This window comes from Notechis scutatus, chromosome 1, assembly GCF_049901735.1.
Source record: "Notechis scutatus isolate UNSWTSFEM ecotype Mainland chromosome 1, rNotScu1.2, whole genome shotgun sequence".
Taxonomy (NCBI): domain Eukaryota; kingdom Metazoa; phylum Chordata; class Lepidosauria; order Squamata; family Elapidae; genus Notechis; species Notechis scutatus.
The window spans coordinates 19,909,600-20,197,957 of record NC_142009.1 but is presented as its reverse complement, the minus strand read 5'-3'; the positions used below and the strand labels follow the sequence as shown (position 1 = coordinate 20,197,957).

General features: G+C 40.9%; 3 protein-coding genes across 8 annotated transcripts in view; all 3 read left to right on the top strand.

Annotated features, from left to right (window-relative positions):
* ATP2A3 (ATPase sarcoplasmic/endoplasmic reticulum Ca2+ transporting 3) overlaps positions 1 to 24,125 on the top strand; it is a 159,763-nt gene extending 135,638 nt beyond the window's left edge. For all 3 annotated transcript variants that reach the window (XM_087957871.1, XM_087957880.1, XM_087957890.1), the window contains 12 exons: positions 1,199 to 1,301; positions 3,356 to 3,487; positions 4,897 to 5,022; positions 7,049 to 7,267; positions 11,109 to 11,444; positions 12,383 to 12,603; positions 14,399 to 14,601; positions 15,285 to 15,370; positions 16,451 to 16,584; positions 18,559 to 18,676; positions 19,852 to 19,969; positions 22,706 to 24,125. In XM_087957871.1, the coding sequence (XP_087813997.1) occupies positions 1,199 to 1,301; positions 3,356 to 3,487; positions 4,897 to 5,022; positions 7,049 to 7,267; positions 11,109 to 11,444; positions 12,383 to 12,603; positions 14,399 to 14,601; positions 15,285 to 15,370; positions 16,451 to 16,584; positions 18,559 to 18,676; positions 19,852 to 19,969; positions 22,706 to 22,725 (1,816 nt within the window). In that variant the 3' untranslated portion in view covers positions 22,726 to 24,125. The remainder of the gene's footprint in view (positions 1 to 1,198; positions 1,302 to 3,355; positions 3,488 to 4,896; positions 5,023 to 7,048; positions 7,268 to 11,108; positions 11,445 to 12,382; positions 12,604 to 14,398; positions 14,602 to 15,284; positions 15,371 to 16,450; positions 16,585 to 18,558; positions 18,677 to 19,851; positions 19,970 to 22,705) is intronic.
* Positions 24,126 to 48,428: 24,303 nt separating this feature from the next.
* On the top strand, positions 48,429 to 100,258 carry P2RX1 (purinergic receptor P2X 1). 3 transcript variants are annotated; one of them, XM_026672335.2, is made up of 13 exons: positions 48,429 to 48,721; positions 74,066 to 74,213; positions 75,967 to 76,038; positions 76,921 to 76,990; positions 80,516 to 80,612; positions 80,752 to 80,832; positions 81,409 to 81,550; positions 84,801 to 84,931; positions 87,641 to 87,731; positions 88,183 to 88,248; positions 96,610 to 96,711; positions 98,404 to 98,464; positions 99,456 to 100,258. In XM_026672335.2, the coding sequence occupies exons 1-12, from the start codon at positions 48,585 to 48,587 to the stop codon at positions 98,458 to 98,460; spliced, it is 1,194 nt and encodes a 397-aa protein (XP_026528120.1). In that variant the 5' UTR covers positions 48,429 to 48,584; the 3' UTR covers positions 98,461 to 98,464; positions 99,456 to 100,258. The 3 variants fall into 3 exon arrangements, with proteins under 3 accessions (XP_026528120.1, XP_087813982.1, XP_087813988.1); XM_087957862.1 differs by lacking the exon at positions 48,429 to 48,721 and adding an exon at positions 68,935 to 69,032; XM_087957856.1 differs by lacking the exons at positions 96,610 to 96,711; positions 98,404 to 98,464; positions 99,456 to 100,258 and adding an exon at positions 90,365 to 90,475.
* Positions 100,259 to 136,673: 36,415 nt separating this feature from the next.
* On the top strand, positions 136,674 to 278,450 carry CAMKK1 (calcium/calmodulin dependent protein kinase kinase 1). Of its 2 annotated transcripts, XM_087957834.1 has the most exons (17): positions 136,674 to 136,956; positions 193,641 to 194,203; positions 206,161 to 206,208; positions 219,016 to 219,069; positions 221,153 to 221,204; positions 225,551 to 225,684; positions 228,418 to 228,454; positions 231,708 to 231,729; positions 233,397 to 233,485; positions 245,729 to 245,928; positions 246,615 to 246,668; positions 247,267 to 247,340; positions 261,951 to 262,038; positions 265,383 to 265,511; positions 266,925 to 267,028; positions 270,511 to 270,558; positions 277,667 to 278,450. In XM_087957834.1, the coding sequence occupies exons 2-17, from the start codon at positions 193,754 to 193,756 to the stop codon at positions 277,737 to 277,739; spliced, it is 1,656 nt and encodes a 551-aa protein (XP_087813960.1). In that variant the 5' UTR covers positions 136,674 to 136,956; positions 193,641 to 193,753; the 3' UTR covers positions 277,740 to 278,450. The 2 variants fall into 2 exon arrangements, with proteins under 2 accessions (XP_087813960.1, XP_026528215.2); XM_026672430.2 differs by lacking the exon at positions 270,511 to 270,558 and having other exon boundaries at positions 277,667 to 277,873.
* The last annotated feature ends 9,908 nt before the right edge of the window (positions 278,451 to 288,358 follow it).

Here is a 288,358-nt window from a genome sequence, read left to right as displayed (position 1 = left end):
AGTTCTGTCTGCTCTGACTTTGGCAACAGCTCTCCAAATCATCAAAAATATTCTTCTCACTCTTGTTACCTCACATGCCTTTTGGATCCCTATGTCTTACCTCCCCCTCACTTATGGTTTCACAGTGTCCTAGAGAATCAAATGTTGTAGCGTTAGCCAGTTGGTGGCATTTTAGAATTCAGACCTGTAATTTGGAATGGTTCCTTCTTTCCCCTGTTAACAAAAAAAAAGCAAATAAATAAATATCACAGAAAAGTAGGTGTGTTTGGAAATAAAGTAATTTCAGAATATTTCTTTCTAACTCTAAGTGGTCCAGTTATTTTGAGATACTTCTTTTGAAACAGAAGGTAGCATGCATCCCTTGTCTTATCTATAGGTAGAAAAGGTAAATGATATTTAGTCATGACTGACTCAAGGGGGGCATGGTGCACACCTCCGTTTCTTAGCCAAGGGAGCCAGCATTGTCCAAAGACGCTTCTGTAGTTATGTGACCAGCATGAGAATACCATTAAGTTCCCACCAAAGTAGTACCTATTTATGTACTTGCATTTGCATGCTTTCAAACTGCTAGGTTGGCAGGAGCTGGGGCAGGAACAGGAACACACCCCATCACATAATGGGGTTGGGTTTCCAACTGCCAACCTTCTGGCGACAGGCTCAGCACCTTAACCACTAGACCACCTATAAGCATAACAAAAGTCCTTCTCAATCAGACTCCAGGGTCTATGCTGAGCTTGGAGAAGCAGCACCCAGCCAATGGCACTGGGAAGAAGATTTCATAGCTCTGTTGAAATAATTGTTCTGGATCTCCATTGCTTCTGCTGTTTCGAACATTTTCATAAGCCCCGCCATTCTGTTAAAGCTTTTTTCTCTTGAATTCAGTTTCACAGTCAGGGCTAAGGATCTGTAACTGGCTGAGACAGACAAAAGTTTAAAACTGTATTTTGCAGAAATATGTTACTGAATGACTGCAGGTTACCTGCCAGTTATGGAACTTGTCCTAAATCTCTTTGACAATTTTCTTCTAGGAAAGCTATGGTAAGATATATTACTATTAATAAATAATTTTAAAAATAAAGGTACAGTACCACCCTGTTATATTGATTATTGCATTTGGGTTGCAAAATATATAAGTTTCTTCATTGCCGGTCAGATAAAATTTTACTTTGTTTCCCCTATTCTCCTTTTAAAATGCCAGCTTAAAGAATGATCACCCTGTTAATTGTGGAGAATTTGATGGCCTAGTCGAACTTGCAACCATTTGTGCCCTTTGCAATGATTCCTCGCTGGATTATAATGAGGTAATTTTTGTTGTTATTAGTATTAGCAATAGCAATAGCAATCTTATATAGACTTTACAGCACTCTCTGAGTGGTTTACAATGCCAGCACATTGTCCCCAACAATCTGTGTCCTTATTTTACCCACCTTGGAAGGATGGAAGGCTGAGTCAACCTTCAGCCCATCAGGATTAACTCCAGATAGTGGGCAGAGTTATCCTGCAATGCATTCTAACCACTGCGCCACCAGTGCTCATATATTATATATCAAATCAGGAAGAAAGTCATACAGTAGCTCAGCCTACAGTTCCTAGAAGAGCGTTCTCCAGTTTGAACTGCGAAGTCTGCCTGGAGCTGAAGGAAATTGTGATTCAGATTGAAGAATGCTTCACTTTTAAAACAATTTTGTCATTTCTTTTGATGTACAAAAATGACTATGTTATAAGTATCAATCTTAATTTTCAGGGGGAAAAATAGCGTGCAAAAAAGTATATCCTACTTGAATAATTTTCTTGAAGTTTAAAAATAGAAAGATAAAAGTCCTACAAATTAAGATAAAAGAAAAAGTGCAAAAAAGAAAAAAAGGGGGGGGGGGAAAAAAATAGGTAAAAGGAAAAAGAAATATATCCTGTTGTATTGTAAAACCTTTTAATTTGAAAAGTTAAAGTTTAAAGTTTGTTTAATTTAAAACCTTTTGTTTTAAAAAGGTCTTTTAAAAAGAATTTTGCAGTGAAGATTACAATCTCTTTCAATGCAAGTTTTAGAACTAGGATGGGGCATTGCTTTACTGTTCCAAACCAGGGATGTCAAACTCATGGCCTGCAGGCTGGATGTGTCACGTGCTGGCCACGCATACCCCGGTTTAGCGAAGAGAAAAAGGTCACGATACGTCACGTGATGATGTGACGCCGCGAGTTTGATACCCCTGCTTAAAGGAAGCCCTCATATATTCCATAAAATTTATAGCACTCTTGTGGAAATAAGTCACAAGTTAGTGAGGTTGATTGATTTCCCCTTGATTTCCAGGGAAACAATTCAAATGTTTTGGTTTTGGAAAAATATCTGACAGTATTAGTAGAGTAATGAGCACAATATCCGAAGCCTTTTGCTAGTGGTCACTCCAGTGTAAGGGCCCAAGGCAAAGACAAGGGGGAAGCAGAGGACGAAAGCAGCATCTCGCCATCCCGACACAAGCTCCGCCCCTTTTGTACAGGCTTTATGACATGCGCAAAACGGAGGTTGCTTATGGTGCAAGACAGTTGGATGAAAGCTTTTGATCCTACTCGGGCCTTTGAGTTCCAGTTGTTTGTCCTTGGCCAGCAGAATAACAGGAAAAAAGGGAAAAAAGAATATGCATCCCTTACAACAGGTAGTCCTCGACTTACAACAGCTCATTTAGTGACTGTTCAAAGTTACAACGGCACTGAACAAAGTGACTTATGACCGTTTTTCACACTTACAACCATTGCAGCATCCCCATGGTCACGTGGTCAAAATTCAGAGGCTTGGCAACTGATTCATACTTATGACGGTTGCAGTGTCTCAGGCCCCCTTTGCAAACTTCTGATAAGCAAAGTCAATGGGGAAGCCAGATTCGCTTAACAACTGTGTTGCTAACTTAACAACTGTGGTGATTCATTTAACAATGGTGACAAGAAAGGTCGTAAAATGGGACAAAATGCACTTAAGAAATGTTTCACTCAGCTACAGGAATGTTGGGCTCAATTGTGGTCATAAGTTGAGGACTACCTGTACTGTTTTTGTATCTGGTCCTGGGTAGAGCGGATATGTAGACTCACAAGAGCTGATTTCTAGGAATGAAATTGATTTTGGGAGGGAAAAATAAGACTTGTTTATACTGATTAGAGATTGTTATTTTTTTTTCTGCCTACATGTTAAGCAGACATACTGCATTGGACTCTGTATTTTACTGTTTTTGGCTTTCAACATGAGATTTGAACATCCTTCCTCACCAAACTAGCATAATTGTTTCTAACAAATTAGACTGCAGTGCCTACCACTGTGGGAGAAGTATTTTGGCTGTGTCTTAACTGCACCTTCCTTTTCTGTTTCTAGTCCAAGAAAGTTTATGAAAAAGTGGGCGAAGCAACAGAAACAGCCTTGATCTGCCTTGTAGAGAAGATGAATGTTTTCAATACAGACACCAGCAGTTTTTCCAAAGTAGAAAGAGCCAATGCCTGCAATACAGTGAGTAAGAGGTTAATTTCTCCAGGGTAGAAACAGAAGAAATTTTAGCACAGCATTTGCAATCTTTAAATGGGGACTCGCAGGCCATGTTTAACTGTGGTTTGCCCAATAAAAGCCTCTTCCTAGCCATAAACCATTGCTGCAGTAATTTCTGCAGGGGAGAAATGAGACAATTCCAGAGCACTAAGGCATTGCCAGTCGTTGTGTTAATTGTTGGAAGCTGCCTTGAGGATTTGCATAATGGAAAAGCTGGACATAAATCCAATAACTCCACAAATATCTAAATATTAAATTTGGTGATTTCTTGACATTCGTTGGTGACCCATTTGTGTAGTTATGCATACAGTAGCCTTGTAAATATATCCAGAATTCTTTTTAACTTGCAAATTCTTTATTATCTGTTAAATAATAAACAGATAGACCTCTGCTGGGTGCAAAATATTTCCAGGCTATGTAACCAAGTCTCTATTTCAATGCCATAATACTTTGGCCTGGCAAGAAAGGTCTGGAGTTGGAATTGGCAAATAATGGACCATGGAGGCATTCCAGAACCAGCCACTAAACTTTGATGACAAAGTACCTTCAGATCATGGTATTTTCATGAAATAAAAAGCAGAAGAGAGGGGTATTAAATTTTTGAAAGGCTTAATGTAGCTTTTTTCAACAACCACAAAAAAAATTGCACACTCAAAAGGAACAGACAAATGCAACATTGTTTTTGGCAACAACCAGCATTTTCTGTAAGATATCCTTTCGCCCAGAGAAAACAAAGTGGCCCTTTCATTTATTTTTCCTTCTGATCTTTTAGGGCTGAGAACAAATATAATACTCGGAAAAGAACATGCATGGCTTAGGCAATATATTTTGCATTCCAGGCCAGTGGTGGAATTCATTTTTTTTTTTACTACCGGTTCTGTGGGTGTGGCTTGGTGGGCATGGCTCAGAGGTGTGATTCAACCGGTGTAACAACGGGTTTGGTGAGCACGCGCTTTGTGCGCACGCACAGAGGGTTTGCTACTGACCTTCTCCTGCAATCCTGCAGTCTCCCAGTGGGTTAAATAGCTGATGAGTGGCAATCCGCTGTGCCGTGCAAAGCAGCTGAGCTTGAAAACCAGGAAGGTCAGAATAGAGCCGGGGCCGGTGGGAGGGCCCAGCAGCTGATCGTCAGAACAAATTGTTTCGTCACAGATGATCCTCGGAGCTACCAATTCGGGCTGATTCGAACCAGTAGAATACCACCACTGTTCCAGGCGCTACTCTGCATTTGTAATTTATGTATCTAGAATGTTTTATTTGTATCCGTACACTTAAAAATTGCTTAAGGAAAATATTACTTGATATTCAAGGACAATTCCTATGGCAGAGACTCTGAGGGCTTCCTGCAGTCATTTCCCTCTCCCTCCTTACAGGTAATCAAAAAGCTGATGAAGAAGGAATGCACCCTTGAATTTTCCCGCGACCGCAAGTCCATGTCTGTGTATTGCACACCTGTGGCCTCCAGTCACAATTCCTCGAGCGGCAAGCTCTTTGTCAAGGTAACAGCTGGCACCAGGTCCTGTTGTGGTGAAGGCCCAATTAGAGGTGCCACTGCCATGGCTTTCTCTATGCATTGGACTTGACAAGTCAAATGGCAGTGTGGTTATGGCGGTGCTTCACTTTTCAATGGGAGACACATTGGCTTGTCAAGGATTGCTGCTGCTATGGACTTTTTGATGGCATGGATCTTAGCAAAAACGTTATCAAAGGCAATTATCCTATCTTCTATTTTTTTTTATTATTTTTTTATTTTATTTTTAAATTTTTATCTATTATTATTAAACCTTTAGGATTTCAGCCCAAAGGCCATACTTTTTTTCTCCAGGATGCTCCATTCCATCTCTGTGTTTTCCATTATTATTATTTTTTCTTCTTCTTCTTCTTCTTCTTCTTCTTCTTCTTCTTCTTCTTCTTCTTCTTCTTCTTCTTCTTCTTCTTCTTCTTCTTCTTCTTCTTCTTCTTCTTCTTCTTCTTCTTCTTCTTCTTCTTCTTCTTCTTCTTCTTCTTCTTCTTCTTCTTCTTCTTCTTCTTCTTCTTCTTCTCTCAGTCCTCATTACATGTTCTCATTTCTCTCTTCATTTCCTCACACCCATCCTTTGGATAGTTTTCTTTATTCCTAAAATATTTAATATTTTTAGAATTTACATTCCCCTCAAATTCCTCAGCCCTTCCCTCTAATGTATCGATGAGTTTGCTGTGATGTGTCAAGAGGAGGAACTCCTTTAGGGACTAGAGCAGTGTTTTTCAACTTGGCAACTTTAAGATGCGTGGACCAACTCTCAGAATTCTCCAGCCAGAATGGGAATTCTGGGAATTGAAGCCCAGGCTTCTTAGAGTTGCCAAGTTTGAAAAACACTGCTCTAGAATGCCATGGGGTGGGCAATTATGGACCCTTTATGACCTGTGGACTTCAATTCCCAGAATTCCTCAGCCAGCCAGTCATGCTAGCTTAGGAATTCTGGGAGTTGAAATTCACAGGTTGTAAAGGAGTGTTACCCATTTTGCTCCAGAGCAGGACTGTCAAACTTCCAGCCCACGGGCTGGATGCATCATGCGCTGGCCACACCCATGCCCGGTTTAGCAAAGGGGGAAAAAGTCCCTATATGTCTTGTGATGCCACAATGACAACGTGAGTTTGACACCCCTGCTCTAGAGGATTGAACTCTTGTCTCTTTAGTAGCAAAATGGTTTTGCTTTAAGCAAGGAAATGATGTGTGCCTATCAGATTTTTCCCCATTCTTTCTTCCCTTTCCCTGATAAGTCTGACACATCTTGAAAAAGAATGAGTGTCTGCGTTTCAAAATAAATTTTGACTGAATCTCCTAGAGATTCCCTTAAAGTCCTGCGTTTCCACTAGGGGGTGGTCTTTGATTAGTTTTCAATGCATAACTTATTTGGAGAGAGAAAATAGGCATTCTGACCTAATAAATTAAGTACTCTTTGCAAGAAGAAACATGTATTTTTCACACATTTTAGCAATGGCCTTTGGCCTTTGAGTAGTGAGCACAGACATCACATCCTCAAATGTAAGCTAATCAGATCACAGACATAAATTTGAACTAAAATAAACTCCTAAGTATGTTGAATGCCCTTCATTTCTTTACTACTCAAGTGTTTACTAATTTCTTCTTTGACTAGATGAATAAATGACATTAGGCTAAAACTTTTGGAAAGAAGGCAAAGCTTCACCCAACTCAAGATTTACAGGGTTTAAAATCACACACACACTTTCCATAAGTCTCCAAGAGTTTACCTGCTTGATCATCTGGGTCAGTTTAGAAATTTCATTTCTTTTCTTTCTCTCTCTTTTTTTTTTTTGATAAAAATACTTTATTAAACGAATTTATACAAATACAATAAAACCAAACATTCCATTTATCGCAATGTGAGCAAGACAGTGTTCACTCAATCTGACATCTCTCAAATTATGTAGCATAATCATTTACACTTATTACATTAATAAATAACACAAAGTTTCATCTAATTATATGTTACATGTAATGTTCACTTCTTTTCTTTCTCAAGGGCGCTCCAGAAAGTGTCATTGAGCGCTGCACTTACGTTCGTGTTGGCAGAAACCAAGTCCCTTTGACTTCTTCCATCAAAGAGAAGATCCTGTCCAGGATCCGGGAATGGGGTACCGGCATCGACACTTTACGCTGTCTCGCCTTGGCCACAAGAGACCATCCACCTCGGAAAGAGGACATGCATCTAGATGACTCCAGCCAGTTCATTAACTATGAAGTAAGTGAGGCTGGCTTGAGCAGGGGTGTCAAAGTCGATTTCATTGAGGGCCGCATCAGGGTTATGTTTTACCTCGGGGGGCCAGGGTGAGCGTGGCTGCATTAGTCGTGGCCAGCTCGACGTCATTCTTCTTTTTTTTGTAAAAAGTTTTTTTATTATTTTTTTTATTTTTACACATCTCTTCACATGAGCAACATGTTTCCAGATTATAACACTTGTACATAGCCATGCTTTCATTTCCATTAATCTTATATAATATCATCTCATGTTATTGTCCATTTCACTCATCTTTAAATAAATTTGCATTTCATATTTCAGTTCATTAATTCAATATCAATATCATTTTGTCCACACATGTTTCCAATTCTTTATCCCCTATTATTTCCATTTTCAGCTTACCACCTATTTTATTTTACATTACACTTCATTATTATCCTTAATTTTCTCGATGTCATTCTTGTCGGGGGCACCTGTGGTGGCCAAAGTGCTCTGCCAGAGAAAACGGGCTCCCAAGCTCCATTTTTGGCTGCAACGGCCTCCTGCAACCCTCTGCCAATGAAAACAGAGCTTGGGAGGACCCGAGTGTTGCTGGCAGAGGGTTGTAGCAGGCCGTCACAGCCAAAAACAAAGCTCAGGAGCCCATTTTCTGTGGCCGATCCTTCATCATTTCCAGAGTGGCCCTGCAGACCAGATCTAAGAACCCTGCAGGCCGGATCTAGCCTCTGGGCCTTGAGTTTAACACCCCTGGGCTAGCGGGTAAGAGGTTCTTTAAAGGCCCTACAGGTAGTCCTCAACTTTTACAATCCTTCATTTAGGGACCGTTCGACATTACAACAACACTGAAAAAGTGACTTATGACCATTTTTCACACTCATGACCCTTGCAACATCCCCATGGTCACGTGATCAAAATTCGGATGTTTGGCATACAACTGGCACGTATTTAGGATAGTTGCAATGTCCTGGAGTGAGCCTTAAGCTAAGAGGAGGACAGAAACTAGGTTTAATTAATTTAGCAAACTAAACTCTAGCCTTTTCCCTGCAGTGCCCCCTAGTGGCACAAATGCACATTTCTCTTATCTGAGAACTGCATTGAGAAGTAGAATAGAATAGAATTCTTTATTGGCCAAGTGTGATTGGGCACACAAGGAATTTGTCTTGGTGTAAATACTCTCAGTATACATAAAAGAAAAGATACATTTGTCAAGTACAGTGTTACTTGAATTGTATCCCATGATTACAGATTACTTTTGTTTGTCTTCAGCTGAGAGAACTTGCAATAATTTAAGACTTTACAAAAAGTCTCAGAAAACTTTCATTAAGTGTTTTTATAGTTTAAATACCATGTCATAAATATATTATTTATCATTGGAAAAGAACATATTCCACACTGTTTAAAAAAATTTTTTGGGGGGGAAAACAACAGAAAAAAACTGTTTTCCCCCAAATTTTTCCTTTTTCCCCCCCAGGCCTTCCTATCTCTACTGAAGTCATGTAATCGTCTTTTGTAACCTGACAAGCAAAGTCAATGGGGAAGCCAGATTCACTTAACAACCGTGTTACTAACTTAACAACTACAGTGATTCACTTAGCAACTGTGGCAAGAAAGTTATAAAATAGGGTAAAATTCATTTAACAACTATCTTGCTTAGCAACAGAAATTTTGGGCTCAATTGTGGTCAAAGTCAAGGACTACTATATTACAAACAGCTTGTCCTTGACTTATGATAGTCACAGAGCCTGCCCATTATGGTCATAAGTTGTGACAGCTCTAAAGCAATCCTCACGTGACAAACCTGATCTTATGACTTTTTTTTGTGGTAGTCGTTAAGGGAGCCCATGGTCCTTAGGCAAATGCCACAGTCAGTAATTGAGCCCATTATTCACTATGGAGCATTTTTGCTAACATAAATCACAGTCACAAGACTATGGGATGCTGCAAATGGCCATAAATGTGAGCTGGCTTCTGAGTATCCGAAATTCAGTTATATGACTTCTGGCGGGGCGGGCGAGAAGACTTTCTAAGTTGTGAGTACCTTTGCCCAGAGGGGGTGTCCATCATAACTTCCAACGGTCACTAAGCAATTGGTTATAAATCAAGGACTACCTGTATAAGCCAGTACGGCGACTCAGTTGCTAAAAAGGCAAAACAATTTTGGAGTACATTGGATGTACTTGGCATAACATCCAAATCATAGGAAATAATTGTCCCTCTCTACTATGATCAGATCCCATTTGGAGCAGTGGTGGGAGTCAAAAGTTCCCACCACAGGTTCTGTGGGCAGGTCTTGGTGGGCGTGGTTACAGGGATGGACTCACGCGATCGCGCACAGGCGTGCCAAACAGTAAAAACTAAGCTACTGCGCCTCTCAGCTGTTTAGCACAGCAATCCGCTCTGCCATGCCAAACAGCTGAGAGGTTAAAAAGCACCTAGGAGCAGGAGCAGACGGCTGGGTGGGCCCAACTGCAGAGTGTCAGAGACACTCCGATAGAACCAGTTCTCTGCCAGCTAATCTTCGGCGCTACCGGAATACCAGAACCAGGCCGAACCGGTAGAATACCACCACTGATTTGGAGCATTGTTACCTATCCTGGGCTCTACAATTCATAAAGGGCAGTGACAAGTTGCAGCAGGTTCAGAGAAGACCTACTAAAAGGATGAAGGTTCTGGAAACTAAGCCTTATGGGTAATGTTCTGTAGAGATTCTCAGTCATCCAGGTCATGGTTGTCCCAAAGGTGCATTTTCAGGAGGCAACTGGACTTTCTTTCTTCTATATTCCTTCTATATAAATCCTTCTATTCCCCACTATCCTGTCAGAGCTAAAAAAGTTTCTTGGATAAGAAGGAAAACGTCTTCCAAAAAAAAACCCCAAGAAAGTTCAGTTACCTCCTGAAAAAGCACCTTTGGGATTTATGGGTAATGGTTAAAACCTCTAGATAGGATTAGTTTACAGAAAAGATAATTTGGAGGTGAGAATTGATAGCAATCTTCCAATATCTGGAGGTGGGAGAAGGGAGTTGATTTCTTCTCTGTTATCCAGAGGGCAGAACCAGAAGATTAAATGTTCAAGAAGGGAGACTCAAATTAAAAAGCACAAAGAACTTTCTCACTGTTCATGCTGTCAGCCAGTGGAATAAGCTGCCATGTTACTTGGTAGTTTGTCTTTGCTGAGGTCTTAACAGAGACTGGATGACCAACCACCAGAGATGCTTTGGTGGTTCTTACATTGGATTAGATAACCTCTATGGTCTCTTCCAGCTCTATGGTTTCACGATGGTGGATTATAAGGAATCTTCTAAAAGGTGTGTCCTTATACATTTGGAAGAAGGCTGGGTAACCTTTTAGGCAAATGCTGTTGAGATCACACTCACAAAAAGGAAGGCAAAGTTGCATCCCAAATGTAAAATCAAATATCCTTCCCTTACAAAATCTATCCACCCCTATAAATCTAAACCAGCCATAAATTATACTGAAAAGTTAAGTCTTTTAAAGACTTTTGATACGGTAAAATAAGTTTATCACTTAAAAATAGGTGACAGCAATACATTTTCAAGAGAAATTGTGCGAGGGGTTCTGAGGTTATTAAGGGGAGGCACATGGTTGTAAGGTTCACCTCTTCTAGGTACAGTCTGTCAGATTAAAATCAACATGTCAGTAGAGTTGCTACTTTGAGTAGTTTGCTCTGAGGGGAAGTGGCACCATCCAAGTCTGGTTTCTGTTGGTTCAAGAGCAGTTACCTTCTGCCTTTTAGGATACAACATTTCCCCTAGATCCAAAGTTCAAGAAAGTAGAAAATCAAACTTTGGAAGGATGTATTCCCTCATTCCCTTTTGCCTGCAGACTAAGTTGACCTTTGTTGGCTGCGTGGGAATGCTGGACCCTCCTCGGAAGGAAGTGGTGTCATCTATCGAAATGTGCAAGAAAGCGGGTATCCGTGTCATCATGATCACTGGAGACAACAAAGGGACAGCCGTGGCTATCTGCCGGAGGATTGGGATCTTCTCAGAGAGTGAGAAGGTGGCCGACAAAGCATACACAGGCCGAGAATTTGACGATCTCTCACCAGACGCCCAAAGCAATGCCTGCCGTTCAGCTCGATGCTTTGCCCGGGTAGAGCCTGCCCATAAGTCCAAGATAGTTGAATACTTACAGTCATTTAATGAAATCACAGCGATGGTGAGTTCAGATTATCCCTCTTCATCCTTTGATGGTCCAGACTTACTTAGAGGTATTGGAAGATAGCATGGCAATGTAGATATAAAAAGCAAGATATAAATCAAATAACTAAGTAAATAGGGTTGCATGCATTCTTCAGGTTTCTTTCCCCTTCCTTGGATTAGAATGTATCTATAGTCTAGTTGAGTGTTTTTCAACTATGGCAATTTGAAGATTTCAACTTCAGCATGCTAGCTGGGGAATTCTGGGAGCTGAAGTCCATCCAACATCAAACTGCCAAGGTTTAGTCTTTACATCTGATGCTATCCAGATATGTTGGACTTCAGTTCCCAGAATTCTTCGTCATGTTGGCTGGGAATTTGGGAAATTCCTAATCCATTACATCTAGAGAGGACTAGGTAAGGAAAAACTAATATAAAGATATCTAATTGATATCTAATTGATCAATTGATCAAAGATAAATTATATACCATAAGGCATAAGAGGAAAGTATTAACCTATAATAATGAGATAGCGATATATGTATAGAATAGGTGTGTGTATATGACATAAATCAAAGGCTATGAAAAAAGATCTTGCAAACTGTAAAAATAAGAATGCTTTTAACTTTTCTTCCTTCTTTTTCTTTCTCTTTTCTTTCTTTTCAATCTTTTCTTTTCTTTCTTCTTTTTTCTCTCTCGTTTATTTGTGTATGTATCGTTGGTTGTTTTTAATTGTAAAAACTAATAAACTGTTTTTTAAAAAAAGATATCTAATTTAATAACATATCAAAAGATATAGATAGACTAGTAGAGAATTGTCCATCATTGCTATTTTGACAGTCTAAACTAGCTTTTAATTTCTGGTTTTCTGGAGGCATCAGGCTGGTCAGTGTTGGAGATAGTTCCCAAACGTGGCAGTGGCAAATCTTTGGGTAAAATTAATTTTATTTTCCCTAGACTGGTGACGGAGTGAACGATGCCCCTGCTTTGAAGAAAGCTGAAATTGGTATCGCAATGGGCTCTGGAACAGCGGTGGCCAAATCAGCTGCAGAAATGGTTTTGTCAGATGATAATTTTTCTACCATTGTGGCTGCTGTGGAGGAGGGCAGAGCTATTTACAACAACATGAAGCAGTTCATCCGCTACCTCATTTCTTCTAATGTTGGAGAAGTTGTGTGGTAAGAGCATTAAGGCAGCCTTGGTCAGAACAGAAAATAATATAGAGAAAGTTATAGTTATAGGATTTCAGATTTCATCCATCACAAACGTTGGACATTCTGTGGAGACCTTGGTGCTTTCCGAGTTTGGTGAAGTCATCAAGGACTCCATTCAACTCTGGGTACATATATTATGTTGGTTGATGGACATTTTGGTTGGAGATGGTAGGAGTGGGGTCCTGGAACACTGGGAGGGCTATATGTCGTCCCCACCCCCCACATACAGTATAGTCAACTGCAACTTAAGAGGCAATTCTCCAGCACATCTGCTGGAAAATTCAACAGAAATAATAGCAAACTATGTCAAATATTGTTCTTGGGGGGGGGGGGTCATTCAGTTCAGATCTGGGAACTTATGCTTCCATTCAGTTTTAAAACCAAAAATGTTCCATTTGAGCTGGTGCAAAGTTCAGTGAGGAAAACAGACCCCAGTTGCGGGAGGCCAGATGTGCACTTTATAATCATGAAGAATTTCTCTAGAGCAGGGGTGTCCAACCTTGGCAACTTTAAGACTTGTGGACTTCAACTCCCAGAATTCCTCAGCCAGCAAAGCTGGCTGAGGAATTCTGGGAGTTGAAGTCCACAAGTCTTAAAGTTGCCAAGGTTGGACACCCCTGCTCTAGACCCTGTCACAAAATGGCTTTCAAAGTCTACACGTCCGTGTACAAATTCACTGTTGTGGCCAGCATGATTAATCACAAAGTCCCCATTTCAGAGGAATCAAAGACACTCAGTGAGGTGAGGCAGAGAGCTCCACAACTTGTCCAAAACCTAAGTACAAGGTAGAGGTAGTATCTGGAACTTAGAACGTAAAAATGGGCCTTTGCAGCTCCAACTGAAAATATTGTTCAAAGAAAGGGACCGAGTGACCCCCAGATTATATCTGGACTACTTAATGTTGGCGGGGTGTCTTTGATCTGATGCTTCTATTGTTCGGTTGCATTGTATAATTTGAATTTGCTGGCTTGAAAGTACAGTGTGTTCCATCTGTATATTATGCAAACATTGTGCCAAGGTGCAATAGAGAGGTCAGTTGTGGAAAGCAGCTTTTCAGGGTGTGCCAACACTTCTGTTTGGGGTGTGTAGCTCTGTTTCACATTATAAAAATTTGCCCGTGCCCCGTTTTGGCTGGCAAAGTGCTGCAGGAGGCCATGCAGACTGAGAATGGGGGGGCTCTCACAGCCCTCCCCCCGCACACTTTTTTGGCCGGCAGAGTGCTTCAGGAAGCGTCCGTCCCATCTCCGTCCCATTCCCACCCACCCCCGGCCAGCCTGTGGAGGAGAACTACAATGCTGATCAGGCCCTCAAAGAAATCCAGTTTGACACACCTGCTCTAGACCAATGCCATGCTCAAGCAGGAGAGCTTTTATCCTTCCAGGCAAATGATTGTTCAATCTCTTCTTAAAAACTTCCAGTGTTGGAACACCCACAACTTCTGAAAGCTAATCGTTCCACTGATTAATAGTTCTAACTGTCAGGAAATGTCTCCTTAGTTCTAGGTTGGTTCTCTCCTTGATTAGTTTCCATCCATTGCTTCTTGTCCTGCCTTTGGAGAATAAGTTGACCCCCTCTTCTTTGTGGTAACTCTTGAAATATTGAAACACTGCTGTCATATCACCCCAGTCCTTAATTTTGTTAAACTACACATACCTAGTTCCTGCAACCATTCATCGTACTATTTAGGGTCCAGACTCCTTGTTATTTTTGTTGCTGAAGGCCATAAAATATATATATTTGTACGATATTCCATTTTCAGCATCTTCTTGACGGCCATCCTGGGCCTTCCTGAAGCTTTGATCCCAGTCCAGTTGCTTTGGGTGAATTTGGTGACTGATGGACTGCCGGCTACAGCCCTTGGCTTTAACCCTCCTGACCTTGACATCATGGATAAATTGCCCCGGAATCCTAGGGAACCTCTCATTAGTGGATGGTTATTCTTCCGCTACCTTGCAATTGGAGGTGAGAACATTTTTAATGCCTATTTTGGGTGACTTCCAGATGAATAGATTTGAAATCCTAGAATGCTCCAGTGGGAGCATCAGAAATTGTTTCCTTTCCTTTCCCTTCCCTTCCCTTCCCTTCCCTTCCCTTCTCTGAAAGCAGGTGAGTGGCTGCTGCTGGATGGGGGAGGGAATGAGGGATTGCATGGCTGACTGAGAAACTGCCACGGAACATTGAAAATACAAAATGGCAGCAAGAGCCTGGCAGCTACAAGTACTGTTAAATCAGCCACATGTTTCCCTTATTTCATTCACTCAGGAGTTATGGGTCCCAGATTTGGACACATTCTTTAAGTTAGCCTAATTGAGGTACCTTGGTTCAAAAATTGTCACTGTACAATGCATCATTTCACCCAGTTAAAGGTCATAATAACTAGAGTTTTAGTAGTATATATATTAAGGAATGAAACAGGTAATGTTTGAGCTGCTTAGATTCTTTGCTGAAGCATTGTATAGATCGAATTAACAATGTCTGATGACTTAGGGCTTTTATTTGAAATGTACCATGTAGTGATAGTGGTTGGAATGTAGTTAGACAGAATGGGTTGGGCTGGCTCCTGATATAAGCACCATAAAACGAAGACCAAAAAGCTATTTAACTTAGTCCCATTCCTTTATTTAATTTTCCTTTTCCCTTTGCAGTTTATGTTGGGTTTGCAACTGTAGGTGCAGCTACTTGGTGGTTCTTGTACGATGCTGAAGGACCTCAAGTTACTTTTCACCAACTGGTAAGTTAGAGATCTAAATAGAGAAAAACACAGTTTACATCTTTATATCTTGCAGAGAAGAGATGCAATGCATGTTATACCCAGAGCCAAAAATGTGGCTTCAGAGTAAATGTGGATGGCATCAGGGTGAGGCTAAGAACAGATGTAGCTCCTTAAGGATGAGCCGCACATCCTTACATATATGTACATACTGTCTTTTATCTTATTGCTTCAAGAAGATGAAGATATTATTGTTAATTTATTTAGACAGCTGATATTACAGCATTATACTTTGAAAAAAAAAATTTAGTTTATTTTATTACGCTTTTCCATAGGAATTCCTTTTCATTTCAAGGGATTCATTCTTCTTTATATCTATTGATTACCACTGGATTTGGTAACAGCAGGAGTTTCTGTAATGTAGGGAATCATTATGGATATCCAGAGACAAAATTTACTAGTTGCATAAAAAAGGAAAGCCATTAATTCCTACTTTGGCTAATGTCCAGAATGTGATGCTTTAGATTGTTTAGCCAATATGACAAATCTCACACAGAGCAAGAAAGCATCCCTACAGATGGACATGTAGCATCTAAAAATCAAACATTGACTTTTTTCCTGAGCTTTTGTGTTAACACAGAACACGGGAAATACATAATTTTTCTTTATTTAGATTCAGAGAGGCCATTAAACTTTGTTTTTCTATTCCTTGTGCTTTCAGAGTTATTTCAGCTTTGTTAAATCTTTAGATTTACAACCTGACTTTCCTGTAGGGGCTGAGTGCAATATAGATGGCAGAACTTCTTACCTTTTGAAATGATTATAGTATTTTCCTATTGCTTGTAATATTTGATGCATGCTGAGGTTTATGTTTTTTTATTTATTATGCTTTATAGATTTCAACCGGTTTGTAATAAAAACGAACAAGATCACAATATAAAATAGCCCAAGTTTTCATTAAAATGATAGTAAAATTCCTCCTGTAATGACTATCCCCAGTGAAATTAGAAGTCTTTATACCACTGCAAGCTTTGGAAGACCTTAATCTTCGAGCCGCACCTCGCAGCCACTGAGCCTTAGGTTGTGTTTTTCTGCCTACAGAGGAACTTCATGAGATGCACAGAAGACAACCCCATCTTCGAAGGCATTGATTGTGAAATCTTCGAATCCCGTTATCCAACCACCATGGCACTCTCTGTGCTGGTGACAATTGAGATGTGCAACGCACTCAACAGGTACTGTTGGGTGTGTCTTGAAGAAGAAAAGCAATACACTGAGACTACTTTCATTTTTTTAAAAAGGGATCGATAATATTTGAGTGCAGGATTTAGAGTGCTGTTCTTCCAAGAAATCTTGATGCTGACAACTATTTTGTGGTTGCATCTGCAGTATGCAGATGTCTACTGTTAATGAAAAAAAAGCTTGCCTGGATAATTTTCTTCCATGGCATAAATTCTTGAAATCACTGCCTGTCCACTGCCTGTCCATAGTCATGTCACTAGCATGCTAGGGAGTGCAGTAGAGGACAACAAACATTTATTTCATTTGTGCTTGTCTCTTGGTTTATCTCTTGGGTATTTTACTGCCAGGAATGGAGTGAGATGCTGTGGTGGGGTCTTCTGCCCAGTTAACTTGCCAGAATATTGAACATGTCTTGTAGGAACAATGGAATTTGTTACCTCTTTTTAGGCTGCAACATAGGTTGGATGACTACTGACATGGTAACCTTTTTTAAAACAATTATGTAGCATCTGTGTGCTTTCTATGGTTGTAGGTGTTGAGCTATCAACTTTGGATAGCATACAGATAGTCTTTAACTTACGACCACAATTTCCTTTCCTAAGCAAAATAGTTCTTAAGTGAGACATGCCCAATTTTATGACCATTTTTGCCATGGTTATTAAATTAATCACTACAGTTGTTAGATGAATCATGTGGTCAATAAGTAAATCCAGCTTGCTCCATTGGCTTTCCTTATCACAAGCTGGCTGGGAAGGTGAATATAATAGAATAGGATAAGGATAGAGTTAGAATTATTAGAAATAGAACTAGAATTAAATTTCTTTATTTGGCCAAGTGTGATTATACACACAAGTAATTTGTCTCCAGTCAGAGGCTCTCGGTGTACATACAAAACAACAGAGTAATAATAATCTTAATAATGATACCAATAAGAGGAGGTAGTAGAGAAGATGAGAAGGATAATAATAATAATACACCCTTACCACGTGGGTAAATAGGCATAAGAGTACTGTGGGATTTAGGTGTTCAGCAGACTGATGGCCCAAGGGAAAAAAACTGTCTCTGTGTTTAGTTGTTTTGACATGCAGTGCCCTATAGCAGCATCCCAAGGGAAGGAATTTATGTCCAGGATATGAGTAGTCTGTAGATATTTTCTCAGCCGTCCATGTAATATACAAGTCCTCAATGAAAAGCAGGCTGGTTGCAGATATATTTTTTTTGCTACAGTCCTATAACTATTCGTTAAAGTCTGTACCTGTCCTGTTTGGTTGTTTTACTACACCAGACAGTTGCTGAAGTAGGGATGACAGACTGAATAATTCCTCCGTAGAATTGTATCAACAGCTCCTGGAGGAGGGGGGTGAACTTTCTGAGTTGACCCAGAAACAATATTCTTTGCTGTGCCTTTTTAATGATGGTTTTAATGTTAGGTGTCCACTTCAAATCCCTGGAGGAGATTATAGAACCTCCAAACTTGAAGGACTCTTACAAATGGTGATCACAAAACCTGGGACACCGCAACCATTGCATTTAAGTTGCCAAGCCTTTGAATTTTGATCACATGACCGTGGGGATGCTGTAGTAGACATAAGTGTGAGGACTGGTCATAAGTCACTTTTTTCAGTGCCACTGTAACTTCAAACTGTCAGTAAACAAATGGTTCCACCTGTAATTGTCATTGCTTAGAACTGTGTCCCTTGCCTCAAATGACATAGAGCAGTGGTTCCCAACCATTCTGGCTCCATGGACTGGCAGCAGAAGTAGCATCAGGGAAAGGGAAGAGATAGTTTCGCACATACAACCTATATCCCATGCTTGCGCAGCCTGGTTCCTAACAGGCCGCGAACAAGTACCAGTCTGCAGACCACCCATGACATGGAGCTAAAACCAGGGGAATGAAGGAATGTAGATGCCTTCAGAAAACTAAGGAATTGGGGATGCATGATTAGCTTTTGTCTTCCCTACAGTGTGTCTGAAAACCAGTCGCTGCTCAGGATGCCTCCCTGGCTGAACATCTGGCTCCTGGGAGCCATTGTCATATCTATGGCTCTGCATTTCCTGATTCTGTATGTGAAGCCATTGCCTGTAAGTAGTGTCTTTTGCACCCAAATTGGATTTAGAAGGATGTCACTAAGCCACACCCTGTCTCCACTGCCCTCTTTGGATTCCTGGTAGCAATGATGGGCAATGTTGGTTTCAGGATCCCAGAATCCCAGGATGTCAGAGTTTGTTGCAGAAATCGAATCCAGAAAGCACACACAGATACTGATTCAGCAGGATTCATTAACTTCTTTATATACACGATAAGACATGAAGTAAATTCACAATACCAACAGCAGATTCTTCCAACGTGAGCAGAGGAGAGAACAGCAGAGAACAGTTTCAGTTTTGATTCAGAGTTGCAAAGTAGACTTGTAGCTTCAGAGCTCAGAGATCAATACAGAGCCACGCCCATACTACTTCCAGTTTCAGTTTGCAAACAGTCCTCATTGGCTGACCTTGTTACCATGCCTCTGCCAGGTCGTGAATATTCTGACACAGGATTTCGGATCTCAGTTGGGGGAATTCAGATACCAACATTGCAAAAAATCAGCAGCAGGGTTCCCTCCCTTTTTGAAGCAGCAAATACACAGAAACAAGAACCTAAAGCAGTATTTCTCAATCTTTGCAAATTTAAGACTCTAGGCTTCTTTGTAGAAAAACAGAATGTCTGCCTGGGGAATTCTGGGAGTGAAGTCCCCCAGTCTTAAAGTTGGTAAGGTTGAAAAACATTGGTCTGAAACAACAAAAGAATGTAAAAATACAAATGAACAGCAGCTACATCTGGTTTTGGGAAGGCCCACACCTCTTCCTCAAAAAGTTAGGTGTGGTTCCAGATTCCAAAATGTTGCCCATCCTGAAATTTCTTGGTACTTCAGCAAGCCTGACTGTCCTTCAGGTTTTTCTCTTTGGAACACTATAGAAGCAACAACATCCACAGATTTAAGCTTTGAAAGTAGCAATAGCAATAGCCCTTAGACTCATCTACCACTCCCCAGTGCTTTACAGCCCTCTCTAAGCGGCTTACAGAGTCAGCATATTGCCCCCAACAATCGTGGGTCCTCATCTTACCCAACTCGGAAGGATGGAAGGCTGAGTCAACCTTGAACCAGTGAGAATCGAACTGCTGGCCGTCGGCAGAATTAGCCTGCAATATTGCATTCTAACCACTGCGTCACCACAGCTCTTGACCTAACCCACTTCATTTTCTTATCTTGCAGCTGATCTTTCAGGTGATCCCACTTAGCTGGCCTCAATGGGGAAAAGTGCTGCAAATCTCTTTGCCGGTTATCGTGCTGGATGAAGGCTTGAAGTATCTCTCCCGTAATCATTTAGATGGTGAGTGCCCTTGCAGCAGGATTGCCCATCAGTTTTGTGGTTTGTTAATTGTGTTGATATAAGGCACAGCTTGAATTGCAAAAGTAGAGGACACAATGTAAAATAAATACCAAAGCCCCAGCCTTCCCGATTTAATTAAGATAATATTTTAAATTATGGCCTTCTTCTGCCAGCATCGTTTTCTAGAGCTGTTGTGAACAAGCACTTAAATTTATGTACTTACTTACTTACTTACAAAATTTATTTACTTATTAATGAAATTTATTTGCCGCCCACCTCATATCCAACGACTGGAATGAGTGGCTTAAAACATTAAAGCATTAAAAAACATTAACATCATCAGTCATAGAAACACAGCGGATAAAATCGTTAACAAATACCAACCACCAACACCAGATGAGAAAGGAAGAAGCCAGGCACACAGGGGGTAGGGAGATGGGATTAAGTCTTAGTTAGTCAACAGCCTCCAGTATGAAGCTCCTCCATTGGTGTCTCCAAGACATCTGGCAGAGCCAGGTCTTAAAGCCCTCATGAAACGTCAGGAGGGTGAGAGCCAATCTCACCAGTGGTGGGATTCAAAATATTTTACTACCGGTTCTGTGGGCATGGCTTGGTGGGCATGGCAGGGGAAGGATACTGTAAAGTCTCCATTCTCTCCCCATCCCACTAACCTGCTTTCCAGCTCCATTTTCCTGTGCGGGAAACAAAAGAAGACCCAGCCAATCAGCTGGGACTTGAGAGGCAGAGAATAGATGGGGGCGGGGTCAGTCAGAGGTGGTATTTACCGGTTCTCCAAACTACCCAAAATTTCTGCTACTGGTTCTCCAGAACTGGTCAGAACCAGAGGTGGTATTCAGCAGGTTCTGACCAGTTCTGGAGACCTGGTAGTGGAAATTTTGAGTAGTTTGGAGAACCAACCCAGGATTGGGGTGGGAATGGAGATTTTATAGTATCCTTCCTGTGCCTTGCCCACCAAGCCACACTCACAGAACCGGTAGAAAAAAAAATTACTCAAAATTACCACTACTGGTTCTCCAAAACTGGTCAGAACCTGCTGAATACCACCTCTGAATCTCACCTCAGGGGAAAAGATGTTCCAGAGCAGGAGACTCCAATCTTGGCAACTTTAAGACTTGTGGACTTCAACTCCCAGAGTTCCTCAGCCAACAAAGCTCTGGGAGTTGAAGTCCACAAGTCTTAAAGTTGCCAAAGTTGGAGACCCCTGATCCAGAGGACACTGCAAGCATCATAAATATGAACCAGTTGCCAAGTGTCTGAATTTTGATCACATGATCATGGAGATGCTGCAATGGTCATAAAACTTTTGTCAGGGCCATTGTAACTTACGAATGTCACTAAATGAACTGCTTTAAGTCGAGGACTATCTGTATGAGATGTGTTTCTGTGTGGTACATATGGAAGAGTTCTGTAAATCTCCCAGTTATACAGACTGAAGATCCCCAGACTGAGAACAATCCAGCCATCAAAATCTTAGTCTTTGCATTTTAGTCATGCATGACAGGTAGTCCTCAACTTATGATCACAACGGAGCTCAACATTTATGTTGTTTAAGCGAGAAATTAGTTAAGTGAGTTTTTATCCCATTTGATGACTTTTCTTGCTACCGTTGCCAAGTGAATCACTGCAGTTGTTAAATCGTTTCTCCATTGAATTGGCTCATCAGAAGGTCGCAAAATGGTATCGCATGACTTCAGGATACTGCAGCCGTCATAAATATGAGTCAGTTGTCAAGCATCTGAATGTAAATCACGTGACCACAGGGAGGCTGCAATGGTCATAAATGTGAGCAACAGTCATAAGTGTGAAAAATGGTCATGTCACTATTTTCAAGGCTGTTGTAACTTTGAACGGTTCGCTAAACAAAATGTTGTAAGTCAAGGACTACCTGTACTTTTGCCCCATTTGTAGAACCAAATTAAGAAAGCATTTAGATCACTTTCCAGCAGCAGAAGAGGGTTCTGGCCCTTAATGTTTGCCATCCTTATCAAGTTAGTTATCTTGAGGTCATGACTGCTTCATCTGTCGATAAAGCCATGATTTGCTCAACCATAATTGACCGAGCAAACAAAAGTAGCTAGGTACACAGCATACGTTAATCCAAAATGAAACAAACCATGTTATGGCATAATACAATGCTTGAATCCATTTAAGATGATAAAAATGTTTTCTGCAACGAAAATCTTTTTGTCAGGATTCCAGCAATCAATCTAATTGATCTAATAAATCATGATTCTCAAGCCAAACTTCAAAAAACTTCAAAGGGTTTATTAGAGGCGACATACTGGCACTGCCCTGTATGAAGCCAACTCCGGCAAATGTAATTTACAGTCACCTGTGAACCTGTTTCCCCTCTCCCCCCTGGGTGTCTCATAAACCAGATTCTCCAATTGAGCACGTTCACGGGCTGGGTGTCATCATTCACATTCTCCAATTAAATATATTTGCAAGCAAAGCTCTGGTATTTTAGTTACAATCTTTTAAAGATAAGAGTTGGAATATACTTTAGCTTTCAAACTGCTGCACTGCTCTTCCAGATTTCCTTCCTCCCCCCCCCCCCTTTTTTTTTTTATGGCAACTACTAAAACAGGCATAGGAATGTTTTGTGAGTTGACGCTTTTCTTTTGTTATTAAATTGTGTCCAGTTAAGGAAAGGTGAGCACAAATGTAATTTATTTATTTATTTTTAAATGTTGCTTCCTGTGTCCCTATCCCCAGGCAAAGAAAGCAAGAAATGACCAGCACAAAAGAAACTCCGCTTCTCCGCAAAATGAATCGTAAACTCTTACCTGGGACTGAAGAAATTGCATGCTTGAACATTTCCAAAAGACATCAAGGAATATGCATGTTTTTGAAGTCTCGGACTTAATGCGGGTGAATTGTCAAAAGAAATGAAAAACTGATATTTTTGTTTTGTTTTTCTTTTTACTTTTGTTATGTAGCTGGGTTTTTTTTCCCTGTATATAGTTGTGCAAATACTGGACAGTTAAATTATGGCTGGGGAGGGAGGGTAAAGTTTGCTCTTTAATGGAGGCAAAGCTTTAGAGATCTGCTTCTGAAGATTTAATTTCTTTTTTTTTAATCTCTTTTTTTTGCACCCTAAGAACTGCATTTTTCTCTTGAAAGAAGCAATTGTTTGTGAGATATTCTATGGTTCTTGTCAGAAGTAGCCCCTGGTAGGATGAATTTATCCTTCACCCACAAGACCCTCTTTGACACAGTCCTGTCAGGTTTTATGAGACAGAAAATACCACATGACTTGAGGTAGCCAATCAGATTTTTTTGAGAAATATGTTTGACCACCTGATTGGCTACTGTATATTCGTCATATTTTACTGGAGACTGGCTGCTGAAACCATGCTTGGCTTTGCGTAGATGCCTAAATTCTAAAATTAGAAGATGGCTGCAATGCTTGTGCTTGCAGGCTTATGAGAAAGAGGGTAGAAAAGTTCAATATACCCTTAACCATCTACTTCTGCCATGTTTCGTTCTTGTGTGGGAAACCTTTTCTCCCATCTTTGTTTCATAGCCTCCAGCTTCTTCTATACCAGAAAGCTGAATTCACTAGTAAAGATTTAGTGTGGAAAGCTGGTATTTTGAAAGAAAGATTCAAAAGATTTTAGTTTTGCCATTTCTCTCTTATATCAATTCTTTATTCAAAGAATAATTGCCTGGAGACATATCTATCCAAGTTTGTATAACTGTAGACCATAAATATATAGAGAAATGTCTCATTAGAAGTCAACTCATTGATCCATTTAGCACAGGTGTGTCCATTCTGCGGCCCATAGGCTGCATGCAGCCCTGGATAGGTAGTAATACAGCCAATAAGATTGTAAACCTTTAGCATTACTATGTGATTTTTAGCAATATTTTATAAACAGTAACTATATTACATGTTTTGTATGCAGCCCAAGACAATTCCACTTCATTCAGTGTGGCTAAGGCAAGCCAAAAGGTTGGACATCCATAATTTAGCCGATCTGACTGGTGGGCTATCGTTTTTCTCACTTGCTGCCTGAAATCTTTGTAATTGGAGGTATTATAGACTGATTCTGTGTACTTCTACAAAAAAAAAAATCCCCTGAAATATTTTGCCACAAAGCTATTTTTGTGTAAACCACCGGTATTAATTCATCTTGGTTAGTATTCGTTTCTGTGTGAACTGTCCAGAGTGGCCTTCAAAGATATAATTGGGGGTGCCATAAGAGCAGAATAATCATAATAGTTACTTCCTAACAAAGGGACAGCATGATTTAAGTGTCAACCTTCCCTCTGTATAGTTTATTCTTAATACCCCAAAGGTGCTTTTTTCAAGAGGCAACTGGACTTTCTGGTTTTGAAGATGTTTCGCTTCTCATCAAAGAAACTTCTTTAGCTCTGGATGAGAAGAGAAATGTCTTCAAAGAAAAAACAGAAAGTCCAGTTGCCTCTTGAAAAAAAAGCACCTTTGGGACAACCAGGATCTGGATGACTGAGAATCTCCATAGACATTTATTCTTAATAGATCTCTCAAGAAGAAAATAAAGAGGGTCCAGATAAAATTCATGAGTGATATAGTAAAAGAGAGAGCAATTCTGTCTCTCCATATCCTAAGAGACATGGGACATTTATGCAATTTAGTTTGTGGTCCTTGAAGATTTAAGGAGTGCAAATGTCGTCAGTTGGGGCAAGAGTTTGCATTCTCATTACTTATCAAACCTGGCTGTTTTTCAGGCCAGGTGCCTATAACCTTGATCTGTATAATCCATATCTCTGGCAGATGTAAACAGGTGAGATTTGAAGGCATGGGTGCCCGATTTTAATTTCTAACCATGGATTTCCATGGAAAGTTTCCATACTTTTAGATAGTTATTCTTACAACAACAGCAAATGTAGGTACGTGGAGAATCATAAATGATGAATCCCAGCCTTTGGAAAGAAGATGATATTTCAGGCTTGAAGACTGTCTTTGCAATATGGCCAAAGGTTTTTTCCCCCAGGGAAAAAAAGGTAGTCCCATAGTAATATTAACATGAAGTCTGGGTGTCCTACCTGACAGCATTTTTTTTTTAAGAACAGTACCTAAGAGCAGATGGTGATTATGGAGGTGAAGGATAATTATTAAATTTCTCTCACACCTTTTCTCCAGAATTACAAGATAGCTTACATGAGCTTCTCAATTTTACTCTGTCAACAACAGTCTTTTGAGGGGCTGGGCTGGGCTGAGAAATAATGATTGTCCCAAAGTCAAGCTTCTATGATTGAGGGGGACTACTCCAACCTGAAGCAGTAGACACGAGCTTAAATGGATTCCAGAAAATGGTAGAGGATAGGAAGGCCTGGAGGAAGGAACGTCCATGGGTTGCAATGAGTCGGACATGATTTTGCAACTAACTACAACAAGAACTCCAACCTCATACACTAATCATCCAGTGTCCCAAAGGTGCTTTTTCAAGAGGCAACTAGACTTGCTCTGTTTTTCCTTGAAGATATTTCGTTTCTCATTCAAGAAGCTTCTTTAGTTCAGCTTCTTAGATAAAAAGCCAAACATCCTCAAGGAAAAGCAAAGGAAGTTCAGTTGCCTCTTGAAAAAGCACCTTTGGGACAGACATGATCTGGATGACTGAGAATCACCATAGATATTTAACCGTGCAGTGTATTTTGAATTCACCTCTTTTTTTTTGCACACAGGAATTGTTTTTTGAAATGAGTTTCTAAAGGCAGGTAACTTTAGAGGATTCTAAGGGCCTTTTCTCACTGTTGTTGAAATGCTTCCTACCCATATCCTAGTCAGCAGAAAACAGACAGAATACTGACTGACTGTCTTGCCTCTTTTTTTTCTATCACTGGCAAACATCTTTTCTGGAAAATGAGGGTTGATAAAGCTTGACAAACATTATATCCCTAAGTAGGGAGGAAAATGCAACTTTAGCACCACTGTATCTAAGGATGGCTTAAGAATATGTCATGGGGGCAGGGAATACAATGCTGACAACATCAAGGGGACAGGACATATTTGTGTAAGAGGAAAAAAAACCCAGTCTTTGTCCCTTATTTGTTTTTCTGCATCCAAGTTCTTACGGCTATTGGCTGTCGTATGTTTCGGCTTATTTAAATAGATGCTTCCTGAAGCTACTTAATATATTGAGTTTTAAATGTATGTTTGCACTGTGCATTTCAGCTGACTTCAATCTAGTCTTACTTTTGATCTAAGAACACCTGGAAAATGAAATACAACAGAGCAGCAGAGGAAGAAATTGTCTGCACCTGGCAGAGCTTCTGTTCTCTGCATTACTTACCGTGTTTAACCAACAATACGGCCTCCACCAATAGGAAGGCCCAGCATGTTTTATTGGCATAAAATCAAAGTAAGCCCCTCCCCCCAAATTCAGGCCTATTTTAAAACATGCAAAATAAGGGGGAAGGGCAGGGGGACTTGCCGTTAGGAGCGCCCCGCGGGAAGCAATTCCTCGCCACCAGCTGCTCCTAATGGGCGATCATGGCAGAGCGCAGAGAATTCCCTACTCCTGCCAAGCACATTTGCTGCAGACCCGAGACCTTCAGTGCTTGCCGCTGTTGGTTTCCCTTCTGCCTATACTGCTGCCACGTTTGGAGCTGCCACTTCTACATTTGGAGCACCGCCGCCGTTTGGAGCTGCCGCTTCCGCATTTGGAGCTGCCGCCACGTTTGGAGCTGCCGCTTCCGCATTTGGAGCTGCCGCTTCCGCATTTGGAGCTGCCGCTTCTGCATTTGGAGCTGCCGCCACGTTTGGAGCTGCCGCTTCCGCGTTTGGAACCCCACCACTGTTTGGAGCACTGCCACTGTTTGGAGTTGCCATGTCCACATTTGGAGCTGCCGCCACGTTTGGAGCTGCTGCTTCCACGTTTGGAGCACTGCCGCTGTTTGGAGCACCACTGCCATTTGGAGCGCCGCCGCCACTCCAAACACAGCGGCAGCTCGAAACGCGGAAGTGGCAGCTCCAAACGTGGCGGCGGTGCTCCAAATGGCGGTGGCACTCCAAATGGCAGCAGCACTCCAAACACGGAAGTGGCAGCTCCAAACGTGGCAGCGGTGCTCCAAATGGTAGCAGCACTCCAAACATGGAAGCGGCAGCTCCAAACGTGGCGGCAGTGCTCCAAATGGCAGCGGCACTCCCAACATGGGAGCGGCAGCTCCAAACGTGGTGGCAGTGCTCCAAATGGCAGCGGCACTCCAAACACGAAAGTGGCAGCTCCAAACGTGGCGGCGGAATGGGCAGAAGGGAAAGCAACAGCGGCAGGTGCCAAAGGTCTTGGGTCTGTAGCAAAGGTGTTTGGTGGGAGTAGGGAGCTCTTTGCGCTTCGCCATGATCACCCGTTAGGAGCAGCTGGTGGCGAGGCTGCCCACGGGGCGCTCTAGATGAGGATGCAAGGGGGGGAATTAAGTCACCCCTGAAAAGATGGCCTAGCCGTTTTTTCGGGGCTGAAAAAAAAATAAGGCCCGGCCTTATTTTGTGAGAAACACGGTATCTTTGTGTGATTGGTTTGCTTGCTTGCTTGTTTATGTCTCTGAAGGAGTGACATTGAGTTTACATGAGTTTTGTTCCTCTTTAAATGTGCTGTCTGGGTTACTGAATGGAGAAGGGCAATTAACCGTGAAGCCAGCAAGACTTCATATGAATCTAGACATATGCCGCACCAACTCAGGGATCTTTCTCTGGCACTTCCATGTTTCGTATGTGGGCAAAGGTTTGGCTTGAAGTATTTGGAGTTCTATCATAAAGGTCTTTCATAATTAATTTTACATCATTCCTTTTGAAGGGGAAAAGAAGATTGTGTATAAACAGTGTAAAAGATTCTATCTTCTGGCGCTGTGGGGTGTGTTTTTTCCCCTCTTAATGGTCTCTTGAACCACTGAGACACATTTCAAAATTTTCCTAGAAAAGTCTTAAATTGCTTATCCAATCAATCTTCTTACTAACATCAGTAAAGGTCCAGGAAGTTATTTTAACCAAGACACATGTGTCTATTGAGCTGGAGAGTGATTTAAAAGGTCAATTAAGTTGGTGGTTATGATTGCCTACCTCTGTTTTTTATGTGTCTACAGATACTAAAAGGGGGCAGGGGTTTGAATGTGTAACCGCCATCTTCCTTTTCTCTTGCCTCCCCCCTCTCTTTCAGATGCCCCTGGAGCAAAAGGCAGTGAACTGTGAATTATGGATAAGTGTGAGGGCATTTAGTAATAAAATATTTTGGTCAATGAAGTTTCCTAATCCCTCTACCTCTTTGTTAATAACAGTTGTATTTGATGAGATCTACATCTGTCATGCAGCAGGAAATTAAAATCACAGGCATGTTCTTTTCAAGAACATAGAAGCACTGCTTCTTCAAAAGGTGATGCCGCCTGATATCTTTCTTTTGGTAACCTTGTTTATCTTCTAGCTGTTTTAAACCAACTTGTCTGGAGCAGGGATGACTTCTGTTCCCAAGGGGCCCATTTCTGTTCCAAATCAAAACTGAAGAATCTTTTCTGCAGCTCTCCTTGTATCTAAAGTTCTCAACATCTTCTCTAAAAACAAGAAAACTTACAGTCCCTGATGAAATCCCAAAATATGATACTTAAACCTGTATCCAATATGGACAAAACATGATATATTTCTTTATGTTACCATACACCTTTTTTCTGGGAAATAATGTCTCTGTGCATAGGTTGAATAGGGATGGATAAACTTGTTGCTTCTGATTTCATCTGGTTTCTTTTTCTTGCTGTAGTATCATGTTTATTTCATCCCATTTCATCCTGATGAATATTTTTAATTAAAATTCCATAAGAACATTTTTGTACATTTTCTCCCAATATGCATGTTTTTGCACATATTTTCTTAAATTGCTGGACTGCATCAAAACTTTGGGGGATGTGCAAATATTGACATTTTTGACATTATGGTTTTGTGTCCGGGTGGGGAAAAAGTATATATTATGTTGTAAACTGAACAGATTTTTCATCCATTCTTATTGAATGCCACTGACAATGTGATCTTTGCAAGATTGAATGACCCCCATTTCCAAACTTCAAGTTTAAAAAAAAACCAAGCAAAATGCTAAAATAGCTAAAAGTTTGACAAAATGCTGAATTTGCTATCCGTTTAAAAGAAAGAGAGCCCACATTTTCAGCTAATTCACAGATATTATTTAAGATGATAATCTTTTAGAAACCACACTCCACCTTTCTTGCTTATCACCAGCATTGTATAAAATAAAATATTTCCAAGATAGAGAACTTTGCTAAGTCTTTGGGAATGTATAGATTTGAATATACTACTGAGCTGGTTGAGCTGTACAGAAAAAAAATCTTGCATGAAATGTTGTTAATGTATTTAATATATACTTGTAATCAAGAAGTTTTAATATGAAGCTTGGCGGGGTGGAAATTACCTTTATAGATATGTGTGGTTACAAGTTTTAAGAAACAGAAAGAAAACATGTTCTTCACTTTCTAAATGTGTCACGTTTCTTTTGTTCTATTGGCGAAATCTTTGGCTTTTCAATAATTTTTTCAGAATAATTGATCTAGTTTAATAAAACATTTTCTATCCTACTTTTCAGTCCCTCCCCTCATTCACACACCCCCATGGTGTTCACTTTCAGAAATGCAGTTCCTCTCTAATAAAAGGTTTACCAAACTATCAACAGTGTGAACAACTGCTATAAGGGTTTTTTTTCCTTCTCTTTATAGTAAAAGCTTTATCCAATGAATAAATGATACAGAAATTCACAATTCCACTTCATTTTGTGGTGCAATATTCCCGCCTCAAATGTTGTCTCCGGAAGGATTCAGAAAAGAAGTTCAAAGAAGGTCAGCAAGAGTTATCATGGGTTCAGTAACTAAGTTTTAATAAAGAGATATTAAAGGAGCTGGATATGTTTAGCCCTGGAAAGAGAAGATAGGTGCTTATATGTAGGATATAACAACAGTCTTCAAAGAGCCAAAAGACGGCCATACAGTGAGAGTTCAACCCTGTCCTGTGTCTTCAGAAGGCTAAAAAAAGACAAGTTTCAATTGAATTTTAAGGGGGAAAAAACAACTTCATAAGAGTAGCTTCACAGTAAATCCAGTTGCCTTAACTGAGTTTGTTCAACCCACTGAATGGGATGCTTTAACTTGGATTTTGACACTGAGCAAGAGGCTGCATATGATGGCCTAAATAGCCTTTTCTAGTACTGTTTCCACCTAAACAGCTGAAGTCAATGGTATTTCTGTTAAAACCAATTAACACAGCTTGGAATTGGGCTAAGGTTCTGGATCCATTGATATCAATTGTACAAACATAATAATAAATAATAAACTTAGGCATTCAAGTAAATCCCACAACAAAGATTTGTTGAAGTGTTAACCAGCATTTTGAGGATGCTAACAAGATGGACATTGTACACAGAGAAAAAATGCAATTAATGTTGAATACATATACAAATATAAGTTGAATGCACACCAGTAGAACAGCTTGCCTGAGTTATACATTACAGAGCAATTCTTTAGAAAGAGAAATCTGGATGTGAAAAAGTTACCTGATGACACAAATTATTTAAGAAAATTAACACACAAAGAGACTGAATAGCTCAGAACATAGTAAAAGTGGTTCAGTGTTAAAGCCTGAGCAAAATGTACATATGTATCTATTTAGCAGATCTCCAACAGACTCAAAAGTTATACAGTAAGCTATTATTAATTATAATAATATTAGTAACAAGAGTTTGGGACTCGATTCCTCATCAAATTAGAATGAATGATCAAATAGCATACCAACAGATTCATTAAAGACTTGAAAATAGAGAAAACACTGGTTTCTGTATAAGACAAACTTGATAGAATAGCTGTTAATGTAAAAGACACATCATTCAGAGGACTGAAAATAATGATGAAATTCACCAGAGACAAACATCAAGCTTTTAATTTAGGAAAAAAATATATCCAAAGAGCAGATATATAGGATGGGGAATATCTGACTTGCCAACAGCATGTGTGAAAAGGAGCTTGGAAGTTAATTAATTGGTAATTAGTTACAGTAGTCAATTTTTTTGGGACAGTGAAATACAATTTAAAACATCCCTGCAACATTAGTAGAAAAATAACATTTTATCTCACCTCTGATCTTTTCCAGACAGTATACCTGGGAAGGATTACATTTTGACTCTTATTTACATAGAGGACTAGTTGACGATGAACAATTAATACAGTAAAGAAAAATATTTGTAGCTCAGGGTTGAAATGAGGGGTCCTTGGTGCTCTCTGACCTTGATTGTTTTGCAGACATTTCATTACCCAAACTATGTAGTATCATTAGTCTGTTACATAGTTTGAGTAATGAAACATCTGCAAGAAAATAACCAAGCTCAAAGAGCACCAAGGACTCCTCAATTAAATACAGAGTTCAATAAATAAAACTTAGTAATACAATTAATACAATGCAAATTTAAATATAATGAAGTAATTCTATACGTGCTCTATTTTAGACACTTCATCTGTAAAATTACTCCTGAATATTCTGTTCCAGAGTAGTAAGTTACAAGAGCTACCAGTGTTAATTTATTTTTTAGATACACTGGTTAGCTCCTTTCTCTTTCTTTTGCCTCTTTTGATCTGTCCTTTTATAAGTTTCCTCTCTCTGCTCTTAATTGCTCCTCCTTTTTTCTCTATTTCTTTCAATTTTCTTAGCCTCTTAGGCTGCACTTTCTACAAAAAAGTAGCTAGTCTCTTTATTAGAATTATAATTGTTGTTTTTTTTAAAAAAAATCACTTGTAAAGTGACCAATCTTACAACAGTGACTCTGGGAAGCAAAGATTAAAACCACCATGACAATAAACTCTCAATACTCTCTGGTTAAACAATAACCTCCAAAACAAAAATCATATTACTAGAGTTTATCCAACTGCCTGACCCAAATGCCTGGGAGAACAGCCATGTTTTCAGAGCTTTACAAAAAGTTAACAGGATTGAAGTTATCATAGTGAGCACTAGCATTCTGTGACTTCTGCTTACCAGAAATTTGCTATTTTTTGCTATTAAATATATCATTCCTCTACTTGTAGACCAAACATCTTTAATCCATCTATCACTGCCTCTCATTCCAATGTTCACACTGCTGGCTCAAGCACAGAAGTCATTCAAAGAAGACAATCAGGTGGTCAAGAAAATGTGAAAAAAATCTGAATGAACAAGCCTGACAGGATAGGCAGACATATTTACAAGGAAGAATAATTGATGATGATGATGATGATGGCCAGTGGCCACAGATCTCTACAGTATGCTGTTTCACAGCATCTCTAAGCAGCAAAAATATAGAAATAACCATAAAGACATAAATAGTGTGATAGTTCCTGTCTGTCGCTATTTTCAAGGGAAAGGGAAGTGCATTATGTTAAGATAAATTGAAGCACGAGAGGGGAGAATAACGGTTTCTGTGCAGGAGAAAATTTGGTCAGCTGAAAACTGGAAGGGAACTGAATGAAGTAGTTGTTCTAGATGGGTGCAAATGGGGTTAGTTAGATTAATCCTTCAAACTTGAAAGCATTCATTCCAGCCTTCATAATAAATACCATTTGTTTTCATTGTTCCTCAAATAGACATTCTGCATACTTTTCATGCAGCCAATGCAATCTGCGATTTCGCCAGATATGGCTGGAAAAAAACTCTTGCCTAAAATTCTGAAGCTGCCATTCATTTTTGGCTAAAAGGACCAAATTTAGAATTGCTAGTCTAGTTACTCCCATCTTCCTTTTCTCAGTTCTGTGCTTGCCCCAGAGGTGATATTCAGCAGGTTCTGACCAGTGGTGGGATTCAATTTTTTTTTCTACCGGTTCTGTGAGTGTGGCTTGGTGGGCGAGGCACAGGAAGGATACTATAAAATCTCCATTCCCACCCCAATTCTGGGGTGGTTCTCCAAACTACTCAAAATTTCCACTACCAGTTCTCCAGAACTGGTCAGAACCTGCTGAATACCACCTCTGGTTCTGACCAGTTCTGGAGAACCAGTAGCAGAAATTTTGGGTAGTTTGGAGAACCGGTAAATACCACCTCTGACTGGCCCTGCCTCCATCTATTCTCTGCCTCCCGAGTCCCAGCTGATCATCTGGGTCTTCTTTTGTTGCCCTGCACAGGAGAATGGAGCTGGAAAGCAGGTTAGTGGGGTGGGGAGGGAATGGAGATTTTGTAGTAACCTTCCCCCAGGATTGGGGTAGGAATGGAGATTTTACGGTATCCTTCCCCTGCCACGTCCACCAAGCTATGCCATGCCCACCAAGCCATGCTCACAGAACCCACCACTGGCTTACCCCATTTATTTTTCCAAGAACAGAAGACCTTTCCCCCGCCCCATGATCAGTTACAAGATACATGCCATCTGATATGCACTATTAAAGCAAGCATATAATAAAGCCACACATAGCAAGCCACAAACAGGATATGTTAGTTTCAATTATTTTATTAGAACATACTCTACAGATAACAATATATGAAGTTCTTGGTGTTCTCTGAGCTTGGTTGTTTTCTTGCAGACGTTTCCTTACCCAGTCATGTAACATCTTCAGTCAGTGCCTGAAGGGGCTGGGGTTTGCTCTCTGTGCCAATCAACTGGCTGCAATCAACACTCAGATAAGCAGGGATTAACATCAGGATTAATATCCGACCAATGATCAAACAATAAACAACAGCTTAATCGAGGAACTACCAAGAAGAATGCAACACTGAGAGGATAAGCCACTGTATCTAAACAGAAAGCAAACCCCATTCCGTTCTAGCACTATTTAGATAATGAAACGCTTGCAAGAAAACAACCAAGTTCAGAAAGTACCAAGAACTCCACATTTGGGAGATTTTAAAGAGCTCTTTGTAGATAAATCTCAGCTTTCCAGTTTCCATCTTTGAACATCTATGGGTCAATATGCTGACGCTGTAAACTTTGAGAGGGCTGTAAAGCACTATAAAGCAGTATATAAGTCTAAGTGCTATTGCTGTTGCTATGATATCTGTGTTGGTTCTCACCATACATGTCCATACTTTGTTCAGGCCTCATATATTTTCTTCTCATTTGATATTTCAGTTCCTTTCTCAAAGAAATATCATATTTATCAGCACCAACATGCAGTCCTGACAGATAAATATTTTCTTAACTTTGTTTCTAGATTACAGATTAACAGAGTTGGAAGGGACCTTGTAGGTCATCTAGTCCAACCCCCTGCCCAAGTAGGAGACCCTACACCATTTCTGACAAATGGCAGTCCAATTTCTTCTTGAAAGCCTCCAGTGATGAAGCTCCCACAACTTCCGAGGGCAACTTCTGTTCCATTGGTTGATTGTTCTCACTGTCAGAAAATTTCTCCTTATTTCCAGGTTAAATCTCTCCTTGTTCAGTTTCCAACCATTATTGGCCTACAGGTGATTTAGTAAATAGCTTGACCCCCTCCTCTCCATGGCAGCCCCTTAAATATCTTTTCTGCTTATCAGCTTTAAATTTTTGTCAGTTGATAGTTTAATCTGTGTTCTTCAGCTCCCTTATCTTGTTCTTCCTTCCTTTCAGCTAGAAATGGAAGGACAGAGAGCACTGTAGACTTCATACAGAGAACAGAATATATATACAAACATACAAGTAAATCTCAATTAGTACCATGAATACTACAAAATGGTCACAATATTCAAATTTGCACTACTCAAAGTGATATTTCTATGGAAAATAGGGTAACTGGTTCCAGCTTAATGGAAATAGTCCATGGTTATTTTTAAATATAACTTTCATATGCATATTAATAAAATATTAAGATGAAAAAATGCATTTAAATATATGGTTAATTAGCATAGTCACAGAGTAGTGAGGAAAGCAAAAGAAAAGCCAAAAAAACCACATTTCTATCAGTTCAGGCATTTAAATATTTTGTCCTATTTTAGTGTTGCTATTACATTGTTCATGTCAATCAATTAAATCAACTTGATGCTCTAATGTAATAATGAGTCTTGGGCTTAAAACTTGGGCTGCTTCCTCTGATGGTTGAGTTGGAGTGGTGGCTCAGTGGTTAAGATGCTGGGCTTGTTAGCTGGAATGGTTTGAGACCCGAGCTCCATGTGACGGGGGAGCTCCTATCCTAGCCCCAACTCCTGCCAATCTAGCAGCTTGAAAGCCTGCTAATCCAAATAAATAAACAGGTACCATTTCAATGGGAAGGTAACAGCACTCTGTGGTGTCATGCTGGCCACATCCCCATGGAAATGTCTTTGGACAGTGCTGGCTCAATGGCCTTGAAACAGAGATGAGCACTGCCCCTTACACAGGTAGTCCTCGACATACAACCACAACTGAACCCAAAATTTCTGTCGTTAAGCATCAGCAGTGTACACTCTACCCAAAACCTGATCTTTCTTCACCCCCGGATAACCTGGTACAGGCTTCCCTTTTTTCCTCCTGCAGAACTGGTTGCCTTTCCATATGTATTAAGTTGGAACTTCACAATATAGAAAGGTCCTTGCTAAAGCATCGACTTTGCACAGCTCAAAAAAGGCCAGAAGTGTTGTTTTTAGAGGGTTATTGATCCTCTCAACAACATTGTCCTCAGTAAAATAAACTCTCTAGCCATTTTCAAGATGTACGGCAAGGTGCATAACAGGAGGAAACCTTTCGTGAATAGGGTAGCAGAGAATATGCCAGGTTGCCTCAGAGCTGCTGGTGTATCATCCTGCCTCATACCTCATCACTTCATTCAGATCTCCAATGGTGAACGCTGCCTGGTCAGACCGTTTGTTAATATACTTGCAGGTATATTTTATGGATTTAACTGAATGTCAGTACTCAACATTTATATGAGCCGAGAAAGTGCGAGACAGGACGGGGTTGTATGGCACCACCCAGAGATTGTCAAGATCGATTCCACTGATGTTGCAATGAAGCCACCGTCTGCCAGGGACCTCCTGCGATACTGAGGATAGCCGTCCTCTCCTGTTTGAGCTTCCTTCAAAAAGGGCCGGGAGTAGTTCTTCGTGCAGGTGCCTTCCACCATGCAGGGTGAGTTCCTGTTGAGGGGTCCATATGGGCCATGGAACATTGTCGTCTTGATAATGTCATAGAAGATTAGGTCTAGGTCGGGATTAGGTACCTCAGCACTTATAACTTTGTCAACGGACTCTGGTCTTATCTTCTAGCCACAGAAGAATATGAACGTGGGCGAGTCCATGTTTCTGCCATTTCATGGAGTACATGTGACACCTGGTATTTCCAAAGATGCAGCCTTCAGTGAGGAACTTCATGATATGTTTTACTCTCATGTGAAAAACCCTTGCTACTATGTCATGTCTATCATGAGATTTTTGTCCTTGTTTCAAGAGCTGTACGATTTCTTGCCATTTCAGATTGCAGGTAAATGTAATGAACAGATCCAGTCATCCAAAATGGTACACATACATCATCCTATCTTGAGTTCACTCATGCATGTAGCGGGGTCCTCCAGTGAAAGAAGACAGCAACACAACCATCTTGCCAAGCTGTGATAACTGGCTTAAGTTCTTGTCATGGTGTCCTTCAGGTGCACATACTCCTCACTTCTCAGCTTTTTTTGGTTGTTATGAATCCAACTGAGTCTTTCACTCTCAATTTTTGCATACATATCAACCAGAAATTGATTGAGAAGGTTGCGCAACAGCAGTAGGTAGTATTCTTCACCATCAAATTCCATTATCCTGTAGCTGTAAAAGTCAGCAGCAGACATGATCTTCTTGAGAGGACCCTTTGTCTTTGCCTCGCACTGAGGTATATTGATGTAATAGCCATCTTCTCTCCGGCAGAACATCAGAGGGTACTGGAGAGCATCATAAGCATGGTGCATCTCATTGATTCATAGCAACCTGTTGTCTCTGCTGTGGAGGATGATATCTCTCTTCTCAAAATCCTGGCTGACAATGAGAACAGCCACTTCTGTAGTTGTGGGGGCATTGAAATGACCTCAGTGCTCTCCAGAAGGCTTCCTATTGGCATTAATCACCACTTGGAAGTCCTTGTGGCCCTTAGAAACAGAATCAATAGCAGTCTTAAGTTCCAGAATATACTTGTTGTGTTCACGCAGCAACTTCTGCAGTTGACTAATCAGTTCTGGATTAACACACAGGTAGATTCCACATGGGATGTCCCTCTCATTATCATCATCACCAACAAAGTATATCTGGAGAAATGAAGGCTGCTGCTGAGCCACAATACTCCCTATCCTGTGGTAGACCTGCCCCTGCACTTTAAATGTTGGCATAAAATTTCCCTCCTTCACCTTTCTGGTTCCAAAAGATGTCATTTGGAAGCATCCCTTGTACTTCTGGGCAGCAGAAAGAAAGTGCTGTGCCATTGGATGCTGGTGCGTGAGAAGGCTGTGAAAAGGTTCAAGGGGAGGGCTCAAGGGGAGGGAGCTGGACTTTCCCGCCACTGCAGCACATCCCAAGAGTCTCATCCGAGACTCTTCAACCTTTTCCCTGGAGATCAACAACCTTTTCCCTGGAGTAATCAATCTGAGGTTCATATTTAAAACCAGACAAATACTTATTAGTCCAAGGCATTGATCTGATTTGTAATATCTTTTTATTGTATTTAGCTATAGCTGTCTGGTTAACGTAGGGGTTATTAGATGCATACTTTTTTTACAGCCTCTCTATTGACTTCGGGATGATTTTGACGATTTTTTTTTGCAGCTTCCCTTGTTTGTGTTTTCCTAATCCCATCTGTAAATCTTTTCCTGTGTTTTTTCTCTCTTTTCCCTTTAACTGATATTACAGTAGAAGAAACAGATTTGTCTGAACTGAGTCAATGTAAGAAGTGAGTTGGGCTGGGACACTATGGAGGAGAAATTCAGTTCACAATCTGTTGGCTCAGCGGTGGTCGGTGATTGAAACTCATAAAACAGAAACTCCCACCGCCTTGAGCTCGGAACCAGTTTCATAGGTTGAAGGCGTAACATTATGGTGGGGTACTGATGTTTAGTACCGTAAGGATCCCAGACCGCTCCTGAGTGAAGGAGCAGAATGTCTGCCAGTTTGAACTGAGGTAACGGAATGTGAGGCAACTGGCAGTTGGAACAGAGCTCTTTTCAGGTGGGGAGGGGGAGTAGAATGTCTAACCCTATAGCATCAGAGCAGGTTAATATAAGGCAACTGGCAGTTGGAACAAAGTTCTTTTCAGGTTTTCTATAAATGGGGCTGTTCTTCTCTGTCCCCTCTAGCCTCCTAAGAACGTCTGCCAGTTTGAACTGAGGTAACGGAATGTGAGGCAACTGGCAGTTGGAACAGAGTTCTTTTCAGTTGGGAAGGGGGAATAGAACTCCTTAACATGAGAGAGTGTTAATTACTGTATTAAGAAGTAATAATGATCCAATGATCATTTCAAAAAATCCTTTCTTAGCGAGCACCTAGAAGCCAAGAAGAACATACGTGCCAAATTTCAAGTTTGTAGGCTTTACGGTTCTGTAGATTTCATGATGAGTGAGTGGTACTTGGCTTTTACATATATAGATTTATAACTAACATCCAGACTTCAACAGGTGTAGGGAAAACATATTTCTTCCCACCTAAGACAAACAAGGGTTTCTGCTACACCGCTCTTGCAGATTACCCTTATTTTCTCTGAAATACTAAAAATAACAAGTTTGAAACAAAAAGCAAGTTATGGTTGTAATATATGTAAGATAAAAGCCAGGCTGAAAAGACAGCAAACCCAAAACAAACCAGAATTGCCCATATTTGGTGCATTCATTTCAAAGGCACAGTATTTGCTTTCAGAATAGGTAGCATTTAAAACCCAGCTCTGCAGATTGCATGATTCTGCTATTTTTATTAGGATAGAGTCACATTCTTAAGTATTTTTATTTCCCTTTTCCAAAATTGAATTTGGCTGCACTGAACAATATCTTTTGTCTTGACAATGTTTTGGCATTATTTGTGAAACTATTATTTGTGCCCTGTTAGTTCATACTGTTCTGACTTGATCTCACTTCCAATCAATTCCATGTGTCTAGATAGCTCTCTAGTAATGCCAGCACCTTCTCTGTGGCTTCCTTGTTTTAGAAAGCATCAGTCTAGTAATTACTGAAGAGATATTGATCATGTTCTCCCTGGCATCTGTTGTCATGAATAATGTCATCGTATAATGAGCAATGTCATAATAAACATCTGCTTCACCATTCAATTTACAATATGCTCCTTAATTGGCTGAGAATCAGAATAACAAAGTTGGAAAGGATCTTGGAGATCTTCTAAGTACAGGAATCTCCAAACTTGGCAACTTTAAGACTTGTTGACTTCAACTCCCAGAATTGTCCAGCCAGCATGACTAGTTGAGGAATTCTGAGAGTTGAAGTCCACAAATCTTAACATTGCCAAGTTTGGAAACCCCTGTTTTAGTCCAACCTCCTGCCCAAGCAAAAGACTCTATATCATTCTGTCCAGCCTCTTCTTTAAAACCTCCATTAATGGGGCACCCACAATTTCTGGAGGCAAGTCGTTCCACTGATTAATTGTTCTCACCGTCAGGAAATTTCTCCTTAGTTCTAGGTTGTTTCTCTTCTTGATTAGTTTCCATCCATTGCTACCTTCTGGTTCTCTGAAAAATAGATTGAGGCAGCCTCTCAAATATTGGAACACTGCTATCATGTCTCCCCTGGTTCTTCTTGTCACTGTTCCCAATTCTTGCAACTGTTTTTCATATATTTTAGCCTCCAGCCCCAAAATAACCTTTGTTGGTCTTCTCTGCATTCTTTCCAGAGTCTCAACCTTTTTAAAAAAAAATTGGCAAGCAAAACTGATTCAACCAATATTTCAAGTGCAATCTTACTAAGGCATTGTAAAGCAGTACTAACTCTTCACGTGATCTTGATTCTATCCTTCTTGTTAATGCAGCCTAAGACTGCATTGGCTTCTTTGGCAGCTGCAGCACCCCGCTGGCTCATATTTAAGTGAATGTCCACCAGGACTCCAAGCTTCCTCTCACAGTTACCACTATTGAGCCTGGTCACCAAAATATTAAATCACTGATATATTAAATAGTAAAAGGTATTAAGTAATGAAACACTTGGTGGCGCAATGGTTAGAGTGCTGTACTCAGGCCACTTCTGCTGACTATCGGCTCCCTGCAATTTGGCAGTTCAAATCTCACCAGGCTCAAGGTTGATTCAGCCTTCCAGCCTTCAGAGATGGGTAAAATGAGGACCCAGATTGTTGGGGGCAATAGGCTGACTCTGTAAAACCGCTTAGAGAGGGCTGGAAAGCACTATAAAGTGGTATATAAGTCTAAATGCTATTGCTATTGATACTTGTCCTAATCTCTCCCTACTCATACAATTTAAAAATTTAAAATTATAACATTAATTATAAAATTATAACATAAATTTTACAGTTCTAATCATATATTAAAATTCTGAATCAGTATTGTTTTTATAAATTTCTATTACTAACATTTAATAATCCCCTATGCCAGGAATATTACATTAATTATATAAAGATATTTTAATGTTACATTTCTTTTATTAGACCTGTGGTGGCACAGTAATTGGAATGTAGTAATAGAGAGGTAATAGGGTTTTTACTGGCATTTATCTTTTCCTATTCTCAGTCTAAAAACTAAAAAAATAGAGACTATGCAAAAAAGCTAGTATTTTATCTATACATTTAAAGTTCATATATAATTTATCAACTGTGCATGAGGTATTTCAATGCCCAATCTCAAATTGATGAATAAAGATTGAGAAAAAGGTAAAATATTTAGAGGTTGCTCTGATGAACATGAACTGTATGTTTTACCAAACAATTATCTCACAATGTGGAATGAAATGGATGAAATTAATAAAAACATTCTAGGATGGGATAATCTACAACGGTCTTTGATGGGGAGAATATCTGTAAAAAAAAATAAACCTATTACAAAGAATGATATTTCTATTTCGAACAATACCAATTTTGACTTTGGACGTACCCTTTAAACAAAGGTGAAAGAGATATCTAGATTTATCTGGCAAGGAAAGAAACCAAGAGTTAAGCATAAGATTTTGTGTTATGCTAAATAGAGGGGAGGTTTAGGCTACCAAATGTAAAATTGTACTTTGCAGTCTCTTACCTTCTTGGGTTAAAAGAAGGATGATGCTAAGAGATACAAGATCAAGGCCATAAAATGATATTTGGATGGCATGTATACCTATTGTACAATATTGTACCATAAAGACATCAGAAACCACTTTAGTAGGCAGGTCATTCTGAGAATTTGGAACTAATATAAAATGAGCTTATGCCCAAAACTGCCTTTATGCCTTCTGCCACCAACCAAATTATAGAAAGGAAATGAGTGGGGACAAAAATGTTTAAGATATGCAGATGTATCTATGCAATGTTTTGCATATTTGCAACTCATGGAGCTGATAAGAAACTGTATGATTTTTGAACATGATAAAACTACTTTTGAAATGGAACTTTGCAATAGTGGTGAATATTTATTATTTATTTATTTTGTCAAATGCTTACAATATGATAGAAATAAGAGTAAACATAAGTTTAAATACAAGAAATAGGAACTAATAATTGGGGACAATAGGACAGGGACAGTAGGCATGATTGTGTGCTTATGCATGCCCCTTACAGACCTCTTAGGAATGGGATGAGGTCAATAGAGGTTAGTTTGAGGGTAAAGTAGTGGTGGTTTGAGCAGGTGACAACAGAATCAGGTAGTGAGTTCCAGACATTGACCACTCTGTTGCTGAGATCCGTACTTCCTGCAATCAAGTTTGGAGTGGTTTACATTAAGTTTATATCTGTTCTGTGCTCTTGTATTGTTGTGGTTAAAGCTGAAATATTTATTAACTGGTAAGATGTTGTAACATATGATTTTATGTATGCTTAAATCCAATCTTAGCCAGCATAGTTCAAGGTTGTGTAGGGTATTCTGTTGCACATAGAGGAGTGTAGTACTCTTCTAGTGAAATACTTCTAGACTCGCTCAATTGTATTAATATCCGTAGCTCAGGTGTAGGATGAGGGTGGTTTGTTCTCTGAGCTTGTGGGTTGGTTTCTGAACATTTCATTACCAAGCTAGGTCAAAAGTAAACCACTCAACCCAATACTCAGCTTTTACCCTCAACCACAACCCTACCTCAACCCATCCACCATCACCCAAGACTAGGCACGCACGCCCCAACTACCTCAATTCCAACTACTGCCGGCCTTAAATGCAAACTACTCAATGCAAGAAGCCTCGTGAATAAAATACCTGAATTTCTCTTCCTCTAAATATGGCTAACTTCGACATTATATTTGTCTGTGAAACATGGCTCAATGCATCTCTCCCGACTCCATTACCACAGTAAGAGACTATCATGTTTACAGATCAGATCGTGAAAATCGTCGAGGAGGTGGAGTTGCTATATTCTATAAAAAAATCCTTACATCTAAAAATATCCAAGTTACCCAGGAGTTTGCCCTTCCTGAAACCATCATCTATGAACTATCCTCAAATATCACAATTCGATTCTTACTATGTTACAGAGCACCTGATTATGACATCGAACATGTAAACAAGCTAAATACATTACTAACATGGGCTGCATCCTGCCCATACCCTTTTATCCTTCTTGGTGATTTCAATCTACCTCATATTAACTGGACCTAAATGATTGTACAACTGAAATCATACACACAACCTTCTACAATGCTATTACAAATCTGGGACTGGAACAACTAGTAACCAACAACACTAGACTAAACAACTGCCTCGATCTCATCTTCTGCAACAGTTTGAACCTAATCTACGGAATACAATCTAAAGAACCCTTTTCCAGTAGTGACCACAATATGATCGACTTTTGTCTCAACATACATCCACACAAAAATCACCACAATGATGTAATCCCCTATTGTAACTTCAAAAAAGGCAACTATGATCTTATAGACAACGATCTCTCATCCCTTGATTGGCAATCCCTATTCACTGGATGCAATACCGTTGAAGACCATTATAACATATTTTTACTTGAAGTCAAAAGAGTCATCAAACTATATGTACCAACAACAACTCCCAAAACAAAACAAAAAGCAGATTACCCATATCAATAAGGAAACTTCAATCCAAAAAGAGATCACTCTGGCGGAAAAACAAATCTGGTCACGTTGCCAATTTCAAAAACCGATACAAAAATCTATGCCACCAGATAAAGACCGAATGCACCAATTATCACATTAAACAAGAGGAAAACCTTCTAAGCACCAATTCCACCCGCGCTTTTTACAATTTTGTAAACAACAAACTAAAAAGACTCAAGGTCCATCCCTCCCTTGATAGGACCTGATGGTAAAGACTGCAACGACGACACCATTAAAGCCAACATCTTTAACACATTCTTTGGCTCAGTATTTGTAAACAGCAATGGATCATGCCCAATATTTCCTAGCCGTACCACAGATAACAACAATGATCTAATACATATCGATTTCACAGAAGACAATGTTGAAAAAGCAATACGCAACCTAAAACCATCTCTATCTATTGGACCGGATGGAATATGTGCCTACTTCTTAAGAAAGCTATCCACTGCCATAGCCAAACCTCTAAGCATAATCTTTGAAAAATCTTTCAGAACCAGCTCCTTGCCTAACCTATGGTCACAAGCCACAGTCATCCCCATCTTCAAAAAGGGAGACCCAAGCCTAGTTGAAAACTACAGGCCAATCTCCTTATGCTGCGTCACCTGTAAAGTCATGGAATCAATTATTAACCAATCCATCATCCTTCACTTAGAGACAAATAACCTACTCTCCAATAAACAATTTGGTTTCAGGAAAAACTATCCTGTAATCTGCAACTCTTACACTGCAAAAACATATGGACGACACAACTCGACCAGGGCAAAACAATAGACGCAATCTACATAGACTTCTGTAAAGCCTTTGATTCAGTGGTACACGACAAACTACTCCTAAAAATAAAATCCTATGGTATCTCTGGACAACTGAATAACTGGATAGAAGCATTCCTGTCAAACAGACAACAAATGGTCAAAATCGGGAGCGTCCTATCAAATCCAGTACCTGTCAATAGTGGTGTTCCCAAGGCAGTGTTCTAGGACCAACTCTCTTCATACTCTACATAAAACGACCTCTGTGATCATATTAAGAGCAATTGCGTTCTCTTCGCTGATGATGTAAAGCTGTTCAATACCACAGACAATACTGCTACCCTACAAAAGATCTTGACTATGTATCCGAATGGTCAAACAAATGGCAACTTCAAATCTCAACAAATAAATGCTCTGTCTTACATATTGGCAAAAAAATCAGAAAATAAAATACAAGCTGAATAGTCAAGATCTTGTTGATGACCCAAGCTCTGTAAAGGACCTTGGAATACTCACCTCTAATGATCTAAGTGCTAGAGCACACTGCAACTACATAGCCAAAAAGGCATTAAGAGTTGTTAACCTAATCCTACGTAGCTTTTTCTCTGGTAATATCACACTACTAACCAGAGCATACAAAACATTTGCTAGACCAATACTCGAATACAGTTCATCAGTCTGGAACCCACACTCACGTATCTGATATTAGCACAATTGAGAAAGTCCAGAAATATTTCACAAGAAGAGTTCTCCACTCCTCTACTCGCTGTAGAATACCTTATGCCACCAGACTTGAAATTCTAGAACTAGAAAACCTTGAATTACGCCGTCTTCGGTCTGACTTAAGCATGGTATACAAAATCATACATTGCAATGTCCTACCTGTCAATGAATACTTCAGCTTCAACCATAACAACACAAGAGCACACAATAGATACAAACTCAAAGTAAACCGCACCAAACTTGATTGCAGGAAATACGACTTCAGCAATAGAGTGGTCAATGTCTGGAATACTCTACCCGACTCTGTAGTTTCTTCCCCAAACCCCAAAAACTTTAACCTTAGACTGTCTACTATTGACCTCACCCCTTTCCTAAGAGGTCTGTAGGGGGTGCATAAGCGCACCAACGTGCCTACCGTCCCTGTCCTATTGTTTCTCTTATTCTTTTATTTTTCTTATATGTAACCATTTCATGTATTCACAACTATGTATACATTTATACTTATTATCTTGTAAACAATTGGCAAATCAAATAAATAAAATAAATAAATAAATAAATAAAATCAGAGGTGGTATTCAGCACGTTCTGACCAGTTCTGGAGAACCAGTAGCAGAAATTTTGAGTAGTTTGGAAAACAAGCAAATACCACCTCTGACTGGCCCCGCACCATCTATTCTCTGCCTCTTGAGTCCCAGCTGATCTGCTGGATCTTCTTTTATTGCCCTGTAGAGGAGAACGGAGCTGGAAATCAGGTTAGTGGGGTAGGGAGGGAATGGGATTTTGCAGTAACCTTCTCCTGGACTGGGGTGGGAATGGAGATTTACAGTCTCCTTCCCGTGCCATGCCCACCAAGCCACGCCACGCCCACAGAACTGGTACTAAAAAAATCCCACCACTGGGTAACATCTTCAGCGAAGTTTAGAGGAAATGGAACTGTGTACAAAGAAGAAATGTTATACTGCTAAAATGCATAAACTTTGTTTAAAATTGGAAACAGAAGATGAATCACTTAAAACTGTATGTTTACAAAAACATTTCAATATGACATACTAATTGAACAATGGGAAAACATGTGGATGCAGGGACTGAAATTTACATTATGTTATAACCTCAGAGAGAATGTTTACAAAATCACATATAGATGGTACTTATCCCCAGATAAATTGGCTAAAATGTAGAAAGGATCTCCAAATAATTCCTGGAAGTGTAAAACTCAAATAGGAAACTTTTCCCACTTTTGATGGACCTGCAAAAGAATTAAGCAATATTGGATTGGAATTAGGAATGTAATTCAAATTTTTTTTGAAAATCAGTGTGCAGTTCAGACCAGGAACAAGTTTTTTTTGTTAAAGTTTATTGATATAACATTAGAAAAAATCACATGGTGAACAGCAGCAGGAGTTTTATATGCCCAGCATTGGAAAGCTCCTATGATACCCACAACAGAGCAATAATTAATAAAGATGCCATAACTGGAGACAATAGCCAACTTAATGGCTCCTTGGGAAAAATCACTGAAGAAAATCACTGAAAGTTGCTTCAGCAAAATCTGAGCATTTATAGCAAATACTTGAAAATTCAAATAACAAACTCAAAAGAGGACTTCTAACCGTTAGTAATATATGCAACACGAATCACAAATATCTTCATAAAAATTCAAAAGTCTGATCACACCTTTTCACACTAACACGTTTTATTAAACAGCATAAACTTTCGTGACAGATGTGCACCTGGCGCCCTCATTTTTTTTGCCAGCATAGACTTAACATGGCTCTGCTCCTACACACATTTTTTAAAAAATAGTAGTATTATTTATTTAACTGTATTGACCACCCAACTCCAGTGAATTCTCATGGATTCACCCAGTTGACGCATTGTACTAGGATTAATAGAACATAGAATAATAGGGTTGGAAGGGACCTTAGAGATCTTCTAGTCTAACTCCCTGCCCATGGCAGGAAATCTTATACCATTCCAGACTTTCTTTAGGCTTAATGGGATGCATACACATGATCATAGAAAGAATAACAGAATAATATATAATAACTCAATAGTAATGAGTAATAGGAGATGGTTTGTTAAAAAAATTTATCCTAGGAAATGAGTTTCTCCTCATATCCCTGTAAGTTTTGTTAAGTTTTGTCAGCCCATGCTAGGACTTTGTTCTTACATCATTAAAAAAATATATTTTAAACCCCAAATATTTGATTACACAGCTTTCTGATACTGGCATATAATTGGAAAGACTCCTAATTGATTTGTCTTCTTTATAAACACTATATTACAAAAAATGTACTACGATGAGCAGTCGTGATGAACAAAACAGTGTTGAAACCCCAAGGATAATTTTACTTCAAATTCCTTTGTGTTAACTGAAAGCATCTACCCAGGAAAAGCTGTAAACAAAAGACAGGATTAGTAAAGACGATGTCTTTATTAATACTTTTAAGGCCAAGAAGAGCACATTGATTAAGGGACAATTGATGTACCAGAGCTTTGTTGTTTATTTGGCTCTTTGCATAGCAACAGTTCTACATTGAAGCACATCCATCTAAATCCATAAAGGAGCTGAACAAATCCATTTAGAGCTTACATTCCACCAACCCCCTCTGGGCCTCCCACCCCATGGAATATATTCAGGAGATGCAGGATAGTATGAGAAAGAATAGATATTGAAAATGCATTTCCAAATGATTGGATTTGATTGATTGGGGCCTGAAGGAAAAATGATGCAGAAGGAAAGATCAAGAGATCAGTCAGTCTCTCATGGCACTGGCCAGGCCCCTAAACTTGAAAGAATATCTCATAACCATCAGAATGCCTACCAAATATAGGCTCCGCAGAACCTGATAACCATCATTTATAATCTAGGGATCGAGGCAGGCTTTCTAAAGAAAACTCTAGCCAAGTGAAAACATGAATTGTACAAAATGCAGCCTTCTAAGGAAGGCTGAGTAGACCACCATGCCAAATTGGTGACAATCAGAAAAACAGGACATCTAAATTTAACTGAAAGGCTTATGGTAAAAATGCAGTCTCTTGTGTAACTGAATCCATGACATTATCCAGCTTATTCTTATTGGGAAACGCATCATAGTCTCTTCACTGATGAACCCTGTAGCCTCAGCATAAAACATATGAGTTGGATTAGGCTTACTCAAACATTCATACCAACCCCAGCAGCATCTCCTATGGAGTTGTTCAACAAGATTTGTTGTTGTTGTTGTTGCTGAAATTTATCCAAGAGTGGCCTAGTCACAATTATCCATGTTTTGCTAATTTTCACTTAGACTACCATGATGGCCTGCACATGGGATGGCTCTTGAGTGCAGTTCCAAAACTACACCAATTTTAGAACATGACTACTATCTGTCAGGTCAAGGCATTATTAAGCCCAAACAGGGAATCACCTTAGGAGGATACCTGTAGGAGGGAAGGGTCCTAAACAGGTCAAGGAAAAAAAGCAATGGTATGCTCAAATCCCACTGTTGTTTCATGTGCATCGTACACAAAAAAAAAGAAGGTGGGGTTTCCATCATGCCTTTGTTCTCACTATCCTGAGATTCCCCTGAGCCCAGAAAAGAACAAGATGATGTTCAATTGTAGACTTATAAAATGCAACAAAAGAATCTGCAAACATCTCAGTGGGGATCTACATGGAACTTGACTTTAAAAAAATTATAAAAATCATTCTAACCTTTGGAATCATCACTCCATTCTATAATTGTCCAGAACAGGATGTAAAAAATGAATCTTTCCTGCTCAGCTGTCCTTGGGTGGTGGTTTGTGGCTGCCTCCACTCAGTAAACACACCCCGTCCCACCCCCAGACCATCTAAGGAGATATAAAGTAAACTACTACACCCAGAAAGAGAAAGGACTCTGCTGTTGCTTACAGGGAAAGACAGCAGAGCCTGCTGAGAAGTCAAAGAAGATTAGCAGAACGTGAGAAAGACAAACTTTGGGAGAATCAATCAGCAGAAGACTTTTGCCTGAAGCCAACAAAGAATCCACATCAGCTATTCCTTATGGGCCATAAATTCACAGAAAAAATCTCCTCGTTTCTATTTGAATATGACACCCCAAGGATGGTTTTGGTACACAACAAGAAGGTGGGCTTAACCTTCCGACTGATCCAACTGGTGGTCCTTACCTACATCATTGGGTAAGTGTTTAGGATCAGGCAAGGGAGCCATTCAGTTCTCCCTAGAGCTCGCTTTTGTTTCTCCTGCGACTGGGTGCCCAATTCACGAATCCCACCTGTTTGATTAATTGACTCAGCCTTCCATCCTTCCATCCTTGTGAGTTGGTAAAATGAGGACCCAGATTATTGGGGGGAATATGCTGATGTTGTAACCACCCCCGGAGAATGCCGTAAAGCATTATGGGGCAGTACATAAGTCTAAGTCTTATTGGTAATGCTATTGCTATTAATGTTCTTTTTTTTTTTTTTGAGACAAATTTTATTAATTTTAAAGACAAACAAAGCATCATTAGTCATTAAAGACATTAAACCTCTTTCCATTATAAATTTTTACAAGGCAGATAAAGCATTGTTTTATACAATATAATTCTAATATATCCCATTTCCACTTAAATATCTTTTAGCAGATTTCTCATTATTTCTCTTTGCTCTTATTCAATTACATTTCTTCTATATTTATCCATTTTATACTCATCATATTCATATTTCCCTCTGTCTTGTTTACAGTTATTCTCCTCTCGCTTTCTCCCAAGGTTTTATTAAATCTCAAACAGACATACACACACAAAACACAAAAACATAAAACTTCTTTTTAAAAAGTAGCTTGGCCCCGGATTACCTCTCTTTGTATGGACTTCAATTAAATTCATATTCAATTTATATGCCATTACCTATCTTATTTACCCTTCTATATCTTCATTATAATTTCTCCCTGCTTTCCACTCTTCTTAATTCTATTTTATTTATTTCATCTTAATTTAAATCATTATATTTGTATCTTTTGTCCATTCTTTTCCAATTATCCATTTATCTCATTCCCTATAGTAGAAAAAAAAGATTTCTCCTGAAATCACTAATCGAAGTATGATGCCTTTCCATCGCTCCCCTAAATTAACATTTAAGGTAACACCTAGTTCCCTATCTGATTCTGCTTAGTACATTCTACCTACTAAGTTTTTTTTTTAAAAGAAAAAAATAGTAAATCCATAGAGTAATTAAATATATAATTAAACATTAAATCTTATAACATTCCAATTATCTATTTCAAAAACAAATACCACAGTAATAAGTTCATACTAACATCCACACAATAGTCAATTAAACTCTATACTTAAACTAAATATTTTAAACATTCCTTTTAATATTTTATTAAATCTTAAAATCTATCATTATTAAACCTTTAATGTTTTAATCTTTACTTAAGTCTTATAAAATTCTAATTTTCTATTTCTAATACAAATACTACAATACTATCTTATGTACCTTGCAGAATCCTTTTAAAACAAAATTATGCATTACCCTTTATCCCTAAAAAAAAATTATTTTTCACATCTTGTTTCATACCTTTGTGGCTTTTCCCCCCCTTCTTCCTTCCTATCTTATCCCATCTGGTCTTTTTACCCCCCTTAGCTTCCCCTCTCTGTTGTATTTCTCTTTTCTTTTGCTTTCTAACATTGTATTGATTTTGCATCTTATTTTTCTCTTTCTTGGATGTTTTTTTAAGTCTTATGTCCTTTTTCCTTCCTCTCTTTCTCCTTCCTTTCTTAATCCACTTTGTAGACTCGTTAAAGATGGCTTCTTCTTCTTCTTCTTCTTCTTCTTCTTCTTCTTCTTCTTCTTCTTCTTCTTCTTCTTCTTCTTCTTCTTCTTCTTCTTCTTCTTCTTCTTCTTCTTCTTCTTCTTCCTCCTCCTCCTCCTCCTCCTCCTCCATCAATTGTTGTGTTTGCTGATAAGTGGCAAGCGCCATTTCTAAAAAGCGAAAAATTTCTCTCACACCGTCTTTACCTTCTTTCTTTATTTTACCATATTCCTCTCTCAGTTCATCAACAGATACAGCCATTATAAACCTTTTCTTCTTCTTTTTTCTCTTCTTCTTCTTCTTAAAACAACCAAGATAATTCAAAGCTTGGAACAATTCCCCAAAATCCCAAAGTCATCAAACAATCCAAACAGAGCACAAAGTTCTTCACACTTTTTCTTCCTGGGGTAATATCAATTGGAAAGGGGGAAAAAACCCAATCTGTATTTTAAAGTCTTATTGCGATTAACTTCCAATCTCAAAATCTTCCAGGCATCTCCTCCAACAAAATCTTAATATAAATTATTCTTTTGTCCTCTCCCTTCCCACTTGTAACAAAAAGCTTTAAATTTTTACCTTCTATAAAATAGCAGGATTTTCAATGTCCATGTATTAATTCCGTGTGGAAGGAGAGTAAACTTTCTCTTTCAGCACTTTCACTCGCCACTTATAAATCTCTTCTGGAAACAAAGTATCTTTCAAAAAATCAGGATTTTCAGGATATTTAATGTATCTTATAGTCCCAGTTCAGCCAAAAAACTTTCGCTTCAAAACTTTTTCCTTCTTCCTCCAGCACAATCTTGTCCAGCTGCCGGCTTCTTTGTGGCGGCCATTGCTGACCGCCGCTCCACCGCCTTGAGAAAAGGGGGTTATGCCGGGTGGGTAAGGGGTCTGCGAAAACCCCAAAGCCCTGTCCGGGTCCCCCCTATCTTCGGCTGCCTCTACGGGGCAGCCTTATCCTCCAGAACCATCGGGATCGGAGGCACCAAGACGGCTAGCGCAACAGGGATCGCGGAGATCGCGAAACCCCGCCGCCACCGAAGCCTGGCAAAACCGGAAGCCGCTATTAATGTTCTTGATTAACCAGTAGACATTGATCAAGATCATCCACTTGTGGGTTAGGTAAGGAACTAATGAGAGTTTTTAGTTTTTGATGGCATGGAAGGACCTGAAAATGCAATTGATGAAAACCCATTTAAATGTATAGAGTTGCACATGGCAGCCACCTCCTGACTGTTTCATATGTATCCCCCTCTTGGCCGATTCTTTGGTTTCCATGTGGAGCAGCTAGATTTAAAATGTGGGACTTCTGCTCACATCTGGAACATGAGTCAGCTCTTCCCAAGATGGAGTTGTTGATCAGCAAGACTTCCAGCTGTGCTAAGGTATCTACTCCCTTTCACTTTAAGCTTTCTTTCAAAACCTGGCCAGTTGCCACTCATCTTGGCAAGGTCAGGATTATGGGGCAGGAATTGCTTTACAAACCTTTACTTTTGATGTCTATGGAGATTCTCAGTCATCCAGGTCATGATTGCCCCCAAGGTACTTTTTCAAAAGAACCGAAGAAGCTTCTTGGATGAGAAGCAAAACATTGTCAAGGAAAAACAATGTCTAGTTGCCCTTTGAAAAAGCACCTTTACTTTACTTTTGATCCTGTTTTAAATACACTCATCTCTAGGGGTTGGCTGAAAGAGCTGCCTGTCGAAGGGTTCAATTCTGCTCTATGCATGAAAAGCACCCTTTCTAAGGCTGTCATAACTTTAAATGATTGTAAAACCACTAGTCCTAATTCAACCTGTACTATCCTGGCCTTAGAGATTCAGGTACTCCCGTCTAGTACAAAGCAGGAGCAGGCAAGCTTTCAACTAGAGAGGCCACCACTTTTTCTCCTCTTTTTTGGAGGCGGGGGTGAGCAATCCAAAGCTAAGAATACTGAAGTCACTGAAGTAGATTGGCACAGATCTTATGTGCCAATCAGATGTTAGTAATAATTGGACGGGGGACTAGTTGAAGACTAGATTGGAAAGGCGAGAAAATATCCCAAAAGAAGAAAAAAATTGGCCAACTTTATGTGTACACCCAGATACTCGCTAAAGTTCAACTTGATACGTAAAGGACTTTGTCTTTACATTGTAAGACACAGTTTGCTATGATATTGTTGCTTTAGGAATTGACACCCTATTGTTCTAAGTCAGTGTTGTAAGTCAGGAATTCTGGGAGTCGAAGCCCACACATCTTAAAATTGCCAGGCTGAAAAATACTGTTCTAAGTCATTTTTGTGGGAAGATGAGGATCTGCAGGATGCTGGGAAGGAGTTTTTCCAATACCACCAGGCCTGACTAAAGCAGAATTTATTTTTCACCATTGAGCAATCATTCCTTCCCCCCTCATTAAAGAAAGAAAACCTAAACATTGTTGCAGCTACCATTTTATTAACTATTTCTTGTATTCTGTTTTGCACACTGATAGCCTCCCAAAGCAATTTGTTTTAGCACTATAAAGGCATCTAATATCAAGTGAAACATCAGTCCATTTAGTTTAGCATTCCTTATGCTAATTGGGGAGGATCCAGGAGGAGCATCCGGGGTGGTCAAAAAAATCAAGATGGCAGCTATATGATCCAAATTCTATTGCTTGTTTATATGTGATATCCTTATGACATATGTCCAAAAGAAGTGGGGCTTCAACTGTATCATTTTGTGTGTGTGTGTGTGTGTGTGTGTGTGTGTGTGATTATTGTCTATACCTATAGTTTATCACTTTGAAAATTTAATTGTATGTATGTAGAAACTTTATCATAACTCTCTCCCTACCTAATATACTATATACACGTAGTTGCATTTAAAAAAAATACTTAAGTGGCACAATCCAGCATTCCAACATTGTCTATTTCCCACTTCATTCAAATAATGGATATAGCAGCTCTCGCTGCTATATTGACATTCCTTCTTAATTAGGCAAGAAATCACCTTGTAGTAGGTCTATTTAACATTCTAATGTTATTTTTCCTTTGCATATCCAAGGATATGGAAAAACACAGTGGAAGTAAGTAGTGCAATAAATATCCATAATGCTAATGGTTAAAAATGTGAAAAGCAAGCCAGAAATAACTCAGTCATGGGCACTGTGCCACATCAATCACTGTTGTTGATGGTTAGGTCAAAAGTTAGTCTGGTGTTGATGATCCCCTGGAACATCTACATCACCTTTTGCCCTTCAAAAAGGTGCTGATACAACCAACATATCATTGTTGCAAAATTGAAATTGCGATGTAAAATTGCGATGTAAAATGAAGGAAAATGCACAATACACACACACACACACACACACATATATATGTTTTCTTAAGCTTTCGCGGGTATTTATATGTATGGTATTCAGCTCTGTTCGGGTATTTTCCCACGTCATTATAGTTGTGCTTTTACAGTTGTAGAGACGTTTCGGCAGAATTTCATCTGCCATCATCAGGCTTGTGTATTATGTTCATCGAAGGACAGAATATAGATCCTTGCTGATCCTACGGGCTGCTTGCTGAAGAAAGCAGCTGTTTTTCCTGCTGTCCAACACTTAGCAGTATTTCCCCCAGTGGTGAGATCCAAATTTTTTTTACTACTGGTTCCATGGGCATGGCTTGGTAGGTGTGGTTAGGTGGGTGTGGCCATGTGACTAGGTGTGCGTGGTTTTTGTTTTTTGCAGCTACCCCTTCACCCATTTTTTGAGGCCTTCTTCGCCTCAGAAGAGCCTCTGCGGGAGGGGGGGGGTGTTGCTCCCAGAAGGTTCCTCTGAGGCTGAGGAAGGCAAAAAATGGAGGAGGGGCTGAGCCCCTCCCTCCATTTTTTGTCTTCCTTAGCCTCAGCAAGGGGAATCCCGGCACAGCTGACCGTATGAACAGCTGGTTGTCAGGAGGGGGGAAAAAGAAAGAAATACCTTAAGGGGGCCAACGTCAGGCAGACGGGGTGAGTGAGCATCGGGTGGGTGGGGCAAGCAAGCTAGCAGCGACTGGGCAACCGGGTCAGGAGTGTGGCCAGCCAGAACTTACTACCAGTTCGGCAATCTACGCCAAATCCTTGCTACCGGTTCACACGATCCAGTGCGAACCGGCGGAATACCACCACTGATTTCCCCAAAGAAACCTTTTTGGGAGAGGTGGTGGAGAGAGAGAGAGAGAAAGTCAAAAACTCTTCAAAACTCAGTATTTGAAGAGAGAAACTGTTCAGCTACCTGTTTTTACTAGGACATTTGACAAGGTTTAGTTCTATCAGGGCAAGGTTAGGGAATTTGGGGTCTTGTAGCTGCTGCTGGACTCCAAATGCTATTATCCCCAGCCAACATGGTCAAGAATGACTGGAGATGTGTCGAATGGGGATGGCAGCTGAGTGGTGGAATGTGGGCATTGCCTAGAATTGACTCCTAGCAAGAAGGAAGTCACACCTTTGCCTAAAAGTTATGGTTGTCTTTCAATCACCTCATCTCAGAAGCTAAGTTAGACTTGGATGAAGAACTGGCTGAGAATCCCAGGGTGGGACAGTGAAGAAGAAAACATCCTTAAAGAAGCTATCCTAAGGAAATTTTAAATTATGGTTTTCCATAACAATGTAAATAAAATGGCTGGGTCCAGGTAAATTGTATTCTTCAGGGATTGTCCTTGCAGCCATATTAATGTGCTTTCCTTTCCTCTTGGATTTGGGAGGAAAATGGAGTGATGGAAATTGTGCTGATCCTACAACCCATCTTTACTGCTCCGTTGTATTGAGGTCAGGGATATTTCATGGGGAAAGTAAAAAAAAAAAAAAAAGGCAAAGTATGGGCAATGGCTGCATGACCAAAATCTTGCTCCTTCTTTTATATATGCTGAACAAGCATGGTTCACAGGCACCATTTTAACTTTCACAGGCCCCTCTGATGCCCCCACCAGTCAGTATCGCACATTTTAAGGTGGGGTAGTTTCCAAAATGAAACTGGTGGATTCTCTGTTTTCCTTTCTCTTTCCACCAAGGTTCACTTACCTCGGGAAAATTAACTACTCGGCATTTTCCTAAACCTCAGCTGGGTTCAAGCAATAAGTAGCATGAAAAATGGTAATACAATAAATCAGTGTTTTTTTTAGTGCTATTATAACTTCAAACTGTCACTAAATGAACTATTGTAAATCAAGGATATTCAGAGTTTTGCAGTGTTAATTCAGCGCCAGAAAAATAAACATAGATGGCTGATGCTTCATTGAACATGTTTGTAAACATAATAAGTAGATTTTACAAACCAGTTGTAGATTTCTCCAACATGGAGAAAACTCAGACAGAAACATGTTGCAAGTTTAGAGCAGAGCTCCAGTCTTCAGCAAGCAAGTTAGTTTCTCTTTTACTTTAGTTCAACAAGCAAGAGGAAAGAAGCAGTTTCATTTTCAACAGACAGACTCAGAGCTTCACATAGCTGCAGAGTTGCAGAGCTTAATATAGAGCCACTCCTAGGCTTCTTTTAGTTTCAGTTTCCAAACTGTCCTCATTGGCTGATTTAGTTGCTATGCCTATTCATTGGCTGACCTTGTGATCATGCTCTTTTCCATTTCATGAATATACTCTGACAAAGGACTACCTGTTGTCCTGGAGAAACCGAAGACACATTGTCCCAAAGCAAGCAGCCTCTTGCCTTCAAAAATCTGTGTGAGAGATTAGAAGAGCTGGTTTGGTATATAATAAAACAGACAAAGCCAAATCAGAGGGACTTTAGTGCTGTTGTGCCACTGGGTTTTATTTCCTAGTGTTTCCCTTCAAGTGCAGGGTACACTTTTTTCGGATCAACCAAATGTTGATTCATTGGTGGTGACGGGAATTGGCTGATCAACTTGTCACTTGAATCTGACTTCGTGGGCAGAGAATGGGGGATTGGCCCAAAATCACCCAGCTGGTTTTCGTGCCTGAGACAGGTCTAGAACTCAGAGTTTCCTAGTTTCTAGCCTAACGCCTTGGCCACTTCACCAATCATTGGGAGGAGTGACCCATTATAACCAGGGGTGGGATTCAAATTTTTTAACAACCGGTTCTGTGGGCATGGCTTAGTTGGTGGGCGTGGCTTGGTGGTCATGTGATTGGGTGGACATGGCTTGGTGGTCATGTTATTGGCTGGGCATGGCCAACTCAATATCACTCACATCGAGGCACGCATCTCCTCGCTTGCCTCTCATGACTGTGGGGATGCTGCAACAGTCGTAAGTGTGAAAAATGGTCATAAGTCACTTTTTTCAGTGCTATTGTAATTTTGAATGGTCACTCCACACAAGCAAAGTACCAGCAAAGGAGGGGGGGAAAACTACAGAGAAGTTCCTGAGACAGAAAGTGTAGTCCTGCCAAGAATGCAATGGGTTAACAGAGAGGCAGTTTCTGTAAGCAACACCAGAATGTTTCCTTCCTGCCTTCCTTACAGGATTAGGCCAGTAATTTCTTCTAACAACCAGTTCTCCAAACTACTTAGAATGTTAACAACCGGTTCTAGCAAATAGGTGCGAACTGGTAGAATCCCACCCCTGATTATAACTAGTGGACATCTTGATGTCAAACAAGAAAGATGTGTAGATCTTCTCCACAATCTAGGAACTGGGTATACATGAGCAACTTCAGCATCCTCCCTACTTCAGTCCTACTTCTGTTCCCTAGAGCTGGTTGGCGAATTCTGGGAGTTGAATCAGAGGTGGCATTCAGCAGGTTCTGATCAGTTCTGGAGAACCGGTAGCACTGGCTCTGCCCCCATCTATTCTCTGTCTTCCTGAGTCCCAGCTGATTGGCTGGGTCTTCTTTTGTTGCCCTGCACAGGACAACGGAGCTGGAAAGCAGGTTAGTGGGGTGGGGAGGGAATGGGATTTTGCAGTATCCTTCCCCTGTCACACCCACCAAACCATGCCCACCAAGCCATGCCACACCCACCAAGCCACGCTCACAGAACCGGTAGTAAAAAAATTTGAATCGCACCATTGAGTTGAATAGAATAGAATTCTTTATTGGCCAAGTGTAATTGGACACACAAGGAATTTGTCTTTTAATGTTGAAGCTGAAACACACTGCTCTAAAGCTCCTTCTTGTTTTCCCTTTGAGTAAAACCTCTTGTAGTTCTCTTAAGAGGAAAGAAGGATCTGCTTTCTCCTTAGCATACTAACAATTAATTGGCAGGAATGATTCTAAGGATGAAATTTGTGTTGATCAATATAGGTGAAGTTCATTTTATTGTCCCCATAAACTGGGCAATAATTTAGATTGATTTGGTTTACTAATGGTGAGTTTTTTAAAAAAAGAAACTGATAAATATGTAATTTCATTCAGAACTTTTCCTAATGTAGAAGGCACCTCTAGGCAATTAACATTAATTATTACCACTATATATATTTAGCCCCAAATCCTTTTAAAATCCAAATTTCTCTAATGTCACCTTTTATTATATATCACTATCCACAACGCAAACTTTTTTAAAACTTAGACTTCCCTACATTGTTGTTGTTTTTTTAAAGTTACTTACTCCTTTTTATAGGTAACATTCCTGAATGGGGTGAAAATTTTAAAAAATAAAAGAAACTTGTGTTTGTACCTTTTCATTTTTTCTACCTCAGAGGTTCATAGTGTTATTTGAGCAAGAATGACATTTGAATTGGGTAGTGTATTTTTAGGTTAATTTTCAACAGTAGACTTGGATAAAGACAGAGGAAAAATAAACATAATTTAATTTAATCCAGACTAGGAACAGTCAAATATTTCATGATTTCCGTTTAATTGTAATTTAGCAAAAAGAGAAATCATGAAATACCTGTTCCACATCTGTTTAAAAATTTGAGAGAAGAGACTCTTAGTATTTGCAATCCAGATTTTAGGGGTACTTTGTAATTTTCAAGTTTCACTCTCTGGTTAATTCTTTCTTTCTCCCTCTCTCTTGCAATTTGGGACTACAGATCACAGAGACATTCAAAGAGTGTTTCGTTTTTTAAAAGAGCTGTATGCATTTGTAGCCTGGACTGCCCAGAGGAAGAGAAAGTGGGAAGACAATGGCATAACCAGACAACTAGTTCCAAGTGCTGTCTTCACCACAATATGCTACATTTGGTTGGTTTTAATATTAGTGACTTAATCTGGTTTCCTGTTTGGTGTATTTAGAAATTCAGTCACCAAATTAGGAATGTTGAACAAACCCATCCTGTATCCTGTGGCAGGTCTATTTAGAAGTAAATCTGTCTTGAGTTCAGAAATTTACAGCTGAGTACATTGAAAGAATATAAACTGAAGTTGAAATTCTGTTATTCAGGGAGGTGCCTGGATAAGAGTCCCGCCCAAACTCAATTAATCATCTTTCCTTAACTTCCACTCTCACAATACTAGAATTCAAGTCCATCTAATGAGATTAGCAAATTGTAAATGTAGGACAGGCCAAGGAAAACAGACAACAATTTTATGGAATTGGCTGTTAAGCTGAATTCCAATTGAAATAGTCCCAAAAGGACTAAACAAATTCATGAAGGAGAAGGCAGAGAAAAACCCTGTTAGTCACCACAACCAAATAAAACCTCCATGTTTAGAGAGAGTCTACCTGGTAAAAACTCTTCTTATTGCTGGGGAGCAATGGGGGAGAAAGCCTGCTGCTTTAAGCCTTAACTGGTTAATTTCTTCCTGTGACCATTGCTGGAAAATGGAATATTGGATTCCCCGAGCATTAACTAATGGCTTGCCTTAATTGAAAAATAAATCAGTGTGTATGTGGGCCTATCAGTAACCTGATTGTTTTAGTGGCTGAGAGATTGACTGGATGGTTGGATGGTTGATTGAAGATTCTCAGTCTTAGGATTTCAATTCCAAAGCTGTGTGAAATTGGGCATTTTATAGAATGCATAGGAAATCTATTGAATGCCAAAAATGGGACATCCAAGTATGAAATGCTTAATATTTCACATATTTCCCAGGCATTCTATGTAGTGCCAAAAGGCAAACCAGCAAAGTATAAAACACTCCCACAAAATGCCATTTTAGCCTTCGTTGTTGCAACCAGTAGGTAATATTGGTCTTTTCTCTTGGTTTTTTTTTTCAGTAAGAAAGGCGTGTACTTTTTTGCATTTCTTCTTTCATTTTCATATACATCTTTTCAATAAAGGGTTAGGGTTAACCTCAACCCTAACCCTAACTTTTTTCATGACTTTCTTTTCATACTTTGCCTAAATAGTTATTGCCATTCTGCCCAATACCTAGATATTGTATATAGTGCCTATATAATATATTAAAATAACACAGACGTTCAAACATTGCCTAAAAATGTCACACACTCTTTAAATTTCCTAAGCATTCTATACAATGCCAGCTTTTCATACATTTCTGGTAATATATATAATACAATTCCGGCTGCTGTGCATAGCTCAAGTTTTAATTGATTTCTTATCTATAGAAGTCTTGGCCTTTTATCATTTTTGTTGGGTTTTGGCTGCCAGAATAAGTCAAATGTCTCATAATATGGGCATTTTCAGCAGACAGAAACTTTCCAGACATTTCCTCCTTGTAGCTGACCTGGCTTTTACCCTACTCTTGAAAGCCTGGGAATAAGAATTTGGCATGCTGAGCGATTAAGGATGGATTCATTTTAGTCCTGTATCTGTAGTAGGTTTTGACGTCTTAAAAATCTATGTTTCTTCTGGAAAACCTTGTAAAAGGCTCATTGCCAGGCTGGGGTGAAAAAACATTTCAGTAAATTAGAAACACAGATGACAAAACTCCTAAGCTGTTCCTGGTTGCACTCTTAGACACCAAGAAAAGAGCAAAGGGTTTCATGCTATGGCCTTCTTGGTGGCAGCCCCCAGGATGTGGAATCTGTTATGTAATCTGTCCTTATTTGCAACATGAAAGTTCCCCCTTTCTTCTAGGGCAGAGGTCTCCAAAATTGTCAACTTTAAGACTTGTGGACTTCAACTCCCAGAATTCTCCAGCCAGCATAGCTGTGCTTTAATGGTATTTCTGTATATAGGACCATAGGTCTTTTGGAAGTCCAGTGACTGTTATTGATTGATTGATTGCTAACAAGCCACCAAGTCATTGCTGACTATTATCAGGTAGATAGATTTTCTCCAGGACTATTTGTCCCTAACATAGTCTTTCAGGTCTTCTAGCAATGCACTTTTAGCCACTTTAACTGAATCTGTCCATTTTGTTACTGGTCATCCTCTTCTCTTTCCTTCTACCTTTGCCAGCATCAGAGTCTTCTCCAGAGGGCTGGGTCTTCGCATAACATGTCCAAAGTAGGGTAATTTGAGGCTGGTCATTTGTGCCTTAATTGAGAACTCTGCGTTGGTTAGTTTGATGATCCATTGGTTTGTTTTCTTGGCTATCTAGATCAGGGGTCTCCAACCTTGGCAACTTTAAGCCTGGCTGGGGAATTCTGGGAGTTGAAGTCCTCCAGGCTTAACATTGCCAAGGTTGGAGGGCCCTGATCTAGAGTATGATCAGGAATCTTCTCCAACACTGGTAAACTATGGACCAACTGAGCTAGTTGAGGGCAAAATTTCACCAGTTTTCAAGGATACTACAATAGTAGAGGGGTAGATGGTTTTACTTTTCTTCCTGTCACTTGGTCTAGAAATGGAAATTTTCTGAAATCTTGTCAATTTCAGTTTTTACATACCCCCCCCCCCCCAAATGGAAAAGTGTAAAATTAGCGCCAGGAGGAAGTGACCGCAGTTGGTATTTGGAGCATGCAGAATGAATAGATCGGTTGAATCAATCCAAGATCTGAAAAATTGAGGACGGAGAACTTATTTTCCAAAGCACCAGAGGGCAGGACAAGAAACAAATGATGGAAACTAACCAAGCAACATGGAATCAAGAAACTAAGAAACTATCATGGAATTAAGGAGAAACTTCCTAACAGTGAAGACAATCAACCAGTGGAACAGCTTGCCTTCAGAAGTTGTGGGTGCTTCATCACTGGAAGTTTTTAAGAAATGATTCAGACAGCCACCTGTCTGAACTTTTATAGGGTCTCCTGCTTGGACTGGAAGACCTCCAAGGTCCCTTGCAACCAGGGGTGGGATTCAATTTTTTTAACAACCGGTTCTGTGGGTGTGGCTTAGTTGGTCGGTGTGGCTTGGTGGTCATGTGATTGGGTGGACATGGCTTGGTGGTCATGTTACTGGCTGGGCGTGGCCAACTTAATATCACTCACATCGAGGCATGCATCTCCTCGCCTGGCCTCTCGTGACTGTGGGGATGCTGCAACAGTCGTAAGTGTGAAAAATGGTCATATGTTATGTCCCACCTTCTAAAAATAAACAGTTAAGGCTGAAAGCAGCAGTCCTTGTAAAGAAAGGCAGCAAACAGGAAAATGTTCACAGATAGCTCCAATAAGTAAAAGTTCCCACGAACTAAATCCAAGACTCAACAAGATTCTTCAGATCAAAATCCTTCACAAAATAATTCCAATAAGTAGAAGTTCCAACGAATTAAATCCAAATCCCAACAAGATATTTCAGATCAAAATCCTCCAAACTGTGCTCTTCAGTTCTCTCTTGCAAATAGACACTTTGTTCCGGACAAAGTGCAAAGTCATATCTCTCCCTTTATAGAGTAACTAATTAGTCTAATTGCTGGTCTGCTCTCCTACTGTAACCTCGTTGGTTCCTCCTTGTCAGGAGACGTCTTGTCCTGACATCTACCCAGCAATCATCCAAATTATCATCTTCTTCACCTGAAGATAACATTTGTTCCTCATTATCACCCGTTCCGGCTGACCACCTAATTGAAGGGTGGAGGAGTTTGAAGGTTCAAGCCGATCTTGCAAATCAAATGCATTCATCTCCTCCTCATCGTTAGAACTTGCTGATTCATATAAGTCCTCCTCGCTGGAGCTGTCATTCAAAAAACCTGTAGCAGATGCCGGAATCACAACACTATCCTCACCGCAGGGCCCTTCCCCCGGGTCTGGCGATCCGGATGCGGTTTCAAGGGAAGCGTGCATGAAAGTCTCGAAGCAGATCCGAAGCATGAAGTGTAGACGCATCCGTCCATGAACAAACCTCCGAGTCATCTACCCTCCTCCTGACCAAATACTGGAGCGACCTTGAGCCAACGGGAATCAAGGACGTCGACCACCGTATCGTCAACAGCAGGCTCCTCAGAAGGCAATGATAACGGACCCGGTTCAGCAGAATCACGTAATTGACAAACAGAAGAATCAGGAATCAAAAGAGATCGATGAAAGACGGGGTGAATACGCATGGATCGTGGCAAAGTGAGGCGGTATGCCACGGGATTAATAACTGCCTCAATCGGGAACGGACCAATAAACCGATGATCAAGTTTTCTAATAGGGCGATCGACCTTCAGATGTTTTGTAGATAGCCACACTTTATCACCCACAACTAACGGAGGTGTATCTCGAGGACCGATCTGCAAACCGCTTATAATCTTCTTTTGCCTTGTTCAATTGTTGTATCAGTAGACGGCGAACTGCGTGTAGTTCTTCCAAAAACTCTCGGGTCTCAGGAACCGGGAATCCATCATAGTTAATGGGAAGAAACGCGGATGATAACCCATATTTGCAAAAATGGCGTGACACGGTGGAGGTATGCTGCGAGTTGTTAAACGCGAATTCTGCTAACGGGAGGTATTTCACCCAATCGTTTGTCGCAAATTAACAAAACATCTCAAATATTGAGTAAGAATCCCAATCACCTTCTCCGTCCCGCCATCAGTTTCCGGATGGTGCGCTGACGCTAAACATACTTTCACTTGCAAAGCCGCCATTAACTGTTTCCAAAATTCTGCCGTAAACTGGACCCCACGATCAGAAACCACTCTATCAGGCAGTCCATGTAGACGGAAGATATGTTGCAAAAATAACTGAGCCGTGGTGCGGACGATGGTAATTTCCGACAGGGAATGAAATGGGCCATTTTAGTCAACATATCCACTACCACAAGCACTGTTGTGAACCCCGATGAAGACGGTAAATGTGTCAGAAAGTCCATAGAGATCGCTCCCCATGGTCTACTTGGAGTCGGCAAGGGTTGCAAAAGTCCAGGAGGTGCACCGGATGCTGCTTTCGCTTGCCTACATTGAACGCAAGAAGCGGACGTAAGAAGACACATCATGACGAACTCGAGGCCACCAAAAAGTCCGAGTGACCAAATGCAAGGTCTTGTGTAATCCAAAATGACCAGCGGCTGGGTTATCATGACATTGTGTCATGATGAGAGCCCTCAACGGTCTGGTAGGCACATATAATAAACCCCGATATCGAAGCAGATCGTCTTCAAAAGACCATGGAGAAGTTGGGCCAATGTCCTCCGTCTCTGCCTCGTCCACACATCCAAACGTTGCGCCTCGTAGTTGGGCCGTAAATCTACCGGTTCCTGCAGTACGGCTAGAGATTCCGGTGGTAACACTGTCCGTAAAGGAAGAGGATCTTCGGCATAAGTATACTCCGGTTTCCGAGATAATGCATCCGCCCCGGTTCTGACCACTTGAACGTAAGTAACCGAGAAATTAAATCTGGCAAAAATAACGACCAACGAATCTGCCTTTGATTCAATTTCCTAGCCGTGGTCAAATGTTCCAGGTTCCTATGATCTGTCCGAACCTCCACCTTGTGTCGAGCTCCCTCCAAATGATGTCTCCAAGTCTCAAAAGCAACCTTAATAGCTAACAACTCTTTTCCCAAATGGTATAGTTGCGTCCGAAGCTGTAAGCTTCCTAGAATAATAAGCGCAAGGAAACAAAAGAGCGCCATCCTCCGAAGCTTGTAACAGCACTGCTCGATAGCGACATTAGAAGCATCTGTCTCGACCACAAATGGGCGATCCGGATCAGGATGCTTCAATATGGGTTCAGTTATAAATGCTTTTTCAAAGTGTCAAAAGCCTGTTGTTGTGGAGGCCCCCACACAAATGGAACCTTCTTACAAAGAAGCTGGGTTATGGGATCCATTATCTTCGCAAAACCTGGAATGAAAGTCCGATAATAGTTGGCAAATCCTAAAAGTCGTTGCACATCTTTAACCCGACGAGGAGCTTCCCAACTACACAACGCCTCAACCTTTTTGGGGTCCATAGCAATGCCCACAGGAGAAATAATGTGTCCCAAGAATTCGATAGACGACTGAAAAAGAAACATTTTTCTAATTTAGCATAAAGTTTATGTTCCCGAAGACGCTGAAGCACTTGACGCACCTGCTGAAGATGTTGCTCTTTAGATTTTGAATAAATCAAAATGTCGTCCAAATATATGACAACAAACTTATCCAACATGTCTCGAAAGATATCGTTCATTAAATGTTGAAATACAGCAGGAGCGTTGGTCAAACCAAATGGCATAACGGTGTACTCGAAATGACCATAACGAGTGCCAAAAGCCGTCTTCCACTCGCCTCCTTACGCATCCGAACCAAATTGTAAGCTCCACGTAAGTCAAGTTTCGTGAAAATTGTAGCTTCCCGTAACCGCTCCAACAATTCGGAGATGAGCGGTAAAGGATAGCTATTTCTCACAGTGATAGCATTTAAGCGTCTATAGTCACAACAAAGACGAAGTTCTCCCGACTTCTTCTTGACAAAGAGAACGGGTGCTGAAAGAGGGGATGACGAAGGTTGAATAAATCCCCGAGCTAGATTTTTATTCAAAAATTCTCGAAGTGCAACTAGTTCAGGCTCAGACAAAGAATACAACCTCCCTTTGGTAATGGAGCGTCCGGTATCAAATCCACGGGACAGTCGTAAACACGATGTGGTGGTAATTGATCTGCCTCCTGTTCACTGAAAACATCGGGAAATCCGACAGCTCTGAAGGAATCGAGGCAGCAGAAGCGACAATATGTTGGCCTGCGCAGACATGTCTCAGGTGGTCCACACATTGCAGGCTTGGAAAAGAAACAGCGTTCTGCGCCCAAGCCACCAACGGATCGTGTAGACGCAGCCAGGATACTCCGAGCACCAAAGGAAGATGGAGGTTCAAGTGATATAAAACTTATCGCCTCCTCGTGATCCCCAATACGCATACGCAGTGGTTGGGTGGCAAAGCGAATAGGTCCCGACTTGAGTTCGCGCCATCTACTGTTTCCACCTGCATGGGGGATTCACAGGCACTAAAGGAACTTTGAAATGTTTTACGAAATCATAATCCATAAAGCTAGTCGTAGCCCCTGAATCCACCAGTGCCACGGCAGGGATTCCTCCTTCCGAGATTGCAAGAATATGCGAGTGTCCAAAAGTAAATGTCGAGGAGGGCCAGAATTAACTTCAGCAATTTGAGATGAAAGTGAATACTGTGCCCGACCTAGGGTTTTCCCTGAGGTCGGGCCTACCCGCTTCCGACGGACCAGCAATGGGTTTTGATACAGGTCCACGAGTCCCCTTCCGAGTGCAGGAATTTGCAAAATGTCCCGAACCCCGCAATAAAGGCACAAACCTTCCTGAAATCTTCTCGATCGTTCCTGAACTGTTAAACGAGAGTGGAGTGTGCCTATCTCCATCGGCTCCTCTGCTGGAATTCTGGATTGGAAAACCCTCATAGACGGGTGCGTGAACGAGGAAACACAGGTGGCTCTGCAACGGTCCGTTTACACCCACGATGTTGTAGGCGAGCTTCAATACGTAAGCATTGAGTAATCAATGTGTCCAAAGTTGAAGCACGCTCTGCATGAATTAGTTCATCCTTGATAATGTCGGACAAACCCTCTTGGAATGCTGCCATGTGAGCTGGTTCATTCCAGGTGGAGTCCATACACAACAAGCGAAATTCTGCAACGTATTCTTGCAAGGAGTGTTTACCTTGAATAATATCCCTCAATTTTTCTGTCCACAGTTTGAGATTTAATTGGATTCTCAAACATAACGTTCATCTGTTGAATAAACCCCTGGAAATCGTCCAGTAATGGACTATCTTGTACTAATAAGGAGTAGCCCATTTGGCAGCCTGCCCGGTTAACAAACTAATAATAAAGCCAATTTTAACTCGATCGGTTGGAAAATCCTCCGCCTCACAGAAAATACAATTGGCACTGACCCAAAAATGTTGAAAACATGTCCGTTTGCCCAGAAAATTTATCTGGCATAGCTATCGGAATTTTTCTCACAGGGGGTGCAGGGGAACTCCAGCTGCAGCCGAAACAGTTTGAGAATTGGCAACAAACGATAATAATTGTGTTACCTGATTTTGAAGGGATACGTTGCTCTGGAGTAATTGATTTATTTGCATCTGTTGCTGATCCACCAATTGTTGCATTTGAGTTGAATCCATCGTTGCAAAGATGGTCTGTTGGTCCGAACAAAATGTTATGTCCCACCTTCTAAAAATAAACAGTTAAGGCTGAAAGCAGCAGTCCTTGTAAAGAAAGGCAGCAAACAGGAAAATGTTCACAGATAGCTCCAATAAGTAAAAGTTCCCACGAACTAAATCCAAGACTCAACAAGATTCTTCAGATCAAAATCCTTCACAAAATAATTCCAATAAGTAGAAGTTCCAACGAATTAAATCCAAATCCCAACAAGATATTTCAGATCAAAATCCTCCAAACTGTGCTCTTCAGTTCTCTCTTGCAAATAGACACTTTGTTCCGGACAAAGTGCAAAGTCATATCTCTCCCTTTATAGAGTAACTAATTAGTCTAATTGCTGGTCTGCTCTCCTACTGTAACCTCGTTGGTTCCTCCTTGTCAGGAGACGCCTTGTCCTGACATCTACCCAGCAATCATCCAAATTATCATCTTCTTCACCTGAAGATAACATTTGTTCCTCATTATCACCCGCTCCCGGCTGACCACCTAATTGAAGGGTGGAGGAGTTTGAAGGTTCAAGCCGATCTTGCAAATCAAATGCATTCATCTCCTCCTCATCGTTAGAACTTGCTGATTCATATAAGTCCTCCTCGCTGGAGCTGTCATTCAAAAAACCTGTAGCAGATGCCGGAATCACAACAGTCATAAGTCACTTTTTTCAGTGCCATTGTAACTTTGAATGGTCACTCCACACGAGCAAAGTACCAGCAAAGGAGGGGGGAAAAACTCCAGAGAAGTTCCTGAGACAGGAAGTCTAGTCCTGCCAAGAATATAATAAGGGTTAACAGAGAGGCAGTTTCTGTAAGCAACACCAGAATGTTTCCTTCCTGCCTTCCTTACAGGATTAGGCCAGTAATTTCTTCTAACAACTGGTTCTCCAAACTGCTTAGAATGTTAACAACCGGTTCCAGCGAATAGGTGCGAACTGGTAGAATCCCACCCCTGCTTCCAACTCTATTTGGATTGATTGATTGACTTTACAATAAGTAAAACCTATTCCTTCCTCACCCACCCTCCCAAAAAAGTAAAAAAAAGCAGAAGAAAATTCAGCCATCATGTAAAACCCCTCTTGGACAAAAGTAATGGAAAACCTTTAATGCATCCATTTAGGACAGAACCAACAACCTATTTTTCTTCCTATTAAATCAACCATCAGTCCTTGTTTTTTTTTTCCTTCCAGATTAGACACAGTGGTCTTTTGAAATAGTACTGGATGTATGTTTAATAAAAGATATTCTCAAAGAAATGTAACAAGGGACTGGATGGCACTTTGTGAAGAATGGAACAGGCAATAGAGTCTAATGCAATATCAATAGCAGTAGCACTTAGACTTATAAACCACTTCATAGTGCTTTCACAGCCCTCTCTAAGCAGTTTACAGAGTCAGAATATTGCCCCAACAATCTGGGTCCTCCTCATTTTACCCATCTTGAAAGGATGGAAGGTTGAGTCAACCTTGAGCCTAGGTGGGATCAAATTACTGCCAAATTACAGACAGCTGATAGTCAGCAGAAGTGGCCTGCGGTACAGCACTCTAACCACTGTGCCACCAAGGGTCATGCAGATACCAAGTATCTGGTTTCTCCTGCCAACATGATCACAAAAGCCAATCACTAGTGACCTAGAAGAGAGGGAAATAGTTACCACTAAGAGGAGCACAGTAGATACCAGTCCTCATCATTGTGAAGGGGGGTAGATAATTTGCATGCCAAAATTGTGCTGGGAGAAGATGGAAAATATTACTTTAAAGCTGAGATAGATAAGGAGGGTTTTAGGCTGCTTCTGCAATGGATTTGGGATGAAATAAAGCCTATGTTATGGGATGTCAATAAGTAGTTGTCAGCCCTGTGAGGTAAACTAAGTCAGGAAATCATGCAAAGGAGTACAAGAATGCTATTTAATGTAGTAGCCTCTGGTTGAATAGCAATAGCACTTAGACTTATATACTACTTATATACACTTATATACACTTCATGATGCTTTACAGCCCTCTCCAAGTGGTTTACAGAGTCACCATATTGCCCTAACAATTTGGATTTTAATTTTACCAACCTCAGAAGGATGGAAGGCCTTGATCCGGTCAGAATCGAACTGCTGGCAGTTAGCAGAATTAGCCTGCAATACTGCATTCTAACCACTGTGCTACCATGGCTCTTGAATCTTAAAAGTCTGCCAAGATAGGGCTATTATGACTTTCTTTCTCACATCTTTTCCTGTTGATTCTGCAAGGGTGATTGGAACTATTTTTTTATTAAGACAGGCTAGCCGCTAGAGTAACAGCATCTTAAAAACCTGTGTTTTTCCTTCCCTCTCTCTGATACCCTGGTGAATGAGGATGGAGCCGGTCTGAGCTTTTTTCTAAACCTTCATTGTTTTCTGGGCTCAAAGCATGCTTGTGTTTTTGGGACTGCAGGTAAGCACTGAATCTAGTTTTAAGAATTAAGCATTGTAAGAAGGGAATGCAGAGCTATTTTAAAGGTGCCTATCAACATCTGGATATCTCTCCTACTAGGATTAAATGAATATTACTCTTCAGATTGTACTTTTATAATTATTTTTACGTTTGCATCCATCCATACAAATTAGCACCTAGTAATTATTTTGGGATATGAATATTGCCTTTTTTGGAAGAGTCACACAGTAAGACACCATAAATAGTAAGTAAGATTCCCCAACTATTTGCACTGGGTGAAATGATCTGAAGTTCTCTAGCGGAGGGATGAGCTATAGCTTGAAGAATTAAAACTTGAAACTTGTAAAAATGTAAAAATAGGAGGAAAATGGTAGCACCGATTTAACCAGGGGAAAAACTGCTGCTACTATTTTTAAGAAAGGGAACAGCTGGAACATATTTTGTGTTGAGCACAGCCATATGTATTTAATGCAAGACCTGATTTGCAATTTAAAGCAATACACTTCTGCCATTCCAGATTTAATTTTTGAGAATAGCTGACGATTAGTTAAAGAAGTCAGCCTTTTCCAGCCTGATGCTTGGAATACCTTGTAGAAGTAGAAATAGAAGTAGAATTCTTTATTGGCCAAGTGTGATTGGACACACAAGGAATTTGTCTTGGTGCAAATGCTCTCAGTAAACATAAAAGAAAAGATACATTCATCAAGAGTCAAGAATCATAAGGTGCAACACTTAATGATAGTCATAGGGTACAATAAGCAATCAAATCATACTAGGAAACAGTCAATATAAATCGTAAGGGTACAAGCAACAAAGTCACAGTCATACAGTCACAAATGGGAGGGGATGGGTGATAAGGAGTGATGAGAAGATTAACAGTAATAGTAGTGCAGACTTTGTAAATAGTTGAACAGTGTTGAGGGAATTATTTGTTTCGCAAAGTGATGGCTTTCAGGAAAAAACTGTTCTTGTGTCTAGTTTTTCTGGTGTGCAGTGCTCTATAGTGTCGTTTTGAGGTTAGGAGTTGAAACAGTTTATGTCCGGGATGTGAGGGGTCTGTAAATATTTTCACAGCCCTCTTTTTGACAGGTCCTTGATTGAAGACAGGTTGGTAGTAATGGTTTTTTCTGCAGTTGTCTGAGAATAATACGAATTGTAATCTAACACAGATAGTCCTGAACTTACTACAGTTTGTTTAGTGACGTTCAAAGGTACAACAGCACAAAAAAAGTGACTTATGACCATTGTCACACGTGTGGCCATTGCAGCGTGGTGATCATGTGATCAAAATTTGAACACTTGGCAACTGACTCATATTTACGATGATTGCCATGTCCTGGGGTCATGTGATCCCCTTTTATGACCTTCTGAAAAGCAAAGTGGGGAAGCCAGATTCATTTTACAACTGTGTCACTAACTTAACTGCAGTGACTCACTTAACAACTATAGCAAGAAAGGTTGTAAAATGAGGCAAAACTCACTGAACAAATGTCTTGCTTAGCAACAGAAATTTTGGGCTCAGTTGTGGTCGTACGTTAAGGACTATAATATGTAGAACACAGGTTGAAGAATGCTGCTTTATGGTATAAGGACTACAGGGTAGTTTCTAGAAATATTCATCATTAAATCATAATGTGATATTCTACAAACATTTACTGTTATGTTCAGTAATCCATGCAATATTCCTGCAAGGTATTATTACTTTGCAGATTGTTGTAATGATGAGGCAGTCGAGGTGTTTGATCATGATCAACTGAATCATGATGAACTTTATTGGAGTCTTAGTCTTACATTTATACACATTTTTAGTAATCCTCCAACATTGTTTAACTTTGGTTTCTGCTTAACTTTCGTTACTGTTTAGCATAGTAATTAACACAATTAATTATCTCTAGTTAAAGTCTAACATATGTTTACTTCCTCTCTCTAATCCTCCTTTAGATTAGTGACTTTGTTTGCCTGAGTTGTATTTGCTTTGTAAACATTCTTTACCTGAGGTTTGCCATCCAAGATAAGAACACTCCTGCAATTACAACTCTACAGCAGATGAAAGACACAACAGCAGATGAAAGACACACATGAGAAAATGATTTGGTGATATCATGGCTAAGGACACCCACATTCATAGATCACGGTTCAGTAAGATTATCAAGTATGCCCATGAATAAATATTGTTCTAAAACAAATATTTGGCCAGCTAAGTAGTGGCTGACTCGTCATCTAAAGTCAATTTTATGTACACTCATCAGGAAGTAGTCACTTCTGAATATAGCAGGATGTATTCTGAGAAAATGTTCTTAAGGATTATGTTTTTATTCTTCCATATTCTCTGAACAAGAGGCATTCAGTTTGTATTATTTTATGAGGGATAGCCAGAAGATAGATTGAGATCTACTGATTGATCTTTGGATGTACACAGGAAATCGGTGTTTCTGACCCTAATAGTTTAACTGTATAATCAAGATTGTTATATAATTAATTGCTCAATTATATAATCAACCACTCAGTCTCAGTTATATTTCTGAAATATGGAAAACTTGAAAATCAGTGGTAGATTTCTTTAAATTTAAATTCCTCTTTACACCTAGTCCTAGTGTCAGCTTTGGAAACTATATTAGCACCAGATGCTTCCACACTGCCACATTCTTGAGCCTGGGAAATTGGGAGGGGGGAATTTCTTGGAGTGTATGTGGTTAGACATAATAGCATTCTTCTTCTAAGTCAAGGTCATGTTATTTCTGCAGCTGGTTGAGAGAACGTCTCAAGTTGGGATGGATGGTGATTGGGGCATGTGATGCAATGATGGGTGCAGGGGGTAGATTTGTAATTTTTTACTTATTGCAAGGAAACCCGGAACTTTCAGATTCGGGATTTCCCAGATGTGCCAGTTTACTACTCTAATAAAAAGAACCTTGGAGACGATGTCTGTCTTGGAGTTATTTGTTGGAGTGGAGGTTTTTTGGAACACTGACAGCTAGACTTATATAACAGTTCATTTAGTGACCATTCAAATTTACAACACTACTAAAAAAAGTGAGTTATTACCATTTTTCACATTTATGATGATTGCAGCATCCCCATGGTCAAATGATCACACTTGACAACTAGCATGTATTTAGGATGGTTGCTGTGTCCTGGGGTCATGTGATCACCTTTTGCGACCTCACAAACAAAGTCCATGGGGAAGTGAGATTCACTTAACAACTAACTGCAATGATCCACTTAACAACTGTGCAAAACTCAACTCTTGCTTAACAATGGAAATGTTAAGCTCATTTGTGATTGTGAGCCAAGGACTACCTCTACCTTCACAAGTTTTAGCCTCCTGACTGGCTGCACAATCAATCTTTAGTACCTGTCAGTGATTCTGATTATGGGAGAGAGGAACGAGACTAGAATGCGGAGAAGAAGGGAAATATTTGATGACTAAAAAGAGAAAGCCAGAAACTGCACCATACAAATGTAAAAGGGAAATTTCTGAGATGAGGAGAGCTCCTCAACAAGAAATAGAAAAAAAACAAAACAAAATGTCTGGTGTCCCTATCTACTGTCTGATGTTGAGAGGAGTAGAGAGATGTGAAAGTAAGGAAATCTCAACAGGTTGGGCTAAATTGGTGATTCATGACACTTCCTGTTGGTTTCAGACAGGAAGAGGAAAGTGTAAGGTATCATAATGAAGATATTTTTTGGTTCCAGATGACAAAGAAATGGAAACAGAGAGTGGGTGACCATACTCTTCAGCTACCTACAACCACACAAAATTGTTCATACTGTTTCCTAGTATGATTTGATTTGATTGCTTATTGTACCCTATGACTATCATTAAGTGTTGTACCTTATGATTCTCAACTCTTGACGAATGTATCTTTTCTTTTATGTATACTGAGAGCATTTGCACCAAGACAAATTCCTTGTGTGTCCAGTCACACTTGGCCAATAAAGAATGCTACTTCTACTATTCTAAAAAAAAATCAGAAGAGGAGGGGAAGAAGAACATAGAGAAGGAGGTGGTGTTAGAAATAAACCTGCCAAGCCAAGAACCAGTGATTCCCAGATTGAAGAAAAGTATTATATCAACTCATTCAGCTGCAGTGAGAATGGCCAAATAGCCTTTGATTTGGAAAAAGTGGGAGGAAAAAACCTAAGATTTAAACACTGGAGTTTAAATTTACAGTATATATAAGTTTTGATTGCTAAATACTGCTGTTGTCGTTGACTTAATTTTCTTCTGCAATAAGATAATGAGTTTAGTTTAGTCTGTGAACCTCCATTCAGAAAGCCAAGTTCTGAATAAGGAGTCTGGAGAACTCATTAAATAGAGGTCAAAATCTGAGGAATCCAAACTTACTGCCATGTCAGGTATCAAGTCTACAATGATTATGACTTAATAGAACAATAGAATAACAGAGTTGGAAGGGACCTTGGAGGTCTTCTAGTCCAACCTCCTGCTTAGACAGGAAACCCCATACCATTTTAGACAAATGGTGGTCCAATCTCTTCTTAAAAACTTCCAGTGTTGGAGCATTCACGATGTCTGGAGGCAAGCTGTTCCACTGATTAATTATTCCAACTGTCAGGAAATTTCTTCTTACTCCTAGGTTGCTTCTCTCCTTGATTAGTCTCCATTGCTTCTTTTTTATAACTTAGATTATAAGCAGTAAAAAATGATATCACTTCAGTCAAAAATATTTGTCACGAATGAAGGCAAATATACGTTTCCCAGAATTACTACCAACTTATCAAATACTTAGGAACCGAGGACTTGGCAGCACAAGGAAACAACAGCCAATTGCCAGCCATCAACAACACACAATCAGTCAATAGGAAGGCACCACATAAACACAGAACAGGCCAAAGCACTTCTCAGCAGAGAGAAATTCCCTGAGGATGGATTCCAGATGATTGTTATTGGAATGGCGCACAAAAACACTGAACAATTAAACAATGAAGGAGCACACTCTAATAAAAATATGTATAATAACACCACAACTTTCTAAGCATGTTAATTATCTTTTTTAAAATGTGTTTCTTAGGTGGGTATTCCTGTACGAGAAAGGCTACCAGTCTAAGGATGGCATCATAAACTCTGTCTCAGTGAAGCTCAAAGGCATCGCAGTTACAAACATTAGTGGCATGGGTCCATACTTATGGGATGTGGCAGACTATGTTTTCCCTCCTCAGGTAAGACTTCAGGAGCGACGGAAGAGTCATTTCCAGAGAATAAACAGAGGACTTTGGAATTAGGTCATAAGTACTTTTTGTGGGGTCCGTCATAACTTCAACTGGTTGCTAAGCAACTGGTCATAAGTCAAAGACTACTTGTAGTAATTTAGGAGAACTTTCCCCTTTTACTTGTTACTGCTTGGTCAAAGGTTGACTCCAGGGTTCTGCTGAAAGAAACACGGCACTCAAAAGGAAAGATCAACCTTCTCCTATTTTGGATGGGTATTTATCAATTAGACTAATATTACATTAAATATCACATCAATATTTTAAAATCTTCCCAGTTGAACTGGAAATTGCTCAGTTCTAATTTTGAAGCTCCTGGGAGGCTCCAAACAGATTGTCTACATTTTTTTCTCACCTATTCCTGCCCTTGCTGTGAATAGTAAAAGAGGTTTGTCCTCATTCTCTCTTTAGGTCTCTTGGTCATTCAGCCCCAACTCTAAGAAATGGTCTCTACTCTGGCAGTTCGAACCTTAGCCCTGCATGGCAGGATGAACTTCTGTCATTCGCCTCAGCATCTATCCACCTAACAGTTTGAAAGCACGTTCTATGCAAGTAGACAGATAGGTACCACTTTGGTGTGGAAACAACTAGTGCTCTATGCAGGCAGTCAGATTCCTGATAGCTCTGAACCTTCCTGTTTGCAAGGCAGCTTCTGGGAAAGGAGGGGGCCTTGGGTGATGCTGCAGGAAGACCTGCTTGTCTGTCTCTCTGGTACAAACCAGCTCATCCTCTCGAGGCACACCTTGGGAAATCCACAAGCATTTCCTATAATAGAGCTGGTGCTTTAGCAAGCCAGACTACTACTCTGCACTAGCATTGTGGTCTCCTGGCTACTGTAATACCACTATACGATGATGATGATGATCATGATGATGATGATAACAATAATAATAATATAGCATTTGTTATATATTTTTAAATGTTCGTTTCATGTTTAATGAATGAAAGTTTATAATATAATAATAACAACAACAACAATAATGACATTACTATTGTGGAAAAGAAAAAAGTCTGGTTCATTGATATTGCAATACCAGGTGATGCACGAATTGAACAGAAACAACTAGAAACAAAATAATAAAATATCGCTATTTGCAAACTGAAGTTGAGCGATTGTGGAGGAAGAAATCAATGGTCGTACCAAAAGGAGTCCTTGGAGCAGTACCCCAAAAGTCTGCCTAGATACATGGAAATTTTGAACTTATTAGACCTGAATATCCTGACTCTGCAAAACACCACCTTACTCGGAACTGCCTATATATACTCAGATGTTACCTTAATAGTTCTTCGGTCCTTGGTTAGGACTTGAACTGCTAAGTTTTTACTAGTCTCAGGCTGTGAATCAAATTGAAGATTAAATCATCATAATCATAATAACCCCAGCTCTTTCTTAATTGCTTATCTTATGAACAGAAGAACATTGAGATGTATCATCTATTGCTTTTCTGTGGGACTTAAAAAAACCACAACTTTCCACTTTTGCCTACAGCCCTGATATTTTTCTGATGGTTTTCCATGCAAATATAAACCAGGTCAGACCTTGCTTAAGTTTTTCAAGATAAGACAATATCAGCTGCAATCACTACAGCCAAAGATACAAGTCCCGATGTGATTTTTTTAACTTTCTGTGCTTAGCCAGGAATCAACAGGACAATCTGCAACTATTAAATGAGTAGTTTCATATTCATCTTATTTTCTTCTGCAGGGAGACAGTTCCTTTGTGGTGATGACTAACTTTATTATCACCCGTGGGCAGAAACAGGAAACATGTCCAGGGGTATGTAGCTTTATATTGCCACTGTATATCATTTAGTTTATTTGTCTTCTGTAGAATACCATAAAGATAACCTCAGAAAAAGAATGTACAATAAAGTTAGCAAAGTATGTATGAAGCCAGAAAAGACAATGTGAGGAAGAAACTGAAGGTTGCCCTGCCTTGACTCTTGTTAGTATAAAAAAGATGGGAAGAAAACGTTATCAGGCTTTTAAGATGCTATTATTGTAGCCTATATCTTTATAGTAAAGTTTTAGTATGCTTTGCAGAGTCTGTTTTCTGATTTAGCTTACCTCAAAGAGTTGACATCAATCTTGAAAGCCTGACATTTCCCCTTCTCCCTCCCTTGCATCAATGAAAGTCAAACACATTGTTTGTTCCTGCACTATCTGGTCTCCCCAGATTTAATTCACAACTTACCAATGATATTTGCATAAAGTAGTATTAGCTCATCTGGTTATGATTCTTATCTGGCTTACCCCGCAAAACCAACAAGAGGGGAAATCCTTAGCATCCTGCAAGAAGGGTGACTAAAGAAGAATGCAAGTTGCATTCTTTGTAAGTGATGATGTTTCCATGGCAGCCATTTTGTGAATGGCCAACCGTCTCCCAAATGGCCATGTTGCAACAGTACACCAACATGCCCACCAGCCCCAAAAGGTTGTATAGCTAACTATAAAAAACAGATGGAGTTTTTGTTTATTCAGTAATATATTTTAAAAGTTCAGCTTTCTACCATTTGCAAAACTGAGTCCCTATATAGTCACATATTTTTAAAATAGAATGCTAAATGTCATGTTACTGGTCAAGCAGGAGTGTTAGGAGGGCTTGCAATTCACCTCTGCACTGCTTGTTGAATTACTTCCATTTTTCTCCCCTTTGCAGCATCCTGAGTCTGAGAAGTGTAACAATGAAAGTACTTGTAAGAAAGGAGAGTTTCTTCGCCGAGGTCAAGGTGCGAAATAGCTTGGCACACAACATGCTTAATCAGGACAAATACAGCCCAATGATTTTCTCATGGTCTCCTATCTAAGTATAGGTAGTCCTCGACTTACAACAGTTTATTTAGTGACCAAAGTTACAACGGCACTGAAAAAAGTGACTTATGACTGTTTTTCATACTTATGACTATTGGAGCATCCCCATGGTCACATGATGAAGATGCAAACACCTGGCAACTGACTCATATTTATTGCAGTGCCCCGGGATCTTGTGATCACCTTTTGCAATCTTCTGATAAGCAGAGCCAATATGGAAACCAGATTCACTTAACAACCATGTTACTAACTTAACAACTGCAGTGATTCACTTAACAATTGCAGCAATTGTAAAATGGGGCAAAATTCATTTAACAAATGTCTCATTTAGCAACAGAAATTTGGGCTCAATTGTGGTTGTAAGTTGAGGACTATCTTTTTTGCATCACACGCTAAAAACCTGGATAGTGTTAACCTTGGTTTGGTTGTTTTTATGACTTAATGTGTCATATGAACTCATATGATAGTATTACTTTATAATTCAATGTATTGTGTGAACATAAACAATGCTATTATACCAGGGGTGGGATTCTACCAGTTCGCACCTATTCGCTAGAACCGGTTGTTAACATTCTAAGCAGTTCGGAGAACCAGTTGTTAGACGAAATTACTGGCCTAATCCTGTAAGGAAGGCAGGAAGGAAACATTCTGGTGTTGCTTACAGAAACTGCCTCTCCGTTAACCCTTATTACATTCTTGGCAGGACTAGACTTCCTGTCTCAGGAACTTCTCTGGAGTTTTTTCCCCCTCTTTTGCTGGTACTTTGCTTGTGTGGAGTGATCATTCAAAGTTACAATGGCACTGAAAAAAGTGACATGACCATTTTTCACACTTATGACTGTTGCAGCATCCCCACAGTCATGAGAGGCCAGGCGAGGAGATGCATGCCTCGATGTGAGTGATATTGAATTGGCCATGCCCAGCCAATAATATGACCACCAATCCACACCCACCACCTAAGCCATGCCTACAGAACCGGTTGTTAAAAAATTTGAATCCCACCCCTGTATTATACTGTATATGTTCGATAAAGAAAGTTACTTCCTTGTTTATATTATTTGTCATGTGATTTATTAGACATACTTTAAAAAAAAGTTTAACAGAATTTTCCCAGAATGTTTATAGTCCAATATCCTGTTTTCCATAATGACCAACTAGATTTAATGGGAAACTCACATGCAACTATAAATTGAGGATGAGCTAACATGAGCCTTTTTCTTTCATTTCTCATTTCTGAAAATATGCCTGTTTTGGGGCTTCCAGTTTTATTTTGTGAATAAAGTTTTAAGATTAAATTTATAGACAAAGTTTTGCAAGTTCTTTAATGCAACATATTTTTCATAAGGCAATGCATTATTATATATATATATATATATATTAATATTATTTTTTAAATTGACACTGCCTTGCTAAATACAGAAAAATGTGAATTTTGAACATACCTATGCTTTCCATTTGTATGTTGATTCAAAAATCCTAAATTACAGAGCATTTGACATTTAACGGTACAAAAAGAGCAACTAAGAGGGGGAAAAAATTAGGACAGATTACAATCAGTGGCCTTGAGATGTTGACTAATTGTTTTGCAGGAGTTGGGGAGAGGAAGGAAATTGGGGCTAGGTTTTTGAACAGAAGCATTTATATTGCAACATTTTGAGGCTTTTCCTCCATTATTGTTTCATTGCTTGTTATTCCCAAAGGTGCTTTTTCAAGAGGCATCTGGATTTTCTGGTTTTCCTTTGAAGTCGTTTTGCTTCTCATCCAAGAACCGAAACATCTTCAAAGAAAAACCAGAACGTCTAGTTGCCTCTTGAAAAAACACCTTTGGGACAACCATGACCTGGATGACTGAGACTCTCCATAGACATTGCTTGTTATTGTTAATATAAATGCAATAGAGCAGCATTTCTCAATCTTGGCAACTTTAAGCTGTGTGGACTTCAACTCCCAGAATTCCCCAGTCAGCATGTCCAAACAGCTTAAAATTGGCAAGGCTGAGAAGCACTGGCATAGAGTGGTAAGAAAAGTTAGCAATACAGGTTGTCCTCAACTTACAACTAGTCACTTAAGTCTCCAAAAAACAGACTTGTGGTATGAATTTGAAGTTCAAACATCTGCCCTCCTCTGCACCACAGTCATTACTGGATTTTGGTTGCTTGGCAACTCTGCATTTATAGCTATTTGCAGTGCCCCGTGGTCACATGACCACAATTTTCAATGTTTCTGCTAGAAACCGATATTTATTTCCTGTTTGCAGCAAAACCACCCCATAGCAAATAATGGGTTCACAACAACCCATTTTTTTTCTGAACAACCCTGGCATTTCCTTTACCATTGCCACAAAAATGGTCATAAAATTGAATACCATTTACATGGTAACCCAGTTACAACCATCATGAATTATAACTTAAGGACTACTTGTATAAGAATATTATTATGTGAACACATACAGAAAGCATTTCTGATGATAGGTTAAATTGACAAATACCAAGTTCTGTATGAGGACAAACAATAATGTTAACATTCCAAAAGAATTAGATATTCATTTTCAAACTGAAAAAGGCAAAAACTTATTGCCAAAAATGAAAATAAGAATATTAATCTCCTTGGGGAAAAGTTTTATTAAATGTGATTTTTTTAAAAAAGTGAAAAAGAGACAAGGTGACATAAATTAGAAACTGTTAATAAATTAAATCTGTTAAATCAACTACAATAGAAATCAGGTAGGCTCGTACAACATTCTAAACCCTAAATAGTCATGTGTTCCCATAAAATGCAGTAATCAAACAAAAAAAAAATTAAAAGTGGGATTTCCATAACACAGAATCACAGAGTTGGATGGGACGTTGGATGTTAGCTATTCAGTGTCCTCTTCAGTAGAGGTTCTGCTGCAGAGTCTCTTCACCAAATGATTGTCCAGCCTCTGAAGATGTTCAGTCATATGGTTATTAAGTTCTTCCTGCCATCTCCAGCCTGAACTTCTTTCCTTGTAGTTTTAATACCTTGTTTCTGATCTGGTCCTTGCCTCCCTCTTCTCCATGATAGCCATTCAGATATTCAAGAGATTGCTGTTGTATCTTACCTCAGAGGTCTAAAACTAAGTATAACTAAATCCTTTATCTGTTCCTTATGAAATTTGAGTTTTCAGCCATCCTCTGAATTCACTTCAGTTTGTTACTGTAATTTTATTTTTGAACATGATCCTGAGAACTGGACACATCATCCCAGATGGTGTCGAATCAGGACAAAGTAGAAAAGAATGATTACACCCTGAGCCACAAACTACGTAATTGTTAGCTTGGACTTATCTGTTCGATTGCATCCTCAGTTTGAGAAGCAATAACACAGAGAGAAGAGTAACATGGGGTGGTCCATAGGCTCTGCTTGCTTCATACTGGTGTCTAAGGCGATCTTCATTCACTTTTTGACTATACTTTTCTCAGGAATCATGACTGGGAAATGTGTGGATTTTAGCCGTACACAGAAGACCTGTGAGATATTTGGCTGGTGCCCTGTTGAAATTGATGACAACATTCCCAAGTAAGCAATGGGGGCAGGATGGGAAACGGAGTTTCTGTTCATAATGATGCTAAATCTCAAGAAACAAGAATCAACCTTCTATGGATACCAGTATTTTCATATATTTTCACATCTATACATCAATATTTATGTCTTACAGTCCACCATTGCTTCTGGAAGCTGGAAAGTTTACTTTGTTTATAAAAAACAGCATTACTTTCCCCAGATTTGGAGTTTCCAGGTAAGCCAAAGATTCTTGTGACTGTAAGTTATAGCCCTTTAATTGGGGTGGATTTTATCATATTTGGTGATTTATCCATCCACCCATTCAAGACATTTACAGATGTCCTTTATTTATTTATTAAATTTCTATACTGTCTATTTCACTTGCGTCACTCTGGGTGGTTTACAAATTTAACCATAAAATCATATAAAAGCCATAGTTAAAATGAAGTAAAAATAGATTTAAAACAAAATTAAAAAGAATAAATGAGAAAGTTAAAAAGACAGAGTACTGTCAACCCACCATTCACCCGCAGAGTTGGTTAATTATTTTTATAGCTTTGTAGATCTTTTACAAATTGCCTTACTGAAGGGTTGAGATGGCTTAGCTCTCAGCTACAAATATTGCCATATCTCCACCTTATCATATTTTAATACACCTATAACTATAATCAATATTCAGATCTTCATATTTTTCTTGTCTGCTTCATATTGAGATGCTTAAGGGAATTTAACATAATTTGAAAGTGGTTCTACTGTGATCTAAAAACAATTGAAACAAACTGAGATGATGGTTTGCTTTCCTCTAACACAGACGCAATCTTGTCGAGCAAATTAGTGAACGCTACCTGAAAAAATGTGTTTATCACAAAGACAAGGATCCACTGTGCCCTGTGTTTAAACTTGGATATATGGTGGAAGAATCTGGACAGAATTTTTCTCAAGTTGCTTTTAAGGTGAGGCTATTCTGAATGGTCAGAGGCACAAAAGGTTGACAGTCTATAGGCCGAGCCACAGGTATCCAATAGAAGCCATAATTATGTCACACATATCAGAGTGCAAATGGCATAGATCAGGGGTGTCAAACTTGATTTCATTGAGGGCCTCATCAGAATTGTGTTTGACCTTGGGAGGCTGGGGTGGGCGTGGCTGGGGTGGATGTGGCCAGCTCAACGTCACTCGTGTTGGGGGTGCCAATGGTGGGCCAAGCACTCTGCCAGTGAAAACAGGCTCCCGAGCTCCGTTTTCAGCTGTGATGGCCTCCCGCAACCCTCTGCCAACGAAACGGAGCTCGGGAGGGCTGCCTGTGGCCCTCACAAGCTCTGTTTTTGACTATGATGGCCTTCTATGTGGCCCTCACCAACTCCATTTTCACTGGCAGAGGCACCATGGGCCAGTCCTTTGCTGTTTCCAGGGTGGCCCCGCGGGCCAGATCTAAGAGCCCTGTGGACCGGATCTGGGCCCCGGGCCTTGAGTTTGACACCCCTGGCATAGTTTATGTTATTTGCACAATGACATAATGTACATGACATCACTTTTTTCTTTGCAAACCCCTGTTGCTGAGGCAATCTGATTTGCATAACTTTTACAAATGAAGGCAAATATGCACATCCCAGGATAATGTCGCAGAATCCATTCTGGGTTGGTCATTGGGACCAGAGCTTTCGGACTCATGCTGGAGTCCATCCTTAGGGAACTTCTCTTTCACCAGAATCATCACATTCTGGTGTGAGAGAACTTCCCTGAGGATGGGCTCCAGCATAATTCACTGCACACCAGAAAAACTAGACACAAGAACAGTTTTATCCTGAATGCCATCACTCTGCTAAACAAATAATTCTCCCAACACGATCAAACTATGTACTAAGTCTGCATTATTATTACTATTAATCTTCCCATCCTTCCTTTCACCCATTTCCTCTCACTTATGACTGTGTGACTGTAACTTTGTTGCTTGTATCCTTAAGATTTATATTGACTGTTTTCTAGTATGATTTGATTGCTTATTGTTCCCTATGACTATTACTAAGTGTTTTATCTTATGAATTTTGACTAATGTATCCTTTTCTTTTATGTACACTGAGAGCATTTGCACCAAGACAAATTCCTTGTGTGTCCAATCACACTTGGCCAATAAAGAATTCTATTCTATTCTAATCTAAAGTCCGAAAGCTTGGAAGACTAAACATTTGGTCCTGGTGGTTGACTTAAATTGAATCCTGTTGCATAACTTCCCTCCATCATATGATCCAATAAGACAATTGTCACCCATAAAGGAAGAGGAATTTCAGGGACAAAAGAGCATGAGGGGGGATCTGTGTTTACTTAAAGCAAAAGCAAAAGGCCTTAGTGTCATTCTTAGCTGTTCCAGTGTTAAAGTACTATTTGCCCCTTCATGCAGGAACAAGCTGTACCAATTCTGCTTCACCAATCACTCAGTCAGTGTCATATCCTGGTAATCATGGGGTGTGAGCAATCTGGCATCTAATGACCATTTTAAGCTGCTCCTGTCCTTTTTGGCTGCTGGATGCTATAAGATCCAGACTCTTTATCGTCTTTGTTGTTCTTCTCTGTTCTTCTCTGTCTCAATATCTTTTCTGTATCATGGTAACCAGAACTGGACACTTGCTGCTTCATTGCAATTTTCTTTGTACCTGTCAGCCATTGCTCAGGTTGTTTTTGAACATAGGTTTAGCACTCTTCCAGCATAGTGCTAAACTTGTACCCAAAATTACCATGATAATCAGTTTTGTTTTGGTGTGATCTCTAAAAGATTCAGAATGACAGAGTAGCATTATACCCTTATACCTTTAAACTTATATATAAAACACCTATGCCACATCAGAATATGTTTTGAAAGATGAATACATTTTCTATTTATCAAAACTCCCTTCCTATGAAGCTGTAGCCCATTACCGGAGAATAATTGGATACTTTTACACTGATTAGTTGATTCATGGGCCAACAAATCTGGAGAATCCACCAATCTCTGTTCTAATGTTCTCTGTGTAATGAAAATAAGAAAAATGCTACTTGTTAGTATCATGTCAATGGCAGGACAGGGATCACCAGAAGGGGCACCAAATTTTATGCCAGAGTAAAGTGCAAACAGCACTTTAACTCAGGTGTGACAAACCGCTCTAAGCTCTCCTTCTGTCCCCATAGATCTTCCAATGTCCTTTAGGCACCCGGCTTAGGTGTCAAACAGTATTTTCTCAGCACCTCATTCCAGAAAGCCAGAGGCCATCTCTATATCCCATGCTGATAAATTCCATAGGTTAACACAGTGTAATGTGAAAATATCTCACCACCACCCTGCCTCTAGCTGAAGTTCCCACTATCTAGTTTTTAGTGTATGACCTCGTATTATGAGAGCAGGAGAAAACATCTGTGCATTACTTTTATGATGTCCATTTTAGTGTATCATTCTTGCATTCATTTTCCCTTTATATTCTTCTAACATATGTAGCCATGTCTTAACTGCAGTGGTAGGTGGCTCCCAACAGGTCGTAGCCATGAATCTTGCTTCTTCTGAGTTGCTGTTCTTTGTTTTCTATGTACATTTCTTGAAGGATGGCCATGTCTATGTTACTGTCCAATAAACATTTAGAAACATATTGGCTCTTGAGTCTTCTGAGCCCTTCAACATTGTTTTGGCAGATTTGAATAATATTCTTCGATCTCTCTTGTCATTTGGGCCTGTAAAGGTCTAGAAAATGGCCTAGACATTGGTATTTGAACATAGATCTTTTTAACATTTATATTTTATTGTAGTTTACTAATCTAGGTGAAATGTTGATATATATAGCTTGTCTATGTATGATATGCCATACACTAAGTAAATAAACCTCTTTCCCTTTTTGTGCCCAGCTGGAGTACAGAAACTAATCACCCCTGGTACAGTTTAAACTAAGTGGGATTATACTTGATTAGTATTTGGAACAGACTACCAAAAAATAACAGGGTTTAAAGTTGGATCAAGATGTTGAAAGAAATGTTCTGAAAGTTGCCAAGAAAACTTAATGGACAAATCCAGGAAATCACCAGGAATTGAGGCGTTAAGGAGATGAGTTCACCCTAAATGAAATTTCAACTTCACCTTCTATTATATGTCTTTTTCTCTAAATAGCCTCAAATATTCTAAACAAGTCATGAAACAAAACTTTATTGTGGTCCTTACAAAAAGTGCTGCTTTTGTTTGGACAGGGTGGCATTGTTGGAATCACCATAAATTGGGACTGTGACCTTGATTGGCCTCTGAAATACTGTGTACCTGTTTACAAGTTCCATAGGCTTTACAGTGAAAACAGTAACGTCTCGCCAGGCTATAATTTCAGGTATGGACTGACTTTTGTGGTTGTTTCATTTAGCATACGACCTTTCAGCTAGTATGAAAGAGTGGCACGGTGGCCTAGAGATGGAGCTGTCAGGAGGCTGTGAGTTCAATTCTAGATAGAGGCAGATATTTCTCTCTCTGGGCACAATGAGAATATAATTCCGCATTGGTGACAAGGAAGGGCATCCGGCCAGTAAACACTTATCTCCATTCAGTTGCCCAGATCTCACCCTGTAAGAGATTATGAGGTTGTTAAACGATGATGATTTCAACTACTATGAAAACCAATCTGGGCCTTATACAACTCAGGAGAATGAACGAGGAAGGAAATATCAGGGAATCAAAGTCAGAAGCCAGGAAGCCCAATGGAAATTTAGGATTTAATTTGGACGCTTTACTACTTCATCCTAGGTGAATTGAGTGACTTCAGAGCATAAGAACAAGTCATTGTCTAGAAAAGCCAAACTAGTAAGCATGAAGAAATAGCACACAAAGTAATGGATTATTTACATAAGGTCTCCTTGGATATAATTTCTATTTGCAGTCACTGCACATTTCCTTCAAAAAAATAAGTAATTGTAATGAATGTCAGCCTATATTCCCCATAGATACTTGTCAGTTAGGTTTGGAAGTGGAAATTCTGCTCCGGCTCAATAATTATAGTAGACGAGCACCATCTTGTGGCTTGCTGAGAACACTGCATGCATGTTTGATTACATTGGGTTTAATATACATGTAGTAAATCCAGTGATTCTCAATGTGTGGGTCTGGAGACCATTTCAGGACCCTGCAGAATTAAATAGTTTCAAAATGATTCCACTTTAATTAGTAATATAACAAATATTAATAGAAAAACCCAGATAACCACAGCTTTTTAAAGTGTTTTTTCTGATGAGACTGGTCTATCAGGGCAATCTGGTCTACCCAATTATGGGAGGGAGCATACTCCTTCCTCTTTTGCCTTTCAGCCCCAATCCAGGAGCCTTCGCAGGCAGTTGCTTCCACGACAAACTATTTTGCGTTAAATTTAAATTTACAGCTTTTTAAAGTTCCCGGTCATTTTTAAAAATGCAAAGGAGTTTCTGGGACTGCAATGTTTGAGAATCAGTGAGATAGTACATCGTCTAGGATTTTTTTCTTTCACAAATTTTGATTTTGATTGTAATCTTGTGAGATTGCTCTAGTCTCCATCTTCACTCCACAAAAAAAATATGACTGGGCTGGTTGAAGGGCAAACTTCCCGATACAATAATATTGACAACTAGACAACCCATGATTGGTTGGATGATAGTTTCCGTGACATTTCCTTACCTAGATAAAGAGACAGAATGACCAAGGGCAAAAAAACAGTGGGAGCAGAAGTGACTTCCAACTTCCTATCAGCTTGACTATGGTTGACCACTTTCTGGTGGGACTGGTCTCGCCAGGGGCTGAAAGAAGGGACCCTAACCCTAATGTTCTAATGTTCTAATGTTCAGGCAGCTCTTAATGCGGGAATCAAAGGATTCCCAAAGTATCTGTTTTCTGTGATTCTGCGATTTTATTATTTGGTTCCATGTCTTCACAGTTACCCTTGTGATATATAGCCTATAAAACTGCTTTTAAAAGAGGAAGGAGAAAACCTGAAGTACTGGTAAATCCTGGGAACCTGACCAAAATTGATCAAAAGAATCCAGATGATAAAGGTTTCAGACTACAAACTGTGGAATCCAAAGTATTGGCTTTGGGCCTCAGGTGTTTAGGATCAGTTTATAAGAATGACTATCTGGCCATTCTTTTGAAGATCAGCACTACACTCTGATCCTTAGCTGATCTTTATAGCTTAGCAATACAGGCATTTATTTTATTGTATTTATTTTATTGTATTTTAGGAAATTTATATTGCCATCTATCCGCACATGGTGACTCAAGGCAGCTTACAAGAATATAAAAACCTCATATAAAAAACAATACAACTAATAAAAGAGAGAATCCTATAATAAATTAATATAATAATATAATAAAATCACCCTCTGCCCCAGCAACAGCACCTCACACGAGCCATTTAACGGGCTCCATCCCGCTCTGGGTTCCCCAGGCCCACTGGGAGAACCAGGTCTTCAGCGCCTTCTGGAAGAGTGTTAGAGTGGGGGCTATTCTAATCTCTGGGAGGATGATGTTCCAGAGAGAGGGAGCCACCACAAAGAAGGCCTTTCTTCTAGGTCCCACCAGATGTATCTCCCTAGGGGCTGGGACCTGCAATAGTCCCTGCCTCCCCACTCTAATGGGTCAGGTAGATGTGAAGGGAAAGAGACGGTCCCTCAAATAACCTGGTCCCAAGCCATGAAGTGCTTTAAAGGTGACAACCACCACCTTGGTTTAAAAGTGCTTTAAAGTGCTTTAAAGGTGACAACCACCACCGGAAGCAAATTGGCAACCAATGCAGCTCTTGCAGGAAAGGTGTTACATGTGCACACCGAGGTCTGCACAAAACCATGTGGTTTTGCCATTTACTTTTTTGTAGAGGCCTACGTGCATAGAATCCTCGCCCAAGGATTGTAAGACAGGTCTATTTTTTTTTAAGTATTTATTATATCTTTTAGTACCTGCTTTGAGTAAATGTTGTCTAGAAAGATACCTTGCAAATATTTTAAATTAATCAGTACATCTTTGATAATAACAATCCTTTGTTCCAGCCAGTCTCTTGTTTTCTTTTCTTTGTTTTTGGAAGATATGCCAGATATTACAGAGAAAATGGGAGAGACATGAGGATTCTATACAAGGTGTTTGGCATCCGGTTTGATATCTTGGTGAATGGGAAGGTAGTGCTTGTTTTTGTAAAATAATTTTTTCCATTGTCTTAGTCCCCTGGCTTATCTCTAATAGAACTGTCCTTCTCACAAACAGGCATTATGTTGTCTTGTAATCTCAGATTACTTTATATATCATGAGCTGTGTCAGGTCTTTATCCAACCTATCCAGCTAAATAGGCTACATTTCCTCAAAGTTCAAGGTGACTTAAGTAGTCTCTCTGTGTCCTGTTTTATCATGACTACAAGCTAAGATAACTAAGACAACAGACAGTGATTGACTCTAAGTCACTGTTTACTTTATTACTAGAAGAATAGCTAGACTAATTGCTACTGACTGTGCTTAATTAGTCAACCAAAGCTCAATTGAGGTCTTTAATTGGTGACAGCCCTAATAATAGCTACTGAATTCACATCTTCTTTTCCCAACATCTTTGAATGTCTCTTTCCTCTGTTTATCCAGGCAGGAAAATTTGATATTATTCCAACAATGACTACTATAGGTTCTGGGATTGGTATCTTTGGAGTGGTAAGTGTATTTTGTCTTTCTATATTTTGCTGAGATCTTAAGATTTTACTAACAGTTCATAAGACTCCTAAAACCTTTGAAAATCTCACAGAAATCCTGTTATAAACTTTAGCATGCGGTATTCTTGGTGGTTACATACATGCCTAAGTTTGCCCATGTAATATTGCTACTATGGAAACTGCATTGCATGAAAATTAACCCTATGGAGTTTTAAAGAGACTAGCACAGCTTTAAAGCCGGGGTATCTCCAAGATGTTCTGCTCTGAATAGAATCTGCCCATCTGAAATGCCATATTATGGGTCCTACTGTCAAAAGGAGCCCTTTTAGTGAGGGTGTCTCCCCTCTAGAATAACCTCTCTCTGGATATAGATTGTCCACCTCTAATAGGTTTTGAAGATCCTTCAAAATCTGGTCTTTGGAGGGCCTTTGAAGATAGTACCACATGAACCTGGGGTGTTGTAACCATTGTAAATACAAGCATTTGAATTTTGTTCATGACCTTGGTGATGCTGCAGCAGTCATAAATGACAGGCCAGGTCACAAGCCATTTTTTTCAAAGCCATTGTAACTTCAAAGGGATGCTGAATGAATGTTTGTAAGTCAAGAGCCACCTATAGTTTGGCTGCTCCTGTCTAACATGAATTCTGTTCCAGCTTCTAGAGATGGATCCTAAGATCTATTTCCATAAGAGTCTGTAGAGATTCTCAGTCATCCTGGTCATGGTTGTCCCAAAAGTGCTTTTTCAGGAGACAACTTTTTCTTGCTTTTTTTTTTCTTTTTCAAACGGTGGTTTTTCTTTTCACAAAGGTGCTTTTTCAGGAGTCAACTGTCAGGAGTCAACTTTCTTGGTTTTTTTTTTCTTTTGAAAAAGAAAAAAACAAAGTCCAGTTGACTCCTGAAAAAGCTCCTTTAGAACGATCATGACCTGGATGACTGAGAATCTCTACAAACTTTTAGCTGTACAATGGCATGAACACTCTTTGAAGGGTGTGGGAGTAGGAATGGATTTCCAGAGGAAAAAAATGCAGACTACAGGAACCAGGAGAGCTACTCAGGTGACACTGGGGACACTGATAAACCTCCAAGGGCTTCAAGGCCCTCTAAAAGGATGCAAATGACCAGCTGTCTGCAAGGAATATCAATCCTTCCATTCCCCACTATCCTATCAAAGTTGAAGAAGCTTCTTGGATGAGAAGCAAAACATTTTCAAAAGAAAAAAAAATAAGAAAGCCCCGTTGCCTCCTGAAAAAGCACCTTTGGGATATTTCTGTAAGACAACCTGATTATTTCACTATCACTCCTCCTTCACTAGCTTTATCCTTCAAATATTGACATGGTTATTCGGGGACTCTAACTTGTAGCACAGCTATATTTTGTGCTTTAAAGTTGCACAAAATTCTAAAAAGATGAAATTCTAAAAACATGAAAGAAGAAATAAGAGAGAAATCCACACTGATTTTTTTTGTACCAACATTCACAGTGGCCACTTACACATAGCCAAAATAAAGCAATACATCAGCAGAAGGAGACACAGCATGAGATGTACTCAATTAACTGAAATATTGAAATACAAATTTAAGAAACATTACTGTAATTTAAAAAGAAGGCAGCATCTCCCCATCATGGAGAAAAGTGGCTGAAAGAACTAAAACTACTCAATCTGCTGCCTAGATACCAACTGATTTTGAACATGCAAGTGAGGACAAGCAACGTTTATTAAGAAAGTTATATTCTCCAATAGAAAGCATGTATTTGTGAGCTTTCTGTCTTTATGGTGGAGGAAAAAAAGAAAGAAGGAATCAGGTTAGGCAGCTAAAAAAGCCAATGCGATCCTAAGTTGCATTAACATAGGGATTCAATCAAGATCAAGTGAGGTACTAATAATACCACTCTATAAAGCCTTAGTAAGACCACACATAAAATACTGCATCCAGTTTTGGTCACCACACTACCAAAAAATGTTGAGACTTTAGAAAGAGTGCAGAGAAAAGCAACAATGATAATTAAGGGATTGGAACCTAAAACATATGAAGAACAGTTACATGAACTGGGCATGGCTAGTCTAGAGAAGAGAAGGACCAGGGGAGACATGATAGATGTCTTCCAATACCACAGGGGCTGCCACAGAAGGGAAGGGGTCAAGCTATTTTCCAAAGCACCTGAAGGCCAGACAAGGAATAATGGATGGAAAATGATCAAGGAGTGAATCAACCTAGAAGTAAAGAGAAATTTTCTAAAAGAACAATCAATCAGTGGAACAGCTTGCCTTCAGAAGTTTATTTATTTTATTTATTTATTTGATTTGCCAATTGTTTACAAGATAATGAGTATAAGTTTGTAGAGTATTCCAGACATTGACCACTCTATTGCTGAAGTCGTATTTCCTGCAATCAAGTTATGGGATCTTCATCACTGGAGGCTTTCAAGAAGAGACTGGACTGCCATCTGTCACAAATGGTGTAGGGTCTCCTGCTTGGGGGGTGGGGGTTGGACTAGATGACCTACAAGGTACCTTCCAACTCTGTTAATATGTTAAATCTGTTAAGGTTGACAAGTAGACCTTAAGAATATCATGCTTGTAATTGAGAAGAACATACAAAAAAGGTGGAAAGCAGCAGTGGTGGTATTCAAATATTTTTACTATCGGTTCTGTAGGTGTTCCATACTAGCAGGCTTGTAGGCCTGCATTCCTATTGGTCTGGAGAAGCTGGGTCGTGATTGGACAAAACTAAGCGTTCTGATTGGTTCTTATTCGGCTGCCGCGATTGGGTAAAACCAAGCGCGGCAAGCTCAAATGCATGTCATAGGCTGCCTAGCCGCAGCCAGCTCTATAAAAGGAGCTGCCTCGGCTGGGAGTCTTGTCTCAGTATCTGGTTTCCTAATAAAGAGCTGTTGTCACTACTTCGAGTCTCGTCTCTCCTTGGGACCCACCGCCCAGACTTAACACTGGCGACGAGGGTGGGATACTGAGACAACAGAGCTGACTAGCACGTGGCAGATAGCGCATAGACGACCTGCAAGATGGCCAGCAGCGCCGTGCCACCCGCACCATTCAATCCGGCCAGCGAGGACTGGGAGTCCTACATTGATCGTTTCCAAATGTTCTTGGAATCAAACAACCTGAAGGACGCCACCGGCAGCAAGAAGCGAGCGGTTTTTCTAACACACTGCGGACCCGCCGTTTTTAAAATGGCCAAGGCACTCGCGAAGCCAACAGACGTCAAGACCATGGATTGGGATACCCTAGCTCCCATCCTCCGGAACCACTACGCCCCGGCGGTGCCGATTCTCATCCGTCGGCATGACTTTTACCAGAGGGATCAGTGTGAGGGCGAGAGCGTTGGAGAGTTCGTAGCCGACCTGAGGGACCTAGGAGGCTTGTGCGGATTCGCCAATCTAGACGAGGCCATGCGTGACCGAGTCGTCCTCGGCCTGAAAGACCCAACTCTCCAAAGCAGACTGATGGCTAAAGGGGACATCTCCCTCGCCGACGCCGTAGCCGAAGCCACCGCAGCCGAGGCCACCCGTAAGTCAGCAGCGCGAATGCGGCGTTCAAATGGAAATGACCGCCAACCCACCAGCGAGACGGCAACCGCAGCAGACAAACACGCAGCATCCACCCACCACGGCGACATCGAATCCCCTTCTGACAGCGAAGAGGAAGAAATTCACAGACTTCAGTCGGAACGCGAGCGACGAGACCGGCGCGGTCGTAAGTCGAGTTACCAATGTGCCGGCTGTGGAGGAAATCACCCGCGTTCCAAATGCAAGTTCCTGGATGCTGTTTGCCGTTTTTGCGAAAAACGAGGGCATATTGCCAAAGTATGCCGTAACAAACGAAATTCCAGCCCCCGACGACGGGGAAACAGCCCAAGAAGAAGAGATGGCACCCCCACCATAAACCGGGACCGCCATAATGACAGCCGATGGAACCGGGACAGCCGACCCAGGAAGTTCATCAAGGTACCCAGAAGAGAAGAAACGCACCAAACAGTCACCATCGGCCACGCTTCATCAATAGACGCACGAAAGATACGTGTAGAGGTCAACATCGAGAATCAGCCTTGCACCATGGAGGTAGACTCCGGTTCCTCCCTCTCTATGGTCTCCTGGAGGACCATCAAAAGACTAATTCCCAGCATCTGCCACCAAGAGCTAAGCGACCAGAAGCTAATATTAAGAGACTATCAAGGTAATCGCATTCCGGTCGTTGGCACTGGACATTTTCAAGTTTCGTTCAGAAACCACACCACCATCCTACCACTCACAATCGTCGATAAAGACAGACCCAGCCTACTCGGGTTGCAGTGGTTCGCACCGTTGGGGATCGAGATGGCAGGCATCAACCACACAGAAGACGAAAACTGGGAAGCAACGCTCATCCAGGACTTCCAAGAAGTCTTCAGTGAACATCTAGGCAAGTACAAGGGGTCCCCTATCTCCTTTAATCTCAGCCCTGACATCGCTCCCATCCGTCTCAAGCCGCGCCGAGTGCCTTTTGCACTCAAGCCTAAAATAGATGAACAATTAGACAAACTAATAGCGCAAGGCGTGTTAGAACCCATCGATCATGCCCGTTGGGAGACCCCAATTGTCACCCCCATCAAACCCGATGGCTCCTTGAGAATTTGTGGTGACTACAAGGCCACCCTCAACCACGCATTGCAGCAGAGCGCCTACCCGGTGCCAGTAGTCCAACATCTCCTGCACTCACTAGGGGGTGGCAAGATCTTTGCAAAGCTCGACCTGGCTCAAGCTTATCAACAACTGCCAGTCGATGCTGAAACCGCCGAAGCCCAAACAATAGTGACACATAGAGGGGCGTTCAAATGTAACCAGCTCCAGTTTGGGGTCAGCGTCGCACCGGGCATTTTTCAAAGTCTAATGGAGAGATTGCTGCAGGGAATTAAAGGAGTCATGCCCTATTTCGACGACGTTCTGGTAGCAGCCCCTACCAAAAAACAATTGGAAAAACGACTGAGGGCGGTCCTACAGAAATTCAAAGACGCTGGCCTCAAGGTGAAAAAGGGAAAGTGCCAATTATGCACTGAAAGGGTTGAATTTCTTGGCTACCTCCTTGACAAACAAGGAATTCACCCCACAGATAAAAAATTGAAAGCCATCAAAAACGCCCCCAGACCAAAGAACAAAACGGACCTCCAAGCCTTCCTCGGACTCATTAATTTCTATAACATTTTTCTACCCCAGAAAGCGACTGTCGCAGAACCTCTGCATAGACTCCTTGATAAAAAGGCTTCCTGGATATGGGGACGGCAAGAAGAGCACGCTTTTCACCAGATAAAAAACCTTTTGACTTCAGACGCAATCCTCATGCAATACAATGAAACGCTACCTCTGATTGTTACTTGCAATGCATCGCCTTTTGGGGTTGGCGCCATCCTGAGCCACATTTTACCAAATGGAATGGAAGCCCCCGTTGCATTCTTTTCCAGAACATTGTCCAAGCCAGAGAGGAACTATAGCCAGCTGGACAAAGAAGCCCTCGCCATCGTTTCAGCAGTAAAGAGATTCCACGAATACATTTATGGTAGGACATTTTCCATTATTACAGACCATAAGCCCCTATTTGGCATATTGGCGGGTGACAAGCCCACTCCACACATCTTGTCACCTAGAATGACAAGATGGTCTGAATTTCTTGCCGCTTATAATTACAAATTGATACATCGCCCTGGCAAGACAATCTCGCACGCCGACGCCTTAAGCCACTCCCCCTTGCCAGACTTGCAAGAAGACCCAGCACCCACATTACCAGTCTTGCAAATTGAAACGATCCCCATGCCACCAGTAACCGCAAGACATCGCCCACGAAACTAGGAAGGACAGACGCTTGGCGTGAGTTCTCAGCTGGGTGGAGAGGGGATGGCCAGAAACCGAGCCAAACGAACTTTTTAAACCGTTTAAAAACCGGCAAACTGAACTCTTTTCGCAAAGAGGTTGCGTGTTGTGGGGAGACCGGGTAGTAATACCAGAGACACTACAGAAAAAAGTTTTAGACTTGCTGCATGACGGGCACCCTGGTATTGTGCGCATGAAAGCCCTGGCCAGGAGCTACGCTTGGTGGCCAGGCATGGACAAGCAAATTGAAACCTGGGTCGCCGCTTGTAACAGATGCCAAGAGACTCGCTCGGCTCCCCCTAAAGCCCCACCATTAGAATGGGAAACACCCAGAGGCCCTTGGTCACGCATCCATATTGACTTCGCAGGGCCGACCAAGGGGCACACCTTCTTAATCACTGTTGACGCTTATTCAAATTGGCTCGAGGTGAGCACAATGAAGACAACCACCACGGAAGCTGTCATCAAGAAATTAAATAGACTTTTCACCACGCATGGTCTGCCAGATGTTATCGTTTCTGACAATGGGCCACAATTTACCGCCTTGGCTTTTGAACAATACTTGGCAGACCGCGGCATCCGACATGCATTGACATCGCCAGCTCACCCGGCGGTGAATGGTAGAGCTGAACGCATGGTTCAATTTACAAAAAAAAACTCTGCACAAAATGGAACATGGCAACATCCACGAGAAGATCACCAGGATGCTTCTTCTACAACATATCACACCAAATACCACCACCAATAAGAGCCCAGCAGAGCTATTAATGGGCAGAAGACTCAGGTCACCTCTAGACCGCCTGCACCCTGCTTACACTCCAGAAAAACCCCTTGGTTCCAGCAGCAAGCACCGCACCTTCAAGGTAGGAGACACTGTATTTGCCAAAAACTTTACAGGGGACCCACTTTGGATCCCTGCAAAAATCACCCAAGTCACAGGCCCCCGCTCCTACCGGCTCGAGACCACTGATGGGAGGTCGTGGAAACATCATATTGACCAGCTAAGATCCAGGCTGGCCGCTTCCCCCCTCATAGACTCTAACCAAGAAATCAGAGGGTGGGGGGAAACCTCAAGTTCAGAAAATGAACGAACTTCTGTACAAGTAGAACACCCCCCACAGACATTAAACAAAAAACAACAATACTTACCAGCCAGAAGGGAGTCGTGGCAGACGGGCACTTCGCCTGGAAGCAGCAGCCGGACAAGCTCCACCAGCCCAGAGAGCCCAGGCGGGAGCAGCAGAGCAAATGACTCAACTGACCCGGAATCACCAGGCGGGAGTCGCAGCCAGAGGACCGGCTCACCCTTCCAGGCAGTTCCATCTTGCAGCTTGAGAGCGACGCAGAGCCCGTCTGAACCTGATGGTGAACAGAGACACTGTGAACTGCGCAAGTCTAGTAGGCAGGTACGAAGACCCGCCTACTTGCGTGATTACGTTACCCCGCCCCTTGGACGGAACCAAGAGGGGAGGGGTGTTCCATACTAGGAGGCTTGTAGGCCTGCATTCCTATTGGTCCGGAGAAGCTGGGCCGTGATTGGACAAAACTAAGCGTTCTGATTGGTTCTTATTCGGCTGCCGCGATTGGGTAAAACCAAGCGCGGCAAGCTCAAATGCATGTCATAGGCTGCCTAGCCGCAGCCAGCTCTATAAAAGGAGCTGCCTCGGCTGGGAGTCTTGTCTCAGTATCTGGTTTCCTAATAAAGAGCTGTTGTCACTACTTCGAGTCTCGTCTCTCCTTGGGACCCACCGCCCAGACTTAACAGTAGGTGTGGCTTGGTGGGCGTGGTGTGGCTTGGTGGGTGTGGTGTGGCTTGGTATGTGTGGCAGGGGAAGGTTACTGCAAAATCCCCATCCCCTCCCCATCCCACTAACCTGCTTTCCAGCTCCATTCTCCTTTGCAGGGCAACCAAAGAAGACCCAGCTGATCAGCTGGGACTTGGGAGACAGAGAATAGATGGGGCGGGGCCAGTCAGAGGTGGTATTTGTCGGTTCTCCAAACTACTCAAAATTTCTGCTACCAGTTCTCCAGAACCTGTCAGAATTGGCTGAATACCACTTCTGGAAAGCAAGTATCTCTTCGCTGTTTTTGTATTCCTAATTTCCTAGTGGTCAGTGGGCTAAAGGGGGCCAAGAAGGTGTTTCTACAATTTAGATCCAACAATATGTATACTGGCACAGTTGTCAACAAGTCAAGATTCTTATCGAAGGTTTCAAAATTTGATAAATAAACTTGTAGTCACACATTTCCGAGAGAGAGAAAGAAAATGAGTAAAGTCAGGATAGTAGTTTACAAGATTCTTTCTTCTCTAAATTATCATAAATGCCCAACTCACTTGTATTAAAAAGCAAGGATGATACTTGCCAGACGATCAGCCATTAGAGATCTCTATGAGAATGATGGAAAATAGTCTCCAGTTTTATCTCACCATATCTTTTAGACTATTTCAATATGTTCACTATATTGATTTGCAGGTTTCCAATATGTTTTGTTTCTGCTAGGCCTCTGTACTTTGTGATCTGCTTCTGTTAAATTTCCTATCTAATCGGGACTACTATAAGCAGAAGAAGTTCAAGTATGTGGAGCGGAATTATATCAATTCTGTGAGTAGACATCAATCTTATTCAGCTCTACATTGAAACATTGTCCTTTGCTTTTTGAGAAGGATCCCTAGCACATTTTAAAATGGAAACCAGAACTGAGAAGATTCTCCTGCCCAGTGAAATCCTTTCTCGTGTTCTGGATTCCTTTTGCCTAATCAGATTGACCATTGAATCCTCATGGGAAGGAACTGTTGTAGAAACTGTCTTTTGTGGGACAATATGTTTACTGAGTCCGAGTGCCAGTAATTTTCATGATTCTGGTATGTTTTTGTACATTCTTCTTCTGCCCTGCCTATCTGGTTTTAACTTTTAGGTTTGATTCCCTATTAATACCCAAATCCCAGGCCTTGAACTCCTTGTAGAAAACTCGGTAGTTTATTTATCTCTCTAGAAATACAAATTTCAAGAATTCTGCCCAAACTTTTGTCCATGGCAAGGTAGAGATTTGCTCCTATCAGATAGGAGTAATCAAATATAGGTACTCCTTGACTTATGACCATAATTGAGCCCAAAATTTTGGTTGCTAAGCGAGGCAGTTCGGTGAGTTTTGCCCCATTTTGCAACTTTTCTTGCCAAGGGAATCACGGCAATTAAGTTAGTCACACAGGTGTTAAATGAATCTGGCTTCCCCATTGACTTTGCTTGACAGACCTCTGGTCACAAAGGGAATCATGTGACCTCGGGACATTGCAACCGTCATAAGTACAAGTCAGTTGCCAAGCCTCTGAATTTTGATCATTGGAGCATGGGGATGCTGCAACAGTCATAAGTGTGAAAAATGATCATGTCACTTTTTTTAGTGTTGTTGTAACTTTGAACAGTCACTAAATGAATGATTGTAAGTTGAGGACTATCTGTATACCAGAAGGCAAAATAAAAGACCAATCAAAGCATAGAGAAGTCTGCAGGAAGACTATGTGTCAGCGTTCCAAGTAATACACCCAAAGCAAACAGAACTCCGAGGGAGGTAGATTCCTCAAAGAATAGTTTTATTGGATATATCATATTGGCACAGATCTGATGAAAACTGACTCTGATAATTCCTGCCGCTTTCACCTAATTAAAAAGTGAAAGTTTCCCTTTCCCCCAATCACATTGTCCAATCTAGGTGCTAGCCGGTTGCCTGGTTACTTCTCTCCTCCGCCTCTCTCCAGCCAGCTGTTGGAATGTCCTTGGTTCACAGGAGAAACCATTTTGTTTTGACTACAAAAGCCCAGCTATTTCTATTCCCTTCTATTCCCTCCTCCCTATCCCTCAGCTCCAGTGTGGTGACACTGAAGCTTCAAAATGGCCTCAGTGAGGCCAGCTTCAGGGTTGACACTGTGATGCTAAAGTAAGGGCTTAATTAGAACAAGAATCTTTATTGAAGTCATACCTGTCCCAGATTCAATGGCGAACTATAAGATTCAACCTATGTAGAGTACATGGTAGTCTCCCATCTAGACATCAATCAAATCCAGATTGGCTTAGTTTCCAACCAGTTGGGATATTTGGATAAAAGGATATTCTGTGGAATGGAATCTTTGCATCCAGAAGACAAACATTCCTGGATTATGCACCTTTCATTCAGACCTAAATCCTGAAAACATTTTAGCCTTTTGCAGCAATCATATAATGTTAGATAAAGAAATATGCCTCTCATTTTATTGAATAACATTTATACCTTATAATCTTTTAAAACAATATTCTTAGGAGAAAGAAGACATTGACATGAGCAACTCAGAAGGGAAGAAAAAGAGTTCTCTATGAAATTGTAAGTGAAAATGAAAAATAATGTTCATAGGAGAAATAATTTAATCTCCATCATGCTATTTAAATAATTTTTTTAAAAAATAAACTTTATTAAATTTACAATTAAAATAGACAAACAACACGTACATAAGTGTGAGAAAGGAAAAGGAAACAAAGAAAAAAAGAGTAGAAAGAAAAATCAGAAAACAAAAACAATTTCATCCTCGACAGTTTGTGGGGCCCTATTTTTAACCTTATTTTATGCCATATGTACAATTAATCCTTGATATGAATATATATATATATACATATATATATATGTGGATCTTTGTTATTTGTTTTCCCAAGGTTGGAAGTATCTAGGCCTAGATACTTCCAATCTTACGCGGAGAAAACCCGAATAACCAAAGATCCACATACAAATACCCATGAGAACCTCAGAAAACATATATACATATACCTATACCTATACCTATACCTATACCTATACCTATACCTATACCTATACCTATACCTATACCTATACCTATACATACATACATACATACATACATACATACATACATACATACATACATACATATATATATATATATATATATATATATATATATATATATATAAAATCATTACTATAATTATAATGTATCTTCTTTTGCCCTTTATTGTGTAATCTGTCTTTGGTCTATCCATTCGTACCAGCAGTTCCAGTGGTCGTAACACATTGATGTTTCTTTATCTTTTAATGCCAAAATTAATTTGTCCATTAAATGTATTTTCCCTCCTCTTCCTTCCAAACCTCAAAATGACTTCTCTGATATACAGAAAGATCAAACATCATTGCCATCAAATTCTATGCCCAGGCTTTATCCATTCCCAGTAAAAGCCAATAAGTTCCTATTGATTTCCCCATGCAACTTTACTCAAATAGCAAGTTTTAATATGAAAATTTAAAGATATTTACATGGTGTGGGGGGGTTAACTTGAAAATTATGTCTGATTGTTTATTTCAGGTGTCAAGAGTTCCAACCTTGTATCATCTTCCTTCCTTTCTGATTTGTGGCAAAGGTGGGATTTGATCAACCTTGTTCCCTTACACTCTGGACTGACTTCCTGAGGTCCTGTTTTAAAGAATCATTCAATGCTTTCAGCACAGAGACACTGGACCCACCACACAAGGAATGTGGTTTTAAATTCACTCAGTCTGGAACACTTCACACTTCACTTATGTTTTTACCACAAGGTGGAAGGTGTTGCAATTGTGTCAGTCTGTAGGAGTCCAAGGGCACAGGAAACAGAAACTGTACATAATGGTTTGCTATCTTGTAAATCTAGACAAATTATAATGCCATGTTTTCATCAGGTATTTGTGAGCTGCCTCACACCTGCCAGGGACTACTAAGCTGCTGTGGTTACTTGAAACTAGGCAGCCCTGCGGAAGGGCTGTGTCGACTTTTGTCAGATGAAAATGCTACCCAAATTCCCAGACTATAATTCCCAGAATTCCCCAGGGAGCTACAATAGAAGAATCTTGCCACATGGCCATTTCTACATACTTTAGCTGGCAGGATCAAAGTGCTTGTGAGCTTAATGGCACAACTGAAGGCCTGTGTTATGCGCACATAATATGTATACACTCTTTTTCTACACACACAACCTTCCCCTCCTACATTCTTTTCAATCAGTGGCATTGACTCCTGTTCATATTCCATGAATGGGGAAGATAGAGTTGCAGAGATTTTTGAAAGAAATATTGTATTTTGTTAAAAAGGGAGGACATGAGAGAGAGCAATAAAACTAGTTTTGATACTACCTCACCTTGTGTCGCTCAGTGAGTCTCTTTGTGATCATGTACATATTGTCTCCAACTTCTGCAAGCTTCTCCCTCTCCCTCCCTCCCTCCCTTCCTCCTCCTCCTCCTTCTTTTCTCTCTCTCTCTCTGAATAATGTGGAAAAAAATGCAAACATAGATAGATCTGGATCTAGATCTGGAAGAAAACTGCATATGACAATGTGAAGATTTCCTTCTGATTTCAACCAATTTTCAAAGTGATACAGAGCTTTGACAGAAATAGCAACAGGTTAGGCAAAGACCCAATGTAGTTAGCTCTCTATGCTGTTGAATCAAAACAGCTTCAACCAGGAGTGGGATTCTACAGGTTCGCACCTATTTGCTAGAACCCATTGCTAACATTCTAAGCAGTTCAGAGAACTGGTTGTTAGAAGAAATTACTGGCCTAATCCTGTAAGGAAGGCAGGAAGGAAACATTCTGGTGTTGCTTACAGAAACTGCCTCTCTGTTAACCCTTATTACATTCTTGTGTAGACTTCCTGTCTCAGGAACTTCTCTGGAGTTTTTCCCCCCTCCTTTGCTGGTACTTTGCTTGTGTGGAGTGACCATTCAAAGTTACAATGGCACTGAAAAAAGTGACTGATAACCATTTTTCACACTTACGACTATTGCAGCATCCCCACAGTCATGAGAGGCCAAGTGAGGAGATGCGTGCCTCGATGTGAGTGATATTGAGTTGGTCACACCCAGCCAGTCACATGACCACCAAGCCACACCCACCAATTAAGCCGCGCCCACAGAACCGGTTGTTAAAAACATTGAATCCCACCCCTGGCTTCAACATATTATTTACGTGTTTCTTATTCTTACATATTAGTATACCAATGAAGATCACTCTCAACAGTTTGCAATAGTATGTAAAGTCAAACCCCAGATGCATTTAAAATAAATTAAAATAAACTGTTAAAAGCCAGGTTTCATAAGATGCATGGTGTCGGAGTTCAATGAAAGCATTCCCCGTTTCATTCAGCACTCAGAAACAAAGTTCATCCAAGTAAGAATTTATTAGAGAAGTCATACTGGCACATCTGGGAAAACCTGAATCTGATGGTTCTGCGTTTTACCTTTGTAATTGAAAATAAAAAAAACCCATCCCCTGCACTCACCAGTCCATCACGTGGTCCAATTGACCATCATTGCAACTGGAGACATTCCTCCAGACACTCCTCTCCAGGTGCAGGGTAACTTGTCCTTGACTCAGAAGAAAAATATTGTTAGGTCTAAACTTCTACCTCTCTATGAGATCCCCACCCTCCCAAATTCCCAGGCACTAAAATGTGGCAGCATGGAAGCTTCTAAGTAAATTATGGTTTCCAAAGCTTACAGATGGAATGACAGTGGGGAATGTCCTCAAAGAAACAAGTCCAAGAAAAATGTAGGGAAACTTAATCAGTAAGTAGGATGATCCAGTAGGGAAGGCCACATGCTTCCGAACCATGTGTAGCTTTATCAGAACTTTATCAGAAACTTTATCAAGAAACTTTTTTATAGAACTTTATCAGTAACTTTATCAGAACCAAGCCTAGTTGAAAATTACAGGCCAATCTCCTTATGCTGCGTCACCTGTAAAGTCATGGAATCAATTATTAACCAATCCATCATCCTTCACTTAGAGACAAATAACCTACTCTCCAATAAACAATTTGGTTTCAGAAAAAAACTATCCTGTAATCTGCAACTCTTACACTGCAAAAACATATGGACGACACAACTCGACCAGGGCAAAGCAATAGACGCAATCTACATAGACTTCTGTAAAGCCTTTGATTCAGTGGTACACGACAAACTACTCCTAAAAATAAAATCCTATGGTATCTCTGGACAACTGAATAACTGGATAGAAGCATTCCTGTCAAACAGACAACAAATGGTCAAAATCGAGCGTACTATCAAATCCAGTACCTGTCAATAGTGGTGTTCCCCAAGGCAGTGTTCTAGGACCAACTCTCTTCATACTCTACATAAACGACCTCTGTGATCATATTAAGAGCAATTGCGTTCTCTTCGCTGATGATGTAAAGCTGTTCAATACCACAGACAATACTGCTACCCTACAAAAAGATCTTGACTATGTATCAGAGTGGTCAAACAAATGGCAACTTCAAATCTCAACAAATAAATGCTCTGTCTTACATATTGGCAAAAAAATCAGAAAATAAAATACAAGCTGAATAGTCAAGATCTTGTTGATGACTCAAGCTCTGTAAAGGACCTTGGAATACTCACCTCTAATGATCTAAGTGCTAGAGCCCACTGCAACTACATAGCCAAAAAGGCATTAAGAGTTGTTAACCTAATCCTACATAGCTTTTTCTCTGGTAATATCACACTACTAACCAGAGCATACAAAACATTTGCTAGACCAATACTCGAATACAGTTCATCAGTCTGGAATCCACATTACGTATCTGATATTAGCACAATTGAGAAAGTCCAGAAATATTTCACAAGAAGAGTTCTCCACTCCTCTACTTGTAGAATACCTTATGCCACCAGACTTGAAATTCTAGAACTTGAAAACCTTGAATTACGCCGTCTTCGGTCTGACTTAAGCATGGTATATAAAATCATACATTGCAATGTCCTACCTGTCAATGAATACTTCAGCTTCAACCATAACAACACAAGAGCACACAATAGATACAAACTCAAAGTAAACCGCACCAAACTTGATTGCAGGAAATACGACTTCAGCAATAGAGTGGTCAATGTCTGGAATACTCTACCCGACTCTGTAGTTTCTTCCCCAAACCCCAAAAACTTTAACCTTAGACTGTCTACTATTGACCTCACCCCTTTCCTAAGAGGCCTGTAGGGGCGTGCATAAGCGCACCAACGTGCCTACCGTCCCTGTCCTATTGTTTCTCTTATTCTTTTATTTTTCTTATATGTACCCATTTCATGTATTCACAACTATGTATACATTTATACTTATTATCTTGTAAACAATTGGCAAATCAAATAAATAAATAAATAAATAAATAAATAAACTTTGTCTTCCAACCAGAAATAATATTAAGATCATTTTTTTCTAGGAAGGGAAAAAGTTAAAGTAGCAACCAAAGCTGATTAAAAAATACTTAGGCTTTTTTTTTTTGGTTGAAAGAAAACTATAAAAAAGTTTGTTTCCACTGCCAATATTTATCCTGCTTTCTTTCAAGTCACCACCAATCACTTGGCTTGCTTCCAAAGCAACGCTGGTTGGATGAAGCTTCAGGTTCCCTTGGAGAAGGCAGGAGAAAATGGGGAAAATATTTCAATAGCCATACAGCTAAGCACAATCTGAACTAGTCATCTCAAGGCCTGGGGCTATGCTGAACGCAATGTCCTGGGGATATGGAAGAAAAATAATCTGGCCAAGATTTGAAAATAGGTGAAAGCCTTTCAATCTACAGAGCAACATCTTCGAATCCAGAAACAACCGAAAATGCTTGAGACAATGATCTTATTCAGAATAGGGAAGCCAACTCCTTGCCTGGAATTGGGGGTCCATCACAAGGACTATTTCCAAAGCACCTGAAGGGCAGGACAAGAAGCAATGGGTGGAAACTAATCAAGGAGAGAAGCAACTTACAACTAAGGACAAAATTCCTGACAGTTAGAACAATTAATCAGTGGAACAATTTGCCCCCAGAAGTTGTGAATCCTCCAACACTGAAAGTTTTTAAAAAGATGTTGGATAACCATTTGTCTGAAGTGGTGTAGGGTTTCCTGCCTAGGCATGGGCTTGAACTAGAAGACCTCCAAGGTTCCTTCCAACTCTGTTATTCTATTCTAAATTTAATATAATCAAAGCTACATTATGAGTTTCCCAGTAGTAATGTATGGCTGTGAGAGGTGGACCATAAGGAAGGCTGAGTGCCAAAGAATTGATGCTTTCAAATTATAATGTTGGAGAAGACTCTTGAGACTACAAGGAGATCAAATCAGTCTATCCTACAGGAAATCAACCTTGACTGTTCTTTGGAAGGACAGATACTGAAGTTGAAGCTCAGATACTTTGGCCACCGAATGAGAAGAGACGACTCATTGGAAAAGACCCTGATGTTGGGTAAGATTGAAGGCAAAAGGAGAAGGGGATGGCAGAAGGTGAGAGAGTGTCATCAACGCAGTGGATATAAGTTTGTGCAAACTCCAAGAGACAGTGGAGGAGGGGCCTGGTGTGCTATGATCCATTGGATCACAAAGAGTTGGACATGACTTAACAGCCGAACAATGTTGTTACGATCAAACAGTCCCCAAATCTGGCATTACCCAGATGCAATTTCCACCATCCTCAGGCAGTCTTGATTGATTCTGTGCCATCAAGTAATTATAAACTCCAGGTAATGACATATATAGATTTTCTCCATAACAACATATCACTTAACCTGTTTTTTTTCAAGTATCCTAAAGGCGTACTCATCAACACCATAAGTGAATCCCTTCACCTTGTTCCTGGTCCTCCTCCTCTTCTCTTTCCTGCCATCTTTTCCAGCATGAGAACCTTTTCCAGAGATCAGGCAGCATAGACAAGCTGAATGGCTGTCCCAGGCTAGGAATGTGAGACTCTAATTTCAGTTCCTCAGTCAACCATGAAGCTTTGCTGGGAGACCTTCAGCTGTCAAATCTTAGGATAATACTGTATATCTTGCAGGGTTGATATGAAGAAAGAATGCAAGAGAAATCCAGGCAGTATTTCTTTCCTGAAACTCTGTGACCGGTGGCTTAGATGGATTTTTTGGGTTTATTCTACCAGGACTCTCCAGTTTTATCTCTTCAGTTTCTAAGCAATTTGATAATCCCATAATTAAGCCTGTGGAGAATAATTAGCACAGAATTAGACATGGCCAGCAGAGGGAATAAGAATACTTACTAAAGGCTCCTAAAACATTTTTTAAATATGAACCGCTGTTTCGTTTAGAAAAATGATTTTAAAAAAAGATTTCTGAAGACTTTGGAATCTCAATAATATGCTGCACATATTATAAGCATTCCTTTTCTTTCTGATGATTAAATATGAGTTATCAGTGCACCCAAGGGAGCAATCAGCAAGCACAGGTTCCATTCCAAGTTAAACTACTTTTTCGGGGATTGGAAGGAAGATCCCTGTCCAAAACCAATAATTCAATAAGGACCAAATGTGCTTACTGGCCATAAAATGCCATAAAATGCCATAAAATGTTGGCTGACACCCACCCACCTCTGAAAAATGAGAAGGATAGGGAATTGGAATAGATGACTAAGTGGTCTAGGTGAGATCCTCAACTACCTTGCAAATTCTGTTTTGTCCTTTTCATGTGCCATTTTACTGCTGGGATGAAGTACATCAGCACAAAATAAAAGCTTCAAGAAAATTTCAGTGCAGATAAACAAGAACTTGGGTGGTCAGAATGCAGTATTGCAGGCTAACTCTGCTGACTGCCAGCAATTCGATCCTGATCGGTTCATGGTTGACTCAGCCTTCCATCCTTGAAAAAGTAGGTAAAATGAGGACCCAAATTGTTGGGGACAATACACTGACTCTGTAAACCACTTAGAGAGGGCTGTATAGCACTGTGAAGTATGTATGTATGTATGTATGTATGTATGTATGTATGTATGTATGTATGTATATCACTTCACTGTGAAGTGATATTTATATATAAAAATCTAAGTGATACTGCTATTGCTATACTATCAAATGCAAGCTGTGCTTCATGTCTGAATCTGTAATATGAGAGACATGCAAAGCCAAGGAGCTGAAGGAACTTAAAATCACTAAAGATGCATGTAATTCGTGCATTAACTAATTTTAGGAGGGCTTCTAAGCTCAGAGTTGCTCCAACTGTGAGGTGGTTGGCATATAAAATTAATAAATAAACAAATACATATTCAAATACTGGCTCCTAATTGCCTAAAGGGTCTTGAGTGCAAATGTGGAGGCAATTTCCAACCCAGCCACACTCTCTGATAATGCTGAATGTGTTGCCAACCTTCCTGAATCAAAAAGCAATATATTAAATTTGAAAAAAAATAAATCCAGATACAATCCTGCCCGTAAAGTTTTTGCCTGTGACTTTAGATCATAGCTAGAAAGCACAAGTAAAGCACAAAGCTTCATGTGGGATACACACCAGATTTTATTGAGAAGAAGGGTGCACAAAACACTCAGCTGCAGTATTTCCCATTCTGATGAGATCGTTATATTTAAAGTATAATTTTTAATATGTAAAGATACACAAAGATGCCCTCCAGTTAAGTTTTGATTCCTGGGAATTGCATCCACACAATTATCTTGGAAGTGTAGAGATCAGTGGTGCGATTCAAATTTTTTTACTACCGGTTGTGTGGGTTTGGCTTGGTGGGCGTGGCTTGGTGGGCATGGCAGGGGAAGGATACTGCAAAATCTCCATTCCCTCCCCACTCCTGGGGGAAGGTTACTGAAAAATCCCATTCCCTCCCCATCCCACTAACCTGCTTTCCAGCTCTGTTCTCCTGTGCAGGGCAACCTAAGAAGACCCAGCCGATCAGCTGGGACTTGGGAGGCAGAGAATAGATGGGGGCGGGGACAGTCAGAGGTGGGATTTGCCGATTCTCCAAACTACTCAAAATTTCCGCTTCTGGTTCTCCAGAACTGGTCAGAACCTGCTGAATACCACCTCTGGTAGAGATTCTCAGTCATCCAGGTCATGGTTGTGGACTTTCTTGTTTTTTCTTTTGAAGACATTTGGCTTCTCATCCAAGAAGCTTCTTCAGTTCTGACAGGATAGTGGGGAATGGAAGGATTTGCATCCTTTTTGCATCCACTATTCAGGTGACCCTGAGGACACAGATAAACCTCCAAGTGCTTCAATGACCCCCTAAAAGGATACAAATGATCAGCTGTCTGCCAGGAATATAAATCTTTTCATTCCCCACTATCCTGTCAGAGCTGAAGAAGCTTCTTGGATGAGAAGTGAAATGTCTTCAAAAGAAAAAACAAGAAAGTCCAGTTGCCTCCTGAGAAAGCACCTTTGGGACTATCTTGGAAGTAGTCTGCCATTGCTTTCTTCTTTATTTTCCAGCCTACCTACAGCACTGGAATGCTCATATGGTTCCCAACCAAATACTAACTAAGATTGATTTTGCTTAGCTTCTGAGGTTAGCCAAGAACAAGCCACTTGATGTCCCTGTAGGTTTCTCATTCCACAAGAAAATGTCTAAGATAGCTATTGCTACAATGGAGTTTAGAAACACAGAGCAAATATCAGGCACAATAAAAAATGAAGTGGATGAAATCTGCAAATACCTGCAGGATGCATAAAGCTTCTCTTGCAGCAGTTGAAGGCTCATATCACCTCAATGAAAAACGACACTTCTCCCAAAAGAACAAGTGAGTAGAAAAAAATATATATAAACACAGACAAAAATCAGTGATATGCACAGTCTCCCCTCTTTGGGAATCTAAGGTTGCCAATTTCAGCTAAAATATCCTAGATTTCCTCTCCATCCCCCTCTCCCCCAACAAATGTTTCTGTGCATCACACATGGGCGTCTCATATAATCCATCAGAAGCCACATTTTTTATAAAATAAAAATAAAAAGCAGGGTGGGAGCTTTATATTGAATTCAAAATTCATTTAAATTGATTTCTTAATTGCAGATTAAAATTTACATTTTCCTTTAAATTGAAGAACTCCGTTACATTAATTTCACCTTCCTATTGGATACAGAGAATACACAGGAAAAATCAGCTGCAAACTGTGGGATTCAAAGGCTGAGAAAGGTTGGTACAAACTTTTTGCTTCTTTCTCTAGGTGAAATCTGTGCACACAACTTCCCTCTTAATGTGAATTTCAAATGACCTTGTGGGTAATTAAAGTTTCTAAGACTTACTGGGATCATTTTGCAAGCTAACACTGCAAAACCACTGCCATAGCCAAACCTCCACTGCCATAGCCAAACCTCTAAGCATAATCTTTGAAAAATCTTTCAGAACCAGCTCCTTGCCTAACCTATGGTCACAAGCCACAGTCATCCCCATCTTCAAAAAGGGAGACCCAAGCCTAGTTGAAAATTACAGGCCAATCTCCTTATGCTGCGTCACCTGTAAAGTCATGGAATCAATTATTAACCAATCCATTATCCTCCACTTAGAGACAAACAACCTACTCTCCAATAAACAATTTGGTTTCAGAAAAAACTATCCTGTAATCTGCAACTCTTACACTGCAAAAACATATGGACGACACAACTCGACCAGGGCAAAGCAATAGACGCAATCTACATAGACTTCTGTAAAGCCTTTGATTCAGTGGTACACGACAAACTACTCCTAAAAATAAAATCCTATGGTATCTCTGGACAACTGAATAATTGGATAGAAGCATTCCTGTCAAACAGACAACAAATGGTCAAAATCGGGAGCGTCCTATCAAATCCAGTACCTGTCAATAGTGGTGTCCCCAGGGCAGTGTTCTAGGACCAACTCTCTTCATACTCTACATAAATGACCTCTGCGATCATATTAAGAGCAATTGCGTGCTTTTCGCTGATGATGTAAAGCTGTTCAATACCACAGACAATACTGCTACCCTTCAAAAAGATCTCGACTATGTATCTGAATGGTCAAACAAATGGCAACTTCAAATCTCAACAAATAAATGCTCTGTCTTACATATTGGCAAAAAAATCAGAAAATAAAATACAAGCTGAATAGTCAAGAACTTGTTGATGACCCAAGCTCTGTAAAGGACCTTGGAATACTCACCTCTAATGATCTAAGTGCTAGAGCCCACTGCAACTACATAGCCAAAAAGGCATTAAGAGTTGTTAACCTAATCCTACGTAGTTTTTCTCTGGTAATATCACACTACTAACCAGAGCATACAAAACATTTGCTAGACCAATACTCGAATACAGTTCATCAGTCTGGAACCCTCATTACGTATCTGATATTAGCACAATTGAGAAAGTCCAGAAATATTTCACAAGGAGAGTTCTCCACTCTTCTACTCGTTGTAGAATACCTTATGCCACCAGACTTGAAATTCTAGAACTAGAAAACCTTGAATTACGCCTTCTTCGGTCTGACTTAAGCATGGTATATAAAATCATACATTGCAATGTCCTACCTGTCAATGAATACTTCAGCTTCAACCATAACAACACAAGAGCACACAATAGATACAAACTCAAAGTAAACCGCACCAAACTTGATTGCAGGAAATACGACTTCAGCAACAGAGTGGTCAACGCCTGGAATACTCTACCCGACTCTGTAGTCTCTTCCCCAAACCCCAAAAACTTTAACCTTAGACTGTCTACTATTGACCTCACCCCTTCCTAAGAGGTCTGTAGGGGGCGTGCATAAGCGCACCAACGTGCCTACCGTCCCTGTCCTATTGTTTCTCTTATTCTTTATTTTTCTTATATGTACCCATTTCATGTATTCACAACTATGTATACATTTATACTTATTATCTTGTAAACAATTGACAAATCAAATAAATAAATAAATAAATAAATAAATAAATAAATAAATAAATAAATAAATAAATAAATAAAACTTCAACTGGCTTGTAATTCGCCCTGCCATACTGGGAAGCTACATACAGAGTTCAGATCTTAAGATTTAGCAAACGGTATTTTCCTTATTTATCGATATGTAAATACACACTTGAGAGCCAATTTGGAATAGAGGTTAAGGCACCAGGCTAAAAATAAACTATTGGTTAAGAACTAGCTTAATTAGAAATAGAAATAGTTAAGAAATAAACGAATGGTTATGGAATCAGGTTAGAAATAAACTAAAGATTGTGAATTCTAATTTCTGCCTTAGGCACAAAGCCAATTGGATGTCCTTGGGCCAGTCACTTTCTGTCAGTTCTAGGAGTGGGGAAATGGCAAACCACTTCTGAAACCTTGCTATGAAAACTTTAGGGATTTGTCTAGACAGTTGCCAGGAGTCTACACTGGCTTCAAGGTGTGTGCGCACAAACAGAACCAAAGAAGCATAGAATTTATGGAGTTGCCTGTGACCTAGAATTCTCACAATAGAAAATTAACAGCAACAACAATAACAAAAATTTGAGAGGAAATACAAAGACAGCTAAATCTAAAATCTCAAAAACACTACATTTTAAAAAGGATTCACTATTATCCACTGAGATTTAAAAAAAAATCTAAAACATATTAACAAATTAAAAGGCCTAGTTTCTTAGCAGAATATATTTGCATGTCATATGAAGCAAAGTCAAATGTAAATAAGGTTCACTCATAATGATTTACTTTTTATTTTAAAGTACAGTTAGGAATATAAGTTGTGTTAATGCAGATATTACAGCAGATCTGCCTTTGTGCTATTTTCATCATAAGTGAAGTAACAGAAGCAAAAGGTTGGGATTTTTCCATATCTGAAATATCCTTTGAGGATTTTTTTCCATAGTGGTACATAAGGGAGAGAGAAAGCAATGTTCATTCCCCCCTGAGTCATGTTCCATAGAAAGTGTGGCTGTATTGTGTGTCAATACCTGGAAAAAAAGTCCCTGTGTAGCAATACTGTTGACTTTCCAATAAGCGGTGATTGACAAACAAACTGATTTTATATATTAATGGGGTGGTGAGTTGATAAAATATGTTCCCTGTTAAGTTTGGAGAATAAGGAGACCAGACATCTGACCAGTGACTTCAACTCTTTAATAATAACAGGAATCAGAATGGAACAGAGCAATGCTATGGGCAGCAGCAACCCTTTTATAGGGTTAGCTGCTGCCTTACTAACCAATGAAATTGTGCAACAGGTTCCAACTACTGACCAATAAGGACAGTCCCAGGAGTGGCCAATCAGGGACTGGTTCTGGCCCAATCCCAAGTTGTTGTACAAGGACCAATCAAGTGTGCAGGTTTTCAACCCCTAATTTGCATTTAGGTTATTCACTTTTATTGATTCACAACACCCTCCCCTTGGGTTCAGTTTGAGGGGAGCTGTGATAAAATCCTCAAGATAGGCAGGCCGCTTTGGTCTGCCTGGATGATTTCCGAGGCTCCACCGGGTTTTGTCCAACGTCCGGTTCCGTGGAGCGTTTGGATGACCATTGTTAAGTTCTATTTCGCTGCACGGCGATTCCGTGCTGCATTCACTGTGGATGTCTCTGCTGCTGCGTGTTTCTTCGGGTTTTGCAGTTCGCTTTTCCCTGTATTAAAGTTCCCTGAAGACATCAACTCCTCCCCGCTTCACGTTCTGGTGCTTCGTGGGCTGTAGGGCTCCGCTGACCCGCTATTAGTTGTATCAAAGTCAATTCCCTTGATACTCCCTCCCCTTGAGTTGTTGAACCGGGAAGTCATGGCCGCTGGGTGATAATCTCGATCGGAGTTGGTCTATGTGGCGCTTCCACACCCTCCCATCGTCTGTTAGCAGGCGGTAAGATCTAGGCCCGGTGAGGTGGGTAACGGTTGCGGGTATCCATAATGGGTCACCGGAAAAGTTTTTGGCAAAGATTAAATCGCCTACCTTAAATTCCCGGCATTTGCTGCTGGAGCCGACAGGTTTTTCTGGTGCGAAAGCGGGTGGAGCCGGTCAAGGTGCGATCGTATTTTCCGCCCCATAAGAAGTTCAGCGGGTGTTTTGTTGGTTACGCTGTGGGCGTGATGTGCTGCAATAAGAGGATTCGATTGATTTTCTTGTCGATGTTGCCAAATTCCATTTTATGCAGGGTCTTTTTCACAAATTGTACCATGCGTTCTGCACGTCCATTCGCCGCAGGGTGCGCAGGCGAGGTCAGCGCATGGCGGATGCCCCGATCAGCCAGATATTGTTCAAAAGGCAATGCCGTGAACTGCGGGCCGTTGTCCGAGACCAACACGTCCGGAAATCTGTGCGTGGCAAATAGTCTGTTTAATTTATTAATAACTGAGTCAGTTGTAGTTGTGTGCATTCGATGAATTTCGAGCCAGTTGGAATAGGCGTCGACAGTAATCAGGAAAGTGTGACCTTTGGTAGGCCCCGCAAAGTCAATATGAATACGGGACCACGGTCCCCTCGGTGTTTCCCATTCGGTTGGGCTTGCTTTCGGTGGGGCGTTGCTGACGCCCTGGCAACGTTGGCACGTAGCGACCCAGGCCTCGATTCTTTGTCGATTCCCGGCCACCAAGCGTAGCTGCGTGCGAGTGATTTCATCCGCACAATGCCCGGATGTCCCTCATGCAATACGGCCAGCACAGTCTGTTGCAATTTGGCAGGGATTACGACTCGATCGCCCCACAAGATACAGCCTTTTTGGGAAAACAGCTCGGTTTGGCGGGTTTTGAAGGGCACCCATTCAGGTGCAATTTGGTCCGTCGGCCACCCCGTTCAACCCAGCGTAGTATGTGTTGCAGAACTGGGTCATGTTTCGTTTCAAAAGCAATGTCTCTAGCCGTCAAGGGTGGTGCCTGTAGAGTTTCAATCTGTAGTGTTGAGAGGGTTGGGGCTGGATCCACAACAGCGTCTGGGAGCGGTGTTCTGCTCAATGCATCGACGTGGAGAATCGATTTCCCCGGGCGGTGCTGCAAAGTGTAGTTGTAGGCCGCCAGGAATTCAGACCAACGGGTCATTCTGGGGGACAATATATACGGGGTTGGTTTATTACCCGCAATGATCCCCAGTAACGGTTTATGATCAGTGATTATTGTAAAGGCACGGCCATAAACATATTCGTGAAATCTTTTAACTGCAGCAACAATAGCTAAAGCTTCTTTGTCCAGCTGACTATAATTGCGTTCAGCTTTAGCTAAGGTTCGCGAAAAAACGCGATGGGGGCCTCCGCTCCGTTTGGTAACACGTGGGCCAGAATTGCCCCAACCCCAAAAGTTGATGCATCACACGTGATAGTGAGCGGCAAAGTCTCGTTGTACTGCATAAGTACTGAATCAGAAGTTAGCAATTTCTTTACTTGTTGGAAATCATGTTGTTCCCGTTGTCCCCAAACCCACGTTGCTTTTTTGTCTAATAGTCTATGCAATGGTTCAGCAACTGTTGCTTTGTGGGGTAAAAACACATTATAGAAATTGATAAGTCCAAGGAACGCCTGTAGGTCTGCCTTGTTCCTCGGAGTGGGTGCCTTTTTAATTGCCCGTAATTTGTCTTCGGTGGGATGAATTCCTTGGCTGTCCAGGAGGTATCCCAAAAATTCTACTTTTTCGGTACATAAGTGGCATTTATCTTTTTTTACTCTGAGGCCTGCACTTTGGAATCTTCATAAAACCTCTCTGAGTCGTTTTTCTAGGGTGTCTTTGTTAGGTGCGGCGATGAGTACATCGTCGAAATACGGGACAATGCCTTTTATCCCTTGTAACAACCTTTCCATTAAACTCTGGAAGATTCCAGGGGCGACGCTTACTCCGAATTGGAGCCGGTTGCATTTAAATGCGCCCTATGTGTTACGATCGCTTGCGCCGGCTGTGGTTGGGTCTACAGGCAATTGTTGATACGCCTGGGCTAAATCTAGTTTGGCGAAAACTTTCCCGCCGCCCAGAGAATGGAGTAAGTGTTGCACTACCGGTACTGGATAAGCACTTTGCTGCAGTGCGTGGTTTAATGTGGCCCGGTAGTCTCCGCAAATTCTTAGGGACCCATCAGGCTTGATAGGCGTCACTATCGGGGTTTCCCAACGGGCGTGGTCGGTGGGTTCCAGTACGCCCTGCGCTATCAGCTTATCGAGTTGTTCGTCGATTTTAGGCTTTAAGGCGAACGGCACCCGACGCGGCTTAAGGCGGATGGGTGCTATTTCAGGGTTCAAGTTAAACGAGATTGGGGTCCCTTATACTTGCTTAGTCCGTCACGAAAACGCCTTGGAATTCTTGCACGAGTGCTTCCTCCCAATCGACGCTTCGCCTTGTGGACTCCGCCAGTGATTCCGAGCGGCCTGAACCATTGCAGGCCTAGAAGACTAGGCCTGTCTCGATCCACGACAGTCAGTGGTAGTGCGACGGTGCGGTCCTTGAATGAGACCTGGAATCTGCGGGACCCGACGACGGGAATTCGGTTGCCCTGATAGTCTTTGAGTATAACCCTCTGAGGGTTAAGGTCTTGGCGGCGGATCGTTGGAAGGAGCTGTTGGAGCGTTTTCCACGACACCATCGAGAGGGAAGATCCCGAGTCTACCTCCATCACGCAAGGTTTGTTTTCGATGGCGACCTTTACCGGATTTTCCCGGCATCAAGGGATGTAGCGTGGCCTATGGTGATTGTTTGGAGGGTCTCTTCCCGCCTGGTTTCCTCACGCCTGGTGGAAGTGGTGGACGGTTTGTTTCTGTAGGAGTGGTTCACTTTTTCTCGGTGTGTGCCGAAGAATCCGGAAGACTGGAATTCGGCCTGTCGAGGTTTGGAGTTCTATTTGCTTCTGCAAACCTTTGCGATGTGACCGCGTCTCCCGCAATGGCGGCAAAGTGCGTCAAGGAATTTGCAGCCGGATCGTGGGTGATTTGCTCCACAGCCGGCTGTTAGGTATAACATTGATACCAAATATGGTTTGGGTGAATAAATATATAAAACTTAGATATCATGGTTTAAGTGCTTATCACTTTAAGCACAATGCAGCAGGCAATTAGCCAATTAAGGGTGCGGTTAGAAGTTACAATATAAGGAAGCATTAGAAGCTGGAAAGCTTACTGGCTGTAGCTGTAACTGTGATTACTGACTGTGAGTGCCTGTGACTGAACTGTTATTGTTTGCTACTGTTTGCTGATTACTGCGTAATTTACTGAATATCCAGCGTTTGTTTCTCTGGAGAGTGAAACCGGAGGAGGAGAAGATATCTTTATCGGCTGATAAAGATATTGCAAGGACTCTTAACTTGGACTATACTAGTGAGTCTTACTGGATGGAAATACTGTGAATGACTTAATGGACTGAATGACAATGCTTAAACTCTAACTGGATTAAAAACTATTTAAACTACAAACAGTGTTTGTGTTCAGTGTGTGTATACTCTGGGGCCCTTCCACTCTCGTTTGGTTGCCTGGATTGACTACTGCTGCAATACTCTTCTAGGGTTAATTCCCAAACCCTAACATTGGTTATGGGCCCAGCAGCATAGTCTAACTAACCAGGATATAGCAGAGAGAGTTGGTGTGAGTTGCACATTACTGTAAAAACAAACTGTTTTAATTAGTTTAAAATAGTCAAAATATCTGAAGAGTAATGGCACAAGTAAATTTGTCACAACTGTCCATGATATCCAGGCTGGATGGAACAAACTATGTTTCATGGTCAATGAAATGTAGTTTACTTCTACGCAGAGAAGGTTTGTGGGACATTATAGCAAACCCACCAGATGTGAGTAGCTGGGATCCTGCTAATGATGATGATAACGAAAAGTTACAAGACTTTAAACTGAAGAATGAGCAGGCTTTATGCATCATAGGACTGACTCTCTGTGATCAGCAGCTTGTCCATATTCGTGGAGAAGAAAATGCTGCAAACTGCTGGGAGAACCTCAGGAAGATTTATGTTCGGGACAGTGTAGGAGCACATATAAATCTTACACGGAAGCTTTTTCGAACGCATCTTCAGAGGAATGGAGATATGTTAGTTCATTAAACTGTATGAAGAGCATTTTTCAAGATTTGCAAGAAAAAGAGCTTATATTTAATGAACTGCAACAAGTCTATATAATATTATCTTCATTAGATCAAAGCTATGATGACTATGTGACTTCGTTGGAGGTATTGCCAAAAGAAAGCCTCTCATTAACCGAGATTACAGGCAGGCTACTAGAAGAAGCCAGAAGAAGGCGTGAGCGTGACGAGCTGAGAGAAGATAAGAAAGAAGAGAAATTATCTTCAAAGTTTGAAAGAAACCAGCAAAGCAAAGTAAAGCACCTGGAAGAAGAGAATTTATCTTCGACGGCATACACAATTAAAAGTGTTTTAATTGTGGAGGCAGAGGACATTTGGCAAGATTCTGCAAAAAGAGAAAAAGCCAGAATGTAAAAAGCCAAAGAAAGCATTTGAACTAGCCACGTTTAGCAACTCTGATGTGAAGAATAATTTATGGGTGGTTGACAGTGGCGCATCCCACTGCATCACAAGAGATAAGACAAAATTTATAAAAATGTCTACAAGTTCTCAACATATATCTCTTGCTAACGGCTGGAAACTGAAAGCTAAAGGTCAAGGTTTTGCACGTTGTCCGTACATAAACCAGGATATAAAAATGTTGTATGTACCGCAACTAAAGTTTAATTTGCTTTCAGTAAGGGTATTAGATAAATTAGGTTATGTAATTACTTTTAAGGATAATAATTGCATAATTGAAAAAGATAACAAAAGGGTAACTGCAGCTTTAAATGGAACATTATATGTCTTAGATAATAGTAAGAAAGGGGAGGCTCAAACTGTATTTAATAATATAAAGCCTCATGATGAATGTATCCATTTATTGCATAGGCGTTTGGGGCATGTAAATTTTAAAATGCTAAAACGTACAGTTGAGTTATCTGAAGGAATAAGGTTAAAACCTTGTGATAAATATTTGCGTTGTAATGTTTGCTGTGAAGATAAGAGCAAAGTATTGCCTGCAAATAGGCTAAATGGTTTCAAAACAAAAGAACCTTTAGAAGTAGTATTTGCAGACATAATAGGTCCAAAGAAACCCAGTATGGGGGTGCTAGATATATACTGAGCATTTTGGACCATTATTCTAGATATGGGTTTTGCTATTTAATGAAAAGCAAAACTGAAACATATCAACATTTTTTCAATTGGCTTAGGTTTGCTGAAAGAAAGTCTAAACGACAACTGATAACCCTGGTGACAGATAATGGCACGGAATTTATTAATAACAAATTCCAGAACAGACTTAAGGTAGCTGGAATAGAGCATAAGAAGTCTGCTCCATACAGGCCAGAACATAATGCTTTTATTGAAAGAAGAGGCCAAACACTACAGGCAATGGTTAGAACAATGTTAAATGATTCTGGGTTACCTGATTCTTTGTGGGGGAGGCTACAATGTGTGCTAATAACATATTGAACAACGTTGTTAATACAACAACAGGTGAAATTCCATTCACCAGGTGGCATGGCAGGAAACCTGACCTAAGTTACCTGCACACATTTGGTGCACCAGCATGGGTGCATATTCCTGCACAACTCAGAAAAAAAGGGCAACATAGAGCTAAAAGATTTTTCTTCGTTGGTTATCAGGCAAACCATAGGGCATATAGATTTTGGGAGAAAGGCACATCTAAAGTGTTATGTAGTGCTAGTGCCCAATTTCTAGAACATGAAGGATGGGAGAAATTAGAACAGGATGCCAATAAAGATGTAATTGTTGAATCCTATAGAAATCCCATTAGTTATCCCTGTAACTTTAAAAATAAAGTAAAGAGACAAATACAGGATGAAATAGTGCCCATAGAGGAAGAAACAGATTCAATAGCTGAACAGGATGAGGAAGATGAACAGGTAGTAGTTCAACAAAGTCCTCCTGTAAGCCCTGTAATTCCCAGAAGAACTACACGTATATCTAGACCGCTTGATAGGTACCAGGCTAACACAGTGTGCCAGATTAATCAAGTTCCTAATTCTGTTGAAGAAATTAAAAAGTATCCTAATAAGGAAAAAGAAAAATGGTATGCAGCAATGAATAAGGAACTGAATTCATTAAGAGATATGAAGGTGTATGAAAATGCCAAATTACCTGTAGGAAAGAAATCCATTGGCTGCAAATGGATATTTAAGGTAAAAATAGATAAAGATGGTAATTTAATCCATAAGGCAAGGTTAGTAGCCCAAGGTTTTAGGCAGAATGCTAATGACTACGATGAGGTGTTTGCACCTAGTCTTAAGGCAGCAACCTTGAGGGCAGCTTTAGTGTGGGCAGCTAGTAAAAACTATATAGTTAACCATCTAGATGTGGAAACTGCTTACTTGCACGCCCCATTAAAACATACTATTTATATGAAAAACCTGTTGGTATTAAAAGTGAAAATAAGGATAATAATGATTGTTGGTTGTTAAAGAAAAGTCTCTATGGTCTTAAACAATCAGGCTATGAATGGAACCAGTATATTGTAAAGGAACTAGACAATATAGGATTTAAAGCTGGTTTAGCCGATCCATGTCTGTTTAAGAGGGAGACAAATGGGAAAGTATCATTATTATTACTATTCACAGATGATATTGCATTGATTACTGAAACTAATGATGAAGCAAATAAAATAATAGCATCATTAGGAAAGAGAATAAAGATCAAGCAATTAGGGGAGATAAAGAAGTATCTCGGTTTGAATATAAAGAAAACAAGGAAAGGTTTTAAGATATCTCAGGAAGATAAGATAAGCAAATTACTAAAAGATTACAAGATGGAGCTTTGTAAGCCAGCTAAGACTCCAATGAGTCAGGAGTTTAGCAACACTGATGTACAAAGCCCTGAGTTTGATAAGGTGATTTATCAATCTTTAATTGGTAGTTTGAGTTATATTAGTAATTGGTCTAGACCAGATATTTCGTACTGCGTGAATCAGTTGGCTAGATTCAATTCTGCACCATGTGAAAGACACTGGATTGCAGCTAAGAGGATATTAAGATATCTTAAAAAGACAATGGATTATTCATTGTATTTAGAACCAAAGGGTGATTTAATTTTGAGTGCTTATGCAGATGCTAGTTTTGCATCAGAAAGAGACACTAGAAAGTCGACTTCAGGAACAGCCATAATGCTGGGTAAGACATTAATAGGCTGGAAGTCAATAAGACAACAGCATATAAGTTTGTCTACTATGGAGGCAGAATTCTCCTGTTTATCATTGTTATGTACAGAGTTAATAATGTATAAACAAATGTTAATTGATATAGGTATAACTGTAGATTATCCTATAATTATACATGAAGATAATCAGGCAGCAATTCAAATGGCCACAAATATTGGAGTAAAAACAAGGAGCAAGCATACAGATCTAAGATACCTAAACGTGAGACAATCTGTAAGAAGTAAGATGATTCAGCTAGAGTACTGTATGTCGGAGGACAATTTAGCTGATAATTTTACTAAAGCCCAAGGTGCCAGTAAGCACCAGGAGAGTTGTGAAAAATATGGGATTAGATTGTAAGGTATTATATATTTATTTCACCCAAAAGGGGAGTATGTTAGGTATAACATTGATACCAAATATGGTTTGGGTGAATAAATATATAAAACTTAGATATCATGGTTTAAGTGCTTATCACTTTAAGCACAATGCAGCAGGCAATTAGCCAATTAAGGGTGCGGTTAGAAGTTACAATATAAGGAAGCATTAGAAGCTGGAAAGCTTACTGGCTGTAGCTGTAACTGTGATTACTGACTGTGAGTGCCTGTGACTGAACTGTTATTGTTTGCTACTGTTTGCTGATTACTGCGTAATTCTACTGAATATCCAGCGTTTGTTTCTCTGGAGAGTGAAACCGGAGGAGGAGAAGATATCTTTATCGGCTGATAAAGATATTGCAAGGACTCTTAACTTGGACTATACTAGTGAGTCTTACTGGATGGAAATACTGTGAATGACTTAATGGACTGAATGACAATGCTTAAACTCTAACTGGATTAAAAACTATTTAAACTACAAACAGTGTTTGTGTTCAGTGTGTGTATACTCTGGGGCCCTTCCACTCTCGTTTGGTTGCCTGGATTGACTACTGCTGCAATACTCTTCTAGGGGTTAATTCCCAAACCCTAACACCGGCACACGGTCGAAATGAGTGTTGTGAGGACTGGTCTCTCTCCGTTCGAAGTCGGTTGACCTCTTCCTCATCGCTGTCGGACGGGGACTCTAGGTCTTCATGGTGAGTTGATACTGGGTGTCTCTCTGAGCGAGGCGAGGTATCAGTAGCGAGTTTACGTTGCGTGCGTTGGTGCGGCGCATTTGGGCTGCCGATTTCTTTGTCGCCTCTGCTGCCGAGGCTTTTTAAGGGCATCGGTGAGGCGGATGTCCCCTTAGCCATAATTTTACTCTGGATCGTGCCGTCTTCTAGGCCCAGAACCAGGCGGTCCCGGAGGGCTTCTTCTAGGTCTGCAAATCCGCAGAGGCCTCCTAGGTTCCGGAGGTCCGCGATGTAATTGGCAAGGCTTTCGCCCTTCCGTTGGTCCCTCTGGTAATATTCGTGTCTTCTTACTAGGGTTGGCACGGAAGGCGCGTAGTAAGCCCTTAGTAGTGGCTCGAGGACGTCCCAGTCCATTTCTTTTACCTCTGCTGGCTTGGCAAGTGATTTTGCCATCTTAAACACGGTTGGCCCGCAGTGAGTTAGAAAGATAGCTCTTTTTTTTCCGGTTGTTGCATCTTTCAAATTGTTGGTCTCCAGAAACATCTGGAACCTATCCATGTAGGCCTCCCAGTCTTCGGTTTCTGGGTTGAATGGAGCGGGTGGTACGGCACCGCTGGCCATGTTGCCGTTGATGGTGCGTGATCAACCACGTGCTCTGTAGGTTGCTCTGTAGGTTTAGTCAGCTCTTCGGTCTCCGCATCTCATCCTCATCGCCAGTGTTAAGTTTGGAGAATAAGGAGACCAGACATCTGACCAGTGACTTCAACTCTTTAATAATAACAGGAATCAGAATGGAACAGAGCAAAGCTATGGGCAGCAGCAACCCTTTTATAGGGTTAGCTGCTGCCTTACTAACCAATGAAATTGTGCAACAGGTTCCAACTACTGACCAATAAGGACAGTCCCAGGAGTGGCCAATCAGGGACTGGTTCTGGCCCAATCCCAAGTTGTTGTACAAGGACCAATCAAGTGTGCAGGTTTTCAACCCCTAATTTGCATTTAGGTTATTCACTTTTATTGATTCACAACATTCCCCATTTTCTTCTGCTTCTGTACACCCAGCCTGAATGTCTTCATCAGTGCTTGGATTCAAATAATTTAACAATCAGTTCACCCAGGGTCAAGTTGGCTGTTGTGGGAGGCATGACCCAACCTGACCCTAGACTAACCGGTTGTTAAATTACTCACAAACACACTATCAAAGTGGATCCTGGGCGCTGTGCTGCAATGGAGAAATGGGCAATGGAGTGGCTGGCACAAGGAAAGGAGGAGAAGCAGGAAAGCAGCCCCTTTCTCCATTGCAGCGCAGCTCCCAGGATCCACTTTGATAGCAGGGGAAGGTAATTTAACAACCGGTCCATGTGAACCGGGGCGAACCAGCTGAATCCCACCACTGGTCTTCATGCTATCTTTTACTACTTGCTTATGTCTCAGCAAAGATCAAGAGAGAGTATAAAGAGATTCATATCTTCTATGGTCCATGGGCTTTTCTTTCCTGAAAGAACTACTCCCTGCAGTATTCCAGCTCAGTGTTTCTCAACCTTGGTCACTTTAAGATATGTAGTTTGAGAAACATTATTCTAGTTCTTCTCTGGTCATGAGAGTCAGCTGGGTGACTTTGGGCAAGTCATTCCTTCCCAGCCCTAAATGAGCATCAGGCTCTGGGTGTTTCATTTTTCTGGGTAAAAAATAAAACACCTCATTGCATCATGCATTCAGAGTTTCAGAATGCAGACTGACTTACGACTATTTATTTAATGAACATTCGAAATGATGACAGCATTCTAAAAAGTGATTTATAATGGGTCCTCACCTGGCTACCGTTGCAACATCCCTGCGGTCACATGATTAAAATGCAGGCACTTTGCAACTGGAATGTATTTAAATGGTTGCAGCATCTTGGGGGTCACATGATCACATGCAACCTTTGTGGGTGGTTTCCAGCAAGCAAAATCAATGGGGGAAGCTGGATTCACTTAAAGTACCATGTGATTCACTTAACAACCTTGGCAAAAATAAAAAGATAATAAAAAGAGTGCATCGCTTAGCTTTCTGGTCCCGATTGTGGTTGAAAGTTGTGAGAACTGCAGCAAACATAGGGCCAAAGAAACAGATTCTGCAACCAAGAAGTCCAAATGCTAGGAGCAACATTTTTTTCTGGGAAACAGTTGCATGTCAATTGCACTTCTTATTCAACTGATTAGTTCATTATAGCCTATCGTTGTGCAATCTCAGTGCATGCACTCAGTCACTGGTCATCTCTCAACTGGACTACCGCAATGCATTCTACATGGGGCTGCCCTTGAAGAGTATTCGGAAGCTAAAACTGGCAGAACGCAGCAGCACTGACAGTTTTAGGGGTCCCCGGGTGACCCATGTTAACACCACTGTTGCACAAACTGCACTGATTCCTGGTTTGCTTCAGGGTTCGATTCAAAGTGTTGATTTTCACCTTTAAAGCCCTTTACCTCAGATGTCCATGTTATCTGAGGAACCATCTCATCCCAATGGGATTGGCTCACTCAACTCATTCCAATAGAAGGGGCAAGCTGTAGACCAGGGGTGTCCAACCTTGACAACTTTAAGACTTGTGGACTTCAACTCCCAGAATTCCTCAGCCAGCAAAGCTGGCTGAGGAATTCTGGGAGTTGAAGTCCACAAGTCTTAAAGTTGTCAAGGTGGGACACCCCTGCTGTAGACCCTGTTGGTCAAGGAATTCCAGCTGGTGGGGTCCAGGAGAAGAGCTTTTTCTGCCATGGCTCCCACTCTTTGGAACATTGGTCCCTTCAAGATGAGACCCACCACTACCCTACTTACTAGCACTGATGATGATACCTAGTTTGGGTAATGAAATGCCTGCAAGAAAACAACCAAGCTCGGAGAACATCCAGGACCCATCTTTTCTACTATGCGCTACACATTCTCCTTTATTGGTAACCCTATCCTCTTGGTCTTCACAAAGGGCATGAAAATCTGGCTTTGGGGCCCCAATGGCCTCCCACTCTGGAAGTGATCAATAGATTAGGAGAAGATACCACGTCTACCCCGTTTACATGTTGCTCCCTTTTATGCAGTGTCTTCTTAATGTTAATATTTTAATTTAGTGCTTAATGTTTTTAACGCTCTTCATCAGGGGTGTCAAACTCAAGGCCTGGGAGGGTGGATCTGGTCTGCAGGGTGTTTAGATCTGGCCTGTGAGGCCACCCTCGAAATAGCGAAGGACCGCCCCGCAGTGCCTCCTCCAGTGAAAACGGAGCTCGTGAAGCTCCATTTTCACTGGCAGAGAGTTGCAGTAGCCACCCCAGCCTAAAACGGAGCTTGGGAGCCCATTTTCGCTGACAGAGGGTTGCAGTAGCCGCCCCAGCCAAAAACGGAACTCGGGAGCCCATTTTCGCTGACAGAGTGCTCAGGCCCCCACAGGTGCCCCCCTGACACAAGTGACATCATGCTGGCCATGCCCACCCTAGCCACACACACCCCAGCCCCCTGAGGTCAAACGCATGATGCGGCCCTCACTTGAATCGAGTTTGACATCCCAGCTCTACATGTTTTATATTATGTTTTATAGCATTTTAAGCCACCCAGAGTCGCTCGACAGTGAGGTGGGAGGCATATACGTTTAATAAATACAATAAATAAATAAAATGTGCAACTGTCCTTGATGTGGATGCTCCCTGTTTGATCAAAGGTGAGGTCTCTACTCTCAGATGACAAACTTAAGAGTACTCCGTATCTCGGGAACTTCCGGTTTGTCGGCTTCGCAAGCGGCAGGGATTTGTGAAGCTGCGCGATCCCTGCCGCGCTAGTTGCTTGGGGCTCCGACCCAGACGGGTACGAGCTAGGCCACTTGCAGGGGCAGCTGAAGGTAGGGGATCCGGAGAGGGGTTTGGGGTGTTGCAGACCCTCCCCGCCGGTAGAACCCCTTTTCCCAGGACGGTGCAGCGGGTCCGTAATGGCCGCCACAAAGAAGCTGGCAGCCGGGTAAGAATGCGCAGGAGGAAGTGGAGAAAGTGCTTGAGAGGAGAGAGTTTTTCTTGGCTCCTAGGACTCTAAGACATATTTAATAAAATTCCTGAAAAGTATGACTTTCTGAATAATACCTGCCAGAAGAGGAAAAAAAGCGGCTGTTTGATGGTGCTGAAAGGATAGCTTTCCTCTTTTCCTACGGAATAAATAACTGGATATTAAGAAACCTATTTTTTAGGTGAAAATTGGTTTTAAGCGATGAGTGGGAAGAGAGAGGATTAAAAAGAAAATATTTGTATGCTAAGACTTTGTTGGAGCAGATGCCTTAAGGATTTGAAGACTAGAAGATATTGCAATAAGATTTTAAACAGATTTGGACTTTCTTTCTTTTGATTGATATTACCCCAGAAGGAGAAAGTGAGAACTCTGCCTTGGTTTGGACTGACTGATAACTTTGGGACTGTTTTATTTTTTTATTTTCTTTGAATATTCTGGTTGTTGTAAGAAGAAAGAAGGGGAAAAGAAAAGAAAAGATTTATAATGGCTCTTTCTGTTGAGGAACTAAGAAAAGAATATGAACAAGCAAAAAAAATGGTAAAGATGGTGTGAAGAAGCTTTCCTTTTTTAGAAATGGCGCTTACTAACTATCAACAAACATTACAACAGATGAAGACAGCAGAGGAACAAGAAAGAAAGGAAGGAGCCATTTTTAATGAATCTCAGAATTTGATCAAGAAAGAAGGAAGAGAGAAAAGAAGAAAACTAAAGGACTTAAGATCTAAAAACATTTAAGAAAGGGAAAATAAGGTGCAAAACCAATATGATGATAGTAAACAAAAGGGAAAAGGAATACGACAGAGAAGGGAAGCCGGTAAGGCAGAGGTTAGAAGAAGGGGGTAGAAAGGTTTGTTGGGAGAAGAAAGAAAGGGAAAAGGTGGAGAAAAGCTACAATGTTTTGAAATTAAATGGAAAAAGAAATTTTTTATGGATAATGGATAAAGTATAATTTAAAAAAAAAAAGATTTTGCAAGGTACATAAGATGAGATGGTAGTATTGTAATGGTTTAAGAGTTGATAAGAGATTAAAATGTTAAAATGTTTAAAAATGATTGGCTTTAAAATTTAATAATAGGGAGGTTTAGAATACTGTTTTAATTAAAGAGTTTAATAAGATTATGGTATTGATGTTATTATAAAATTTTTATTATAGTATCTTTTTTAATATTTGGATTTATTGTCTAATTATGTACTTAATTATTTTGGATGTATTAGTTAGATAGAATGTACCAAGCAAAATCGGATTGGGTATTGGATATTATTTTAAAGATTAATTTGACTAACTTAGGGGGAGATAGAAAGGCATCATACTCTGATTAATGATTTCAGGAGAAACTTATTTTCTTCTTTTTTATAAGGAATGAGACAAAGGGATGATAAAAATGGACAAAAGATACAAATATAATGATTCAAACTAAGATGATTAATTAAGATAGAATTAAGAAGGGTGAAATATGTGGAGAAGTTAATATAGAAGGCTTAGAATGGTAAATAAAATAAGTAATGATATGTAAGATGAGCATGAATATAATTGAAGTCCATGAAGAGAGAGACACCTGGGTCCAAGTTACTTTCCAAAAAGATTTTTTTATGTTTTGTGTGTTGTGTGTATATGTTTTTTTGGGGGAGAATTAGTAAAAACTTGTAGAAATATAGAATGAGAATAATGGTAACTAAGTCAGAAAGAAATAGATGAAATAATAATAATGATATTGAATAAGAGTAAAGAGAAGTAAAGAGAAATTGAATAAGAGGTTTTGGTATGTTATATGGAAATGGTTTAAAACAGAATCATAATTTATCTGACTTGTTAAATTTACAATGAAAAAGGTTTAAACATGTAATGAATAATGATAATTTGTGTGTTTTAAAAATTAATAAAACTTGTTTAAAAAAAAAAAAAGAGTACTCCGTATCTCGTGTTCATATTTTATCGGCTTTCCTACTTTGCTCACTTGCTCACTTTTAAAGAGCTTTAGAGGCTCTCCCTGATTCACATTCTCCATCCAGACGGAATCTTGTTGCTTTCCAGATATGCCGTCAGCCAGAAATGAAATGAAAGGGAGCTCCACGGTGAGTCACAGGCTGGAGAGACAAGCTGGGAGGGATATGGAAAAAATGAATGAAGCATGGGTGAGAAAGACAACAGCAACTGGCCTGTATTCCATTTATGCCGGGAGGGAGGGAATTGAGCAGGGGGACTTACAAATGAAGCTGAGATTTTTGGGGAGACATCTTGCAAAAGCTTAATCATGTCCTATTTACTAAAAACAACCTTGATTATATGCAGGGAAAGCTGAGAAGGTTGCAGTGGGTGGAGAAATGCTTATAATACAATAGGACACCGGCCTCTAGTTTAGGTGGTTTTGCAAAATAAATAAAAGGGGGAGGTCAGAAAATTAATAGGGGGTAAATCCACTTATTTCCCATAATTATGAGACCAATTCTCCATAAAGAGAAGCCTGGAGCCATGCCTCCATGTCTCTGAATCTCAATTGCTAGTGGTGAACCAATAGGGGAAAACTCTTGCTTTTAAGTGGCATGGAAACTTCTAGCTGAGAAATGTACAGGTAGTCCTTGACTTACGACCACAGCTGAGTCTAAAATTCATGTTGCTAAGGGAGACATTTGTTAAGTGAGCGTTGCACCATTTTACGATCTTTCTTGTCACAGTGAATCATTGCAGTTGTTAAATTGGTAACATGGTTGTTAAGTGAATCTGGCTTCCCTGTTGGCTTTGCTTAGCAGACAGTCACAAAAGGGGATCATATGACCCCCTGGGGCACTGCAACCATCTTAAATATGAACCAGTTGCCAAGCCTCCAAATTTTGATCATATGACCAAGGGGATCCTGCAACAGTCATAAATGTGAAAAATAGTCAGAAGTCATTTTTCCCCCAGTGCTGTTGTAACTTTGAATGGTCACTAAATGGACTGTTGTAAGTGAAAGACTACCTGTATACATTTCTCGGCTAGATGCTAGATGAAGTAGTTTGCTGGCTATCCTCAAAATAGAATAGAATAGAATAGAATAGAATAGAATAGAATAGAATAGAATAGAATAGAATAGAATAGAATAGAATAGAATAGAATAGAATAGGAATAGAATTCTTTATTGGCCAAGTGTGATTGGACACACACAAGAATTTGACTTGGTGCAAATCAGGGGTGGGATACGACAGGGTTAACTACCGATTCGGGATTTACGAGGTTCGGTGATTTATGATGGGCTTCCCTGCACGCTGAGAGCCACGTGCCTGTAAATCGTCATCAGCAGCTGCCTGCAGAGAAGCAGCCTTTGAAACAGCCCACTTTTCCTGCTTTTTTAACTGCAGCTGTGCCTTGTTCAGCAGCTGAAGTTGAAAAATCAGGAAACAAAGATCATGTAAGAGCCCGGGTGGGTGGGTAGGAAAAAAACATCAGCAGACATAGAACCGGTTCTATGTCTGCTGCTCTTCAGAGCTTCCGGTTCTACAGAGGTGGACAGAACTGGTAGAAACCCACCCCTGGTGCAAATACTCTCAGTGTACATAAAAGAAAAGATACTATTCATCAGAAATCAAGAATCATAAGGTACAACATTTAATGATAGTCATAGGGTACAATAAGCAATACAATAGGGTACTAGGAAACAGTCAATATAAATCGTAAGGATGCAAGCGACAAAGTTACAGTCATAAAGACATAAGTGGGAGGAGATGGGTGAAAGGAAGGATGGGAGGATTAATAGTAATAGTAATGCAGACTTTGTAAATAATTGAACAGTGTTGAGAGAATTATTTGTTTAGCAGAGTGATGGCTTTCAGGGAAAAACACTTCCTGTGTCTAGTTGTTTTGGTGTGCAGTGCTCTATAGCGTCATTTTGAGGGTAGGAGTTGAAACAGTTTGTGTCCAGGGTGTGAGGGGTCTGTAAATATTTCCACAGCCCTCTTATTGACTCGTGCAGTATACATGTCCTCCATGGAAGGCAGGTTGGTAGTAATTGTTTTTTCTGCAGTCCTCATTATCCTCTGAAGTCGTGATTACATAAAGAGAAAGAAAGTCACCCTAACCATTTAGTTGCTGAGACCCACGCAGCGAGTAAACTTTGGTTGAAGATATCCACACAGTTTATGAAGGAGACATTTTATCTGTCTTTGAACCTTCTTCCCCATCGTTGTATGTAGGTATGAGATCCAAACATATCATTAGTGTTAGTCCTTGACTTAAAACTATTTATTTAGTGACCACTTAAAGCAAAGATCCCCAAACTTGGCAACTTTAAGACTTGTGGGCTTCAACTCCCAGAATTCTTTGCCAAGTTTGGAGACCTCTGACTTAAAGAAACAATAGCACTGAGAAAAGTAACTTCCTACCGGTCCTTGCTCTTACAACTGCATCAGCATCCTCATGCTCATGTGATCGAAATTCAGGCACCTGGCAACTGGCATGCATTTATAATGGTTGCAGCTTCCTTGGGTCACGTGATTGTCATTTACAATCTTCCCAGCCAGCCTCCGACAAGCAAGGTCAATGGGAGAAGTACACTGAGAGCTTATGAACTGGAGACAAATTCCTTCCAGTTTTTGAGTATTCAAAAGTACTCAATTCACACTTTCAGGCAGGTCTTGGGCTACTAGATCTGGAATGTTCATGCAACGGCAATTCTCTTACTAAATAAATCCAATATTGTGTTGGAGTTGACCAGGCTGAGCACAAGGGCGGAGTCAAGTACATCATCAGTCTCAAGTCCTTCGCGCCCACAGAGATCTTAAGTCCAGCCTACCTTGAATTCTGTAGAATTCTGTCAAACCCAATCACATCGCGGTCCGTATCATGACGTGTCAGTATTGTTTTTGCCCTTGCGGAGTCAGGGTGGGTGTGGCCTGCATCCGGCACGCATGATTAACACCCTTGCTATAGACTCTAATCTACCACCAATTTGCTTTGACTGTTAGTACTTCATTTTCTTGCAGAGTGTTAACATCCAATAAACCTGTATTCATTTGAACCACCTTGACTCCTGATTTCCTGTGCTTGACAATTTTGGAACTGCACAGTTTACTGGCTCGAAAACACACTAAGCCATTAAAAGTTTGTCAAGCAAATACAGCCCTTCTGTTTGTAACTAATCTGATGTTCTGGGAATAGGAACACCTGCAGAGCACATATATAAGAATATATGTGCTCTGCAGGTGTTCCTATTCCCAGAACATGTGCTTAATCAAACAAGTGGTAACAGAATTTATTTAGTTTTGGGTTTGGCATATTATTAGGTGAATTCAGCCACTGTGGGTTGGACCCTTTGATCTGTGGTAGCCTTGCCTAACTTGGCACTTTCTAGATGCCGTTGGGGCTGTCGGAGTTTAAGTCTGGAAGGTATCAGATTGCAGGAGGCTGATTCATTGCTTAGTATATTGTCTGAGCCCAGTTAACTATGTTTTATTCAATAAAATCTGATTAAACCAGCCATAGGTTAGCATGATGCATGATCAATTAGATTACATCTTGTTTCTGCAGGAGCTCATTAGACATCTACAGGGAGTTCTCCGTGTGAAACAAGATATGAGGACAATTCCTGTTTCTAGTATTGTTCAACAATAGATCACACAATTAATCTATTTTTTGTTTTCACCATTAATCCGTTTATTAATTAACGTGGTTGCTTCTTTTTTGCTTACTTGGGAATGTTCTAAGGGAGAGAGAGCTTTTAAAGGATCTTGAAGCAAGTTTATTTGGCTACCAAGTGGCCCCAAAACATAGGGAAACAAGGAAGGAGGTTTAGAAGAAGTGAGAAGCAAAACCAGAGAAAAAAGAAAATATTATGGACATTAGTGCCTAGGTTGGTTGATTATATGCAGTGTTTGGTTTATGAAAGGTGTAACATGAAATGAAAGCTTTAGAAATGAGTTGGAAGATGACTCCTATAATTCCACGCATGGCCTGACTTACTTTAAACAAAAAGGCAGAGAAATGAAGTGTAAAAAAAGAAAGCAAGGCAACAAAAGAGCCAAAAGGAGTATTTGTTGCTTATTTTTTCTTTTGCTAGGGAAAAAAAACCCAACTCCCCAGGGATCTGCTGAATGAAGCTACCAATCACAGCTACATTAAACCAGATAGTGTGGCTTTAATAGCTCACTCCTTCTTGTTGGTAGTGATGCCTTAATTGTGCCACGATGAACCTAATTACAAATGCCAGTTTCCTCCAGCAGAGGTTCTTGGGTGTTTCATTGCTTTTTAAAAAAAATTTTTTACAGGTACTGAGAGTACTGTAACCCTAAATCCAGAGTAGGTGTCACCTCTGCCTCTCTTAGTGATTTGTCATTTATTTATTGCATTCAGTTGTAGAAAGTTAGCACCCACCTCTCTCCTAGAAGAATGAAATATTTTGAGAAATATTTAAAAAAGACAGAATATTGTATTTCCCTGGATGAGAAATTGAGAAACATGTTTTTAGAGGGAGAAAGCAGCCCCTGCCTTTCTTAATAGCCCTCAGCAGATGTCAGCACTTAAGAGATAAAGAGCTTATTGAAAGAAGCCAAGTTTCTAGGTAGCTCCATTCATGGGCAAAAATTCCCTGCAGCAAGGTCTGAAAAAAGGTAAGATTAGCCCTCAGCCACAATAGGAATTGCCCAACGCCCCTTCATTGAATCAGCCATCCAAACTTCAACCAAACTTAGCTCAAACATCTAGAATTTGTACTTTGCCTATAGAGACAGCTATGATCCCTACATAGCCCCTACATGGCCCCACGGGAGTCTGACAACAGCCAATAGAATACATGTTCTTGCACAGGAACAGGAAGCTCAAGTGCAAAGCCCAGAGAAGGTATAAAAACCTCTCACTCTCAACTCCATGTGTTCAGCTGCCCAGAATCACATGTGGCTCTGCTTCATCAATAATCACCATCTTTCACCATCTTTTCAATCAGCCTCCATGTTTCCAGTGTCTTTCTCCCAGCTTGGAACTGAACCAGATGGATATTTCTTCCAACAGTAGAATGGCATTGATCAAATATGGCAGCGCTTTAACATGTAACCAACATAGCACTTCATTTACTTCTTGTAAAAAGGATATAACTGGAAGCTTTTAAGAAGAGACTCAACTGCCATCTGCCCCAAATTATGTAGCGCCTTCTGCTTGGACTAGATGACCTAAAAGGTCCCTTCCAACCGATGGTGGGATTCAAAAAATTTTTTACTACTGCTTCTGTGGGCGTGGCTTGGTGGGCGTGGTGTGGCTTGGTAGGCATGGCAAGGGAAGGATACTGTAAAATCTCCATTCCCACCCCACTCCAGGGGGAAAGTTACTGCAAAATCCCATTCCCTTCCCACCCCACTAACCTGCTTTCCAGCTCCGTTCTCCTGTGCAGGGCAACAAAAGAAGACCCAGCCAATCAGCTGGGACTCGGGAGGCAGAGAATAGATGGGGGCGGGGCCAGTCACAGGTGGTATTTGCCGGTTCTCCAAACTACTCAAAATGTCCACTACTGGTTCTCCAGAACTAGTCAGAACTTGCTGAATACCACCTCTGCTTTCAAGTCTGTTAATCTGTTAAATAAAAACTCAATGCATAACTCTGTTAAGGATTCCTCCTCTTTGATTGGTGGCAACCCCTTTGCTGTTGCATATCTAAAGGAATTTTGCTCAAGAAGTTTATCATGTCTGGTGGACTTAACCACAGTCCAATCACCTGAGTTATAAACCTGTCATTTCAAATAACCTGGCCCTATGCCATGGCGGGCTGCACCTTGAAACATGGATTAACCAGATCCATAGCCTGCAGGGCTTTATACAATATCATCTCCTTCACTATCAGCATAACAAGAACTAACAATCTGATCATTATTTTACACACTAGAGCCTTGTCAAAAAAAATTTTTAAACCTCAACATGGTTCTACTTTTCTAAGACTTTGCAATCTTAACTCAGATTCCACCTATTCTGGGTGTCCTTGCTGAAATCTCTTGCAATCTCCTAAAATACTAAAAGGGGCAAGATTTTGGCAATCCCTCCCAGTTTCTGAGAGACTTATTTTCTAAAATAAATAAATAAATAAACCAAAATGTTTAAGTCTGCTTTTCTGTAGACATTTAGAGCTGCTATGGGTATGTTGCAATCTATTGGTGTTGCAGCGCACAAGTTGCTGTGGCACACAAACCACAGAAAGCTACTGTGGTTTTTCTGCAGGTGTTTTTCTGCTGGTTAGCCAGCTTGGAATCACAATGAAGGAAATTCCTTCATAATCAGATTTTTTTTTCTCTGTATCATTGTATCATTAAGTCTAATAAATGACAAGGTGTGAGAAGACAAGAGAACACAGATCAAGGAAGCCTTTATGGGCAATCCACTAACACACATCATTTTAGAACAGTTGCGAGAAAAATAATTGCAGTTGACAAATTCAGCAAGTGGTATGTGGAAGAAAAAATGTATAGCCTTGACCTAAGGGGGAAAAAATTATGAACATGCCAGCGCTTCTTGCTGTAAGATGTGGGAGGATATTCACCATTTATTCCCCTTGTCTCCACCCTCTAAAAATAGGAAGGAATGTAATTAATTTTTCAGACCATCTTTCCTTAACATAGCAGAGTGTAACCGTCATGGATTAAAGCTCCCATCATCCCCAGTCAGCATGACCATTGTGGGTGTGTGGGTGTGTTACAACACTGCGCACTGTGGGAGAATACTAGATCAGGGAAATGCTGTTTCGGACTATATATCCTTCATAATAGTGCAATGTGATATAAAAGTTCAATGTGTCAAACAGTCCTCATCAGCCTGATGGTGTTTTGGAACATTATTTGCTTGCTGGCTTACAGTTTGAAATCGTTTTGATGAGTCTTTCTCAAACTTGGCAACTTCTGCTTTAACAAAGCAGAATTAGATTTGAGGAAACAAAACAACCACTTCACAAACGCATGGCACAACACAGGAGATCAAACCTACAACAACACGATTCAGTAGTCTGTCTGCATCTAAAAAACAAAGGTCACCATTTTTAAGACCGCAAAGTTCATATTCTGGACAGAGAGGACCACTGGTTTGAAAGAGGGGTCAAAGAGGCCATCTACCTTAAAATTGAGTAGCACTCTCTCAACAGTTTGGGAGGGACGCGGTGGCTCAGTGGCTAAGACGCTGAGCTTGTTGATCAGAAAGGTTGGCAGTTCGGCAGTTTGAATCCCTAGCACCACGTAATGGAGTGAGCTCCCGTTACTTGTCCCAGCTTCTGCCAACTTAGGAGTTCGAAAGCTTGTAAAAATGCAAGTAGAAAACATAATACAAATAAAATATCTTTTTTTGAGAATAGCATGGTCCTGGGTTATCACTTCTCCATACAGACACAAACTCAATTTCATATTTGTCTTTGTGTTATAACTTATTAACCCTTATCACCCATATCTTATTACTATTTTAACATTTTCTTAATATTTTTCCCTTCCTTTAGTTTTCTTGACCTTGCTTTTAATTATCTCATTCCTTGTTTTGTGAAAACCCAAATAAAATTTTTACCAAAAAAAATGCAAGTAGAAAAATAGGGACCACTCTGGTGGGAAGGTAACAGCATTCTATGCGCCTTAGGCGTTTAGTCATGCTGGCCACATGACCATGGAGACGTCTTCGAACAGCACTGGCTCTTTGGCTTAGAAACGGAGATGAGCAAACCCCCCCCAAAAAAACTGGAAATGACTAGCACATATGTGCGAGGGGAACCTTTACCTTTATCTCCCAACTACAATACAGTCCTTTCAGTAATCTCAAGAAGTTCCACACCCATTTGCAATCTGATTCAGGTGACCCTGAGGTTACAGATAAACCTCTTCAGTCACCATGACCAGATGACTGCAAAGAATATCAATCCTTCCATTCCCCACCATTCAGTCAGAACTGAAGAAGCTTCTTGGATGAGAAGTGAAGTGTTTTCAAGGAAAAACAACTGAGAAAGTCCAGTTGCCTTTTGAAAAGCACCTTTGGGACGACCATGATCTGGATGATTGAGAATCTCCATAAGCATTTCTTCTCCTTCCCCAAGTCCATTCACATATTCCATTATACCATCTGTGCCGTGACAAGAGTCAATTAACCCATCCAAACAATCCTCAAATTCAACCCTCTCTGGTGTGCAGGAAAAAGATGTTTGTAACCTATACAAGAATTCAGTTACAATGTAGAACAGCTATATGGGGTTCGTGTAACATATAATCAGAAAGTTTAGACTATGAAACTACATGCCTCTGTTTTTAAATAAGTGCAAGTAAACCCTTTTGTTGTAGTAGATTGTTCTTCTCTAAAACGTCAGAAATGTAGAAGCTTTTTCGAAGATATGGGACAAAGGAAGGAAGATGTGAATTGTGTGCCTCACAAGAGCTGGATGCACATAACATAGTAAACCTTAAATAAGGGTTAACAAACAAAGCCCTGAAGTTTATGTAACATGCTATAACAATAAATAAACAAGTAAACCACATACTATAATAAAACTGTATAATAACCAGAATCACTTGTTTGGTGAGATGGGCAACTATTTAAATAGGATGGATGGATGGATGGATGGGTGGGTGGGTGGGTGGATAGGTAGGTAGGTAGACAGATAACATTCAGATTTATGACTGATGCAATGTTCTGGAGTCATGTTATCCCCATTTTCTGACCTTCTGACAAGCAAGGTCAATGGGGAAGCAAAATCCATTTAACAACCATGTTACTACTTTAACAACTGCAGTGATTCACTTAACAACTGCAACAAGTAAGGTCTTAATGGAGCAAAAGTCACTTCACAACTGTCTCACTTAGCAACAGAAATTTTGGGCTTAATTGTGGTTGTAAGTCGAGGACTACCTGTAATATCTTCCCTCTTATATCAATCCTATTCTGGAGCATCTGTCACAGATGCAAAATCCATCAGGTTTTATCATCCACTAATAAATTATAATGTGAGCAATGACTGAAACCGAAGTGAATTCCATGATGATGGTAGCTTTCTGATAATCCAAGAATGGCTAGAGAACATCCTAATTAGTTGCATGGAAAGGACATAGCCCAGAACTTGCAAATAAACAGGCATTAAAATAAATATAAAAATAACTCCCTTCACACTACAGTTTACAGCAAATCTAAGACTGTGTTTATACAACATGCATATTTATTCATAGTTACCATGGCTTATCAAATTAACCTAATTTAAACAACCGCGTGGGCTGGGGCAAAATGTATTCAGTGCAGTGAGGTAGTATGTTGAGCAAGGGTGGTGAGCTTTGCTATATTTAGTTCGTAGGCTTGACACAACCTGCTAAGTCACAAACAAGAAAACTACATTGTGTCTTAGCATGTAAACACAGCCAGTGTGCAGCAGGAAAAAACAGGAAGGCAGTACACCCCCATTCTTAGTCTAGAAGCTTGACCTGATCACTCGATTATTCCCATTTTGCTTTGTTTTATGAATCTATAGACCGCTTCCATCAGGGTTGCTGCCAACCTTGAGTTGTTTATTTAAAAACAATAAAGGTGGAATGTAAATAAAGATAGATAGATAAGATAGATATAGATGATTGATAGATGATAAATATAAATAGATGATAGAGATAGATGATAGAGATAGATGATAGAGATAGATGATAGATAAGACGATATAGATAGATGATAGATAGAGATGATTGATAGAAATAGATAGATAGAGATAGATAGATAGATGATAGAGGGGTAGATAGAGATGATTGATAGATGATAAAGATAGATGATAGATAGAGATAGAGATAGATAGAGATCGATTGATGATAGAGAGATAGAGATGATTGATATAGATGATAGATGATATATTAGATGATAGATAGATAGATAGATAGATAGATAGATAGATAGATAGATAGATAGATAGATAGATAGATAGATAAGAGAGAGGGAAGGAGAGGGAGAGAGAAAGAGAAAATGATGATCTGGGTTGCAAGGAGTAACAAAACCAAATTAAGAAATACACCACGGACTTCATCAAACGGGTCCTTTCGCACAACGTGAAAATCTCCCACGTGCAGGTCCGTAGAAATCTAACCAAGGTTAACTCACCTCACCCCTTTCCTAAGAGGTCTGTAGGGGGCGTGCATAAGCGCACCATCGTGCCTACCGTCCCTGTCCTATTGTTTCTCTTATTCTTTTATTTTTCTTATATGTACCCATTTCATGTATTCACAACTATGTATACACTTATACTTATTATCTTGTAAACAATTGGCAAATCAAATAAATAAAATAAATAAATAAACTGTAACCAAGGTGAACTCAGCCCCAAAGGGAAAGAGCCGTGATTTGTGGAGGGAAGGGAGGGGAGGGCAAGGTTCCCTCATCTTACACACACACACACACACACACAAAAGTGTACGTGTAGCTGCTTCTCCTGGCCAGCAAGCCCGGGCACGCGAGAGTCGCCCGACAACTTTTCTCTGCTTGGCAGGCAAAGGCAGCAGCGCGGCGATTCAGCGGCAGCAGAAGCAGCGTTTCCAAAGACGTCCAATGGCGATCCGAGCCCGGCCGGGCAATTGTCCAGTCCAATGAGAATCCGAGGAGCTGCTGTACTATCTGCCAATCGGGCCGCCTGTCACAGGAGCTGTGTCCCTGGAAGAGGAGGAGGAGGAGGAGGAGGAAGGGCGAGAGCCCGGCTCAGTCGCCCTGATTGCGGATTGGAGGCTCGTGGGAGCGCTCTGCCCGCGTCTGTTGCAGGCAGGAGCACGTTGGGGAAGCGGCGAGGCGAAGGCGGCTTGGCTTTTCAGCCTGGGAGGGGCGGTGGGTGGGTAGATGCCGCCGCCGCCGCCGCCGCCGCCGCTTGCTTCAGCCCGGGAGGCTGGCAGGTGAGCTGCGGCAACAAATCGCCGTGAGCCGCGGCGATCGCTCCTCTGGAAACCGAGCGAAGGCTTTGCGGAGCGGGAGCGCCTTGCTGGGGAAGGTAGGTCCTTTGTTCGGGGCGGCTTTAACCCAGCGCCGATATCGTTCTGGATCCGGGAAGAACTCGGTCTGCCTCCCCTTCTTCCCTTCCGAGGCTGGTGAAGGGATGCGGAATCCCGGGTTCTTGCCCGGACGCGGCGTCCTTCTGCTGGAGGGGTGGTCGCTCCCGGCTCGGCGTGGAGGAAGGAGCTTGGGGGGCGACCCGAAACCAGAGGAAAGGGGGACTGAGAGATGGGAAACGCGAGAAGGGAAAAAGTTGCCTCTGAGCGAGTGCAGAGCGCCCGAGCGGGACGTTCACCCTTTCTAGCCGAGGGTGAGATTTTGGAGCAAGAGGGCGAGGCGGGAAGGGTTTTCCGCAGCCGGCGGCTCATTCCCAATGCGGGGAAAGTCCGGATCAGCTCAGCCTCTGCTGCTTCCCACGTGCAGGTGTGTATCCTGGGCGGCTGTGCACACGCGTTCACTGGGCTGCTGCATCTTGACGTGTAACTTCAGCTCCCGACTGTTTCGAAGCCCATCTCTTCCAATATCCCGCTTAAGTGTATTGAGAGGCGTTGTAAAAAAAAAAAAGAACAACCAACCTTCCTTCACTGGAGCAATAGATTCTAAAGGGGCAAATTCCAGTTCACATCTTGTTCCTTTGAAATCAGAGTTTCTCCACCTTCTCCCCCCCCCCCCACCTTTTCCGATCTTGTTTTTCTTCTGTGCCCCTCCATCCAGATCCCAGTGACAAATGCAGCCATGGGACAGTAACTGGTGCATTTTGGGACATCTCCCAGGCACTTTGCTTTTCTGGGACCTCCTCAGATATGCCCTGGCCCACCTGCTAATTTTTCATCTGTGGCGCCTCTGAAATATCCTAGGGCTCCAGGGGCCCCATATGATCCCAGTGGCATAAACCACTCTTTTAAATTGTATTTAATGTGCAGTGCGATTGGGTGCATTTTTGTCACAGGCCTCTCCACTTCTTTTATCTAGCCTGCCTTGCAGGGTTCTTGTAAGCTTCCTTGATGCCGGCAGGAATGAGAAAGGCATATAAGCAATAGTAACTAAAATCCAGATCTGCATTTAAACCTTCTCAACACTTATAAATTACCCCATTTTTTTCATATTCTGCACCAAGATGCTCCCTTAAAAGGGCTGTTCGAGTTCTTTTTTTTTCCTTTCCATTTGAGACAGAGGAGGGGAAAAGATTACCATGGCATGATGACCTTTCTGGGCAGATAACTTTCATGGTTTACTGATGAGCTGTCTTCCACCAATGTTTAATCTTTAATTAAACATGATCCTTTCAGACCCTTTGATTCTTGCCCTCTCACCAGCATGTTTTATCCAGAGAGAGAGAGAGATAATTCATTAGCTTTCCCATCTGAACACTGACTAGAATAACTAATATGCTAAAATACTTTTACGGCTGGACTTAAAGTATTAATAAAGCATCTGCTGTTTTGCATTGCATCAGTTGCGTAAAGCTTTACCCCAATTAGCAGTCATGCAGGAGAACCAAAAGAAAATAGATGAAAGTAAAGGAACAGGGACCTCTGTCGATCCAGATGTGGTGGGTAGGACAATATGCAGGTCTGGATGGAGATATGGAACTGAATCAGAAGATGGTGCACCCTTGAAAAACCAGATGTGTATTTTGAGATTCTCCTATACACAGAGATGCTGTTACCTGTAGAAGGGCAGCTAGAAAAACCGGAATCCTTTGCCACTGGCATTCCCTTTGGGAGAAACCTGCTTGAATTGGGTTTTTTTTTTTTGCAATGGTTATGGTCAGATTAAACCACTTTTGGTGTATTCCATCCAACGCTGCCTTTTAAGATGGTGCAGATGCTTCAGCAAACGAAGAATGCATCCCATCTGGTTGCTGGCTAGAGATTGGCAATGGGCCAGCATCAACTAGTAGCCTGAACATCTAGAGGTCCTGCTAACCGGCCTCAAAAAGCCAAAATATTTTGCAGCCAATTTATTTAAAGGATATCTTGTCACTACAAACCAGTGCAGGCCTAGGGGTGTTCCATAGAGGCCGTCTAGTGATCTAGTATATCACTCAGATACAAGGGATATGGCCTTTTCTATGGTAGTTGCATCTTTATTGAATGCTGGAAATATGCCTGGCTTCCTTTCTGACTATTTCCACCTGGATTTTAGAGAGCCAGATAATCTTTCCTGCTTTTAACTGCACAATGATATTAGATGGTTTTTAATGGTCACATGTATTTATGTATTTATCAAATTGTTCTGAGGGCCTTGGTTTTAAAAAGTGGCATAAAATATTTATGTCCTGTAAGTAAAAATGTAAACATGGAGCCCAAAAGAAATGTGAGACCATCTATAAAAGGTTCAAATGCAAAAAGACTGTCAATCGCTTGTAGGAGCTGAGATTTCTATTTTTTAAGAAAACATCATTATGCTATTTAAACATTACAATGGAACAAGGAATAGGAGCCTTGGTTAAATCATCCCAAAAATCACATTTGTTAGTTAATGCCTGTGTGATGTCCTTGTGCAGTCAATTTCCTGAGTACTTTATCTGTTCGTACTTTACTCTATAGCATAATCTATATAAGAATGATTTATTAAACAAATCATAATTGACTGGATTTGCCCAACATGCTAACTATAAAGCATGGTTATATACTGCATCAATGTATTGACATAACAGACTGACCAAAGTTATGGCTTGTTATGAAGGATCAATCAAGTCATAATCTTTTAGCTAAGCATACTTCAGATTGTTTTTATAAGGAGAAAATGAGAAGGACAAGTTAACAAAATAGTTAAACTGATCATAGTTTTTTTTCCTTTACTCATCCTGCCTGGCTGAGGCTAACACCTCATGAAAGTAACAGAGTCAACTCAAATTCACAAAAGTTTGCAATCAAACATAGATCAGTCTTATTCTGCCTTATTCAGGAGAGACTCTTGTGTAAGATAGAAGTCCAAATCCATTGATTTTTAAGATCTCAATTCTTCTTCCCATGTTGTAGACTAAGTGATTTCCATAAAACTCAATCCCTTCTTAAGACTTGGAAGATCAGAGCATAGATAGTTCATTTAAGCTTGCCATAGCTTTACTTTTTTGTTGTTGTAACTCCATTTTTTTTCTCCACTGGTTTTTATTCACAGAAGCCAGTAGCCCAATAAATAGGATAAAACCCCCAATACAGAAATAACTCTTGATTATGAGTTATTAATTAATTCAATTACCTTGAATGCAAATTTTGGTTTATCTGATCATTCCAAATATTGAATCATATTTTGCATGGTGAGACCATTCTGTGTTGATTTGTTTGTTTGTTTGTTTAATTATGTGCCATCAAGTTGTTTTCAAATCCTAACTACATATTTTCCATGATAATCTTTCCCTAACACATTACATGTTGAGCCTAGACCAATTCCTGCTTTCCCAAATATCCTAAATTACTATCACCAGTGTCCTATCTTGTCCTCAGTGTCACTATCTTTTTACTTCCATCTAGACTTTCATTTAAGCTGCTCAGAGTCACCTTGAACCATGAGATGGGGGCACATAAATTTGATAATAATACTGCAATAACTGACAATTCCATTTGCTAAAGTTGTAAGCATGTATGTAGAAACAGAATGCTCATTTTAAAAATAGAATAGAATAGTACAGGGGTCCTCAAACTTGGCAACTTTAAGACTTGTGGACTTCAATTCCCAGAATTCCTCAGCCAGCATAGTTTAGCTGGCTGAGGAATTCTGGGAGTTGAAGTCCACAAGTCTTAAAGTTGCCAAGTTTGGAGACCTCTGCAATAGAATAACAGAGTTGGAAGGGACCTTGGAGGTCTTCTAGTCTCGTCCAACCTCCTGCTTAGGCAGGAAACCCTATACCATTTCAGACAAACGGTTATCCAGTCTCTTCTAAAAACTTCCAGTGTTGGAGCATCCACAACTTCTGGAGGCAAGTTGTTCCACTGATTAATTGTTCTGTCAGGAAATTTCTCCTTGGTTCTAAGTTGCTTCTCTCCTTGATTTGTTTCCACCCATTGCTTCTTGTCCTGCCTTCAGCTGCTTTGGAGAATAGCTTAACTCCCTTTTCTTTGTGGCAGCCCCTGAGATATTGGAACAGTGCTAACAGATCATTTACAACATACCTATTTCTGACTTCCTGTTGTCCAGAAAACCAAATATTATCCCTTTCACTTTTGAACACTGCAGTTTCACATCACTCTAGTTTTTCAACTTTGGCAACCTAAAGTTGCAGTCCACGTGTCTTAAACTTGTTGAAAAACACTGCCCGTGTGTGTATGTGTGTGTGTGTGTGTGTGTGTGTGTGTGTGTGTGAAACTGTGTGTGCACATCTTTAAAAGTAATCATCTGGCAGATCTAGTAATGAGTTGACACTTCCTCCCCTATGGCCCAGAAAAATGGTTAATCCACTATTAACTTCTTTTCCCTCTGGTGATGTTCTTGGGAGTGAAATCATTTATTTACGAATGGCAGAAAACTCCCCAAATTTCTGTCGGCTTCTTTTTGATTTTGCTAATTGATGTTTTATGTTGTGATTTGTCTTCCAATTGTGTTGACACAAGTTCCTGCAGTGATGGCTCTCAGCCCAATAAATGGGAGAGGGTATTATATTTCCAGTAATTTTTTTTTGTCTTGTGTCTCTGATTTTACGTTTTGGTATGAATCAGTGTGATGGGTGGGCCCCTAAACTGTGCTGATTCAAACCCACAAGGATGATTCATGCAAGAGGTAAATCTCTATAGTAGGTACTATAATAGTTACTAGTAGGAGCATGCAACTTTTTCAGGGTTAAGATATGGTCTTAAGCTAGAATAGATTTTACTGTATTTCATTGAAATGTAAATTGCATGAATGGTAAAATTAAATATTAATATAATCATTTCCAAGATACTGAATAATTTCCTATACTGGAAGAACTTTAACAGCCATGCCGAGGCTATGGAAATTAGAAGAAACCTCAGTTATACATCTTTATTGTGGATTATGTCTGCAAAATCTGTTTCCCTACCCCACTCCCCACCATACAAGTTATTTGTACAACATCTCCTTAGCTGTAGTCAGTTTTAGACAAGAAAGCTGAATTTACACTTTGTGCCTTTAAAATGGAGATAGGAAGGAATATCTGCAGAAATGTTATTGATTGCTTACAGTACAATTTGGCTGATACAAAAACCAAGCGAGGTCAGATTTCATTACCACATATAGTCCTCAACTAACAACAGTTCATTTAGTGACTATTCAGAGTTACAATGGCACTGAAAAAAGTGACATGACTGTTTTTCATTCAGATAACAGATAATCAGAGTTGGGAGGGACCTTGTAGGTCATCTAGTCCAACCCCCCACCCAAGCGGGAGACCCTACATCATTTCTGACAAATGGCAGTCCAATCTCTTCTTGAAAGTCTCAAGTGATGACGCTCCTACAACTTCCGAGGGCAAGCTCTTCCATTGGTTGATTGTCCTCACTGTCAGACAGTTTCTCCTTATTTCCAGGTTGAATCTCTCCTTGTTCAGTTTCCATCCATTATTCCTTGCCTGGCCTACAGGTGCTTTAGAATGTTGACAGCTTGTAGATATAATTGAATTGATTGATGACATGCCATCATCAGTTATGGATTTCAGGCATTTGTCAACTCTTAGCAACCACACAGGTAGATTTTTCTCCATGATGGCCTGTCCCCAACCTGGTCCTTCAGTGCACTCATTGCCATTGTAAACTGAATCTATTTATCGTGCTGCTGATTGTGGTCTTCTGTTTCCTTCTACCTTTCCAAGCGTTCTCCAGAAAGCTAAGTCTTCAGATATTAGGTCCAAGCAAACTAACAGAATAACAGAGTTGGAAGGGAGCTTGGAGGTCTTCTAGTCCACCCCCTTGCTCAGGCAGGAAACTCTATACCATTCCAGGCAAGTGGCTATCCAGTCTCTTCTTTAAAGCCTCCAGTGATGGAAAACTCACAAGCTATTCCACTGGTTAATTGTTCTCACTGTTAGGAAATTTCTCCTTAGTTTTAGGTTGGTTCTCTCCTTGATCAGTTTCCATCCATTGTTTCTTGCCTTGCCTTCTGGTGCTTTGGAAAATAGGTTGAACCCCCCCCTCTTCTTCGTGGCTACCCCTCAAAAATTGGAACACTGCTATCATGTCACCCCTAGTCCTTCTTTCTTATCATACCTAGGGATTCTTTGTTATTATACCTAGGGGCAACATAATAATTTGAGCCTGGTTGTTGTACTTCGAGTGAGAATTCTGGGTTAATTTGTTCAGTAAACTATTTATTCGTTTTCGTGGTTGTTTGCTGTATTCTTGGGAATCTTCTCCAACACTGAAGTTCAAAAGCATCAATACTCTTCCTAGCTTGGTTCTTCAAAGTCCAGTTTTCACTTCCATAGAACGTCACAGAACGTATCATGGGTTGCACAATTCTGACCTTTGTAGGTAAAGACATATCATGGGGTTTGAATGAAAGCAGCCTTTTTTTAGTGCATCATTAAAAGCACATTGAAGGCAAATGCTGAAGAAATGCGTTCCTAGTGCTTTAATACAGATAGCAGATGATCTGGGAAGAAGCAGGATACCTTCAATCCATCTTAGTTCAGTTTGCATAATAGAACCTAAGAACCTTGTTAATGCAGCACAGTTGGCCTTGAGAAAGGGGGAAATGGATTTTCTCCCAGAAATGAACTCTCTTTGGGGAAATGTTGTTTTATCTTTCACCCAAAACCTTCCCAAGGTTTCTCTTTAGTACAAACAGGAAGTGAGGGGGGTCTGATGCACTCTCTTAATGAGAAAAATCTTTCTTGCTTAATCTTAGATCCCATATTCAGACTGTCAGCAAGAGATTCTGTTTTGTGAATGCATTTCTACAGTATTAAAGGTGCACACATACTTAATGATATTTCATGATATTTAATATATTAACTAGTTTCCTTGAAGAACAATAGAAGTCTTTGACCCAATTTTCTTCCTCTTCCTTGATAAAACAAACAGAATCCTCTGCAAATGAATTCAGAGTTAGATGCATATTTTTTTTTCCTGTGCCAAGGATTAATAATCATTTTCAGGGCTCTGAGATTAATATAATAGATGGAGGGGGGATGCTGAGAAAGACTGTGAATAAGTTCTGTTTAGTTATCTGCTCAATATCAAGTCCAAATAATATCTTATTTTTGCATGCTATGCCAACGTATACTGCAGTCTTTTTATTCTTAATGTTATTTGCCCCTGACATTAGCTAATTGGGCTTTATCCCTCTTGCAAAGAAAGCTGGGCTTGAGACTCTTTTCAAAACTGCATTGCTTAAAATTAAGTATATTTTCACTTCTCCCTCTCTCTTTTTTCTAAATTGGAATAAAAAAAGCACAGTTCCCAGCATGATCTTCATTTATAAGCCCAGGATGGTGCACCTGGTCAAGCATGCTTAGCATACAGAATGACAGATGGCATTATAACACTGACAAAGTTTCATGTTGAGCCTGATGGCTGTGCTAACCAGACAGGTATCTATAATGCGGCATAGCTGCCCCCCTTGCATGAGCTCAGCAACTTATTAGCGGTCTCTTGATTTCAGCAGAATTGAACTGTTGTTAGCATTGTGAATGCATCATTTCCAAACTGTTTTTGTCACAAAACCATGGGTCTTTTTTTCCCCCATCTGAAAAATACACATTTTGGAAGTACAGAGCTGAGAGAATGCTCTTTTACATTCATTCATATTTATCAATACTGTTTATTTTCTGCCTGTCTGCTAATGCATTTTATGTTATCCAGTGTCAAATGCTGACAACCTGCAATTCATTAAAGACAACAAAGGAAAAAGAATGAGAGAAAAACAATTTTTAAGAAGTTCTTGTACATCTGAATTTCTGAGTACAAAATGTCTACGCATAGGGATCTAATGGAACTGCTGGTGAAGGTGATACTTTGAGAGGAGAAATACTTAAGAAACAACCAAAGAAGAATGGAGTCCAAACAGGGAATAAAAAAAGGCTGCTTATTTGCATTTATTAATATTGTAAATTCAAAATTGAAGCAGGTCAGTCTTGTTAGGGAGAGAGATTTCAGAGCTAGGGGAAAAACAGAGGTATCTCAAAAAGATCGTTAAACACAAGCAGATAGATACTGTATTTCAACCTTGGTTTTATCTGGAAAAAAGACAGTTAGTCCTTTGGTCTTGCATTCTGGGGGAAAAGAAGCCCAAATGGCTTTGAAATTCAAGATTACCTTATTCACTGTCATAAGAGGGAAGAGAAGGGAAACACTGCTAGTTTTTTTAAGTTTCTGTTTTAGTAACCTATAACAATAATGTAGAATTTCAGTATTTCTTGTGAAGCTTGTGTTTTTGACCTGATCTACTTTAAAAAAGTGACATTTAACAACCATGTTATTTGACAAAATACTTGGCAAAACATATCCTTAGTTTTGGTGGGTAGGGAGAAAAGGATATCAAAATGATGGTTTTCAGTCAAGAGTTTCATCAGAGGGAAAGAATATATGGTACATTTGACAAGCGGAGCAACTGGGCTACTCTTCACGAATGTTAACTTCAATCATCTCCTCTCTCGACCGTCACTAAGTCCGAGTTGAGCCTTGCTTGTCTTTCATCAGCCATCACCAACCAGTCTTTAAGGATCGAACCATCACAGAGTTTTTCAGAATCAGATGGACGGCTATAAAAATGTTTTAAATAAATGAATAAATAAATATTATGACTTTAACAGGTATACATATTATGCTCTTTTTATTGATGTTGTTTTGATTGTTGATCGGGAGCTACCCAGAATTTGATATGAGATGGACAGCTATATAAATGTTTTAAATAAATCAATCGAATGAATGAAGAGCTATTTCGGTCTAGGAATTATGGCACCAGACTGGAAACCAGGAGACTGTGAATTAAAAGTCCTGCTTTGGACATTAGGACTTTGGATCGGTCACTTTGTCTCAGCCCAGTCCACCTTACAGGATTGTTGTTTTTGTGGAAAATAGGAGGAAGAAGGAGTCATTTGTATATTCATCACCTTCAGTTATTTATTAAAACAATAAAGATGGTATATAAATAAACAAATATAAAAATACAATTTCTCATCCCTTCCTTTCTGGTAAGGAAGGAGAGTTTTAACTTGTATGTGGAGCTGTTTAATTGCTGCAAAGTGCGGTTTTTCAGAAGTTTTACTAAGGATGATCACTTGTAGTCATAAAGGACTGACCTAGAAGGAAGAGAAACTGTACAGATAGCCCTCGACTTATGACCACAATTGAGTGCCAAATTTATGTCGCTAAGTGAGGCATTTGTTAAGTGAATTTTGCCCCAGGTTATGACCTTTCTTCTCACCATTATTAAGCAAATCACTGCATTGTTAAGTTAGTAACATGGTTGTTAAGTGAATCTATCTTCCCCGTTGATTTTGCTGGTCAGAAGGTTGCAAAACGTGATCCCATGACCCCAGGACACTGCAACTGTCATAAATATGAGTCAGTTGCCAAGCAGCTGAATTTTGATCATGTGACCATGGGGATGCCACAACAGTCGTAAGTGAAAAAGGTTCAAGTTCAAATCTTTGTTGTCAGAGTACAACCTGTGTACAATGAGATTGGCTGAGCCTCCCTTCGTGCATCGTCCCCAATAGCCATAAGTCACTTTTTTCAGTGCCGATGTAACAGTTACTCAATGAACTGTTGGAAGTAAAGGACTACTTGCATAGGTAATCCTTGTGTAACAACCATTCATTCAGTGATAGTTCAAAATTACAGCGGCATGGAACAAAGTGTAGTTATGTCCAGGCTTTGAAGTTAATGGCCATTGCAGCACCTTCGTGTCATCAGAATTCGGATGATTGGCAGCCCACCTATATTTACAACCTTCGATTTCTGTGCTTCAATTTCCCTTCATCTGCCCATCTCTCCCTCCATCTCTGTCTCTTTGTCAGCAAAGGTCTCACAAAGAGTCAGGAACTGTTTTGGCCAAGTGTGCCTTGTTAGCAGTTGCTGGAAGGAGATGGCGAAAATCTGCTGAAGGCTGGCTGGGGACAACAACGGAGGTGGCAGAGTGCAGGGCTGCCAAAAACAGAAATTCAGGAAGCTAGGCGGGTGGGTGTGGGTGGGTGGGAGTTAAAGCAGAGGTGTTGTGGTTCGCCGGCAGCAGGTGCAGATGGCTGAGATCTCAGAGAGTCAGGACTCAGATGAGGGGCCTGTGTGTGATGCAGGGATGGGGCCAGGACCATCAGGGAGCGGAATGCTGCCTTCGGAGATTGTGGAGGCTGGCAGCGGCGATGAAGAGGTCCCCGAGGAGCCCGTGCCCAGCGTACGTGCGCGCAGGGCTGCTCGAAGGAAAGAGCAGCTGCAGCAACACGGGTGACTCGGGAATAAGGCTGCAAGGTAACGGCCCCTCCCTGAGAAGATAAAAGCCAGCTGAGAAACTGCAGATTTTTTGCAGAAGGCAAAGAAGTTTGATACTCGAGCGTGGGGGACTTTTGGAATATCTGAGTTGATGTTTGGAGACGCTTTGATTTATGGTTTAGGAACTTTATCTGTTGTTCTTGGCAGCCTTGTAAAAACTTGGCAAGGCCCTTTCTCGTTGGAGCTAATTAGTTGGAAGCAGCCTTTTATCTGTGAAGAAGCAGGATTCATAGATGAAGCATTAAAAGGTTGTGCTGCTGCTTTTGTCTTGTGTTTGCTCTCTTGGAACCAGGTTGGGTCAGAACAAGAGGTGAGTGCAGCAGTGCAGGAGAAGCATCGTGTCTTTGCCTAACAACAGTGTGGTCCTTGCCTAGCAACCATAGCCGTGGACTACCAGAACTGCCAAGCGATGAAGTTACATGATGTTTTTCCTTAATAACAGCTTCGCTTAGCGACAGAAATTCCGGTCCCAATTAGGGCTCTTAAGCTAGGGCTACTTGCGTATGTAAGTTTTCCACCTGGCTTCTAGGAAGTCTTGTGCTCAGGCCAAAAAATAAAAAAAAGTTAATTTCCTGCAGAGGAAAAAAAAAATTCTCTTAGGAAAACCGAGAGCTGGAAGCCTGTAATGAAACAGCTTTGGCTGGCAGCCAAAAGAGGGGAAAATGTAATTGTCCTGCTCGGTTTCTTGTTGAAGTTTGGAATAAGGCCACTCCAAGAATGGACATTAATAGGCCTGTTTTGGTTTGAAGATGCTTTTTTGTTTAGAGAGAAATAAATTGTAGTGATTATATTTGGATTTTGGTTGCTTGTAGAATGGAACAACAAAAGAGAGAGAGAGGTTGGAACTCTTTACCCAAGCCTTACATCAAGAGTACTCAAAATTGTTAAATATGTATCAGGATATAAGGTAAAGGTAAAGGTTCCCCTCACACATATGTGCTAGTCGTTTCCAGCTCTAGGGGGCGGTGCTCATCTCCGTTACAAAGCCGAAGAGCCAGCGCTTTCTGAAGACTTCTCCATGGTCATGTGGCCGGCATGACTAAACGCCGAAGGCGCACAGAACGCTGTTACCTTCCCACCAAAGTGGTCCCTATTTTTCTACTTGCATTTTTACATGCTTTCGAACTGCTAGGTTGGCAGAAGCTGGGACAAGTAATGGGAGCTCACTCCATTATGTGGCGCCAGGGATTCGAACCGCCGAACTGCCGACCTTTCTGATCGACAAGCTCAGCGTCTTAGCCACTGAGCTACTGTGTCCCGTGTCAAGATATAGCAGGTGAGAAAAACATGGTACCAGGTAGTCATCAATTTAAAACCATTGTTTATTCATCACTAATCAATGGTTATGACATGTGACCATTTTTCACACGTATGACCATTGCAGCATTCCCATGGTCATGTGATCAGAATTCAGATGCTTGGCAATTGGCCTGTATTTATGACAATTGCACTGTCCTGGGTCAAGGGATCCTAACCCTTTTCATTCTCCTGATAAGTTAAGTCAGTGGGGAAGCCAGATTCACTTAACAATCGTGTTACTAACTTAGCAACTGCAATGATTCACTTAACAACTGCAGCAAGAATAGGGCAGAACTCATTTAACAACTGTCTTGCTTAGCAATGGAAATTTTGGGCTCATAAGACAAGGTCATAAGACAAGGTGGTCATAAGACAAGGATTTACCTTCAGAGGAGAAAAGATGTCTTTCTAAGGGGCATACTTCAAAATCTATATAAATGTTTTAAATAAATAAATAATAAATAGGTAAAAGTTTATCTGTCAAGTCATGTTTGACTCTTCAGCACAGTGTTCATCTTCGTGTCTGAAGATATCTTCTCTCGTCATGTGGCCAGCATGGCTGTACGTCACAGGCGTATGGAATGCAGTTACATTTCCACCGAAGTGGTATCTATTTATCTACTCGCATTTGCAAACTGGTAGTTGGGCAGGAGCTTGGGGAAGGAATGGGAACTCATCCCATTGTGTGGCGCTTGGGTCTCGAACCTGGACTGTCAGCTTTCCAAACTGACAAGCTCAGCATCTTTAACCGCTGAGCCATCATGCCCCTACTGCAAAATCCCCACATTAATTCTAGCCAAATTTCTCATATATCTGCTTGGAACTGCTTTGCTACATGATTTTTCCTTTCCATGTCAGCACCGATTCATAAATCTCCATATTCAGCCATGGTGGCGCAGTAGTTAGAGTGCAGTACTGCAAGCTAACTCTGCCCACTGCCAGCAGTTTAATTCTCACCGGCTCATGGTTGACTCAGCTTTCTATCCTTTTGAAGTTGGTAAAATGAGGAGCCAGATTGTTGGGGGCGATAGGCTGGCTCTGTAAACCACTCAGAGAGGGCTGTAAAGCACTATGAAGCAGTACATAAGTCTAAGTGCTATTGCTATATGTCTGGGGATACCGTAAGACCATTATCTCATGGCAAGGCCTTTATAATGAGAAATCCGATCATACGTTTTGACTGCTTTTTGATTTATGGGTTCACTGTAAGAAGGTGAGAAAGGGTCTCTCCCCAGTTTAATCACACCAAGTGGTTCTTTGGCAAGATTGTTTTGTTAGATTGTTTTGAAAAACCAGCTTCTGGGAAGAGAACTCATGTTTGCACATTTAGAAAATCTGTTGCTGGTGTGTGTAAAATAATACCTTCTACCAATCCCCCAATCTTCTGCTTTAATTTCGCTGTTGCTGTCAAATCCATGATCTAACAAAACACCAACCCACTACATTTGGCTATGCTGCATCTACTGTTTTTCCATTTTGACAATCTGGTACAGAGAGATGAAATTGGCATGCATGTTGAGAGGAGGTGAATCTACATTAAGCCATGTGCTCTGATCCCTTCCGGACAAAGGCAGTTGCAATGCAGGTAGTCCTTGACTTATGACCACAATTGAGCTCCAAATTTCTGTTGCTAAGTGAAACATTTGTTGAGTGAGTTTTGCCCTATGTTATGACCTTTCTCGCCACAATTGTTAAATGAATCACTGCGGTTGTTAAGTTGGTAACACGGTTGTTATGTGAGTCTGGCTTCCCCATTGACTTTGCTTGTCAGAAGGTTGTAAAAGGGATCACATGCCTCTGGTACACTGCAACAGTCATAAATATGAGTCAGTTGCCAAGTGGCTAACTGTTGATCCTGTGACCATGGGGATGCTGCAATGGCCGTAAGTGTGAACAATGGTCATAAGTCACTTTTTTCAGGGCTGTTGCAACTTTGAACTAAACTAAACAAACTGTTGTAAGTCAAGGACTACCTGTATAGGATCAAATGAAGCCGATACACACTTCCTACTTGTCCCAAGTTATTAAATGTTTTAGGAACAGCACCATCACACAGTAATATATCTGATACCACTTGATTCTTAAAGTTATATCACGCACATCCAACATATTTTATTTACATTCAGATTAAAAATGTCTCAATGCGTGGATTCAAAAGAGTTGCTGTTCTTGTTTCTTATTTATAGACCTGAACTGAACTCTGGAGGGAAATTCTCCAGTATCAAAAGTGCATCTCCACACTTCCAATGAACTGTCAATCAAACATTCTGGATATTAAATAACAATCCTCTTAAAACAATGACTAGATTTATACCGTAAGCAAATATGGAATCATAGATTCAGATTTTAAAACTTGAGCTTCTGTAAACACATTAAACATTGCACACAATACTTCCAGATCTGAACCCATCAACTTCCTCAATGCTTTGCTTTCCCTTTCTTCAGAGCAACGTTGTTGAATTTTATCACCCTTTCTAAGTTCATTTGTACTTTAGCAGATCAGCCCACTTGACAAGTTCTGATGAAGCATGGCTTATTTTGAAAGAGTGATGTTAATACTTGCAGCCTGTTTGCTGCTGCTTTAGCTAACTTAACCCAAGTTCATTGCTTGAACTTGGAGAGGAAGATGCCAGAAAGATGAAGTGGAACAAGAACTGATTTGCCTTCATTATAGATAAACTTAGGGAGTTCTAGTTTAAAAGGCTCTAATTCCAATGCAGGATAACTTCATGCCTGCTGGCATAATTCAAGTTGTAAAAGTTCACCAAGAAATCTACAAGGTACCTCAGGAGAATTTAATGTCACAGATTCTAATTTATCAGTCTCTAACTTTGAGGGATTCAATTTTTACTACTCTCATAGTTCTGAACTGGGACTGTGACCCCACACACATATTTATTGTTATAAATAACTCAACACCAGCATGTCAAGCACACTTAGATGGTGGTTATTGTCAGCGATTTAGGCACTGAGATTCAGATGAACTTTGACTTTTCGGTCAGAGGTGGGCAATTTCAGAGCAACCTATATTTCCTCCCTAGCCCTGTTTTTCACCACAGTTTTACAATTTTTGTGGCAAATGGGGTGTGATGCCTCAGTGGTTAAAGATGCTGAGCTTGTTAGTTGGCATCCCAAGTTCAAGACCTGAACGCTGCAAGATGGGGTGAATTCCTGTTACTTGTCCCAGCTCCTGCCCACCGATCAATTCAAAAACATGCGAGTAGATAAATAGGTACCACTTAGATGGGAAGGTAACAGTGTTCCGTGTGCCTTTGGTGTATAGCCATGCTGGCTACATGATACCGGAAATGTCTTCGGATAATGCTTGGCTCCCTTAGCTAAAACATGGAGATGAGCAGCACCCCCTGCGATTAGATATGCACAGGGAAAACTTTTATCTTTTTTTTTAATACTGGCAAAATGCAAAATATGATGGCTTTTTTAAAAAAAAATCAAGACCAATGGGAAATAGGTATGTAGAGTCTCTGTAGGGCTGAACACATATTTCACCTTTTTTAAAATAATAGATCTTTCCAAAGCAAAAACAAACATTGAAAATAGTAGCTCCACTGTCTTCTGATAGGATGCCACATTCAATGTCAAACTTTCTATTGAAAAAGAGTTTGCACATTGTCCTAAATTATACAAAAAATATTATTTTTCTTATTTCTGGCTCAACCAGATTCTCTGTAGTAATTTATAAAGATTGTTGAGAGAGTCTAGACATATGGAAAGATGTCACATTCCTGGTGTTTCATTGTCTGATTTTAGCTTTTGCTGAGGACCAGTTAAAGCATTTCCACTTTCGAAATCTGATTTCCAGCTTGATGGGAAGCAGTAATAGCCTGAGAACTGTTCTTAAAAGGAAATGTGATGAAACTGCACAGGAAATGCACACCAAACAAACCAGAACCCATTTGGAACAATTTCAAGCTAATTGGATGTATGCTCATTCAAAAACAGAAGCTCTCAAAATGAAAAAGGAACTGTATTTGGGGAAGAAAGACTAGAATTTGTTTCTTAATTGAGTTTTTTAATGGTTATGAATGCACACTTAGAAATTAACCAATTCCAATTTCGAATTATTGTCAAGTCATAAACGAGTGAATCAGTTTTCCTACTGACATGTCTTGCCTTTGATTTCTTCACTTATTAACACTGAACATTGAAGTCTGACAGTGGTTTACAGTAAAAGCAGTATAAAGCGTTTAGGAAATAATGCCATAACCAAGTTTTGAGCACCATATTAAGAGCTGCGCCCCTAAATTCAGAGTATGGGAGGGGAACCAAGGCATGTATTTTGGTGTGGATATGGGAGGTTTGAGAGGTCAAGTGGAAGTCTTAAATCTGTGTTTCTCAACTGGTGGCATGTACCAGATGGTCCTCGTTCTGCTGTCAGCTAGCTGCCTTCCAAAAGTCTGCACTGGACAAGGAGAAAAAAGAAACCAGTTTTGAGTTTAGTGTGCCCAGGCAAACTGGCTTACTTCTTCATAAGGCTTACTTATTTCTTCATTTATAGGATTTATATGGCTACCCTTCTTAAATACCTGGAGCTGCTATTAACAATCCACAAAAAATATGTACCTTAAAACTGTGAAACACACATTCAGATAGCCATAGTATAACAGCAAAGGTGCCCTACTGAACACAACTACGTCTGTACTAAGCTCAGTTAACATCTTGGCCCAGCAACAGGGGGGAAGAACCAGGTTTTCACAGCCTTCTGGAGGGCCAGGAGAGTTGGGAGTTTTCTGAATAGCAATAGCACTTAGACACAGCTTCACAGTGCTTTTATAGCACTCTCTAAGCGGTTTACAGAGTCAGCATATTGCCACCAACAATCTGCATCCTGACGAATGTTGGAAGAAGGCTGTTCCATAAGGCAAAAGGTCCCAGCAAACAAAATTGTATAATAGAGATCAAGCAAGCCTACTCCGCTGGATCTAGTAAGAAAGGCAAAAACCCTTCAGGAGAGGCAGTGCAGTCCTACAAGAAACCAAGCTCTGAACTATGTTGGATTTTAAAGGCAATAACCAGGATCTTGAATTGCATCCAGAAGCATGCCAGAGTCTTGAGAACAAAGATTTTGGTTCTTCATATTATTCCAGCAGAAGCAGCAATGTTTTTTGTCTGAGACTAACAAATACTCAATACTCAATGGATCAAGGATAAGGAGAGATTTGATTCTCTTTTGCTAGTCAGTGAAATGCAATAACTTCTAAGTTATTACCCTATTTTTCCTCGTGATGACATTTCTTTTACGATTGCCAATAAGAGCAATAAAAAATAGCAACAATATTATTGCATTTTTTAATTTCTTAAAGCTTTCTGTAACCCTGTATATTTGTAATATGTACCTATCCTTCTGTGAACAAAAATAGAAACCTATTATTTCTATCTTGTTGGGACATAAGGTCTTAAATGGTGATTCATAGGATCTACCAAATTAAAGGTTAAGAGCCTTAAAATAAGTTCAAATCAATTAATCTACCCTCAAACTGACAAAAAAGGGGGGGGGAGAAGGTGAAGAAGGAATCCTGGGGATAAAAAATGGGGTATTAGAGGGCCAAATGTAATTTCAAACACCAGGCTGCATTTTTGTACCTCTATTTTAAAGGAACAGGTGTATGCCCCAGGTAGAATCCTGGAAACCCTGAGAATAAAGTAGACATTTTATTGATTTTAAAAAAAATTAGCATCTTTGTGATAGCATTACAATAATAAAAAGATATATGTCTCTCATTACAACTTCAGAGAGGAAAAACATTGCACTTAGTTGATTTGTTTTCCCCTTGTGATGCAATTAATGTTACAGAAAAAGCCTGGCTATGAATAATCTTTTTCCTATTAATAATTTGTAAACAGTATTTGTGTTCTGGAGATATATTTATGCTTATGGGCTAATTGACACCTATGCCGTTTCACTTACACACAAACACACCCTCCTCGAGTAGAGAGGGCTAATGCATTTGAAAGAGAAAATCCCATTGCATAAATGTCTTAACCTACAACAACCAAGAGATAAATCTCCCTCTGGCCAGGGTTGCAGGAGTCATAATAAGGTGACATATTAGAAATGGTCGGGTACTTTTGGTGAGTGCGCCAGTAGGAGTTTTATTGAATGACTTGACCTTGAAATATGTACTGTATTGTCTACATATTGTGATTGGGTAGTATATAAATCTAGGAAATAAACAAAGAAAATCTCTCAGCACGCTTAGCAGATCTCATTTCTTTGTTTTTCTGCCATTTGGTTGGAAATCTTGGTACTTATGCTAAATCATTCACTATCGAATGTTGGCAAGAAAATATCTGTTACCCTCTCTAGAAAGTCTAATGCTGCATCATTTCGTGGATATGAACAACTGGGATATGGAAAGCAATTCATTTAAGATTCACGGCATATTGTCTTGGCTACCTGTTTGCTGATCAGATACTACCGCAGGAATTTGCTGGTATTGCTACTTTAATGCATGAATTCTATTATTTTAATGAGATTGCTCTGAGATATTCTTAGTGGTTTGTAGGAAAGTGGTGTGTGTGGGTGTCAAAATGTCTATGGATATCTGCCTTACTTCGGTGTCCTATCCATTTACCATACCTCTGTCTGGCAGGTTGATATTTAATTGAACCGCATCTGGCACAGGTTTCAGGCTCGAGCAATCTTAGACAAGGTGAATTGGCATTTTGAAAGCTCTCTTTACACTGGCAAGGTGACTGGGTGGCTGGTCTGGGCGTTCTGCCCAACAGAGCCCCCAGACACAGCATTGATGAACAGGACTAAGATAAACTCTTTACCGAACTAAATGCGGCAACAGTTAATCTTGGCTGGCCACCTGGGTCCTGCAAGATGAAAGGAGCTTTGCTCCTCTTGATGTAACCGCTACTGGCAAAACACATGTACAGTGCACATCCCTACTCAGAGTGTGCGCTTATTTCTCTCTTTCCTTACGCAAAGCATTTTTACAGAAACCAACTGTAAAAAAGGCAAAAGCTCATCAAATGATACAGGTGCCCCTTTGACTTAGGACCACAGTTTGAGCCCAACATTTCTGTCAGTAAGTGAGACAGTTGTGAAGTGAGTTTTGCCCAGTTTTGCTATCTTTCTTGCTACTATTATTATGTGAATCACTGCAGTTGCTAAGTTAGTAACCGTGATGACCCGGGGTGTGGCACAAAGGCAACACAGTCAGATAATCAGTAGGAATCCATTTATTAGCTCCAACTTTGCCCCCAATGTCCTGGTTACCTTCTGGCTGGAGAAAAACTCTCCCAGTAACAGCCTTTGGCTGCAGAGAATCAAGTCCAAAACATGGTCAACAAAAACTGTAACTATAAGTCCAATCAAGGCAAAATGAGGTAATTAGTCCGGCAGGGCAAGAGAAGGAATTCCAGACATGAAGAAATGGCAGTAATTCAACACAGTTGGGAAGATGCCAGGAACACGGATAAACAAAGTCATTAACCAGCTGTGGCTAATGAAGGGAATCAGGGCCCTTTCCTCCCCCGTAAGCCATGCAACCCACGTTGCTCTCTTCCTCCCTGCATGCCCTCGGATGAAGAGGGGGTGGACCTGGATCTTCCTCTGAACTCACTCTCCCTTGTTCTATCTCTCTCCTTTGCCCAGCCAGACTTTGCCCTTCCACAGTTTCCTCCACAGCCAATGAAGCCACACTCCCACTCCCTGTCAGCTGTTCGTCTTCCTCCTCGGATTCAGACTCCGACAGGGGCATGACAGTAACACAGCTGTTAAGTGAATCTTGCTTCCCCATTGACTTTGCTTGTCAGAATATTAAAAATGGTGATCACATGACCCAGGGACACTCTGACCGTCATAAATATGAGTTGATTGCCAAGTGTCTGAATTTTGATCACATGTCTATGGGGATGTTGCTATGGTCGTAAGTGTGAAAAACAGTCATGTCACTTTTTGCAATGCTGTTGTAGTTTTGATCACTGAATGAACTGTTGTAAGTCTAAGACTATTTGTATTGGGTTTCCATATCCATCCCAAAACTCATCTGCATAGGAGTTCTGGAAAATCTTGAAGGAAATTTGTTGGTATTTCCAAATTATACGGAGTATTTTAAGAATTTTTTTTACTTAAACCTTGAATCTAAAATCATTTGTGTCATTTGTCTTCAGTTGATACAATTTGACCTACAGGTGGCTGGCACATAGGAGGAGTCCTCTTTGGAAGTTGCATTAAGATTAGAGACATCTTAAATCTCTTCTGTGTTTCCCTAAATTCCTAAAGGAATGTGAATAAAACATTTCTTGTTTGCATTAAAAGAAGTCTGAGCCAGTAAAAACCAACTATCCTTTGGCTTTATCTAGAATTGTATCCTTTCTTTCACTTAAGATATTAAGTCATATAAATGGAATTTAGGCCACTCATTTGTAAACAATATAATTACTATCTTATATAAACTACTTGTAAGCATGTACAGTATACTTGTACCACTGATGGAATATGTGAACCACAAATGGATTGTCACTAGTATACTAATCCTGGAAAGCATTTTGAATTTAACAAGCCATTTTCCTTGCAGTCTTGTAGAGGTAAGCCTCTGCATGTTTGATCTCATGTTGAATCAAGTATCAGGAAAGATTTGGTTGCAGTTTTAAGATAAATGTTTGAAAAGAAACTCAACAGAAGTTCAATGGCAGAGCCAGTTTCTTGGGGAGTGGGTGGATTTTAAGAAGGGGTGGACAGGTATCTGTTGGAGGAACTCTAACTTAGAATTTCTGACACAGGGAAGAGATTGGATTAAAATAGCCTTCATATTGCCTTTATAGTACCTTGATCATTTTTAATTCAGACTTTGTTATATTAGACCAGTCTTGTTATGGTAGGTGTGGGTTTGCTTGTTTGCACAAATAAATTCCAGTTTATTTGTTTACATTAAGCCAGTACTTCCCAAACCTGAGTAAATTACTCAAAAGTGAGTAAAATTGTTTTTCTTTGGGTGATGACACCTGAATCCATTTTCCAATTACAACAGGGACATTTAAATAAGAACTTTCAAAAAAATTGGTTTTGGGTAATGAACGAAAAAGTTTGGGAAGCACACCACATTAATCCAAAAGACATTTCTGCAGTGTTTGATAGTGTATTTCCGGGAACTTAGTTTTTAAAAAATCTGGCTTTTTAGAACTTAATAAATCCAATGTGGGAGGTAAATGTAGCACTTGAGTGCTTTTCTTTCCAGAATTGACATATTTTTGTCTCCCATTCTCCTCCTGTTCCAAAGTCTCATGGAGAAAGTGAATTGGTTTCAAGAAAGCTATTTCCTAATGCTTGCAAAACAATAAATCTCCCCAAAGAAACATTACATGTTTATATTATCGGAGGAATAAAAGCTCTGGCAAGTGTTGGTGAAATTAAACTAAGTGGGAAACTATAAAAGCAAATGGTGGACAAGCAGATGGGGAGTAGGACTTCCCTTGGCATTGAAAGCTGAATTAACTGAGGATCTACTGGAACAAACATATTTATATGCAGCGGAAATAGGCTAAGAAATGTAATGAAAAGTTTATAGTTAGGGAAAAGTCTGCAACTAGTAGATTATATGGAGAAAGAAAGGGATAGTTCCAAAATATCAGCCTAACTTTCTTTTCCTTCCTTCCTTCCTTCCTTTCCTGCTTCATTATTTTTACAAATAAGTCAGTAAACATATCCAACGCATCTTCCTTTTCCCCTTTTCCCCATAACAATGACCCTGTGAGCTGGGTTGTGCTAAGAGAGAGCGACTGGCCGAAAGTCACCCAATTAATTTTCATGACTAAGGTGGGACTAGAACTCACAGTCTCAGACTTGGCCCTACTGATTGGTCTGATCAGTTTCCAAGGTTTTTAGTTAGACCCTTCCTCAATGTTTTAATTCTCTCATACATATCCTCCACAACTGATCATGTTTGCTCATGTTTATGGATTGGCTTGAACTTTCATGTTTTCCAAAAGTTTTGAAAGGGTTAATGTCAAGGATGGCCAGCTGTTAAGTCCTTTCTCTTTCTTTCTGGTCTTTCAGGGGCAGCTCTTATTCCTTGTGAAGTTGCAGCAAGTTTTGCCCAATCTCATCGGATTGGGGGGGGGGGTACAACAGGGGTGGGATTCAAAATTTTTAACAACTGGTTCCGTGGGCGTGGCTTAGGTGGTAGGCGTGGCTTGGTGGTCATGTGACTGGGTGGACATGGCTTGGTGGTCATGTTATTGGCTGGGTGTGGCCAACTCAGTATCACTCACATCGAGGCATGCATCTCCTCGCCTGGCCTCTCATGACTGTGGGAATGCTTCAATAGTTGTAAGTGTGAAAAATGGTCATAAGTCACTTTTTTCAGTGCCATTGTAACTTTAAATGGTCACTCCATACAAGCAAAGTACCAGCAAAGGAGGGGGAAAAAACTCCAGAGAAGTTCCAGAGACAGGAAGTCTAGTCCTGCCAAGAAGGGTGAACAGAGAGGCAGTTTCTGTAAGCAACACCAGAATGTTTCCTTCCTGCCTTCCTTACAGGATTAGGCCAGTAATTTCTTTTAACAACCAGTTCTCTGAACTGCTTAGAATGTTAACAACCAGTTCTAACAAATAGGTGCGAACCTGTAGAATCCCACCCCAGGGTACAAGAGTGTACTTGGGAATTCTTTCTCCCCCTACTAGTGGATCCCTTCCTCTGCAGTCTCCAGTTTTGCCAGATTAGGTTCTGGGCTGTTAGTGGGATGGCAGAGTTTCCTTCAAAAACTGCTCATAAGTGTGGGGTCATTTATACTCTTAGACAAGAGTGGGAAACCTGAAGTCTATGTATACCTCCCATGAGGTCGTCTCTAGAACAGGCCAGATTGGAAACAAATAACAAAATGAGTATTTTAATGGCTGGTAGTACAACCTCATTCTGCACTTGTTGAACTTTTAAAGTTGTTTTTCAAGGTAGTCCAGCATTTAGTATTACACCAATCCTATGCAGTCGGTATGCAGAGATAGATAGGGCCACCCACTGAATGTTGTGGTTGAGAAGAGGGCATGGTTCTGGTTTTAGGTTTACATTGAGTCTGAAATGGAATCCAGTGAGCATTTTTAAGAAATGCAATCCATAATTGGGGGACTTAATTAATAGCCTGGCTACTGTTACCTGAATCAGTTGCATCTATGATTTCCAAATCTTTTGGTTAACAGACCAGCCAACAAGGGCATGGGAAGTTTTTATCAGACATACTGTCTTAGATCCTTCCTGCAGATGATAATTGTCTGCAGAGTTTAGATTATATTTTATTAGAGCTCCACTAGCTTTTCGTATGAAATCAATTCTTCCTTGATGGATCAGCCATATCTCAACCTCAATGCTTAATGCAGAACTACATGCTCAGTCTCTTCTCCTAATATGTGATTGCCCAACTGTAATATTGAATGTGACAGATGAGAGAAATTCTAGAAAGCAAAGCTGAATTTCTTAAATGATCAACTTAGCTTCCTGTTTTCTACCCTATGGGTAGGACACAAACAGAACAGGCTGAGTGAGAAATTTCTCCCCAAGGTGCATTGGATTTTTAAAGTTTAACCTTCAGGTGTCATGTTATTAGCATCTGTACATTAGGCCACAACTGCATTACAAGAGATAGCAACCAAGTCAAATGTCACAGTATTATTTTTTTTATTGGAAGCCACCCAGAGTTGATTGTAAGATATAAAGGTATATAAATGTAGAAAGGAAGGAATCTGGCTTAAATTGCCAGGTTGCAAAGAATCAATGAAGCAAACAAATAAAAATATTGCCCTCAGGAAAACAGCCTATTTTAGCCTATTTTTTTTCTCCCACACAGGACCAATATTTACGAAGTATTGGGGTAAAGGTACCTCACATATACATATGAGTTGCATTCAGTGGTGGGATTCAAAGTTTTTTATTACCAGTTCTGTGGGCGTGGCTTGGTGGCCATGGCTAGGTGGGCATGGCCATGTGACTGGGTGGGCATGGCTTTTTTTTTTTTTTTTGCTTTTTTGCTTTTTTTGCTCCCAGAAGGCTCCCCTAGGGCTTAGGAAGAAAAAAAAAAACAAAGTAAGGGAGGGCCCGCAGCACCCCTCCACGGTCTGTTTTGGGACCTTCCTGGACTCAGAAGAGCCTCTAGGGGGCCGTTTTTGCTTCCAGAAGGCTCCTCTGGGGGCTCAGGAAGGCAAAAAATGGAGGGGGGGGCCTCCCTCCATTTTTTGCCTTCCTGGGCCTCAGCAAGGGGAATCCCAGCACAGCTGATTGTATGAACAGTTGATTGTCGGAAGGGAAAAAAAATACCTTAAGGGGTGAGCGTCAGGCGGGTGGGGTAAGCGAGCATCGGGCAGACGAGGCAAACGAGCCAGTGGCGACCGGGTGACCTGATCAGGGGTGTGGTCAGCCATAACTTACTACCAGTTTGGTGACCCATGCCAAATCCTTGCTACCGGTTCACCCGATCCGGTGTGAACCGGCTGAATACCACCACTGGTTGCATTGGTACCAAGAGATGCCCCTCTCCATACATGTGAAGAGCTTTAAGAATACGGAATCAGCAAGATGAATTGACCCTGAGTGAATCAGTCTGGAACCTCTGTCCTAAATTTTTTATATTCACTGGACATAACTCGGGGAGAAGAGTGCTGATGACATGCCAGTCTAGTAGTAAGGGAGAAATAATAAGAAGGTCACCCGGATGGGTTTGCCAGAAAACATTCCAATATCATAACTATAATTTTCACTCAGCCTTTTCCTTTGTCTTGTCTTTGCAATATAGCTGGACAAAGGTATATAGTGTAAGCCGTGGCTCTGCTTTTTCTCAGAGCTGCCCAGCAAGTTGCCAGTGCTTCACTAGGAGCTCGGTGCACATTTTGTTGCATGGGTTTGGTTGTTTTCTTGCAGACATTTCACTACCCAAACTAGGTAACTTCATCAGTTCTAGTGATGTTGCCTAGTTTGGGTGAAGAAGAAAATAACCAAGCTCAGAGAGCACCAAAGATTTCTCATTTCAACCCTGAGCAACAAATATTCTCCTGTATTGATTCTGTAGTGTGCATGCTAATATATTGATGTTATATCTTCAAAGTGATCTGGCAGCATTAGTGAACCACAGTGGTTCTTAACAATCAAATCAGGGAGATAGATATACAGTATATTATCGCCTCTTCTGTACAGCTAAAAGGCAGTAAAATAGTTGAATATCTGAGCTGAAATGGACTGTATTTTAGTGCCTCCCTTCTCCCTCACCACCAACCCAGTAATAAATAAACTTTTATGTTTCTAATGCTAGAAACCTACGTCTATCTTGAACTAATACTTTCCAAATACACTTGGAGGTTTTATTATGCCATGCTAAATCATGGAAAAGGATTAGGGAACAGCTGTGTTTTCTCTATGAATTTCTGCAGGGAAGAGGACTTGAGGGCAAGTGATGTCACATACACCATGAGATAATTGTGTAAATGATATCATAAGATAAAGTTGCACATAACATCACAGTGACTTCTGCTTGATGCTTACAGATTTGCTGTCTTGTGTCCATTTGTGCATGATTGTAATAGAGTTGTGTGATCTAAACCTCAAAAAGTTGCATTTGATTTCTGGAAACCAAAATTTAAAATCATAACTTGTTTGCATGTTTCAAATTCTGATTTCTCCAAACCAACAGTAGTGGATTCTTTAGGCTTAAATGGTATATTAAAGCACAGAGTCTTGTTAATGAGCCATCAGTGATGGGGCTGTGGAGGGTGAGATGGCAGCACACGCCTCCTTGTTAACCTCTGAGAGTGGAAGGTGTAAGCACCGTATCTGGTGTTTTCCTTCTCAGTTAGTCAGCTAATCTCATCACATTGATCCTTATATTTTATGCATCAAGATTTAATGAGCAACGATGGACGCCAGGAAGAAGCAAGCCATTTTGACACTGGAGTATTTTGAGGCACACAAACAGATCAATACCTCACATATAAGATCTACCACAGTGGCGGCATCAACATTGCAGAAAATTTGCTCAGCAGAGGAGTTATAGGTAAATGAGGTGGGTCCCATCAGTTTGCTAAAGGCCATTTCATTTATGACCCAAGCTTTAACTGAGATGGATAGTACTTTGAACCAGAATGAGGTAAAAAAGACTATGGAATTACAATAGTCAAACACGTCAAGGGAACACAACTGGGAATTACTTTGTAGTTCAGTATTTTGAATCTCAGTGGCTTTAAGACAGGGGTGTCAAACTGGCAGCCCGCAGTCCAGATGCGTCACAGTGCAGGCCATGCCTACCTCAGCTCCGCAAAAGGAAAAAAACATCGCAAAATATCACATGATGGCAATGTGATGCTGCGAGTTTGACACACGTGCTTTAAGATGTGTGAACTTCAGCTTCCAGAATTCCTCAGCCAGCCTTCCTGACTAGGGAATTCTGGGAGTTGAAGTCCAAACTTCTTAAAGTTGCTGAGATTGAGAAATATTGCTGAAAGCATTGTTGATTAAACCTGGAACAAATAATAGGGGCTGAATTTGGAAGCTTCTGTAGTAAGGTATTTTTCAAATCATCAGAAGGAATTTAGAGAGAACGGTTATTTTTGTACACCTGCTTTAAAATGGCTATTTGTCCACATATTTTTGCTTACAGTCTACCCTTGTATAGTGAAAGCACTGATGGCAACTAATGGCATAAAGAAAGTATGCAGAGGAGAGGATAAATGAGTTTCTGACTAGATAGGTTTTAGGTAATTGTATTTTATTTCTTTTCCACCACTATCCCACATGCCCATCTAAATTTTTAAATTAATTCATGGTCATAGATAGGAAGAGAGAATGGGGCATGAGGGATTGTTCGCTTGTGTTGTGTAAATATATTAAATTACTATGTATGGTGGGCAATAAACATTTTGTTCTTTACCAGTAGGGCAGCAGAAAGCTCAAATGACTCCACAGACAGCTTAATAAGTTTTGAATCCTTCATGTAAACCACTGTTTTTTTTAAAAAAAACTTGGCAACTTGAAGATGTGTGAACTCCCAGAATTCCTTAGTTGGGAGTTGAAGTCCAAATTGCCAAATTTGATTTATCCCAGTGTATATAACACAATTAAACAGAGTTGGGGTGAGATTGTCTTTCTGTTCCTTCCATTAATTTCTTAAGTGTTCTCCTCCCCGCCCTTTGCCAGATGTAATTAACAACTGAAATGATTCACTTAACAACTGTGGCAAAAAGAGCATAAAAAGAGGCAAAACGCACTTAACAACTGCTTTGCTTAGCCCTGGAAATTTGGGGCTCTATTGTGGTCGTAACTCAAGGACCACCTGTAAGAGTACATTCAATCAGATACTATTGAAATAGCTTTGTTTCTGGTGCCTGCTTCCTCAATTTCTTAATGGGCAGGAATATTAAGAGCAGGTCTAACAAAGATTTAAAGCAGCTTTCTGCAGCCTGACATGATTCCAATATGTTGGAAAATAATTCTTAAGATTACTTTTCATGCATGATGGAAATTTTCTAGGCTTATTCCCTGTCAGTTTATGGTCTTAAGTTTTGGAACATCGTCTGTTACTTTCCATGTTGTCTAAGAGGCCTAACAAAAGCGCAGCCAATTAATTCTGTTTGAGATGGATGATACGCCTTTACTGTTGTCCCCTTTTCTGACTTTTATGGAAATTGACCTCTGGCACAAAGCGGGTATATTTTTCTCCCAACCACATCTCCCATCCTCTGCAGCACATTCTTTTCATTTTTATTTTTTTATCCTTCCCAAGAATGAATGTAAGCAATCTGTTGCCATAGCAATAGCAACTATACTATCACCCAGAAGCACATAAATACTTCAAATCCTTGGCTTCTGTCAGTAGCAACCATTGTCAGTTTCCCCACATTATTGCTGTCCTCACTTTCAGCTCTTCTATTCCTTTTTACTCCTCAGTAGGTTTTTAGAACCATTAACGAAATGAGGTGAACAATCTTATTATTTTTTCCTCATGCTTCAAGAAAATTTTTAAATGCCATATGGTTGTATTTAACTCCTTTTGAAGAACCAGTGGCCTCCTGAAACAACTCATAGGTAAGGCTGTCCTGTTGGGCTGCAACAATAGGACATTTAATTTCCCATAATGCCTTGGAATGAAGCTTTTGGGGGGATTTCTGGGAAAATAAAATAATGGTTCACAGAGTCTTTTACTTGATCCTGGAGAATCTGGGGCCAAAATGGGTTGTTCAGGAGCTCTGAGCCCCTGAAAAATGGTTGCTTTTTGATACCAGCTATTTCACTGCTTATATTTCATCCTATTCCTGCTTTTTTTTTCAATTGCTAGAGCTCTCGGTCTTCAAAATTTAGCTTCCATGCCAAGATCTAGGTTCAAACAATACACTTGGGAATGAATAATTGTTACATCTGGTGCTGTGTGCTCAAACAAATAGTATATTTTGAACTATAAATATTGGGGGATGAGTCAGTGGTGGGATTCAAAAAAATTTTTACTACCAGTTCTGTGGGTGTGGCTTGGTGGGCATGGCAGGGGAAGGATACTGCGAAATCTCCACTCCCACCCCACTCCTGGGGGAAGAATACTGCAAAATCCCATTCCCTCCTCATCCCACTAACCTGCTTTCCAGCTCTGTTCTCCTGTGCAAGGCAACAAAAGAAGACCCAGCTGATCAGCTGGAACTTGGGAGGCAGAGAATAGATGGGGAAGGCCAATCAGAGGTGGTATTTGCCGGTTCTCCAAACTACTCAAAATTTCCGCTACCGGTTCTCCAGAACTGGTCAGAACCTGCTGAATACCACCTCTGGGATTAGTGTCAAAATTTGCAAGATGATGGTTCAAAGCCTACTTCTTTAGGTATTTGTGTACTGCACATGCAAAAAGTTTAGGTCTCTGATTATGATCCTGCACTGGTCATCTTGCAATTTTTGACAACCTCCCCCTGACACCTGCCCCCCCTGGCCCCCAGTGGTGGGATTCATTTTTTTTTAACTACCTGTTCTGTGGGCATGGCTTGTTGGATGTAGCAGGGGAAAGATACTGTAAAATCTCCAGTCAGAGTTGGTATTTGCCAGTTCTGCTAACTACTCAAAATTTCCGGTTCTCCAGAACTGGTCAAAACCTGCTGAATACCACCTCTGCTGCCCCCACCATGTCACTAGTGTGGACAGTTGTGACCTAGTTTCATTTTTTTCTGCTCCATCTTTATCTTTTCTTTGACTTGTGAGAAAGGCAGTGACTTGTTTCACAGATTGCGATAAGCCATAATAGAGTTGCAAGCAAGCTTGGCATAGCACAACATGTGAATCCAAACACTGCACTTTTTAAGCCACAGTTTCTATCTTGGCGCAATATGCAAATTTATACACTTCTGGTAATTTATTTAATTCAAGGAAGTTCAGATGTTTTCTTTAAAAGGTATTAGGGTGTTGTTGTTTTTTTAGATTTGCCTCTGTTTGGTCAAAAGGCTTGTGCTTTGAGTCTTGATGTTTGATAACTGGAATTAGCTAAATGCAAATCATTTTCCTTGTAACCAAGAACAGTTATGGCTCCAATACTGTGCCCTAATCTTTGCAAATAAGTTATTTTGCTATAAAATTAAGGTTCAAACTAACCATTAAAAACATGGCCTAGTCATGTTGCTTCAATTATTGAAGCTCACCTGCAATCAGCAAATAAAAACACATGCTTGATAATCCACCATGGAATGAATATCTTTAATAATGCAACAGCTCTGTAAAATGTTTGCAGATGCTTTTCATCAAAGGGTATTTCCCCAAGTGCAACTATGACATAAACATACTTTCATATTTTTTTTTGCTTTTGCCATAATTTCAGGCATTTGCAAGTCAGACAAAGGCAAGGTGAGTTAGAAGTGCATGCAAACATAATCATGTAAATTGCATGTGTGTCCTTGCATGAGACATGTGACCATAAATACAGAATTCTGGCAAATTTGTGTGATTATGTCATCAAGTATACAGTCATCTTAGCATCATTACAGTTGGCTTCAGATGTTGCTGTTTGTTTCTGTGATGTCTCCAGCCTGTGAGTAAGATACTCTCAGCTTCTTTATAGAGCCCTTAGCTCTATATGTCAACTCATAAAATAATTCTATGGTCTTTTAAAGTTGCCAGCAGAAAGGGAGAGGGGAGCAGTGCAACAGCTTGCAACCGAAACTGCATTCCATAAATGTTTTCAAGATAGTAACTAGGTCAGGGGTCTCCAACCTTGGCCACTTTAAGACTTGTGGAAAGCTTCAACTCCCAGAAATTCTGGGAGTTGAAGTCCACAAGTCTTAAAGTGGTCAAGGTTGGAGGCCCCTGAACTAGGTGACTGAAGTTTCTGCCGGGCAAAATTCTAACTGGAGAGCATGATTGATGACTCTTGGCTATGGATGTGTCCCATTGGAGAATATGAATTACGATACACCCAGGGGGTAGGGGAAAACCTGGGTCAAGGATGACAATGAATGATGTGTCTCAGAGTTGGCTACACCCATGCAGTGCCACACCTTTCAACTCCCAATAAATCCTTTTGAAGTTTTGGAAGTTTGGCTCGAGACTCATGATTTAAATGGGGTTAAGTGCCGGAATCCTGACACTATAAATGTTCAATAGCATTTCCATCTTTATTGGAACCCTGCCTCAATGTGTGCAAAATCCCTAATATCCTTTACTTTGGAGGGATGTCGGGGGACGGTGGTGACTGTGGAGAGAAGCAATAGAGGTGCAATAAGAGTTGCCATTGAGGAATAGAGCTATCCTGTCCCATCATACCTGCAGAAACAACTGAGATAGCAGTAGAATTTTATGTGGAGTCCTTGGTGCTTTCTAAACTTGATTGTTTGCTTTCAGACATTTCATTACCCCATTAGCACAGGTAGCATCTTCAGTGCTACTGAGGATGGGATTTGCTGCTCCCTATTTATATATAGTAGCTTGCTCTTCCAGTATTGATGAGGGTGTGGCTTTTCTTCTTGGCAGATTATTGATTAGAGCAGGGGTGTCCAACCTTGGCAACTTTAAGACTTGTGGGCTTCAACTCCCAGAATTCCTCAGCCAGACAAACAAACAAGCAGGAAACGATACCGTCAGTACTATTTGACTATAGAAGAAATTAAGGCTATTTGGGAACAAGGTACTCAGAAGCTGGTCACAAGAATGTTTGATGCTATAGCAAAAGATCTAGAAGAAGAACAGGTTGCAATTGAATAACTGAGATTAATTTGAATGTGGATTTGGAGAAAAAATCTATTAGAAAAGTTATATGGAAAAAGATGGTGTGGATCTGAAAATGGATCTTAAAATGTGAAAATATAAGAATGATGAAGAAAAGATGCTAAAATTGATAGATGAAATAGCTGATGTCTTAATAATTTGAGGGGATATTCAAACAGTAGAAGAATGACTTGCAAAACTTTCAAATCTCAGATACACAAAAGAAATGCGTGAAAACAAGGAATCTGTTTTGGAGACTTGATGAAACTGATCCTGAAAGGAAACAAAGAGACAATGATGAGAAATCAACTTGTGAGACATTATTTGAAAGGATTAAACATTAAGCTTTTTAAAAGTAAACAAAAAAATTATAAAGAAAACTGTTTGTTCAGGGTCAAACTCTATATATTGTGGCTCAGAGTAGCAGTTAATGGGATTTCTTTTTTGACAAGGACTGTAACAAGGCTTTAAAGATCTGTTTATGAGTGGAGAATGATTTATTTTACTTTATATCATAGAGAAAGTGATAAGTCTGGATTACAAAATTGATTTTTTTTTATTAAGGCTATATTTTTCTTTTTTACTGAAGTACTAGAAAAGACTCAGATGATTTTTATATTTGTCTGGAGGGAAGGGAGAGTTCTTTTTCTCTCTGCTTTCCTTCTCTTTTTTGATATTTCTCTTACTTTGTAACAGTTTTTTATCTTTGTACTTTTAACCTTTATTAAACTTTAATAAAATTACTGATCTATTGGAGAACTTGGTTGATCCACCAAATTTGTCCTTTTGTAGCTTTTTTGTGCTGGCAGTAATAAAGAGACTCTTAAATTTGTCTGCTGAGATAGTTTGGGAAATGATAAAACTATGAGATCAGTTTTGCTTCTTAAGAGTTTGAGGACTGGGCTAGTTACATCCTACTTTTTTTATTCTCAGTTGTTTCCTGATCTAACAAGGGTGTCAGACCTGCCCCAGTCTGATGTCCTAGGAAAGTAAAACTTTCGACTCCATTTAGATGAAGTGAAAAGATAGTTTTGCTAAGGGATGGAGTAAAGCAGAATCTAAAGTTCCTGCGCACCAATACAGAACTAACTCCCTGGTTCCCCTAGCCCTCCCAGGGGTGGGATTCTACTAGTTCGCACCTATTCACTAGAACCAGTTGTTTACATTCTAAGCAGTTCAGAGAAATTAGAAGAAATTACTGGCCTAATCCTGTAAGGAAGGCAGGAAGGAAACATTCTGGTGTTGCTTACAGAATCTGCCTCTCCGTTAACCCTTATTACATTCTTGGCAGGACTAGATTTCCTGTCTCAGGAACTTCTCTGGAGTTTTTTTCCCCTCCTTTGCTGGTACTTTGCTTGTGTGGAGTGACCATTCAAAGTTACAATGGCACTGAAAAAAGTGACATGACCATTTTTCACACTTACGACTGTTGCAGCATCCCCACAGTCATGAGAGGCCAGGCGAGGAGATGCGTGCCTCGATGTGAGTGATATTGAGTTGGCCACGCCCAGCCAGTCATATGACCACCAAGCCATGCTCACCAACTAAGCCACGCCCACAGAACCAGTTGTTAAAAAATTTGAATCCCACCCCTGAGCCCTCCCCCCAAGGTCCGCCTATGTGTAGCCAATCCGACACTACGAAGATGTTTTGAGAAACATTGAGATATTTGGATGGGTGAATCTCCACTCTCAGGGAAAACGGCCTTGAAGATGCCAGTGCGCCAGCACAAATCGGATTCCAAAACACTCTGTCCTTCCTCAACTGTCAATCCTCCCAATTTCCCATCATAAAGGTATATAGCTTTATTGCCCATTTGTTGCCCCGTCTTCCCCAATTGAAGGCACCAGCAGGGCGCCAAGCCAAAGGTAGTGGATCTGACATGCTAGCCCCCTTGACAAGGACGTGAATGCTGCAAAACAACTGGAAAGACACAACAAAGAGAGAGCAAAACAAGGTACGATAAGGGAGTTATTTTGGTTTATCAGGTTATTGGTCATGGAAGCATTTGAGAAATTTGGCTGCTTTAGCACAGGGGTCCCCAACCACCGGGCCCCAGACCAGTACCGGTCCGTGGAACATTTTCTACCAGGCTGCCGGTTTGCTGGGCGCCGCCATCTTGTTTCGATGAGAAAGTGCTTCCGGGTGAGCTTTTCCGGTTGGAAAGCGTTTGCGTTGTCCTGAAGGAATCCTCACGCCTTAGTTTCATCGAAGTGGGGGGCGGCTTTGAACGAAACTAAGGCGCAGGATTCTTTCAGCACCCAAGGCAAGGCGAGCCAAGCGACCGTCCCGAAGCTGTCCCAAGCCCATCAACAAAGCTACAAAGGAGGAGTTGAAGGTGGCGGGGAGAAGCGGGGATGGCTGGCTGGCCGGTCGCTCGGCTTGCCTTGCCTTGTCATGCGTGCTGATGCCGGTACCGGGCCGCGGATCATTTTGTGATGCCAGTACCGGGCCGTGGCACAAAAAGGTTGGGGGCCACTGCTTTAGCATGCTTACAGTCCACCCATTCAGTTTTGGAGGGAGGAAACTCTTTCCACACAACTAAATACTAGATCTTTCCTACAAGAGACCTTAATTTCAGAAAGGTTGTTCCCCCTCAATCATGAGTGGCTCGGGTGACAGGCAGACCTCATGTTTTCTTTGTTTGCCTCCTATAATTTTGATATCTACATAGTTTGCTTGCTGTTGTCTTGCCTGCTCACTTCTGCTCAGTGCTTTTGAAGAAGTAGATTTTTTTTTGTCTTTATCAATGAGGACTATCATCTTTTTAACTCTTATTCTTAACATGTAGCAGAGAACTGGTGTTGTTAGTATATGGTGGTCCATTTTTGTCATATCCGCTAGTGAAACACAGCCAGTGGTGGGATTCAAACATTTTTACTTCTGGTTCTGTGGGCGTGGCTTGGTGGGCGTGGCATGGCATGGCTTGGTGGGTGTGGTGTGGTGTGGCGGGCGTGACAGGGGAAGGATACTGTAAAATCCCCATTCCCTCCCCACCCCACTAACCTGCTTTCCAGTTCCCTTCTCCTGTGCAGAGCAACAAAAGAAGACCCAGCTGATCAGCTGGGACTTGGGAGGCAGAGAATAGATGTGGGCTGGGCCAGTCAGAGGTGGTATTGGCCGGTTCTCTGAACTACTCAAAATTTCCGCTACCAGTTCTCCAGAACTGGTCAGAACCTGCTGAATACCACCTCTGAAACACACCATCATTTTAACTTTGCTCGAATGCATTTGGTTTTGATTTGCATCTTAGTTATCTCCATCCCCTGCTTTCCCTGAGTAATTCTTGGTTGATTACTGCTTATACATGCAATTAGAATAATTACATCTGATTATGCAAAGCAGTATCATTGTGTAATTAGAACACAAAATGATAAAGAATAATACACTGCCGTTTTGTCTCTTTATTTCTCATTTTACTTCCTAAGCCAGCTGCATAAGAGCATAAAATAGTTGGTTATTTCTGCTGTTGGCCTTTAAGTAAGAGATCTCATTCAGAACCCCAGAGGACTTTGGAACCGGGCTTTTAATGCAAAGTTCACCATTTGAATAATTTATATTTGACTAGACCAACTGCATATTTTAGTCATTTTGTTACTAACGGGGAACACAGATGTATTGTCACAAAAGGAGATGGCCTTTGTGCTGGAATAGAAATATTCTGCTTTCAGGCCTTGATCAAATTGTGTCTCCACCTCACCACACCCATATCTTCTATTCTCCTTCCATTGAGCTCCTTTTGGCATATACAGGTAGTCCTCTACTTATGACCACAATTGAGCCCAAAATTTCTGCTGCTAAGTGAGGCGTTTGTTAAGGGAATTTTGCCCCATTTTCCAGCCTTTCTTGCCACATTTGTTAAGTGAATCTGGGACACTTCAACTGTCATAAATGTGGACCATTTGCCAAGCATCCAAATTTTGTTCACGTGACTGTGGGGATGCTGCAATTGAGTTAAGGTGAAAAACAGTCACAAGTCACTTTTTTCAGTGCCAATGTAACTTTGAAAAGTCACTAAATGAATTGCTGCAAGTCGTATGTTCAGGACTATCGTACATGTAGTCCTCAACATACAACCACAGTTGGGACCAGAATCTCCATTGCTGAATAAGGGAGTTATTAAGGGAGTTAGGTCCAATTTTATAACCATTTTTTTGCCATGGTTGTTATACAAATCACTGCAACTGTTCAGATGAATTGTATGATTGTTAAGTGTATCTGGCTTCCCCCATTGACTTTGCTTATCAGAAACTGACTGGGAAGGTTGAAAATGCGATCACGTGACCCCAGGATGCTGGAAACATCATAAATACATGCCCGATGCCAAGCACCCAAATTTTAATCACATGACTGTGGAAATGCTACAATGATCCAAAGTGTGAGGACCAGTTCATATGTCACCTTTTTGTTTCAGTGCCATTGTAACTTCAAACAGAAACTAGACAAATGGTTGAAAGTCCAGGACTACCTGTGTGAATTCAATTTATTCTTCTGCTGTCCTATAGACAGACAAACAGCCACACGCACAGCCACACACACACACATGTTTTTGCCCCACAACAATCCTGCAATATGCACAGGGGTTAGACACCAATTTATATACCCAGATCTCCACAGCCAAAGTCTAAAGCTTATTTATTTATTTATTTTACTCTCCTGACAGTTCCTCCCCCATGTTCTGATTATAATTCTAAAATAGAACTAATTACAATTCTGAGATATTAGTTCCAGTATCTCAGGGGCTGCCACAAAGAAGAGGGAGTCAAGCTATTCTCCAAAGCACCTGAAGGCAAGACAAGAAGCAATGGATGGAAACTAATCAAGGAGAGAAGCAACTTAGAACCAAGGAGAAATTTCCTGACAGAACAATTAATCAGTGGAATAACTTGCCTCCAGAAGTTGTGGATGCTCCAACACTGGAAGTTTTTAAAAATATGTTGGATAACCATTTGTCTGAAGTGGTGTAGGGTTTCCTGCCTAGACGGGGTTGGACTAGAAGACCTTCAAGGTCCCTTCCAACTCTGTCATTCTGTTCTATTTTTTTTTTTAACATAAAGTAGAAATGTACAATGAAGAGATAAGGAACAATTTTGGATCTGCTGGTTTTAAAGATCTCTTTTTTCCATAATGTGTTCCCAGAATAGAGAGAAATCTTTGGAGCTAGCATAATAATCTATTCATTTATTGAGCTTACTGAACTGTTGATTAGTGAAGACTCCTGTTGGTTTTTTAACTTAGAACCACAGGGTTAAAGCCACTATTCATAAAATAAATATTACAAAAAGCAACAATTTAAAGCTACTTAAAAGCTGATGGAGAGATTATTTGCCTCCTAGAAAGAGCCAGCCCAGCTGCCTCTTGGCTGGCCTTTATCCTATCCGTGCAAGTCTGCAAAAGTTTAGAAACCATCAGATTCTCCTTTCTCAAACTGGTGGAACAGATTGGAAACCACCCTATACTTTGCACATTGAAAGAAAAACAAAATGATAATATTTTTCCTGATGTGGCCACTTTCACTTCTTTACCTAAGTAAAGTAGCCTATTGTGGTTCATTGCACCGTCAGCCAGATGTTTAAACTGGATTTGGCATTGTAGTTCACCCTGTCAAAATCTTTCCCAAGGACCTGGGATATGCAGATGAGGATGTTTCATGGTGTTAGAGGTAACACTGCAGGAAGTAAGTGAGAAAAGTTACCCTTTGCAATTGATTGGTGGTGGTTTTGTCAGTCCTGATGATGTTCAAGTGGTGCTCCAACTGTTTTGGGATTGCACCTAATATTATTATTATTATTATTATTATTATTATTATTATTATTATTATTATTATTATTATTATTATTGATTTTTATCAAACATTTATATCGGGACAACTCAAGGCAGCCCGCATATCTAATGTTCCTACCTTTAATTTTCCTCATAACAAGACTCCTATAATGTGGCTTGGTGTCAGCCTTTTGAGTAGTCCTCAAAGAAGTGTTGAGGTAATGCCCTGTTAGGAGAATGAGCGCATACAGGGAGACGTATTTGCGAGTAGTGTTTGAATAATACACATTCAGCACACAGATACACTGTACAGTAAATGTAGGTTTTTGCTTCCAGAAACGTTAAGCAAAGTCCAAACAAGCAATCCAAAATCATTCACAGGTAAATCAGTCAGTTTTTCAATCCAGGGATAATTCAATAACAAATTCCAGTGTCAAAAACAGTTCAGTATCAGACTTACATTGAATCCAGAAATATCAGTCAATTAGGAAAAATGGAGGAACGGCAATACTTTCCAACAGAAGGAAACAGAGATACTCACTCTCTTCTGAGACTAAGACTAAACAACCCAGGTTTCTGGCTCCATCTTATGGCCGTTTGAGAAACCATACCTAATTACAGTTTTGCATTTTCTTAAAGAGACAGTATTAAAATGTCTATCCTGGTTTATACATTTCTAACCCAAATAGCTGTTAGGTGACTCATATTCCTAACAAGAAGCATCAATCATGAGTACTAACAGAACCTTTATTGTAAGGTTACAGTAAAAGAATGATGTAAGAAATGACCAGGCTGACCCTGAGGGGAGGGTCAAATGCCTCATCAGTCATGTGTCCCTTCGTGCCCACAAAAGATCGAAATCCAGCCCACCTTGAATTCCTTTCTATTCTGTACTAGCTCGATACCCGTGCTTCACTATGAAACTATGTGGTCGGGCTTAGTTTTTGGGGAGGAAAATAAGGGGGCGGGATTCTGCCTCTGCCTACCAGCATCCATTGGTATTCATCTGGCTATTGTCATGTCAGTGTGTGAGAGAGTTGAGGGCTGTTTGGAAACTGAAACAGCATTTGCTGTGTGAGCAAGAAGGAGACAGCAAGGAGATTGGGCATGGCTTAGCTCAACTGTTCTGTACTAAAGCTGCTTGTTGCTATGAAACTAAAACTGAAACTCCTCTCCTTTGCTTGTGTTTTGCATTTGGAACAGATTTCTTTTCAGGTGGGAAGATGGAGTAGAACTTCTTAGCATTAGAGCGTGTTAATAATAATATATGAAATACTAATTCTCTGATGGTAATTTCAAAAAATCATTTCTTAGTGAGCACCTAGAATCCTAGAGGAACATACGTGCCAAATTTCAAGTTTGTAGGCTTTACGGTTCTGGAGCTTTTGTAATGATGCGTGAATGGTATTTTGCTTTTATATATATATAGATTCCCACTAATTTCCCTTGACGGTTAGTAGTTGAGATTCTTGTAGAGAGCTTAAGCTTACAATAAATCTTTCTACATATTTGAATGAAATACAGCAGAATGAAAGAAATAATGTAATCTACATCTGTAACCATTGCAACCAATTCTACGTGGGACAAACATGACGTCAATTAAAAACCAAGATCCATGAACACCAGCTGGCAGTCAAACGCTACGGTGCCATATCCTTAATCTCTACCTGCTATAGAATGCTGCCAATAAACAAGCCCAATTAATTATAACATAAACCAACCAAAGTCCAAGAAAAACCCAACCAGAATTCACAGGGTTTCAAGAAGGACTCGGAAACTATTGAACTACTTTGCTTCCTGCAAAGCGTTCGTCATTGAAGTCTGACTTTTATCCCTTATGGGAGGGGCAATCACCTCCCAGCCTTACTTCTGATTCGCTCCTTCTGCTTCGGCTGCTCTCGCCTTCTAGCAGCTCTGCGCACACACGCACTGGGAACAGGCTCCCCTGGGTTCTCTGCTTCGCTGCTGCCAGGCTCCAAAGGCTCCAAAGGCAGCACCCCATTCCCAGATGGACCTGGCCCCATCTCTGCATCAAGTGCAGGACCCTAGTCCAAATCCTCTCCAGACTACCTGCCTGATCCCCTTTCTTCCTCACTGTCTGACTCCACTGCAGTCTGCACCAGCTGCCGGCGAACCACAACAGATCAGTTCTGGAGAACCGGCAGTGGAAATTTTGAGTAGTTTGGAGAACCGGCAAATACTGCCTCTCACTGGCCCCGCCCCCATCAATTCTCTGCCTCCCAAGTCCCAGCTGATTGGCTGGGTCTTCTTTTGTTGCCCTGCCCAGGAGAACGGAGCTGAAAAGCAGGTTAGTAGGGTGGGGAGAGAATGAAATTTTGCAGTATCCTTTCCCTGCCATCCCCACCAACCCACGCCCACCAAGCCACACCCACAGAACCGACAGTAAAAAAAAAATTGAATTCCACCACTGGTGAGGAGGATCCCTTCTGAGATGCTACCCATACCCCTTTTCTTTCTGTAGGCTGTTTTTTGCATAATGGTTGTCTAGGCTGCAGCTCTTCCTCCTCTGGTCTCCCGAGGCTATTCTCACAGACCATTACAGGTCGACTGAGAGTGTTTGACCGATTTAAATTCACCTAGCTGGCTTTATGTCTTAAGGGAGGACTATAAATCACCATCTCCTGGTTTTTAGTCCCCTCCCATCTCAGCTACTGTATTGAACTGGCATGAAACTGAATTTAAAATACCAGCGCAAAATCAAATCCCAAATCATCAGAGCTTGGCAAACTTATTTCACGTATAGATATGTTGAGGCTGTGAGTTCTGATGAAAATCGACTGATAAACCAAATAGAGGATATTAAACTCTTTACAGTCACTGACTTTTGCTATTAAAATAAACTATTCCACTTGATTGCATCACAGGGAGGAAGCAGAGAAGCTACTGAGATCTTCTTTCTCAGAAACATATTTCTGGCCGTTTTCTCACCAATTAATCTGACAGCAAGAAAGCAAAGATTTCTCCATCTGCTTTAATTGACCACCTGACATTTCATAAGCTGTTATGAGGTTGCTTTCAGAGCCTCTTCTTGCCTTGTCCTTTTCCTGTGTTACATAAAAGTGTATCTCCTTCCATTAACGGCCAATAATATCTCCAGGAAAGCAATTGGCTGCCACTGATTTAACACAGTGAGTGAAAATTCAGTTGGTGCGGCTCATTATGCCTGCCTATTCATTCATTCATTCATTCATTCATTCATTAAATTTGTACATCACTCATCTCTTTACCAAGCAACTCAAAGCTCCATTGATAGTATTTAAACTAAAGAGAATCCATCTGAAGTTAATGGCATGTTAGCTTTTATATTATCATAAATCTGAATGGTGCCTCTTATCAGTAATTTAGCTTGCATGTTGCACCAATAATAATAAAACTGTTTTATGTACTTGTAGAGCATCTCATTGATTGATTGATTGATTGATTAGATTGGTTTGCCACCCATCTAGCCTCGAGATGTCTCTGGGCAGCTTACAACATTAAAAGGCAACAAAATCACGAAAAATAAATGCTTCTAGTAACAGTAAAAATTACAATTAAAAAGATGGAGAGGAAGGGAGCCGGATGCACAGGGAGTAGGGAGGTGGGAACTTCTCTTCTCGGTCAACTACCTCCAGTGTGATACATTCCTGGTGGAGCCTCAAATCAATTGGCAGGAAGATTAAGAGTATCTTGGCGACGTTTCGGCGAGGTCCCACTCGCCATCCTCAGACTGGGGCTTTTGGCTTCACTACAAAACAAACGACCCAGGAGATTACAGCACAAGTTCCAGGATATCTCCACAACAAAACTCACAAGGCCATCACACAGCCCATTATACCAACATCAACTCCATCAACGAATCAAGAGGCAGCAGCGCAGCCAACCAGCCTAGCACACCAGCCCCCACCATCAGTATTTATAGAGAGACGGCATCTCCGATCACACACTGCTTGCACTGGCACGAAGCCGAAAGCACCAGCCTGAGGATGGCGAGTGGGACCTCGCCAAAATGTCGCCAAGATACTCTTAATCTTACACGGGAAAAGACCCGAACACACCTAGACCTACATACCTGTACCCGTGAAAATCTACGAAAACAAATATCGTACCTCTACGGGGAGGAAACCTTCCGGCTAACCAGGACCTATGAGAAACTCAAAGTCCGAAGAGCCACCATCTTGTGTGATCTCACATTCCTACACAATTGCCGAGAAAAAAATGTGATCCCCACATGCTTCCAACTCAAATTCCATTCCAAAACTTCAGCCACTGAAAGGATCCTGAAAAGAACAGAATTAGCCCTAATCAGAAACAAAATCCACAAGAAAAGATTCCTACTAGACCAAACCAACAGAGACCTACTCACACTCCATCTCAAACTCAGCATCAAAATCCACCCAGCACTCTGGGACAAATCCAAACAACTAGCCTTCTGGAGAGCCGAAACAAACCTCCCACAAGACAGACACACACACCAGGAAACTCCACAGACTAGAGAAACGCCAGAAACCCAACCCTTTCCCACAACAACACATGAAACAAACAGTACACAACATATCAGACAGAACCCTCACCATAGCAGAAACCAATGTCCTTTCCAAAGGATTCAACTTTGCAGTCGCCCCCAAACGCATCCCCACTGAAAACATTATGTGCGGAGTTGAAGCTAGCCTAACCAAAATCAACCCAGATGCAGCCAACAAAATCAGACTTGAAGTCACCAACGTCCTCTGCTTCAGCACCCCACCCAGAAGCAACCAACACAGAGAAGAACAAAAAGCACTCACCAACCTGAGGAAAGACAGCAATATAGTCATTCTTCCAGCAGACAAAGGCAACACCACAGTCGTAATGAACACATCGAACTACCACTCCAAACTATCCAACCTACTCCAAGACCCTGCTTACAAACCTCTGAATACTGACCCCACCACCCACCTAGAAAAAACCACCAAATCCAAAATAAAAGCGTCTCCCATCAGCGAAGAGATCCAGCAGAGAATCATCCCCAGAGAAAAATCATCCAGATGCCCTAAGCCAGGGGTGGGCAAACTTTTTGGCTCGGGGGGCCGCATTGACTTTTAAAATTTGACAGACGGGCCGGGTCAGCACAAGATACGATACATATAAAAAACTCCACTTGTTAACAGTACATATCAAACATAAACAGAAAAAAGCATTAAAGTATTAACATATTTTAATGAGAACAGTGTTGTTGATCACTCATTTTTGCCAGTGCATCGAAGTCTGGTTGTAATTTTGTTGTGGAAATTCTCAGAACAGATCTGAGGTGTTCATCACTCATCTGGGATCTGTGGGTGCTTTGTTGGTGTTCATCACACTAAAAGTCTGTTCACACACATTATGTAGAGCCAAACAACACCAGCATCCTCTGTGCTACCTTCTGGATGTTTTTAAATTTGGCTGCACTTAATGAAGCATAAAACTCATCCAGTTTCAGGGAGTTGAACTTCTCCTTTAACACCATGTCACATTGGAGATCAATCAGTTCCAACTGCAACTCCTGTGGCACCGTTTCTGGGTCTTGTGAGAAGGGACATGACACCAGCTGAAGTGCCCAATCAATTTTTCCAAAATCACCAAACCGACGGCAGAATTCTTCATGCAGGTCATCCAGTGATTTCCTATATTTCTTCACATGTTAGGGGCCTCTTTAACGTAGCCAGTGTGGGAAATGAGCAAATGACTTGTCTGACATTTGCTTCAAAATAAAACTAGCCTGGTTTTGAAGGCTCTGATGTTTGCTTGCATTTCATGCACAAACTGGTTTTTCCCTTGTAGCTTCACATTCAGCTCGTTCATGTGTGTCAGTATGTCCACAGTAAAAGCTAAATCACAAAGCCAATCTGTGTCATTCAGCTCAGGAAAATTTTCAGTGTTCTCAAGTAGCTCCAAAAATGAAATAATCTCCTGTTTGAGCTCCCACACACGTTGACATACTTTTCCCAAACTTAACCAGCGGACATTAGAATGGTAAAGCAAGTCCATGTGATCAGCGCCAGTTTCTTCAAGAAAATGAATAAACTGACGATGATGAAGTCCCGCTCGAATAAAGTTAACGAGTTTCACAACTGGCTTCACTACATGGTCAAGCTGCAACACGGATTTACACAGTGCTTCCTGATGAATTATGCAGTGTAGGAAAATTACCTCCTGCTCAGGGTTGTCCTCTTTCACCCTGTCCTGGATTCTTTTGAGCATCCCGGCGTTTTTCCTGTCAGATTTGGTGATCCATCTGTGGTAACGCTGGCGAGCGTACTCAAGGTAACTTGTGCCTCTGTATGACCGCTGACACACTGTTAAATAAATCGACTCCCGTGTTTTTCCTTTCAGGGATTCCATAGCCAAAAACTCCTCCGTTATCTCGAAATTTTCATTAATCCCTCTGATAAAAATTAAAAGCTGAGCGGTGTCCTTTATGTCATTGCTTTCGCCCAGTGCCAAAGAATATAATGTAAATGACTCCGCTTTTTGTTTAGCTTGCTAGTTAAGTGTTCGTCAATTACTTCAACACGGCGAGTCACTGTCCTGCGTGATAAGCTAATTGTTTCAAATTTGTTCTTGCTCTCAGGACATAAAATACTTGCTGTCTCTACCATACACTCTTTAAGAAATTCCCCTCGGAGAAAGGCTTGCTGGCTTTTGCTAGTTTGAATGCCAGTAAATAACTTGTCTTCGTGCTTGCTTCTTGGATGGAAGTTGCTCCGGTTAAAGGTGCTTTGCTGAGCCTGCAACCTAGCTACCAACCTATGAGCGGTAGCCGTACGTTCTGCGTTGAAAGGTTGCTGGCGTAATTAGCATGCTTGGTGGAAAAGTGACGGCTGATGTTGTATTCTTTGAAAACTGCAATGGTTTCTTGGCAAATAAGACATACAGCCTTTGACCGGACTTCAGTAAAAAGTATTTAGGTGTCCATTCTTTATTAAACACCCGGCACTCACTGTCGACTTTTCTTTTCTTTGACATTGCTGCAGATGGGTTCTGATCTGACCAGTAGAAGAAGAGCGATAATTGAAAATGGCTCGGGCTCCGAAAAATCAAGTCACTGTGCCTAATGTGCAGACAGGATATTCTCCCTATTAAAAACACAACAAAGATAGATAGATAGATAGATAGATAGATAGATAGATAGATAGATAGATAGACAGATTCTTCCCTACGAATAAACGACTGTGTGTGTGTGTTTGTGTGTATGTATGTATGAATGTACCCCCTCAGCTTACACAAGTTGGCCACTTATAAGCTAAGAAATGAATAAACGCCCACCCCCCAAAACATAACTCCTCAGGTGCCCACGGTTAAACTGTGAACCACCAATTAGTAGCAGGGCTAACCCTCCCTCTTGAACCAACATCTAATTGGGAAGAGCAGACCGGCCTTCAGTCTCTTGTGAGAAACTGCTGGCTAACCCTGCAAACCGCTTGCCGAGGGGTGTGGGGGGCTTTTGCCTGCCTTTCCCCCCTCTGGCCGCCAGTTGCTCCTTGGGGTGCAGCTCTTAAAAGCCTGCTCCCAGCACCCAAGCAACTTCCCAGCAACTTTCGCCTTCCTATTAACTTCTGCGGGCGCTGCGCGCCGCGCCCGAGCCACACGGCGGAAGGGAAGCCCGGAGCGCCTCCAGGTCGCCTCCTCCAAGCAGCCCGCCTGTCGGGCTTCCCTCCGCCGCGCGGCTTGGGCAGGCGCCAGCGCTCTTGAGTTAAAACGAAGCCGAAAGTTGCTGGGAATTGCTCAGGTTTCCGAGGGCTTTGCAAAGGCAAAGCTTGCAGGCTGCCAAGGAGGGCGAAGGGTTCTGCCCGGGCGGGTGGGCGGGCTGCTTGGAGCAGGCTGCTGTGCGGCTCGGGGGAGGCGCGAGCGCTCGCAGCCCGCCCCACCCGCCGGGCAGAACCCTTCGCCTCCTTGGCAGCCTGCAAGCTTTGCCTTTGCAAAGCCCTCGGGGAAACCTGAGCAATTCCCAGCAACTTTCGGCTTCGTTTCATTCACGAGCGCCGCGCCTCCCCCCCGAGCCGCACGGCAGCCTGCTCCAAGCAGCCCGCCCCACCCGCCAGGCAGAACCCTTCACCCTCCTTGGCAGCCTGCAAGCTTTGCCTTTGCAATTCCCAGCAACTTTCGGGCTTCGTTTTCATTCACGAGCGCTCGCGCTCCGCCCCACCGAGCCGCACGGCAGCCTGCTCCAAGCAGCCCGCCCCACCCGCCGGGCAGAACCCTTCGCCCTCCTTGGCAGCCTGCAAGCTTTGCCTTTGCAAAGCCCTCGGGAAACCTGAGCAATTCCCAGCAACTTTCGGCTTCGCTTTCATTCACGAGCGCGCGCCTCCACCCCCGAGCCGCACGGCAGCCTGCTCCAAGCAGCCCGCCCGCCCGCTGGGCAGAACCCCTCCCGCCTCCGTGGGAAGAAACTCCAGCCTGCAAGCTTTGCCTTTGCAAAGCCCTGGAAGGGGGGATCGGGGGGACTCACCTTTGGAGAGGTCGCACTCAAAGGTGATTTTGAACTCCCAGCCGATGCCTTTGCAAATTTCTTTTCTTTCCTACTCCTATCGCTCCGCACTGTTTTCCAGCTTTGGGGGCCACGCGGCACAGGGCAATACACCACGCCCAGCAATTTTTTTTCAGGGGCGGGCCGGTTTGGACAGACCAATGGCAGCGATTTTTTTTAAAGGGAAGGGCCGGATTGGACAGACCAACGGGCCGGATGTGTCCCGCGGGCCGTAGTTTGCCCACCCCTGCCCTAAGCTCTATGGCCTCCCCAAGATACACAAAGAAGGAATACCACTCAGACCCATAGTCAGCTCCATAGGCTCACCTCTACAGAATCTTGCCAAATTTCTCGCCAAACAACTCCAGCCCTACACAGAATCCATCACCTCACACGTACAAAACTCCTTCCACTTCATAGAAACAATAAAGAAACAAAACCTACAACCCAGCGACCTACTCTTGAGCTTTGATGTCATATCCCTCTTCACCCAAGTACCCATCAAAGAAGCCTTGACAGCCCCCCCAAACACATCCTAGATCTGACCAACCGCTGCCTAACTAACACATACTTCATTCACAATAGACAAAGATACAAACAGATAGAAGGAGCACCCATGGGATCACCCCTCTCACCCGTCATCGCTAACCTATACATGGAACACTTTGAAACCAACGCTCTAGACAAATCCGAACACAAACACAAACTCTAGCTCAGATATGTAGATGACACTTTCCTAATTTGGCCACACGGGAAAGAAAAACTGGACAACTTCCTCACACATCTTAACAACCTACACCCCAAAATACAATTCACCATGGAAACAGAAACCAACAACCAACTTCCCTTCCTGGACGTCCTAATTTATAAAAAATGCAATGGCTCCCTAGGACACACCATCTACCAGAAAAAAACGCACACCAACCGCTACCTAAATGCACAATCCCATCACCACCCTGCACAGATCAACTCCGTAGCCAAGACCTCCAGAACCAAACGCCTAGCTGACAAAGACCACCTGAGAACAGAACTACACACCCTCACTAACGGATTAATTTCCAACGGATTCCGAAGAAACACTATCACCAATCTAATCCAAAAAGAGATACCCCCAAAAAACCAAGACACAGAACAAGACAATGGTATCGCACTCCTCTCCTACATCAAAGGCACCACAGACAAAATCAGCAAAATTCTCCACAAACACAATATCAGGACAGCCTTCGGCACTGACCAAAAAATAGCCAACATCCTAAGAAACCCCAAAGACAAGATCCAGCTAGAAAACCAAGGAGTTTATGAAATACCATGCAACAATTGCCCAGCCACATTCATTGGACAAACCAACAGGAGAATAAATGTACACAAAAACGCAGTCAGAACACAAAAACGCAGTCAGAAGAGAAGAAAATACTTCCTCCCTCTTCCAGCACCTTAAAGCCACAGAACATGAAATTAATTTCGAAGGAACCAAATTAATATCCAACACTGAACACTCCAGCAAGAGAATAATCAGGGAAGTCATCGAGATAGAGAAACACCCCCATAACATGAATAGACGGGACGATACCTCCCGCCTCCAGACATCTGGAAGCTAGCCCTCACCAACAAACGAATCCCAGCCACGAAAACCAACACCAGACCTGAAACAACATGGGATACCACCGCCATCAGACCCAGGCCCAAGCCCATCCTATAAATGAAGGACAACCACCATCCAGAAAACAGACCACGGCTGCCTCGCCAGCTGTCGCACCCCCCGACTCCAAAACCAAACAAGCTGACACACGCCAAGAACACAGACCCAGACCCCAAACTCGAAGCCAGACGAAAACCGAGAATGCTACATCACAGCCACCCGCTCAGGATATCACATCAGAAAACTCAGGAAATTACACCACAAGAACTCAAGAAGTTGCAACACAGCAAATGACCCAGGATATCACAGCACAAGACCAAGGATACCACAGCAATAAGTCTCACAAGGTCATCACACAACCCATTACCCAAGCCATTACTACACAGGAGGCTAATGGAAAAGAGATCAAAACACCAACGACCCAGGAGATTACAACGCAGGACCCAGGTTACCACAACAAAAGAACTCGCAAGCCCATCACACAAGCCTTTACCCAAGCCATTAAAACACCAGAGGCTAATGGAAAAAAGATCACTACAAAACAAACGACCCAGGAGATTACAGCACAAGTTCCAGGATATCTCCACAACAAAACTCACAAGACCATCACACAGCCCATTATACCAACATCAACTCCATCAACCAATCAAGAGGCAGCAGCGCAGCAACCAGCCCAGCACACCAGCCCACACCACCAGTATATGTGTGTGTGTGTGTGTGTGTGTGTGTGTGTGTGTGTGTGTATATATATATATATATATATATATATATATATATATATGGATCTTTGGTTATTCGGTTTTCTCCCACGTAAGATTGGAAGTATCTAGGCAACGTTTCGATGAAGTCTCATTCATCATCTTCAGGCTTCTGTCTTCAGCTCTGTGCTTCTCAGAGTAAAAGTCTAACTCACAGACGAACACTATACAAAAGCCTGATGATGGCAGAGGAGATTCTGCTGAAATGTTGCTACAACTTTAAAAGCACCACTACTATGACGTGGGAAAATACCCGAACAAAGCTGAATGCCATACATGTAAGTACCATGAAAACTTAAGACGATATAAATATATATATATATATATATATATATATATATATATATATATATATATATATATATATATATATATATATATTAATACAGACAAATACAGACAAAATTAGTAAGATACTATACAGACACCACATCAAGACTGCCTTCAAAACAGACAGAAAAATAGCAGCCATCCTCAGAAACCCCAAAGACAAAATTGACCTGGAAAACCAAGGCATATACGAAGTCCCCTGTGCATCATGCCCGGCCACATACATTGGACAGACCAATAGAAGAATAAGCACCCGCCTGGATGAACACAAAAATGCAGTCAAAAAGCTGGAACACACTTCCTCACTAGTCCAACACATGGAAGCCACAGGTCATAGCATCAACTTCAATGGCACCAAAACCCTAGCCACTATAGAAAATTCCAGCCACAGAATCATCAGAGAAGCCATAGAGATTGAAAAAAGACCAGAAAGCATGAACAGAAGAGATGATTCCACCAGGCTGTCAATCATTTGGAAGCCTGCACTCACAAACAAAAAAATCTCCACACCACAAGCCAGGCAAACACCTGGGCACAAACAGATCCCCCTGATACCTCCAGCTCAAACACATCCCAACCAGGCACCCAGATGAAACCCAGCTTCCTAACTAATGATAGCCGTCCATTTACCCGAAGCCAAGCTGCACTAAAGGCCTCCAATAAAGTAACACAATGCTGCCAGCCAATCAAGATACAAAAAGAGCCAAAAAACAGACAGAAGATATTAGAGACACCAATCAAGCAGAACACAGCAAACTCCGAGACCAATAAACACAGACCAAGACTCCCAACCAATCAGGATGAAGAAAAAACCATTCTGGCACAGCAATAGGCTGCCCCAAATTTAATTCTGAAACCACTGTAAAAGTCTGACTCACAGACGGACACAATACAGAAGCCTGATGATGGCAGATGAGATTCTGCTGAAACGTTGCTACAACTTTAAAAGCACAACTATAATGACGTGGGAAAATACCCGAACAAAGCTGAAGGCCATATATATATATTAACCTTACCAACTTTCATATTTTTTTCAGGTTTGTCCTTTATTTTTTTCCCAAGGAAATAGGTTAACTGTAAGTGCATATGTTAAATTGCCAGCAAACAACTGTTCTGCATAACCATCATCACAACTATTGTAGTTACTGTATATTGTACACAATAAATCCTATATTGAAAAGAATGTTGGGAATAGACTACTTCCAAGGCCTCTTTCTACATTGTAACCATGTTTGCACAACACACTCAATTAAGCTAGTAAATTCCTGTTGTTCAATATGCTAACCTTAGAAAATAAATTTCGCAAAGCAAATGGAGGCTGCACTCTTTCATTTAGATGTGAGTGGGATCAAACCTAATTAATCTCTCTGTTTAATCCTCTGAAATTGGTCCTCCCTGTGCCCAGATAAAAGCCCTGTAATCCCAATTAAACTAAAGAAGAGAGCATCCTTACAGCTCACAATACAACTCTAACAAGGGAATTGCAACGAAGTGAGAAACTCAAAGTTCCATCTTCAATCACAGACAAGTCTCCAATTATCTCAACATCCCACCTCCGTAACAAGGACTTCCCAGCTCTGCTGACACCTTTGAAAGGGTGTCTTTTGTCTACCAATAGAACTAACCCCAGATAATATGGACAAGGATCTACCTAGGTTCTCCCCAAACTTTTCTCAGCCAATTAGATCCCTAGGATTTCTGACCTCATAATCCTCAAATTGTATAAAAAATCTTTCATTTTCCATTGTTCAGAATCCTTCTTTCTGGTAAAGTCAGCACCCAATATCAATGCTGCAATAAACATGGTTGTTTCTTTTCACTGTTGGGTTCTGTAACTTATTTTTCCATGGCAAACCTTTTTCACCTGGTTTTTTTTTTTTTCTTTATAAGGATGCTGTACAAATCTGATACTTTTGGCTAATTTATGGTTCTAATTCTTCAAATGGGCTAATTATGTGACCAGCTAAAATATGTTGTGCAGATGCAGATTACAATTCTATGGTTGTACATTTTTCTTCCTGGCCAATCATATTAGCTTTCTAGTACCTGCTTTTTTTAAATGCAATTCAGGGAAGGAGCTCTCTTCCAACTCACCATCCTTAGATGTTCCAAACTGCTTTTCCCCTTCTGTTTCTTTTCTAAAAATAGTACTGCTTGTTGATTCCAATTTGAGAAGTATATTTTTTGCCAAGTTTGTAGAAATGCTGTGTTTCGTTTACCTGAGGGTTAGTTTTAGGCAATAGTTCCACTGATCCTTTTGGCTGTTTGTTACATCTTTTGAGTAGCCTAGCATATCACAAAAGGATTTAAATTGGATTGAAACATTATCATATAGTTCTTCATTTTTCCATGTTTAAAATATGCCGTTATCTCCAACATTTGGAAAGAGAAGAAAATGACCAATATTGCACATTATACTGACTGCAGATTGTCCTCAACTTACTATTACAATTTCCATTGCCAAACAAGACAGTTGTTAAGTAAATTTTACAACAATCCAGTCAGAGCTGAAGAGGTTTCTTGGATGAGAAGCAAAACGTCTTCAAAGAAAAACCAGTTGCCTCTTGAAAAAGCACCTTTGTGACAACCATGACCTGGAGGACTGAGAATCTCCATAGACATAAATTTTACAACCTTTCTTCTTGTGGTTGTTAAGTGAACCTGGCTTTCCCATTGACTTTGCTTGTTAGAAGGTCACAAAAGGTGATCACATGAACTCAGGAGATTGCAAATAAATACATGCTGACTGCCAAGCGTCTGAATTTTGATCATGTGACCATGGGGATGCTGTAACAGTTATAAGTGTGAAAAATGGTCATAAATCACTTTTTTCAGCGCCATTCTAACTTCAAACGGTCATTAAACAAATGCTGTTAAGTCAAGGACTACTGGTGAAAAACAGGATCCTAATTTAAGTAAATTTCTGTATTCTGCCAATTTGGATCAGTGTCTTTGCATGTTTTATATCAGTATTTCTAACCTGCAGTCCTTTAGATGTGTTGGAATTTATCATTCTTCAATCATCATTCATTGGAGATTATGGGAAATGAAGTCAACATATTTGGGAAACATAGATTTTAAAAGGTAGTTTTACAGAGATCTAGTATTAAATTTAACAGCAATGCAAGCTGTAATCCCTTCCTCCCTTCCTTCCTCCCTTCCTTCCTTGTCTTTTATTGGATATTTTAACAAAAATATTTAATCTTAAAGAAGAAAAGGATCTTTAAAAAGTTAAAAATACAAACAAGGAATACAAACTAAAAAGGGAAAGGGAAAAAACAAAAAACCTTATATTTTATCACTCTCAGAAGACACTGTTTTATCAATGAATTGATACAATAATATGAACAATACTGTAATATCTTGTATTGGTCATAATATTATAGTGAATTCATTGATAAACTAACATCAGCGAGCTCTCCAAACTGTTAGGAATTTTTTTTGAAACCCACCGATAGTCAACATCCACCTTCTCACAAGATTTGTGGGGAACTGCCAGGTGATCAAAGTTTTTTTTAAAAAAAAAATCATTAGGATGGAAGCCATGCAGATCTCTTGGGTGGAATGCTGTTCCAAAGGGTAGCCATTGCAACAGACAAGGAAAGGAAGACCTGATTTTGACATTGTTTCTGTTGATACTCATTGCCTGATTATTGGGGGAATGGCCTAACCCGTAGCTTTTTTGTGGGATTCTGCCCCCCCTTAGATGCATGTTTTCACATTTAATAACATATCTTGGAAAGATTAGCACTGCCTAATGGAACAGCAGAGATATTTATGGACCATTCTGTTAGTATAGTAGCTGGTTTCTGATGCTGTGGGCTTCACTTTGGAAAGGTATTTTAATGACACAAACTTGGAGGCAAAGGTCACATAACAAAAATTTCAAAAGCATCATTATTTGTTTGCAACTTAATTATACTCTATGTAATGGTATGTGGGAATGGCCTCAGGAGACGGGGTAGGGGGAGAAGATTGGACCAAGGGAACTGTCAGATAAGAGAGGGCATAGCCTACAGCTGGGTATTGGGTGGGGCAAGAGGCTTAGAAGGGGACCCTCCTTAATATATTTGAGTTGTAAAGGAGAGGTGGGGGACATATACTTTCAGACTTGCAAGATTCTGTTAATGTAGCCATACAATAAAGTGGAAATAGCTCATCTGGTTATGTTTCCTGTCTGGTCTGTTTGGGAAGGAGACAGAGAACTAAGAGAGGCTACCCTAAAAGTAAATAGACAAATCACAAAGATGTTGAGACTCTAGAAAGAGTGCAGGGAAGAGCAACAAAGAGGATTAGGGGACTGGAGGCTAAAACATATGAAGAACGGTTGCAGGAACTGGGTATGTCTAGTCTAATGAAAAGAAGGACTAGAGGAGACATGATAGCGGTGTTCCAATATCTCATGGGCTGCTACAAAGAAGAGGGAGTCAAGCTATTCTCCAAAGCACCTGAGGGCAGGACAAGAAGCAATGGGTGGAAACTAATCAAGGAGAGAAGCAACTTAGAACTAAGGAGAAATTTCCTGATAGTTAGTTAATTGGTGGAACAATTTGCCTCCAGAAGTTGTGAATGCTCCAACACTGGAAGTTTTTAAAAAGATGTTGGATAACCATTTGTCTGAAGTGGTGTAGGGTTTCCTGCCTAGGCAGAGGGTTGGACTAGAAGACCTCCAAGGTCCCTTCCAACTCTGTTATTCTATTCTATTCAAACATTCGTACAAACCAAACCGTCCTATGTGTTATATATATATATATATATATATATATATATATATATATATATATATATATATATATATATATATATATGCTGAAATGCAAAGAACACTGCTAAGAAAATAATATTTTGTCCTTTTTTAAAAGAACTGATGCATTTAGTTTGCTGGGGCAAGCAGATATTATTATAGTAATTAAGTAATTAGAACTTGTAACTTGCTTTAGTTGGTGCAGTAAAATAGTGGCTGACACAAGCTGCATCCACAAAATATCAAGGTTTCCCATGCCAAGATATAAAACAAATACAATATGTGGAGTCTGCAACAGAACATTAATGTTATTTCAATTAGACTGGAACATGTTCCTTTTAACAGCATTTCCAGTTACAGGATACAGCAGAAGGGCAGGTAGTTCCTCGACATATGACCACAATTGAGACTAGAACATCCATTGATGGTCATTAAGTGAGTCATGTCTAATTTGATTTAAAAATGTTGTTATGGTCATTGAGCAGATCACATGCTCATTAAGCAAATCCAGCTTTGCCTACTGGCTTTGTTTGTGAAACCGACTGGGAAGGTTGCAGATGGAGCTCATGTGACCTTAGGATGCTGCAACTATCGTGCATACATCCCATATGCTGGGTGCTTGAATTTTGATCACATGCCTGCAGGGACGCTGCAACAGTTGTACGTATAAGGCAGTGGTGGTATTCAATTTTTTTTACTACTGGTTCTGTGGGCGTGGCTTGGTGGGCGTGGTGTGGCTTGGTGGGCGCAGCAGGGGAAGGATATTGTAAAATCCCCATTCCCTCGCCACTCCTGGAGGAAGATTACTGCGAAATCCCCATTCCTTCGCCACCCCACTTAACCTGCTTTCCAGCTCCATTCTCCTGTGCAGGGCAACCAAACAAGACCCAGCCGATCAGCTGGGACTCGGGAGGCAGAGAATAGATGGGGCGGGCAATCAGAGGTGGGATTTGCCGGTTCTCCGAACTATTCAAAATTTCCTCTACTGGTTCTGCAGAACCTGTCAGAACTGGCTGAATACCACCTCTGGTGTAACGACCAGTTATAGGGTTTTTTCCCAGCATTGTTGTAACTTCGGATGGTCATTAAACAAGTGATGGTACATCAAGGATTACCTGTAGGCAACTTTGAGGACCCAATATGCAGATTTGAAATGTTGGCATTATGGATACATTCATGAAATAATTGCTGGTGAAAGAAAGTTGCCTGTTCCAAAAGTGGCTTCCATAGTGAGCAGGACAGAATAACAGAAAAACAGAGTTTAAAGGGACCTTAGAGATCTTCTAGTCCAACCCCCTGCCTAGACAGAAACCCTTCAGACAAAGGGTTGTCCAATCTCTTCTTAAGAACCTCCAGTGTTGGAGCATTCACAACTTCTTGGAGGCAAATCGTTCCACTGATTAATCGTTCTGTTAGGAAATGTCTCCTTGGTTCTAGATTGGATCTCTCCTTGAATAGTTTCTATCCATTGCTTCTTATCCTGTCTTCTGGCTCTTTGAAGAATAGGTTGACTCCCCTCTTCTTTGTGGCAGCCCCTTATCAGGGATGTCAAGCTGGCAGGCTGTGGGCCAGATGTGTCCCGTGCAGGCCATGCCCATCCCAGCTCTGTGAAGGGGAAAAAATGTTGTGAAATGTCACGTGACAGCAACGTGACGCCACGAGTTTGACACCCGTGCCTTAGATATTGGAACATTGCTATCACTGCTATTACCATTAACATGACATCAGAAGTTGAGAAATGGTTCTCTCTTGTACCTCTGTGCTATCCTTAGACACAGCTTAAAGTATTTTTGCAAATGAAGGGGATGATTTGCAGCAAGTCAGCTGCTGTGTTGCCTTGTCCTATGACAATGCTGCCTTCCTTGTAGGAGTAGAAAGTTTCCATTCCCACTTGTGTAGAGAATTGTATTGTGATTTTTTTTTCGCCTAGGGAGGTAGAGAGCTTGCTAGAGATGCTGTTTTAATGTTCTATCTCATTAGGCTACTTACCCACAAAGTGTGAACCAATAAATCCACTCTTATTCATCTGTTCTTCATTTTTGTTCGTGCCTTCTGTTTTCAGCAGCTAACCTGATTTTCTGCATCTCATCCCATCCTACTTAAAGAAGTGTTTTCGAATGGTGCCATTTCAATTCCAAATGAATAGACAGCCAGCTACCTGAGATTGTTGTTGACTTGGCAGGGAACACCTCCTCCCACCCACCCAAAAAAAACCACACACACCCCACACACACACCTTACATTAGCTATTTCTTGTGCAGAATTTCAGCAGACCAGCACCGGAACATTTGTTGTGTCTGGAGCCATCATTTTGTCTGTCCAGAATGAGAGACCAGCCATAGAATCAGTGGTGGGATTCAAATTTTCTTACTACCAGTTCTGGGGGCATGGCTTGGTGGACGTGGCAGGGGAAGGATACTGTAAAATCGCCAGTCAGAGGTGGTATTTGCCGGTTCTCTGAACTACTCAAAATTTCTGCTACCGGTTCTCCAGAACTGGTCAGAACCTGCTGAATACCACCTCTGTGGTTTACCACCGGTTCAGTGGGCGCGGCTTGGTGGGCACACATGCACACGCCAAACGCACACTTTGCGCATGTGCAGAGGCTTTCCTACTCACCTCCTGCAATCCTGCACTCTCCCTGTAGCTTCAACAGCTGACACGCGGCAATCTGCTGTGCCGCGCAAAGCAGCTGCGCTTCAAAAGCAGGACAGAAAGGTTAGGGAGCCCAGGCGGGCAGGTGGGCCCAACAGCAGCCTCTCAGAGAGAACCGGTTTGGTCTCAGCTGGATGCCAGAACCGGGCCGAACCGGTAGAATAGCACCACTACCTAGGATGTGGGACAAGATGGTGCCTCATCCCAGTTCTTCTAACTCTTATTTCTACATGTTCAAATGGGCAGGATTGGGAAGCTACAAGCGTTTAGACCAGCCCCAGTACCTGCAATTGTTATATGAAATGAGGGCTCCTTGGTCCTTTCTGAGTTTAGTTGTTTTCTTGCACGTTTGATGAACAATGGTCAGCACTGTTGATGTTAACTAGTTTGTTAATGAGACGACTGCAAGAAAACAACCAAGCTCAGAGAGCACCAAGGACCCCTGATTTCAACCCTGAGCTACAAATATTCTCCTTTATTGGAATGTTCTATCAACTGCTGATAGAACAGTTCCTGGCTAGGTGCCTATGAAGCAGAAGGAAAGATGGGAAGGATACAGCTAATTCCTGAGGCATAGCCAGTGATTTGGTCTTTACAAAGAGAAGAAAAGGGGAAACAGCCTTCTGCTCCTGATAGCCTTCTCCTCCTAAAATCATGTCAGGTGAAGAGCCTCAGCCCTTAAAGCAAACCAATTCATTCACCTCCCACCAATTGCCATTTTAAAGCATCTCTTTTCAAAGCCACTTGCCTCCTTACTTACTTGCCGCTGAAGGGTTAACTCAACCTGTATATGTTCTATTAGAGGCGGGTTTTTTTCTTTTTCTTTCCAGCATTTCTATGGCTTCATACAGCTTTTAAAAGTTATCTTTTCTCCTTCTGGCAAAATATGTCCTCAGCAACCACATTAACTGAACAGATGATTGATTGTACCTGAATCTTGGCATCTGCAGTATGTAAAATGGCTGTACACTGTCTTGTGCCTTCATGATTTGTAAGGGCAGGCAATCAAGTTGATTATGGGGATAATACGGCTCCTGTAGAAAAAAAGCTACAGCACTTGTGGCTTTTTAAGATACCCCAAAGAGTAAACTTTTCTGCCCCATTCTGATAGTCCAACTAATGAAGATAGATATATGTTAGCACCAGAAGGACAAAAGCTGAGTTAGTAATGTACTTATGAGACAGGTTACAACAAGTAGATCAAGATGGTTGGGGGTGAGGAATTGAAAATGAAGAAGTACAATATACTGTTACAGCAGTGGACTACTTAGCCACCTCCAAATGTTTGGGACTCCACCTCCCCCATGAATTTTAGACGGAATACCTGTAGACAACGGTTTATGAAAGTTGTGTACAAAAATATGTGGAAGGCACCAATTTGCTACCCCTGCTATCCTGGCTTTAAAAGTAATGGCTTCCTTTTTGCTTCTGTTCTTTATTACAGTTCTTTCCAGAGATCCATGTGGCCAAGATCCCCACCTTGGACTCTTCAAAAAATCTTTTCAGTCCTGATGGCTCGTACTATCATCTAATAACATAAAAAGCCAGGATTCAGCTATGGATGAGTCTACAGCTGAGATTGTTGGCCAAGCCACAGACATGTGGCTCAGCAAAGATGCTCTTGCCGAAAGAGTAGCTGCCATCAGTGTAACTGTTGGTCCCAATGGAATTACACCAAACAGTCAGAAAGCAACAGAAGAAAGTGTCCTTCTGTTATCTAATTGCACAGCTGAAGACAACCAAAGGAATGGGGTCAATGTTGATTCAGGCACCTCTGAAGAACTGGATGGCACCAATGAGTTGCATGAGCCAAAGAAGATCCCCAAAAGGCCCATTTTGACTGGCAGGAAGTATTCCCTTCAAGAAAAGACTACTGGAAATTACTTGAGTTCCTCTGATCTTCCAGATTTTGGTCCATATGCCACGGGACCCTCCACGCATATTTCACCACGAACAGGGAGGAGGCCGACAATAGAGTCCCACCGAGTCTCCATCTCAGATGCTGCGGTAAGTTTGCTCTTCGTGACCCACTCTGATGGCTAGCTATTATGTCCGCTGGGAATGTCTGTGGAGATTCTCGGTCATCTAGGTCATGGTTTTTCCAAAGGTGCTTTTTCAAAAGGCAGTTCGGACTGGAGAAGCTTCTTCGATGAGAAGCAAAACAACTTCAAGAGAAAAAACAAAGATAGTCCAGTTGCCTTTTGAAAAAGCACTTTTGGGACATGTCTGTTGGAGATGACTTTAGTTCCACAATGCAAAAAGGTCCACCCAGCCTATTCCTCATCTTTAATGCAAGCATTCCTCCCAGTCTATCTGAATCATAATTTTATCACCTGCCCCTTCCATTTCTTTCTACCATCATTTTTGGGTGTATCTGCTTTGGCACATATCTCCGGAAGTTTTCTCTGTGGTGATAGCTTGCTGATTATTATTTTATTGGCTGACGTCTGTAGCGTTTCCCAGGGGACTCACATAAGCCCGGAAAGTAAGCAATTTAAAAATTTAACAATTTTAAATTTTAATTTTAATGCAGGCTATTAGTAGCTGCCAAAATCCACACAACACTCTCACCAGCTGATGTATTGTGGCATCAACTTTCATTAAGTCAAGTCTCCTTTGTCTTCTGCTCTTAGTTAGCTGATATATTTGTTTCCCAGAAGAAAAGTATTTTAATATGAATTGTCAAGGTAAAATGACCATGAAATGCAAGAGGTTCATAGTCAGGCCTGTGACGTCCCTTTCCAAATATACTCTAGTTGTGGATTGACTAATTCCTTTGTAACAATAGTAGCTATTTTTGTATCGCTTTGTAAATTTATCAGCAAGAGAAAAACCAGTTATTTAAGACATATTTCGGTGAAAGCCAATGAAATTTAGTAAATAAAAAAAGAATCCCTAATTTTTTTGGGGGGGAGGGGAGACCAGAAATTTGCAATTTTGAAAATATGCAGTGGGAATCTTAGGATGTAGTGCTTCCTTCTTGATTCAGCCATTAGGTATCTCCAATGCACCTACACACAGAGCTGTTGTTGTAGAGTTACTCTATCTTCCGTTTAGAACAGGGATGTTAAAGTTGATTTCATTGAGGGCCACATCAGGGTGGTGTTTGTCCTTGGGGGCGGAGTGTGTGGCCAGAGTTGGCATGGCCAGCTCAATGTCATTCATGTTGGGGGCTTCCCCGGCCTCCTGCAACCCTCTGCCAGCGAAAACAAAGCTCAGGATGGCCATGGGCAACCCTCCCTAGCTCCATTTTTGCTGGCAGAGGCACCGTGGGCCGCTCCTTCACTGGTTCCAGGTCACAGGCCAGATCTAAGCACCGCACGGGCCAGTTTGACACCCCTGCTTTAGAATAATTATACTGTTACCCTATATTTCTGACTGAATCTGTGGTTATCGTCTTCTGCAAGTATCACCATCTTTTCCTCTGATCTCTGGCTGTGCTTGCTTCTATTTTTCAAACATTGTCAAAGGTCTCTGAGAAGGCAAAAGAATAAGTCCCTTTAAGGGCACAAGGAAACATCATTTTTGTGACCTGCCACATTCCTTTTTAAACAGAAAGCTGTCGCTAGAAGTGGAGTTTGGTGTGACATTGATGGAGACTGACAGCAAAATGACTGACTTTGTCTCTAAGACAGAGCTATTTATTTGGCATTTCTAGGTCTTCCCTTCCTGCCCTTTCCCTTTCATCTTTAATTCATCTTTTCCAAAACTATTAAACTGCAGACTTAATATAGATGTGGCATGTATTATTTTCAGTACTTACAAGTAGACCTCAGGTTCTGACTGTAAATGGAGCCCATAATTTCTATTTTAATCATGATGGTCTAAAATCAAGGCACCCACATGAACCCAATTTTATGACTTTTTTGTGGCAGTTGTTACGCGAAGGCGGCAGTTATTAAGTGAATGCAGCAGTTATTAAGTGACTGGTATAACATTAAATGAATTGATATATTTCTATGGGCAATTTTAGCCAGGAATCAGCCAGAAAGGCTAGAAACTAACAAAAAACGTTGTAAATCATGGGCCCATGACCGTTGTAAAGATGAGCCAATGCCAAGCACCTGAAATACGGTCATGTGACCATAGGGATATGTGCAGACACCAGACCAGTCTTAAGTCAAGGATTACCTGTATGGAGCACAAAGCATACATAGGTGGTTTATGTGCAAGACATTCTATTTATTTCTAAAAATAGAAATAGAATAGAATTCTTTATTGGCCAAGTGTGATTGGACACACAAGGAATTTGTCTTTTGTACATAGGCTCTCAGTGTACATAAAATAAAATAAAATACATTCATCAAGAATAAGATACAACACTTAGTGATAGTCATAGGTTGATAGTCAAATCATACTAGGAAACAAATAAAATAATATAAATTGTAAAGATACAAGCAACACGATTATAGTCATAAGTGGGAAGAGATAGGTAATAGGAAGGATGAGAAGAATAATAGTAATACGGTTTTACTAAGTAGTTTGACAGCGTTGTGGGAATTAGTTGTTTAGCAGAGTGATGGCATTCAGGAAAAAAAACTATCCTTGTGTTTAGTTGTTCTGCTGTGCAGTGTCCCATAGCGTCGTTTTGAGGGAAGGAGTTGAAACAGTTTATGTGCAGGATGTGAGGGGTCTGTAGATATTTTCACAGCCCTCTTTTTGATTCGTGCTGTATACAGGTCCTCAATGGAAGTTTTATAATATTAAAATAATAATAAAATAATATTGATGTAATCCAAACCCATACATAACCGGGGTGGAGGAGCAGGATCTTGAGGTGTATAAATTTCTTTTTAAAAGGTTTTCAGAAAGACCAATAGGGCAGAGATGAAACAGAATGCTGAATGGCAAGAAAGAGGGCTGGATAGTCAGGAATCTCCACGTTGCAGTATTATTACCGTGTTTCTCATATAATAAGGCCGGGTCTTATTTTTTTGAGCCCCAAAAAATGGCTAGGCTGTCTTTTTGGGGTGACTTAATTCCCCCTTGCATCTTTGGGTGGGCAGGTGGCGACGGTTTGGATGTTGACCTCGGTGTTGGTGGGGCACTTCGTATCAGGGTCAACGCAGACAGCACCATATCCGGGTGTGCAACAAAAGTACTTCCTAACAGCAAGACCCCCCACCATTCCGCCCCCATTTCGCATGTTTTAATATAGGCCTTAATTTGGGGAGGGGCTTAATTTCATTTCATGCCTATAAAACATGCTGGGACTTCCTATTGGGGGAGGCCGTATTGTTGGAGAAACAGGGTATTATTTTGCCACAGGCCCTAATTGTATAATTATTATAATTTTGCCACAGTCCCTCACTGTACAGCAGGATACTGTTAATTCTTTCCAGATGTGTTGGAGTTCAGCTGACAAGTTTCCCAACCAATACAATACCATAAGGGTGTCTTAAGTAAAGATAGAGCACATCTGCTCTGATCAGGGAAGATTTAAAAAGCCACACACATACAGGCACCATGTAAATACCACACACAGAATAGCCCAAAGCACACACCCTGCTAGAAATGTCTTTGGAGAGTCTCAGTCATCCAGGTCATGGTTGTCCCAAAGGTGCTTTTTTTTCAAGAGGCAACTAGACTTTCTGGTTTTTCTTTGAAGACGTTTTGCTTCTCATCCAAGAACCTTCTTCAGCTCTGACTGGATGGTGGAGAATGGAAAGATTTATACTCCTTGCAGACAGCTGGTCATTTGCATTCTTTTAGCACAGGGGTCTTCAAACTTGACAGCTTTAAGACTTGTGGACTTCAACTCCCAGTACTCCTCCTCCAGTCATATTAGCTCAGGAATTCTGGGAGTTGAAGTCCACAAGTCTTAAACTTGCCAAGTTTGAAGACCCTTGTTTTAGCAGGTCATTAAGGTCACCTTGAGGTTTCTTGTGTCATCAGGGTCACCTGAGTGGTGCAAATTGGTGTGGAGCTTTCTTGGAACTGTTGAAAGGACTGTGTTGTACATTGGAGATAGATGGCATCATATTCCTCCCACTCTGTTGAGAGAGAGCTGTTCAATGTTGACACAGATGGCCTATTTAACCTCTCTTTCAAACCAGCAATCCTCTGTGTCCAAAATATGGGGAAAAGCACCTTTGGGACTCTGATAGAGAGTAGTTCTCTGAGAATGGGCTCCAGCATGAGTCCAAAGCTTAGAAGACAAAACTTCTGGTTCTGGTGATTGGCCCAGATTGGATCCTACAGCATTATCCTTGGACATGTATATTCACCATCAATCGTGAGGGAAGATTAACTTAAACCTTTGCTTTATCCAAGAGCTGGCCTGTTTGCAATTCCTTAACTCTCCTGGCCTCTACCTAAATCATCAAGATTGTTTGACAGGCACATTGTGTATGTACAATACATTATGTATGTTTTGGAGATTGTCTGCTTTCCTGGACAAATTTTTCTCCCAATCTTCTCAGAACCTTCAGATGCCTAAGAATGCCTTCAAAAGCAACACCTCCTAGTCATTTGTCACTGTCAGTCCCCAGAGGCGGTATATCCATACTGCTATGGTTACAATCATTATGCAACCTAATTTATTCATCTTGGTAAAAATCAAAATGAAATCAATCAATGCCAGGCACTGCCGGCTTCATCAGTTGAAGGTGAAGATGGATGACTGCTTCCCCGCTGCATGATATGAACAAGGAACAGCAAAAGTGGGTGCCATTTGAAGCCTCTGCATACCCAGCCAGTGACACATTGTTTGGCAAGAGAGAGATGACATATTTTCTGTGGTAATAGAGCTAGAGAGAGCCAATTGCATCAGCTGAAAGCGGCTAGATTTTGATGTGCTGTTTCTTGTGATTGAACTCTCCTTTTCAAAGTTGCCAGAAGAAAAAGTAAAACATTAGGATGAGAGGTTGGAATCAGAAGATAGGATAATATTCTTTCTTTCTTTTTTAAAGAACCACTTATTAGAAGGCTTTAAATAGGCTTAAAAGAAAAAGTATTGGAAGAAAGAAAATAAAAAGTGAAAGATAACAAGAGAAAGGAAAAGAAAAGTCTAAAGCAGCAACTTCAAGTCTTCTTTGCAGCATTTACTTACACAGTAATTACCATCTCCATCCTCTGCATACTGCATACTGTGGTTTTCTTCTTCCCATAAACCAATCCTTTTAATCAATAAATCCCCAAATCCCCTGTTCATTTTATCAGTTTTCAGCAGAAAGTCCATAAAAGTTTTCCAGTCTTTTATAAAAGTAATTGTAGTTCCCTCCTTTATCAAACAAGTCGAGCAAGCAGTGTTCCAATATCTGAAGGGCTGCCACAAAGAAGAGGGGAGAGTCAACCTATTTTCCAAAGCACCAGAAGGCAAGACAAGAAGCAATGGATGGAAACTAATCAAGGAGAGAAGCAACCTGGAACTAAGGAGAAATTTCCTGACAATGAAAACAACCAGTGGAATAGCTTTCCTTCAGAAGTTGTGGGTGCTCCATCACTGGAGGCTTTTAAGAAGACCCTGGACAGTCCTTACAGCCACATTTTAGTTCCCTGTGACATATATCCATACTATACATATGACTTGCACATTAAAATGACTTGCACCTACAATACAGAGAAATAATCCTACTTTATTTTACATTGTGGGTAATGTTTTGTATGAATATCTTGGCCATAGTAAATATAATCCATGGTCTTGGTCTCACACAAGAGCATTCTGAAATTGAATGAATCAGGACTTTTGATTAATTGTCTCACTGCACTTTAATTCTTCGTATTGCAACACCATCAACCTAATACCAGCATGTTGCATGTTGTGTTCACTGCCAGCCATTGTTGCAACTGCTAAATACATCAAAGAATAGAACTTTAGCCCCAAAGCCCAAACTGGCAAATGTTATTGTCAATTCAACTCCAGATCTTTAGATAGCAACATAATAAAAACATAATAAGGACAGGTGCTGACCAATGAGAACATTCAACCTACAGCTGTTTTATTGTTACCTTAAGCCATAACTATCTTTCTTCTGTTTATGTGTATCAGTCCCTGAACATTATAACGTCAGGGCTTGGTTTTCAATGTTATCTTGTCACCATACTTTGTACAAACGTTCTGGTTGATAAAAAGATAGGAAACAGGAAGAATCACAGATGAACAGCATAAAGTTTGTGTTAGTAAGTCCTGCGGTTGGGTCATAAAATATGACTTTAAGAGGTGGCTGTGAGGTTGGAAATCTCTGTTTTGTTCACGCCTTTGCCATGGTAACCCAAGTCATGGCAGACTACTATATTTTCCTCTTCAGTCAACATTATCTGAATAGGCAATATAGTTACATGATGATGATGAAGATGATGAAGAGGAGGAGGAAGAGGAGGAGGATAATGACGAGGCTGCTGACTTATTTAGATTTTTTTTCAGGCATTTCTCTATAGATATCCATTTATTTGGAGATAAAATAATTTATAAATGAGAAATGACAGCTATATGCTTATTGAAAGTGAGGCTAGGGTTTTTTTTAGTCCACCTTTTCAGTCCATCTTTCACAAGGCTAGAAGATGTTCTGGCTGCTTTTAGGATATTTTATTCTGTGGTTTTATTATGATTCTTTTTCTCAGGTTCTTCTTCAGCCTCTTCTTTGTGGGAAAACTGGGTAGGTTCCTCAATCAGGAGCTGCAGCCTTCTAGAGCCCCCCCAGTTGTAGGGAAATTTTGTTCAAAACGTGGGAGACTTTCCTGCTTTTCACATAGAAAAGAATGTTTTTTCTAAAAAGTAGATTTTCTCTGATTGAGACACTTCCTTCTATAACAGTGTGGCCTGGGACATACAGTAAATGCTCTTCTCTGTTTACATTGTTTTGCATGCATATTTGTGCAGATTAAAAAAAAATAGGGCTCTTTAGCACTGATTCAAAAGGGAAAAATCTTCATCGGGTACAAACAAGTTCCCATAGCACCAACTTTTTAAAGCAACCACAACCTGAGGAAAAGACACTGCTGTCTTAAGGAGCTATTCAGACAGGTTTTTTTTATGAGCTCCCCCATACTGTATGATCAGTCTTTGGTTTAATTTTGTTTATGAAACTGTAGTGCTAACCGCTGTAATGCATAACGTAAGAGAAAACTGTTTGGGAACTTTCCTAGATAGAGATGCATATAATATAAATACCATTATCTTTACGTGACAGTTTTGTTCAAAGTAATCTGTATTGGGGATTCACAAAATACCCTGATATTTGGGGTCACTGTTAGGCTGCTGGAGTAGTTCCTGCAGTTCTTTGGAAATGGTTTGCCATTGTCTCCTTCCTAGAGCTGACAGACAGTGACTGGCCCATGGTCACGCAAATGGCTTTCTACCTAAGAGAGGACTAGAACTCAAAAGTGTTCCTGTTTGTAGCCTAGTGCCTGAACCAAACTGCTCTCACCTTGGAAATAATTAGGAATATTTAAGTTGTAAGCAATCCATTTTAGCCAGAATCAAATAATGGAAAGTTCACTGATCAAGAATTCCATGTTTAATTTGTCAAAAAGTCATCCAGTAAGGCTATTCCAAAAACCAAGTTATAACTCTACCCTGTGGACTTAGAATGATGCTATATTCTAACTTCCATTCCAGTCTGCATCCTAATTGCTGAGATGTGATGACATTTATTTTAGCATCTGGAAGATCATAGGCCTCTCACTATACTATGCTACAATAAATGGAGTTTCAGAGTTTAGATCATTTGTAATTTGTCTTAATGACCCACAGGCATTTTAATCAACAAGAGAGTTTCTATTTAATTGGCTGGTGGTGAGACTTTCTAACTGGATAGCAAATGAGGATGAGGCATTTCCTGCGAAGGATGTAAGGCAAGGAAGAATGCCTCTTCTACAATAATGTACATTGTCCCAGATGGGCATAATTTGAATTAAATTGAATTCAAATTGAATTTGAATTAAAAGGAAGTGTTCCTTTGAACCTTCTTTTCCAAAGAGCACATGGCTGTTTACTTGGAAATGAGGGCTATTTTATTTAAGGGGATATACTTCCTGATTAGTATGGGTTGTCCTCAATTGACGACTGTAATGGAGCCTACCCATTACAGTCACAAGTCATGATGGTCATAAAGCAGGCCATCATATGACAGACTGATTCTGTGTTCTTTTTTGCAGCAGTCATTAAACAAACACGGTCGTTAAACCCGTGAGCTATCAGGTGTATTTGCTAAAAACTAGAAGTAAATGCAGGTTTTCAGCAAAAACGTTGTAAATTGTAGCCACATGACTTTGGGACACTGTAAATGTGGGCTAATCACCAAGCACCCAAAATGCAGTCACATGACAATGAGAGGAGTTGTCCACACACCCATAACTTCAGAAGCAGGTTGTAAATACAGTTATACAGTTACCACCCTGTATGTTGGTGGTTACTGTTAAGCCTGGATTCCCCAACGGTGTTAAGGAAAACAAACTAAACAGAACGTGCAGCGAAGTCAGATAGGAAGACAGGTAAATGTGTGAGATAAGTTTTTCTAGTTAACACGCAGTAAAAATACAGATACGCTTGTGCTATCAAGATCTAGTTTATTCCATTTAACAATTATAGCATAGTCAAAATAAACAGTCCAGTAGTCATATATCATATCAATCAAGTCAAGTCTTGTCGGGGATACTCTATTTGCAAAGTCCGTGTTGAATAGCCAATGTCAGTTCACTTACAATAAATCAGTCCAATCTTTATCTTCTCTCCGTTGAGAAAAATCAACACTCCCTTTCTCTCCCCGTTTCAGCAAGAACGCAGTCATCAATCCATCCAGTAATTAGGGATCAGTAAGCCAGAGAGAGAGAGCTGCTATTGCCTCGCTTTTTATATAGTGCTTTTACAACCACACCCTTAATTACATTCTTGCAGTTAAAGTTACACACACTTTAACTAACAAACCATGATACCATATTTATTATTTTTACCCAAACCAGTTAGGGTAAACAATGTTATCCCTAACAGTTACAATGTTAATTGCGGCTGTAATCAGTTTGCTCGGTACAGTCATAACGAGCTACCCAAGTTTTCTTTACTTCTGTATCGTCCATTATGAGTCATAACCCAAATTGTATTATTTGACACCCAACACACTTAGCGATATTGGCATTTGCCTAAGGCAGCAGAAAACTCTGGAAATGCTGTTTATGGAATGCTGTCATATTTCATGTTCTTGCCCCACTGCAGACTTCAAGTACCTCTGTAAAGTAGGACACGGGTACTCAGTTCCATGCGGAGATAACTTCAACAACACTCGTAGAAAGGAGCAAAATGTAACCAAAGAATTCATTTTGCTCTTCAATAGAAATAGGAAGATGTTAAAAAAAAAAAAACCTGTTTCTCAATCTCAACAACTTTAAGGTATGTGGACTTCAACTCCCAGAATTCATAGCTGACTGGGGAATTCTGGAAATTGAAATCCACACAATCTTGAAGTTGCTGAGGTTGAGAAACAATGCATGAAAAGGTTTCTTTTGAGTGTTTATGAGTAGCTATTTATGGGGCAGGGCAGAGAGCAGGAAGGGTGATGATTATTTCCCGAGAATTCTGTTTCCGTATTTCAAAGGAACCCATTGTTCCTTCTCGTGTCATTCACATTTCACAGGATTATAATCATCTCCTATTTCATGCTCACTGCAGGAGATTTAGTGCTAACAGCATAGAATCAAAGGTAAATAAAACCATGGACTTGAAGGGCCTTTGGAGATCACCTATGCTAGCTTTCTTGACCCTATAGGTATGTGAACCTAAAATTCTGAGCAATGGCCACAGTGTCATTTTGGCACTTGATCCATACATCTGTAGAAAGCCCCAGTTGGGGAAACATAACCTGGTCCAGCCTTTGGTTGCAGGTAGAATCAGAAATGTAGAATACAATACAACTCCAGTATCCCCGAAATTGGGTTATTCCAATGAGGGAGAGAACCTCACAGCCTCATATGACTTCTATTTTCCCCCCTAATGTACTGTATTTTTTGGACTATAACATGCACTCCCCCCCCCAAAGTGGGTGGAAATGTCTGTGCGTCTTATAGAGTGAATATGGCCTCGTATTTGGCCTCCCAAACCCTCCACGCATCCTGTGTCCCATTTTTGCCCTCCCTGGCATCCAGAAGCACTCTTCAGGGCCCGTTTTTGGCCTGCAGAGTGCTTCTGGATGCCGGGGAAGGCATAAACGGCACATGTGGAGGCCAAAAACTATTTTTTTTTCTTGTTTTCTTTCTCTAAACTAGGTGCGCCTTATGGTCTAGTGCAGGGGTGTCCAACCTTGGCAACTTTAAGACTTGTGGACTTCAACTCCCAGAATTCCTCAACCAGCTTTGCTGGTTGAGGAATTCTGGGAGTTGAAGTCCACAAGTCTTAAAGTTGCCAAGGTTGGACACCCCTGGCCTAGTGCATCTTATAGTCTGAAAAATATGATATATGGCCCCCTTGTAACTTCAGAAATTGAGATCTTGCCTTATATCAAGTTCAATTATCTTTTACTGTTTTTTTATGAAATTTGAGCTTTTTTGTCTATTGTAAACAGGACTAAAATGTTTTCCCTATCCCTTGCCTTGCTGCCATTTTTCAAAAGCTGCTTCAAATCCTCTTCCCCTTAAATAATAGTTTGATTAGTAGCATTGTTAGGATTAATTCCAAAACCATGGATTATTAATGTAACTTTTCAGTTCCTTCCATTGTTCATTCCCTTCCATATGCAAGGTATTTCAGACATCAGTGTATCAGCTCCTGTGCTGTGGTAAAAATACTACAGAAAATAAAATCTGACCCAGAGGAAGACTTTATGGACATATCAGAGTGTCAGTCGGTCAATTAGGAAAGAAAGTCTCTCGAACTCGTGGCTAGAGAAAATACACTTTACTAAAGCCAAGTGGTTACAGCGTTGCAAAGCCCAAAGCAACTGGTTAACTTTTCCCCTGGCTTCCCACTCCACCCCCTATAGTTATCAATTAGTGTCTACTAGTATTCAAATATTTTTTGGTGAGGGGGTAACAGTCCCGGGCTGGCTGGTGCTGTATTCTGTCAAGTGACCTTGGAGCAGCCGGTGGTTCTCACAGGACAGTACGAAGAGTAGTTTCGCATCCCCAACTTCTGCCCCCACCTCTTCTGCCCACCTCACAGTCCCTTCCTGCTTGTTGCAATATGGCAGATTGGCATCCAAGGAAGCATTGCAGGTGTAACAGCCTGGCAGTCCTGACACAGACGTAGTCACCTTGCGGAATGATGTTTTCAATTTCCCAGTACAGTCAACAGCCTTGAGATTTTTTTAGATACCCTCCTGTCAGTGGTGGGATTCAAATTTTTTTATTACCACTTTGGGCTTGGCTTGGTGGGTGTGGTATGGCTTGGTGGGCGTGGCAGGGGAAGGATACTGCAAAATCTCCATTCCCTCCCCATCCCACTAACCTGCTTTCTAGCTCCGTTCTCCTGTGCAGGGCAACCAAAGAAGACCCAGCCAATCAGCTGGGACTTGGGAGGCAGAGAATAGATGGGGGCGGGGCCAGTCAGAGGTGGTATTTGCCGGTTCTCCAAACTACTCAAAATTTCCACTACTGGTTCTCCAGAACTGGTCAGAACCTGCTGAATACCACCACTGCCTCCTGTCCAGTAATAATAGTCAATCTGGTTTTTCATTTTGAACTTAATCAAAGTTGACCAGATTCTAAAGCCAAAAAAGTTGAAATAAAACACAAAATAATGGAGGATTTTTGATACTTTACTCTCCTCTAGGAACAGACTTGGGCCACTGCTTTCATGCAAAGTTGTCTCTTCTGTCTGTTGCTATAATATTTTTTTTTTAACAGAAGCAGGTTGGAAGCATTGCTGCCTAAAACATATTTATATGTTATCTTCCCTAGTGAGTGAGGTCCCAAAATATATTTGTCACTTCTCGTTATTTTGAGGAGCTTAGAGATAAGTGAAGCTACATCTCACTTTCTATTTTTTGTTTCCCCATCCCGTGCTAACTTGCTTTATCTTTTTTTTTAATCCACAGGATTGTGTGCAGCTGAATCAATACAAACTGAAAAGTGAAATAGGAAAGGTAAGGTTTATAGCACCTTGTTTTCTGCCCCAGGGTTGGACAGAATGTAGATTGAAATTAACTGTGAGATTTCTGGATGTTTTAGAAAGGTTCTAAGGTGAAGGTAAAGGTTCCCCTCGCACATACATGCTAGTTGTTCCCAACTCTAGGGGGCGGTGCTCATCTCCGTTACAAAGCTGAAGAGCCAGCGCTGTCCAAAGATGTCTCCGTGGTCATTTGGCCAGCATGACTAAACGCCGAAGGCGCATAGAACACTGTTACCTTCCCACCAAAGTGGTTCCTATGTTTCTACTTGCACTTTTATATGCTTTCGAACTGCTAGGTTGGCAGAAGTTGGGACAAGTAACGGGAGCTCACTCTGTTACGTGGTGCTAGGGATTCAAACCGCCAACCTTTCTGATCGACAAGCTCAGGGTCTTAGCCACTGAGCCACTGCATCCCAGCCAAGAAAAGTCCTAAAATGGGACAAAACTCAACAAATTTCTCACTTAGCAACATAAATTCTGGGCTCAGTTATGGTTGTAAGTTGAGGAAGCCTGTATTCCAAACTGATCTTGAGCAAAAAGAAGATAAACTAACCCGCCTAGCTCTGTGCTGCAATAGTGCGTATAAGCACTATCAACTACAAAAAGGGAGGAGAGCAACTTTTAATAGTGCAACTATTAATACTCACCACAGCAGGAAAACTAGGAATTGTCTTGACTGAGTTCTTCACTTCCTCTTCAGTTACTTCTACTATGGTGCAATGGTCCTTCTCTAAAGGAAGAGGGTGCTTGACCTCATAATAGCCCACAAACCAACCTCAACTCTCAGACAGACTCTGTCAAAACCGAAAGGGCAGATAGAAACAAACCACAGATCAGATGTCATATACCGAATCCATTGCAGCAACTACGAAAAGAACCAAGTTGGACAAACAGGAAGAATGCTATCAACCCAACTGTATAAACACATCCTGGCTATCAGAAGACATGATTCACTATCCCTCATATCAGTCCACAAAAATTCAGAAGGTCACAAATTTGATCTGTCCGGGACCACAGTTGTAACCCAGGTGAAATCAAGGAGAGAAAGAGAAGTCCTTGAAGCAGGGATGGGATCAGGGGTGGGATTCTACCAGTTCGCACCTATTCTCTAGAACCGGTTGTTAACATTCTAAGCAGTTTGGAGAATTGGTTGTTAGAAGAAATTACTGGCCTAATCCTGTAAGGAAGGCAGGAAGGAAACATTCTGGTGTTGCTTACAGAAACTGCCTCTCCGTTAACCCTTATTACATTATTGGCAGGACTAGACTTCCTGTCTCAGGAACGTCTCTGGATTTTTCCCCCCCTCCTTTGCTGGTACTTTGCTTGTGTGGAGTGACCATTCAAAGTTACAATGGCACTGAAAAATTGACTTATGACCATTTTTCACACTTACGACTGTTGCAGCATCCCCACAGTCATGAGAGGCCAGGCGAGGAGATGTGTGCCTCGATGTGAGTGATATTGAGTTGGCCACGCCCAGCCAGTCACCAAGCCACGCTCACCAACTAAGCCACGCCCACAGAACCGGTTGTTAAAAAATTTGAATCCCACTCCTGCCTTGAAGCCCGGTTTTCCACCAATAAGTCAATAAACAGACACATTGATATTGACCCTGTCTACCAATCGCTGAGAACGAAAGAACTGCATCAATCACAATCCTGAAGGTAGCATTTAAAACAGGCACCCCACTATGCAGCCACAAAATTATAACCCATCGGCTCACAAGAAATCGGACTATGTCTCAAGAACAACTGGCCACTCAAACTATCAAGCAAGCTGAAAACAGACCAGACCATGACTCAGAAATATCCAAACAAACAATGTTCAGACTAGTTTGCATCTCATAAAAAGTATTTAAAGAGCTGTGTTCTGACAGACTAGCACAATTCAAAACGCACTGACGATGCCTCCTCGAATGGTGACGAAATGTTTGCAAGCAAATTGCCAAGCTTGGAATTCAAACCAATAATAGCCTAATTCAGAAGAATATTTTGGAGGAAAGATTATTCTTTAATTGAAGATTGGCTCGGTAGTATGCTAACTTCCCATTTTTAACATTGTTTTCAGTTAAAAGAATCTAACATAAAGCTTAGGTGTGATTGGAGCTTGCTAGATCTTTGTGGACTCATTGGCCCCACAGGCATTACACTTGAAAACCAGGGAAGAAGGACTAAGGGATGAGTGCAAGAATGAGCAAGCTTGTTCTAATACTGAACATATGTTCCTTGAATGAATTACAGGTTGTTCTTGACTTATAACCACAGTGAAGCCCAAAATTTCTGTTGTTAAATGAGACATTCCTTAAGAGAGTTTTGCCCCATTTTACGACTTCCTTGCCACGGTTGTTAAGGGAATCACTGTAGTTGATAAGTTAGTCACCCAGTTGTTAAGTGAATCTGGTTTCCCCATTGACTTTGCTTTGTCAGAAAGTCAGAAAAGGTGACCATATGACCAGGGCTGGGATTCTACCGGTTCTGTCCACTTCTGTAGAACCGGTTGCTCTGAAGAGCAGCAAACAGAGAGCATACAGAGAACCAGTTCTATGTTTGCTGCTGTTTTGGCCCACCCACCTGCCCAGGCTCTTACCTGACCTTTATTTCCTGCGTTTTGAACCGCAGCTGCTTTGCGCGGCACAGCTGCGGTTGAAAAAGCAGGAAAAAGGGGATTTTTCAACCGCTACGCACTTGCACACAGCGCTGCTCAGCTGTACGGGCAGCTCAGCAGGTCGTAAATTGCACTCGCGCGACTCACACGCAACGCAGAGTGACAGAACCAGTAGTTATACTGGTTGGATCCCATCCCTGCTTAGGACACAGCAACGGTCATAAGTATGAACCAGTTGCCAAGCATCTGAATTTTGATCACATGAGTATGGGGATGCTGCAAAAGTTGTAACTGTGAAAAATGGTCGCAAGTCACTTTTTTTAGTGCCGTTTTAACTTTGAACGGTCACTAAATGAGCTGTTGTAAATTGAGAAGTACCTTTATGTGCTCAGAAGCCAAACAGGCAATTTTTCTTCCCAAAATGGCTCAGTAAATATCTAATAAAAGATAAGGTAGAATAAAGTCATCTCTGCAAGTCATCTCTCTCCAGTTCTCCTTCTATCATCTGATGGAGTCTTTCCTTTCATAAGAGATCTGGCACTTTTAATATCTTGAGATTTCCAATTTTAACATGTATTCCTTTATCAGCCATAAAGTACTAGTCTTCCCCTGATGCAAAGTAGACTTTTTGCAAGTCCAGAGTTCTTTTCTCGTCATGAGAACCCTCCCAAATACACCTCACACAGCAAACTGTTATTTATAAACTGAAGAGCTCATTCAAAGGTGTAGGGGCTTCACAGTCTGTTTCTATTGCTCCCCTCTGGGAGGGGGTTTCAAAGTATTTCTAGCAGGACTACCAGATTCTATAACAGCTTTGTTCCCTATGCCATCCATCTGGTAAACTCGCAAGATTCATTTCTATCGCCATGTACATGTATACATCCGAACTAGACTGTGTTGTTTCTCTGTGTCATATAATATATGTGGTATATGCATAATTTTGTATTTATTTATTTATTTTGTCATGTTTATGCAGTGTATATTGGAGGTGGTGACTGTTGTATGCAATGAAATTTTGTTTTAATGTATGCCAATTAGTGTACATTCAAAGTGAGAATAAAGTTATTTTAAGTTATTCTAAAACTTTAATGATTTAGTTTCTAGTCTGGTTATGATTTATGTATTATATTTTTTAGATGTTTGTACCAATGCCCTCCAAGTACTTTATCATGTCCAATATTTTATCATTGTATTTTTCTAGATAGTGTTGATATTTAAAACAACGACCTTGACAGCTACTTATATTTTATTTGGTCTTTCACTGGTGTTCTGGCTATATTTTTATACTTGTATTGCTAAATGTCAGGCAGTGGCCAGATGCCAGACAATTGGTTCTTTGAGGATCCAGAGACCATGAACACGCTAGTAATTAAGAAGATTTTAAGCTTTAATATTAAGTTTAGCAGATGGATTTAATCAGAAACACAAAAGCATAACAAATGATGACAAATGTCCATTCACCTCTATCAGTGGACTTGTATAATTGTAGAGTCAAAAGTCAACATTGTTGATTATATTATTAATCAATTTTAGAACTATTTGTCTGCAACTTTAGGTTTGTATTATATAAAGTAAAGTTTCCAGGTTGACTTTGATTGTGTGTGTGTGTGTGTGTGTGTGTGAGAGAGAGAGAGAGAGAGAGAGAGAGAGAGAGTGTTGAGTATGGAGAATAATGGAGACCAGACATCTGACCAGTGACTTCAACTCTTTAATAACAATAAATAGAACAGAACAGAGCAAGGCTATGGGCAGCAGTAACCCTTTATAGGGTTAGCTGCTATCTTGTTAACCAATGAGATGAGCAACAAGTTCAAACTAATAACCAATAAGAATAGTCCAAATAGTGGCCAATCAGGGACTAGTTCTGGCCCAATCCAAGTTGTTGTATAAGGACCAATTAAGTGTGCAGGTTTTCAAACCCTGATTTGCATTTAAGTTATTAACTTTTATTGATTCACAACACCCCTCCCCTTGGGTTCCGTTTGAGGGGAGCTGTAATAAAATCCTCAAGATAGACAGGCCGTTTGGTCTGCCTGGATGATTTCGAGGCTCCACCGGTTTTGGTCTAAGGTCCGGTTCCGTGGAGCGTTTGGATGATCTTTATTAAATTCTGTTTCGCTGCACGGTGATTCCGTGCTGCTTTCACTCTGGTTGTCTCCGCTACTCCGTGTTTCTTCAGGGTTTTGCAGTTCGGTTTCCCCGTATTAAAGTTCCCTGAAAAAGTCAACTCCCTCCCGCTTCACGCCCGGTGTCTCGCTGGGCCGTAGGGTTTCCGTTGGCCTGCTATTTGTCATATCAAAGTCAATTCCTCGATATTTCCTCCCCTTGAGTTGGTGAACACGGGAGTCATGGGCGCTGGGTGGTAATCTCGATCGGAGTTGGTCTATGTGGCGTTCCACACCCTCCCATCGTCTGTTAGCAGGCGGTAAGATCTAGGCCCGGTGAGGTGGGTAACGGTTGCGGGTATCCACAACGGGTCGCCGGAAAAGATTTTGGCAAAGATTAAATCGCCTACCTTAAATTCCCGGCATTTGCTGCTGGAGCCGAAGGGCTTTTCTGGTGCGAATGCGGGGTGGAGCCGTCAAGGTGCGATCGTAGTTTCCGCCCCATAAGAAGTTCAGCGGGTGTTTTGTTGGTCACGCTGTGGGGCGTGATATGCTGTAACAAGAGAATTCGATTGATTTTCTCGTCGATGTTGCCGAATTCCATTTTGTGAAGGGTCTTTTTACAAATTGTACCATGCGTTCTGCACGTCCATTGGCCGCAGGGTGCGCGGGCAAGGTTAGCGCATGGCGGATGCCCCGATCAGCAAGATATTGTTCAAAGGGTAACGCAGTAAACTGTGGGCCGTTGTCCGAGACCAACACGTCTGGGAACCCATGTGTGGCAAATAGTCTGTTTAATTTATTGATAACTGAGTCCGTTGTAGTTGTGTTCATTCAATGGATCTCGAGCCAATTCGAATAGGCGCGACAGTAATAAGGAAAGTGTGTCCTTTGGTAGGCCCCGCAAAGTCAATATGAATACGGGACCATGGTCCCTCGGAGTTTCCCATTCGGTCGGGATTGCTTTAGGCGGAGCGCTTGCTGACGCCTTGGCAACGTTGACAAGTAGCGACCCAGGCCTCGATTCTTTTGTCAATTCCTGGCCACCAAGCGTAGCTGCGTGCAAGTGCTTTCATCCGCACGATACCCGGATGTCCTTCATGCAATACCGCCAAAACAGTTTGTTGCAATTTGCTAGGGATTACGACTCGATTGCCCCACAAGATACAGCCTTTCTGGGAAAACAGCTCGGTTTGGCGGCTTTTGAAAGGCGCCCATTCCGGTGCTATTTGGTCTGTCGGCCACCCCGTTCAACCCAGCGTAGGATGTGTTGCAGAACTGGGTCACGTTTTGTTTCAAAGGCAATGTCTCTAGCCGTCAATGGTGGCACATGTAGAGCTTCGATCTGTAGTGTTGAGATGGTGGGGCTGGATCTACAACAGAGTCTGGAAGCGGCGTTTGCTCAATGCATCAGCGTGGAGAATTGATTTCCCGGGCGATGTTGCAAGGTGTAGTTGTAGGCCGCCAAGAATTCAGACCAACAGGTCATTCTGGGGACAATATATACGGGGTTGGTTTATTACCCGCAATGATTCCCAGTAGCGGTTTATGATCAGTGATTATTGTAAACGCACGGCCATAAACATATTCATGAAATCTTTTAACTGCAGCCACAATAGCTAAAGCTTCTTTGTCCAGCTGACTATAATTTCGCTCAGCTTTAGCTAAGGTCCGCGAAAAAAAACACGATGGGGGCTTCCGCTCCATTTGGTAATACGTGGGCCAGAATTGCCCCAACCCCAAAAGGTGATGCATCACACGTGATAGTGAGCGGCAGAGTCTCGTTGTACTGCATAAGTACAGAATCAGAAGTTAGCAATTTCTTTACTTGTTGGAAAGCATGTTGTTCCCGTTGTCCCCACACCCACGTTGCTTTTTTGTCTAATAGTCTATGCAATGGTTCAGCTACCGTTGCTTTGTGGGGTAAAAAACATTATAGAAATTGATAAGTCCAAGGAACGCCTGTAGGTCTGCCTTGTTCCTTGGAGTGGGGGCCTTTTTAATGGCCCGTAATTTGTCTTCGGTGGGATGGATTCCTTGGCTGTCCAGGAGATATCCCAGAAATTCTACTTTTTCGGTACATAACTGGCATTTATCTTTTTTTACTCTGAGGCCTGCATTTTGGAATCTTCGTAAAACCTCTCTGAGTCGTTTTTCTAGAATGTCTTTGTTAGGTGCGGCGATGAGTACATCGTCGAAATATGGGACAATGCCTCTTATCCCTTGTAACAACCTTTCCATTAAACTCTGAAGATTCCAGGGGCGACGCTACCCAATTGGAGCCGGTTGCATTTAAATGCGCCCCTATGCGTTACGATCGCTTGCGCCTCGGCTGTGATTGGATCTACAGGCAATTGTTGATACGCCTGGGCTAGATCTAGTTTGGCGAAAACTTTCCCGCCACCCAGGGAATGGAGCAAGTGTTGCACTACCGGCACTGGATATGCACTTTGCTGCAATGCGTGGTTTAAGGTGGCCCGGTAGTCTCCGCAAATTCTTAGGGACCCATCAGGCTTGATAGGCGTCACTATCGGGTTTCCCAACGGGTGTGGTCGGTGGGTTCCAGTACGCCCGCGCTATTAGCTTATCGAGTTGTTCATCGATTTTAGGCTTCAAGGCGAACGGCACCCGACGCGGCTTAAGGCGGATGGGTGCTATCTCAGGGTTCAAGTTAAACGAGATCGGGGTCCCCTTGTACTTGCCTAGTCCATTCGCGAAACGCCTTGGAATTCTTGCACGAGTGCCTCCTCCCAATCGCTGCTCTCGGCCCGGTGGACTCCGCCACAGTGATTCCGAGCGGTCTGAACCATTGAAGGCCTAAAGACTAGGCCTGTCGCGGTCCACGACAGTCAGTGGTAGTGCGACGGTGCGGTCTTTGAAAGAAACCTGGAACCTGCGGGACCCGGCGACGGGAATTCGGTTACCCTGATAGTCTTTGAGTATAACCCTTTGAGGGTTAAGGTCTTGGCGGCGAATCATTGGAATGAGCTGTTGGAGCGTTCCCATCGAGAGGGAAGATCCCGAGTCCACCTCCATCACACAAGGTTTGTTTTCGATGGCAACCTTTACTCGGATTTTCCCGGCATCAAGGGATGTAGCGTGGCCTATGGTGATTGTTTGGTGGGTCTCTTCCGCCCGGGTTTCTTTGCGCCTGGTGGAAGTGGTGGACGGTTTGTTTCTGTAGGAGTGGTTTCCCCATTGGTGGTTCAATTTTTCTCGGTGTGTGCCGAAGAATCCTGAAGATTGGCATTCGGCCTGTCGGGGTTTGGAGTTCTGTTTGCTTCTGCAAACCTTTGTGATGTGACCTCGTCTCCCGCAATGCGGCAGAGTGCATCGAGGAATTTGCAGCCGGATCGTGGGTGATTGGCTCCACAGCCGGCACACGGTCGAAAGGAGTGTTGTGTGGACTGGTCTCGCTCCGTTCGAAGTCGGTTGACCTCTTCCTCATCGCTGTCGGACGGGGACTCTAGGTCTTCGTGGTGAGTTGATACCGGGTGTCTCTCTGAGCGAGGTGAGGTATCAGTGGCGAGTTTACGTAGCGGTGCGTTGGTGCGGCGCATTCGGCTGCCAACTTCTTGGTCGCCTCCGCTGCAGAGGCTTCTTTAAGGGCATCGGTGAGGCTGATGTCCTCCTTAGCCATGATTTTGCTCTGGATCGTGCCATCTTCTAGGCCCAGAACCAGGCGGTCCCGGAGGGCTTCTTCTAAGTCTGCGAATCCGCAGAGGCCTCCAAGGTTGCGGAGGTCCGCGATGTAATCGGCAAGGCTTTCGCCTTTCTGTTGGTCCCTCCGGTAATATTCGTGTCTTCTGACTAGGGTTGGCACGGTGGGCGCGTAGTGAGCCCGTAGTAAAGGCTCGAGGACGTCCCAGTCCATCTCTTTTACCTCTGCTGGCTTGGCAAGTGACTTTGCCATTTTTAACACGGTAGGCCCGCAGTGGGTTAGAAATATAGCTCTTTTTTTTCCGGCTGTTGCATTTTTCAAATTGTTGGTCTCCAGAAACATCTGGAACCTATCCATGTACGACTCCCAGTCTTCGGTTTCTGGGTCGAATGGAGCGGGTGGTACGGCACCGCTGGTCATGTTGCCGTTGATGGTGCGTGTTCAACCACGTGCTCTGTTGGTTGCTCTGTAGGTTAGTCAGCTCTTTGATTTCCGTATCCCACCTTCGTCGCCAGTGTTAAGTATGGAGAATAATGGAGACCAGACATCTGACCAGTGACTTCAACTCTTTAATAACAATAAATAGAACAGAACAGAGCAAGGCTATGGGCAGCAGTAACCCTTTTATAGGGTTAGCTGCTACCTTGTTAACCAATGAGATGAGCAACAAGTTCAAACTAATAACCAATAAGAATAGTCCAAATAGTGGCCAATCAGGGACTAGTTCTGGCCCAATCCAAGTTGTTGTATAAGGACCAATCAAGTGTGCAGGTTTTCAAACCCTGATTTGCATTTAAGTTATTAACTTTTATTGATTCACAACAGAGAGAGAGAGAGAGAGAGAGAGAGAGAGAGAGAGAGAATATTTACAGACACATCCAAATAGCTTAGCTGCAAAATATCACTAATTTGCCATTGCCTTTTCAATTTTTTAAAAATAGTTTTTAGGTTATAGCCCTGGTAATCCCTGGAAATCTTCCATTCAAGGCCAGGGAACCTTGCTTAGTTTCAGAGCTAATTCTCCATCAGGGGACAAGCATTTTTGTAAACACTTCCATCCTCAAAAATGCAAATAATAATTTTGGAAATAAAATTGTAGTATTAAACACCCCCATATTTCATGAGGAAAGCGTTCAGGTAAGCAAATGATAATTATTAGTTGGCATTATAATTATACCTGGGAATTGTAATTGTTACTGTTCCACTTTCCTTTTCATCTAGGAGGATTTTCTCTGGCTGTCTGCCTGGAGTGTTGAAACATGATATAAAGACTTTTAATCACCTTTAATGCAGCCACTTGTTGGAACTTCAAAAGGCCAATATGCCAATGGGCCTGGTTACTTCCATTCAGATGCAGTGTAGTTTAACTGTGTAGTGTCCTATCAAATTCTGTACTTGTTAATAGTGGTGTCCCCCAAGGCAGTGTTTCAGGACCAACTCTCTTCATACTCTACATAAATGACCTCTGTGATCACATTAAGAGCAATTGCGTCCTCTTCACTGATGATGTAAAGCTGTTCAATACCACAGACAACACTGCTACCCTTCAAAAAGATCTTGACTATGTATCAGAATGGTCAAACAAATGGCAACTTCAAATCTCAACAAATAAATGCTCTGTCTTACATATTGGCAAAAAAAATCAGAAAATAAAATACAGGCTGAATAGTCAAGACCTTGTTGATGATCCAAACTCTGTAAAGGACCTTGGAATACTCATCTCTAATGATCTAAGTGCTAGAGCCCACTGTAACTACATAGCCAAAAAGGCGTTAAGAGTTGTTAACCTAATCCTACGTAGTTTTTTCTCTGGTAATATCACACTACTAACTAGAGCATACAAAACATTTGCTCGACCAATACTCGAATACAGCTCATCAGTCTGGAACCCACATTACGTATCTGATATTAGCACAGTTGAGAAAGTCCAGAAATATTTCACAAGAAGAGTTCTCCACTCCTCTACTCGTTGTAGAATACCTTATGCCACCAGACTTGAAATTCTAGACCTAGAAAACCTTGAATTACGCCACCTTCGGGTCTGATCTAAGTATGGTATATAAAATCATACATTGCAATGACTTAACTGTCAATGAATACTTCAGCTTCAACCATAACAACACAAGAGCACACAATAGATACAAACTCAAGGTTAACCGCACCAGACTTGATTGCAGGAAATATGACTTCAGCAACAGAGTGGTCAATGTCTGGAATACTCTACCTGACTCTGTGGTTTCTTCCCCAAACTCCAAAAACTTTAACCTTAGACTGTCTACTATTGACCTCACCCCTTTCCTAAGAGGTCTGTAGGGCGTGTGCATAAGCGCACCAACGTGTCTACCATCCCTGTCCTATTATTTCTTTTATTTTTCTTATATGTACCCATTTCATGTATTCATAACTATGTGTATACTTATACCTATTATCTTGTAAGCGACTGACAAATAAAAATAAATAAATAAATAAAAATAACTGTTTTCTCGGTTCAGAAGTGTCCCAGAACTAGAAGGCTTTTTAGAGTGAATAGTTTCCCTTCCTGGCGGTTGATCATAAAAGCAGAGTTACCTAAATGAAGACATTTTCTTGGGGGTTGGTGTGTGTGATACATCTCTTTTACCAGAGGAGAATGCTCAATGAGACACACTTATCTTTTTGTAGGCTATAAGAGCTGCACCCCAAAGGTGGAATAATCAGAATCTAGAATAGACTTCACTGAGGGAGGGGGGAGTTTTTGAAGAGGTAGAAAAGGTGCCTTAAGCCTTTAAGCCCCCCCCCCCGCCCCGCCCCCAGTCCCAAACTCTGTACCTAAATGCCCCAGTGCACTGTGGAAATTCACAGAGGCACCACAGGATATTTAATATAACTTAGTAGTGCCCTTGCATGAAGTATTCAGAAAAATCAACACTGCTTGTTTTTCATGTTGTTCTAAGTACAATAGTCCAAAATGTCTAATACATGTTTAATATTGACCCTCGACTGTCTGGAGAACATACTTTTCTTGTGTAAAGACACCATGTCAATGTTCAGAAGGTGTAGAAAAAGTTTCTTGTGTAAAGCCCCCATGTCAACTGTTCAATATGGGTGGAATTGGGTTGCTGCAAAAATGTAAAATGCTGGACCGGTTTAGGATAATTTGTAATCTAGCGTTGATTGGGCTGCTCAATCCCTTTTTATGGCCTGCATTTTTACTTTTTTTCTTCCTGATACCAAATACATAGGTAACACATAGGTTTTAAAAAGTGGAGAAAAGAAAAATACAAGTCTCTCCCTGACTGGAGAAGAATAATAGGTCTGTCATTTTACCATTCCATGCAATGAGAATAATAAAACCACAGGCATTGGGACTGGAAGGGTACAACCATCAGAGAGAGAAATTATCTTCTTTAATAGCACTACATTTTAGAGCAAAGCTGCCAACAACATCTAAGCACTAAGCAGTTTTTGGCAGCCTGAAAAGTTGGCAGAGATCAAAAACAGATCCCCAGCCTTGTTCTGCTGGATGACAGCATCCAAACACAGCACTTTATTTCAGTTCAGTTCCTTAGCCAAGCAGAAAGCAAAGGCCATCTGAGGTGGACCAGTGGATGGACCAGATTATTTTTACAGGGATTAGAAAATGCAGCAAATTTGTGGAGAGGAGTGGGGGAAGTTCAAGGGATGATTGGGGGTGCATAGATGCAAAATGCCTTGCAGGAAAATGACTTTTTGATTTTGGGTTTTATGGATTAGATAGATTTGTTGTTAGAGAAATGGCTAGTTTATATTATCAAGAAAAAGTAAACAGTTGAGGGTAGATGTTAATGCCTTATTTTACTGCACCAAAGGAGTCTGAAGCTAATACCTTTCCCCCCTTTTCCCTTGCTTTCCCCCACTATCCACTTCCCTTTTCCCTCATATTTACTTTTGTATTCTCTTTGTATGTCATATTATAAATTAATTTTAAAAACTATATAACTAGGAAGCTGCAGGAAATTTAGTGGGAGGGGGAAGTTCAAGGGATGATCGGGGGTACATAGATGCAAAATGCATTGCAGGAAAATGACTTTTCTGAGTTTTGAATGAGAAATGATCGTGGTTTTTCTTTTCTTTCGTTCTTTTTTCTTTTTTAAACAATGCATAAAGTCTAATTTTGGAAGTAGGAAAAAATGTTATCCCCATATTTCAGATCACCACCAGAGAAGGCTGCGGGGGAGGCTACAAAAAATTCAAAACCTGCTTCCATAATCTATCCACAAAGCAAGGAATTGGGGAATGAAAAAAATGCCAGATGGAAGGGAGAAACAGTGGGGAGTGGGTTTTACAGGACAATCTCTGAAACAGAGTTTTAGACTGAACCTTTCCCTGGAGCAATTCAGTGAAACGAGGCCTAAACAACCCATGTTGATTTTGATTGTGTGTTTATTTCTAGGGTTCTTACGGAGTTGTGAAGCTGGCCTACAATGAAAATGATGATCAATATTATGTAAGTTTCAAAGGCCTCTGCTGATCCACTGCTGCATGCATGAGACTGAGATGGGGCAATAATGGGACATTTTATTCGATACCTTTGAATTCCTACACAGTTAGAGGTAACAGCTTGGGAAAGTTGCCTATGTTATAGTTTTAATTGCTTAAAATGTTCCCCATTTCCATTTTGAGCTGGAATAACAATAATAATCTCCCACCCAAAATGGCTTTCCAGATTTGTTGAGTCATTGAACAATATTTGAAAAGTAAAAGAATAGAAATAGAAAGAATGACAAAATTATGTTCTTATTTTTCTTTCTTACTTGTTTTCCAACTTTGTTTTGGTTGGTTTATTTGTGCCTTAGAATCACGAGTTTTTCCTCCCCCATTCCTGAAGACTGTCTGAAAAAGTTCCTTCTTGGCAAGTGGTTTGCCATTGCTCTTTCCAAGGACTCAGAGAGAGTGGCTGGCTCAAGGTTACCTAGTTCGCTTTCTGTCAAAGATGGGACCAGATCCCAGTTTCCTGGTTTCTAACCTGATATCTTAACCACCAGACAATGCACCAAACTGGCTCTCCTTTGGTATATTTTTATATTGAATAGACACACATGCATACACATTTGCATATATATACTGTAGGAAAGGAAAGGAAAGGAAAGGAAAGGAAAGGAAAGGAAAGGAAAGGAAAGAAGGAAAGGAAAGGAAATACAATTGAATTTTATTGCTGCATACAGTATTACATAATTAGTTAATGGCTGGTGAATTCTTCCAAGCTTTTCCAATTGTCAAGGTACTTTTCAAATTGACACAAATTCCATGTTCTCTTTATTGCCACTTTGCAGTAATCCTATAATTATCACATACATATTATTTGCAAGAGCTTCTCACCCCTTCTGGAACCATTGTGATTTTGACAACTAGGAATAGTTAGATTTCTTGTCTCCCCCTGGTTTTTCTACACCCCTTTTTGCACACTTTCGCAATTAGTGATATACAAGCAAAATCTGTTTGGACTTGTACCAAGAAGCCAAGAAGTAGTTACATTCTTCTAAAATATTGTTTCTCAACTATGGCAACTTTAGGCTGTATAGATTTCAAATCCCAGAACTGTGGGAAATTCCCACGTATTATGTATGCCAAGGTTGAAGAACGCTATTCTGAAATATCATTAGTGTAAAAGCTTACGAGTAGGGGATGAAGATGGAGTAATCTTTCTTCTATGCATGATAGTGATTCTTGATAGGGGGGCATATGACCATTTTTTTCTTGCTTGAAAAAGAAAAGTCCTGGGCAGGGACTTTCAGGCCAGGATACAAATATCAAAGGCTTCTTGCTAGCTGCTTCCTTAAGCACCTCAGTTCTGATTATTTAAAAAAATTGACTCCCAACTGAAATGACAGTATGCCTTTATTTTAGACTAGCTCTATACCCGTGCTTTGCTATGGGAACTATGTCATTGGGCTTAGTTTTTGGGGAGGAAAATAAGGTGGGGGGGAATTGTGCCTCTGCCTATCAGCATCCATTGGTATTCATCTGGCTGGCGTCCTGTCAGTGTGTGACAGTGTTGAGGGCTGTTTGGAAACTGAAACAATATTTGCTGTGTGAGCAAGAAGGAGACAGCAAGGAGCCTGGGCGTGGCTTAGCTTAACTGTTCTGTACTAAAGCTGCTTGGTGCTCTGAAACTGAAACTCCTCTCCTCTGCTTGTGTTTTGCATTTGGAACAGATTTTTTTCAGGTGGGGAGGGAGAGTAGAACTCCTTAGCATCAGAGCGTGTTAATAATAGTATATATGAAACACTAATGCTCTGGTGGTTATTTTGAAAAATCCTTTCTTACTGAATACCTAGAAACCAAGAGGAACCTATGTGCCAAAATTCAAGTTTGTAGGCTTTACGGTTCTGGAGATTTTGTGATGATGTGTGAGTGGTATTTTGCTTTTATATATATAGATGTCCTGGCAGGGAGCAGAGACTCCTCCTAGATGACCAACTTCTACCACCAACATTTGGTGTTCTTGTCAGAAGCATCAAACAAATTTCTCCTCTTATAGGAACTCCTATAGCTTTTCTCATGTTATTATCTTTCTCTTTTGCCTGCAGGCCATGAAGGTCCTCTCAAAGAAGAAGTTGTTAAAACAATATGGATTTCCACGTAGGTATCTGTGCCTTGTTTATGTATAAAGACACAGCAAACTCTTCCATTTAAATTAGATTTTAATTTTTTTTAAATCTCAATGTTGTACATTCTGCGTCGCAATGGTTCACTAAATTTGTTGTGTACATGGATATACAGTATTTATGTATATTCCTCTGAGTTAGTACAATCCTTGGAAACTGGCTAGACTGAAAATTTTGGAAGTGGTTTTTACCCTTGCTTTTTTCCTAGGGCTGAGAGAGGTTGGCTGGCTCAAAGACACCCAATTGGCTTTGTGGCTAAGACAGGGATGGAACTGACAGTCTCCTGGTTTGTAGCCTGGTGTCTCAACCATTGTACCAAGCTATCTCCCAATAAGGAAATAAAATGGATGGATGGATGGATGGATGGATGGATGGATGGATGGATGGATGGATGGATGGATGGATATCCACCCAATAAGACCATACCTCATAAATTCTTTGCATTCATTTCTTCTTGAAATGAAACTTTGTCCTGCTACATGCCAAGAATTTATGAGGTGTACATTTTTCAGGTGATTTGCTTTTATTCAACCTACACTTAGTAAATGAGAGTGCTGTGTGAGAGTGAATGAGAGAAACAAAGGGAACTACAGCATTATATCCATGTGCTCATGTGTAAAAAATGAAAAATTGCACAGCCTCATCTGCATTCATTATGTCAGGTTTGTAAATCTGCGTCCTCAGAGGTGAGTATGTCCCCCAAATCTTTGGGTCTGCCCCACTTCTCCAAAAGCTGCTACCAAACTGTTCTTTGGGGGACAAAAGAGAATCCTAACTCATTCACTATATGACTGAATGATATCACCTTCATTTCTTTGGAAACATACTAATTATTTCTTTTTCCCTTTTCTGGCATGCAACCACCACGTACCACTCATTAAATGTTATGCACTCCTGATATTTTTCCAGCTTAACCTGGCAAGCTATATGGCACTTAAGGCTGAAAAAAATTGCCTGCCTCGGCAATGTGGAATTGGATTAATTAAGTTTAATTTTAAGGCACAACTCAGTAGTTAATAGGCACTGCAGTTTTCCATTTCACATTTACTTGTTAAATTCATACCCTGTGCTTTCACTGAAAAGCGGAACTCCAGCTAGATGATATGCAAAAATGAATAGAAGAGAAACAAAAACAATAAAAATGTATTACAAAAAATAGACTTCTTAAAAAGCACATTGGTAAAACAGATCACATCCAATACAAATGTATTATAGTAAGCTTCAAGCTCATATTTCCATTCTTCTTTTGTATTCCATAAAAAATGACATCTGCTTTTAAATTAACCAAAGCTCACTTGGTATCTAAATTGTTAGGTTAGTTTGAAAGGATGGTCTGATAATATTGAATCACTTTGTACCGTGTTTCTCATATAATAAGGCTGGGTCTTATTTTTTTTTGAGCCCCAAAAATGGCTAGGCCATTTTTTCAGGGGTGACTTAATTCCCCCTTTGCATCTTTGGGCGGGCAGCGACGGCTTGGATGTTGACCTCGGCGTTGGTGGGGCACTTCCATTGGGGTCAACGCAGGCAGCACCATATCCGGGTGTGCAACAAAAGTACTTACTAATGGCAAAGCATTCCCCCATTTCGCATGTTTTAATATAGGCCTTAATTTGGGGGAGGGGCTTAATTTCATTTCATGCCTATAAAACATGCTAGGACTTCCTATTGGGGGAGGCCGTATTGTTGGAGAAACAGGGTACTTTCTTCCTGGAAATGTAATTTATTGAAATGCTGAGGAAAGATTGCTCTTTTCTAGTGGACTATAAAAGCATCACTGTAAGTGCATCTTTTTTCCATGACTACAATGGGTCACATGGTCAGAGTTGATTTGCATGGTTATCTACTATCCAGCGTTTTGTTTTTTACAAGCCAGGAAGCTTTAGCTCATCCAGCTGTCTGACAGTGGCATTGTGTGTTACTTTTTTTTTAATGTGCTGTAGGTTAGTTGTCACTGAAAATGCCAAAGAAACTTGACAATGCACAATACCTGACAGTATGTGGAGATGTTTGTGTAGAAGGTTGTGTTTTCAGAAGTACACTTAAAATAGGAATGGATAATATATGACCCCCCAAAAAATTGTTGGCTACAAGGTCCCAATGGTTTTCATAGAGCAAGCAATCTATCAGAATATAGCTGGAAGGGACCTTGGAGGTCTTCTAGTCTAACACCCTGCTCAAGCAGAAGACCCTATACCATTTCTGTGTCAATCTTTCTTAAAAACCTCCAACTTCTGAAGGCAAGTTGTTCCACTGGTTAATTGTCCTCACTGTGAGGAAGTTTTTCCTTAATTACAGGTTGTTTCTCTCCTTGGTTAGTTTCCATCCATTGTTTCTTGTACTGCACTCTGGTGCTTTGGAAAATAAGTTCTTTAGCAGCCCCTGAAATACTGGAATACTGCTATCATGTCACCCCTAGTCCTTCTTTTCTCTAGACCAAGGTGTCAAACTCGTGTCATCACGGTGGTGTCACATGACATATTGGGACTTTTTCCCCTTCGCTACACTGGGCATGGGTGTGGCCAGTGTGTGACACATCCGACCTGTGGGCTGGGAGTTTGACAGCTCTGCTCTAGACTGACCATACCCAATTCCTGTAACTATTCTTCACATGTTTTTGTCTCCAAGCCTTTAATCATCTTAGTTGCTCTTCTTTGCACTTTTTCCAAAGTCTCAACATCTTTTTTGTAATCTGGTGACCAAAACTGAATGCAGCATTCCAGGTGTGGCCTTACTAAGGCTTTATAAAATGGTACTAGTACTTCATATGATTTTGATTCTATGCCTCTGTTTATACAAGCAAGTATTAGCATACAATATTAGCTTTTTTGGCTGCTGCCACACATTTCTGGCTCATGTTTAAGTGATCGTCCACTAGGACTCCAAGATCCCTCTCACAGTTACTATTTTTGAGGCAGGTTTCCATGTTGATATAAATTGGGAATTCAACAGTATTTGGAAAGTCACAATATCACTTATATTCTTTATTTCACATCACATTTGTAACCTCATATATCATAATATATGTGGGTATATCCAGGAAGCCCTCTCTGGCACTCTCTCAACAGCTTTCTAACAACTTTGACATCAACACACAGTGGAAAGCCAACTGGGCTGTTGAACGCCCAGATACAAGCAGTTATGCAGATGAGCCTACACAAAAGGTGCCAGGTTTTGATCTTCTTCACCAGCATTGGTCAACTCTGAATAGGATCTGTACCCAACAAGGTGTCTACCAAGACTCATTGTTTAAATGGGGTCTTGTCTCTATCCCTCAGTGGGACTGTGGTGCTCCTCGACAAAATATCCATCACATTGTGTCCGAATGTCCATCAAGAGCTTACATCGGTCCAATGTCTGTTTTTTTTTAACATAGACCACCCTGCCCTTGAATGGTTGGGTGGACTGGACATTAACATTCGAACCACTATAAGTCCATGTATTTACCATGCGCTAAATAAATAAATATGTGGGCATGTGGGTATATGCATAATTTTATATTTATTTATTTGTTTGTTTATTTTATCATGTTCATGTAGTGTATTTTGGAGGTGGTGACACTTTGAGAGCATTCATTATAAATTTCATTTAATGTATGCCGATTAGTGTACATTCAAAGTGACAAAGTTATTCCAAGTCTGAAGTTATTCTAGGTCTGGTTTTGCATTAACTTGCTTTTGGGGTATGCACAATTATTGGAATCATAAATTCTACAAAATTAGTTGGACTTGCACAACATGCTAAAGAAATAAAATTAATGAAAATTAAGAGTAACCAGGCGTAGTATCTTGTAGTATGTCTTAAGTGTGTTACACAAACATAGCCAGTGTGTTCATAATTAAATTGTACTTGGTGTAGTTCTGTTGAAATTAAAAGGGTTTCAGCAACTCTTGTCTGTTGTTTCTTGATTTCAGGGGGATTACTCAAAGAGTGATTAAACCAGAAACCAGTCCACTGGATTTACTGGTTGTTTTTTTTAAGTAGAAAGGGTTGAATGAAGTGCAATTGCTATTTTTGGCTTTGCTTCCTGGATTTATTGGTCTCAGAGTGATGTGAACAGACTTGGCTTCTTTTCTCAGAGAAAGAACATGTGTATGAATGATTAAGTAGCTCTGCACTGTATCTTAGTTTGTTGTCGCAAGTTCTGTAATCTCTGATGCAAAATTCTAGATCATCAGAGAAGTAAACTGTATCTGAATTTAGTTGGATATATTTCTTGGTTCTCATAGATATCCCTGAAAGCTAGGGGAAAAAATCAATATCAAAGCAACATGAAAACTAGTTCTCAGCACATGATGTCTTTTAATTTCATTACCAAAGGCCGGCCTCCACCTCGGGGATCGAAAACCACTGCAAGTGGACAGATGAAGCCAATGGCCCCTCTAGATCGGATATATCAAGAAATAGCAATTTTGAAGAAGTTGGACCATATCAACATTGTCAAGCTGATTGAGGTTTGTTTGCTTGTGTTCTGTGCATGAGGTAGGTTGGGATTTTCCAAAACTCCCTTTAATTGAATTTCTTCCTGGATTTTAAAATTCTGGATTTTTTTAGCTTTGATTTCAAAGTGAGCATGACAGATCAAGATTTCTTCATATATATTTTTTGCTGTTGGTTTTTCTTCTGATTTTTATATGAACAGAGTAAACACTTTGCCCATATTTCAGCATCTTGTGACCTCCTCGTAGATCCTGTTTAATCATAACAAAACTTGAGTAAAGTCTGGGAAAATAAACAAGAATCTTGAACAAAGTTGAATGCTGCTTGCTAGCAGTGGTTGTTTGAAAAAGCAACCTTTTAAAGGAGTTTTTTTCTTTTCACTTTTTTAAATAGTCACCACTTACAAATGTCTGGCTTGTGTTCTAAAGGCAAAAGTGCAGAAGGTTGTTCCTGGGATTTCAGGGTTATACTTTTTCTGGCTATTATACTATTTCAGGCCCTTTTATAAATAGTCCTTGCTTACCAACTGTTTCATTCAGAAAACGTTCAAAGTTACAATGGTGCTGAATAAATAATTTTGCAATGAATGCCTGCATTTACAACCTTTGCAACATCAGTCAAATGATCACTATTATAGTCAGTACATGCTGTTCTGGCCTGTTGCTTTTCTTTGTATCCCTGCACCTCACCCCCACCGGAGTGGAGAGATCGGAGAAAAAGAGATTTAAACAGAGTAAGCAGGCTCACGATGAGGAATACACATTGGAAGAAATCGAGTAGTTCCCACAGCTCTGAGCATGCAATTGCTATATATCTCCCCTTGTGTGCCTGCTTACTCTCTTGTAATCCCTCTCTTGCTTTATGTAGGGGGAGGCAGAAAAAAAATTATAGGCAAGGTCTCCTGGGTCAGACCTGTTTCTTTTCTTCCTCCACAGATCACAGAGATCGGAGAGGAAGGCATTATAAGAGAGTAAGCAGGCACACAGTGTGGAATACACTCTGTTGTTTGTATAGTATGCTTACAGCTGCCAGCCCTGATTGGACTTGGGGCCACCTACACTACTATATCATTTTTTTATGTGCGTTCCCCATTATGTATTTGCTCACTCTCTTGAAATCCCTTACTTTGCAATGAATGTAAATGCAAATATGATTTCCCTTCTTACTAATTATCCAGTACTGGAGTGAACATTCAAAAGGGCAGAGAAATGAGGCGTACGAGCCGTATGATTTCCAACCTGGTGACCCCTTTGCTTAATGACAGAGTTACTGGTCCCAACTGTCATTGCCAAACAAGGACTATCTGTTTGCAAAGTAGTTTTTAAAAAGCTTTGGATGCCACTGCATTCACATCTTTAGGAAGGAAGGAAGGAAGGAAGGAAGGAAGGAAGGAAGGAAGGAAGGAAGGAAGGAAGGAAGGAAGGAAGGAAGGAAGGAAGGAAATAAATAATAAAGGCAGCAGGAGAGGTTAATCAGAGACTAGAGCGGGGGCATCTGCCCACATTAAGCAAAAACACCCAATAAGTGCCTCCCTCAGTACTCTCACTACTGGTCACCTGACTTTGTTTCCAAAATAATGGATAGTAAAATATAGTGGATTTTATGCATTTTGAGGCTGCTGCTGGATGGTTTCAGAATAAGGAGGAAAACACAACAGCATGTGTACAGTTAGTGGTGATTTATTCATAATTCATAAAGGACTTATTCCCATTCATAAGCTTAGAACAAGATGAAGTATCATGAGGACAAGGAGGAAATTGTTGGTATCAAGAAATGTTTTTATCATAGTTAAGTGTCTCTATTGTTTATCCTGTTGCTTCTTTGACAATGTTCAACGGGACATGGAGAACTCTCCCCTGAAAGAAGAAAGGAAATATAAAACAAATCAGGAATTGCAATACAAACAGTCACTTTTTTAAGGTGTCATCCATGCATACATGTGTATTAGCAATAAAGAATTGGCAAGAGCAAGTTTGCAGAAGTGCTGAGGGAGTTCAAAGCATTTTGTAACTGCATGTATTTAAGTCCCAGTTCTTCTTGTCTTCTGTTCAGTCCTGTCTGATTCTTGGAAATTGTCTAGACATGCCCCTAAATTTTCTCGGAAAGGTTTTTCAAAAATGGTGTGTCATTGACTCCTTTCTAGAGCTAAGAGAAAATGGCTGGCTCAAGGACACAGTCCGGCTACTGTCTTTCAAAGCAGTTGCTTCTAAGAAAACAGCTGTAATCATTGGGCTGATTTCCCTAAATTTTGATGAAATTAGTTTGCCTTGTAATTCCCACAAATTTATTTTAATTTTTCCCTCTGGAGCAAAAGGGAAAACATCAGATCCATTATCTGCATAATGGGATCTGTTCATTTCTAGATTCCCCCAAATTAGCATGTTTTCATGTACCCTTTGATAACAGATTGAATCTTTTTCCCAAGCTGTATCCATGGAATTTATGGAATTGTACTTTGAGTTGGTATAAAAATAAAAAGTTTATAGCTTACCTGATTCCTTCCAAATCTGTTGGACTACAGTTCTCTTGTCCCAGTCAGGGTAGTTAAATCACTCTTTCCCTATCTAGTACAACCTAAGTGTGCAGGGATGATAATTTCTAGAATTCCTAGCCAACATAGCTAATTCTGAGAGTAGCGGTGTCAAAACAGTTTGAGGATGGGGAGAATTAGGTTCATAACTGCCTGTACTATGAGATAAAAGTGAATGATGGTTGAGAAGTTGAAGTAGATATATTCTTCTTTTCAGGTATTGGATGATCCTGCAGAGGACAATCTATACATGGGTGAGTAATGTAGAAGAATATAAGAAATGGCTATCCTGGAGCAGACTGACACTATCTGGTTCATACAGCACCCAATCTGTTTAGGGCAGGGGTGTCAAACTCAAGGCCCGGGGGCCAGATCCGGCCCGCGGGGTGATTAGATCTAGCCCGCAGGGCCACCCTGGAAACAGTGAAAGACTGGCCTGCGGTGCCTCTGCCAGCAAAAACAGAACTCGGGTGGGCTGCACACAGCCCTCTTGAGCTCTGTTTTCATTGGCAGAGGGTTACTTACAGGAGGCCGTTGCAGCCGAAAACAGAGCTCAGGAGCCTGTTTTCTCTGGCAGAGGGCTCGGGCCACCACAGGCACCCCTGACACGAGTGGTGTCAAGCTGACCACACCCACTCTGGCCACGCCCACTCTGGCCCTCCGAGGTAAAATACAATCCTGATGCGGCCTTCAATGAAATTGAGTTTGACACCCCTGGTTAAGGGGAAGAGGACATTAATATAGTTCTACTTATGTTTTCTAGCACCTTCCACTGATTTAGGACCATATTCCTATTTATCCTGAAGCAGGGCAATCATTTGCAGTGGGAGACTGGTATCACCATCAAGAATATGGTGATATGTCAAGACCAGTAGATAAATCAGACCAAGAACTTACTGTGCAGAAAGGCTAAGGTTACTTCTGTTGAGATAGGCTATAACAAAATCTTGCAGATCTGGTTGTGCTCTACCCTCTCTCCTTTTTGTACACCAGTGAATTAGGGAGAAACAGGTAGTCCTCGACTTACAACAGTTCATTTAGTGACTATTCACACATTTCACACTTACAGCCATGGTCATCAAAATTTGGATGCTTGGCAACTGACTCATATTTATGATGGTTGCAGTGTCCTGAAATCATGCGATCCCTTTTACAACGTTCTGACAAGCAAAGTTCAATGGGAAAGCCGGATTCACTTAGCAACTGCTATGATTCACTTAACAACTGTGGCAAGAAAGTTCATAAAATGGGGCAAAACTCACTTTACAAATGTCTCACTTAGCAACATAAATTTTGGTTGTAAGTCAAAGAATACCTGTGTCTGTCTGAGATACTTCTGAATATTATCCTGTTCTGGACTCTTTTCTTTTATGTACACTGAGAGCATTTGCACCAAGACAATTTCCTTGTGTGTCCAATCACACTTGGCCAATAAAGTATTCTATTCTATTCTATTCTATTCTATTCTATTCTATTCTATTCTATTCTATTCTATTCTATTCTATTCTATTCTATTCTATTCTATTTTCCCTAGTTAATGGTTCCTTAATATCTCTATCTCCCTTACCTTCTATATCAGGGGTGTCAAACTCAAGGCCCGGGGAGTGCAGATCCGGCCTGGGGGTTACTTAGATCTGGCCCATGGGGCCGCCCTGGAAACAGTGAAGGACCTGCCGACTGTGCTTCTGCCAGCGAAAACGGGCTCCCAAGCTCCGTTTTCAGCTGCCATGGCCTCCTGCATCCCTCTGCCAGTGAATACAGAGCTTGGGAGCTCCCGAGCTCCGTTTTCACTGGCAAAGGGTTGCAGGAGGCCGTGGCAGCCGAAAACTGAGCTTGGGAGTCTGTTTTCGCTGGCAAAGCACTCAGGCCACCACAGGTACCCCCAACAGGAATTATGTTGAGCTGGCCACGCCCAGCCCCAGCCCCCCTCTATATGATGCCGCTAACTAGATGGGGTTGATTCTTATATGCCTATTTTGCAGTGAGGGGTTTTTCTTAAATAACATTGTCTTTTTCTTTTCTCTTTTGTAAACAGAATTCAGTTTCTTTTTTCTTGTTTTTATTTTTAAAGAGTTCTCCAATGCACCACAAAGTGGTTCTCTGGTTTAGCGATCAATATTTCCCCTGCAGAATTCTCTAGAGTGGCATCAGGAAATAAGTGCTGTCACTTTTAATGGCTTCAGAATGGTGCTGTGTGGTCACTCAGTATCTTTCTAAAACCACAGACGAGGTCGGTATACTCTAGAGTGGGATTGGCCAACTTCAATCCCTGGTCCTCATACAGGACTCTGTCCTAGTTTGCGGTCCCTGAGAACTCTGAAACAGAAAAAATAATAAAAAAATTTTCACTACATAATTTTCAGCTTTTTAAATCAAAATTCGACTGGAAATATTTTATTTATTAAATGAAGTTATATAACTGACCAACTCACACGTAGTGAATGCAGGTGGAGTATGATGTTCAAAATCCAGTTTAAAATTCATGATTCAAACCCCTCCTCCTCACACCCCACCCCAAATGGGGTCCCCAGACCTTCTGACAGACCCATGTCTTCAAGGCCTTGTGGAAAAGCAACAAGATGGGGGCCAATCTTATCTCTGGATAAATCATTTCCGAAGGGAGGGAGCTACCCCAGAGAAGGTTCTTTTCCTAGGTCCCACTAGATGTACTACCTTGATAGTTGAGACCAGCAACGTGTCCTGCCTTCCTGGTGAAGCGTGAAGATGTATTTGGGGAGAAGTAGTCTATCAAATAGACATAAAACAAATTTCCATTGCTAGTCTTTGAGGCTGCCTGCCATTAAGGCAAAATAAAAGAAACTCTAATAAATGTTTTCCATTCACACCACTCAGAGCAGGGGTGTCAAATTTGTGGCCCGCGGGCCAGATGCGTCATGTGCTGGCCTCACCCCCACCTGGTTTAGCGAAGGGGGGGAAAGTCCCAATACATCACATGATGTCACCATGATGATGCAAGTTTGACACCCCTGACTTAGAGGATGTCCTTTCTTTGTCACAGTACAATCACCAGTGGCATTCAAAAGCTAAAATTTGCAAAAAGATGACTCCAGGCAAATAGATTCTCTCTTTTCTCTGGAAACACTGAGAAATCAAAGAAATGGTTGCCCCATTTTGTACAAATAGGTTTACTACAGGACTTTGGAAATGGGTGATCATAAAAGTGAAAACTGAAAGTCTTTTGTTTGGAACTCTTAAAACTTCTTTCATGAAGAACTTTTGCTTAACTCTTATTTTGAAGGTCTGTTTGCTATAGTATAAAGTTAGTAATGTAAATGCTAATATCATTGTTGATTTTTCCTACAAGCACATTCTCCCAACCAATTTTAAGCTTAACAGTTTAAGTTTATGGACCTTTTCTATAACATCATCTTAGGGAAATGCTTTGTATTAGAGCTTAGATGGAAATTAATTCAGGGAGGATTGCTTTTCTAAAAAGTGCATTGGTTGGGAGCTGTCTTTTCAGCATTCGATTTTCTTTCTTTTCAGCATTCGATCTCCTCCCAAAGGGGTAAGTAATCTATAATAAACAAAGATTGTGTAAAACCTAACAGGTTTGGGTGTTAAAAATGCAGTATTGCAAGCAAACTTTGCCCACAGCCTGAATTTCGATTCTTACAGGGCTCAGGGCTGACTCAGCCTTCTTTCCGTCCAAGTTTGGTAAAATGAGGACCCAGATTGTTGAGGGCAATATGCAAAATATGATTAGATTGTAAATTGCCCAGAGAATGCTATAAAGGGCTATGGGGCGGTACATAGGCCTAAATGCTATTGCTATCAGAGTTCATTGCATGACTGTTAATAGGCCTTAAGCTCTGCTCAGCAGCAGCATCTGCTGGTTGATCTGTATCAGCACCATTAAAGTTATGGCATCATTAAACAAGACTTTGAAAAAAATAGGCATGGGTGCCATTTTGGCTGTTTTGACTCTTATTCCATGTACACCTCCCAACTCCTTGAGAATCCAGTGAGTCCATCACTTGAAAAGCTGTCACAAGGAAGACTGTGTGGGTTTACTCTGTCTATTGCATGAGGGTAGGACAGGAATCCATAGATAAAGCTTTCCCGGGAGGTCCAACTCAAAATAAGGAGTGATTTCCCAACTGTAAGAGATATTAAACAATGGAACAGCCACTGCTTCTTGGAGTTCAGTGCTTACCCAATATTTTTTTGGAGTCATGGACTTCGTCCGTGGAGGTTTTCAAGCAAACAGGTAGACAGCCATTTGTCTGAGATGGTTGAGGGTTGCTCAGGGGTGGGATTCAAATTTTTTAACAACCGGTTCTGTGGGCGTGGCCATGTGACTGGGTGGGCATGGCTTTTTTTTTTTTGCAGCAAATCCCCCCCCCCAATTTTGGGGCTTTCTGGGCCTCAGGGAAGCCTCCCGGGGGGCATTTTTGTTCCCAGGAACCTTCCCTGGGGCCCAGGAAAGCAAAAAATGGGGTAGAGGGGAGCGAGGGGGAAGATTTTTTTTCCCCCCCCTCCATTTTTTGTCTTCCTGGCCTCAGGGAAGCCTCCTGGGTGAAGCAGTAAGACAGCAAGGGGAATCCCGGCACAGCTGATCATAGGAACAGCAGATCGTCGGGGAGGGGGAGAAATACCTTAAGGAGTGATTGGGCAGGGAAGAACGCAGTCAGTGATGTCGGGTATGCACGCAATGTTGTGCATGTGCAATAAGGACTAACTGGGCAGAGAGGGGAGGGGAGGGGCCAGCCAGGGGCACGATTTGCCGGTTCTCCAAACTGCGCAGAATCATAACAACCGGTTCTATAGAACCGGTCCGAACTGGTAGAATCCCACTCCTGGGATTGCTGCCTTGGGCAGAGGGACAGGGAGAGATTAAAAGACCACCCTAACCCTAACCCCGTGTTTCTATGAATCCCTCTTCTCCATTTTTGGGGACTATTAACTGGAAGGAGGTGGCCTGTGTGCTATGCTTTGATTGGTTCCTCCACCTAATCATCCCATAAGTTACATTCTACAATTTGGCATTAATAAAAGCAATAAACAACACTCAACATCAAAAATAAAAATGAACTCCCAGTGAAACATCGCAAAGTGAATTGTTGAACAAGTCTCACAAGGCTTACCTCACCAGAATAATTAAAAATACAGAAGAAAACGGCTGTTACAGTCTGGTAAAGTATTTGTCTTGCTCTTTGCACCCAATTTTTTTAGGCCTGTCATGGAGGTGCCGTGTGACAATCCTTTTTCTGAAGAACAAGCTTGGCTCTATTTCAGAGACATTGTTTTGGGCATTGAGTACTGTGAGTATAAAGCAACAGAGTTGTTATTGTCATTGATGAATTTTCCCCCCTTTGATGTGCCTCTTTCCTTTCCACTGAAACGATCCTCCAGCAAAGGAACCATAACTCATGCATACATTTTAGCATATTTTCAAAAACATTTTCAGAGGAGGCTCAGATCTAGTCAATTTCTCAACTTTGGGGAGTGAAAGTACTTTTTGCTGTGACAAACCCACCAGTCTACATAACCCTTGTTAAATTGTATAATATGATTTTCTGAGCAGAAGTTGGTTCATAATAACTTAAGCCAAGGTTCAGCAGCCTTCATTGTTGGAGTGGGCACTATAATATCATGTAATTTTGTAAAATGACACTAATGCTGAATGAAGTGATTAGACTGTACTGTAAGTTGAATTTATCAATCATTCTAGGGTTTTATTTATTTTTCTAAGCAATCATGAAGAAATATATCAGGAAAAAGAATGAAGAATTCCCACCAGAGAAAGAGCACAATTGATCTGATTTGACTTGACTTGATTTGACTTGACCTATATAGCTGTCCATCTCACATATGTGGCTCTCGGCAACTGACAACAAAACTAGTTAAAAGACATACAATATAAAAAATAAAAACCCAAAGTAGTTGAGCATCAAAAAAATATTAATTGTAGTGTTTAGGTGCTTTTAATTGATTTTAATGTTGAATTTTGTGATTGCTAGTTTGTGCTTTAATTGAATACACCTCCCAGAATCACATGCAAGTGAGATGAGCTGACTTATAAATTGAAATGGAATGAATGAATGAATCACCATTAACAAAGCCAACAGATGGGCTCTGTCCCACATCCAGGGCCCCAGGCTCAATCTTTCCAAATTGGTTGATCATAATCAAATCAATATCGAAGCTGAATATTCCTTTCAATGAAAGTGACTTCCAGTCCCTATCTGTTTATTCTCCCATTATAGTATGTTTAGGCTTCTCCGTTGCAAACATTTCTACATATGGCTGCTATTGCCCAATTTGTGCTCTAAGCCCTGACATAGAATATGTTAGAGTCAGAAACCTTACATTCTTTAAAAACGAAAACAAGCAGCAAAAGCTCTGTGAGGTTGAAATGGTTCCAGCTGATGTGACAAGAATGGGAAATCAATGTTTTACCATCCCTGACTTCTTTCCTTCTGTGAAGTGTTACACCTATTGATTATATCTTGGAAACACTGCACGGTTAATGTGGGTGCTGTTGCCACAAACTTCCCTAGGGAACCATTTGTATCCTGACTGGAACAAACAAGCTTAGAAAGAGAGGAAACACAATACCTGGGGCTTAAACCACAAGTAACCAAGTGCTATTATTGATCCCCAACTGTGTTTCCTGGAATCACAGACCAATTCTATTGCAGTTTTCTAGAATTTCTCTCTCAAAGCACTGAATTCAATACTAATGGAAAAGATCTTGTTTACACTAGTTTAGTTCGAAGGTTTAATTAAGCAGCTTCTGAACCTGTTTATTTCACACTGGGACATTCATACTATAATTATTTGTTATTTCCGTAGTACTACAAATATTTATATTTCACCTGACATAGTATGTGTCCAGACATAGTATAGAATAAAAAAATACAGCAATACAAACCACACTGAATTCAATACACATATATAACAAAATGTTTTTTTTAAAATTTGGCTGTTTATGTTACATTTTATTTTGTGTCCTAAATATAGTTTTAAAAACAAGACACCTCCAGGAATGAAGCCAAGCCATACCATTGTGTTTAAAGGGTGCTGAACAAAACATTTTCTGTGTATGCCTAAATTGCAGCGAAATCAGAAAAATCTTATTTTATGAAGAGGATGGTCCCAAAATGGAATGCCACAAGAAAAGGAGGCCACTGTCAGCCTGGTGCCTTTTTTCAAAAGACCCAGTACACATTTTCTGTAGAAATGTGTCAAGGTAACACTAGATTTGATGTCCAGCACTGACCACAGACTCCCCCATTACATAGCTAACAAGCCCCCATCTTCCTTGGAATTCTACTTTTAGATTCATATATCTGAGAGAGAAGGGGTACAATGGCTCAGCAGTTAAAGATGCTAAGCTTGTCAGCTTGGGTTCAAGACCTGGGTGTTGTGCAATGAGGTGAACTCCCATTACTTGCCCCAGCTCTGCTCACCTAGCTGTTCAAAAGCTTGCAAATGTGAGTAAATACTGTAAATAAGTACCATTTTGGTGGGAAAGTAATATTGTTCTGTGTGCTTTTGCCATGTTGTTCACACGACCACTGAAGCATCTTTTGGACAATGCTAAGAAATGGAGATGTCATATCCCTGGTGGAGACTGACTCTGAGGGAGAGGAGGAGCAGCAGACAGGGAGTGGAAATGTGGCTTCGGAGGTTGTGGAAGAGGCTGGGGAAGGGCAGAGGCCGGCTGGGCAGTCAGAGGAGGACCCAGGCCCATCCCCTCTCCATCCTAGGGCACACAGGGAGGAGAGGATAAGGGAGAGACGTGGTCTACTGGGGAGGAGTGGGCCTTGATCTTCTTTATGGGCTGCAGCTGTGACAACTGAATAGGAGGACAGACATGCGTACTGGCGAGTGCTGGAAACAAAGTGTGGAAATATCTCTAGTTTATTGTTCGTCTCTGAGTTTGGCATCCTTCCCAGTGTGTGTTCTGATATCGGTGGATGTCTTCCAGCCTCTATCTTGCCTGGTTTTGTGTTGTTTTTTACTCTTTATAATTTGAACGGCATTTCCTCCTGCATTTCCTCCGGCATTTCCTCATACTGCTTGTATGAGAGCTTTTGGTCTCCAGTCAAAGATATTTGGAGCTTGGAAGCAAAGCGAAAGAATAAAAGGGGCTTCACCTGTTTTTTGTGACTGTGTTTATTTTGTATCCCACCCTGGGTCATCACAGGAGATGAGCACTGCCCCTAGAATCGGACACAGGAACTGGACTGAAGAAACCTTGACCTTGACCTGTCTGGGGGAGATTGTTTCAGAACCAAAAGACAACCATCGAAAAGGGATGCTTCCCAGGCCCCATAAGGTTGCTTATTCTCAGTTTAAAGAAAGAACATATGCTTTCCATTGCAAAAGGTTTCAGGTTCAATCTCCAGAATTGGGCTGATAATTTTTTTTCCCTTGCTGGGCCTATGTCAGGAGGTCTACCACTCTCACCATCCCTTCCCAGCACTGAATTCGGCCATGCTTATTGGCGATGAAGCAGGTTGCAGTCCAGCACAACTTGAGGGCCACCAGACCAGGGTAAGCCTAGTGGGCAGCACTGAACTAGATAGGAGCAATAGTCTGATTATGCAGCACCGTATAGCGTTCTCAGTTCATGGTCCCTTCTCTTTATATTTCTATGGATCTAACACAAATTGGCCTTGGTGTCTTTCTGAGAAAAAGAATCTCTCTCAGATACTATCCCCCAACTCACCTCAGTTACTTTCTTCTGCAGATTTCTTCTGATAGGTGCTAAATAATTTCTCTGCTCCATGACATGAAGCTGATAGTAAAGTGAAGCAGCAGTCCTTTGAGGTTGCATTTTGTCCTTGAACTGCAGGAGATTTCTCCATTAATCCAATTTAATGCAGTTTAGCAGCAGCTTTGGCAGACAGTGCAATGTGCTAATATAATTGAAACACATTCTCCTCTACTGGTAACACATTTCTCTCTTCCCCCCTCCTCAAATGGTAGGGAGTTTGCTATGAGGCAAAAGCATGTTGACACAAAAAGCCATGTTGTAGAGTGTCATATCCATCTGCCTGGTCTTGTCTTTGTCTGTCTGTGTGTGTGTCTATCATGTCAGTGATCCAGGGATGTAGATTTCCAAGGCTCACAAACCTGATATACTGTAGTTAGAAGCTGATTCTCCACAATGGGCAGGGCCATTTGGAAAGAAGGTTTCATAAGTTGCATTATATGAAATGAATGTTGTTTGGGAGGTGAGGTGAGCTGCATAAACCATGGTGATTGTGGTTGATCATATGAGGTCACCTGTTTACATTTTTGCACCCTAGGGTAGCCTATACTTGTTTTGAGCACATGCAAGTGTCTCCTGGAAGCCACTGAGCCAGGTGTTTTTTCTTCCTTGATGTCAACCCTCTAAACATTGAAAAGTGGAAAGGAGTGGGACGTAGCAACAGTGGGACATTCCATGGTTTCTTTGAGAATTGTGAGTCCAGAGAGTGAATACCTTGCCTTCTGACCTTCAGTGATCTAGTCCTGACAGCAATGATTGCATTACTGGCAGTATTTTGATGAGAAGACTTTGAGATCACTGAGGAAACATTCAAAATGCATCTGGCCAACCCAGTGTGAAGTTTATTCTGAATCAATATTTCATCTCCTTCACACTATGTTCTTAGAACAACTCTGTTAAGAGGACAGAATTTTAAGCAAAGTCTCATCCCTGGACTCTTACAAGAAACTTAAATAATTGGAGGATCATGTGGATATTTTATATAAATTTATTTTGTGTAACAATATTTACCCTTAAGTAATTGTTCTATAGCAATTAAATTGTTTTATGTTTACCTGTGTTTGATTCTTTTTTAAAAAAAATCTTTGGTATTTGTGTCCTCCCTGGAGTGGGCATAGATTGATTTCTTTCTGTTGATTTTCAATGAAAAAATTGGGTTAGAAAAGAAAGGTGATCAGGGAAGACAATTGCTATTCTTTATTTCTGTCTTGCTTTTAAAAATCCCGCAGGGCCTTGGTTATGGCACAGACTCCAATGTAAACTTTTTCTGCAATAAATAATAGAATTGCTCTTCTCTGGGGACTTGAGAGGTTCAAAGATATACAAGTTTGAAGATATTTATTATTTCTATTTCAACATCTGTATGGATGGGAGATGGAGAATGGAGATTTTGTGTTATAGCTATTCTCAAATAATTAAAAATCTCAGCCATCTTCTACAGATCACCCAGTGCCCTTTCAGTAGATATTCATTTATCTTCTATTTTGCCTGTTTTAGCAAGTCTAATTTTATGTCTTTGCTCAAACAGAAAGAAACAGTTGTTAGGCTTCACAAAAGTAGTTGTTAGGCTTCACATCAAGCACAGCAATACATCTTGACATTGGAGATGGGTAGTTTTAAGTACTCCAGCTGGCTGGCTCTCACACCAGAGTGTGAAGATGTCTTCCCTCAGGGAACACACAGCTAGTTAGTCAGATATTCACTGTGATGAAGTTTTCATTCCCAAGAAAAGAAAGAGTGAGATTGGGGGATCCTAGGGATCATCTTCCAAGCCCACATACTTGGTTCCTATTGTCAGGTTCTGGCAGTTACTCCAATTAAATCATGAGCCTCAAGCCACACTCCCAAAACTAAAGAGGAATTATTTGAAGGTAACATTCTATATCCGGCACTAACCTGGGTATAACCAACTCTGAGATACATAATTCATTGTCACCCTTGATCCTGCTTTTCCCCCCACCCCTCGGGGTGTATCATCCAACGAAAAAACGTCTGTAGCCAAGAGTCATCAATCATGCTCTCCAATTAGATTTTTTCATGGCAGAAGCTTCAGCCATCTAATCAGTCTTTGAAGAAAATATGAATGGAATGTACTTTCGATTTTACACTGTTGCCTGCTCTTTGAAACTCCCCCCTTCTTTCTGTTGTCAACTATAAAACATGTATACAAAATGTTTTATGAGTTGACACCTATTTTTGTTGATTATGGATTTTATCTGCTAGGGAAGCAGTCTCATTTCTGACCCCATGAGTCTCACAAGGTAAGCCAGATGTTGGTGTGGGCAGTTTTCTGGGTGAAGAATGGAGGTAGGAGTAGGATCATAGATAAGCAGAATTCTGGGTTCCAGAGCAAAGCATCTGCCTGATTATTTTGTGAGTTAGGAATCTAAGAGCTTTAAAAGTGAAAAGGAGAAAGACTCACACCCATCTTGCCTGGTATTATATGAATCTATGAGAAATTTGTACGTGTTCTACATTCTTGTGGTTGGTTCTAATTTCCATAGGGTGTTGAACTCCTTCGAGGTGACACTAATGGTGAATACCTTTTTTGATCCTGTAATTTTTTTTAGTTTCAAACATAGACTTCGATTTTAAATACCTAAAAAGGAATGTGCAGACATCCATCCCATCCTCAAAAAGTCATAGTCACTGCAGTCCAGCTACTGCAGCAATATTTCTGGTTACTAGAGATGCAGATCACATACAGATTTGGAAGTTTTTGCTGCAAGGAGGAAGAATTTCAGATCCTTTTGCATCCATGGTGCCAAAAACCACAGAGTAATGGTTTTCTAAAGCAAATGCTGTCTTAGTTTCCACCCTGTACAAAATGAAACTTGCCAAAAAGAAAAAAGAAATAATTAGCAATTCATGAACCTTAACAGTCATTTGAAGAGAAATAGATTAATCAAATGGCCTACCTCTCTCAATCCTCCTTCACTGGTTGAATTTGGGGCATTCTCACTTGAAAGCTTGTTATTAAATTTGGTGGTGATTAGACATATATGAAATTGCACTGATGTACGGTGCAGAAACCCTTTGAGACTGTTTTGTGATAAAATGCCTTTAAGTTTTTGCAAGGTAATATTGTCTTGCCTTTTCTTCATTCTTTGTTGAATTCCAGAAATGTATTGAACCATTATGGAAACAGGGTGGACCTATAATCTAAGCAAACCTCCTATTCTTTAAACTTCCATCAGAATTTCAGTCAATATGTCAATGTTGGTATAATTCAGTAGGCTGAGTAGCAAGGATTCAATAAATAAAACATTTTATTGCAGTGAACAACAGTAATTTAATTGCTCATAGTTGTCGTAAGAGTGATTGAAAATAGAATAAAACAAAACAACCTCCTCTGTGCTCAACGAAATGGCCTTAGTATTTGAAATAGAATTGCAGAAAATGAGATAGAAAAGGCAAAATAAAACCTTCCTTTTATGAACTCTATTAGGTACAATGGATAAAATTTCAATCTGAATTTTTGCCACCCTTTCCCTCATAATAGGCAAATATGCTGAATCTGAATCTGGAAAAGACTATTAAAATTTGATTTGATTTTTGGTGGGTGGAAACTAATGGGTGCAAACTAATCAAGGAGAGGAGCAACTTAGAACTAAGGAGAAATTTCCTGACAGAACAATTAATCAGTGGAACAACTTGCCTCTAGAAGTTGTGAATGCTCCAAGACTGCAGGTTTTTAAAAAGATGTTGGATAACCATTTGTCTGAAGTGGTGTAGGGTTTCCTGCCTAGGCAGGGGGTTGGACTAGAAGACCTCCAAGGTCCCTTCCAACTCTGTTACTCTATTCTATTTTACAACAAATGTGACAATGCTTATACATTTTTTTTCAATATCGTAACTTTGAAATGTTGCTAAATGAATAGTGGAAATTGAAGGACTAACATGGGCAGCATCATGCCCACACGCTTTTATCTTTCTTGGTGACTTCAATCTACCTCCTATTAACTGGACCCTTAACGAATGTACAACTGAACCCACAAATGCAACCTTCTACAATGCAGTAACAAATCTGGGACTAGAACAACTAGTAACCAACAACACTAGACTTAACAACTGCCTCGGTCTCATCTTCTGCAATAGTTTGAATTCAATTTATGGAATACAAATTAAAGAACCTTTTTCCAACAGTGACCACAACATGATTGACTTTTGTCTCAACATACGTCCACACAAAAATCATCACAACAACGTAATCCCCAATTATAACTGCAATAGACGCAATCTACATAGACTTCTGTAAAGCCTTTGATTCAGTGGTACATGACAAACTATTCCTAAAACTAAAATCTTACGGTGTCTCTGGACACCTGCATAACTGGATAGAAGCATTCCTGTCAAACAGACAACAAATGGTCAAAATTGGGAGCGTCCTATCAAATTCTGTACCTGTCAACAGTGGTGTCCCCCAAGGCAGTGTTTCAGGACCAACTCTCTTCATACTCTACATAAATGACCTCTGTGATCACATTAAGAGCAACTGAGTTCTCTTCACTGATGATGTAAAGCTGTTCAATACCACAGACAATACTGCTACCCTTCAAAAAGACCTTGACTATGTATCAGAATGTTCAAACAAATGGTAACTTCAAATCTCAACAAATAAATGCTCTGTCTTACATATTGGCAGAAAAAATCAGAAAATAAAATACAAGAGAAATAGTCAAGACCTTGCTGAGGATCCAAACTTTGTCAAGGACCTTGGAATACTCATATCTAATTATCTAAGTGCTAGAGCCCACTGTAACTACATAGCCAAAAAGGCGTTAAGAGTTGTTAATCTAATCCTATGTAGCTTCTTCTCTGGTAATATCACACTACTAACTAGAGCATACAAAACATTTGCTCGACCAATACTCGAATACAGCTCATCAGTCTGGAACCCACATTACGTATCTGATATTAACACAGTTGAGAAAGTCCAGAAATATTTCACAAGAAGAGTTCTCCACTCCTCTACTCATTGCAGAATACCTTATGCCACCAGACTCGAAATTCTAGACCTAGAAAACCTAGAACTATGCCGCCATCGGTCGGATCTAAGTATAGTATATAAAATCATACATTGCAATGTCCTACCTGTCAATGAATACTTCAGCTGAAACCATAACAACACAAGAGCACACAATAGATACAAACTCAAGGTTAACCGCACCAAACTTGATTGCAGGAAATATGACTTCAGCAATAGAGTGGTCAATGTCTGGAATACTCTACCCGACTCTGTAGTTTCTTCCCCAAACCCCAAAAACTTTAACCTTAGACTGTCTACTATTGACCTCACCCCTTTCCTAAGAGGTCTGTAGGGGTCGTGCATAAGCGCACCAACGTGCCTACCGTCCCTGTCCTATTGTTTCTCTTATTCTTCTTTTATTTTTCTTATATGTACCCATTTCATGTATTCACAACTATGTATACATTTATACTTATTATCTTGTAAACAATTGGCAAATCAAATAAATAAATAAAATAAATAAGAAACCCTATACCTTTTCCGACAAATGGTTGTCCAACCTCTTAATATCTATGATGCAATGATGTACTTTGAGATTTGATGGATATTCCAGAATAATAGACAACCTTCCTCCAATTAGCCCATTATACTGAGCTTACTCTATTTTCTAATGCAATGTTTCGCCATCTTAGTCATTGTCAGCGTTCCAAGTAACTCCTCATTGCAATTCAGAACTCCGAGACAAAGTCCATCAAAGTATGATTTTATTAGAGAAGTCATATTGGCACATCTGGGGAAAACCTGAATCTGAAATCCCGTGTTTTCCCCCACCCACACTAAAACTCACACCCTGCCCTGTCCAGTGACATTCACATCACATGGCCCAATCAATCTCCTGTCTCCGCTGCTGCCAAATTTCGACCACTCCCCTCCAGGTGCCAGCAGCCCTTCCTTGATCTCATGTGAAAGAACGTTGTTGTGACTATACTCCCTTCGCTACTCTCCCAATTCCCACAGCTCGCCCATCCCCCGCTATGGCAGCCCTGTTAAGTCTGTCCAAAGATGGATCCAGGGCTGACAGTCATTTTAAGATGTATGGACTTGAACTCCCAGAATGCTGGGAGTTGAATGCTGGCTGGGGTATTCTGGACGGTGAGGTCCACACATCTTAAAATGCCTAAGACTGGGAAATACTGTTCTAATTGATCAGAATCTGAAAGTTCCCAAGAGACAGGATCAGAACTGTTGTTATAATTGAGAGTGGAACTTTATTTAAATATAGCTATAGTTGACCTCAAGGTGTCATCAATGAATGCTATCACTGGCATTTCAAAAATCCACCAAGCTTCATGTCCTTTATAAATAACATCTCCAGTCACAGAAACCTCTTCCTGTCTTTGGAGCTTTATCTGAACCACAGACAGATCCTACTGTCTCTGTTATAGATTGTGAATTTTCATGGATGTCGTGGAGACAGCAGTCCAATTAAATAACTTCCCCTTGTTTGCCAGGGCCTAATGTTGACATGTTAAGGCAACTTTTTATACTGGTGTCAAGCATCCAGAAAGTATCCATGGGGTCTAGTGTTGACATGTTAAGGCAACTTTTTATATTGGTGTCAAGCATCCAGAAAGTATCCATGATATCAATCACTCCGAGACATTATCTCTCCAGTTGATTTATTAGGAACAGATCTGGCATGTCAAAAGCAATTTCCCAAGTGAAAGTTTTTTCGTGTGTTACACAGAACCCACCTTCTCTCCTCCCTTCTCTCCTCCCACTTCTACACTTCATAAATCATGAGAACCAATTAACTGCAACTGGAAATTCTTAATACGACACACAGAATAACCTTGAACTTTTCAACTCCTCTAACTCTCTAAAAAAATGTGGCAGCTGAATTTCAAAGCTGACAACTGGTCTTTCTCAACCTTTGTCTTCCAATGCCGTTGGTCTTTACAAAGAATATTTTTAGATGTTTATATGTAATGGCAAAAAGTGACTGTTCCTAGAATGGAACATTTTCCTTCTAGACCTCATCAATCTGATAGTTCTGAAGAGGACTTGGTGGTCTTCCAGAATTTAATATTTCAAATTAAAAATGGTTTACAATGTTCTGAATGAAGTGAGGAGTTTTGCACATCTCTAATTTTAAATATAGTCTACTCCCTTGGGATCTGTGCTCAGACTTTCACTCTGTTTGCTTTTACAACAACAATTAGGTCTTATCTCCTCAGTTAGGTTTTAAAATGTCAATGATTTTGATATTTGTAAAGTTTAAGTTGATTTAAATTACCTTGTTTCTAACTTATTAAAAATATTGTTGCATTTTTGTGATGTTCTACCAAGGGAAAGGAAAGATATAAATCGGATAAAAAATTAATTTTAACGTATTCCCTTCTATGGAGTGCCTCAGTGTATATCTTGTTTTGGCAAGTCTTAGAAAAGCAATATATATTTTACAAAAAATAATACATGCATATATTATTGTTGAATGATCATAAGCAGAAACAACAGTGAAGAATGTGGCCATAGTGGAAACAATTTTGAGAGAATTTTGTTGATTTTTAAAATAAATTGCCCAGGAACCAAGTGGTCGATTTTGCAGCCCATAACATCTGATACTGAATCTAATTCTAATTTAATTATTGGAAGCCCCTTCCATAAAACTGTAACTGAAAACAGGCTATCTTGCCCTATACCACCTTCCCTATTGATGACTAGATGGCAGTGCCCAACTAACCTTAGTTGATTTTTTTTTAAAGCTAAATAGGGTGAGAAACCATCAGGAAATCCCAGAAGTGTAGGATAAATTGAGAAATTACTGTTTTTTTAAAAAGTTGCATTTTGCCAAGAAAATATCATGAATAATGCATGTAGTTACTCAAAGTTGCCCTTGAATTGGGTGGTTCTTCATAGTGGAAAGTTCTGGAGAGATGTAAAACTATATTTGCCACTGGTAGTTTGTGGCACCTGAGCTGATTTAATGGATATATTGTCCTACAACAGTTTTGACTTTTCTTAGAGCCTATGAAGCCATCTTTGTTGTTAGTGTCAGCTTTAGAATCCTCATTCATCGCTGCCACATAGTTTGAGAAAGTGGGAGGGGGGTGATTTTTATTGAATAGCTCTAAGTAGACAAAATAGATTTTTTTTTGTTAGTTCAGGGTCATAGAGAAACAAAAGGAACTTACTTGGGATTGGTTCATGTGATGTGATGATGAGAGAAAAGGGGATGGTTTGTAGTTTGGGACATTGTGGGAAGTCTGGGAAACTTTTAGTTTAGAAATTCCACAGATGTGCCAGGTGCTATTCTAATAAACGTACTTTTGAGATTATATTTATCTCAGAGTTACTGATCAGAATGGTGGTTCACTGGAATGCTGACAGTTAGAAAATTTGGAAATCCAAGGTCAAGAGAGACAGACAATCAGCAAAGAAGATTTTTAGACAGCAACCATCCTATTTGGAATTCTTATAAGATAATGTTGAATGGAAGTAGTTAGTCCTTTAGACCAGTGGTCCCCAACCTTTTTTATGCCGCGGCCTGGTACCGGCATCAGCTGGGCGCCGCCATCTTGTTTTGATGAAAAAGTGCTTCCGGTGAGCTCACCGGAAGCACTTTTTCATCAAAACAAGATGGCGGCGCCCAGCAAACCAGCGGCCCGGTAGGATTTGTTCCACGGACCGGTACCGGTCCGCGGACCGGTGGTTGGGGACCCCTGCTTTAGACACCATTGGACACCATTGGAATGGAAGTGGTTGCTCCTTTAGCCACCATTGGATACCATGTTTTCTTTTTTGCCTTTCCAGTGCATTATCAGAAGATCATTCATCGAGACATCAAACCATCAAACTTGCTCTTGGGGGATGATGGACATGTCAAAATTGCTGATTTTGGAGTGAGCAATCAGTTTGAAGGCAGTGATGCCCAGCTCTCCAGCACTGCTGGGACCCCAGCCTTCATGGCCCCTGAAACTATTTCAGATTCTGGAAAGAGCTTCAGTGGAAAGGTAGAATCCTTGTTTTTCGATATTGCTTTAGCATGCACATTCAATTGGAGAGAGTATGATTATTATTAATTACATTTATTTGTTGGCGATCTCATTTCAAGGCAACTCTGGACAGCTTACAGCATAAACACATTAAAATCATCAGAAATATGTATTCCTAACCCAATAACAATATATTCTTCACTTTACTGTTCGCCCTACATCAGAGACGTCCAACAGCATGTCTGGCTGGGGAATTCTTTGAGTTGAAGTCCACAGGTCTTAAAGTTACCAAGTTGGACACTCCAGCCCTACGTTATTATTTATATAAGACTTCATTTCTCTTGATTTTCATGAGAAAGTTGTGAACGTTTCAGAAGCCGTATGAACATATCCATCTTCTATGTTCGGTATCAGACCTCCAAATCCTTACCTTTAGTTCTGATGTTCAGCTTATGAGGACTAATACTTATCCAGCCAAAAATGGCATTGTCCTCATGTAAGAAGGTATTATCATCACATCTCAGGGAAACTCCAAGGTTAGCAGAAGTACAAACAAACAAATAAAAAAACCTTTAGAAAAAAAATTCCCAAGAAAGGCAAAATCCTCAAACCAGCATATAGTACCAGACCATGAAAAAAATGAGAAGTAAAAAATGTTAAAACATAAGATAAATACATTAAATAAATGTTTCTTTTTCTTTCAGGCTCTAGATGTCTGGGCAATGGGTATCACTCTCTTTTGTTTTGTATATGGGAAGGTAAGGAGTCTGTAAATGTGGGCTACTTTTTTGTAGGAGGGTGTTAAGAGTTAAATCATCTGTTTTAGGTCTTTCTATTGTGTCTTTCACCCAACAAGACATACTAAAATTTGCACCAATATATTGGATTGAAGCACCTTGTTAAGTATTGCTAAGGGAAGGGAGGGGAGGGGAAGGGAAGGAAGGGAAATACCAGATTCCCAAAGAAACTCAGTGGGGAAGCTGGCAGGAAATCAAAACTTGCTTCTTCTCTCACTGCTTTTTGCCCACCCTTGGTCATTCTGCTCCTTTGTTTAAGTAAGGAAATACCTCTGAAACAATAACTCAATGAGGCATGGATTGTTCAGTAATGCATATATTCACTGATCATTAGTTATTTTAATTGAAATGCAAATAGCTTCCATTACAGTATAAGTGAAAAACAAAAATAATATAACACATTAAAATGACTATGAATCATAAGAATATTGGTATATGAGTTCAAATACCACAACCATCAGTTCTAAAAAAAGCTGTTTAGGACCTAAGCCTTAACTGTTACTGTCAGTGTAAGGTTTTCTATAGGCCAAAAAGAATGGAAAAATGATTTGTTTTTCAGTGTCCCTTCATAGATGAATTCATCCTGGCACTTCACAATAAGATCAAAAACAAGCCCGTGGAGTTTCCAGAAGAGTAAGTAGACTTGTATAGTTGACTACTGCAATCAGAATTTCTCAACAGGAGTCATTTGAACAGCTAGTCTTGCCCATTCCAAACTGATGGTAATCATGACAATAAAACAACAAGTGTGCCTGTCTTTTTGCCATTGGGTAACATCTGGAGCAGCAATGGATGAAAACAGGGATTGAATCCATGAAATATGGGCTAAGGGAGTATCCCCCAGGTAGACTGCTGAAGATCTGAGGAGTTGTAATCCCATCAGATTGAAGACATCACCCTAGTAGTCTCCAGTTAGCTCCATTAGCAGAGATTTACTATAATTACTGCGATGTAACCTTCTTTCCTTTGTTTTCTTGTCTCACTTTCTCCAGCTACTTTATAAATCATGGCTGCTTCATTTCCCACATTGTAATAGATACTGTGTGCTGGTATTTAAGGAGTATTTTCCCAGTTATTCTCATATTGTTCAATGACAGCCTGGAAAGGATGTCTCATTAAACTCCTTCTTTTTGAGGATGAAATAATTTGCAGTCAGAAATGTATTTCTCCTTTCCTTTTGTCCCTTCTGTTATATACTGGTTTTGAGATTTTGTGATTATTTCTCTCACACACCAAATCATCTCAATTATTCTCTTAACCTTTGCTAGAGGTCAGTCACCTTTGTATTTATTGACATTTATTTAGTACCCATTCTCTCTTGATTTTGCCTGTTTTCATTTTGCTCCACTTTTAAATACTCCAGGCATTTGTGTTCCACTTTCTTTCTGTTATATAAAACTCTCAGGTCCATATAATGAAGTAAGGAAAAGCAGCCATTCTACACAATATTTTTCACTTCTCTTCATGGATGGATGGATAGATGGATGGATGAATGAACAAAACAAACAAACAAACAAACAAATAATACATTTATACACACATTGTATGACTTAACATTTCTCCATCCATTTTTCCATTTTGAATAAACCCTCTGCCCAGGTACAGAAACACACCTACTTGCTCTACTCAGCATATTTACTTAGTTGAGTTAATGAATGCATACTACTTGTATTCATTAACTCAATTTTCCCAGTCAAATGCAACTACCTTGGTCTTAGATGCATTAATTTTCAGATCGGTATTCCCTGTGACATCATACAATCTATCTAACATTCCCTGCAATTAATATGTTTTGTCAATCATGGCATCACCAGCATACAAAAGTATGTAAACATTTACATTTCCAACTAACATACTTCCTTATAAATACATGTACATGTAATGTCCCCTTGATTGTTCAATGTATTTAAATATAGCAATACACCTTCCTTATATGTACATCAGTGGTGGGATTCAAAAAAATTTTTACTACCAGTTCTGTGGGCGTGGTTTGGTGGGCGTGGCATGGCTTGGTGGGCGTGGCTTGGTCAGCTTGGCAGCGGAAGGTTACTGCAAAATCTCCATTCCCTCCCCATCCCACTAGCCTGCTTTCCAGCTCCATTCTCCTGTGCAGGGAAACAAAAGAAGACCCAGACGATCAGCTGGGACTCGGGAGGCAGAGAATAGATGTCAGTCAGAGGTGATATTTGCTGGTTCTCTGAACTACTCAAAACTTCCACTACCGGTTCTCCAGAACTGGTCAGAACCTGCTGAATACCACCTCTGAAATACATGTATAAGGGGGTGTATTGCTATATTTAAGTACATTGAACAAGCAAGGGGACTTCACCCATCCTTTTCTTACACTCTTCTTTCCCAAAAACCTGGGATTGGCAAATGTTGTTTAATAATTAAATGTGTCATTACAGGATATAAGTTGTTCCAAGTAAAGCTACTTTTGTCATTGACTGAGGGTGATTTTGTCAATGCCCAGTCAATGCTCCAGATGTTTCGAGATTGCACCCAAGGCAGTTATTACTATTGGTGCTATCTTGGCTTTCTTTTGCCACAATCATTCTACTTCTATTTGCAGGTCTTTGTACAGGTAGTCCTCAATTTACAACAGTTCATTTTAGTGAAAGTTCAAAGTTACAATGGCCCTGAAAAAAAGTGACTTATGACCATTTTTCACTCTTAAGAGCATGGCAGCATCCCCATGGTCACATGATCAAAATCCAGATGTTTGTCAACTGGTTCATATTTATGATGGCTGCAGTGTCCCGGGGTCATGTGATCAGCTTTTGCGTCCTTCTGACAAGCAAAGTCAATGGAGGAATCCAGATTCACTTAACAACCGGGATACTAACTTAACAGATGCAATGATTCACTTAACAACTGTGGCAAGGAAACTCATAAAATGGGGTAAACACACTTAACAAATGTTTCACTTAACAACATAAATGTTGGGCTCAATTGTGGTTGTAACTCGAGGACTACCTGTATTCTCTGATCTTCTCCCATTCTTTCTCTTCTATCTCCAGGTACTACTACGTCCACTATCTAGCCTTTTTTTTTTTTTTGGTCTTTCTTATCAACAGTTGTTAGATCTGGGGGTGTTCATGTGGCAAGTGCTTGTTTGCTTGAATTCTAAATTCCCCTTTGGCACTTTAGCTTCTCCATATGAGCTATGGTGGCTCAGTGGCTAAATGCAGTACTGCAGGCTACTTCTGCTGACTGCTGGCTGACTGTAATTTGGCAGATACCACCAGGCTCAAGGTTGACTCAGCCTTCCATCCTTCCAAGGTGGGTAAAATAAGGACCCAGACTGTTGAGGGCAATAGGCTAACTTTGTAAACCACTTAGAGAGGGCTGTAAAGCACTGTGAAGCAGTATCTAAGTCTAAGTGCTATTGCTAGTGCTATTTTCACCTTTCTTAAATTTTTGATTGGAATTTTCTAGATACGTTTGATCAACTATTTCCTCTGCAGTTTTTCTCTTTGCTCTTGCTACCTTTATTTAGGGATGAATGTAGTTTTCACATATGCTTATTAAACAAGTTGCAGAGCCACACTCCAGATAGTCCTCAATTTACGACCAGAATTGAACCCAAAATTTCCATTGCTAAGTAAGGCAGTTATTAAGTGAGCTTTGCCCCACTTTGGACCTTTTTTTGTTACAGTTGTTAAGCAAATCACTGCAATTGTTAAATGAATCATGTGGTCATTAAACGAGTCTGACTTCCCCCATTGACTTTGCTTGTTGAAAGCCAGCAGGGAAGGTTACACGTGATCCCACGATGTGGCAATTGTCAAAAAATACGTGCCAGTTGCCAAGCACCCAAGTTTGATCACATGACCATGGGGATGTTGCTATGGTCATAAGTGTGAAAACTGCTCATAAGTCACTCTTTCCAGTGCCGTTGGACTTCGAATGGCCACTAAATGAATGCTTGTAAATGGAGGACTAGCTGTATAAGCAAACAGTATTAATATTTTCTCCAATTACAACATCTACACCTGAAAGCTTAACACTTTTCAATATTTTTCACAGCATTATGACTTTCTTTTCATCACTTTTTTCTTGGGTGCTAACATGGATAATACAGTATTTTCTCAAATTCTGTTCTTGGATGCATCACTGTCATTCCCATGCAGTTCTATAAGACACTCGTTCAGCATTCTGTCACTTCAATTTCACACAAAATTATTCCATCACTTTTATTTTTAATCCCACTCACTCTGCTGAAGAGACCTTGTTTAGCCCTCTTCATTCACTTCCCTAAATCTTATTTCAAGATTGTGGTACATTTTAATTAATTTAATTAATTTAATTTAATTAAACTTTATCCTGCTTTTTGATTTCAATCTTTGAAGTTGCCATTTTTCTGCATAGGCATTATAAAGTTTATTTCTCTCATTCTCATTTCGCAATAATCCTTCTGTACGCATTTTTTCATCACTAACTGCAGTACTTCTTTTATTTCATAGTTCCACCAAACATTATTTTTCCTATTTGTCATTATTCCATACAGTTCTATGATATTCAATTACGTTATTCTTTCTACTGTTCAATGCAGGTTCCATATTTTCTTTTTTTTAATTCAGTTTTATTCATTCTGTTAGAACAGGGGTGGGCAAACTACGGCCCGGGGGCCACATCCGGCCCGTTGGTCTGTCCAATGTGGCCCGCCCCTGAAAAAAAATCACTGCCATTGGTCTGTCCAATCTGGCCTGCCCCTGAAAAAAAATCGCTGGGTATGGCGTATTGCCCTGTGCCGCGTGGCCCCCAAAGCTGCAAAACAGTGTGGAGCGATCTAGGGGTAGGAAAGAAAAGAAATTTGCAAAGGCCTCGGCTGGGAGTTCGAAATCACCTTCGAGTGCGACCTCTCCGAAGGTGAGTCCCCGCCGATCCCCCCCTTTTTTTCCGGGGCTTCCAGGCTTAAACTTTGCAAAGGCAAAGCTTGCAGGCTGGAGCGTCTTCCCGCCGAGGAGCGGGAAGGGTTCCACCCGGCGGGCGGGCGGGCTGCTTGGAGCCACCTAAAGCTAGGCCGCTGCTGGTGGAGCCTTGCCCTGCCTTGGTGCCCCGTTTCCCGGCTCGGCGGTCCTGCTCGGGCGGCACTTTAAAAGCCTGCTCCCAGCACCCGAGCAACTTCCCAGCAACTTTGGCTTCGTTTTAACTCGCGGGCGCCAGGCATGATATTCGGTCTGAAAAAAATCGGGCCGGCCAAAGAGACCCCTGCCGCGCGCCCGGGAGTGCCTGCTGCTTTCCCTTGCCGGGGCCGGGCGGCGTGTTGCACGGAGGCTGGTCTGTGGCTGGCCCAGCTCCCTTTTCCTGCCGCTCAGCGGCCTCCGCTCGCACCGCCCGGGCTCCGCTCAGGTATCCGGCTGGGGCTGTCAGGAGTTGCTACCGCTGGTGCAGCTCCACGCGGCTCCAGTCCTGCGTTGCCTCGGGAAGGGAAAGGCAAAACCAGGAGCCGCTGCTGCCGTTGCAAAGCGCCGCTGTGGCTCTTCCTTTTTGCCTTTCCTTCCTGAGGCAACGCGGGACTGGAGCCGCGGAGCCGCGCCGGCGGTAGCAACTCCTGACTCAGGGGCCTCCGAGGGGAGGGGAAGGAGGAGAAGGGGGAAGGGTGGGGGGCAATTCCCAAAAAATCTTGTGCTGACCCGGCCCGTCTGTCAAATTTTAAAAGTCAATGCGGCCCCCGAGCCAAAAAGTTTGCCCACCCCTGTGTTAGAAGATGACTGTATCTTTTACTATTTTTATGCAAGAATTCTATTTCCTCTTCCTGCAAATATACTACTTTCACTCTATTTTACTTCTTTTTATGTTCATTTTTTTTTCAGTATCCATTCTTGAACTTGTCAGATAATAGTATGTCTTATCACCTTTGTATTGCTGACTAATATTCCCCAATCTTTCATTTCATTTTATATTTATGTGCTTCCATTTGCTATGTTTATATGTGAATATACTTAAACAATTTATTTGAAATGGACTTTTTCCCAAGAATGTTGCACATTTTCTCCCAACTTTCTGGTGTACATTTTAACCCTTTAGCTCTTTCATTAATAATTAAATCTGCATCATCATTTGCATCTATTCATTAGCTATATTCAACAAAATCAAACCACATGAATTCAGAACTCCATTCTTTCTTTTATTTGTTGATTCAATCCTTCATCATTTACTCCTCTTGTATTCCTAGTAGCAATTTTCCATATGCTATGGTGGTCACCAAATGGGTTACGTAGAATTAATCTCCACAATCCATTTTGAATTTGATCAGTCAAAGCTTCCATGTAGCAGTTACGTATACATTTAAAAAAAATGTTTGGATTAGATCAATGTCTTTGTAGGAGCAGGTTCAAAAGAGGAATCAGCCTGGAATCTCTACATTCTGACAAACAGTCTTAAGTCCAACCCCCTTGAATTACAATAACCCTAATCAAATGCCAAAATAGTGCTGACCATTAGTTGATTAGATTCCTGTGTATAGGCAGGAGCAGTACATCAGTTTCATTGGAATTTAAATTGTGGCACTTATCTTTCACACCTGATAGTTTGTCAAACTTGGGAACTTTAAGATCTGTGGAATGCTGACTGGGGAAGTTGAAGTCTACGTAACTTAAAATTGTCACGTTTGAAAAATCCTGGTTTTATTCATCAATCTTAGTTGCACCTCTAGCACGTACAGCATTCTTTGCTAATGGTAAAGACAAGCATTTTAAATCAAAGCAAGCTTATGCTGTTCTAGAATCTTTAATTAAAGATTACCTTGCAAGCAAAGCATGCCAACTTCCCACCAACTAGGAGATTTGTGCATTGTGCTGACACACACTTAGGTTACAATCAGGAACATGTATAACCTTTTTAATTATCAAAGAAGGCAGTGGGTGTTACCCTGTGTGGTGTCTCTGCTGATAGAAAGCTCTTTGATGCAATAAAGACATTCATTAGCACAATGATAAGATACACAATTTTAATTGATTTTCCTCTCTCACCCCCAATAACTCTGCCCCCTTTGCCCAAATCTATTGTTCAGGATTGGGGGAGGTCCTTTCAGAACAATTGGGAGAATATTGTTGAATACAACATTATCTGTATTTGTTGAATGCCAGTCGCATTTTTGTTATCTATGGATAAACCTGCATCATTCAGGTAGTCCTTGATGTATGACCATTCGTTAAACAATAAGTCAAAGTTAAAAAATAACATGGCCCATCCTCAAAGTTTACTATTAATCTTCTCATCACTCCTTATCATCCATCCCCTCCCACTTGTGACTGCATGACTGTAACTTTGCCACTTGTATCCTTAAGATTTATATTGACTGTTTCCTAGTGTGATTTGATTGCTTATTGTACCTATGACTATTATTAAGTGTTGTCCTTGATGATTCTTGACTCTTGACAAATGTACCTTTTCTTTTATGTACACTGAGAGCATTTGCACCAAGATAAATTCCTTGTGTGTCCAGTCACACTTGGCCAATAAAGAATTCTATTCTATTCTATTCTATTCTATTCTATTCTATTCTATTCTATTCTATTCTATTCTATTCTATTCTATTCCATTCCATTCCATTCCATCCCATCCCATTCCATCCCATCCCATCCCATCCCATCCCATCCCATTCCATTCCATTCTATTCTATTCTATTCTATTCTATTCTATTCTATTCTATTCTATTCTATTCTATTCTATTCTATTCTAAAAAAATTACAACTGTCGTACCATCCCAACAGTCACACGATTGCAATGCAGGCTCCTGGCAACTGGTTTGCATTTACAATGATTGCAGCATCTTGCAGTCCTATGATTTGCAACCTTCCCAGTCATCTTCCAAAGAGCAAAGACAATTGGGTAGCCGGATTCCCTTAACGACTGTGTGCATCGCTGAATGACCACAGTAAAAATGGTTGTGCAATCAGGTCCAGTCATATGGTGATTCGCTTTATGACCATATTGCTTAGCAACTGAAATCCTGCTCCTAATTGTGAACCCTAAATTTACTTGTGCACATTATCATGTACGGTGCACTGCGTACTTCTAAAAGCTTTTGTAGGAAGTTTCCACTCCACAGATTCGTGTTGTGGATGAGATGCCAAAAGTTATATAACTCTTTCCATTTGGCACTCTACCACAGCAGCAAAGAATTTCTGAGCTACTTCCATTAATTAAATCCTTTATTTCTAATTGAAATATAAAAATGATATCATACCATTTTAAGGAGGATGGGGGGGAGGAGGGTGGGGGCGGAGTATAGTGTGTGAAAGAATGTTCCCATGAAAAGCCATTAAAGATATATATGTGTGTGTGTGTCTATGTCTGTGTGTGTCTGTGTGTACGTACACACACACACACACATACTTTGAGTTATTAACTGATATCATAAACCATTTAAAGCTAAGGGTGCTCTGCCATCCTCCCCCACAACCACTATTAGCACTCTTAACCGCCTGTGTGGGTGATCATTATAATACAGTAGGCTGGAAAACGATTGTTAGATTCATGCATATTCTGAAGCAGGGGGTGGTTTGGCAAATTTCAGAGCATCCGTGCAGAAACGTGGGAAAAGTGCAACCATCCTTCCAAAAGGAATAATTAGACTTCTAGAACACCTTCTCTTTCTGCTTTCTTGAAGAATCCAATGTGGGGCAACAAGTATTGTCTTCATTCTAATAAGTTCATCATCTCATAGCATCACCAGGAAGTCTATTCAGAGTGAGGGGGATGCTTTCTGTATTTGCCATAGCTCCTGTATTTTTTCCAAATACAGTGTAAAACCTTGGCTCCTCTATCACTTGTCTGAATGATATTTTTTGCCTGTATGACCAGTCTTAAAAATAGGAATAATTACCTATAGTATTAGTTACAGCCCCATAAGATTTGCTTTCCTTTTTTTCGTGTATTTCAAAACTGATTTTTCTTGTTATTCTGATGTTTTAACTGTGTTCACTGCCCAGAGCTCAAAGAGATGGGCATCAATATAAATGAAATAAATAAATGGGGAATGCAAGTATTCAGAAGTAGGACCTCAGAGATATGGAAAATAATTACTTTATTGGTTGTAGTGGGGTGGGCAATGAGGTTCAGTTAAGGGGGGAAATAGAACTTAGGGATTTTGGCATGCAATTTTTGGTTCTGGCTATGCAATATACAATATACTTGAACTCTAACGAATATATATTTCTCAAACAAACGGAGTTAAGGATTTTTTTTTATTTTGAGGCTTAGGTTGTGGCCAGTCTGACAATAAGGAAAGAGTGAAGAATCTGATTTGTTACATTCACAAAATGCTTTTAACTAGGCCAGCTAGAGGTCCAGATGTTGACCATTTTATTAATTCAGTTAAATATTTAGTTCTTATTTTAACTTTTATGGCAGAGGCATCTGCCATATGGTTTATGTGTACTTAAATAATTTATATCGCCACCCATCTTGCAACACTGAGTCTGGGTGAAATACAAAGATTAAAATTTAGCAATTAAAACAATAATCCATGACACTCTGAATAAATAACACCTTATAGTCACACACACAAAAACCTTCAACAAAGCGCTAGCCTAACCTTCTAACCTAATAGCATGGGCACCCGTCATGACACAAATGTTTAACAGAATAACAGAGCTAGAAGGGACCTTGGTGGTCTTCTAGTCCAACCGCCTGCCTAGGCAAGAAACTTTACACCACTTCAGACGAATGGTTGCCCAATCTCTTCATAAAAGCCTCCAGTGTTGGAGCATTTATAACTTCTGGAGGCAAGTTGTTCCACTGATTAATTGTTCTAACTGTCGGGAAATGTCTCCTTAGTTCTAGGTTGCTTCTCTCCTTGATTAGTTTCCACCTATTGCTTCTTGTCCTGCCCTCAGGTGCTTTGGATAATAGCTTGACTCCCTCTTCTTTGTGGCAGCCCCTGAGATGTTGGAACACTGCTATCATAATATCTATATTATTTCATATAGATTCTACCTAGAGTCTCTTTAATATAATTTTAATACAACATTTGCAGCACAATGATAAACCTATATAGTAATCTATTTTCATTGTATCAGCTGGCCAGCCATGTCCTCCTCCAAGAGACTCCATTTTATTCCTCTCAATCTTTTGCTACGTTTGCTAGCCAGGGAGCATACTTAATTTTTATCAACTGTTCGAAAGTTCCTTCCCTGTTGTTTTTAATTTTAAGATGGTACCTCTTTAAGCTTGAAACTTGCCTGACACCACCATGGACGACTGATTATGATTGCATCCATGTTGTTCCTTAACAATTAATGAGCTAGATCTTCTCTAGAATCTCTCCCCAATCTGACCTAAACCGTCTTCCAGCCATGTACCTACTGATAAATAGGTGACTGAATCCAACCACTTGTTACTGGTCATCCTCTTTTTCTCTTTCCATCCATCTTTGTCAGCACTGTGGACTTCTCCAAAGAGATAGTAGGTCCATACTGTGCGTAGGTAGAATTCCATAAATAAGAGCACCTAAACATGGATAATTAAGGAGTTCTCAAATGTAGGGGGGAAATAATGTGTAGGCTTCTCCAGCATCAAGTTTGCCATTTACCATATTTTAGGCATTTTGCCCACCTTCTCCCCACACTATCACATATTTGGGTTTATTAGTCAGCTTCTGAGTGCCACTTCTTATCTGCCTCCATAACAAGAGATTTAAGTTTTAATGAGCTGATTGTATTTTTTTTTCCACTGATGAACCTTGTCCTTCTCTTCACTATCTCCTGCAGCATTAACTCTCGCTGTGTGACATACCTACCACTCTGTGATCTAGTCTTTCCTAAAAGGTTTTTTTGCTCATTAATGTACTAGAAAGACAAAGGGGATAGTCTACGGATTCTGTATTTAAATGAAGCCAATTAAGTAAGAAAGAACTAGAAAAATGATGGAGGAAAGAGAACCTTAAATTAAGAAGCCACAGAATTGGTTGCACCTCAGATTTTCTATGGACTTGGTGCTGTTTGGAAGTTGGAAATGTTTTGCCATACTGCATCCAGTTTTGGTCACCACATTATAAAAAAGATGTTGAGACTCTAGAAAAAGTGCAGAGAAGAGCAACCACGATGATTAGGGGACTGGAGACTAAGGCATATGAAGAACGGTTACAGGAACTGGACTTGGCTAGTCTAGTAAAGAGAAGGACCAGGGGATACAAGATAGCAGTCTTCAAATATTTAAGGGGCTGCCACAGAGAGGAAGGGGTCAAAGTATTTTCTAAAGCGCCTGTAGGCCAGACAAGGAATAATGGATGGAAACTGAACAAGGAGAGATTTAACCTGGAAATAAGGAGAAACTTTCTGACAGTGAGAACAATCAACCAATGGAACAGAAGTTGCCCTCGGAAGTTGTGGGAGTGCCATCACTGGAGGCTTTCAAGAAGAGATTGGACTGCCATTTGTCAGAAATGGTGTAGGGTCTCCGCTTGGCGGGGGGATTGGACTAGATGACCTATAAGGTCCCTTCCAACTCTGATTATCTGTTATCATATCACTTTCTACTCAATCCATACAAGAGACAGAGTGGGGGAGGGAGGGAGGGGGAAGGAGAGGGAGAAGCAGTAGGTGGGAAATTATCAAGGAGAAATCCAACTTACACATAAGGAGAAGTTTCCGGACTGGCATGGCTTTTTTTCAGAAGTTGTGAGTGCTTCCTCGGTGGAGATTTTCAAGAAGAGATTGGACAACGATTTGTCCAGAATGGTATAGGGGCTCCTGCTGGAGCAGGGGTTGGACTAGAGGATCTCTGAGATCCGTTCCAACTCTGTTATTCTTAAAACGTTAACAATTTGGCTCAAAAAGTAATCCTGTTTGATAATCTTCTACCCCAAGGAAGCTGATCAAAATATTTTTAGTACATGAGACTTAGAATCTCATAAGCATTTCTCCCCCTTAGCTGCAAAATATAACAAAATATGTTGTAAAGCTAAGCATTCCTGCTCTTTTATATCACCTAAATTCTATGCAACTGCATAGATCAGCCTGTCTTACCATGCTAATCTCTGTGTATGCTTTAGCTCAGCGACAGAGAATGTGTTTGCCTAGAAGAAGATCAGAGGAAACCTTGGAGAGACATTTTAATGATCTGGCAGTAGATGAACCAATGATTGAACTTTTTGGCTTAATTGGATCAAGGTTATCCTATCATGAGGCAGAGTTCAAATAAATTCTCCCAGGTCACTTATGTCCTATAGACTAGCCAAGATAATTGGTGGAAGTATATTCTTCCTATCTAGCGAGTGGAACAGAGATAAAGTCCTAGGCTAGCCTCAGAAAACTCATAACACACTAAGCCACTATCAATGAGTCAATAAATAACTAACCAAACAAAATTAAAACCAACAAAGCTTAGCATGGTATGTGGATGCAGCCATTAGGTCCTTAATGGATTGGGTTAAGTGTTTATTAATTTACTGTATATCCCATCTTTGTTATTTTTACAAATAACTCAGTTTTCAATATATCCAATACAGTTTCTTCCTATTTTTCCCACAACAATAATCCTGTGAGATGGGTTAGGCTAAAAAGAAAATGACTAAGTAGCTGGCTCTCATGGTTAAAGCAGAACTTGTACTCATGGTCTCCTGCTTTCTAACCTGGTGCCTTAACCTCTAGACTAAACTAGCTCTGGTTTTGTAAAAATATAGCTTGCCAGTTCCATTAATATGTGTAACCAATCTGTTGTCTTAGTTGTCTGATGGTTCGGGTAGCACATAATAATCCTAATTGAATTACAAAAATCATCATTGGATTGGGGGATATCTTAGAACAAAGGAACCAAAATAAAACTCCCATTTGGCACTGCTAATATCTAAGATGTGCCCTTAGAACTCCAATTGGATCCAGTAAGTTCTGTCCATAGCATGTTTCTACCTGGGGCTCCAGCCTTACAGATCGACAACCTTACAGATGCATAACTACAAACCCCCAAATCAAAAAGCTTACTTAGCTCAATGCAAGCCATGATTGATGTCTGAACTGAAGCCAGCTCAAATAGAAACCATCAGCAGAATTCAGTAGCTTTGGATTCCTGGTTTATAGAAATATCGCCCACAAATAGGGTCATGTTCTTCATTCTTCCATCACCTCCCCCTTCCTTCCCTCTGCCCAGTTATCTTTGATAAACAACAGAGCGCTAGAGGAACTCATCCATGTTTATGCTTAAATTTATGGGCTGGGGTTTTTTTTTGCGCAATAACAGCCGCTTTCAAAGTGGTTATGATAAAATAATAAAGGATTACAACAACACAATCAGTTACTAGGGACATAATGAGTCTGGCAAAATTTCTGAACCTAATTTTGGGAGGGGAAAAGACACAAGACTCCTAGTTTCCGGGGGGCGGGGGGGAAGAAAACCCTAAATAGTAACAGAGTCCGTCTAGTGAATCCGCAAAAAGTGGGAGAAGATTCCATTCCTGACATCAGTTTGGCCTTTACTGGCAGAGATGGAATATTGGAAGATCCTTGACCAGCTGCTACATCTCTGCCTTGCTACTCTCTCTTGCTGGCTCACTTCCTGGATTTCTACGTTCTGTTATTGGTTAATTGAAGCAGCCTTCCCCAGCCTGGTGTTGTGGACCAGATATGTTGGACTACAACTTTCATAATTCCTAGTCACTTTTGGGGTGGGGTGGGGATGGCAGAAAGCTGTTTGGGAGAGTCCTGTTTGGGAGAGATGGTATTCAGAAGGTTCTGACCAGTTCTGGAGAACCGGTAGCAGAAATGTTGGGTAGTTTGGAGGACCGGCAAATACCACCTCTGACTGGCTCCGCCCCCATCTATTCTCTGCCTCCCAAGTCCCAGCTGATCGGCTGGGTCTTCTTTGGTTGCCCTGCTCAGGAGAATGGAGCTGGAAAGCAGGTTAGTAGGGTGGTAGGGAATGGGATTTTGCAGTAACCTTCTCCTGCCATGCCCACCAAGCCACGCCCACCAAGCCACGCCCACAGAACCAGTAGTAAAAAAAAATTGAATCCCACCACTGGTCCTTTCCTATGTAAGCAATAACACTTAGACTTATATACCACTTCACACTGCTTTACAGCCCTCTCTAAGCAGTTTACAGAGTCAGCCTATTGCCCCCAACAATCTGGGTCCTCATTTTAGCCACCTCGGAAGGATGGAAGGCTGAGTAAACCTTGAGCCTAGTGAGATTCGAACTGCCTAATTGCAGTCAGCCAGCAGTCAGCAGAAGTAGCCTGCAGTAAGGCACTCTAATCTGCGTTCTATCCACTGTGCCACCGCGGCTTTTGAGGGGATACCTCAACCCATTTTTGTCTTTTTTTAGGGAAGAATATACTCATACCGGTAGTCCTCAACTTGCAACAGTTCATTTAGTGACCGTTCAAAGTTATAACAGAACTGAAACAAGTGACTTACGGCCATCACACTTACAACCCCCCCCCATGGCCACATGATCAGAATTCAGATGCTTGGCAACCGGCATGCATTTATGACGGGTTGTACTGTCCTGGGGTCATCTGATCACCTTTTGCAAGCTTCTGACCAGCAAAGTCAATGGGGAAGCCAGATTCACTTAACAACTATGATACTAACTTAACAACTGCAATGATTCACTTAATAACTGTGGCAAGAAAGGTTAACGGGCAAAATTCACAACAGCTGTCAGACTTAGCAACAGAAATTTTGGGCTTACTTGTCGTAAATCAAGGACTACCTGTATTAGAATTCCGCACCTGTTGGAAAGCAAGCTGGTTCATGTTCCACTCCAGTTGAAATGGCAAGATGTGGGGAGGGGAAGAGATTACATGCAAAGCGGTGGTGGGATTCACATTTTTTTACTATCGATTCTGTGGGTGGTATGGCTTGGTGGGCATGGCAGGGGAAGGTTACTGCAAAATCCCATTCCCTCCCCATTCCACTAACCTGCTTTCCAGCTCCGTTCTCCTGTGCAGCACAACCAAAGAAGACCCAACCAATAAGTTGGGGCTCGGGAGGCAGAGAATAGATGGGGGGGCAGTCAGAGGTGCTGGTTCTCTGAACTATTTGCTGGTTTGCTGAACTACTCAAAATTTCCGCTACTGGTTCTCCAGAGCTAGTTAGAACCTGCTGAATACCACCTCTGATGCAAAGCCTCATCTACTATAGGATTTTGAAATGTAAACAGTGGTGCTTGGACAAGGAGTAAGGTTGATAAGCTGTGGTTTATAACTGGGAGTTGAAGCCCACATATTTTAAAAGATGCTAAGGTTAAAAAAAAAACTATCCTAAACAAATATTTTATATTTGCTTCCACAAGGATCAAGACCAGTGAGGAACTAAAAGATCTGATTCTGAAGATGCTGGAAAAGAACCCTGAATTAAGGATAACTGTTCCTGAAATTAAAGTAAGCAATTATGAGCTTTAGTGGATAGTTGAAAATGTTGCTTCCTCTGAGCTATTCCCTTTCACAGTCATTAAATAAATGGGTCTTATATAGTATTCTTATCAGTTATGTGCTGCTAAACTAGCTTTCCCCAATCTGGTGTGTACAAGATGTGCTAGACTAAAATTTCCTAGGGTAAAATAACTCCGAGAATTTCCAGCTGCTGAGAATTTTAGGAGCTGTAATTCAACACATCTAGAGAATATTGGAGAACAGCATATTAAACTTCGAAATGTAAATGTAAGGGTTTATATAGTAACTCTGCATGTGTATGTGCTACTAAAAGCCACAGCACATAGCATCCACATCAGTGGTGAGATTCAAATATTTTTACTACTGCTTCTGTGGGTGTGGCTTGGTGGGCGTGGCATGGCTTTGTGGGCATGGCAGGGGAAGGATACTGTAAAATCCCCATTCCCTTCCCACCCCACTAACCTGCTTTCCAGCTCCATTCTCCTGTGCAGGGCAACCAAAGAAGACCCAGCCAATCAGCTGGAACTCGGGAGGCAGAGAATAGATGGGGGCGGGGCCAGTCAGAGGTAGCATTTGCCTGTTCTCCGAACTACTAAAAATTTCCCCTACCGGTTCTCCAGAGCTGGTCAGAACCTGCTGAACAACACCTCTGATCCACATGCAGGTAGTCCTCGACTTACGACCACAATTGAGCCTAAAATTTATGTGGCTAAGCAAGACAGTTAAGTGAGCATTGCCCCATGTTATGATCTTTCTTGCCACAGTTGTTAAATGAATTTCTACAGTTGTGAAGTGAATCTGGCTTCCTCATTGACTTTGCTTATCAGAAAGTTGCAAAAGGTAATCACATGACCTCCGGACACTGCAACCGCCATATATTTGAACCAATTACTATCTGAATTTTGATCATGTGACCATGGGGTTGTTGCGATGGTCGTAAGTTTGAAAAACTGTCATAAATCCCTTTTTTCAGTGTCGTCGTAACTTCGAACAGTCACTAAATGAATGGTTATAAGTGAAGGACTACCTGTATTACAGATCAGCACAATTCAGTCCTACAAATTAAACCATGCTCTCTTCTGATTGCTTAAGATCAGCTTTCAAAATGGAGTGAGCTTTAACAAAAGATAATTTGTGCATGGAAATGCAGTCTTTAGAAATTCAGACAAACTTGCTAAAAGTAATTATTACTGAACTGCTAACCTGAAATAATCATCTCATCAAATTAAAAAAAAAAAAGAAGGATCTGGATTCTGCTTCATAGTTCTCATCATAGTTGGCTAGAGAGTAATAATGTGTTAAAACTTGAAAGTATATTAGTATTTATTTGATTTGTCAATCACTTACAAGATACAGGTATAAGAATAAATATAGTTTTGAATACATGAGATAGATACTTATAAGAAAAATAAAAAACAATAGGACAGGGACAGTAGGCACGATTGGTGCGCTTATGCACGCCCCCTACAGACCTCTTAGGAAAGGGGTGAGGTCAATAGTAGACAGTCTAAGGTTAAAGTTTTTGGGGTTTGGGGAAGAAACCACAGAGTCAGGTAGAGTATTCCAAACATTAACCACTCTGTTGCTGAAGTCGTATTTTCTGCAGTCAGGTTTGGTGCGGTTAACCTTGAGTTTGTATCTATTGTGTGCTCTTGTATTGTTATGATTGAAGCTGAAGTATTCATTGACAGGTAGGACATTGCCATGTATGATTTTATACACTAAGATCGGACCGAAGGCGGCGTAGTTCTAGGTTTTCTAGGTCTAGAATTTCGAGTCTGGTGGCATAAGGTATTCTGCAATGAGTAGTGAAGTGGAGAACTCTTCTTGTGAAATATTTCTGGACTTTTTCAATTGTGTTAATATCAGATACATGATATGGGTTCCAGACTGATGAGCTGTATTCAAGTATAGGTCAAGCAAATGTTTTGTATGCTCTAGTTAGTAGTGTGATATTACCAGAGAAGAAGCTACATGGGATTAGATTAACAACTCTTAATGCCTTTTTGGCTATGTAGTTACAGTGGGCTCTAGCACTTAGATCATTAGAGATGAGCATTCCAAGGTCCTTGACAAAGTTTGGATCCTCAGCAAGGTCTTGACTATTTAGCCTGTATTTTATTTTCTGGTTTTTTTCTGCCAATATGTAAGACAGAGCATTTATTTGTTGAGATTTGAAGTTGCCATTTGATTGACCATTCTGATACATAGTCAAGGTCTTTTTGGAGGGTAGTAGTATTATCTGTGGTGTTGAATAGCTTTACATCATCAGCGAAGAGAACTCAGTTGCTCTTAATATGATCACAGAGGTCATTTATGTAGAGTATGAAGAGAGTTGGTCCTAAAACACTGTCTTGGGGGACACCACTATTGACAGGTACAGAATTTGATAGGACGCTCCCAATTTTGACCATTTGTTGTCTGTTTGACAGGAATGCTTCTATCCTGTTATGTAGATGTCCAGAGATACCGTAAGATTTTAGTTCTAGGAGTAGTTTGTCGTGTACCACTGAATCAAAGGCTTTACAGAAGTCTATGTAGATTGCGTCTATTGCTTTGCCCTGAAAGCTTTGCTATTCTAAGCCATTTGCTAGAACAAGAAGAATGACAATTACCACCTTATATTAACAGGTGATTTTATGGCTCCTTTAAATAAAAGTCTAAGAATTGCCCTCTCTTATTTCTTTTTCCATTCTGTCCTTTCTAATCAACATCCAGTTAAATGGACTAACATAATCAAGCTCAGCCATGAATTTATTGGTTGATTTTTGACAAGCCTGTCTTTTGTAGGTTCGGGTATAACCGCTTTGGAGCCATAATTCTGGTTTGTTTAAAAGTAGTTTTTTCAAAGAGTGGGCTATGATCCCAGAGAGATCCCAGAGCAACAAATGGAAGTTTGTGAGAGATGTGACCCTGGCTGGTTTTTTCCAAGCCTGATGCAAAAGTATGCAAGTGTAAAACAGCGGGACAATTCCAGAACTCTTCATGAAGTTTTGTTTTGTTTTGATGTAGGCTTTCATAGCCAGTTTCTGCTGGGAAGTATTGGGCTTCAGGGTTTGGATGACATCAGATTTCCTGAAATTTCACAGACAACTGTGGCTGACATCTTGGACTGGTGTTTTTGTTTTTTGTTTAATATATTACCTTGCCTTTCAAAGGATGGATAACTTTGCCTGGAAGGTTTTGTGTTCTTTTTAAACCGCAGCAGCTATTTCTTAGGGCTATATCCAAATACAAGCTGGCTACAACCTTTCATTAATTCTGTACAAAGAAAGAGTCATCTGAAGGAGAGCTGATGAGTCATCATGCATTCTGGTTATGTTTCTATGCAGGAACATCCATGGGTCACAAAGTATGGCAAGCACCCTCTTCCTTTAGAGGAAGACCATTGCACCATAGTAGAAGTAACTGAAGAAGAAGTGAAGAACTCAGTCAAGACAATTCCTAGTTTACCTGCAGTGGTAAGTATTAATACCGGTAGTTGCACTATTAAAAGTTTCTCTTCTCACTCTTTGTATTTGTAGTTGATGGAGCGCAGCACAGAGCTAGGTGGGTTAGTTTATCTTCCTTTTGCTCAAAGTCAGTTTGGAATACAGGCTGTCCTCAAATTACAACCACAATTGAGCCAGGGGTGGGCTTCAAAAATTTTAGCAAGGGGTTTCTGCCCAGTTGCTGGGTGGGCGTGGCCTAGTCGGCCTCCTGCACCACGGTGGGAAGGGCGTTTTTGCTCTCCTCAGGCTCCAGCGGGTTTCCTCAAGCCTCTGGGAGAGCGAAAACAGCCTCCCTGGGCTACGGAGGCTCAGATAACAGATAATTAGAGTTGGAAGGGACCTTATAGGTCATCTAGTCCAACCCCCGTCCAAGCGGGAGACCCTACTACACCATTTCTGATAAATGGCAGTCCAATCTCTTGAAAGTGTCAAGTGATGGCGCTCCCACAACTTCTGAGGGAAAGCTGTTCCATGGATTGATTGTTCTCACTGTCAGAGAGTTTCTCCTTATTTCCAGGTTAAATCTCCTTGTTTGTTTCTGGCTCTCTGGAAGCCGGAAACAGGCCTGCTTCCGGCCTTCCCGAACTTCCAGGAGGCCCATTTTTCACCCAAGTCTCCGCCTGTGCCCTGCACTTACCTGCATCCAAAACGGGCCTTGTGGGGACTCCTGGGAGGGGAGGGGTGGGTGAGGCCATCCAGGAGTGGCATTTGGGGGTTCTCTGAACTGCACAGAATCTTAGCTGGGGGCTCTCCCCAACCCCTGCGGACCCCTAGCAGCCCACCCCTGAATTGAGCCCAGTATTTATGTTGCTAAGTGAGAAATTTGTTGAGTTTTACCCCATTTTAGGACTTTTCTTGCCACAGTTGTTAAGTGAATCCCTGCAGTTTTCTTAGTAACATGATTGTTAAGTGAATCTGGCTTCCCCATTGATTTTACTTGTCAGAAGGTCGCAAAAGGGGATTACATGACTCCAGGGGGCTGCAACAGTCATAAGTATGAACCAGTTGCCAAGCATCTGAATTTGGTTCACATGGTGATGGGGATCCTGCAAAGGTTGTAACTGTGAAAAACAGTCATAGGTCACTTTTTTCAGTGCCATTGCAACTTTGTACGGTCACTAAATGAACTGTTGTAAGTCAAGGACTACCTGTAATGTAGCTCCCTGATAGCCATTGTTTTTGGATAGACTAGGTTTAAACCAAGCCTTGTTTTAAGGTGAAATCAAAGGAGCAGTTTATAACTTTCGTTTTGAGTAATTTGAAGCAATTTCAACCAGTTTGAAGTAATTTGCAGGAGTAAAAATCCAGGCTAAAATGATTCAAAGTGACATCATTTTTTCAGCTGCATCACTTCTGATTCTTCTCTTTCTTCACACTTTCAAGATTTTAGTGAAGGCCATGCTGAGGAAACGATCATTTGCCAACCCATATGAGACCCAAACGAGGCGAGAAGAACGGTCTATGTCAGCTCCAGGGGACTTACTAATGTATGTGATTTTATACCCATTCTTAATACTTGCATTTTCAAGTTAAACATGTCAATTTCTTGCATGTTCATAGCACAATTTATCAGCACTTGCATGTTCAAGTTAGACATGATAAAGGAAGAAGAAATGAAGCTAAATTTGGTGCTGACACCAAGTCCCAAATGATCAGAAATTGCATACCTAGCACTGATGGTGTTACCTAGTTTGGGAATGAGACGTCTGCAAGAAAAAACTAAGAGCATCAAGGTCCCATAGTTGAACCCCAAGCTATAGATATTCTCTTCTATCAGAACTGCATATTAATATAGTGGGAAATAGCAATCTTCTCTTTAAATAATGGCTCATATTTCTAGGAAAGCAGACAGCCATAGCATTAATTTAACATTCTTTAGAAATGAAAAAAGGAAATAAAACAATATTAGAGTTTGCTGCCATTCAGAACAAATCCTGTCCAACTTGTAATTAATTTTGTTGAACACCTTCAGTAAAAAAAAAAGGTAAAGACGTCACTTGTCAATTTAATTTATGGTAAATATTTTTTGGTGCATACTGGAAATAGAGCCATGATAAAAGCCATCTTTGCAGCCAAGCCATTATTTAGCAATTTGTCCAAGGATAAAAACAAAACAAAACAAAGCCCTCTAACTTCATCCTAGATTCAGGATTTATTTATTGTTTTTATAAAAAATGGTTGAAATGAAAAAGACCTTCATCATGTAATAAAATGACTGTTATGTGGAGGAAGCACAGATGTGTTTTCTGCTATTCTAGGGCAGTGTTTCTCAAATTTGGCATTTTTAAGACATGTGGACTTCAACTCCCAGAATTTCTCAGCCAACATTGCATATATACAAATGTATTACCAAACATTTCTCTGCAGAGCAGGGCAAGAGCTAAGCAGAGCTAAGGAAGTTAAGCATCCAGGAACAGTCTGAAAAGAAAGATTTGTTTAAAAGTGGAAGAGATTTTTCAAAGAATAGTTGCCATTATTGTATTATACAGTTACCTACACAACACTATCAACATATGAGGTCTGAAATAATAACCCAAGACCTGTTTCTGCTGCTCCGTGTTTATAATTTAAACTTGGGTGGTGGTGAAGAAAAGTTAGTGAAGGAAACCAAGAATAATAAAAGGATAAAAACAAATAGCCCAGTTTGTTTAATTAGATTTCATTCTGAAAACAAACAAGGGATTAAAGCAGAGGTTCCTGTCACTTCTGTTTTGGCAAGAGCAAAATATGGAAGTGTGATGTGGATTTCCAAGCAGTATTAAGAGCTAAGCAGAAAAAGTCTCAACGAATAATGAAGAGAAAATAGGCAAGTATTTTTTTTCTTGGAGAGAGTTATAAGCATAAAGTAGTTTCCTAGAAGACACACACACACACACCAAAAAAAATCTGTTTTAAAGATGCATCACTCTAAGTTTTATGGTAAGAGGGCAACAATATAAATAACACCCATGGATTCAGTAATGGCAGAATTATTAAAATGAGTGGATCAGTGGCACACTGGGAAAGTATTAAAGGCCTCCAAAGTGATCAAGAAGAAAGGACAACTTTCTTCGGACTACAATAGGAGGTCTGCAGAGGGATGATGGCTTTGAGGAACCATTAGAGTGATAGTTACAGCTCTATTGTTCCACCCAAATGTTCAAGGCAGACCGAGCTAAAATTGCCTTGAGTCTCTTTTTAATAGAATTCTAGTAATGTGAATAATATGAACTAAGTTTATTTGTTTTCAAATCCCCAGTTGAACTTCCCTGCCTCCCCCTCCCCAATCCAATTTGGGTTGAAGAGGCTTTGAAGTATGTGAAAATTAACATTTGTTGCTAGTTGGAAGATGGATGATAGCTTTCATGTACCTCTAACAGGAAATGAAGAGAAGAAGTAATTAGAAAAGCTTTCCAATTTTCACAATTTGTTTAATTAGACAGCATGAAAAAAGTACTCTTTTTTCCTCTCCTTAGATTGCTTAAAGCAATCTTTCCAGATGCATTGGATTTTAATTCACATAATTCCCTGTCAGATTGTGCCTTTTAGGCTTAACACTATTTTAAATTTTGCATTGAGAGTTTAGACAACTGAGGTCATATTCTTTGATACAAGTGACAAATCAGAATTTCCCTGAAAACCAATACCTTGTTTTCAAGATATAAAAGCAATTTAAAATCATATTCCCTGGAGAAGAAATCAAAGAAAGGATAAGTTTTCTGTTCCGATTTATATACTTAGCCAACTTCCTCTATGATTCAGTTTCCTCACAAGCAGGTTTTATGGTATTCAGAAGGGTTCTAGCATATCTGGGATCCACATATTTTATGAAGACTAATCTCCATTATAAGTAAGATTTCCCTTTTAAATTCCCAACCATGTGAAATTAACGATGAATGGAATGTGCAGCCCTCTGATGTTGCTGAACTACAGTTCCAAGCAGACTCATCCAGCATTATTAATGGTGAGGAGTGCTGGGAATTGTAGTTTAACAACAAATGGAGTTTTATGTATTTTCTACCTATTTGACTTGATACTTTGTAATAATCAGCCTAATTGGTGCTTCTTTAGTAAATTATGGTTTAAATAATCATGGTTTATCTTATCAGAAATGCAACTACAGCTGCTAATCCTGGAAACTCCATTTACTCATCATAATGAATAAGCCCTCCAAAACTCACAGGGTTCTAAGTAACAGTTAAGATGTTAGTCTAGTAATAGGGTATCAAACTCGTGATGTCATGATGCTGTCACGTGATGTTTTGCAACGTTTTTCCCATTCGCGGAGCTGGGGTGGGTGTGGCCTGCATGTGGCATTTCCGACCCCTGGGCCACCAGTTTGACACCCCTGGTCTAGGAGCATGAAAAGCCAAGTTCTAATCCACCTACAGCCATGAAAGCTTTGAGGACCTCCACTTTCAATCCAATCTACCTTAGAATGTTATTGTTGTGGAAAAATACAAGTAATATACACTACTTTGAGCGTCTGAAAGAAAGAGGGAATATAAGTGAGTCAAGCCAAAATAAATCAACCTCAGCCAGTGGCAAGCAGCAAATTTCAGGAATTAATTTTGCCTCTTTGAAGGAATTATTTTTTTGGTCTTCCCATTATTCCAAAGTGCTGTCTAAATTCTCAAAAGGCAACTGGACTTTGTTTTTCCTTGAAGACATTTTGCTTCTCATCCAAGAAGCATCTTCCGTTCTGACTGAATGGTGGGGAATGGAAAGAGTTATAATCAATTCTTTTCAAGGAAAAACAAAGTCCAGCTGCCTTTTAAAAAAGAACCTTTGGGACAGCTATGACCTGAATGACTGAGAATCTCCATAGATGTTTATCTAAACTCTAGGCTCTGTGTCTCATTCCCATGAAAATTGTTTGATGTTTTGTTTTGTTTGGCTCTGCTGCATTTTGACATCCAGCTTTCTTGCATGCAGTCTCATTATTTGATTGTTTTGTCCCCTTCTCTTTCATTTTGCTCTTTGCTTCCAGGCACAATTTTCAGTTAAGCCCCTCTGTGTATTTGCATCCAGCTTTAAGGTAACTTCATGTCTGTGTTCCTCCCACTTGTGCAATGAAATCCTTTATTCCCCACCTCATCCCTCCCTCCAGTGATTTGTGGTGCTGTATGTATTATAACAAGTTACTTACTTCTAGAGCTGAGTGAGCATGTGCTTCCCCATGTGGCCTTTAATGGGCATTCACAAGAGTCCTCCATTGTCATTTCCGTTCCCTTTTCTTTTCTTCTTTCTTAAAAAAAACACGGTGGCACCATTGATCACTGGGACTTGCAATTCTGTTCTTATGATCAGTGTTTCTCAACCTTGACACCCTTAAGATACTGTATGTGGACTTCAACACCCAGAATTCCCCAAACAGCACTCTGTGAGTTGAAGTCCACATATCTTGAAATTGCTAAGGATGTGGAACACTGCTCCAGAGCTAAACAGGAGGTGACAGCAATGGTGCCGTGGAGCTTATTCTACCAAGAATAGCACACAATGAAGGAGATGTCATGGGTGTTTAAAGATCCCTTCTTTTGGACAGGCTGTCCAATCGAAGACTGGCTTTAAAAGAAAATGGTGGAATGAGGTCTTTGAATAGGGTCACCCACAGTTGCCACCTAGACAGCAACAGTGGACATCTCACAGTTCCTCCTTGTTCATAGAATCATGGGGCTGGAAGAGATCTTGGAGGTCTTCTACCCAAGAGTGGAATCTTTTTATATCATCCCAAATGAATGTCCAACCTTTTCTTGAAAACCTCCAGCAATGGATCACTCACAACTCTGGGAGGCAAGCTGTTCCATTGCTAGTTGCTCTCACTGTTAGGAAATTTATCTTTAGTTCTAGGTAGGATCTCTCTTTTTATGAGCTTCCACCTGTTGCTTCTTGTCCTGCTCTCAGGTGCTTTGGAGAACAAGTCAACCCTCTCTGTGACTGCCCCTCTAGTACTGGAAGACAAGTATTACGTCACACCTAATCCTTCTTTTCATTGGGCTGGACCTACCTAGTTCCCTTAAGCATTCACGATACAGTTTAATCTCCAGACCTCTTACCATCTTTCTTCTCTGCATACTTTCTAGGGTTTCAGCATCTTTTTTAAATCACGACAACCAAAACTTCCGAGGGTGGTCTCACCAAGACAGTATACATATAGTGGTACTAATACTTCACATGATCTCGATGCTATCCCTCTGTTGATGCAGTTTAGGATTGCACTGGCTTTTTTTGTGGCACACTTCTGACTCATACTGTACTTGTGGTGGACCACAAGGACTCCTAGATCCCTCTATTGTTCAGCCAGGTGTTCTATTCCCATAGAAGTTGGTTTTTCCTGCCTAAGTGCAGGACTTTTCTTTTCTCACCACTGAACTGCATTTTATTGCATTTTCTGGCTCTTGAATCTATCTTCCAAAGTGTCTGTCTTCCCTCCAGCTTGGTGTCATGTGAAAATGTGATGAGTTCCCCTCATCTAGATCATTTATGAAGATATTGAAGAGCACTTGCCCCAAGGCAGAAGTTTGAGATACCCCACTACATGCTTCTTTCCATATCAGTGTTGTTCTTTTGAGGACTACAGTGTGGTTGGTCAGCCAATTGTGAATCCATTTGGTGGTAGCATTGTCTGTCCCACATGTTCTGTCTTATAAATCTACTGCTTGTTTATCTTTTCTAGTATTTTCCAGATATTGATGTCAAGCTGATTGGGTTGTAGTTTCCAGTTCCCCTTTTTTTCCCCTTTTTTGAAAATTGGAACTACTTCAGCTATTTTCTAGTCCTCTGACATTTCCCCCCCATACTCAGAGCAGGAGCTCTGAAAGATTTTATTCAGTGGTTTCAGGATAACATCTGCAAGCTCCTTCAAAACCCTGGGATATCATATAACCCATCTGGTCCTGGAGATTTGTTTCCATCTTAAGTGGAAAGGTGTTTCTAACTCTCTTTCTTTTGCCTATTTTGACCTGTTTTCCTTTCTGTCTCCCACAGTGCTATTTTTGATAAGTTGGACTATTTTTTTTCCTTTTGCTTGCAAAGAAGGAATTACAGTTCTGCTTTCTTTTTGCTTGCCAGGTTCTCCCATTAGCGGACCTATCGTTTCCCAGACTTTCTTAATAGTCCTTACTGATTGAAACTTTTTCTGGGAACCTTGCAGATTTGAGCTGTTTGCTGATATTCTGTCCTAGTTATGAGCCCCTCTTTCCATTTTTTTATACTTGTCCTTTTTGTCCCTCAGTTTGTCAGTGAGCTCTTTACGCAACCGTGCTGATTTCATCTGGGGACTTTCTTTTTCTTTCTCTGTAGTATTGTGTTTGATTGAGGTTTAATAATCTCATTTCTATAGTTTCCCGAGCATCTTAATTTGCTTTTCCCTTTAAGATTTCCATCCATGGAATCCTTCCTAATTTCTCTCATAGTTGGTTGTACTCAACTCTCTTGAAGTCTAGAACTCTAGTTTGACTTTTTTTTTCAATTGCCCGTGTCTGCATTATGTTGAATTCTAGTATGACATGGTCAATCTAGGTTCCTTTGAGCTCTGCTCCTTTGAATTGTACTATTTCATGTCTGGTGAAATAATAGTAATTGCCTGCATCTCTTCACTTAATTTACCACTTGCAAAGTTTATGCAAATTGACAGCTATTTAGATATGCATATTTTATGCCAACTGGCAGCAGCTGCCTTTTTTTAGGCAGTGATGGGCTTTTCTGCCTGAGATAGAAGGCAACTCTCTTCCACGTATCTCTTGGATTATTCAAGCAGACCAAACCATCTGTTCACAGTGATGCCCTGAGAACTCTAAAAAACGTTTGAACTATCGTGGTGGTAAAAGATATCCCCCTATCTACATGTGAACTACATTCTCTACCAAACCTAGTAAGACTTAACCAACCACCCAATACATGTGAACTGCTTAAAGTGTCTTATTAGCAATCATTTCAAGCAAGCTGACCCTGAGTGGTGACAGGGGGGGAAAAGAAATGTTTGGCCCAGTAAACCAAACTGTTTCTATTCACTGGCTATACCTAAGAGATAGTATGGCTAGCATGCACACATAGCAGGATGAGATAAACAGAAGAAGGTCATCCGGATGGATTAATCAAAAGCATTGCAACATCCTGCTCTAATTTACACTGTGTCTACCTTTGACTTGCCTTTGCAATGCAGTAGCTAAAGGTAAATGAGGTGTGCTTCTACTTTTGTCTAGGGTTGCCCACCAAGCTGCCAATGCTTTGCTGGGATTTTGATATCTATTATTATATGCATGCTAATATATTTTGCACATTAACAAATCTTAAGCAAAAAAAGAAACCCAGTAGCCCAAGAAGAAGAAAAAACAGGGAAGATCTAGAAGTCCTAGAAAACTAGAATCTAATCTAGAAAGCTAGAACAGGGGGCTTCAAACTTGACAGCTTTAAGACTTGTGGACTTCAACTCCCAGAATTCCTCCTCCAGTCATGTTAGCTCAGGAATTCTGGGAGTTGAAGTCCACAAGTCTTAAACTTGCCAAGTTTGAAGACCTTTGAGCTAGAAGACCTCCAATGTCCCTTCCAGCTCTATTCTGATTGATTGGTTGATCTGTTTGGGAGCCATGTTGGCCCAGTAGTTAGAATGCAATATTGTTAACTCTGCCAACAGCCTGCATTTCGATCCTGACCGGCTCCACGTTGACTCTGACTCCTGTCCTTCTGAAGTTGGTAAAATGAGGACCCTGTTGGGGGAAATATGGTGACTCCTTAAAACACTTAGAGAGGGCTGTAAAACACTATAGAGTGGTATATAAGTAAGCGCTGTTGCTATCTACAACAAGGGTCTTCAACCTTGGCAACTTTAAGACTTGTGGACTTCAACTCCTAGAAAGCTGGCTGATGAATTCTGGGAGTTGAAGTCCACAAGTCTTAAAGTTGCCAAGGTTGGAGACCCCTGATCTACACCATACAATGTCAGGACTGTAACAGCCACTATGTAGGACAATACTTGCAGAGCGCACCCATGAACATCAACCGGCAGTCAGAAGACATGATGAAAACTCCTTAATGGTATTCTCTCAGTTTGGCCTGGTTCTGCAGAGCCGGTAGCAGCGATGAGCAGCAGAGAGCAAACTGGTTCTCTCCACCGCTCTGCTGTTGGGGCCCCCGCCCGCTCGGGCTCCCATACTCACTTTTATCCTTTGAATTTGAAGCGCAGCTGCACAGAAGAGTTCCGCGTGGCAGCTGCTGAAGCAACCGGCATCATGCAGGCTTGCAGGAGGTGAACTACTACGCCACTACGCCTGTGCAAACACCTCTATGCCTGCGCAAAGTGTGCATTTGGCACATGAGCGCACGCAAAGTGTGTGCACATGCACAAAGCACGTCCAGTAAGCCACACCCACTGAACTGGTGGAAAAAAATTTTGAATCCCACCACTGCCTTAATATCATAATACATGGAAGCTACCATTAGCCCTGAAACCAGGGGTGGGATTCTATCAGTTCGCACCTATTCGCTAGAACCGGTTGTTAACATTCTAAGCAGTTCAAATTACTGGCCTAATCCTGTAAGGAAGGCAGGAAGGAAACATTCTGGTGTTGCTTACAGAAACTGCCTCTCCATTAACCCTTATTACATTCTTGGCAGGACTAGACTGCCTGTTTCAGGAACGTCTCTGGAGTTTCCCCCCCCTCCTTTGCTGGTACTTTGCTTGTGTGGAGTGACCATTCAAAGTTACAATGGCACTGAAAAAAGTGACTTATGACCATTTTTCACACTTATGACTGTTGCAGCATCCCCACAGTCATGAGAGGCCAGGCGAGGAGATGCGTGCCTCGATGTGAGTGATGTTGAGTTGGTCACGCCCAGCCAATAACATGACCACCAAACCATGTCCACCCAGTCACATTATCACCAAGCCCCACCCACCACCTAACCCCCACCCACAGAACCAGTTGTTAAAAAATTTGAATCCCACCTCTGCCTGAAACCCAATTTCAAACCTACTAAAACTAGCAAGCTGAAGAGGTGATAGAGGGGGTAGTCCATCCTGGAATTGTGACTGTTAATGCTCTGTCTCACAGGTTGCTTGGCTGGTATGCAATTGGGTAACACTTTTCTGATCTTTCTGTCTGAGTCTATACATCATATAGGGAAGCTGATGGTCCCTGCCGTTACTTGTATCAGCCACTGTTTCCTCATCCTCTAACTACACGAGAGCACTTTCAGAGCTTGCTAGCTATCTGGTGCAAAGGCTGGGTTTATCACCCTCTGGCTGGAGAGAGTGTTGTTTAATAGAAATCAGTTCTTTCCTCGTATATTTCTTAGAAATGTAATGAAGAGCTAGGCCAGATGGAAAGGCCCAGTTAAACCAGCAACTTCAAATTCCAGAAAAATTAAAATAAAAACCCTTGTATGCCATGGCTTCTCCAAGATAGACTCCATCTGCAAACAGAGGTTCTCATTATAGCTGAACCATTAAGCAACTCTTAATGGATCCCTTGCCATCCCTTGTTATTTTCCATTCTCTTTTTTTAAAAAAAAAACATTGATGGAATTGAGGTGTTTCCATACCCCCCAGTCTATCAAGCTCACTGTTTTAATTCTGGATGTGTTGTTCTCACAACAAACTTGAGTTGGTCTGATAAAAATTGAGCAGCTGTATTTTCACTGTATGTTGCTGAACATACTTGGCATTTGTCATTATTACTTTTGTTTGTGTGTGTGGCTTGCTGTGTTGTTTGAATCCAAATCAGTTGACAATTTTATGGTTCAGCACATTATGTGAGTCCAAAAAAATTAATTATTTTGGTAACTGAATTAAATGTGTTATGTAAATACAGCAGGTAGCTGACTGACTCCTCAAATATTTTGGGCACAGCTGTTTTTTTCTATACGCAGAGAGGTCTGGGACTGAACATTAAGCCCCCATGATCCAAAGTATACGGGCCACTGTTGAGCATATCAATAAAGGAAGATTCTAGTCCTCTTGGTTTCAGATAACATTCTTTGCTGCACTTGTTGACACATACTTCTCCAAATGTAATTTTTTTGTTGTTTGTGAAACCAGTAAGACAGTTTTTCTCAACTTTAAGATGTGTTTGTTTCCAACTCCCACAATTCCTCAGCCAGCGATGCAGGTAGTCTTCCACTTAAGGCCACAACTGAGCCCAGAATTTATGTTGCTAAGTGAGAAATTTGTTAAGTGAGTTTTGCCCCCGTTTTTCACGACCTTTCTTGGCACTGTTGTTAAGCGAATCATTGCAGCTGTTAAGTTCGTAACATGGTTGTTAAGGGAATCTGGCTTCCCTATCGATTTTGCTTATCAGAAGGTCGCAAAAGGGGATCACATGACTGTTCTGACCAAACCAGGTTCCCAAAGAGCAAACACAGACAAAGGCAGCAGCCCCCACCTTTTAAGGTTTAATAACGAATTCTGTTCTGAAGGCTGCTTTCCGCTAATTAGCTCCAACAAGAAAGAGCCTTGCCAAGTTGTTTGTCATGGCTGCCAAAAACCCAGAGATAAGAACTAATTTACAAGATTCTCCAAACACGAACTAAGATGTCCACAAGTTGAGCTTCAGAGCTTCTTTGCTGTCTGCAAAGAACACTTTTCCAAACCTGGCTTTTATCCTCTTGAGGGAGGGGCCATTACCTTGCAGCCTTACTCCCAAGTTGCCTGTGCTGCTGTAATTGTTCTTTCCTCCGAGCAATCCTTCATGCACGTGCACTTGGCACAGGCTCCTCAGGAACCTCCTCATCCCTGCTGCCAGCCCCCACAATCTATGAAGGCAGCAGTCCACTCCCTGATGGTTCTGGCCCCTCATCCGAGTCCTCACTCTCCTCCACCATCTGCACCTGCTGCCGGCTAACCACAACAATGACCTTGGGATACTGCAGCCATCATGAATACATGCCAGTTTCCAACTGTTCGAATGTTGATCATGTGACCATGGGGATGTTGCCACAGTCATAAGTGTACAAAAATGGCCATAAGTCACTTTCCTCCGTAACTTTTAACAGTCACTAAATGAACCATTGTAAGTCGAGGACTACCTGTAATGTCTGTGAATCTGCAATTAACCTCTTGTGTGACACAAATAACTTAAAACAGGGAATATTGTGTACACTGCTTCTTGAATGTGTGATGAAATGTTCTTCCTCTTGATGATGTGTAGAAACCAAGGAAACCGGGAAGGGCTTAAAGACCCAGAACTGCCCGATGTGAATGAAGATGAGACCACCTCTTGAAACCCCTCGAATCACACAGACTGATCACCCAGCTAGAGCTGCTGCTGTAACTATTGTAATTGGTGGTGTTGTCCTGCACGCCATGCTGTTCTCATCAACTGGGGTTTGTGGTCTGTGGGAGAGAAAGAAGACACAAGTGCAATGCTAAGGACTAAAACAGCAAACCCCAACCCAAGAAACGGTACACCGGATAGCTAATTCTTCATACAACCTGCTGCCTGCATTTCCTTTTTTTTCACGAGATAGACATTTTGATGTCGTAAACTTGATATGTGCCTCTTCCAGCTGTGTTTCACATTGTGGTAATGTGTTTGCTGAATTTTGCTGAACGTTCCTTCCTTGCCAGGAACTGCTCGGTTAACAGTTCTGTTCCAGCTCTAATTTAGGCATGAGCTATTAAGCAATCGGATTGCAAGCCCAAGTTGTTATTCAACACAATAGAGACCTTTCACCTCTCTAACCGCTGGCTCAAGGGCGCCTGTAACTTTGGCTTGTTTTGAAATGCAACAACAATACAGTAGCCCTGTGGTAAGTATTCAACTCGTTTTGCTTGAGCATGTTTCTTTAGTTGTGCATGGCTGTATTTGTTGGAACACGCTAAAAACTAGAAAGGCTTCTGGATTTCTCCTCTTTTAGATATTTCCCCCAATTCTGAATTATCTGCTCATTTCCAGAAAGACATTCTAAATTAAGAGAGCTAAGATTACAGTTTCCCCTTGTCTTCTGCCTTCTTTTTGCACATGGAAAAGGGCTAAAGCTCAGTCGGAGGGTATAGTTTTCTGCATGCTTTTGGATCCAATTCCTGGATCCATCTTCTTATGGAACTGAGGAGGCCTCTTCTGTGAGATGATGAATGCTGCTGCTGGCCAGAACTGACAATATTCTGTTAGATGATTCATGGTTTGACTTCATATAAGTTAGCATCAGATATTCCTTCCGAATGATATCCAAAAAAGCAAAACTGACATTATGTAAGTAATGGCTATGCCATGTCAGAATTCTGCCCCTAGAAGATAGCTTTGGATTCCATGTTCTCATAGAACTGGGTATGTTTGGATTTTTGAGCTAACTTACTTCTGTGTCAGCCACTGCAAAAGAAAAACTGCAAAATTTCAATTTTTAAGTATAATTTTCAGGTTTGGGGGTTGAGGAAAAGGGTGGCTTTTTCCCATTTATTCCTGATTCTTCTTACCTCCCTCCATCTCAACTCAAAGCTCTTACGACAGATTTCACTGGCTGTCCTGTCAGTAAACTTCACCTTCATCTTTCTAGTCTAAATATTTAGAAGAAATTGTAGAGGGGGAAATGGGCCATAAGTTTATTTTGTGAAATTGTTTACCAGCGTACAGGAGCCTCATCATACAAAAAGAATCTTGATTCAGTCATACATGTAATCAGGATCAAAATTAATGGGATGTAGAGGGAGCATTTCCAACTGCACCACTGCACCAGTAGATCTGTTCTAGTGGCATAATTAATTGTAAAAATGCTCATTAAACCAGATTCGTTCATTCCTCTGGGTTGAAATAAACACACAGGATATGCAGTATATATAACATGCCATTGCAAAATGTCAAACTTAATAACTGGAATGCATTTCTCAAAAGTTTGCCTACAGCCATGAATCTCAAGGCAGAAAACATTTCCAAGGCCATTTTCATGTCAAGAGGGCCTGTCCTTTCAGCAGATAGTTGCCTTTCTGCCTTGATTTGTGTAGTCTCAGAGAATCTGTCACTGATTTTAGATTGATCTGCCAATAGACACAGTGAGATCCAAATGTGGAAGAATAACCCTTTCCACATCCAGAATACATTTACAGAATACAAACCCATTTAGGTCCCATCAGAATTTTATTTCAGAATAACAGAGTTGGAAGGGACCTTGGAGGTCTTCTAGTCCAACCCCCTGCTCAGACAGGAAACCCTATACCATTCCAGACAAATGGTTGTCCAATCATGATCCCTGCAACAATTTTAGTCCATCGGCAAAAGTTCTGTAAGTCTATAAAGACACTTATTCAGAATCAGATTCATTAGGACTATAAAGTATCCAGGGAAGTAAGTGGTGAGGAATTTCATTCTCTTACTGGTTATCAGGATGTTGTACCTGGGTTCTACCACAGGGATGAGCAACCTGCACTGGTGTTGAAGTACTCATTCTCACCAGAATAATCTGGGCTGCATTCATACCAAGTTGATTGTGACTAAAGAGAACATTGTCAGGACAGAACTAAAAATGATGATGCCACTCATTCTTTCACTTTTTCACATCTCCATCCACCAATCTCTTGTTTTACACCCAATTTTCTGACTCTTCCTCCTTATATAGAAACAGGGAGGAATTTATTACCTTTACCAGCATCCAAATTGACTGTTTACAAAGAGAGTTTGGACTTCTAAACAAGGGCTTTATGAAATTATGACAAAGACTACATGTGACATAAGGGCTATTGGTTGCCCAGACTATTCTACTAAGTCTGGGATTGTTTTCTCCATAACTGGTAACCAAGTTAATCCATTTTGGGGTTTGCATAGCTCATGAATTATGAACTAATTGGGTTCTGTTAAAAAATAAACAAACCTTAGCATATTGTGTGAATGCCCCATTAGGTTTAATTAACTAGGTTACATGTACATGTGAACACAACTCAGCATTTGTTTTGTTATGTTTTCCTGTACAAAACAAGAAAAACATTGAAGGAGATCTTCCAAACCAGTGGTCCCCAACCTTTTTTGTACCAGGGACCGGTTTCAAGCAGAAACATTTTTCAAGGACCGGGGGAGAATCGAGTTTGGTAGTTTGCTTGCAGACGTTCATTACCTGACTAGGTAACATCTGATGTTGTTACCTAGTCGGGTAATAAACGCCTGCCAGCAAACCACCAAGTTCAGGGAGCGCCTCGGCCCTGCCTCCTCAGCCCCATCCCTCAGGTGTCTGCCTCCCTCCCTCCCTCAGGTGTCTGCCTCGTTCCTCTCTCAGTCACTCTATCGCTCCTCCAGCAGCCCAAGAAGCCGGGGGCTTTTCCTGTCGCCACAGCTTCCCGGCGCCCGTTTCACCCCACCCTGCCCGCCCGCCCGCTCGCGGTTCAATCCACAGTGCTCCGTTCTACCTGCCTGCCTGCCTGCCTTCTTCGTTTCGGAGCAGCTTCGGCTGATAAAAAGAGGCGAATAGTTATTATTCTCAGCCGAAGCTGCTCCCAAACAACCAGACAGGCAGGCAGGCAGAACGGAGCACTGTGGATTGAACTGCGAGCGGCGGGCGGGGTGGGGGTGAAACGGGCGCTTCGGGAAGCTGCGGCGACAGGAAAAGCCACCCCCGGCTTCTTTGAAGCAGTTTCTTCCTGGGCTGGTGGAGGAGCGAGAAAGCGACTGAGAGAGCTGAGCCAGAGAGCAGGACAGGCTTCGGTTGCTTCCTCCCTCCCCTTCTTTCATTTGTGTCCTTGATCCCCGATCCCAGCAGCATTCACCGAAGGCGAAGAAAGCCGCCATTTTTTAAAAATTTTTTTTTGCGGCCGGTAAAGAGTGCTCCACGGCCCGGTACCGTCCGCGGCCCGGTGGTTGGGGACCCCTGTTCCAAACCACTTAAGTTGCTTCTTTATAATTCTACCAATCTAATATCTCACTGAGATTTACACTCAGTATATCACAGCTTTTACAATGATAAACTTAAAGCTTGGGTATATTTAGAATTGGCCTCCAAATGGTAAGAAAATAATGGCAGGAATTTACAAAAAGGAGAGCAGATTCTGACCTGTTTCTGGGGCATGTGCTTCAATGAGTAGAAATCCAGGTCATTTTGAGATAATCCTATTTTTATACGTATGACCGATGCTTAAATTAAGGCATGCAAAGATGGCCTTTGTTGACTTGTCTTCATTTATAAGTCCGTCTCATATTCTCATCAGCAAATTCAGAATTATTACATTTTTTATGTTTAATATTTTAAGGCATTCTGATAGGCATTTGGGTCTGTGTACTTGGCTAAGAAAAGCATGACAAAATTTGGAGATGTTCAAAAACCAAGTCTTTCTATATTCACACACATTTGTCTAGCAACTATGGTTAATTCAGTTAAAAAAAATGTAACTTAAAAATGATGTCTTCAGATACCACTGTAAAAAAAAAAAAAAACTGTTCCCAAACTGTATTCCATTTTTTATGTAAATTTTATGAAGCAGTTGCTGTTTTTTCTTTTCCCCTCCCACATTAAAGTTGATTTTAACAGTTATTCAAACACATAGCAAATCATTTGATTTTCAGGATCCTGGAACACGTATATTCGCCTTCATTCATTTGATTTTCCTGTTTCTCATTTGCAAGTTACTCAAACATTGACTTTGAATTCTATTCAGCTTTCTATTTCTACAGTATCTGTGTGCTGTACTCTGTACAGCAGGGGTGTCAAACTCAAGACAGTCAGACGGATGCAGCCTGCAGGGTGCTTATATCTGACCTACAGAGCCCGCCCTGGAAACAGTGAAGGACTGGCCCGTGGCGCCTCTGCCAGTGAAAACCCAGCCCTCCCAAGCTCTGTTTTCACTGGCAGTGGGTTGCAGGAGGCCATCACAGCCAAAAACAGAGATTGGGAGCCCGTTTTCACTGACAGAGTGCTCAGGCTGCCACAGGCGCCCCTGACATCAAGGTGGCTATGCCCCCCGCAGCCCTCCTGAGGTCAAACACAATCCTGATGTGGCTCTCAATGAAATCGAGTTTGACACCCCTGGTGTACAGCCTTCCTCCATTTGTTGTCTTCTGGATGGGTTACACTTCAACTTTCTGGAAGACCAGAGAGGAGAAATGTTCTCGTCTCTGTAGCAGAGCATTTAGGAAACCACAAAACTGTCGGTTGGGAGTGTGTTATGTACAAAGGTCTTCGGCTGGTTATTAAACAGCAGGTTTGTGAGCACTTGGATACGAATGCTACAATTAACAGGATCTGGCATGGTTTGTAACCAATCAATTCTGCCAAACTAAATTTACCTCTAAAACAGAGTTACTAGTTAAGTGGATCAAAATACCGTAAACCAATCTTTCTCATCTTTAGCAATTTTCAGGTGTGTGGGCTTCAACTCCCAGAAATCTCCAGCGAGTACATCCTGGCTGGAGACTTCTGGGTGTTGAAGTCCACATATCCTAAAACAGCAGAAGTTGAAAAACACTGTTGTAGATACATGGTACCTGGAGAAAGTCAAGTTTTCTACAGAATTTATCATGATAATCTCCATAATAAAATGGTAATGCACTGGCTGGATGATACTATTGTTAGATGAATTCCCAGTTAGTTTGAATGACCATATCCAAACACTGCTCATTAATAACTCTACTTCAGCCTGGAAAGAAGTATTGTGTCAAATGCCACAGGGCTGTGTCTGGATTGTGGGTTCAGCACAGTTACTATAACATGATTGAAGGTCTTGGAGGGACATATCAAGTTTGCAAACGACACTTTGACGGGAGGGGAAGTTGTTACTTTACAGGTATTCCTCACTTAGCAACCATAATTGGGACCAGCAATTGCATTGCTAAGCATTGCGGTCACTAAGCAGATAATCATGTGACTGCCATGGACTTATGATGTCACTTCCCATTTGGTCATTAAGCAAGTCACTATTATTGCAATTTGCAATCTTACTTTCACATCCTCCATTAATTCTGTTTGTCACAAGCCAGTTGGCAAGCAGACAAATGGCGAGCACATGACCCCAGGAACAGTCAAAATGCGAGGACTGGTCACAAAACTGGGTTGTTTTTTTACACCATATTAACTCTGAACTGTTACTGAACAAGGCAGTTGGTAAGCAAGGACTAGCTCTAAAGCAGAAAGAAGATTCAAAACGAACTAGACAGGCTTGAAGAGTGAGCTGAAATAAATAGGATGGAACTTAATAGGGAGAAATGTAAAATGCTACATCTGGACAGGAAAAATTAGGGCAAAATATAGCTTGGAGGAGACCTGGCTTGGCAATAGTACATGTGAACAAGATCTAGGTGTTCTTATTGACCAGAAATTAAATGTGAGCCAGGAATGTAGTGTAGCTGTAAAAGGCAAATGTTATGTTGGGGTACTTTCACAGGAACACAGAGTCTAGTTAATGTGAAATAATACCTCCATTTATCTGCCATGGTCACATTCCATTTGGCATATTATGCCCATTTCTGGGCATCACAATTCAAAAGAGACAGTGACAAATTAAGTTCAGCGGAGGGCTGCCAATATGATGAAAGATTTAGAATCAAGCCCTCGGAGGAACAGCTAAAGAATCTCTCTGTTTAGCTTGCAAAAGAGACAACTGAAGGAAGATTTGAAGAAGCAGTCTTCAAATATTTGAAAGGTTGACACATAAAAGAGGAAGTGGATTTATTCCTTATAGACTGAGAGAGCAGGACTAACAGCTGTCAGAAGGAACATCCTGACTAGACTAGCCATCAGCCATTGGAAGAAGCTCCCATTTGATGGTGTTTTCCTATGGAGATCTTTCAAACAGAGGCTAAATGATTATCTGTCAGAGATGCATTAGTGGACCGCTCGCTAGATTGGAGTAGATGACCCCTCAAATGTTCCAGACTAACATTTCCACAATTCCATAATTTGTGGACATCATGGTCAATGTTGAAATTTATATACTGTAATTTGGAAAGCACCAAGCTGCCTATAGTGAGATACTTACTTATAAAAATAAGTGTGTCACCTGTCCATAGAGATTCTCAATCATCCAGGTTTTGGTAGTCCCAAAGGTACTTTTTCAAAGTGTATCATCTATTCACTAGATTCTAGGTCTCGGTTTTCCTCTCCCTCCCTCCCTCCCCTCCCCTCTCTCTTCAAATTAGCTCTTGGGGACTAACATTAACAAGTCTGTGCATTTTTCATTGTTTTCAGAAATTGTTTGCCACATTGTTTTCTTCCCAGGAGTGAGAAAAAGAATTGACTGGTCCAAGTCATCTAGTTGACTTTGTGCCTAAAGCAGGACTAGAACACACAGTCTTTTCAATTTCTCCCAATTTGGTCCTTAATCATTACACCTAAAATCTATAAAATCTCATAAAAGGCCACATTTCTACTCTCTGCTGTCCATAATTATTTTCCATTCTGAAGATCCCATGAAAGATTGGTCTTGGATAGGGTAGAATACTCCAAAGCAATGGTGTTGCTGTTGAGAAGGCCATTCTGGGGAGCCCTGCCTTCTTGATTTCTCAAAGGAAGGGTATCTGTAGCTCCCCCTTTCTACTAGACTGTATCTGGGATGGAACATAGGATTCCACCTGGTACAGGTTGTCCTGAAGGTAATAAAGGGCCAAACCACATAAGTGTCAGAGCATTTGGCAGCATGATTACCTTTATGAGACAACCCAGGAGCAACACACAGCACACAGAGACTTAGACCTTAACGGTGATTTAATATACAACAGGTATATACAGATAATATATACGTGGTGGCAAAATACCTTTACAAGCAAGCTTTCTTCTTCCTAACACACGGAGAACTTCTGCACTGAATACTTATCATAAAGAAAGAGAACCACACCCTCTAATGGCTTCCTTTTATATACACACTTCTTAAAGGGATCTTTACTCTCCAGTCTTAAAGGAAAATATCAATATTCTGCTGAATCACTCTTGTTACATCAGCCAGACTTACATCAAATTCACAGCATCATACAGCTACTCACTGCTGGTCAAATCTTAATACCTTAACAATAAGTAATCACTCACCCTTTGTACTGGGCCCAGAAGCAGACTAGCAAGCAATATGGTGCCTTCAAACCAGGGTTTTTGTTCTGTTATACTGGTTAGTATCAGTCTGTTGGTGGGCAGCTTCTAAGTGATCTTTAAAAGCGACTCTTTAAAGAGTGAATTTCAACAGTTTGAGTGTGAGATGATACAGACATGGCTTATTATTTTCAGTACCAGGAAAAATCCCAACTAGCAAAACAGACAAACTGACCAAAGGCCAACCTGGCCAATGTCTTTACTTTCTGCTGTAGTTGGAGCCACAAGTTCAAGAATTCCTAAATTGTGTATCCATTCTTTGAAAACAGTTAATGGAGCTTCCATGGATTCTGAAACCTTTGTAACAACAGTAACTCTACTTTGCTAGGGTTATGTTTGATTTTGTTCCCCCTCATTCAAACTCCATAGAATGCTAGATCTGGAGGGATTACTTTGCCTATCCAACTCAAAGTTACTGTGAGCAATTTTTCCTGCAAAATTGTCTGACAATCAGCCCACAATAGCTGGTGGGAGTACTTTCAAGGCCCACAGCCCCTAAGGAGAATGAGTTATGCTAAACAATGCTGGCACTACACAGTACATGGAAATAGCATTGCTTCACCATGGTTACCGATACAAGCAACCTCAAACAAGAGCTCATACTTGCATTCAGGTCATCCTAATTTCTTATCTTTTCACTAGCATCTCTGATACTACCATATCCCCTATGCACTTCATTTTTCAATGCTTCTCATGGAGCTCATGAGTTTCTCTGGAAGAAACTACTTTGGGGCAGTCTATCAAACATCTTTGTGGTCTCAACATTCTAGAGCTCAACTAGGCAGTCGAACACTCCAATGTCAGTCAATCTCTGGGAAACTCACATACCCACCCAACCCGGTCAGTTATATCTATAAGGTACTTAGGACAGACCATCTTAAGAGATTGCATTATTGAGATGTAGGAGAAGAAGAGCAGATGCTCTGCTTGGGGACAGAGTCAGGACAGGAATCAATCTGGAAATGTTATGTTCCCATATGTCCAGCCTTGAATTTGTTAACTCTTATCTAGTGCCAATTTAGTGCTGACCTTAGTTGACTAGATTCTTGTGAATAGTCAGGAGCAATAAATCTTCTTAACTAGAACTTAACATGTGGTCCTGATACTTTGTGCCTGACAGGAGATCTGCAGTGGCCACAGCCACAAGGAGACCAGATGGTGATCTAACCTCAACAATAGACTGATGATACTGTTCTCCATCCTCAATTCCCATCCTAATGCAATTCTCTCCTGCATTATAAGCCATCTAGAATCAGAAGGTTAAGGTAGACAGTCATAAAAATTCTGTGAATGAATGAATGACCTGAGATAAAGACTAGATCCAGTGCTTGGTCCTCTGTGTGAGGCAGGGATATCATGGTTGTCATATTGCCATGAATTCCTAGGACACCATGCTCCAGAAATGGAGACTGAAATCATTCAAAAAGCAAAATCTGTGGGAGTCTATCATCAGCCTAGCAATTACTTTAAAGAGCTTGGGAAGCAGTTAGATGGGTAGTGGAAACACAGTATTCCAACAATACCTCTGAGATTGAACTGGCACTCAACTTCATGTGAAGACGTCATTCCCACAGCCTTCATCAGAATTGCTTTTCATCTTCATTCTAAAATCCTTCCCTATGATGTCCCAGGGTTCCATCCAGTGCTTAGCTAGGATTACCCCAAAATACTGGGTCCACTTCAATCATTGGTGTGCTTCCCATCCTACCTTGTTCCCAAATCCCTCAAATCCCTCATTCTTGGGAATAAGGTACCATGCTCTTTAGACTCCTGAGCTCCCCTTGAATCCTTTTACACCATCTGGTTCAGAGGTGGTATTCAGCAGGTTCTGACCAGTTCTGGAGAACCGGTAGCAGAAATTTTGAGTAATTTAGAGAACCGGCAAATCCCACCTCTGACTGGAGATTTTACAGTATCCTTCCCCTGCCACGCCCACCAAGCCACGCCCACAGAACCGGTAGTAAAAAAAATTGAATCCCACCACTGATCTGGTTGTTTCTTCGTCCTATGCCCAAGAGAGGATTTTTCCACCTGCCACACATTTTTTTTTCTTCTTCTTCCCTTCTTCTAATGCTTGTTTTCCACTCCCAAGTTCATCTCCAGCCAAATAACATCTGGGTTGCCCCTGCTTCTTTGATGTTAGTCCTGTTAGTCTTTTGCATATCACCAATTGTAATTCTTCCACCACCCTCCTCCTCATAGTCTTCCAGGAGAGCACTCTATCAGCCACTTTATCTTTCATCACTTCTTTCCCTTCCTCTAGCCATAATATTCTCTACCAATTCCCATCCAACCAATCACTTTCATTTCTTTTCTCAATAATCCAACTAGCATTAACCCTGTGCCAGACTTTGCATTCCTCCTATTTGCCCCCTCTTCAACTGCGTTCAATTATTTCGAGCTGACTTCATCAATATCCCTTCTCAGACTCTGCTTCAGCAATATGTTCATTTCCAACTTTTGTTCATTCCAATCCTCCATCACCCTCCCCTCCCACTTCTCCAGTCAGCTCCATCCCAAATGATACATTTTCATACACACTAGTTGTCCCTGGATCTTTCCCATGGAACTGCTTTCCTATCCTACCATCTCCTGTAAGTGAAGATAATTGGGACCTACTGCCAGCCATGGCTTGTGAACTACTATTAACTTCTGGACAGCACTCTTGCTTTACCACTCTCTCTCTCAGTGGTTGGTAAAAATGTTGGCTCCACAAGAGGAAAGGCTTTCAAAAGCCATTCAGCAATTTCCAATAGAGTATTATAACAGGAAGCCCCAGGAATGCTCAGTGTCTGTCCTGTGCTTTGCTGCCATGTTAATTTCAATATTTTGAACTGAAACAGCATGGAGTG

Excerpts from the sequence above, each read along its gene's own strand:
- P2RX1 (XM_026672335.2), top strand. The coding sequence starts at position 48,585 with ATGGGCCATAAATTCACAGAAAAAATCTCCTCGTTTCTATTTGAATAT. Across the intron at positions 87,732-88,182 it reads ATATCTTGGTGAATGGGAAG|GCAGGAAAATTTGATATTAT; the intron begins GTAGTGCTTGTT and ends CTGTTTATCCAG. Across the intron at positions 96,712-98,403 it reads AGCGGAATTATATCAATTCT|GAGAAAGAAGACATTGACAT; the intron begins GTGAGTAGACAT and ends CAATATTCTTAG.
- CAMKK1 (XM_087957834.1), top strand. The coding sequence starts at position 193,754 with ATGGATGAGTCTACAGCTGAGATTGTTGGCCAAGCCACAGACATGTGG. Across the intron at positions 233,486-245,728 it reads TGTTTTGGGCATTGAGTACT|TGCATTATCAGAAGATCATT; the intron begins GTGAGTATAAAG and ends TTGCCTTTCCAG. Across the intron at positions 265,512-266,924 it reads TTCCTAGTTTACCTGCAGTG|ATTTTAGTGAAGGCCATGCT; the intron begins GTAAGTATTAAT and ends CACACTTTCAAG.